The sequence below is a fragment of the Canis aureus genome, chromosome 6 (genome assembly GCF_053574225.1).
Source record: "Canis aureus isolate CA01 chromosome 6, VMU_Caureus_v.1.0, whole genome shotgun sequence".
In the NCBI taxonomy this organism is placed as follows: Eukaryota; Metazoa; Chordata; class Mammalia; order Carnivora; family Canidae; genus Canis; species Canis aureus.
Genome location: NC_135616.1, coordinates 31,736,670 through 32,025,027, shown reverse-complemented (window position 1 = coordinate 32,025,027; position 288,358 = coordinate 31,736,670). Strand labels below are relative to the sequence as shown.

The 288,358-nt window shown below is 37.9% G+C and overlaps 1 long non-coding RNA gene across 1 annotated transcript; it reads left to right on the top strand.

The window, feature by feature from the left end:
• Window positions 1-148,304: 148,304 nt before the first annotated feature.
• LOC144315162 (uncharacterized) lies at window positions 148,305-149,869 on the top strand. The gene is made up of 3 exons (XR_013380927.1): window positions 148,305-148,418; window positions 148,841-148,958; window positions 149,703-149,869. It is a non-coding gene; the product is annotated as an uncharacterized LOC144315162 (long non-coding RNA).
• Window positions 149,870-288,358: the final 138,489 nt, after the last annotated feature.

Here is a 288,358-nt window from a genome sequence, read left to right as displayed (position 1 = left end):
TTCTTGGGCAGGAGAACTTGTCCAGTTCTCAAATTATACCACTGATAACCTATTTTTGTTTTGTTTTGTTGTTTTTAAGCCACACTGGGCATGAAGGCTTGAACTGAGATAAAGACCTGAGCTATGATCAAGAGTCAGATACTTAACTGACTAAGCCACCCAGGCACCTCTGATCTTTTTTTTTTTTTTTTTTTTGCATGACTGATATCTTGACTAATAATTTGAGCCCCAATTTTCGTGGCTCTTTGCAGCATTTACAGTAAAAAAAAAAAAGCCATGTTCTTTTTAGGCTCAAATTAAGACTTATTTAATACAATTAATGTTCATTTATTCATTCATTCAAACATGACAGTTTTTATTGCACACTTACTATGTGCCAGGTACTATTTTAGGTATTGAGAATTAGCAACAAACAAATTTCCTGCTTATATAGAACATACCATCTGGTGGAGTTGGTGGGGAAAGATAGATAATAAAAGTAAATAGACAGCAAATAAGATGATGACAAATGCAATGGAGATAAATGTAGCAGAAAAATGAGCATAGGAAGAAGCCAGATTAGGGAGATATTATTTTTGGGAGATAAGTGAAGAAATGAAGGAAAGAAGGGGCAAATCATTTATATATCTGGGAGCAGAGTCTTAGCCAGGGAAGTAACAAGAGAAAAAGGTTTAAAGACAGAAATGACTTAGCACATTTGGAAAATAGTAGAAAAACTAGTATGGCTAGAACACAGTAAAAAATAAATAGAAGTTAGGAGATGTGTCCAGTGATGTAGTGAAATCTCAGTTATATAGAACCCAGTAGGCCCTGGGAGGACTTGCCTCCTACCAGTGAAGTGGAAAGTGGAAGAACTTGAGTAGAAAAGCATTGTGCTCCAGACTTACGTTGTAAAATAATTATTCAAATTTCTGTACAAAAAATAGGGAGACCAATTAAAAAGCTATTGCATTGTTTTTGCTAAGAAATGATGGTAGCTTGTACTAAGTGTCGGTGGTAGAAAGATGGTTATACTCTGTTTTGATTTTGAAAGTAGAGCCAATGGAATTTATTTTGGGGTTAGAAGTAAGTTTTGAGTTAAACAGAAAAATCAAGATGTTAGACCTAAACACATGGGAAAATAGAACTACAGTTTATAAAGATGGAGAAGGCAGCAGGAGAAGCAGGTTTAAAACCAGGAGTATTAATTTATACAGGTTAAAGTCTAATGCCTGTCAGACACCCAGTAGGTAATGTTGAAAGCATTTTAGAGAAGAGGTCTGGGTTGAGAGCTAATAGAACATAGATAACATTTAAAGCTTCAAGCTTGGATATATGTGTGTATATAAAGGAAATATCTAAACTTTACCCCTGGTGCAGCCCAGCATTTGGAGTTTGGTAAAATGAGGAGAAAGTAGAAAAGGACTCTTGAGAAGCAGGAGTCTAGGAGATTAAATGAGAACAGTGACCCAAAGGCCAAAAGAAGGAAGTACTTCAAGGAAGAGGGAGTAATTAGTTATGTCAAATACTGCCACTGGCAGAGGCCACATGAAAACTTAAAGTTTAATCATTGGATTTTACAACTAAAGGTCATCATTGACTTTAACAAGAGTTGTTTTGGTGAATTTATCAAAGGTTTTCAAAGTTGAATTCTTATATGTGAAGATAAAAATGTTGCTTTCTTAGGGAATAAGAGATCTTACGAATCTTTTGTTCCTTAAATTCTACTGGTGGGTCTTCTGATACTTTGATTCTTTTTAAGGGATTTAAGTTTTTGTGTTTGGGATTTACCCCAAAGATACAGATGCAATGAAACACCGGGACACCTGCACCCCGATGTTTCTAACAGCAATGTCCACAATAGCTAAACTGTGGAAGGAGCCTCGGTGTCCATCGAAAGATGAATGGATAAAGAAGATGTGATTTATGTATACAATGGAATATTACTCAGCCATTAGAAACGATGAATACCTACCATTTGCTTCAACGTGGATGGAACTGGAGGGTATTAATGCTGAGTGAAATAAGTCAATCGGAGAAGGACAAACATTATATGTTCTCATTCATTTGGGGAATATAAATAATAGTGAGAGGGAATATAAGGGAAGGGAGAAGAAATGTGTGGGAAATATCAGAAAGGGAGACAGAACATAAAGACTCCTAACTCTGGGAAACGAACTAGGGGTGGTGGAAGGGGAGGAGAGTGGTGGGTGGCGGTGAATGGGTGACGAGCACTGAGGAGGGCACTTGACGGGATGAGCACTGGGTGTTATTCTGTATGTTGGTAAATTGAACACCAATAAAAAATAAATTTATTTTTTTTAAAAAGTTTTTGTGTTTAATAAGAAAAAACAGACTAATGTACTTGACTATGGAAGATTTCTCAAATGGAGAAAGTCAAATACAATGTATTAAAAAGATGAGATGCACTCAACCTGTTACTTGGTCTTTGTTACTCCAAACAACTGATGGAACTGTAGGGTTATCCACAATAGGCATGCAGATAGGCGTCACACAGATAAAAATTGAAGGACTGAAAGACAGGCCTTCAATCTAAAAATTTGAAGTCAATAAAGTTTTGTCTTAACACTTAGGTGTTAAAAATCTAAAAATTTGAAGTTAATCAAATCTAAAAATTTGAAGTTGATCAAATTTGTCCTAACACTTAAGTAAGAGAGGGAGAAACCATCTGAAAGATCATTATTACAGAGATTTCTGGGAATTTGCCCACACATGTAATTAATTCTGGACATTTTGATTATGACAATAGAGAGAGTTGCCAGAGTTAGCCAAATATAATGTATAGGTGAAACTTCATGTGATGAACAACTGGAACATCCATCAAAGAAAGACTGTAAGTGGTTGAAGTGGGATTCATTTTGGTTTGGAGGTAAGTCCGTGTGATTCAGTATTCTGTGCTCCTAACCTTATAATATTTTACTGTCTTATATGTGCAGGGGATAAATGTCAAATAAATAATTTATCTTAAACCATCTGAGCTAAGCAAACAGACCTGTGAATCAAATTTTGACTTACCTTTAATTTGACATCTGTTTCCATTCCATCTTCTTTTCCTATATCTAAGGATGACCCTCCACTTCGCTTTTCCAAAAAGGCAGCCATTACTTTTCATTTGATAGAAGTTTCTTATTCCAGAATTTTTGTGTTAGAAGGAATCATTTAACTTTTCTTGACCTTAGTTTCAGCTTTTTAAATAGAAGTTTGGGTTAGCTGATCCGTATGGTCCCTTCAGGTGCTGAAAAATTATACATTTTATGGGTATATGTTAATAAACATGAAATCATGCTATTAGATATGAAGAGTGACTTGAAGTGCTTCTTTTTCCCATAAGGGCAAGAATAGCTCAATGATGGTGCTCAGTCACATTAGAAAAGGAGGAGAAAAGGTTACACAGTATCTCATAATCCTGAGATGTAGTGTGTAATTATCCATTTGCAAAAGGCTTTCTTTATGTTCTGTTTCACTGGGAAAGTTAGAGCAAAGTGAAAATAAAGTTCTGCAATTATGAAATCTGCTCACTTGGCTCTTTCTGCTCTTCAAAGTAAATTCTGTGTTAATAGAGAAAAGTTAGTTAGTGTAACAGGCCCCTAATTTGTTACCATTGTAATTATTTTTTTTTCAGACCCATTAACATTTGTGAATGAATTTAATGCTCAGTAAAATGACAATCTCAGCTGTGGTCTGATCCAGGCATAGCACCAGCCTGCTGGGATAAGAACCTTTTAAATTGTTTCTAATATACCTAATTTTCACTTAAAGAGTGTCCTCCTTTAAACCTTTGGAGACTTGCTTACCTGAGATTAAATGCTCCGTATATCACAGAGTAATCATTCATTCATTCAGTATTTATTAAGCACTATGTGTATTTGTTGTTCTAAGCACTAAGGATGAAGCAGGGCACTTGTCAGACTTTACAGTTCTACAAGGAAGATAGACATTTAAAAAAATTTCTACATGGTGTGCATATTATGATAGAGCAGTAAGATGCTATGGAAACAGTGTCTGAGCAAATAAGATGCTATGGAGACAAGGTCTGAACTTAGTCTAGGCCAGGGAAATTTTGGAGTAAGTGAAATTGGAACTGAGCTGTGAAAATGAATTGCAGCCAACTATGTGAAGTGTGCATGTGTCTTTATTGTCTATGTGCATGTGGCTGTGTGTTTTTGTGTGGGAGGATACAACAGGGATTCAAACAGGGAAACAACATGAGCAAAGGGAATAAAATATGACAATAAGGACAATATCAAGGAATCCAGCAGAGCCTATTAATGGAAAATTAAGATGGGAGAGTATAAGAGGGTAGGAAGTTCATGGGAAATGAGTTTGGGGAGATGAGTGAGGGGGAATAGGGAAAACTTTATAACATGTTAAGCAGTTTTGTGCTTAATTCCTAAGAGTAGTGGTAAGAGGAAGGATACAATCAGATGTGAATTTAAGATGATCATTTAGCTTCATTTTTTTTTTTTTTGATCATTTAGCTTCAAATGTGCATCTTGGATTGGAGGGGAAAAGCTAGGAAGCAGGGAAACCACAGTTAAGGTTCAAGAGATAATGACATCTTAGACTAAGATAAGACTCACTACTGGCAATGAGTCTAGGGAAAAATAGACAATATTTAGAGCTATTTCAGGGACAAAACCACCAGGAGTTGATAGCATATAAGAAGGGAAGGAGAGGGGTGCCTGGATGACTTTGTCAGTTGAGCCTCTGACTCTTAGTTTTGGCTTAGGTCATGATCCCAGGGTTGTGGGATTCAGCCCTGCATTAGGCTCTATGCTCAATGCAGAGTGTCTGCTTGAGTTTCTTTCCCCTCATCCCTCTCCCCCCACCAACCATCCCCAGCCCTTGGTCATTCTCTCTCTCTCTCTCTCTCATAAATAAATAAATAAATAAATAAATAAATAAATAATAAATAAATAAATAAATAAATAAATAAATAAATAAATAAATATTTTTAAAGTGAAGGAGAGAGAAGGGTCAAGGCTGACTCCTGGGTTTCTGGCTTAAGTAATAGTAGAGATGGGGTGGGGTGGAGTGGTATTTCACCTGATTAACATGGGCAACTGAGGTGTGTGACTGAGACAAGGAACTTGAAAGGAGGATTGGGGGTGGAAATGTAGGAAGGAGGAGGCAGTGATGAGTTCATTTTGGGACTTTTGAAGTTCAGGAGAGCATAAGACATCTAGGTGGATATGCGAGTAGGCAGCTGGATGTATGAGTCTGAAATGCAGAAGCTAAATCTGGATGCGATTTGACAGTCATTAGTATGTAGTTACTCTCAGTCTGCCAAGCACTGATTGCCCCTCTAGTATGGCCCTCACCTTAGTTTGAATTATAGACGTCTGTGAATATTTCTTATCCCCTTACAATAAAGAGGGTTCCTTGAGGCAGAAACTACATCACTTTTTTGGGGGGATACACCCACAGAATTTTGAACAGTGCCTTCCAGAGAGATTAGACTTGACTACCAAATGTAGTTTTCTGTGATGATCTAACTTCCTTTACTAGGCGAGTTGACTGTGGCCCACTGAGCCCTGCCTCTGTTCCTCCTTCACTGAAAGAACCCTCCTGTCTCCCTTCCTGGTTTAAACCTTGCTTTCTTCTTAGTCTAGTTCTTCAGTCTAAAGAAGACAGCACAGTCTACAAAAGGACACTAAACTGGAGGCAAGGAGATGTGAGGAGCAGCCATCAGTTGTGTTTCTTCTAGGTTGAGTAATCTTGAGCATATCATGTTATTTCATACCCTGTTTACCCATCAGATAAAGAAATGGTATCTAAGATCCTAAGTAAAACACACTTCCACTTTCCCCTCTTTTGACCTAATTTATCTTTTGTTTATTCTCTTATGTTTTGAACTATGCACATTGGTGCTTATATTCTTAAATGTGTAGTTATTTACATATGTAAAAAATGTTCTCTGCCCCAATACATTCAAAGCTCATAAGGGGTTTATTTTCTGGTATTCCACACAACCTTCATTCTACTGCAGTGGTAGTCACAAGATTCTCAATACATACTTGCTGAATGCAGTTGGATAGGAAAAAGCATCAGAAACATGCATATGATGACTGTACATTTTTTTTTACACTTTTCCTTTGCCTCATATAGCCCCAACTCAGCAAGGTGTTATGGAATGGGTTTTAAATTCTGTTGTTTTTCCCATACTTTATCAAGGGAAAGTTAGATGATACTCTCTCTGAGATGCTATATGAGGATTTCTTTAAGTTTTTTTTTTTTAAACAAGTGGAGAACTTTTCTTCAAACAATAATATTGTATCATATAATCTTGCAAAATATTTAAAACTTAAGTGAGAGTGGATTTGGTTGAAATAGTGATGGGACCTGGAGCCCTCCGTGTAATTTCCTCTTTGTACGTTCCCTTTCTGAATATTTGGGCAGAACTCCTGGAAATTGAGAGAGATTATGTGGTCTTTTAGTTTTCAACTATTGACTCTATAATTCTATCAGTCAATGCTATGACTCGTCTGTGTTTCTCTTGTATCCAGGCTTATGTTAGATGCTGTGGGGACTTTTAGAGATGAAGAAAATGTACCCCCTGCCATTGTTTAGAAAGATAATCTCCCTTATATGGATGAAGCAAGTAAAGGCCCCCATATGATGGCACTGCCTGTTTTTCTGTCTGTGGAGGAATTGAAGCAGGTGATTCTTAGTCTTTTCCAGGTTTCACATTCTATGATTCTAAGTGTTAATGATGTGGCCATGTGCGTTAAGTGCTTTGAGCTCAGGAGTAACACTATATAAATTCAAGGAACATTACGTGCATAATCACAGTTGCTAAGCATGGACAAATTCCCTATTTGCATGATAGCTTCAAGAAATCCCAAGGGAAACACTGTTTGGGACCCCAAAACAAAATTACCTTTATTTCTTAAAAAGAAAGAGAGAAAGAAATGTAAGCTCTCTCTGCTCCCTAGGCTCTTCCTTAACATGTTGTTGCAGGCAAATCATTCATTTGTCATTTAGGAAGAATATCCCAAATGGTATTCTCTCCTGATTGAAATAAAACTTCCAGTGCTGGGCTGTGCTGGTTGCCAGAAGTGTCTGGGTTAATTGCACACCTGCATTTTATTTCAAGTAAATTGCATGGAGCCCCCTCCCCGCCATTTGTGCCCCTCACAAAGCAAGAGCCCACCTGTCTGGAGGCTCTTTGGGCAATGAAGGACTGCAGGAAAAATTAGTCATCCTCTTTTCTTCCCTGTGACTTCTTTGACCTTGAGACTTCTAATGGCATCTCAGACAAAATGAACATAATCTAATGGACAGCGGGGAAGAGGGAACGGCTGGGTACATCTGTCGTATTACTGGGCTGTCTGAACAGTCAATGAAGCAGGGCCAAACCATAAGAGGCCTGTTCAGTTTAGCTCCAGGGTCTGCAGAGAAGGAGCACAATCATTTATCTTTATTTACTGAACTCTGCTTTCTGTTTAAGAAAAAAAAAATTGACAGGTTGACAAAAACCCGCGTTGGAGCTGCCCGCTGCCCAGAGATAAATGCTATTTGTGCTCTGGAGAGTCAAGGACAGCTCACGATGCCCTTTAGCTGGTTTTAGTGGGTGCCTGTTATATGGAAACAAAAATGCCAAGGCATCTGGATCCTCTTTCCCCACCAGCATCTTCACATCTCCCATAGAAGGATCCGGTAGATGGATGTACAAGAAAGAAGTCTTGCAAAGAATGGGATACATGAATCCCCAAGGAAACAATCCAAATTGGAAATCTGGGCAAAAGAACCAGGCAACAAAGATGACTGGGAAATGTTGAATATCCCATAGGTTTCTTTATGATGAGATGGTGAGAGATTTACCCATGGCATCCATAACACATATAGTACAATTTCTATCAATAGAAGGGAGACAAATAGGCATGTTCCAGCTGCAGATAAAACTTGTACTCTGAGCTGAAAGCAGGAATTTAGAAATAGGATTTTAAAGTCCTGTCCACCTGTGTCTGTTCCTTGCTGAATGATGTTGATCATATCACTGACTCTTTTAATGTCGCATTTATGGCTCACTGTACTTTTGTTGGAATAGCCATCACCAAAATGATATTCCTGTTCATCAGGGAGTATATAAGACAGTTCACTGGGAGTGGGGAAAATATGAGAGCTTATTTAGTTTTTCCTTCTTTTTGTCTCTCTCCCATCTCATCTTTTAAATTTTGTATCGAAGGTTTTTTATAACATATGTGATACATTCATACAATAGTATATAGATATGATTTATAAATATAAAAGAGGTAAGTGCTTTAAAACTTTTTACAGGTGGGAAACACAATTAAACATACCTGAGACCATCTTGAAGTTTTAGGAATGTATTCCCATTGACACTAATTCCTTAGGCAAATTGCCCAAACTCAAGATGCCCCACTGTTCATGGAGATATTTTCCCAGAAATTCTGGAAAACAGTTACTTCTTTATCCCCTATAGTTCTTGAAATAAATAATGCTTCACATTGCAATTGGCATACCATCATTCATTATCTCTATGCCAATATTCATGTGTATGTTAATATTACCAGTAGTCAATCTTGGGATAGTTTCTGCCTTGTGATCTATTTCATGGCATTTGCATGAGATCCACCAAGTCTCTTGTGGGACAGGAGTTGGGGTTGGGGGTTATGTGGGGGTCATACAGGAAAGGTTTTTAAAGTTATGGTTTCCTGAGTTTGGTCAAACATGAGTGTCTTAGGTGAGCATCAGAGACTCTGTATACCATAGTGACCATGCTTTGGGACAGTGAGAAGGACAGCCCAAGAGTATACCCATCAGTTTTAATGTTCTTGACTAGCTTTGCCAGTCCACGTTTTAAGGATGTGCTTTAACTATATCCAGAAGAAGCTAGTGTGAGGTGCAGGTGTGTGCCTGGGAAGAGTTCTAATGTTAGGGGATGAAATGGAGGTCTGGACAGAGGCAGAGCCAGTGTTGTGGAGCCCAGGCTGGTATCAGACAGCTCAGTGCAGGGAGAGCTGCAGTACTGATCAGAGGAAAGGTACATTGGAGAGCTGGGTTGAGTGGAAGCAAGGCGAGGGTGGACTCTAGCAAGAAGTGTGGGAAGTGGAGCAGCAAAACTTGAAGAGAAGCTGGAAAGATCCCTAATGACTAAAAGCCATTATCTCATTACATGGTTATTAATGAACCAGACATTGGGGTATGGGTAGAACGAGAAAAAGGCACTCAGAGTGTAGGAGTGGAAGGATATTAAATGATAGTGAACTGGAATGAGTTAGGTTGGGTTTACTACAATAGATCCTTGAATTCCCAGCCATGGAACTCAGAGGAGGCTGATACATTCATTGTGCTGAGACCAAACTGGCAGTTGTGGAGGCTAGTAGGGTAGGAAAGGCTGTGTCTCTGAAAGTCATTCTAATAGTTTGTGAACTGTAGTATCTGCTGGCTTGTTATATGTCACTGTGTCAGGTTTCGTCATGTTTAGGGAACTCACCTTGACTGATGCAGCAGGATAGGGCCACCAGAAGCAGACACCACAAACCAGAGTCATTGAAGAAGTGGTTTTGTGAACACAGTCTTGAGTACTGTGGATGTCACACACTCCAACAAGCCTGAATTCCCATGCTCTGAGCTATTTGCTGAAATTGTTTACTAATATTTTCTGCCCCTTTAAGGGAATATATCACCACTAGGATATTTTTATTGTATTAACTAAGAAAATAATAAATATGTTATAAAGAGTGCAGCTTGTAAATTTCACCCATTTACTTAATGATTTACATAAATAAAAACAATTTGGGGGATTATGATGAGTATTTTCTGAAAATGTCTCAACTAATTATTGTTTTCTGTTCACTTTGTTATAATTGAATAGTATGACTCATAGCTGTTAAGAATAATTATTTTGAGATATTAAACATAATCACCATTTTCTTCCTTGATGTTTATTTCTTATATTATGTAGTTATTGTGCACGAGTATCCATTAATGACTGTATACTTTTGATTCATTAAAATCAGTTTATAATACGAACTTTTGTTTCTATTTAATTGAAGAAGCACTGAACATTTAGCTCTATGCATAGCACTCTGCTTGGTGCTGGAATAGAAGATGTAGGCAGTGGGCTCTCAAACAGGATGCCCTAGGACATGCTTTGGTATCAGAACAAACTGCAGCATCTCAGGGTTTAATACAGTCACCAGTTATTTACCTTTCATTTGAGTCCAATTCAGGTCCTGGCAGCTTTACTTGGAGACAGATCTTCCATCACTTGTTGGGGCCTAAGCTCTTTCCATCTCAAGATTTTGCCAACTTCTACATAAGGCTTCCAAGGTCCCTGTGGAGGGAGAGAGCGCTGCAGGATTGCATAGAGTGGATTTCATGTGTAGACCTGGCGGTGGTGTCATCACTTCTATGGCCAACCCACTAGACTAGAAACAAATCACCTTTCCAGCATACACTATTGACTTGAAGTTTTCCAACCTCTTCCTCTAGTGCAATAAGCTCATTAGGCATGTGGTCTGCCTTCCTAGCTATGTAGCAGGCAGCAGTTCTGCTAAGAACTTTAGTACTTCTTTCAGTGCATACATGCACAGCAATCTTTCCAACCTCTTACATCAGTTTTATTGTCTCTCATTGCTTGGTTCCTGTGTCAGTGGGAAACATTTCATGTGTTTGTTACAGCAGCACCCCACTGCAAAGTACCCATTGCTGTACTATTAAGCATAGCTATGCTGTGATTCAGTAACAGATAAACCCTAGAATTAGATTGAAGGAAAGAATAAGAGTTAAAACTAGAAATATCTGGGGATGCCTGGGTGGCCTAGTTGGTTGAACGTCTGACTCATGATCTCAGCTCAGGTCTTGATCTGAGGGTTGTGGGTTCAAGCCCTGCACTGGGCTCCACGTTGGGCATGGAGCCTACTTTAAACAAACAAAACAAGCAAAAACTAGAAATGTCTGCAGGACTCAGATCACAGGGAAGAGAATCGGAGGTGATGTAGGGACTATGTAATCTTGCAGGGGCACACAGGTATGCAATAAGGAGAAATAGAGGCAGAGTAACCATTGAGTAGAAAATTGCTATAACCTAAGAAAGAATATCAGGGGTCAAAATCAAGGTTATGTGGAAGAAACAGGAATAAAGGGAAGCGTCTGAGAGATATCCTGAAGGAAGAACATCTGGCTTTGTAGAAGAGTAGTCAATCAAAGTCAAAGGCACAGGTCCTGGTTCTAATTACTCAATTTACTAGCTGTTTAGTTTCCTTTATCCTTTGTTACCTCACTTTAGGACTGAAATGATCAAATCTGGCCTATAGATTTCTAAAGTGTATTTTGAGAACCAAATGGTATTAAATAATTGAAGATGTTTTGTAGACAGTATAATGTAAGTCATTAAGTAAAAAAGAACTAATTAAAAATGGCTCCAAAGCTTTGTGCCTGGGTAACCATGAGAATAATGCTGGCATTTCTAATAGAAATGGTAGGACAGAGGGATAGGTGGGGCAAGGTAATATGTTGGTTTTGGGCACAATAAGTTGAAGTTTTCATCCAGATCTTCAGATGGATATATCCAGCAACAGTGTATCTTTGTTCCCCAGAAGGCAGTCCTAAGATGATGAACTGTGTACAAATGATTTGTAAAGAAGAATCTATTAAGGAAGGGAATAAAGCAATTCAGGAAAAGGGAAGAAGCCAAGTGAGGCTGAGATTTCAGGCAGGGATCTGAGGAGGGTAACCTTAGTCTGACCCAGGAAAACTCTGTAGTGTGAGTCATGCTTCAGGATTTATCCCACCTGAGGCAAAGGAGCAAGGCTGTCATACCCCTGTGGCCTTAGTGGTCAGTTGTTAGCTAAGGGCCTGGTGACACAAACTTCTACGCACTATCTGTGCTTTACCTGAGCTGGTTAATTGGCTTTAGCAGCTAAAGGTAGAAATCCAGCTACAGAAAGCTGCAAGTGTAGGTGGTTAGAACCAAGAAAGTGGAAGGTAAAGACGGCAAAAGGGATCCAATGGGATCTGAAAGAAGCTTCATAAGGGCAGTTTTTGATGTTAGGAGAAGGTGGAATGAGAAATCTGTTTTGTTAGCATCTGATTAAACAGTAAAGGCAAGGTTTCTACATGTTAATGGGATTTTTTAGTATCTCTGAGCTTTTTATTATTCTCACTTTTTGCAATTTTTTTTTTAAATTTATAGGCCCTACCCACGTTTCCTTTTCTTATCTCAGATTGGATATCTGCAGTGTAAGAATTGTGACTTAGGCAAAGTTATTCTCAATATTCTACCAAACATTTGGAAAGACCCTTTGCCGTCTTCTCAACTACAGGGTATCCCACTGGTCTGTGTTCTCTTGAACACCTTGAGCACTCTGTCTTCTCTACTAGTGATACTCTAATCAAATTCACTGGAAGTTACATGTGCCTGATAGAGATTAAGCTCTTTTTATCCTCTTCTCTTCCTCCCTTCCTCTGACCCTTGAGGGATATTATCATTTAATAACAAACTTATTTCTGATGGTGAAATTTTAAGTAACACACAATGACTGTTGAGGAGATTGTTAAAATTCTTATGTTTTTATTCACAACTTTAAAGAATATCAGAATTTTAATGATTTAGCTTATCACACTCTCTGTTTCATACTTTTGATACATTTGATATCTGATTTTTTAAAAGATTTTATTTATTTAGAGAGCACAAGTGGGAGGAGGGGCAGAGGGAGTGTGAGAGAGAGAATCTCACGGGGATTCTGTGCTGAGTGCAGAGCACAATGTGAGGCTCCACTTCAGGACCCAGAGATCATGACCTGAGCTGAAATCAAGAGTCAGACACTTAACTGACTGAGCCATCCAGGTTCCCCCTATTGAATGGGTTATTTTTAAGGAGCATTTTGTTATCCCTAACCATACCTTAGTACCTTAGAGCAGTAGTTGAAGAGTTTAGTGATTTTTGATAATAAATATAAAGATGCTGAGAAAGAAGATACAAGATTTGAGCATGAAGAAGTGAGCCTTACTTTTCAGGGAACTCTGGTTTTTCTGATTGACTTCTTAGATATGTCTTGAAGGTGAATCTTCTGCCACAGGCTGCTTTCTGAGCTCTCCAATGAGATTAAAAACTACCACACACCACCCCCATCCCTGCCTCTGAGACGTGTGGATTTATGTGGCAGAATTTTTACTTAGTAATTAATTTGGACCCCAACAGTGTGGAGATGGTGAGAGAAGGACCCTATTAAGAACTGATATTAAGTTAATAGCAGGTGACAGTGACTTCATCAAAACCTCTGTGCAAAACATCAAGTAGATGGAAATTTCAGTTCTGGTACATTACTCAGCTGAGTATCATCAGACCTGCTTACAAGGGTCATAAAGATTATTTGTACATTAAAGAAGGGCTTGTCCATCAAGCTCAGTATGAGAGAGAGGCAGGAAAATCACCATCTCATCAAACACAAAAAAATACTGGTGCAGTTCCACTAATGAAATACTCAATACTTTGCAAAATTTTCACTGGCTGTTTTTCATTATTTCTTTAGATACACATGTGTCCCCCCCGCACACACACACACACATTCTTGCCATAAGAATGAGTGAGAGAGCTAGAACAGATGTCATTATCACTTCCATATCTGACCTATCCACGAAGACCACCACAGGGAAATGGAGGTAGGGAGAACAGCAGGGAATATGGCCATTGTGATTTAGACAAAACTTGCTAGCTAAATAGATGTCAAGGGTCACCTGATGAAATGGAAGCTTGGTAAGGCTAGGACAAATATGAAGAAAAATCACAGCCTCTTTGGAATATTAACCCCTCTAGTTCATCATTGCATAAGGTCACTGCTTATAGATCAGAGATCAAGAAATAAAGCAATAACAGAAAATGTTTGAATACAATTGAGACCAAATGACAACATTCCCCACCATACAAAGTTAAAGCACAAAAGGGTGATTCAATTATGTGTTCGGGATACACAGGAATTTGGGAGGTCACAGGATGCCCATTTCATTTTGAATGCTTTGAACACTTAGCTGGAAAGCTGAATTGTTTCCTCTTTATTAAGGATTGAGCCTTCCTATTAGCAACACTTCTTCTGAATAGGAGCTCAGAAGTTTTGTGCAAGGGGCTTACAACAGGAATATCTTTGTTTCTTACCTCTGTCCCTTGGTACCTTCTATAAGCCAAAAGGACATTTCTGATTAATACGGTAATTAACTAGTTATTAAAAACAGTAATCATCTAGGAATTATTTGGTGCCATAAACATCCCATACAGAGAAAATATTCGAACATTTAAAGTTGAACATTACAATTGGCTTTGTATGCAGGAAGCCAAAAGGGACATAAAGAATTTTTAAGTTCCCAAGAAAGCACTCACATTAGGAACAAGTTGTCTTTTTGATCAGGTTGGAAGTTAGTGCCACACATCCAATAGATTCCCCTTGTGGCCAGTAGCAATGAACCAATTTCTATTAATGAAGAGCTCATGTTTATGGCTAATATAGAAGAAAATGTACTGAAGGGGGGAGCTTAGTCATTCATTGGAGATAGCTTAATTCTGGTAATTTCCAATTTCCAAGCTTGTTTTAATTTGTTATCAAAGTAATCACTCATTCCGGCTGGAGTCAGAAATAGCTTTTGTCGTCTGTAGCCTGACAGATTATTCAGATGGAATCCCATTTTTTAAAGCTCACCTGCTCAGCATCTGTGATATGCTCATAAGTTCCAAGAGGTATGGTTTTCAGCATCAGAGCCAGGCTGAAAAGAACTGAGGCCACTTTGCTGCAGTTTTCTAAGCCAGGGAGTATATTGCATGACTCTAAGTCCTGGTTAAAACACAAAGAGAAGACTACGATGGGGAACAGAGATTGGAGAATGGACTATTCACTGGACTTCATCTTGTGTGCCAACGTAATCCTACAAGCTTCCTTGCTCACTCTGCCGGAGGGAAAGTTTATCTAGATTTTGCTACAAACATAAGACTACTCTCATGGGGTTGCCCTTGGCTTTTCTAGTACTGGTCCACTTTTCCTTTGATCCACAGTGTTCATTTATCCACAGTGTCCAGGAGAATGGTCAGCTAAGTGTGTTTGGCCAGCTGTATAGAAGGCCAGCAAATGATGCTGTGCAAATACTAAACACTATTTAGGAATTGAACTTTGAGGTTTGTCCTAGATTATGCCATTTACAAAGATGATTCCACTCCAGAAACTTGGATGTTACTTTGCATTGTTTCATCAGAGGTAATATAATGAAATAAAGTTTCCCACTCTGTGTCCTACTTCTTCTAACACTATGGTGGCAGAGGGCGCACAGGAGGCGTGTGGAATCATATTTCCATATTCGGTGGAGAGGCCGGAAAGGCCTCAGGGCCACTTTCACAGGAGACAGAAGTGCAGCCATGCTTGATTGACTTCACTATGTTTACACAGCTTTGTAAGGTTACACTGAGGATTACAACGCTGATTCACAGCCAGCGTTTTCTTTATATCTGAAGAAATAAAACAGTTGAGACAGAGATGGAGGGAAGGAGGAGCCATGGGATAGAAGGTTATTGAGGATGTGGTGGGAATCAAAGAGGAGGAGGGAACTACAGCAGAGGACATAACTTGTCTCAAAGACCTTCCTTCTCAAGTTTGTCATCTCTGTTGATCTCGTGGAAGCTGCAATTTATTAAAGCAAAGTAAGGGAGGAGGATGGTTAAAGTAAATAAAGCTGATTGTCACTAAAAACCACAACTTTGGGACATGCTTTCTGAATATATACAGAAACACAAACAACCCAAACCACAGTTCCCTCATTGTCACGGAGTAGCTTTCCAGGGATGATAATGAAGAATTGTCTCCTCTTTATTGCTTTGGCTGATGCCTGAGTCTGTGGCGCCAAGAATCTGGATCTCCGAGAGCCAGGCAGTGGAAAAACAATACATTAGCATTAAATAATGGGATCTCTGGTACCCGGACTGCAATGGAGGAAGGGTTAACCAAGCTGGGGCTTTGTACAGCTGTGCCTCCATCTATAATCTCTTGTTTTTCTAGGCTGCGAGGAGGAGAAAGGAGCCTTGGGGGAGGAAAACACAGAGTGCCCTAATCTTATGATAAAAATAATATGATTCCTATACCTGCTATCTCTCCCCACCAGGTTTCTGCTCCCTCCACAGAACACTGGTAATGCCCATAAATGTCGGTTAAAATAAAAATTTCTGTTCCATTAAACATATGAAAAATATGTTGCATTGAATATAGTTGGTTTGGGAAATCTGTTTTTATCCCTCCTAACCAATCGTCCATACTAACTGCAGCTGCCACAAGTGGCAGTGCATTGGGCAGGGGCTGGGATCTGAATCAGGGTCAGACTGACCATCCACGCAGTAGATAGCCAGTGTGAGCCGTGTGCATCTGCACACCAGGCTGACACTGCTCAAGTTCTAAGGTATACAATCGGGCCAGCATGCTCTGGGAATTCAGGTAGGTTTATATTCTTGAGGTAAATGTGATTTGCCCTTTTGCATTCTGAGAAGCTTGAACCATAGTGGTGCACCCTAAACCAGGGTAGGCTCTCTTAGCACACAGTCTGAGGCATTAGAGCCAGTCTGTGCTGGCTTCTGATCCATGTGGCACCAGACTTGAGTATAGCAGGTGATGTGGGAACATGTGTCTACTGACTACTTAAGATCGAATTTCTTGTCTACATGCAACATTCTGGGCTAGGGACACTGCTCAGGTCCTAAGCATCTTTCATGGGTCAGAAGGTTGCCCATGTGACCTCCTTCATGAGATCGTTATTATTTTTTTCCTCCATTTTTATAGTAAGGAAACAGAGTCAGAAAACATACTTTGGTTAGGGTCAAGTCCTTTAATAAATGATTAATGACCTTTTCCAGTCAAATTCATTGCCTCCTTCCACCTTAGATGTGGCCGCTTCAACCATGGCAGTGCCATTACATATTCTTCTCCTAGCTTCAGACCTGTGCATGAGGTTCTTTCTTTTGGTACAACTCTGTTCCATATGCATCCTTGCCTCTTTCCTTAACTGCAGTTCATTCTTCAAGATTCCTTTGCCTTTAGCAAATACTGAGCAAGTAAGGAAACTTACTTTATTTCGGTTATTGCATTAGGGAGAACCCTGGAGATCTAAAGATCAGGGTGTCTCAGCAGGATTGCTTTGCCTCAGACTTTTATAGAAAGGAGAGGACAAACTACAGGTAGGGTGATTTTAGAGTTGGGTTTGTTTTTGAAATCATAAGTCTCAGTCAGTAAACGGAACAGGAATTGTATCTAGTTAATTTTGGGAGGGCAATCCCTTCCTTCCTTTTTCCTCCTTCCATCCCTCCCTCTCTTTTTTGCTCCCTCCCTCCCTCCCTTCCTACCTTCCAGATTTTATTTATTTGAGACAGGGAGAGAGAGAAAGAATATGAGCATCAGCAGGGAAGAGGGGGAGGGAGAAGCAGACTCCCCACTTGCAGGGAGCCTGACACAGGGCTTGATCTCAGGACCCGGAACCATAGGGTCTGAGGCATGATCTCAGGCCTGAGATCATGACCTGAGCCGAAGGCAGACACTTAACTGAATGAGCCACCTAGGACCCCTGGGAGGACAATCTCTAATCTGTTATTAATTCATGAGACAAAGAATGGGGAGTTGGAGGTTCTGTGTCTGGCTTTTTAGGAATTCAGGCAAGAGTCAAGGACTATGTTGGGCTATCACAGGTAAACAGAGGAGACATCTATGAGTCTTCTGTGAAGTTATGAGAAAGAATGGACCAGCATGTCTTCTCTAAGTCATAGTGGAAGTGGGATTCTTATGGTAAGCCATTCCCCAGAAAAAAAAAGAAGGTGTGGGTGTGGGTAGGGGTGGGGGTTGGGATGTCTTAACCATGCTGTTTTCATGGCCCAGGTGGAAGTCAACACTGGAAGTTATCTCCCATTTTCCCCAATCTGGATTAGGGGCTTCCTCTCTTTATCCCAGAGTACCCTGGACCCGAGTCTACTGTCACACTCATTACACTGCATTGTTTGGTTTTCCAGTTAGCCATCAGCTTGAAGACAGCGATGGTCGCCTTGCCTTTGTATCCCCAGCCAGCTAACTCCTTGGACTGCTGCCAGCTCTCATTTGTTGTGAGTATAGGATAGGTAGATGCCAACTGGTAGAGGGGATTTTAAGGTAAGGAGAAAGTGTGAACAAGGACACAGTGAATGAAGCTGCCTGGTGCAGAGAGGAGAGTGAAACTTAAGTTGGGAACAAGGAGAGCCCTGGGCGCCCCCCAGTACCCACAGCTTCTATGAGAGCCTCTCCAAGCCATTCCTGAGTTGGGGCAGACAGAAGATGCCCTTCAACACACTTTGCTATTTTTCCTGGAGCTTGGTCTTAAGTGATCCTGGGCTGTCACTTTCACCCTTTCCCCTGTGGCTGATTTTTCTGCGGTTCTGATGACACTGCTGTCAGAAAGTTTTTCCTGGCAGTTCAGCAAAGGGAAACGGAGGGTATTGTATTCCATCAGTAGCACATGAATCCCTTCTCTTCTCACTGCTTCCGCCCTACAAATATTTATAGATATCATTATGTCTCCCTTAGCTATCATTTATCCAAGTGGTAACAGCACCAGTCTTTCCATCTTGCCTCATAAATCAACCCCTCCAGCCCCTGTAATCATCTCCCTGCTCCTCTCTGAACTCTCCAGGGTCTGTCAACATCTTAATAAGGTACCCCAAACCAAAGGCTCCTCTCCGCCACGGTACTAAAGCAATTACCTGCCTATTAGGGGAATGGCATATGCTAAAAAGACATTTTGGCCTTGTGGATGCCATTGTGGATTTCAAGCTCATTTCTCACATGTGGCCACTTCTCCCTCCAGAGTGTTTTCCCTGTGACTGCTGCCACTGTGCCCCTTCTCTTCCTACCACCTGCTACCCAATAAGGATCAGAAGTGGACGGGGTTTGCTCTCCATCTCTCCTACTCTTCTTCAGGACTCTCCTCTCCAAATTTCATCTTTGCTTTCTCTGGGCTTTCAAGATGACCCACAGTGAGCTCTAATGTCTTCATTGTGGCATTCTATCTCAAACCCCAGGTTTCCTACTCCCTGGTCCTTTTTGAAAGCATGCCCATTGGGCCTCAATTTTAGAAGGCCTGTGTTCAAACCCCAGGTCTAATGTGCTGGCCCAGTAGAATGATTTTGCAAAAGGAACTTAACTTCACTGAGCCTCAATTATTGTACCTGTAAAACAGGAATAAGAATTATATCCAACTCATGGTGTGAGAATTCATGGGAAAACATATATTAACAATACTCAATTGAAGTTCCTTTTATTATCCTCTTCCTCTTACTCTCTTCCTTCTTTTCTTCTGACTTACTATCTTGGATGAGGATCTAGACCAGTGATTTACAAATCAAAAGGGGAAGAAACATATTTTCCTCAATTACTTTGACATTTTAGAGGAAATGTGTCTTTAAAAGACACTTTCAGGGACACCTGGGTGGCTTAGCAGTTGGGTGTCTGCTTCCCTGGGTCTTAATCTTGTAGGGAGCCTGCTTCTCCCTCTGCCTATGTCTCTGCATCTCTCTCTGTATGTCTCTCATGAATAAATAAATAAATCTTTTTCTAAAAAATGAGACTTTGAGTCATTATTCCCTTCTTTGCTATGTGGAGGTGCTCTGTAGTGATGTAGAATTGCACAAAGAAACCCTGGTTAACTTTATTATTTACTGTTTTCATGATTCTTGTTAAACATAACCAAGAAGTAGAAAGGAAACCCATAGGTAATGTGTGCTCATTGAGGAATTAAATGATGTTCCTTCTGAAGCAGCTATGATACTGTCTAAAAGAACTAAATAAGGCATAGAGTATATTTGACAGTATTAGAGTATTGAAATAAATGAACTGATAAAGACTGAGTGAGAAGTACCTCTACAAGTATATCTAATTAGGAAAACAGAACCTCCATCATATTGTTCAATTGTAGGAATTTATTTTGGGCAACTAGTTAAAAAGGTCTTGAAAAAACAGCAAAACCAGATATTAGCAATGGTAGGAAGATGCCTCAGGACTGAGAGAGCAAAGGAAGTGGAGGTTTAACTAGAGACCTAGAGCCAGCTGCCTAGGAGGAATTGAAACTACTTTGATCTCTATAGCCAAAGAGGAGGGGCAGCACTGCTCAAGATGCTCAACCTACAGATTGAGGAAGGATGCCTAGACTTCTCCCATTTTCCTCCACTTCCCATCACTGGCTGAACTTAGCCAGAAACTATTTGGAGAAAAAAAAAATTGTGAATCAGCCTTTGTGATACAAAGCAGAGAAAGGGAAGGGCAGAAAATGGATCTGAGAGCAAACTGGTGAATTGATTGCACAGTAAGACTCATTAACACAATATCTATAATGGCAGTTGATAAAATGCTCAAAGGGTCTAGAGGACTAGACTAATGGCTAAAGGTATCCCTCCATCTCTGTCTCTGTCTCTGTCTCTATCTGCACGTCCGCCTCTACGTCTCTGTCTACCTCAACCTCACAGATGAAAGGAAATGTGCTTTCCTATTAAGGAAAAACGAATCCTGCCTATAAGTTAGAGTCTAGTCAGGAGACAGAAACCCTATCAATTATACTGAATGGGATAAAATTCTCCCCCCCCCCAGTTTTATTAAGATATAATTGATGTATAGCATTATATGAATTTAAGATGTATCCCAGGATTTTATAGATGTATATACCGCAAAATGATTACACCTTTAATGTAGTTAAAGGTCTGTTAGCTCACATAGTTAATGCTTTTTCCTTGTGATGAGAACTTTTAAAATATACTCTTTTAGTAGCATTCAAATATACAATATAGTACCATTAAGAGGGTAAATTAAATATGAATAATGGAGAACTAAGGTAAAATGCTGAAATGTTTAAGTGGGAGCTATAGAGAGTAACAAAGTTAGTTACTAGGGAGAGCAACCATTGCCCTTAAGGTTGAAAAAAGCTGAACAAGATCAAACTTGGGATCTTGGAGGAGGGCCCTTGAGGCTGAGATCCAGCCTGCCGCCATTGTCTAATCAACATAGAAGCAAATGTCCTCTGCAGTGTCCCAGCTCAGATATCACGAAGTAGGATCAAAAATAGGTGTGGTTCAAGTTAAGAAGCAATAAATTAATGATTGGCACACTTGCCGAAGTTTCTTTGGCCAAGTTTTTCTTTCCACTTTACCATTTAAGCAACAATAGCAGGGGTAAACTTCAATACAAACTCAAATCCAGGGATCCCTGGGTGGCGCAGCGGTTTAGCGCCTGCCTTTGGCCCAGGGCGCGATCCTAGGGATCCAGGCTCGAATCCCACGTCGGGCTTCCGGTGCATGGAGCCTGCTTCTCCCTCTGCCTGTGTCTCTGCCTCTCTCTCTCTCTCTGTGTGACTATCATAAATAAATAAAAGTTTAAAAAAAAAACTCAAATCCATATATTTGATTAAGGCTGGAACTATAGATAGGCAATCATGAGTGTGGCTTTAGATAGTCTATGTGTGTCTTGAAGGCTTCCACCAGGTATGATTCTTACACTAAAAAACTGCTAAATATGGAGTCTTTCTTGATTGCATCAAGAACAAATTCCCCTGTCTGTGGGTAGAATGCTGTCGTAAAGACTTAGGAAATTGCTTCTCTTTCCTCCTTGCTTATCTAAATCAGATAAGGAGGGGCAGCCTGGATGGCTCAGGGGTTTAGCGCCACCTTCGGCCCAGGGTGTGATCCTGGAGACCCGGGATGGAGTCCCATGTCGGTCTCTCTGCATGGAGCCTCCTTCTTCCTTTGCCTGTGTCTCTGCTTCTCTCTCTGTGTGTGTCTCTCGTGAATAAATAAATGAAATCTTAAATAAAAAAAATTTCAGTTGAGGGGCACCTGGGTGGCTCCGTTGGGTAAGAGTCTGCCTTTGGCTTGGGTCACAATCCCAGGGTCCTGGGATCAAGCCCCATGTCAGAGTCCCAGCTCAGCGGGGAGTCTACCTCTCCCTCGCTCTTTGCCCCTCCCCCTACTTGTAGTCTCTCTCCCCCTCTCAAATGAATAAATAAAATCTTTAAAAAAAATGAAGTTTGGTTGAAGTCCTATTCCCCTCTCCAGCTGACATCATCTTTCCTTCAACACAGATCTTTTTCATGGTGATTTTATTCAGTACCATTCATTTGGAAAAGCCTAGTTGTATGTGTGTTTGTGGTAGTGAATGAGTGTGTGTGTGTGTGTGTGTGTGTGTGTGTGTATTTAATAAACCTTGTCTCACCAGTCAGATTGCCAATTTCTTGAGTTCCTTGAAAGGAAGCACCTTGTCTAGTAATAATCAAGCTCATTGGGACAGACCATCTGTGCCTTGTGAATTTACTGAATCCAAGAGAGGTTTGTGCAGAAGGTGTGATACTTAGGCCTGACTCCCATCTTGCAGGTAATTTGAATTTTGATAAATGGAAAAGAGTTTCTGTGTTTGAGAATGCATGCACTTGAACGACAGTGGTACTGTGTGTATGTGTGTTGGCTATGATGGTGGGATGGGTCTCTTCTGTACAACGGAAATCGACTGCATGATGGAGAGCAGAGACAATAAACGCTGGGCAAACAGGCAGGAAACAGGCAGGAGAGTCTGAGGAAGAAAGCAAGCCTGAGATCAATATTCTTGTCCCTGCTTCCATTTCAAAATCCTGATCCAGTGCCTTTGCATATTGATGAATTCAGAGGTGCATACAGCACCCCCTTTGATTAGCAGTAATCTCCATTCAGGAAATTGTTTTCTTATTCCCGGCATTCTGAGAAAATGCTGGTTGTCTTGGTACTGTTTGTCCTTGCTGAGCGAGTGTGAGAGATGGAACATCTATCAGGGCATCTCTTCACCACCTTTTCAGAGTTGCATTGTTCCTAGCACAATACAATCTTTTCCCCTGCCTTTTGTCCATTACAGTGTTTTATTCTGAGCGCGGAAGCTGCCTGCACTTAGTTGGACAGATTGTCCCTGACTAATAAATCTCAGCATTGGGACTTGCTTCTTTGTACTCACCGAAAATTTTAGTCTTTACTTTTCTGAGACTGGTTATACCAAAATGTACTTTCTCCACCATTAGTCATTATCCTTCCTATTTTGGTTTTTGCTCAGGAATGTTCTCTGGAAAGGTGGATGGCACTGATTGCCTCAGATGCTCTGTTCCAGCACCCAACACTGCTATAGCTGAGGGACATAGTGTGTTCGAAAATTAAAGGAAAAAAAGAAAAGCACCTGTTGTTCATACACTCCTACTTTTTCCCTGTCTCTCCAATCCTTATTGTTAAGTGAATTGAAATGCCCCTTTTATCTCTTCCTCTCTTATCTCCCCAAATATTTTCAGAGTACTTATGTGATATTTATCCAAGAAACAAAGGTAACTAAAAATCAGCCATAAGCCTTGGGGGAACGGGGACTATTATTTATTGAATGCCTATTATTTTCCAGGAGCTTTATACATGTTCACTCAATTTTCACAAAAATTGGGCCAAATAAGAATTACCCCCATTCTACAGATGAAACTTGAAAAGTGAAATGATTGACCCTATGATGACAAAAGCTGCAAAAGGCTGAGCCACTTTCACATGCAGGTCCTCCCAAAGCATGTGTTTTCTACTCTTCTGTATTCAGAGCCTGCACAGTTATGCACATGGTCATTGCACCGGAAGATGAATGCCGTAGGCCACTGCACTGTGGGAGAACACTGAGGAAGGAGAAGGAGATGAGCTATGGATTGTTCTGAGGCCTTCTTCCTTCATGGCTCTTCTCAATGACCTTTATAACTCAACTTTCCTTTGGGAAAAAGATGGGGAAGAAGTTGTCCAAAGGTGACTAAGTAGCTAGTTAAATGCCAGGTGCGGGACTACCATTCTAAAGGAAGGATCTAGGTCCTTTCCCTGTATTTCCAGGTCCAGATGAGACCAAAGAATGCCTGTTAAAGAAAAATTGGTATTGACTCAGGAAGTTCATTTGATAATTTGATCTGCTTTAAATGGAATTGGCATGTGAGGAGCATCCAGCTTCCTGCCAGCAGAGCCCAGCCCTGCATGTCCCTTCCAGCCCTATGCCTCTGTGATAAATAATTCCAGATTCTCCCTCAGGCTCCACAATTCAGTTCTCAATGGGTAGCAGTCATTCCTTTTAGTGATCATTTAGTTCTTGTAGCTTCTGGTTAGAAGCGAATTCCTAGATAGATTTTGTGTAGCCTCGTTTAAGAAAATCAATGCACTAGCATGTATTCTCAGTAAAGCAAACACACAAGGAAAGCACCTAACCTAGCATTTTTAAATGAATTGGTGGTGTGTTTCTGATTGTGTGTGCATCAAACTGGATAAAGAAATTATGCAGGATGAGAAATTCTGTACACCAAAAATGGGCTAACATCTGAGGATGCATCCAAGTGATATCTATTAAAGAAAAGTGAAAATAGTTTCTCAAATAATCCCAAGCATCTTGAAATGTAGTATTTAATTTAAAAGCATCTGTATTTTATACCATGTGTCAGCTTGAATTTAGATTTTAATTGGCTTAAAAACACTGAATTATTATAGCCAATCTAGAATTTAATTCCAAAAGATTTGGCTACCAAAAGCACAAAATCCTGAAGGAAAATTCTCAGGTGACATTTTTTCTTATCGCTGATGAGGCAAATTTTTTTTATTAATACTATTGGCTTTTGATCATTTCTGACAGGAATAAATTTAACCAAATTTGGCTTAAAAGACTAAAAAAAATGTGGTCATTTATTCCTGAAATTAACCCACCACTCTTCCTAGATTCCTTTCAACTCCATTTTCTAGGGAGTAGTCAAGGATTTATTCAAAATCATGCAATGCCTAAAATAATCATTATTCCCTCTATTATAGGTGGTATTATATCCGGGGCCTTCTCACTTACAGGCATGTCTGTCAAAGGGACCATTTTTCAGGCTCACAGTTCCCAAGACTCTGTCACTTTCTTACTTACAGAGGCCCAAAATGGAAACTATTTTTCTTTTCATTATGAGCTGTCACTTTTTCATCTTGGCACCGCAATGATAGACTTTCATTCATCTTCTATATTACCTTTCCTGAAACCTCTGACACAGACTGACACAATGCAAAATGCAGGAGATCTTGGAGCATACGTTGGCAATTTTGAGGGAAGGCAGCAGCTTGTCTCGCTCCGTTATTTTAAATATATATTGAAAACACCAAGATTCCTGGTGTGGTGGACTGGAAATGCTAATGTGCCATGCTCTGTTTTTACCCGTCCTTATAATGTCTGCTCCCTGGACCCAAATCAAAGTGAAGAGTTGGCAGAGGGCAGCAGGGTTGCCAAGGCTTTACCAGAGTGGAGGGCAAGAGTAAAAAGTTTGCTTTAAATCCATGAGGACATGAGGCAGAAGAGGAGAATGAGGGTTGTGGTTTCTCAGTTCCTTCCGAGATTACTGAGGAGACCACTGATTCTTATGTGTCTGTTGGCCTAGTCCAATGACAAAATAAGTCTTCAGGTGAGTCCACCCTTCTCACAGGCTCAGATATTGAATAGAAAGGCAGTGACATCTCACTATCCAACATCAGGGTCCAGACATGCTTCTGTGTCTCTGTTCTCAGTGGGGTGATTCCAGAAGCATTTCTCATGGTGTGGGAGACCTAAGACAGAGAGGGATAAAAAGAAGAAGAGAAAGCCAGATCCAATTTACTCCAACTGCTTTCAAATCATACTGAATTTTGATTCTGAATTTTATTCAGAAATATAAATATCCAGTGTATCAACAAATCATGCTTGGATTCTGGAGGGTGTCGAAAGGAAAACAGCTTACATTCTTGATATTCACATCTTTTTAGGGGACATAACTCTAAGTGAAATTATGAAAAAGTAAAAGTTTGGTATCCCTTGTTACATTTTTAATTGAATCTAAATATTTAGTGGAGTCAAATGTTTACTTACTACTGAGCACATTTCTGTAGCAAAACCAGTAGTATAGGGGCATTCATCAGGAATGAGACAATGTTGCCATAGCCCTTGTCTGTGAAGTGGGTCTCATACCTGCTCTTTAATTCCAAACTCCATTTGGCCAAACCCCAGTTACATAAAACCTTATCAAATGGTGTGTCATCTAAGAGTGTCACTACTTTCTCAGACAGATGTCTTGTCCTCCCAGTAGATTATAAACTATTTATAATTAGAGGTTGGGTTTTGTTTAACATTGTATATCCCCAGTGCTTTACACACGTCTTGCTGTACAAATATCTGCTGATTGAATAAATGAATGGTAGATTCTGACCAGATTCATTGCCCATTTATTTTCAATTCTAACCTTAGCCGCGCGCCACTAGAGGTGTTTTCTTGCGCCGGGTGGTTGATTTAAAAACTGTATGTTGGAATGCTTTTAGGCTGGGCATGAGCTTTTCAATTCTCTATTCCCCTCTTCATGCATTTAGTTTTATTTGACTCAGGTGAGCCTGAAGTTTTCATTTTCATCCCATCTGGGACTGACATTCTGACTCACTATCTTTCATAGTGTTTTTCTGTCTCTTGTTACTTTTACTTTCGGTACCTTTGTTCTAAACCTGACAAAGACTGGAGACATTCTCCCATTCGTGTGAGATCATAATATAGGCCGCTCAGCCACATATAGAGAACCTAGCCCACTCTGTATGTGAATGGGCAACTGTCCTTGGTGTGTGTTTCAAAACCTAGCTTTTAGTGTTGGATATTGGAACATTATGGAAGCTGGAGGATGTGAAGATAAGAGGGCAAATAGAAGGGAGGTGAAAAGTTGAGAAAAACTGGGGAAAAGGAAAAATTCCACATTATACATGGAACACTAAAGAAAATCAACTGAGGATTGATGTTAAAAGGTAAGAGAGTAAAATGGCTGAATACCAAAATAATATGAGTGAACAATTTTTATATATTTGTTCGAAAATATACACACATATAAACATGAAATTAAAATATATAGTGGAAAGATGTATAATAGTAATTTTTAAGCAATTTTATTGAGGTATAATTGATGTACAATAAACCACACATATAAAGTGGATAATTTGATAAGTTTGACATATGTATACATGCATAAAACCATCACCACAATCAGGATAATGAACATAACCATCACCCCCAAATGTCTGATCACGAAAACTTTGATATAGTCAATGTAATACAACAAAATGGAATATTACATAAAAATATAAGATATTCTTAAGGCAAAAGATAATTTAACTCGAAAATTTAATTTATATGATAGATGGAAAGGTATATTATTTAATATATAAAGAATTTCTACGGATCAAGAAGAAAAAAAGACAACCCAATTAAAACCATGGGAAAAGAGACTGATAACACGGTTCATAAAGAAATAGCTCTTTACCAAATATACTCAATATCACTGAAATAAGGGAAATACAAAGCAAAGTTATAATGCTTACCATTTTCCATCTAGTAAATGACAAAACTTAAAAGGGTATATAACCCAGCATATTAATTATTGTGAGGAAAAAGTGCTCTTATTCCATTTTGATTGGAATTAGGGCCTGTATGGAAAATATTTTGGGAATAGTTTTCCATAAATCACCTCCACTTAAGCCAGAACAGGATTTCTAGGTGTTTATTCTGCAGATAGACTAGCATATATGCTAATGATATATGTGCAAGGATATTTTTTACAACATTGTCCTAATACCGGAAGATTAAAACTCAAATGTCCTAACATATGGGACAAGTTATAAATATGATGGTGCTTCAGAAATATAATTCTATGCTATTATTAACAGGCTAGTACATGCAAATGGTGCAAAATTTTAAAAATATGAGATAATATACTCAATGTACTTTCTCTTCTTCCTACAATCACACAGTTCTCTCAAGGTAACCATTGTAACTGATTATATCCATTATACAAAAAATATATATATTTTTATATATAAACATTTATATATATATAACATAATATTATGCAACTAAATGAATGATATTGTAAATAAAATTATAAAAAACTTTGAGTAAGAAAAGCAAGGTACGGATCACTGTATGGTATACTCTCACATATGTAAATGCACAGAAAATTTTTACACATGCTGTTAGGAAGCCTGATCACATATCTGCTTCTTTTGTTGAGATCACAGATTTCATCACCAATCTGAACCATTCCTCTTTATAGATTATACACACTGAATTGTCTGTTGGTCTCCTCCTGGCTCACCCTTTAATTTATATAAAACCTGTTCTGTATTATCATGCCTTCAGCTTTCTCAGTTCAACTCTATTTATGGCATATGACCCCATTCTAGCTTCCCTCTCTAATCCTCCAGCCAGGAAACCTGAACTTAGTTATAGTAACGATACATTTCAATCAATGTCATTCTGAACTAGACCACTGACTCTCCGTCTTTAGCATCACAATCATCATGAGGGCTTGTTAAACTATAGATTGCTGGCTCATCCCCAGAGTTCCTGATTCAATATGTGTATCTAGTTGAGGCATATGTGAACTTTGTTAACAAGTTTCAGATGATGCTGATGTTTGAAGATCATAATTGGTAATCACTGGCCTTGAGCATTAGTGATGGAATCCATCACATACCCAGCCTCAGTTTAAACTCGTGTTTACATATGTAGACAACTTTGCATGTTCAACCTACTATAAACCTATTTGGGACTAATGGCTTTATCCAGATGGTAAAAATTTGACATTTGGTGAAATTTCATGTTTTTTAGTGCAGCCCTCTTTTCAAGGAGAAATGAATAAATTCCTTTGGGGGCAATGTCTAAAATGCCCAAAGTCAGCATGGCATTAAATTGCCCAGGTTCAACTCTTTGCTTAATGTTAGGGATGTGCACTTGTGACATTTTTCTTTCCTTTACATTTGGAAGAGACATTTGCAATTACCTAAGAAGCAGCCCACATGAGGTGGATATTTGGCAGCTCTGGTTTTCCTGGACATGGAAAGGTTCATTAACATAGATGTGAATAAGGAAGACCTGTGCCTTTATATAACTAAATTGAAAGCCCTTTTCTTCTCTACTGTCCTTTTTGCTCCTTACAACAATCCAGCTCAGGACTTGCCTGAAGCAGAGCCAAGGCTGTAGGTGTAGAATTTTGGTTTGCCACATTTCAACAAGAATGACTTCAGGGCCAGAGGCAAGGAAACTACATGAAATTCTTTCCTTTTTTGATGTCCCATTCTTTTATTAATAACAGGTTTATTTTCAGTCTCCCTTGCTTGCTGCATGCTGTCCTGGGGGAAGGGGGATGAGTCAAAAATAAAACCAAATGAGAGGTTGTGGAGAAATCGTGGTAGGAGTGTTGGAGTTGCAAGCTGGAGTATTAGCCATGGATGTGTGCTGGTTAGATCTCACATTAAGATAAATCTCACCATTTATGTGCAAGGAATGCAGTTATCAGGCATCATTCAGCTGAAGGTGAGGCAAAACCTTCAGGACCTGCCTCGGCTTTTGCACCGAAACCACACTGTCCAAGAGCCTAGCTCTTTCTGTCCAATGAAGGACTCCTCTAATGGGCCATCTTTGCTCTGAACTTCCCATTGCATTAGCTGAGAATTTATTAAGTTTGTTTTATGATCTGAGGCTGTCCTTGCCCAGTCCTGCTTCCTTTACTATTCTTCTTTGTTGGAGTCAATTTTGCACAGTCTGAGACTTCTCCTGCCTAATTTTATTTCCCTCACTCTTCTGTCTTTTACTGAGTTCATTCCCAATCCTTTGTACTCCTAATTCCATCTAAGTAGCTGCTTTCTGGAAAACCCAGCTTGATACACCTAGACATTAGGAACACATGATTGTTCAAAAGGAAGGAGATGTGATTTCCCAATGACAGCTAAGAAATGGGAGGAAAGTGTTACATAAGTAAAAGAGACATTTCAAAGTGCAAATGACAGTAATATTGACCATATCAGTTTCTTCTTCAAAGACTGCCAATGGCTAACCATTGCCCACAGCATAGGTACAAGTCCCATCAAGTTCCATTTATTATCTCTCTCCATTTTTCTTTCTAAAATTTCTCTTCTGCTCTCCTATATACAAACTAGCTGCTCTGTCTGTATCTAGCTGTGTAGATACAGACAGAATTTTAAAGCTGGGAGAGAGTTTATATTGTGTCCTTCCTCATTTTATAGATAGGGAAATAAAGCTGGCCAAACTTTTTACCCTGTCAACATACATGCACGTGTGCATGTGTGCACGCACAGACATACTCGGTTTTATATTTGAGAGTCTAAATTAGTGCTGTCCAGTGGAAACTTTTATGATGATGGACATCATCATAAAAAATGATGCATAAAACATAGATACAGGTACAGAACATAAAAGTTCTGTATCTGCGCAGTCCAGTATGGTCACCACTAGCCACAGATGGTATGGAACACTTGAAATGTAGCTAGGAAATTAGCCACATGTGACTAGTGACTATGATACTGGATAGTACAGGTCTAAGATTTTTCTTACCCTCTTTAACCTGTGATACTTAACTCCTTTTTGTCTTTCTAAATTCACCCCATTAAAAACTGTTGTTAAGTCTGAATCATTTTTCCTTAATGAGATCTCCTTTTGACCATTTTAACTTACTTGGAAGATTGACATCCTCTGTACTATTGTCTTTGTTGGTATTTATCATTCAGCCCGTGTTTAATGAGTGCATACTATGTTCAAATCCTTATACAAGATGCTTTAAAGAAAACACACACAAAACTCTTGTGTTGTGTAACTTCTTAATCTATGACATAATTTAAGTTGTAACTCAAAAATTTTTACTGAAAAAAATTATTGAATTTTGTTTTGATTTGTAATATGTCTCATAGGTATTCCCCCCTCTTTCCAACATGAGATTTTAAATTCTATGAAGATGGAGATTGAGATAATCAGACAATTATCTGATTTGCACAAAAGTAGCACCTAGTAACAATGTTAGTTGATCTGATAAATAAATGTACTAACTGATTATGAAGAAATGTAGGTTAAGGCACTAAGTTAAAGCACTAACATTCTTTTTGCCAACTTATTAACCAAGTAATGAGGAAGAAATGACTTCACAAAGAACTAGGATAGAGGAAAGACATAACATATTGGCCAGTTTGTGGGCTTCAAATTAAAATTCTACAGTGGTTGGTCCAGAAGTCTGATTTACTAAATGATATTCCAGAGGATCTTGGAAATATTGAAATGTCAGTTTCTTTGAAGTAGATTATCACAGTTCCCTATCTCTTATAGAAGAGGATTTCATTTAACTTCTTACTTGAAATTTCTATTTTAGAATTATTAAGGCAATATGATTTTCCTGCTGACTCTATAGTGTACCAGTCATGGCATCCCCAGTGAAAGGCAATGGTTGGTTTCCATTCCATAAAATGTCTGGAATATGTCTGGATTCCACAAAATTGGAGAGATCTAGTTAACTTAGTTCCTGTGCCTTGCATTCATTCATATTTCTTTCTTCACATCTAAGCTCAATTATTACAGTCTGATGAGTTTTAAGTGTTCATCTCTATTTTTAAATTTAACACATGATTTGGCAGTTTGCACAGGAATTGACAGATGCTTTAAATATATCAATAGAAATCTATTATTTTTTCTTTTTTTAAAAAAGGAATGGATTAATTTACCTGTGGTAAAAATGTCCTTTCTGTAGTATCAAAGGCCACTGTGAGATGGGGTAAGTGGTGATATCTGTTCACTGACAGGAGCTAAATAGTCAGGATGCTTTAAATAAAGGAGGCCTGCATCTGCTTTCCTCATTTTCTGGCCTAATCAGAAGAGAATTAATTCTTGGAAAAGTCACTGTTTGGTAAGAAACTCATTCCTTTAGGGCCTGCCTGTTCAAGTCTCACTTCTCCAGGAGCCTTTACCTATGTATTCATGTCATACAAACCCTTTTCCCTTGAGTTCCTATATAATCCTTTCCATACTATTAGGTACTGCCTTTAATTTCCTTTTTCTGCTCCCTCTCTCTATTTCCCCTCTCCTCCCTCCTTTTCTCCTTCCCTCTCTCTTCCTTCTCTCCCTCCCCACTCCCTCCTCCCTTCCTTCCCTCCCTCCCTCCCTCCTTCCTTCCCCTCATGTGTTTGAACTCCCAGTTTAGATGGCATACTCCCAAAGCAACAGGAAAGGTGTCTGTTGTCTGCCTAACATGGAATGAGTAGAGAACAGGTACTTAAATATTTTATATTGATTTACTGAATTGATTTTTCACAGGAACCTCTCTTGTCTCTTGGGCATTCTGTGCCTCACCCTGTCCATGTATTTGCATAACTTTAAGTACAAATGTCTATTCCTATGGTGTGTGTGCTCCTATATATCCCTGACTCACAGGTAAGCAGTTGAAGGCAATTGCTTCCAGGTGTTTATCGGAGGAAATCACTGTCTGTCAGTAAGCCAGTGACAGATCGGGGCTAATTTCTCAAAAGAAGTAATTAACTCTGGGGGATCTTGGTGATGTATTTTAGGAGAATAAATCCTTCTTTTCACTCTCTCCTCTAATAATGTTTGTCCATGCATAAACACACACACTAACACAAACCCACACATTTTCAGGGCCTTTTTATTTATAGCTATATTCATTATTCAGGGTCATTGACTAAAAGAACATATATGAAAAGATTCACTGACAGAAATCAGATTGTACTTTAAAACAAGAATAACAAAAATAAGTAAATTTTATAAAGCAGTATAGGTTGCATACAGCCCCTTATTGGGATGGATCTAGAGAATCATATATTCTGTTACAGTGGATTTTGATCCTGTCTGGGGACTTTTCATGGGTTACCACACTTAATGTCTTTTCTCCAGAATGTACAGTTTGGAGGAAAGCAGAGGATTAGGAAGAGAAGAGAGAACATCTATCCTACCAGGTAAATCAGTCAAACTAGATCCAGTGTCCATGTAGTGACACACCAGATCCTGGTGTGTGTGTGTGTTTTAAGATTTTATTTATTCATGAGAGACACAGACAGAGAGGCAGGCAAAGACATAGGCAGAGGGAGAAGCAGGCTCTATGCAGGGAGCCCGACGTGAGACTCGATCCCGGGACCGTGGGATCATGCCCTGAGCCAAAGGCAGATGCTCAACCGCTGAGCCACCCAGGCATCCCAGATCCTGGTGTTTTAATCGCATTTAATAGAAGTAACTAATAATTAATTTAGAGTAAGATAATAATATATGTAGTGTTTTTCACTGATAAAAATAGATGAACATTTTCCTTGGAAAATACTTAGTGATGCCTGTCCCATAAACTGTACTGGCAGGTGAGAGCCTGGGTGGCAAAATTTTTAGCCTTATGAATGAATGAGTGAATGTATAAATGAGTGACTGAGTGAAGCCATATCTTTTTTTTTTCACATCTTAATTCATTGTATATTTCTACTATAAAATAAGTAACAAAGTTTTGCTACATTTGAGTTAGTGGTGAGAGACTTCCTATACCTTCAAGGATTCAGGAATTGGTCTGTGACTGTGATCCTCAAACATTAAGGTACATTGGAACCACTCGGAAGGATCCTTCAAACACAGCTGGGTCACACCTCTGGAATCTTTGATTCTGTAAATCTGTGATAGGGCCCAAGAGTTTGCATTTCTAATAATGTCCCAGATGATGCTGATGTTTCTGATTCAAGGACTTTACGTTGAGACCAATATTTATCTGTGGTTGTTGTCTTATATGACAGAAGTTAAGTAGCATTTATTAAATATTCATTGATCACTTACTATTTCCAAAGTAGACATGCAGCCTGTTTGCTGTTCTCAATGGTCTCATAATCTAATTGAGAGGACACACTTAAAAAATGTGAGATTAAATAAAATCAGAAGTTAAATTGCATGGTTCATATCCTTCTAATATAAGTGAGAGCACAGAGTTCTCAGAGGCCTAGAGTCAGAATGGAGACAGGCCAGGAACTCTTGGGCTTTGCGTAATGGACAGGACACATATACCTGAGGAGTGGAAGACATAATAAGTATTAGCACTCAGAAGCGGGGGCCAAGGAACACAGCAAACTCTCTTTGAATACCAACTTTCTATGGAGGATAAAGGGAAAATTTCTGCTTTTACTTCCAGTGAGTCTAGAAGAGAAAAAGCAGTGATGGTAGACTTTTTGAAAATGAATAATTATATTGGCCTTGACAAATAGTATTTATCTTGCTTTAAAACTAAGTTTCACTCTCCAAAGATAAAATTTTTTTATCAAAATGTCTTTAGGATACTAAAATCATCTAATGGTTAACCAAAGTCTTTGCACCTTGGAGAATGCACCTTAGTAAATGGAGACCAACTGGGTGTTCTTGTCACTTCTCTTCAACACCTCTGGGCCTTTGAGTGCATCTCTACATGGATAAGGGCAAACACCTGCTGGTTCTAGCTTGTTCTTCTTGCCTACAGTTAAGCAGTGAAAATAATGTGAGCACTGAGGTCAGCAGCACTAGAAACAGAATGGGTAGTTGTTTAATTCTTCAGCTCTAACAGGCAAGCAACATTCCCACAGAAAATATTCCTAAAGATTGTAAGCTTCTGGATGCTTTTTGTTTTATTGTTGAAATATAATTGACACACAATGTTATATTAGTTTCAGGTGCACAACATATTGATTCAGCAATTCTGTATAGGTGGTTATTTATTTCTAGAATATCAGAACTAAAAGAGATCTTAGAGGTAAGCTAGGCTAATAACTTTCTTTTGTAAATTAAGAAAATAGGGTTCTCAGGAAATGAATGACTTGTCAAAGATGGTACAACTCATTAGTGGTTCAAGTTCAGTTCATATCTATCCCAATAGTACACTCACTATTGCCCTGATTTTCTAATCCAACCCTAATGCAGACTTTTTTGCAGCCATTTATGAACCTTATTTACTTACAATTTTTTAAAAAATGGTTTTTGTAGAGTTGAACAATTATATGTTTCATTTCTATCATTATGCTTAGCTAAGCATAATTTTTAAAGCATGATTTTTTAAAACGTATTTTTGAAGAGTCCAACTGAGAAAGGCACTGTTGGTATGTTGCTTTGAACCCGGACACTTATTCAGGGGGTTCAAATCACAAATTCATGCTGAAAGCCCCTATAGTTACTAACTGGCATGTTGAAGCAGAAAAAAATTCTTGGTCGCTGAGGCTCCCTGCATGTTTATAGCTCTAGCCACAGCAGAACGGGTCCTTGTAAATGTCACAGGAGATAATAATTGCAATGGAAAAGAAAGAAAATGTTTGGAGCTTATGAGAAAAGACCAAACTGCTCCCAATCACAGAACTGGAGAGGTCAAGAAAACATCCCTAGGGCAAGAGAGATGAAACTTCCCCACAGTCAAGAAATTAATGCTGACACCTAGTCAGCTAAGTAAAGTGCAGAGCGGAAAGAGCCAGCCTGGCTGTATTTTGGCTTATGGATAGAGCTGTGTGTGTACAGTCCAAAGAGAAACAAGTGTAAAGATCATCTTGTCACTGTAAATAAAAATCACCCTGTTGTTCAAGGGACCCAGAGCTCAGTTATAGTCTGGTCAGTTCCAGCCAGGCCATCACTGTGCCATTATTGATGATAATACAGGAAGAGGGTCGTTTTCACTGTAGAATGGAAGGAGGTAGCTTCAGCACTAATGTCCAATTACGTTAATGAACATGAAATTTGGCTTTGTGTGGGCATTTCTTCCCATGCTCTGAATTAGATGTTAGAAGGTAAAATAAAAGATAATAAAAATCTTTTCTTCAGCACCATTTTTCTTTGGCTATCGTTATATGAATATGTGTGACAGAAACAGAAATGTTCTCATGTCAGTTGCACTAAATCCAAGTATTGAACACAAGGCCCAAATGCTGGAAGGACATTTTCAAACATATTATTCAAACACTTTCAAACCAAATAATTAAGAATGTATTTACCTGAATTTGGGCTGTTTTCAAAGAGCCAATGTGAAGTGCTGCCAAGCTAGGGCTCAAAGGGGGGGAAGCTCTGCAAAAATATATGTCTAGATCAATGCTACCAAAGTCTCCTTTGAATATCCTCAGAGCATTTCTCTCGGTAGGTATGCAACTCTGCCCCACGGTGAGACTTATTTCAAGGACTGCTGTGATATCTCTGAGGTCCAGTGATGATTCTGGGCTGGGGAGCAAGAGAGAAACAGTAAACAAAACTAAACTGTATGGTAGGCAGAATGGTGGCCCTCAAAGATGGTCAAAAATCTTTTTCTTTAATAAATATTTATTTGTTAAGAGGCAATAGAAAAAACTAGTTAATCCCTGGGATATGTGACTATACTATATTATAATGTACTACATTATATTATGTTACAAAATGGATTCTGCACTTTGTAAATGTGATTAAGTTAAGGATTTTTGAGATGAGGAGGTGTTGAGATGAGGACATAGTATAATCACACAGGTTCTTGTAAGGGAAAGAGGGAAACAGGAAAATCAGATATGTGATGACAGAAGTAGAGGTTGGATTGATGTGATTACTGTCTTTGAAGATGGAAGAGGACCATCAGCCAAGGAACATAGGTGGGTTCTAGAAGATGGGAAAGGCAAGTAATGGATTCTCTCCCAAAGCCTCTAGAAAAGACAGTGGAGGCTCTGCCTACATCTTGGTTTTAGTCTGGTTAAACTTCTCACCTTCTGAACTGTAAAATAATAAGTTTGTAATGTTTAAGCCACTATATTTTTGTATTCGGCACTATATAGAGGAATACATATAAGAAACTAATACACACTGATGGAAGGAAGGTGTATCTAGACTATGACATCACTTTGCCAACATATTGTGTAATTTCATCTAAAATAATTCTAAAACTTTGTTAATGCCTCCCCAAAACCTGCAGTTTCTCTCTAGTGGACTCCAAAATAGGAAGCAGAAGTAGAGGGAGGGTTGACAAATTCATTCTTTTGACTCCATTAAAAGTACAAAGAGTAGTGCATCCCACCAATGAAGCTGCAACAGATGGCTGTTTCTGGAAGTATACTGAGTCTTGATAATCTGGCTCTGTGGTCTCAGGAATGTGAGAGAGACAACTTTTCAGCAATTGTTGAACTTGAAATATGTTTTGGTGACTTAGGTGCACACACACAAACAGACATACACAGATTCATTGAGTAATGTTTACAAAACCCTTTGATCTGTATCACTGCATTTGAAACTCCACTTCTATCATATTGTCTTCAGTTTAGAGGTGAAGTAATGAAATTAGAGCATTGGAATGCCTTGAGCATGGACTCTCAGACACCAAGAGCTGAAGGAGGATCTTAATTGGTTCATCATAAGCTCTCAGTAAGTACTCCAGGCAGTGCTGGATTGATGCCCCTTTGTAGAAACCTTAAGGTCATGTCTTTCTAGAAATATTTAAGGCATTTATCTTATTCGGAAAGAGTAAAAAGGAACCTCAAAGGCAAAGATGACTTCTGGAACTTAATGATTTTCCAACTGAGATGTCTTTATACTTATGGAGAGCAGATGCTTGTTTCCCTTTCCTTGGCGTAGACCAACCTCAAATAACTCTACAGCCCAGTCCTCTCCTTTGTCAACCAACTGCAGAATAATTTTATTACCCCAGTGTGGGAAACATTCTGATTCAGCTTTAGAAGAGGAGGCAATTTTCCACATTCCAAGGACCCCCCTGCCAAGGGTTCTGTTTTACTCTCCTTTCCATATAGGCCATTTGTTGATTCTTCCTGTCTTTCTGATAGCACACAGTACCTAGCATGGGATGCCATACATGCAGCCACATCGTAATGGATGGCCAGCTCTTTATGGCTGCTGTCTGGCAATAGCACCTAGGAGCTGTTTTTGCACGTGTTGTAGAATTCAATGACAAAACAAAACAACAACACCCCACATTCTCCTAATGATATCAAGAATCTGACCCAAACCAATAATTCCTGTTTTCCGTCATTGAGAACGTAGCAGCTAAGGCTATGACTTAGTCCAGTAGGTTGGGTCTAATTTTATCTGTCATCTAATTATGAGATCAAAGAGTATAATGTTTTATTCTTCAGGGTATGAAGGTCTTCATTTGTTTATTTAATAGATATTTGTTGAGAAGTAATAGAAAAACTCATTAAGATTTGGGCCTATGTCCTGTGTTCTATTACCAAAAACTGTGTGACTTTGGTTATTTTTTTTTTTTTCCCTAGAAAATGAAGTGCTTATTTTGCCCTGTAAGCACATCTACTTTGGTTAAGTTTTTGGCTTAAACATAGTATCTCAGTTAATTCATCTATAGAAGAGAGATTATGTCCCAAAACCTCATCAGGTTGCAATGAGAATTAAATGAGCTTCTATGTGGAAAATCTTTAAAACAGGGTCAGATAATAGGTGCTCAGTAAATGTAAGCTGTAAACATTGTTTTCTGTTGGACATCCACCAAATGCATGGATCTCTGCTAGATCTTGAAAGGCACAGAAATAAGTGAAAGAAGCAGCTGACATCTCCATGCATGTCATCTCCATACTCAGGTTCTTTGAATAGTTCCCCGTTGACCATTACAATGATTCTAAACCCCTGTGGCTCATGCTTCATCTCCCAGGAATCTCTTGTAAACTTACACTCTCCTCAAATTAGACAAATCCGCACGCTTGATAATGCACCTCACTTTCTTATTTTTTACAGCTCTATACATGCAGTTTGCTTTAATGGAAATGTTTCCACCAGCTGCCCCTATTGAAATCTGACCAGACCGTCTGGCACATTTCAAAAAATACTTCATCCATAAAGCATTCCTTGATGTCTCTTCTCTATAGTCTGCACCCTCAGAGTTAGTTTCTCCCCTTTTCAGACACCCTCGGTACTTTTTATTTGCTTTATTGTGGTATATATCACTTTCGGCTTGGAAGTAAGGTTTTTGAGTTTTTGGTTTATCCCTGCCACTGGGTTATAAGACACTTAGGGGAGAGTCAATGACTAATTTTTCTTTGAAGCTCCCACAGCATCTAATCCATGGCCTGGTACATCATAGGTACTCAAAAAATATTTAATAAATAAGTATTTGTTGAAATGATGAATGGCAAAAATATTTGTATTACTGAACTCCCTCTCTATATGTGTACTAACACTGAATCATATGATGGGTTTTTGTGTATGGTTTGTACAAATCACACAAATGTACACACATACATTTCAATTGACAGAATATATTTGAACAGTGATTACATACTGCCTGCATAACTGTTTTCATACTAGAAATAATGTTAATGTGTTGCTAGTATCTTCATCTCTGACCACCCTCTGGGTTGCGTATAGCCATTCAGATTGTCATGGTCCTGACAGCTAAAGGAAAAATTTCTACAGATATAGACACCCCTCTGTGTTTGAACCCTAGGTTATATGGATCTGTACCTCCTTCTCTGGAGAGTTGGAATGAAGAAAAATAATCCAACTCTGAAAATCTGAAGTGTAAGCTAGGGGAAAGAAGAGGATAAATCTATCCATGGTATAAATCAGCAAGTAAATTAAGAGAGAAGACTGGATGGACAGGGGCCAGTGAAGTTGGTAGTTTGTACTAGTCCCTAGCCTATGTCAGTTGCCTGAGTTATTTTTTTTGTTTATTCTTCAACAGTCATCAAGGTGCCAGCTTCTCCTCCTTGGTGGAAATAATTTTAGAAGATGAAATCTGTCCCTAAGCCCTGTTTCTGACACAGTTACCATTGAGCAATCAGCAAATACTGCAGCTTTTTGCAGCAACTTGGAATATTACTCATGTCACTGTAATGTCTCCACTTAGCCAGGATAGCAATTCATTTTAATACTTTTGTCTGAAAAGAAAAATGATTTCGATTTTTCTGATCACACATGGGCTCAACTATGTATCAATTTATTTTTAAGTTCAATATTTGTATTCCTGATTTAAGTGCAAACATAAAATCAAAGAAAGAAAAAATATTCAAGTAAAGGAGCAAGTTGCAAATAAAGGTAGAATCAAAGTTCAATCTATACAACTTAGAATTTGAGCTAATGTTCAGTTATTATAATGAGTTACTGGATATTAATAGTTGTAATATTTATTACTTTATGGATACCTCATACATTCTTTCATTATTTTTTTGTTGCTATTGGTGTTGTTGGATCTCCCCCACTTAGGGATAGGATAGGGGTTTATGAGTATGACATAAAAGAAATATGGAGGAAGGCAGTTCAGAGCTGGAATAGTGGGTTAGTGAAGTTGACAGAGCCAGAGTCCTTTCAGGTTACAACTGTGCTCTCTAGAGAGACCAAGAAGGACTCTATGAACTCTCATTATTCAATTAGTTTGCCCTGGTGTTTGCAGATAATTATTTCACTCCTTCCCCATTACTTTGTTGAATTGACCCTTTGATCATTACAAAATGTTCCTCTTTATTGCTGATGGCGCTGCCATCTGGAAATGTACTTTGACTAATACTAATGTAGCAGCACCTTCTCTTTTATGCTTATTGTTTTCATGGTTTATCTTTGTTCCATCCTTGTACTTTCAACCTCTCCAGTCTTTTTATTTTAATTACATTTTTTCTAGACAGTGTATGGCTGGTGATGCTTTGCTTTTCCAGTCTGACAATCTCTACCTTTCAAATTGAATGTTTAAGTTCTAAGACTTGGTAACATATTTTTTTTTTAAGATTTTATTTATTTATTCATAAGCAACACAAAGAGAGACAGACAGAGAGAGGCAGAGACACAGGCAGAGGGAGAAGCAGGCTCCATGCAGGGAGCCCGACGTGGGACTCGATCCCTGGTCTCCAGGATCACGCCCCAGGCTGCAGGCGGCGCCAAACCACTGCGCCACCGGGGCTGCCCGGTATCGTATTTTATTAAATACTGAATAAATTAAAAGGGATACTTACAAAACATGTCAACAATAGAAAGAATAACAATGCAAGAAAGACACATGCTGTCCTCAGTTCAGAAATTAAAACATCATACAACATCATTTGCCCCTCCTTTTTACTGGGTTGTCATTTCTCATTAATGAATTTCAAGAATTTCTCTTTTTATAAGCGCTAGATTCAAATCTTTTATAAGATATGTGATTTGCAGATATCCTCTCTTATTTTGTAGCTTGTCTTTTCATTTTCTTAAAGACAGATTTCAAAACGAGAAGTTTTGAATTTTGATGAAGCCAAATTAATGCATTTCTTTTTTTTAAATGAATAATGTTTTGGTGTTGCAAGCAAATCTTTGTTTAAATTGAGGTCACATTGATTTCCTTGTAGAAACTTTATAGTTGTATTACATTTTATATTTAGGCTCATGATTTATTTTTGGTTAATTTTTTAATGTGATGCAGGGTTCTTTTGGGGAGGGGGGTATAAGAGGCACATGAATATCCAATCATTTCAATACTATTTGTTGAGAAGATTCCATTGAATTGCCTTTGAGACTGTCAAAAAACCAGTTAACCATAAATGTGAGGCTCTAGTCCACTTCACTGTATGTGATTATTGCTATGGTTTGACTGGTTTTTATTTGTCCAATCTGTTGTTATTCTTTGGTTCTTTCTTTCCTGCCTTCTTTTAAGGCAAACAATATAATTTTAGTATTTCTTTTTTATTTATTAGCTTTTTAGCTATATCTCTTTGTATTAAAAATTATTGATGGGTTTTATAATATGTTTCTTTAACTTGTCACAATCTACTTAGGATTGTACTGCTTCAAGTAAAGTATAGGAACCTTACATCAGTATTCTTTCTTTCTTTTTCTTTTCTTTTTTTTTTTTTTTTAAAGTAAGCTCTATGCCCAATATGGGGCTTGAAATCACAACACTGAGATCAGGAGATGCATGCTCCACCTACTGAGTCAGCCAGGTGCCCTAGTATTATTTCATTTATTCTCTCTGCATTCTCTGCTCTATGCTACTGTCATCTACATGTGCTGCCAATTATACCTCTACATGCATTGTAAACCTCACAATAAAATACTACTACTTTTACTGCAAATGGTTAGTTGTCTTTCAAAAAATTGAGGGGAAAAAATGGCACAATTTTATATTTACCCACATATTTACCATTCCCACTGCCTTTCTATAAATTTGTGTTTCCATCTGTTGTCATTTGCCTCAGGACAAATAATTCTTTGGCATTGTTGTGTAAGTGTGCTGACAACAGATTCTTTCATCTTTTATAAATCTGAAGATGTCTTAAATTTATTCTTATTTTTAATAGATATTTTCCAAAAATATACAATTCTGGATTGTCTCTTTTGTGTTTTTAAAGCACTTTAAAGATGTCATTTCATTGTCTTCTGGGTTTCTTTGTTTCTGATAATAAGTTAGCTGTCATTTTGTTTTGTTGCTCTCCTGTATGTATGTAATGTGTCTTTTTTCATTGGCTGCTTTTATGATTATTATCTGTTCCTAGCAGTTTGACTCTGATGTGCCTAGGTATGGTTCTTTTTACATTTGTCCTGCTTGGGATTCACATAGTTTCTTAGATCTGTAAGTTGATGTTTTTCACCAATTTTGACATTATTTCTTCAAATATTTCTCTGCTCTGTTCTCTGTTTCTTTTTTAGTGACTTCAGCTACATGTAAGTTAGATCTCTTGATATTGACTTAGAGATTTCAAAGACTCTGTTCATTTATTTCAAAATATTTTTGTCTCTGAATTTTAGGTTTAATCATTTCTATTGATCTGTCTTCAAATTTTCTAACTTTTTTTTTCTACTGTCTCTGATACATTGTTAAACCCATTCAGTAACATTATTATTTACAATTTTTACTTACCGGTTCCAAAATCACCATCTGTTTTAGTTCCATTTCCTAAGAAAAGTCATTCAAGATGACCATTTTTAATTCCTTGAATATGTATACCTTTGTTAACATATAATTGATAAAGTTGTAAAATATTTAAAGGATACATGTGATGATTACATATACATGATATATGTGCATATATATATAAATATATATATATACATATTTTTTTCCTTTCCCATTTAATGAACACATCCATCACCTTACACATTTACTTTTATTTTTGGTGAGAACATTTAGGTACTGCTTTTTCTTTTATACATTACTTGAAAACAATGGACTTCTATATTATGACCAGTTTTATAGTAGTTTATGGTAGATGAGCATACTTTCATCATTAAGGTAAATGTAGTCAAAGGCTAGAAAGATTGCTGCGATAAGTGAGAATTTTGGTGGGATGGAGGAGTATAAGGGGAAATGGTTTATTATAGGAACATCTTTGTATAGAATTAAGACTATTGTTTAAGGATGGCTGGTGATGTAAAAATGTTACAAATAATTTGGGGAGAATTGTTCACATCTGTTTGGCTGTAAAATTCTAAAATGGGGAGAAGGTGGAAAAATCAGTGGTGTGGAGAGGTGTATAATTTATATAATTTATTTGTATAATTTAGTTATGAGACAGTAGTGATGGTGCAGAAAGAAAATGAGAGGAAACCCAGCCTGTGCTCTCTGAAGATCTGATAACTCTGAGCAGGGCAAGTGATCTCTCTAAGTTTTGTCTCTCATTCTTGCACAACTCACAGATGGATATAGTAATACTTATATCCACATCATTAAGGATTGTAGAAGATTAAAGTAGGGTGTAGGGAATGTAGAACATAGTGTAAATTCTGAAAATGTACAAAAATTAATTCTTATTATCAATAGTCTCTGAAGAAGTCACACACTTATTGCTTTTTCCATTGATTTCAGTTAATGATCTACTACTATATGGATTATTAGAGGACTGAAAATAGTTTGTCTAGCAGAGCCCTAGGGAAATATTAGAGTCCTGATTATAAATGGACAGCTATTAAGATTATTTGTTTGAATCTTTTACTGAACCACTGTTGACTTTTTTGGAAGAATTTATCTTTGGCGACAAGATATAAATTGAAATGTATTTCCAATATAGGTTTATGTAGAAATCAGCCTACAATTTCAGGTGTGGGAAACATGTTAGAAAATCAGGTTTTGCCTGTGCTATACATAGCAGACAGTGAGAAACAGAATGTTCAGTCAGTCATCTACCTGATACTACTGGTTTGCTAATATATTTTTACTGGACTCCTTATTTGAGGTAGAATGAGTAGATGCTTTATCTCAAATACGTTCAGACAAGAGAAAAAAGCAAGGAGCTAGTCTATTGGTTTATAAAGTTAACTGGCCCACTTGGGTGGTGGCCAACAGAGATCTAGGATGTAGGTGATACAGGCTGGATGTCAGTCACTTCACCTTTTCATCAAGACGTGTGACTTGTTGAGTCTTCCTATAGGGTTTAGGTACATCATTTGTCCTTGTTTCTACTAACTTTTAGGCAAAGGAAGAGAGCTGTTCCTTCTGTTTAAGAAAATATATGGATTCAGTTGCCACTAAATCTAGGAAAAAGAGAATTTTAAATCAGTAATTTAAAAAGAAGGAGAAGTGTTGGTTTACCCACAGCACATGACCAATGAGGTCTACTAGAAAAAACCTTGTATATTGTCAGTACTCAACAAAAATTTAATGATTGGGATAGTCTAATTCAACTATAGAAAAATATTAGAATAAGTATTGTTTTCTTTATCCTGACAGAGTGTATCTGGAAGAAATTAAGTAACCAATGTCTAAATAAAAGAATACATGGTATGAAAATTGTTGCCACATCTTCACAAACCATGAAAATATATTTTCCTATATATAGCAATGTGGTTAAGATCAGGTAAGCCAAAGTGAAATTGGGTGTGTAAAGGCAGGCTATGCCTGATCCAACACTTTCCTTCCTGTAACCATATATTTCATGACTTGGTGGGCTTGAGGGCTTGTATTTGGGGATGGAGGAGGAAGCTGGAGTCAGAAGCATGCTCCTCTCCATTTCCAGAGGATACTAGTAAAAGATGTGTGAGACTTGGGACACCAGCTATACTGCCTGGGTGCCTAGGTGAGGAAGAGCAAGCCGAGTTGGAGAGAGGGGCATTCTTTCCAAGTTTTCACGGAATGTCATGTCCACGTTTGGCAGGAACTGGGGAGTGGTGAGCCAGTATGGCAAGGAGGCAGTGCTGTCTCAGAAGACATTATCGATGTGGTGGTGGAGAGGTGCTGCCCTAAATGTCCTGGTCAGTGGTCTCCTTCAAGGAGCTGAGAGAAAGGACAAATGTGCATTTATTCCTAAACAAACAGGAGCTGAGACTCACCCTAGGGCCTCCAAGAAATAACTGAGAGATGATCAAAGACCTTGGGGTGTAGGCCAGGGAAATGAAGAATGAGAATCTGCAGTTCTTCAGGTGTGGCTGCAGGCCAGGAATTTTTTATTATTAATATTAATGTGACCTCATTTTACCCACAGACTGCTGAAACTAGGAAATGCAGGTTACACATAGTATATTTATTTTCAAAGTACTTTAGTCTCTTAATATATTCTTATGTGAGCCTTGTGATCAGGGACATCCCTTGGGTATATGGATCCAAGGCCAGATCTCACTATGTTAGTCTTTTATCCCCATCACTCTCAAGAGAAATCAGGTTATTGTGGATATCAAGAGAATCCTTGAAGAGAATAAAAGTTACAAACAGGCATATTATAGAATAGACGGATGCTCACTCTCCCTCACTTTGTTTGGATGGTAGTGGGGGTGAAGAGTCATAGTGGGTAGGTAAGGGGAATGTCAATCTGAGCATTGGTTGTATGCATTCCTGGGTTCAGGCATGTTGGATGTGATGGAGCAACCCTGGAAGAATTCCCCAGGGAGTTCATTTCAATGTGACGATTTCCACCACTAGAATGTTACTCCATGTTACCCTACATGTAAGATACACACTTGGGTGCAGAAAGTATCTCCCTTCAGGCTTGTAATAGCCTTGATATGGAAGATCAATGACAGAAATCTTTATATTCTGTATAAAGACAAAATCAAATTTGTATATTAAAATCATTTGTCAAAAGATGTAAGTTGTTTTAAAAAAATAGAAATCCATTTCTAATGTACTCTGAAAAAAATGTTATGAGCTGAATTGTGTCTTTCCTCAAATTCATATATTGAAGTCCCAACCTCCAGTACCTCAGACTATAACCGTATTTGAACATAAGCTCTTTAAAAAGTCAATTAAATTAAAATAAAGCCTTAGGGTGGGGCCCTAATCCAGGATGACTGGTGTTATCAGAAGCAAGAGACACCAGGGGGTGTGCATGCAGCAGAGGGACAGTCATGTGATAGACAGCACAAGAGCAGTCATCTGCGAGACAAAGAGGGAGACTTCAGAGGAAACTATCCCTACTAGCACTTCAGTCTTGGACTTCAACCTCCAGAGCTAGGAAAGAGTACATTTCTGTTGTTAAAATCACCCAGTCTATTGCACTTTGTTGTGGCAGCCCTTGCAAATTTATATACTCCTGAATGAGAGACCTTTTCTGTCTTATTTCTGGCTATTTGTCTGATACCTAGCAAAGTTCCTGGTACACAGTGAGCACTCAGAAATCCTTCACTTAATGAGTAAATAAAAGACTGAATGAGGCACCTGCTAGGAAGTCTTTCAAACCAAGGACATGTTTGGAGTACTTATGTCTCTTATTTTCTTATAGCATAAAGCCACAGTTCATAGTCCCCAATCAAAACCCCCCATGATTGGAATTTCTACTTTTCTGTGTTAGTTAGTTATAACTTATTTAGTGTTTTCCTTTCTGATCCCTTCAAATCAGTGGTTTGCTTATAGATTATTCCCAACACAGAATGACCACATCATTGCCAGGCCATCTTCAGCTTCCTCTACACGTACCTATGCCTCTCCTTTATGGCCTGGCTAACGTTCCACCAGCTGCCTTGTATCTTGCTGTCTTTTCTGACTGTCCCCTTTCTGCTCTGGAATCCTGTGGCACTTGCTCTCTGTATTCACCTAAGAAACAGCAACTGCTATCTATGATGATATTTATATTATTAGATCATTCTATCTCTCAATATGTATAATATCTGACATAATAAGGATATAGTAAACGAAGTGGTCATAATTACAATAGTGGTGGTGGTAACAAAAAAGAAAGATCTCCTGACACTGCACTGCTACTGAGAGCTACTGAGAACAGAGTAGGCCCACTCGATTCCACTATGTCAGCTGCAACAGGAGGCTGAGCTGAAGTTTTTAATAGCAGCAAATGTGGCCATACTGCCATCAAATGTCAGTATTAGTGTCCATACCTGACCTGCAAGCGGACATGGCATCATTAACTATCTCCATACATCCCAAGGAGAAAAAAAACAAAACAAAACAAACAAAACAAAAACATTTCTCCATTGAGAAAGCTCCTGAAAGCTCTAATTCAGGGACCTCGTGGGGGGGGGGGGTGGAATGGACCTCTATCTGGCACAAGACCAACAGCGAATATACAAAGCAGGACTTCCAGGCTATTAGGATGATAATTGCTTATAGAATTGCTAGAGCATAGCATCTTTTCAGACGATTCTACCTGAGAAATTCAGCTCCAGTACACCCGAGGAGTGACTGAAATAAATTAGGAGATGGAAAAGATTCAGAACTCCATCAAGCTTAGACGAGTCAGAGGAAGTGAATCAGATAAATACATTAACACACACACAGTGACGGATGAAGCAGATGACATTTTATGCTCCTTTAAACTGACTGATGAAGATCAGACAAATTAGAAATAGCTGTGGACAAGTTCAAGAATGTCTTTCTAGTATATACTGAAAAGGAATCTTTTTTTTCCCTAGTTTTATTGAAAAATAATTGACATGCATCACTGTATAAGTTTAAGGCATACAGCATGATGGTTTGATTTACATATATTGTGAAATGACTACCACAGTATGTTCAGCTAGCATCCATCTTTTCATATAGACACAATAAAAAGAAAAGAAATAAAGAAAAGAATAAAGGAAAACAATCTCTCCTTGTGATGAGAACTCTTAGGATTTACTCTCTTAACAATTTTTCTATATATCATACAACAGTGTTAACTGTAGTCATCATGTTGTACATTGTGTCCCTAGTATTTATTTAATTTATGACTGGAAATCTGTACCTTTTGATCACCTTCCTCCAATCTACCCTCCCCCAATGCCCTGTCTCTTGTTACTATAAGTGTGAGCTCTTCTATGAATTTGTTTGTTTGTTTTATAGATTTCACATGTTAAGTGAGATCATACAGTATTTATCTTTCTATTTCAGGCTTACTTCATCACATGTCTTTAAGGTCCATCAATGTTGTCACAAATGGTAGAATTTCCTTGTTTTTATGGCTAATATGTATGTGTGTGTATATATATACCACAACTTCTTTGTCCATTCATCCATTGATGGACACTTAGGTTGTTTCCATGTTTTAGTGATCGTGAATAATGCTGCTATGAACATGGAGGTACAGATATCTTTTTGAGTTAGTGTTTCTATTACCTTTGAATATATTCCCAAAAGTGGAATTGTTGGATCATATAGTAGTTCACATCATTTGTAATTTTTTGAGATTCTTCTATATTGTTTTTCACAGTGGCTGTACTAATTTACATACCAACATTACACATGGGTTTCCTTTTTTCCATATGCTTGCCCAACATTTGTTATCTCTAATCTTTTTGATGATGGCCATTTTAACAAGTATGAGGCCATATCTCATTGTGGTTTTAATTTGCATTTCCCTAATGACTACCAATGCTGAGTATCCTTTCATGTACTTGTTGGCCTTCTGTATATCTTTGTTGGAGAAATGTCTGTTCAAGTTCTTTGCCCATTTCTTAATTAGGTTATTGTTGTTATTTTAAGATTTATTTATTTATTTACTTACTTACTTATTTATTTATTTATTTTAGAGAGAGTGTGAAAGCGGGGCGAAAGAGCTGAGGGACAGGGATAAACAGAGTTTGCTCTGAGCACAGAACCTGATGCTGGGCTTGATCCCTGGATCCTGAGATCATGACCTGAGCCAAAATCAAGTTGGATGCCTAACCAGCTGAGCCACCTACATGCCCCAGGTTATTTATTTATTTTTATTATTGAGTTTATGAGTTCTTTACATATTTTGGATATAACCCCTTATTGGATGTATCATTGAAAATACTTTGAAAAGGAATCTTAAGGAGCAGAAATGTGAAATAGCCCTGGGAAATGGAGAGACTATTCTAAGAGTTGTATCTCTTTGATCAACTTTTATAAACTTTAGAAGACAGTTTTAAATGTAATGTCTTGTAATATAATACTTTATTTTTAAAGGATATCAGAGCAACAAAATGTAATATTAGAAACTAAGACCATTTCTATGTAACTTGGACATTATAAATACTAGGACCTTATGGGTTCTAGTTTCCTATTCTTAGTCTAATCATGGAATATGAAGTTATTAATCTAAACCATAATTCAGATCATGAACATCATCTCATGGTTGCTGAGTTTTACTGAGTCTATATTAAATCTGTATTTTAGTGTAGCTAAAGATTATTAGATGTCAATATTTTCAGAAAAACCAAAGTATATATTTATTCAGATTTTGATTATATTTAGATCATAAAGGGCTTCTGATTCTAAGTTTTCATAAGATTTTCTTTTTCCTCTACATAGGCATAAATAAGTATATATGTTTCCAATGCATGTTTGTTTTTATCTTAACCTGGAATTTTGGAAAGTAAAGAAATGAAATGTGGTAGGAAGGAAAGAAGTGGGAATTGAAATAGATGGCTGATGGCACTCTCTGTTTTGAAAGTTTATTAATTTTGAGAAACTGATGGAAAACTAAGTTAACCTCAGAGTGGAGAATTAAAAATGCAAAGGTCAGAGGCTGTTGGCATTTTTGCTTCCTGAGTTGTTATGCTGTTGATGGCTAAGCCCTTCACATTGCTCAGTCATAATGAACTTCACCCTTATGGATGATCAGATGAAGCAGTCATTAGCTAATGAACATGCAGTTGCTACATGTCTAAACAATCACATATGGGTGGGAAAATGAGCTTTAACATCAAAGTTGGACAAAAGTAGATCACAAATCATCTTGAGTTGAATTCTTTATTTATATGAAAATAGGAGTTAGTAGTACATGAAGTAAACAGGAGCAGTTATGTTTCTGCTTTCCAACCTTACCATCACCATTTTCCAGGTTAAGCCCTCTGTTTAGTTAGATTAAGTGAAATTGTGTTGTATGCGGTTTGGTGCACTGCCACAACAAGATATTTTCAGAGAACCTTGAGTTTTGAGACTGGAGTGGTAGGGCAGAGGCCTGGATGCCCTGTTGGGCAGCAAATCCATGATAGCCTATAGTGGAGGAGGTCAGGCTCAGGTTCATATTATATTAAGACTACAATTCTCAGTGATGGAGATATTGAGCTCATTTTCTCCATGAGGTATATGGCCATGACACCCTTAGTCATGAATTTACATAGGTACAGAGTCTATCCCCCCAAGCTATTAGGACTTGTGACTAGCATTGTATGTCTTGGAAGGAACTATTACTATAGTCAAGAAATCAGTGGTATATTCACAAATCATCCAAATAGGATGACTAATTATTGAAGATTATCTTGATATTTTTTCCATCACAGCTAGGAAAAAAGGAGATCTGTCTAGATCGGGAGAATTGCTAAAACCAAAAAGAAACTAGTACCCCAAATGCGTTTGATGCTTATTATTTTAAAAGTGGAGAGATAATGGATTATATGACAAGGAAAGGAATAAAGGAAGGCCCCTGCTTTTAATATCCACTAGCAAATAAATAAACAAATAAGTAAAATAGATGGAAAAAATGGCTAAGTAGGTAGGTCAGTATGGAGAGAGAGAGAGAGAGAGAGAGAGAGAGAGAGAGAAAGATCCCCATTGCTTTTCCAATTAAAAGCTAATTTTGATTTCCATAAATCCCTATCATTGCTCCTTGGGGCAGGAGGAGTGTGAAGGAAATTTAAGATATTGACCAACAAAGGAATATGTGGCAGCTGGCTTGGAAATAAATCAATTAAAGCTTCAGAATTATCTAGCCTGTGGCACCTGCCCTAAGCTGCCTAAAAAGTCCTCTCTTGATGTCAGAGTGGGATATTGGGAGAAATAGTTGTAGCAACTTGCTATGGGAGTTTTCTTTCATTGGTTGTCGAGAAAATATATGGTGTCACTATGTGAAATTAATGATTATAAAGTATTTGAAAAAAAAAAAAAAACAGGAAAGTACAAGAGAGATTTGAGACCCAGTAAACCTGATTCACTGACCCATGAGCTGGAATCTGGACTTGGGAAAATCTGCAGAGTCCAAATGTGACTTTGTTCAAATGTCATATTGAAAATTTAGAGATTCATCAACTGGGGAGGTCATGAGATACTCCCTTTATTGGGCTGTTCACTTCAGCATGCACTAGATGACCAGCTTTACAGAATAGAGATGTTTGGTCATATTGTTGAAATACAGGCCTGGGGACAGGAGCTATAGCTTACCTGCTGACCACCAGGATTGGTAATTGCTTCCAGAGGGGTCTGTTCTCCAGTGAGTTGGAAGGCAGCAGTGCCATTACTCATCAACCACTTATGTTCAAAGGTGAGAGAAACCAAGCTATCCAGACAAATATCCAATGTTTTGATGATAGATGAACCCTCTTTTCTGGAAATGATTTGGTGGGTAGGCTACAAGGTGGAAATCAAAGCTATACCAAACCCAGACTCCTGAATGATAATAATCTAAAGGGCCATTTTGGCGTCATAGTGCTGCTTGCTAGATATTGTATAGCATTGCATAATATCTCAGCCCGGGCACTACCAAATGTCAACTGATATGTTACATGTAAGGCATGATGGCTGAATAATCCAAGAAGCAGGGATCATCCAGTTTCCTAAACTGACTGCCTGGTGTAAATACATCAAAGATAAAGCTATTTGTGATGCATTCATTCATTCATTTATTCATTCACTTCTTCCTTTAGGCCAGTTGCTTTCTTTCACTGGAATTCACACTGCAGAATTTAAGAAGCTCTAATTATAAGGCCACCAAATAATAGAAATAAAAGAACTGACCATCAACATCTGTTATTCTGGTCATCCTTCCCTATTTACTAACACTTTGATCTTTGAGATCATCTTTACTTAACATCTAGAGATTTATTGTTGAGTGGGAGTGTTTTTTTAATTGGTAAAAGGTTATACAACTTCACTGCTTTATTTGTCTCACCATTCTTTTTCTTATTTCACAAACAGCTGATTTTTCTGGTGGCATGTAGAAACATCTAAGGGGTAGTGGCAGTCAAAGAGGAAAGATTGTTACCTGCACCACTGACACAGAAACATAATTTTTGAGTGTTTTGAGTGTCATAATACCAAAGACTTAGAATTGTGTATTTCAGCTGACATTTAAGTTGTATTTCTTTTCTTAATACATTTTTGGAATGTGTTGGAATCAATTGAGGTTACCTCATTGCAAGTAGTGACACTCCACACGTGTTCCAGTGTTGGCCAGAATGTTTGTTTCAAGAAGTCCTCAAGGGGGTACATACCCTTCTTAATATCTTCTTGTTTCTTCTGAGAAAATCCGTGGTGACACAAACACACATCCTGTTCTCAGCTGCCTCCCTGAGATGGCTGTAGCCCAGTTAACTTCACAATTAAGTACTACTTCCTGTCTCTGTCTCTCTGGCCTTCTCCCCATTTCTCTCTTCCTCTTTCTCCCCCTCTCCTGTGGCTGGTATGTGGTGCCTATATAAATTTTCATGGAACTGACAAGTGCCGTAAATAACTGCTTCTCTGTGGAAATGGGTGCCTGGATACTTTTCTGTCCTATCCATACAACTTCATAAAGCTATCTGAGGGAGGCTTTCAAATCCCTCCTGTTTTATTGCATGCAGCATCCATCTTACATCGATAAGTGATGACAAATAGGATAAAAAATCTCCCAAATGTTTCAACAGAAAAATCAAACAATTATTTGTCTTGGCTTCACTGTTTTTGATATCTGGAATGTGACATGAACCTTGCCTGTCAACTTTTCATTTCAGATTTGTTTTTGTTAACTCTTAACACCATTGTTTTATTTCTGTCTTACTCTATTTGGCCATACGCTTTCTGCTTGAATTCAAACTGTTTGTCAAATGTGATAATGGGGCAGAAAGACGCAGCATGAGAAGTTAGCCTTCTTGTCTTTCAGTGTTTTCTCCTGGATGTAACTTTCCTAATATTAATGTAACTGTACATTTCACTCACAAATTTCAAAGCCCTTCAGAAAGGGCAATTGTGTCTTCATCATGAGCACGCCATCTTATTCTGTGGTTCCAGTAATCTTTTTATGGGCTCAGGCTCATTCTCCAGATGCAGAACTGGAAAAAAAAAAGCTCAGCCACCTTATTTCTTAGAGGAGACTCACTCATATTCCATTTTTGACCTTTGCTGCTAAGCCCACGGAGTCCCAGAATGACCCTGAACCTTGTCTCAGATGCCTCTGAGGTAGCAGGTTATGTCGCTTTGCATCTCTCAAACCGTGTCCCTTTTGGCATTGTTATTTCCAGCATCTCTCTCCATGGCATTGTCACCAACCACCTTCATTCTTTCTTCTCCTCCCCCCGCCCATTTTTTTAAAAAGAAAAACTCTCTTTAAAGAGTGTAGATTACCCAGAAGTTCAAGGACAAATCCAGGGTGTCTGAGGTTTCAGGCCCTTCCTGTATCTGTGGCAGACACCCTCTTTGGCCTTGTGCAGGTCATTCTAGTTCTCTCCACTTCTGCTTTCCCATCTGTTAAAAAGTGGATAATAATATTTGCCTCGCTGGGGTGTATTTATGCTTAATTACTGTAATTGCTTGTAAACAATTTGCTATCCTGGGATAAAACATATGACTGAAAAACAAAAATTAGAGGAGACAATTTAATATCTCTTTATATATTTTTAAATTTATTACATGATTACCTTTTTCCCAGCAGTTTATTTTAACAGTATGCATAGCACAGCCGCTCAAGGCAAGGTATAATGTGATAACATGAAAAAACACCTTGTTCTAGAAGTCAAGTTTCTTCCCTAGTTCCAGCTCTAAATTGCTGTGTGATATTCAGGTTTCTCTTGGCTTTAGGCACTTACTTCAAAAGGGAGAGTAACACCTGCCCAATTTATCTTACAGAGATATGAAAGAGTATTACATGCAACAGCTGATGTGATGAAGGATTTAGGAAATTAAAAGACCTATAGAAGCACTTTTACTCAACCACTTCATAGTAAGATGAACCCTAACACTAGTGCATTAATGAGAAAACAGAATATTGAGTTTATGTCATATATTTATATGTATAAATATGTGTATGTGTGTATGCACATATGCAAAAATGTATATATTTTAAATATATACCTTATTATTAAATATTTTAAATATTTCCCTAAGAACACAGTTACTAACACATGTAAGTCCACAGTAAAAATGATCTGTTATTATTGTTTCTAGGTCACCCAGATTCCATATATGACATTGGATCCAGTGATCCAAGATATATTGCCTTGTATCTGACTCCACTGCCCACACAGCACTAACTCTATATGGAAAGAGCAACACATACAATATTGTTAAAAGATGCTGAGAATCCTATCTGCACTGCTAATATCTCTCCTATTTACCTTGAATTTTTCAGAAAACTCTACCATTAGAGGTTTACTCCTTTCTGCCTCATCACCAAAGGAAAGTATTCCTTAAAAAAGTCCATCGGAAAAAAAAAAAAAAAGTCCATTGAAGTTACCAATGACTTTCAAATTCTTAACTCTCAAGAGACAGGGATGGTCTGGAATGTTTGAGGATCTATATAGAAAGTTCTGGGGAAGTCTGAGAGAATGAAGATCCCAAAGAGGAGATGCAGATGGAGTAGGATCAAGAAGGATAATGTGATGTAAAAAGAATAGAGTATGGTAAAGTCGATAGGAGAGACCTGCAGAGAAAAGTCAATTCTACATTAAAACCTGTGATGAGAAAGAGAGAGAGAGAGAGAGAGAGAGAGATTGCATCTTTCACTGTATACTATTCTTGCTAGAGTCAATGGAGTTTAACTCAGCTTGTCAAAATCAATTTGACAGAAGACATCTGAGAGATGAAAGTGGTAGTTGGGGGAACAAATTGCTTTATACTCATTAAGACCTCTTTCTATATAGGAATCCTTAACTCAAGGATTGTATGTAGGTGGAGACCCCACAATGGAAAGTACATACATACTCTAGATCCTAAAATTCCTCTTTCTCGGCTTTCAGAGTGGGGAATTACACAATGGCGAACCCAGTAATCCTGTAGAACTGTTCCAGTAAAGTCATCTATATCCAGTTTTAGGTTCATAATTGGAATGATGCACTGATACAAGGCTCTTGGCTCCTAGAGACTTCTTCCTTACTGAAGTGAGTTTGTGCCTAGGAGAACAGAGACTCTTGGAGGCTGAAAAGGCTCTGTCCCTGCATCCAGCAGGGGAATTCAAAGTCTCATAGGGCAAGAGAAGAATACTGCACACACATGGATATATGTGGTTTGGGTATGTAGGTGTTCACAGTGCCCCAAGAGCCTATTTCTAACTTATGGGCTTGAGTTAGCATGAAGACCATGTGAGCGCAGCCCAGTTGAGCCATATGAAAGCCAATGGGGATGAGCTGAGTAAATGTGAGTGGAGTTCATCTCCTACACTTATTATGTGTTTTATTGTATGACTGAGAGCTCCTGGGTAGGCCCAGACAAAGCCACATTATCGATTCTTCTGTGCCCCTTCATGATTTTGCATGCTCTTCCCTGAGACCATTATCTAAAACACTGTCTGCAATTAATCTTCAAGGCAGCATGTAATCAGCCAGAGGCTGCAAGACTAGAGTTTCAAACAGTCCCAGACACTGAGGTTTGGGCCCTACGGTAGAGGAGACATGGTAGAGAGTACCTAAATGGTCAAGCTTCCTTGGGCAGAGTGGATTATTATGCATGATGAGTTGGGACATGAAAACACGAGGACGTAGGATATGAGCGAATATATTTCTTTATAACGTATCTGTCCATGGAGGCGGAGGAAGGAGGAGGGGGACTGGAAGGTGAAAGCGTCCAGATGCTGGCGCGCAGTAAAGCATTCCTGGCTGTTAGTTCCAGTAGGTCATTACTGCATTAATTTGGTGTTTAATTAAATGCCTGTGCAACAGACCATTTATTTGTTATCTAATATTAGCTTTGGTTCTTATCAATTAAATGCTAGCTGAGGGCTTGATTCACTTACATTTTATGTCCCCTTATACTCTTTTCAGAAACAACAGCCAAACCCAACAAGGCCTTACTGTGCCTGAAAAGATTTATATACTCAGATTTCAGTGTGGGGAATACAATATGCTGGTGTTATTAGGTGAGAGTAAGGGAAATAAAAAGAAGATGCTGTTTCATTTCAAGAAAGCAATTACCCAAATACATGGGCTGTGGTCTCCCTTTCCCCTCCCCTTGCCCTCTAAACAACTGGAGGTATTAAGGGCATGGGGGAGGCTGGGATTCCAGGGGCATATATTGCCCATTCTTTGTTGACATGTTTTTTTCCCCTACCCCTGTTCTGCCTTCCCCTGTGCTAAAAGTGAAGGCCCCTGGCTTTCCCCTCATGAAATTTCTCCTTCCCGTGTGTCTATCTGAGCTTTCAGTGAGAATTGTAGCACTGCCATGAAATGCATGAATGCTAAGGATTTGTGTACTTACTGTCAAGTCAATCAAGGTTCACTTCAACTGAAATATTATTTCAGGCAAAATGAGAGCAAAAAGGCCAGGAGAGGTGAGAGAGGATTTTTGTGGCATGGTGGACATGCTGGGAATATGACCTAAGTGAGTGTTTGCTACCAGTCAGTCATTTGCCTATCACTGTTGACATTCTTCTCGTGCCTCCTGCCACATACCACCTGTCTATCATTTAACTTAAATTTTTCTTCAAACCTATCTATTCTTTTTAAATTAGAAGCTAATTTTAAAAAAATTTTTAGAAGCTAATTTTTAAGAGAGAACTTGATTTCAGTATCTCAAATACATGACTGTTATTACTTTCTATTAGAAGGCAGTAAGTATGAAAATAAATATAACTACATACATTATTAATTTATGAGAATATACTATTACCTGTCAAAGGCTCTAAGCCTTTGCTAAAAAGGAGAAAAGCAAGTCTTAAAGTGGTGTTAAAGAGATGTACAATTCCAGCCTAAGAATTTATCCTTGATGTCATCATAAGGATGAAAAGAGAATTGAAAAGGGAATAACTTTCTCACTGTGTGATTCAATTTTATTTGCCAAACTTCCGCACCACCTAAAATTATCTATAACTTTTCACACTTGGGGAAATACTGCTCTGAGTCACCAGAGTTCTGTTGTAAACTTATCCAAAGTTCCAGGAAAAGCTCAAGGATGATTTGGGATGGAGTAATCTGCAGGGATCAATAGAACAGTTTGGAAACCAGTAGTTCACCAGGGAGTATGTCAGGCACAGTGATGTTGTAGGGTAGAGCTTCCCATGGCTACAGTCATCTCTGTGGAAGCCTCAGTGGCAGCCCCTTTGTGCTTTGTTTTCCTTCTCCCTGACCACTCGCCCCATCAGAAGTACAGCACCACACACAAAGTCTTCCATTATCATCAACCCATTGCTTCCTGTGCCTTGCACAATGTTCCATTTAAAGCTCATTTCTTTTAGGGCCCTTTCAATGAAAAGTTATCCAGTATCTTCAGTATTCGTAGTGTATCAAACCACAGTTAGTTGCAAGTTTTATTATTTACAACTGGATGAGAACATGTGTGATAATAGAAGCATAGTATTTTGAAAAAGGAAAATGTTTAGAGCATACAGGCGAAGCCTGGACATGCTTGCTCCCAGTGAGGACCATGCAGGACACTGTGCCAGTCTTACCCATCTATACTTGCAGGGTGAGCTTCCCAAGACTCTGTGGATGCTGAGGAGTCTTTTGTCGGGTCTTATTTCTCTCTTATGGCCTCACCCATTCTATGGCACATATTTTTCAAGGTACAAATGAAATGATTCTTCCAAAATTCTGGTGCTGGCCTCTGGTTTCCATTTCATGTGACAAAGCTTGACTTTAAAAGGCTGGGAGGATGAGAAGTAGGACCTGAAATCAGGAACCCAGGTCTCATTTGGGTTAAATAAGTGCTAATGACAACGACTGTCCTTTAGGTTTGGGGAGAAAACTAGATACCATAGGAATATGGCAGATTATAATTCAAGCATAACAGTCACTTTGGAGAGGTTTAAAACAAATGAAAATCTCTCTCAAAAGGTAGGAGAAATACACTTTGGGAAAGGAACAAACAGATGGCATGTAAAATTTAGATAGAATGGCAGGCAGCCCACATCAAGAAAGCATTCCTCAGCCATCACCAGGTTCGCAGCCCTTGGACTAGGAGGTTCATATGGCCACTCCTGGGAATAAGAGGTACTATCCAGAAGCTGTAGTCCAGAGGATTCAGAGGAATGGATATATATATGTTCAAGAGTGGAATTGGAGCATTAGATTTGATAGCAAAAATCAAAGAAGATTAGAATTATCACTGGTTATCGAGCAGGAGGTGTCTGTAGGGAGGGGTAGTGATAGGAGAGTGAAGAGAAGAGTGTCAACACTGAGACTAGACATGACTTCACACCAACCTCTCCCATTCCTGTGAGCATAGATACGTTATTATGGTCTTAGGAGATATTGAGAACTGTGACCAAGAGAGGTATTATTCTAAAGGAGGAGAGGGAGGGAGAACGGCATGTATAAGCTGATAGTAGATTAGTTAGGGTCCAGACCGGAGGAGTAAGTTCTAGGAAAAGGCAGCAGGAAAGAATAGGCTGAGCCAGTCTACTGCCAGCAACTTGTCCTCCTTCCCCACAATGCGTGGCTCAAATGATTCCCCGGTGATGAGTTTTATCTCCCTTTCTTTTATTATAAGACACATTTCTCCTTTTGCTCTTGTCCTTTCTCCATTCTGAGAGTCATATTATACCTAAGTCATAGCTGTTCTCTGTTCTTTCCTTCCTGCTTCACGTTGAAACATGCACCTTTCTTTGTGTCCCTTTGGCATGAATAGCCATCACTGACTCACTGACTCTGTTACTTATCCTTAGTTGCATCCCACAGCCTGGCCATTTCTAATGTCAGGCGATGTGGAAAGCAGGATCTTCATATGAATGCAAACAGGTACCAGCTCTGTTGTCTTATAGGCTGCTCTAAAGATCCAGTGAAATATAGGTGGGAAAGATCCATAAAATCAAAAGTGCTTTACAATTCCTGGAATGAACTTCCTCCGTTGGAATTATTTAGTTAATCGTCAAGTGCCTCCACTTTGTTCTGCATATGTAGGCCTCACCGTGGACTTGGTTCACTCTGGCCCAGAGGGAGTTTCCTGGCTGCTCTGGAAGGAAGCTCTTTCCTTCTGGAACTGGTGACAGGGCCTCAGCTGCAATGGTGGTAGCAGGTGGCGCTCTGATAATGTCGGCTCCAGTTGAGGTACAGGAAAACAGAGCAGCTGAAGAACGAAATCTGAGAGATAACAGGAAATGAAAAATGAGGCAAAGTTATATCTTCTGTTCCCTCATAAAGGCTCCTGTGACAAATGGAATCACAGGCATCACACAAACTGCCTTGCTGAGCTACTGAAGGCCCGAGCTATCTTGACGGCAAATATCCGTCCTCTGGTTATCTGTGGGAAAATAATAAGCAAATTGTGTATGAGAGAAAGGGAGGAGGGCAGGAAGAGGGAAAGAGAGAGGGATATTTGCAGTTCTTCACCAAATATAGCTACTATCTACAGAATGAAAAACTGGCCATCTACACCTCTGGTGAAACTTAAATATTTAACTAATGTCTGTGGTCATGCTGAAATAGTGCTACTAACACATGGCAACATTTGCTAAGTTGGTTTTTCTGAGTGAAATACAAATCATGAGGGTGTGAATTCAACCATAAGTGGCCATACAAACACACTTTTGTTTTCTGATATCCATTGTCAAGGCACTCTTAACTAAAGATGCCAGTGTTTAGCCTTTTGAATAATAGTGTGAACATATACTTCATTCATACATTTCATAGTTAACACTAGGTTGAAAGTCATCTTTTCCATCCACATGATTCAAATATAAATGCATAAATGTGCAGCCAAGAAAAAATAATCTCTTTGGCTTTCAGTTTATTTGAAAGTAAATCATGATGCAATTGTGTGCCTGACAGATGCTAGATGTTCAATAAATATTTGTTAAATAAATGAATGAACATACTTTTAGAAGGGCATGGTACCAAAGTAAATTCAGTTTGCTCCTTGCTATATTTGTTTCCAGAAAAATCAAGTCAAAATGAATATTGAGAATTTTGAAAGAGAAACAGTTTACAGAATGTGACCATGTACAGGCAGGGCCATGTCCTTGAGGGAGGTAGAGAGGGAAATGGAGAAAACCATTCCATGCCTTTGCCAGGGATGTGGGTGGGTAACCATCAGATCTCTTCAAGTACCATTTAGTGAACTGCTTGCCCAGCCAAATGCAAACCTGAATTGCCATAGAGGAATTTGGGTTATGGAATACTTCCCAAATGGCCTGTGTAATGCATTGATTCACTATACCATATAGGAGAACATGTTCTGGTATCTGCAGGGGCAACTTCACCTGAGCTCTGTGAAGCAATGGAAATATGTAGCTATCCCAATTTGTTGTGGTTCATTGCTGACTCTCCATAATTGTCTGAATTGCAGGCCTAGAAGCAGCAGAACCATTGAAAGGGCTGGAAAAAAATAGACAGACAATTTGGTATACAGAATCTTTAGGTTGAATTGAATTCTGACACTTTGGGGAAGATTTAACAAACTTGAAGAATCTTCTCTCTGATATAGTTAGTCCCTAATTTGTCTGTAACCATAAAAAAAAGAAAGAAAGGAAAGAAAAGAAAAAGAAAAGAAAAATTTGGCCACAAGCTAAATGGTAGCCTCATTTTGTTTTTAATTTTTTTGAGTGAGCTTCTTTGCTTTTGAAAGTAGACATGCAGTACATTTTAAAGATTCTAGTGTAGTACCTTGCATTAGAAAAGATTATATCTTCATTTTATTTTTCAGGGAAAGAACAAGTGGAAATATTTTTTAGGAAAAAAAGATACTAGAACAATGTGTCCCATAGCTTAAGTGTACTAATGAGTTTCTCGCAGACAGACACTTGAAAAGACATTTTTGGCTGTGTCCCCTTACATAAGCAAATAGAAGAATGTATACTTGAATTAATGATTCAGGTAGTATCCTCTTTACCTAATAGTACAAAATTTATCATTACAATTTTTGGAAGCTATTCTCCTCTATCTTACATGTGAGTGTTTGTTTAAAAAGTGTTTGTTTAAAAGGGTTCTCCAGAAGAAACTGAACAAGCCTTCAGTGTCCCCAAAGAGATAAAGTGCTGTTGTGGGTACCTGAAGCATGGAATTCTTTTCAGATTCTGCTTAGTATTCAAGTCTTTGCTTATTGAAGAGTAAGCTAGAAATTTTAGGCAGTATAGATTTTATAACAGTAGACTGGACATTATTTCTAGACATCTCTCTCTGATTCTGGCTTGGATTTTTCTCTTGGAGCAGTCCACCAAGAGTGGTCTTCAGATACTTATATTAGAATCACCTGGATATTGTTTGTAATGCAGACATCTTATGCTAACCTGATACCTGTGGAGTTCAGATCTTTGGGTGCAAGTTTCACCAACCAAGACTTTAAATAAGCTCCCTAGGTGACACTTAGATACACTGGTGCTTGAGAGCTACTTCTCAAGTAGATTCGAAAAATGAATCTGGGTCTTGATAGGGTCTATAGTTATTTCCAACAATGTACTCAGTTTAAGAAAAGAAATGTATTATCTCACTGAGAGCCAATCCTTTATAAAGCGGATGGACCTACTCCTTCTTGTGGGCTGAATAGTGACCCCCCCAAAGATATGTCCATGTCCTAATCCCTGGAACATGTGAATAATATCTCATATGGCCTAGAATGTAATACAGTTAAGGATCTTGAGATGATAATGGTGCTTAGATTATCCAGGTGGGCACTAAATGCCATTACACATGTCCTTAGAGAACAGGCAAAAGGAAATAACAGAGACACACAGAGCAGAAAGAGATGTGGCCATCATAACCTAAGGAATATCAGTAGCTGCCAGAAGCTGAAAGACGCAAGAAAAGGCTTCTTCCCAAGAGCCTCCAGTGAGAGTTACCTCTGCCAACACTTTGATTTCAGACTCCAGAATTTGCCCTCCAGTATGTTGAGAATAAATTTCTGTTGTTTTAAGCCATCCAGTTTGTAGCATTTTGTTACACATCCACACAAAACCAGTACACAACTACTGCTACTTAAACCAAACAGGGACTTCCTCAGAATTCACATTTCAATCAAAAACATCATTAAGCACCTATCATGTTCCAGGGATGTAGCAGGACAAAGTTTCTGAAGGCAAGTCCCTGGCCTCATGGAACACACAGATTGGTTTCCTTGGTTCCTGTTAATTATCCCCACTCAGACACAAGGCTCACAAAGAGGAAGACCTGGTCCTTTTACCTAGCATGTGCCCTGACCCAGAGGAGACCCTTAACAATTTTAGCTGTGTGAATTAAGGAAGTAAGCAGATTACTACTTAATTTCACATTTTTTAAAGTGTAGGAAATAAGAGGTGGAAACACAAATTAATACATTACAGTGGATAAAGATTTGGTTTAGATTTAAACTATTTATTTTTGAATTCTAGAGCCTCTACTTATAAGCCATGCTGTCCTTAAGTTCTTCATATCTCTGTACCTTAATTTGTTTATATAAAGCATTATTTATAGGTTTGTATTAAGTAAGTATTAAGTAAGATAATTCATAGAAATATTTATCTGGGTATCTGTGGCACAATACAAGATATGTTAATATTTTTGTCTGGTACTGGGGGATGGCATCCAAGGAGGTGATGGTTACAGCTTGATGGATAAAAAGAGGTAGATGTTGGAGGGCATGGCAGATGTAGAGACCTTACATGGGGAAGAGTGTAATATGTTTGGACAAATAGGAGAAAGATTCAAAGGACAAAGCTCTGCAAGAAAGTGGACAGTAGCATGAAATGGAGCTGGAACAGTAATAAAGACATTATGGGCCACAGTAGTGGGTTTGGATGGGGAATTATTGAAAGATTTTGAGTTGATAGTGACATGATTGTAGTATATCTATATCTATATCACTTTGACATTGGCTCTTATGTGGAGAAAGGTGCATTTGGAGGACAAGAAAGGAACTGGGGAGGCCCATGAGGAAGTTCTTACAGTAGCCAAAGGAGAAATGATAGTGTCTAGAATTAGGGCATTGATTGTAGGAATGGGGACAACTTTAAGTAGTCGGGGTATAGTATGATGGTAGAAGGATAGGACTTGCTGTTGGATCTGATGTAGATTCAGAGGAAGGGAGGGAAGAGGAATGTCACTCTCAGGTTTCTGGCTTCAGAAAATGTGAGGATGGTGATGCCATTTATTGAGGTAGGGAGCCTGAGGAAAGAAAGGGTTTTAAGATAAAATCAAGAATTCTGTTTTGGACATGTCAAGGAGGCACCTGGATATATGAGTGTGAAGCTCAGGGAAGTCCATATTGAGAATATAAATTTGAGGAAATATCAAAATATAAATGTCAGTTAAAGCTATCAAAATAAAGAAAGAACCTAAAAATATGGAGAAGGGAGGGTGAAGCCCAAAAGGACCTCCAACATTCACCTCTCAGGGAGAGGAGTATGAGCTTATAAAAAAGACTGAGATGGAGCAGCCAAGGAGGAAAGAGGAAAACAAGGGGAGGATGGTATCCTGGAAGTCAAGAGAGGAAAAAACACAGGAAGAAGGAGCTGGATTCATTGCTGCTGAAATATAGAGCAGTTTCAATGGGATGATGATAGGAGGTCAGCCAGATTTGAGAGGGTTGTTCCATGAAAAGGAGGATAGAGAGTGTGTCAGACAATTCTGTTAACAAATTGGCTGAGAAGGAAAACAAAGAAATTGTACTGTAGCTGGTGGGAAACTCTAAGATCATAGGAGGCTGTTTTTATTTTATTTTTTATTTTATTTTAAGGTGTAAGAGGCATCATGTTTATGTGCTAATATGAACAATTTGGTGAAAAGAAAGTTTTGATGATATAGGAGAGAAGAGGGATAAACAACTGAGAATATAAAGCCTTTGAGAAGGTGAGCACATTTGTGATGCACATCACATGTGGAAAGTCTCCTTGACAGGGGAGAGATACTTAATCACTTGAGTCAGAATGAAAAAAGGGCCAGAAGGTTATTTACACAGGTCAGTTAAAGGCTTTGGACATGGGCACATGTGGAAGTTCCAGACTGGTGGCTCTTGATTTGCTCAGTAAAGGGTAAGATAAGATTATCCACTAAAAGTGTGGAGGAGATATAGAAAAAGAAGTACAAAGTAGTCTTTGATGAGAATGAAAGCATGAGTTTTGGAGAGAAATACAGTAAGATTGTCAGGTCAGGCTGAAAGTCTGTTCAAAGTTGGCTATCATGAATTCTTAGTGACTTGTTCTCCAAGTTATGTGATCCGTGAGAGTAAAGAAGGTCATTGGGTTTTTCCAGGATTGAGGTTGGGAGGTAAATGTGAAGGAGGGAAAAAGAAGTAATAAAGTTGGGTATTTTTGCAAGGAGGTAAGCATGATGAGGAACCATGAAGTTAATGAAAGTTAGGAGGTAAGTAAAGGTAAGAGGAGGGAATGGATACAAAATAAGCCAAAATTAGATGACTAAATAAAACAGATTTGTTGTTCTTCAGGGATACTTGAACAAGTGAGCTCGTTGGACAAGAGATTACAGCTGGAGGAGGAGGAGATGTTCCAATCTGATTTAGAAGATTGCTGCCATTTTTGTTAATGACAAAGTTCAGGGACAGACCATGAGAGTGTGTGGCTGACAAGTAAGGAGAAAGGACACTGGAGATAAGCAGCCAAAGATCTGAGGACAGGAACTGAATGGGTCTTCCCTGAGGGATTACAACTTTAAAGAATGCTGGTAGGAATTGGGAAGACCATTGTCTGGTTACTAAGGTCATTCATGAATGAGGGGCAATGACCAGTAGAGTATAGGAGCAATAATGGAGGAGCAAAAGGGCTGTGTGGCTGGGTGTTATAACTCATTTTAAGAATGAGAAGCGGTAATTACCTAGAGTGGAATTTGTTTCTCATGCCTCTCCCCTCCTGACTGTGAGGTATGGGGATGTGTGAGAATAAATGCCCTTCTCCCGAGAAGATTATAGGGTTTGCATTCCTTGGTGTCTAGAAGCACTAGAAGTGATCTTGGTAACAGGGTCTTGTAGACTGTACACAGTAGGATGAATAAAAAGGGCAAATTGGATCATGGGCTTCAGGTGTAGTCAGTCGAAAAGTAGTGGACACTGCCCTGGAAGCAGGGATGACATTAAAGTAGTGTTTCATTGTTTCCATTAATTGACTTCTTAGTAAGTATTATAAATTTATATTTATAAAATAAAAAAACACACTATACACCACTTTTTACTTTTTAGATTCAATAAAAGACAATGAGCAAAAAGTTCCATGCTAAAACAAAATTTGGAGCCATTGGGTTAAGTGATTGTTATATTCACCATGTTAAGGGAGAGAAAGAACTGATATATATGCTGCATTTGTACTTAAAATGCAAACTCAAGGTGAAATTTAGTTGCCATGGATGCTGGTGAGATGTCTGATTTATTGTTTCTGGAATTTATTTTTTTATTCAAATTTAAATCTCTGTAACAGGTGGAAAGAACTTTCTGTGTCAGAAGAATAAACATTACTTGATATTAGCCTACTGATACAAGATTATTAAACAGTATGGCATCCATGCCCATTTACCGTGACAACTTGGAATGTGTCTGAACAGCCTGAGATTCTCAAACAAAAACTTAAACACTTGGTGGCTGTACTGTTCTCCCTACCACATGTTGACTTTTCTAGGTAGGGGCATTACCAGAAACTGCCTAGCATAGGGGCTAAGAGAGCTGGTTCGGCCAATCACAAGCCCAGTGACTTTAGCAAACTCCTTTAGGTTTTTGAATCTTAAACGTTTCAACTGCAAAATGGAGATTAAAAATAGCTCCCTCATCATGCTGCTTAGTGCATTGAATGAAATCATCTGTGTAAATGATTTAGCCCAGGCCATGGTACATAACTGCCCAATCAAGGGTTGGGATTAGGATTATCAGTATATGTATAGTTGCCACTGAGCACTTCTTTTTGTCTGAATTTTAATTCTGGCTCAGCCACTTAATATCTGAAAGATCTAGGGAAAGTACTTGTACTCTCCAAGCCTCAGAACCTATATCATAAGGTTATTGTCAGTCTAAAGTGACTTACTATCTATATGAAATTTAGAATAGTGTTTGGCCCTTAATAAACACTCAGCAAATGTTAGTTACCATTATCATTATCATCATTGAGGTCCCCTGTCATCAAAGATATCTGATCCTTGCTGTTCATTGCATACCTATTAACTGATTCCTTTGATCTTAGTGCACTCATCTATCAAATGACAACAGTAACCTAGACCTACCTAAATGACTAAGCTTTTATTTTTCTTAAATTTCTTTTTTTTTTTTTTTTTTTTTATTTTTTTTTTTTTTTTTTATTTTTCTTAAATTTCCAATGTAATAATAGCTCTAAACACATTATAAAAAGTTGTAAAAAAAAATTCTAATATAGTATAAATACTCTTGATTGATAAGACCTATTTATTTAAAATACAGAAATGCTGGGGCAGCCTGGATGGATCAGGCCTGATCCTGGAGACCCGGGATCGAGTCCCACGTCAGGCTCCCTGCATGGAGCCTGCATCTTCCTCTGCCTGTGTCTCTGCCTCTCTCTTTCTCTCTCTCTCTCTCTCTCTCTCTCACTGTGTCTCTCATGAATAAATAAATAAAATCTTTAAAAAAAATGAAATAAAATACAAAAATGCTATATGTCTTTCTATTTGATCATTTACATACAATATAATATAATATATATATTAGTCTTCTTATTACACATGTTTCAAACATATACAAAAATATGAAAACAGGGGAATGAAACCCATGTCCTCATCACTCAGCTTCAACAATTATCAACACGTGGCCAACATTTTTCATTTTTACTTTTGGATCATTTTAGAGCAAAAGATAACATTATTACTGAAAACAGCAATTTTTTTAAAAAAAAACAGTGGTGTTTTTAGTGTAAAAATAGACTTCAGCCCTAGACCTTATCACAAATATTATGGATTTCCAACATGTGAATCTTAATCATTGAGGTTTTGCTGGCAAGGGAATGCTTCTTACAGTGCAGAATTTTGTTGTGGTTGGATAGTAAACCACCTTTCCTAAGGTCTCACAACACTGTTTTACTACTGCCTTCTGTAGACACTGCCAGGAGTTGGGGGTTTGAGAGACACGACTTATAGCTTCCAGGAAGCCCAGTTAGAACTCACTGTGCAATCTCCAAAGGATGATTGACAGGAGTCATCTGATCTGGAGACTATCCCAGACTTACTGTCTTGGGAAAATGAAAAGGGCACCTGATAAGTAGTCCACAGCAATAGGGGTAGTCTTGTAGAAAGTCTGTCCAAGCACAGAAAAGAAATTTTTATGGCTACCTTCCTCCACCATTATACAAATGATTTTTGTAGAGGTGCATCTCTGATGAGTGGGGGGATATTGGAAGTGTGCAGGGGTAGAGACAATTAGGATTGTGCACAGTCATAACGTTCTATGCTTCTGGCCCTGCATTTAGGGTTTCACAGATTGTTCCAGAAATATCTTGCCCAATAAAGCCCTTCTCCCACCACCACTTCCTGACCTTTCCTTTAATTATCTGGTGCCCAAATCATGCTATCCACATCCAAATATAGAGATTGAATCTGTAGACATTTAGTAGAAGGGCATCTGATTATCCTGCCCCCCATCTTTCTCTTCACTCATTCAGAATCAATGCACACCTTAAGGCTAAATTGAGTTAGTCACATCAGAGAGGAAAGGGAGTGGGTTCTGGGCAGAGGGAACAGTCTGAATAAAGCAGAGATGAGAATGGGCACATTTCATGTGAAAAATGAAAGGACATATAGGGATACATTTTATAGGACCTCATAAACCTTATAGAGATTTTGTACTTCCTTCTAAGGTTGACAGGAAGCCCCTCCAATTTCTTCCATAAACATCACAGGGAAATGTGAGAAGTAATTATCTTAGGTGTTGCTTGATACTCACTTTTTTTTTTAAGAAATGCAGCTCACAAAACTGAAATAGAATTTTGACCCATTTATAAAACTATCCTCTTCCCTCCTTCCCTCCCTCCCTCCCTCTCTCCCTCCCTTCCTTCCTTCCTCCCTCCCTCCTTCCCTCTATCTGTCATTCCTTCCTTCCCTCCTTCCTTCCTCTCTCTCTTTCACCCTCCCTCCTTTCCTTCCTTCCTTCCTTCCTTCCTTCCTTCCTTCCTTCCTTCCTTCCTTCCTTCCTTCCTTCCCCCTTTCCTTTTACTTCCTTTGCCTTCCTGCCTCCTTCCTTCCCTATCCCTTTTTCCCTCTGGTTTCTGTCTTTCTCCTCCATCTCCCCAACTCTTCTTTCTTTTCATTATTTTTCACTGCCAGCTCCTAAGTAAGCAACCTCTCCTGCCTCCATGGGGAGTGTGAGCAGCTGCTTTCTGCCTTCCCTGGGGCCTCAGTGTCCATCCTTCCTTCCCTGCTGACTGAAGTCTGTGTTTTATCGGCCAGGCACTGCTATTCTTGGCAAAGAGGCCAATAAAATGGAGATAACAAGTCCCAAATCCCAGTCTGCAGGGAAGCTTCGCCTTGTCAATGAGAGATTAAAAAATAATGGCTGGAGCCTCGGCGATGCTGGCTGCAGCCAACTTTAAAAAGTCCAGATCAGACCATCTGGGCTTTTCTTCCTTATTTTTAAGGCTTTTTTTTTCTCTCTAATCCTCCATAAGGCCTTGAATTTCCCTCATTAAGTTTTATGGTTTGGAAATGAAAAGGAAAAAGTAGGTACATGGTTCTTGACTCCTGAATTTAATCATCGAAGAGTCCCCTTTGAGGTCATCAGATTACAATTCGATTGCATTTTGTCAAAAGCAAATAGAGTGGTTATGTCCTAGAGTTCAAAACCTTTGAGTCTCCTAATTCCGATTCCTTTCTAGGGGTCCAGCAGAGGATCCTGCACCTGCTGGCCACTTTTCCCACTGAGAATCTAAATGTCTCCAGAGCACCGGGTCTCAGAATTAGCATTTTCTATGTAACTGCTTATTCTCTGGATGGGTGAATGCCATTTCCTTTTAAAAGTGCCCAAGTCCCTCACTATTATGCAAGTGCTTAGAGGATGGCAAAGCCCAGAACACATTTTTCCAAGCATTTCTACTTCTTTCTTGAATTCTGAAAGTTACAGACTCTGAAAAGAGACAGTTGCATTCTTTAATGACTATAAATGAATCCTGCTGACATGATATCAGGAGGAAATAAGGATAGGTGAAAGGAATATATTTTCTCATTTGGGGATGAGGATTTTAAAGTCTATTTCTTTACATTGATCAAAAATCCTGATACACAGTACCTTATCCCCTTTCACGTCTCACGTCCCTCTCTTCTGGGAATGCTGCATTCTAACACACAATGCCCTTTCTTTCCTCTCAAGCACACAGACACGAATATCTACAGAGACCAGGTTAAAAACAGGAATGAGGAAAGAAGGTGAGATCAGGCAGTACAAGGGAGAAGTGGGGACCCTGGACTGGTAAATTGCCACCACCAGCAGCCCCACTATAGCCATGCAAGATAGCAGACCCCAGTGTGAGGCCAGAGCTTCCAATGTTTTCAAGAGAAGTTAAAAATTTTGAACAATATATGAAGTGCCCCAATGCTTAGATAGTGGCTCATTTTTTATTTTTAACACCATGAAGGCCAAATAAAACATACTTATGGGTGAGATGTGGCCTCCCATTTTGTGACCTTTGATCTAGAGCAAACTTTATTTATATCCATTCATTTTGTCACAAAACCGACTATATTCTTATTCAAATATCTCCTATATTAAAATTTTCTTTCTCATTTTTAAGTTCCTTTAATGCAGGAAATGTGTCTTTCCTCTTATACTTCCTAGAACGTCTTTTGTAAGATTGAACCCAGGGTTAACTCTGGTAAACAAAACAAAACAAAACAAAACAATAAAACCACAATGAATTGCAGAATTAAATGCTTGGAGTACACTATGAAGTGATTGATCTCTGTGTGGTATATTGAAAGAACGATGGTGAGATTATGATTTTCCGTAGCTTCTGTCGTTTTCTTCCATGGTTAACTTTGGAAATCCAGTCTCTCAGTATTAGTTGCCAACACTGCTTTTTTTTAACAGACATTCCTGCGAGTACAACTTCTGATTTCTTATCTTGTGGTTTGTTAGGGTACTGTGGTACATTTTCCACTACTGTTCCACATAGCAATACTTTCACACAATGGCAGCCATTGGAATCATCTAGAAACCTATGTCACATGCAGGCTCATCTTGTCATGCCTGTGATGGAGCACAGGAAGAAGTTCTATCTTGAAAAAACTCTCCAGGTGGTTTTGATGCACCTCTGATGTGGGGAAGGGCGTCCAAACCATAGCTTTATGCTCCCCTGGGGAGAGGCACTGTGGGGTTGGGCTTCTGACAATCAGAAATTAGCTACTTAAAGGATGTGATCTCCTTTGTTCCCAAAGCAGTAACATACAGGATGGAATTCCTAGTGTGGTTTTACCTCCCTTCATTTCCGGCTTCCACTCCCAACTTTAAAACCCTATCGTATGCACATTTATATGCAATAGCACAGAGCCCAGTAATTCAAATGACAAATAGGACAACCTGGGCTGCTTGTGTGTGTTTGTATGTGTGTCCTTTGAAATTTTTTTGAAGGTGGGAGGTGTCTCAGTTCCCTAAAACAGTTATCTGAATATTTGCAAATATACATATTTTAAATTTCTCAGTAGAAAGTTAAAATCCCCACTCCCCACTTGTCTGAGGGCAGTTTATAGCTTCCAGCCAGACCCAGCCCTGATCTACTGCCATTGCAGTTAACATTAATTTCTGTCTCCTTTGATTTTCAATAGTTCGCATAGTTTTTATCCCTCATTCTGCTTTATATCATTTGCTATGCCAACTACTTTGCAAGTTATCTAGGGACATGGAATGTCTTATAAAATTACTGATCTCTTTCTCTGTCTCTGTCTCTCTCTCTCTCTCTCCTCTCTCTCTGTCCCTCTGTGCCTAGCAAAGTATTTTGCACTCTCTGGATACATATTTGGTGGATGTTTCCTTCTCTTTAAACATGTAGAGATAGCCCATGGTTTCTTATAGGTGCTCATTAAGTACAATGAATAGATATCCTCAGGCCATTGGGAAGTGGAGATGGGTGGTATCCTTTATTCAGATGTATAGGGTTATTCTTGATACCACCATCACAAGGTGAGTCAGCAGCAACACTCTTTTTGGAACTGAGATCTCCCAACCTCCCCACACTCTTTCCCTACAGCCAGGGGTAAAAACACTGTCTCTAGTGTCAGTGGCTCCAAAGTCTTCCTACATTGAACATGTTACATAACTGTTTTGTGCCTCAGTTCCCTTTTCTATAAAAAAATGGATTGAAAAGATTCTTGTAGAATTTCAGGGAAGATCAAATGAGTGGATGCACACTAAAGTTTGTGGCACAAAGTCTGGCACGTAGTAAGTATCCAGTTAGTACTGTCACTATGATCTTACCAGGCTGTGTGCTAGCCAAACTCTCAGCCTCTGAGGTTCCCCCTTTCTTTATGATTATCTCCACTCTACCCTGTGTTTCATTTCAATGCAATGCTTCGCCTTCCCTGCCAATTCCAAAACCTGAAATGATGTGTTCCATGTGGTATAACTGATTACCTCCAGAGAGAGAGCCATATTTTAGGGATCAGAGGACTTACCACCAAAATTAGATGCCCTGAGATAAGTGGCTAATAATCAGAGGGAAAGCTTCAGGGAAGAAATACTCTTGTTATAACATCAGATCAAGGGAATGAAACATAGATCCAACAAAGGCACAGTCATGTTAGGAAGTCAGGTCAAGGGGATCCCTGGGTGGCTCAATGGTTTAGTGCCTTCCTTCAGCTCAGGGCCTGATCCTGGGGTCCCGGGATTGAGTCCCACATCGGGGTCCCTGCGTGGAGCCTGCTTCTCCCTCTGCCTGTGTCTCTACCTGTATCTCTCTCTGTCTCTCATGAATAAATAAATGAAATCTTTTTTTTTTTTTTTTTTTTTTTAAAAGGAAGTCAGGTCAAACTGAAGGGAAGTGTGCATCATGTTGTGACATAGGTCAGGATCCCAGATGGAAGAGCTGTGTGGAACCAGCAGCTTTCAGTCCCAGAGGGATCATATTCATGGTCTGCTGTCTAGTTCCACCCAACCTGGTCAGCTGGTCACAGAGAAACCTACTTGCATTGTGTAAGCTTGTTCAGGGACAACTGGTCAGATAATGGCCTCAAAAGTTAAATATTTCCATTGCATGAAAATATAATTTGAACTATTTCTTATGATGTAAAAAGCTCTGCAAGATAGTCCTTGCTCATGTAATGTCATGCTCTTTTTTCACAGACTGTCCTGTTAGGGTGAGTCACTATTCAGTTCTGGAGCACACGAGCCCCATTGCTGACTTGGAACCTTGACGTGTGTCTCTTTCTGCTAGAACTCACCTCTCTCTATCACGTTTGGCCTCTATAAAAGACTCTAATGTGAGTTAAACCCCTGCCTGCCTCTGCCAAATCATTCTATTTCAACATCTTCCTTTTTTCCATTAGGCAGATTATACCCCACTTTGTAAATATATATCCTCCCTTCTTCCCTCCGTCTCTCCCTCCCTCTCCATCCCCTCCCTCCCTCCCTCCCTTCCTTCCTTCCTTCCTTCCTTCCTTCCTTCCTTCCTTCCTTCCTTCCTTCCTTCCTTCCTGTTACCACACTAGAATAGAAGCTCTATGACCACAAGTGTAGGATCTATCTTACTCACCATTAGATCCCCAGCATCTAGCCTGGCAATTAGTGCTCAATTTTTAATGAAAGAATACATGAATGAATAATTTTCTTTTCTTTTATTAACACCCCGGAAATATAAGCACTGTATCAGTTGAGGAGGCACAGAGGCACCATTCTGCTCGCAAATTTTAAGTGCTTTGCTTATGCTTCTAGCTAGCCTGTTTATGATGCACAAGGACAGTTAGCTGAGAATATCACTTTGTTTAAGGGAACATATCCAAGCAAGGCAGACTGAAAAGGGTCTCTTAAAAAAAAAAAAAAAAAGTCTGCCTCAGAATCAAATAATTATTTTGGAGGAAATGGCAGCAAATTATCTAGATTTTCAACTTAAACTCCCCAGTTCCCTGAAGATCTTTTTCCCTTTGCTAATGGATTAACTCTAATGGCCCGCCATAATGCGATAGCAGCAAGCTTGTTGGGTGGTAAATATCCAACCTTCGTTTCTAAAAACACCGGGGGAAGAAAATCATGCTCAGAAATGGAGCCAGCAGTTACACTTGCCAGGCTAAGAGTTACAAGGGCCGTCAGGCCTCCTGCTTTAGGGCAGAAGTTGGTCACCAGCTGGGCTCAGAAGAGATTGCTCCAAACCCCCTGCCCTGACATTGCACAATTAAGTGCATTTCAGTAAGGACTTTAGCCTTTTTTTCATACCATTCCACACTGGCTACTCTCAGAGGCAAGATCCTGGGCTGGATGGACCATTGGTCTGGCTCCACTGGGGCAATTCCTGTGCTTTGATGGTCTTAAACAACCTTGCTGAGAGATAAATGGGATTCTAAGAGGATTTTGAGATAAATTCCCACAGCTATGAAGATAAAAACATTTGACTCCAGTTTTGATGAAAGCAGCAGCCTCAAATATTTAAAGTCATTTGCTTCATTTATTTTCTCAACTGTCTCCACACATATAAAGGACACAGTTGCCCTGCCTAGGGTAATTTCTCTACCTGGTCTTCAGAGATTCTTTCCTAGGGATTCTACAAGCAGATTCATCTGTAGAAGTGGCCATACGTGAATTTTCTTCTTTTGGGTACTTATTGTATCCTTGACTGCTCTCTCCTCCAAATTGTATTGTGTATTTAAGTTCAAATATCTCTATCAATACATGATTTTCAGTGTGTGCTGTTTAATATGAAAGCTAGTAGAAAATCTGCTTTTTACTGAATGGTTTTTATTAGGCAGTTGAGGTCCAAAATGATACCACATTTTTAAGACAAATCATCAGAGATAATCAGTTTTTGGTTACCCTTGCTTTGAGATCCTAGGTTAATTCATTCAACTACAAAATGGGTTAGGTATCTATCAGGTGCCGATATTGTTGGTGACTACTCTCACAGAGATGAGATGACACTCTTAAACCAGAAGACAGTCATCTGCTCCTAGGTCTATACCCAAGAGAAGTGAAAACAATGAAGTGAACACAAGTGTTCATAGAAACGTTGTGTAGAATAGTACTCCCCCATAAAAGGAAACACAACACCTATCTATCCACTGATGAATAGTGAAACAAAATATGATATATCCACATAAAAGAATACGATTTGGCAAAGAAAAGAAATTATGTAGTGAAACATGCTACATGATGAAACTTGAAAACATGCTATGTGAAGAAAGTCAAATGCAAGAAGCACTGAATGATTATGTGGAATGTCAAGAGTAGTCAAATCTGCAAATCTGTAATAGGGATGAAAGTAGGTTAACGTTTGCCAGAGAATGGGGAATGACTGCTAATGGGTTTCTTTTTTGGAGGAGGGGTGGTCTGCAATTAGATGGTAGTGATGCTTGCACAACTTTGTGAATATACTAAAAACCACTGGATTGTACACTTTAAAAGGGTGACTTTTATGGTACGTGAATTATATCTCAATAAAAATGTTATAAACAATAAGATACTCAGTAAGCAAAGAAATAGATAACAGAAACATTAGGTAATGTAATGAGCTACATTTAGCCAAATGGGAAATGACCTAAAAGGAGGTGCAATTTTAGATGAGGGGGTCAGGGGAGGCCTCTCTGTGAAGACATTGATTTGAGGACTGAATGAAGAAAAGTGTCCTGTTCTGTAAAGGTTCTGGGGGAGGTGCATTATAGAAAGAAGAAACATACTTAATGTTTTGGAAGCTTGCAAGGCCAATGTGGCAGGAGCAGATGAACAGGGAAGAGAATGATTCAAAATCAATTCAGAGACATAGGCAGAGGCTAGTTTTGATACAGCTTTGCAGAATGTGACACAGAGTGTTTATTTTATTTTGATGGGAAACCACTAGTGAGTTTTAAGCAGTGATGGGATATGATCTTATTTATGTTTTTTTTCTTCTTTTTTTTAAATTTTTATTTATTTATGATAGTCACACAGAGAGAGAGAGGGAGAGAGAGAGGCAGAGACACAGGCAGAGGGAGAAGCAGGCTCCATGCACCGGGAGCCTGACGTGGGACTCGATCTCAGGTCTCCAGGATCGTGCCCCAGGCCAAAGGCAGGCGCTAAACCGCTGCGCCACCCAGGGATCCCTTATTTATGTTTTTAAGGAGACACCATTTCTACAGTATAGAGCATGTGTTATGAAAGCAGAGTCTGGTTAGGAGTCATTGCAGCCTTCTGAGATCAGAGATGAGGTGGCTTAGATTAAGTTGGTAGCAGGGAAAACAGAGGTGGTCAGATCTAGAAATGTTCAGATGTGGAGCTGACAGGACTGAAATAGATTCACGATTCAGAAAGCTTCCATTGGTTGTGACAGAAAGCTAAGCACACCTTCACAAAGACAAGCATAAGATTTCATAGCACTATTACTAATGGCCCCAAACGAGAAACTTAACCCAAATGTTCTGCAACAGTAGCATGGCTATTGTAGGGTATTCACATAATGGAATACTATACCAGCAATGTTAAGGGAAAGAAAAACCTTTACCAGACTTCATTCAGTATGATCCCATGTATACAGAACTTGATGATTGGCTCAGATAATGTACAACATTGGAAGTCCAGATTAGTGGTTACTCTTGCTGGGGTTGGTGACAGAGAGAAGGGGCATGAATGGGAGTTTCTGGGACTACTGGTAGTGCTCTATCATTTTATTTGGGTGCTAGTTACATGGGTTCTATTTTTGAAAATTCATCAAGCTGGACACTTGATTTTTCATTTTTATGTAGGCATATTTTACATCATTATAAAGTCAATAATGAGCCCATATTGTCAAGTGAGTATTTAATACAGTTAAATAATGGGCTTAAATTGTCATGTGAATATTTATTAGAGATTTATGGACACTTCTCATTCTAGACTCACCAAATGCCTGGAGTTCAGTTGTTTTGAATCCATAGCATGCGGGAAATATTTGAGAGTGCTGGTTAGCTAAGTGATTTGCATGATGGTGTGTCATAACTACTCATAATAAGTGGGTACAGGTTTGGCCTTGTGGCATTGTTTCTACATCTCCCTACTCGTCATGATCATCTTTCTTGCTATATTGATTTCTATGCACAGGGACCTGCTTGTGGATATTTTATGAAGGATTCTTGATTTGAGAGTAGAACTTCAAGTGGTTTAAAACCTTTAAACCTAATACAGTTAATAATCTATTTGTTCATTCATTTGTTTCCTTCTTCCATTCGTTTTTTAAATAACTAATAATAAATGAGTCTCTAGAACATGCACATACTGTGTTGGTGCTGTGGAGACAAAGATGGTTAAGACATTGTCCCAAATCTCCACAGATGGTTCTATTTTAATAGGAATGAAACAGGTAAGTTAGTAACTATAACGTACAGTGGTGGAGAGCATTAAAGTTTGGTGTTCACAAAGTAATGGTATTTGATGATTAGGACTCTTCTGTCCTCTATAATTCTAGTAGTTTATGTTTGACCTATTCCTGTTTTGGGGGATTGGGTCAACTATTATCCCTCCCATTTTATAGATGGGAGACTTTTAGACAGAAAGCAAAGAATTTATCCAAGGTCACCAAACACAGGTAATGCTTGTTCTCAAGCCTTTATCTTGCAGTCCTTCCTCTTCCCTGGAGACCAGGAGGACTTCCCAGTAACCCTGAGTACATCCTTATTTCCTTGGAAACAAATACACAAAAACTCCCTATTGATTGTTTTATCAGTTTCTAGCAGATAAGAATTGGTGCTGACAGTAATTCAAAGTATTAGCTCTTTGTGAGGCAATTTATCGTGCTTGTGACAAGGCAGTGCTTAAGGGACCTAGAGATTCAATGGGTTTTATTGTAAACCCATGGAGTCAATGCAGTATGTTGTTCTTTGGTGGAGGCAGATTAGGGCTGCAAACATCATAAACTACTGTACACACTCTAAGCATGGTTTGGGATTCTAATTCCACTCATCAGCAAGCAAAGCAGGGGACAAATAGTGAGTAAAGTTGACAATAGTTCTGGGCTTTAAGACTTTTTAGGCCTGGATGACTATATCTTAGAGGATTACTTCTTTTCTTACTAGGGTCTTAGCATCCTTTTAATTTTTATCTTCAAGCACAGTATTTTTCCTCAGACTCTTTCTTAGTGGAGAAACTCTGATTAAACAGAATCACTGGTACTTTGGTCAAGTGCAAGTGAGGTAGAGGATCAGAGAGGTCTGTCTCCCCTAGGGTCTCATCTCCACAGTTGACAAGTAGGTGGCAGAGAGCCCAATGCAGGACTTGATCCCCAACCCCAGGATCATGCCCCGAGTGGAAGGCAGATGCTCAACCACTGAGCCACCCAGGCGTCCCTCATGGAGCTCAGTTGTAAATCACTTTAAACCCAGTGGTTTAACAATGGTTTAAAATTTTCTTGGAACCACAGCCTGTCTTTTAATTCTGTATGTTTTATTTGTTCAGTGTTCTGAAAGCATTTGCATATACTTTGCGCCATTAGCTACTTTTCAGATTACCATCTCATTAAATGCTTTATATACATCATTCATTTAATCCATTTTTGGTTTCAGCTGCCAGGGCAGGGCAGGGTGTCTCAACTAGACTCCGTTTAGGGCAAGCCCACTGTTCTTAACTCAGTTGCCTCCTGTGTCCACCTTTTAGGCAGAGAGGAAGCTTGGACCATCATTCTGCGGACCTCCCTCTGACTGACCTCATATGGTCACTGCATGTGTCTTGTAGGTTGTACTGGAAACCTGACAGGGGATCTCCCTCCAGGACACCAAGTAGAGGGCAGGGCTGACCGCAGCATCATTCTTTTGGAATCATACAGCTCACTTTTTCCCTGGGAGGATCCCAGGATCTCTGAGTCAAGCATATAGCCTGCTCAGTGACTTTTCCTCTTCCTTTTTCAGGGGGCTTGTCCTTCTTATGGCACTTTTCATTAGGCTCTCTGTCCAGACTCCTGGGTCTGCTTTGTTGAAAGGAAGCCAAAACAATTTAGGAATCCTGTCAGCAGGACTTTCCTTAGACTCTTCCACTGTGTCTGAGGCAGCTGCCTCTTTCCCCCACCTCCCTGTGCTCCACAGACACCTCACTTCCCTGGTGCCTCAAGAACCTGGCCATTGATTCTCAAACTTTAGTATAAAACAACATTGGGCTCTGTTTTATGTGCTGACATCAGAGTGTCTCTGTAGAGTTTAACACAGTAGGTCTGAGGTAGGGCCCAGGGATTTGCATCTTGAATAAAGATCCTCCTTCTTCTCGTCTCACCCCACAACCAGGTGATTCTTTTAATGTGTGAATTTAGAGTCATACTTTGAGAAAAACTGTTAGGCCTTGGAGAGCCTCTGCTATTACATCTGTTAGAAGATCTCCCTGGGCTTTTTTTGTATCGATATTGACTAATGTTCTTGACATAAAAATGCAAAGAAGCATTTTATTTCATTCTAGGAGAAAGAACCAAGTCTGTAGGTGAATTTACAGAACACCAACTGACTTACCATTTCAAATTTAGTGGTTAGATTAGGGAGTCAAGATAACTTGATAAAATTGAATAATTTTCATTATCCTCACTTTGGTGCTATGAAGATTAATTTCATATTTTGGAGCAATCTCATATTTTGACCACTTCACAGAGAATCTATACAGTAACATTTGACAATTTGTGGTTTATCCATCCAAAGAGAGTCTGCTGTGCATGGTAGGGGCAGTATGAGCATTACTGCAAATCAAAACACAGAGTGGGTTATAATGCTGCTTAACTGGAGGAGGGTCCTCATCCAAACCTAAACCTTCTCCTTTGACTACTTAATTAAAGTGGGATATAGACCACAGCCAGCACCTCACCTGGTATCTTGGTTTAATATGTTGACTTGAATTTTTAAATAAGAAATATGAGTCTAATTCAGCTTTCTTTTCTTCAGCCAAATACACATACTGAATAATTCAAGTCTATTCTATGAAGTATAACAATTATCATTATTAAGAAAATGACATGGGCAGCCCGTGTGGCTCAGCAGCTTAGCACCGCCTTCAGCCCAGGGCCTGATCCTAGAGACCTGGGATCGAGTCCCACGTCAGGCTCCCTATATGGAGCCTGCTTCTCCCTCTGCCTGTGTCTCTGTCTCTCTCTCTCTGTGTCTCTCATGAATAAATAATAAAATCTTTTTTAAAAAAAAGAAAGAGGATGACATTTCTTAAGTTTGCCAACATGTCTTTGCTTCATCAAAGTATAGTAATAGTGCCTTTGGAATAAATATCTAAAAGCTGAGTGTGTTGAGGTCTCATTCCCTCATGGTCCTGTTCAAAGAAGTTATCAGAAGCAAGTGTTCTCTGTAGCACTTCGTTAGAGTGACTCGCTCTGCTAATAACATAGGGGGATCAAAATTGCAACCTTAGATTGGAATTTACCTTGTGCTCACACTGTATGTTCTATTGCTAGATGTTGGAAAGGCTTTGGAAAGGCTAAAATTACCATAAGCTTAATGGGAACCTTTTAATCCTTTTCATTTCTTGCAGCTAGGATGGCTTGAAACCATGTAAGAGATCCACAGAAAATTTCCATTGCAAAGCAGAGTTCTCCAGGTAAGGAACCAGTGTTTGCTAGAGTTCGGGTGCAGGGCCAGGTGTTTCTGATCATTCTGTTCCTTTGCCACGTTGCCTGCATTTCAGTAAATACCAGAGTGGTGTTGAAAGTGCATTTGATGAAGAGTTAGATCTATTCTCAGCCACTTAGGAAGTATGACCTTGAGAAAAAAGCACCTATATTTTAACTCTTATTTAGAGCATCAGCGTTTAATAGCATTAAGTTTTGATTCAGTAGAACTAAATAGAAGCCAATTTCTGCTTCTCCCTGCCTGTGTGATCTTGAGAAAGCAGCTCAACTATGTAAAGCTGCAGTTTCCTCATCTGTCTGAGCACCCTCTTAGTGCTTGGAAATAATGAAAATAGCTGCTATGTATAATATGCTCTGAAGAGTGCCTGACACAGAGTAATTTTCAGCAAAAGTTGCTAGTAATGGCTCTTTCAGAGGTGATTTCCTTCTCTGTAAATGTGGAATAATAAATCCCCCTTACTTAATTTCTTTTTTGGTTTATATAAATAAGCAGTTATGTAAATAAATGGGTTTTGGAATCTGTAAAGTGTTGCACCATTTCATTTTTTTTTCTTTTTAGTATTAGTATTGATGCTGCTAGGCAGAAATAACTTTGTTACAGATGCTGTGGGGGCACCCATAGAAAGATGTATTAACTCTTCAGTGACACTGAGGCCCAAGGCAGGAATACAGTGAATACCCAGAAAACAATGTCCAGAAATATATGACATGAGAATGACATACATGTAAATGCCTGCCTGCCACTGCTGCTGAAGGAATTCACAGTGGTCCAGGGCGTGATCAGAATGGAGTTCCTGGGATGGAGAAGAGGGATGAGGGGAGAGGCTATGGCAAATTTCTTGTGTTTTCTACAGATTACTGGTACAGATCCTCCTGGCCTATCCTGAGGTCCTACCAGCAAAACTGTGGCACCATGTAGTTTGGTTTTCCCTCTTCCACGCTGCTTATTCCCTTCTTTTCAAGGTCTTTCTCTTTCTGCTTGCCCAGCCTCCCTGAATCCTCTTAATACAAAGTTTAGAGAAAATTACCAATATCTTAGTGGGAATTAGTTCAGTGTTTCTGGGAGTATTTCCAATGTAAAAGCTCTCTGAGTAAAAAATTTCAAGGACTGAATTGATTACGGTAACATTTTAGTAGACAATGACAACCAGCCTGGAATACTTTACTAATGCTGTTCAAATCATAGGTATCTAGTGAGGTATGTGCTATTTATCCCAAAGGCCAGTTTTCCTTGCAGTGAAGGAAAAATAATAACAGGAAGCTTTAGCACCAAGTAGGACTTGGCTGCGGGGCCTTTTCTTATTATTGATCAATAAATAAGGTCAAAGTTACTTGGTTTTTTTTTTTTTTTTTTTTTTTTTTAAAAAAAAGCTCTCATGTAAATTCCAGTAAGCCTTTGGCCATGTGACTCATTGCATTCTCCCTCATTCAGAATTCATTTTCTTCCATACCTATATTTGATTTCAATTAAAAAAAAAAAAAAAGACAGCCTGCTTAATCTTTCCCACAAACTGATACGGTGTATACCTGAGTGAACGGGACAATTTTCCTTATAAATTATGTATAAAGTCCTCAACTGCCGCCTCTCTCTTAGAGACTCAAAAGAAAATTCAATTTCTCTTAGCTTATTTTTTCATGGTTCTTGGGATATTCATTTCAGATTTTCCGCTCATTTTTATAAATGTCTTATTTATTCAAGCTCTTCATAGAGGAAAGTAATGCTGTGCATTGCTGATTTTATTACTCTGGACAGGTTACAATATCTTTTCCGAAGTTAACACACTAATTGATTTTAAAGTTTCTGTAATTGTTGGGAGTCTTCTTGCCACACACTTATGAAAGGGATATGTGGCATAGTGGGAAGGTCCTGGTCCCACTGAGCAGTGGGACATTCTGATTCTATTCTGTCCTCTATCCCTTCCTCCACCTGGAATGTTTCTGGGCCTTAGCTATCTTCATCTACAAAAGGGCAATGCTTAGCTTCCCTAAGACAGCACAAGGAGGGACCATTAGAACAAAAGATCTCAATGTCTCTTTCACTCCTATAGCATAGGCTTTGTTCTAGAAAATTCTTCTGTGGTTCCTCTGGAACTCTTGGATATCTGTTATAATTATCTTAATAGACATTGCTTCTCTTGATAGACATTAGTGAGACTTTAGCCACAAAACTCAGAGATGAGAAGGGTAGCAAATTGATACCCTTTTCCCTGGTGGTAAATGTTGTTCAGTCATGGTTTCAGGTCATAGGAGAAGTCAGTCTGGAGGAGAGAACCCAGCGGGATGGGAAGGACTGTGTAGTGAATATGATGAGCCACAGGCCAGTATTTCCTGGCCTGTATTTAACTTAGTTTGTGGCCATGTCTGGCTTTGCTTTCATTTCCCTCATTGAAATATCGTGTTACTTTAAATTTTCTCCTATGACTAGGCTCTTTAAAAAAAAAAAATATGCACAGGAATCCAGTTTTTTTTTTTTAAGGATTTTATTTATTTATTCATGAGAGACACAGAGAAGCAGAGACATAGAGGGAGAAACAGCCTCCCCATGAGGAGCCTGAAGTGGCACTCCATCCAGGACCCCAGGATCATCTGAGCCAAAGGCATATGCTTAACCACTGAGTCACTCAGGTGCCTCAGGAATCCTGGTTTTTGTGGTGTTTTTTTGTTTGTTTTGTTTTTGTTTGTTTGTTCTTGGTCAGGGACTTTTCCTATCTCTTCACAGTTTCTTTCTTTAAAAGAAAAAAAAATATGAAGTAGATTTTTAAATGCTACTATTGTTTAGTTCCCTGGTTCCTCTGAAAAACACTTCCAAACCCAAACATTTGTCTTGGCTGACCTCCATTATGTGCTTGAGGACTTTTATACTCTTAACTGCACAGCTGCATAGATACAATCCCACTGGAGATGCTATGCTCCATTCTGGTATGTTTTCTTGGTCTAGAGGTTCCGTAAAACCTGGCTGATCATTTCACCAAGCTAGCCCAGCCATGGATCTCCTTGCCTCTCCCCCCACATTACTGTAAAAATAAACAGGTATAAAGTAGTGGACAAGCTATGATCATGGAAGTTTTGAGTAATGATCTGTGTCCTATTTTAATTATTTAAGACCAGGAGGAAATCAGATGCATCTCTTCATGGAGAATCTAGTAACCTTGGACCACAGAAACTTGTCATATTAATATACTGATTCACAAACATACCAAGTCAAGAAAGTGGAAAAAATAAGTCTAAGGAGGGTGATATTAGAGTTGGGATTTAAGGACCAATAAGAGAACAAGATGGAGAAAAACCTTCCAAACCAGTCTCAACAAATTTGAATTGGATTTATTTATTTATTTTCTTTCAAGTCTCAAAGAAGTTTAAATACCTGTTCAGTATGACATAAATAACTTTGCTGTATTCCATGATTGCTTTTGCCTCTCCATGCCAGACAACTCATAATCATCTTAGTTTACCAGCTGTGGGTCCTGTGTACACTGTGTAAAAGAGAAGAAGATGTAAAGAAGCTAATGTATATGATATGGGGCTAACTTTTCTCCATAGCCAGCATGCTGCAGCAGAAAAAGCCCTAAGTGCTGTGCAGATGACCCAGATTCTCTGGGGCACAGTCCCTGCATGGGAAGTAGGAGGAAGTTGAGTGGGAAGGGAGCCATTCTCTGCAGTCCTTTGAACTTTACTGTTCTTTCATTCTTTTAACTTCTTGTGTTCACTGTGTAGAGAAATTCTATAGTTTTGTTCCTTATATTCAGAAATCCTTTTCTACTCTGAGTTGGCAACTATAAACATGGTTGTAAAGAGGAAACAGGTTATTCTCTTTCCTGTGAATCAAGGATGAGAAGAAACAATTTGAGGTTTAGTGTGGGGACAGTTAAATCATATTTTAGGGAAGATTTTCCCAGCAGGCTTCCATGATGTGAAATAAGGTTTTAGAAGCACAGCTGGAAAACAACAATATTTGGTTCATCTGCCTGGGACATTTGAGATACAGATCTACCGAAGGTAGAAGGATAGAGGGGATGGACATCCAGGTGACAGCTAACTATTCACAAGCAAGCAAAAGCAAAAACCAGCTTCTAAAATGTGTCACATTTTGAAAATGGGGACCATGACTTCTATTTTGGAGATTCTACAACTTTTCTTTCAGGCATTGACATGCACATAGTAAGTATTTTTAAACAATTTGTTGAATTTTAATTTATCATCAGAAACAATCAATGATGAATTATATCACATTAAACATAAATGAATCCAGTGAGACGTGTCATTGGTATTTGAAGCTATATGTAGATCCCCCTTTCATTCCAAATAGGGCCTTCTTCTGTAGGGCCGCTGGTGGGAGGGTCTAGCTTTAACATCCTCAGGCCATTTCCTCAAGTTTTAGCTTCTGTAGCATCTCTGATGAATTCATTTTGACTGGGGAAAGAGGCTTAGCAGCATAATGGCGCTAACATATCTCTGCCACCTTTTAAGTCATAGCTCGGTGGTCTTGCCCTTTCCTATTTCATGGATTTGCTTTCTCCATTTGTTCTTAGTTGATTAGGAAATTGCTGAACACAGAACTTCTCCCTGTCCATAAATATCACCCAAGTTACACAGCATGGGGAGAGAGCTGCTTTTTGTTTGGTTCACCGACTTCGGGACTTTTTGCAAATTAAAGGATTTGAAAGGATCTAATATGGCCATATCATCAGATAAATCTTTAGGGTCATGTTCTCCCCTTGGGGTTTTCATTTAAGTTAGTGTAATAGAAGGTGTACTCGGGCATCCAAGGACAGGAATTAGTCCTCCGTGAGTAACCGGATGCCACTGTGTGGGGGGTGAGCCTCATTTCTGAGTATGCAGCTTCGCTTTATATTTCAGGATTTCAAATTGTTATGCTCTACTGTACAACATGGTTTCACTTCCTAGAGGAGTTTAGAAAAGGAATTGCTGTTTTTATTGGCACTCTGTCACGTGTTTCCTTACTGAAAGATAGTGGGCTTTTTAGATGTAGTTGGATTTCGCGGTGATATTTGGAATGGATGAAATTTAGTAAGCTTAATGAAAAATTTGTTGCATGCTGTCTGTGTAGTCTCAGGTCTGTATTAGGTTTTTTGAAGATGGGAAAAGCGTCTTTCTGAAAGGACGTTAAAATTTAGAGACAAAATCATATATACAGGAAACCACAAAGAAGGCAGAAGTATCCACAGAAGTGCTTATCTATGTGGTCACAGATGGAAGGAATCACAGAAGCCCAAGAAGCACCATGATTAGGCTGGGGAAGTGGCCCCTAAGGAATTAGTCATATTTTACACATTTCCAACTGATTGATAGACCATATATTATAGGAAAATAACATTATCCAAAACTCTGCAAGCTGTTTCTAATTGCAGCCTTACAACAAGAACCATTTGAAGTTCTTCAGAAGTTTTATCTCCTCTACAAAGCCTTTGTCTTGAAAAATCCAAACAACTAGCTCTCTCCCCTCCCTGAGTATTTTAGTATTTGTTTTTATGCATTTAGATTTTTGTTTCAGTAAGATAATCTGAGTAAAGCATCTTAGAAGAATGCTTGGAATAACAATTTTTTGTAGTCTTCACTGTTATAACTTATTAATTTCTACTTGTACATTATTGATTGTCATATTATTTTTGTCTGTTTTGATCAAGATCTATTTATTTTGTTTCTACTAAGGGAGTAGTACTTTACTAGTTATAGGAAAGCAGACAACATAGGCAAAAAGCATTCCCCCCTGCCATGGAAGGGAAGGAAAATTTAAGAAATTTAGGATGTGAAACATTTGAAAGATGAGTAGTTAACTATTGCAGTAAATAGAGTGCATAGTGTTCTTGGAGATGACAGAAAAGAGCAAAAGCTATTAGGTTAGAGAATGAAAGATTTAGGACTTTAACTGGATTTTTAAATGTTGGCAGAAGTTACAGAGGCAGGAAGGATGTGGTATGTGACTCCAGGTTTTAGAAGAGCAGCTGCACTTCTCAGCAATATTCAGTAGGTACTCAGAAGGCACATTCATGGGCACAACGAAAAGAAAAACAACAGGGAGAAAAGAAAGGAGCAAACATTTACTATTTCATTTTAATTCTCTCAATTAGGAGTCGGGTGGAATTACTCCTATTTTACAGAAGAGGTAACTGGGGCTCACAAAATATAATGGCAGAGTTGGTTTCAAGCCTGAATTCTTAAGACTTTGAAACTCTGCCTATTTTGTGCCACCATGCTGCCTTCCACACCCTGAGAACAGAAATAAAATGTGCTCTCAGTTCCTGAGAACCCCACATTCATTTGACTTTGGGAGAAAAGCTTCAGATGTGGAACATTACAACAGGAGGCAGCCCACTGTGGTCAGAATAGGAGGTTACATAGATTCATGTGCTCAGGGTCATCAAAAAAGGTAGAATTGGGTTGGACAGTGGGGAGATGGAGTTTAGAGGATGACATAGGACTGAACTAGATTTTGACAGATTTTATATCAACATGAGATGGTGGCCAACACAGGAATTTATGAGCTTGAGTCATCTAAGTGTCCTGTACAAGACAGCAGGTCTTGTCTGCTGCTCCTGGCCTTGCAGGTATGCTTCTCATGTAGAACCCAAATAAATAAGCTTGGAGTTATTTGGGAGAAGGTGGTGCACTTAGGAGAAATGCATGTGCCCAGAGAAGAGAAGCTCGAGAGCCTGTTTATCAGCACTAATCAGGTCTGGGAGAGGGAGGTGATTGCTGTAATGGAAATAAGTAGAATAGGCAGTTTTATGCTCTAAGTATTTATATCATCTATTAAAGATATTGCTATAGTCCCTTTTCAGTGATTTGCTGGGCAGTTAAATCCAGACTTCAGTTCAGTTTAACACCCTGAAGTGGTTGTTTTACATAATTTATGTTGCCAGGATTCTTTTTGACCTTCACAGGGTAAGGAAGAAGCTGCAATCTGAGGACCACCTTGGTCCAGCAGATCCCCTCTGGGAAGATCACCAGCCCTGGTTTCTTTATATTGAAGCATCATCCCTAAGCCTAGGGGCTGTAGGGCTGTAAAGGTAGATTTATTTTGGAGTATTGAACTTGGTTATGTGTTAATCTGTTAGCATCCATCACCGGACAGCTTTCTATGTGTATATGTCTTGTCTTTACAATGAGGCTATGAACTTCACAAAGGTGAGCATCACATCTCATGTCAGATCAACCGGGTTAGTTTTTGTGCTCATCAGGTCCTCCACAAGGTCTGCTTGGTTCATCCATGTAAACAGAGATAAGAGAGTTGGTAGGAAGAGGAAATGTTATCATTTCCATGCTCAGATTTTCCTTTATATTGAATCTACTTTCCACTCACTGCACCACATTCTCCTTTTCTCCCCAAACGTACTTATACTACTCATCTCCTGCTATATAACTTTGGTAGTCTGTTTGTTTGAGCTGCTCTAAGAGAATGCCATAGACTGAGAGGCTTACAAACAGTAGAAGTTTATTTCTTACAGTTTTGGAGGCTGGGAAGTCTAAAATCTAGGTGCCAGGAAATTTGGTGTCTGGTGAAGGTACTTCCTGGTTCCTAGATAGCCATCTTCTTGCAATGTCCTCATTGGTGGAAGAGCAAAGGAAGTTTCTATGGTCCCTGTTATAAGGATGCCAGTTTCATTTCTGAGGGCTCTACCTTCATGACCTAATCACCTCCCCAAAGTCCCACATCCAAATACTAGGGATAAGATTTCAATATCTTAATTTTGGGGAAACACAAACATTCAATCTAGGACATAGATTTATTTATATATTATTTATATGCTTCCCTAGCTTTCCACTCCTCTCTACCTATTCAAATTTCTTTCAGTTGATTGAGCTGCTTGGATATGCATTGTTTCTGTCTCCCCAGCACCCCTCTTTCTCTTTGGTGATTGCCTCATCCCCATTCCACAGGTTATGAGGAGACTGTCAGTCTCCTGTTGCCGTACCCACTGCCAGCATCAGGGATGGGCATTTGGGCAGGCTGTGCTATGCCAGTCCTCTGTCCATGGTGCTCTGTCTCACCAAGGTGAGCTCACAGCACAGCAGAGCCAATAGACATCCCACTGAGAGTCAAAATAAGTGCACACTGGGGAGGGAAGGCAGCTGTGCCTCTGGAGCCATACATGGGGAGGACTGTATGTACTCAGAGCTTGAGTGGCCCTTTTTCTACCATTGGAGACAAGCTGCCAGAGAAAGGAAACAAATTTGGAGGAATGAATGCAATGAATGGGGGTGGAGATGCAGAGTGTGCCTGTGTGACACAATCAGGATGATTGTGTGAAAAAATCAGGATGTTATTTGAACATCTGGATCCAGATGTGCTTGAGACTAGTACTGTTCCTGGAGTTTTGGTCAAACAATAAATTCCTATTTTCAGTTGGATTTCTGTTATCTGAGATTGAAAGATTCCTGACCATTCCAAAGGACAGTGTTTAATTTCATCACCCTCTGTGGTGATGGGCTGCCTTCTGTGGTGGCCTGGCTTATAAAGTTCTCTTCCTTGTCTACCTTGCTATTTAATGTGGTTCTTTCTATTTACACTGAATGTGTAGAAATTCCCTACAAAGTCTTGTAGTTCTGGGACAGTGTGTTCTCAACTGCTTGTCTGTAGCCTGGTGCCTAGGATGGGACAGGATGGCACAACAGGTGTTCAATAAAGAGCTGGCCATTTCCTGAAACTAAGGCCTAGAAGAGTTACTATTACTTATAGAGAATGAGGCTTTGCCAACTCTTTGTATGACTTGAGAATATTAAAACCCAAAATGATGAATTGAAGTATGCCCTTTTTATTTCCATCTACATCACAGATATGCAGTGTTTTAGAGCATTTAAAGGCCCCAAAAATACAGACAACACTATTAATGTAATTTACAAGAGTAAATTCTAGGTCAATTTTTACATAACACATTTTTAGTTTTTGGTACATTTTATTCACTGGAGCTCACCACCACTCACTTCTCCACATCATCATACATTTCAGTGATTTGTCTGAAGATTTACTGTTTCAGAGTGCCATTGAATATTTATGTGAATTAGCAGTAATTGTTAGAAATTGATTATATATTGATTATATATCAATATATATATATTGATTAAAGTATATATTGATTATATATATTGGTTATATATTGATTAAAGTAAGAATAAGGAAGTGAGATAGTAAGACAGTATTGCATAGTAGTTAAGAAAGTGGACTTCTTTTTTAAAGACCTTTTTTTTTTTTTAAGGATTTTATTTATTTATTCATAGACAGAGAGAGAAAGAGAGAGAGAGGCAGAGGGAGAAGCAGGCTCCACACAGGGAGCCCGATGTGGGACTCGATCCTGGGACTCCAGGATCACACCCTGGGCTGCAGGCAGCGCTAAACCGCTATGCCACTGGGGCTGCCCAAGAAAGTGGACTTCTAAGAGAAAGAAACTGAACACAAAAGACTACTTTTTATTAAAAGGCTGTTTTTATGAAATGTCCAGAATAGACAATTCTACAGAGGCAGGAAGAGGATTAGTGGTTGCTAGGGCTTATATGTAAGGAGTGATAGCTGATGGATATTGAAGTATTTGAGGAGTGATAAGGTATTTTAAAATTGATTGTGGTGATGGTTGCACAACTCTGTGAATATACCAAACACCACTGAATTATACATGTAAAATAGATGAAGTATATGGCATATATATAGTTTGCTAAGGATGCTGTAACAAAGTAGCACAGAGTGGATGGCTTAAATACAAAAAAATATTTTTTCATAGTACTGGAAGCTACAAGTCTAAGATCCGAGATTTCAAAAAGATTGATTCTTCCTAAAGGCCCCGAGGGAAGGATCTGTTCTAGGCCTTTCTCCTTGGCTTATAGATGGACATCTTTTTGTGTTCTCACATAATTTTTCCTCTGTACCTGCCTGTGTCCAGATGCCCTCTTTTTATAAGGACATACACTGTCATATTAGATTAGGGCCCACACTGATCACCATATTTAACTTAATCACCTCTGTAAAGGTGCTATTTTTAAATATGACTTATGTTGTGAAGTATGGGAGCTAGAACTTCAACCTATAAGTTTGGAGGGAGAACACAATCCCATAACAGTATGTGAATTATATCTCAATAAAGGTTTGAAAGAAGGAAGGAAGGGGAGGATGGAGGAAGGAAAGAAGGCAGGCAGGAAGGCAGGAAGCTGTGGAGTGAGGCTTCTTGGGTTTCAAATCCTCATTCTTTTAATGACTAGTGACTTTGAGCATGCTATCAGGTCACTCTGAAATTTATTTTCTATATTTGTAAAATATAATAATACTTAACATTATAGGGTTATTATGAGGATTAAATAAGTTAATACATATAAGATGTAGAATATTGCTCAGCACATAGAAGGGGCAGTATTCAGTATAAATTAGATGCAATTACTGCAGGCAAGGGTGAAGGCAAATTGAGATTATTTTCTGGAGGGCAACTTGAAAAGGAAATCATGGCTAGGATATAGATATAGTTCCCTCTTGATGGTTGTAAATTGTCTCTTAAGGAGGCCACTTTTCTTTTTTCTTTTTTCTTTTTTTTAATTTTATTTATTTATTCATGAGAGACAGAGAGAGAGAGAGAGGCAGAGAGAAGCAAACTCCATGCAGGGAGCCCAATGTGGGACTTGATCCTGGGACTCCAGGATCGCACCCTAGGTGGAAGGCAGGCGCTAAACCGCTGAGCCACTCAGGAATCCCAGGAGGCCAGTTTTCTAAACACATTTGAGAATGTTTGAAAGCATTATCTTCTAAGACCAATATAGGGGTGGCATGCTTTGGGACTATCCAGTCATTTATTCAACCCATATTTATCGTGCACCTACTGAGTGAAGACTGCATTAGTGACATTTTACATGCCTTACATTTATGAAGAGATATTTTATTCCTAGTTTTACTTATTAATATCTTTTTCAGAACTTCCTTCAGATTGCAATGAAATGCTTAAATTGTGTGGTTTTTTGTTGTTGTTTTGTAATGAAGAATATGCACAGAAGAAACTGTTTGTAATGTTCTTCTAGAATATGTTTCTCAATCAAAATTTATAAATTCTTTTCTGATTCATAATCAGCCATTGTATTCTTATGTTGAAGCCTCACTTCTTTCCTGGAAGAAGAGCTAGGAGGATCAGTAGGGATGTTTGAAATATAAAAAGCCTCAAGCCTCAAGCCTATTTGCATGTATGTTTACCACCTCCTTTCTCTGACCCCCAGGGTTGCATAGTCCTCTCTCTCTTTGTTCCAGAATACATGGAATTTGGTCCCCATTTACAGATGCTCTAGGCCCTCCTCACCTCATGAAAACCACCTGAATACAGCTTAAAGGCTGGACTTTATTTCCCCTCATTTTCATATATTTTTCCCAAAAGCTTACTGTAAAAATCTGCCCTCTCTTCCTGTCCTCCGTTATACCTCCTATTTATGTCCTAAACACATTGTTATTTCCTTTTTAAAATCATTCTCAAAATAATTTTCACACACTAAAAACAAATTTTTTAAAGTTATGAAAATGTATGTGGTATGACTCCATGTGCCCTAAGATTTGATTTAAAGGGAACTTATATCTGATATTGTAAACTGCTTTATGTTACTCCAGACCCATTTTGATTACGTGTGTTATATTTTCATTCATTAGTAAATATTAACTGAGCGTCTAGAGCTTTGCTAGATATTAGTAGGGGAGGTAAAACACTGTCTCAGTCCTTAGGGACCTTACAATCAAGTGGGGAAAGTAAGAGAAATACATGTAATGTATAATATAAGGCAGATGTGAGAGGTGCCATAATGAGATATACACACATTTCTTTGGAACAAAAGAGAAAACCCTATCTTGTACACAAGAATGAAAGCATATTATGGACTGATCCATTCAATTGTATTCCCCTAAAAATCACTCCTACTTCTCCTCTAATTTCCTATTATCTGGAGCATCATCATGGAAGTAATAGGGATGTTAAACTAAACTGTAGGTCTAATGAGAATAGAGATGAAATTATTCTTTGGAGTGAAATAAATAAACTAAAATAAACCCGTCTCCTATAAGAGAATGCCCCAGCAGGTAGCTTACTAATGAAAACAATGATTTCCAAGGGGTTGTGTATTTCAAAAGTTTTGGCAAAGTGCTAGTTTCTCAGAGGCTTTTCATCCAAAGAAGCAAACAGTATGATTATATGACTTCAGCCTTGCCTTCACCATCTGAAATTGAAGACTGTGATAAGGACAGTTACCCACTCCCTTCCGCACCCCTCCCCAAAAGTGGAAACTTGGTTGGTTTGGAGTGTGGCACAAGCTTGACATAACTAATTGGGGCAAATAATCAGCGCAAGGCATGGGAAATTAACCACCAAAGTCTCATTAGCATTAATGGGAATTGCACAGCTAATTCCCTCCCCATTGTGCACAATATTTACTTCATAATGTTTATACTGACATTCTACAACTTCCAGCAGGAAGCAATGATTTACAGGCATGGGGCTGAAAATTCTGTTGGTTCCCTTGTCAGATTCTTCTCACCTTTGCTCATAGACTCTGAGCATGAACTTTGGGTGTCCTCATTGGCTGTGGCAGCTATTATACTTCTTGTTCCCCTATCCCTTCCTTTCCTACTTCATAGACACTACAGAAATACCTATAGAAGGGCACCTAGATGGTACAGCTGTTTGGACGTTTCAGCTCAGGTCATGATCTCAGGCTGGTGGGACTGAGCCCCATGTCAGACTCCATGCTCAGCGTAGAGTCTGCAGTATAGAGTCTGCTTGAGATTCTCTCCCTCTGGCCCTCCCTCCCCCCAAATAAATAAACAAATCTTTTTTTTTTTTTTTTTTTTTTAAGAAGTACCTATAGAATTTGTCTTGATATTTTTTCCAGAAATTAAAGAATTCCAAATTCAAGATATGAGCAGTCTGGAAGGATTTGCTTGGCTGTTCATGGCTTGGCTGGAATCTATGAACAGCCACCCCCTGGTATCCTTTCTGTTCCTTGCTCTCTATTTTTTACATACCATTCCACTCTGGTCAGAATCTCTTTTGGCTGCAGTCTCACTAGATAACATCAAACTATCTGTATATATTATTGCAATGGTGTTTAAAGGATTCATAGAATCATATTATCCAGATCTTCCATTTTTTAGCTACTTTCCTTCAAAGTGGAAAGGTTTTAAATTTCTTTAACTCTATTTACCCCCTCTTGTCTAAGAGTGTCTGTGTATATGAGACATTGGATCGTGTCATATTTATGCTAACATTGTGATCTATGGTGAACTTTTGATGTGCCTGCGACTTTGGACCATATTAAGTTAGTTTGATGTCTGCGGGAGCTGGAGACTGAATAGCTTAGGTTAGTCATGCAGACATTCCTTGCCTACATGACCTACCCCAGTGAAATCCTTGGACACATAGACTAAAGAAGCAAAAAAAAAAAAAAAAAAAAAAAGTACATACAGTATTATTATAGTTACATGAATTTCAAAATACAAATGAAACCAAACTGCAATATTCAGAGATGGATGCTTAGGATAAAAATGACAAATACAAAAATAAATATAATTACAAATGTAATTATATTTAAATCAGAATAGTGGTTACTGGAGGCACAGGACAGTGACTAGAAGGAATTAGAGGGGGCTTTCTTGACCTCGGTGGTCATTACATACTCATTTTGTAATAAGTCATTGACCATTGATCAAACTTGTGCACTTATTTGTAGTTTTATTTTACAATAAAAATTAAAATGTATACAGTGAAATACATGGATACATAGACCTATCCTTTTCTGTTTACTTTCTGATGACAATTTTATGAAATAGTTCTTATCAGCATGTTAATTTTTCAGACCAGGGATACACCATATAGAGAAAACCTTACCATCTTTCTCCTCATTCTTCTGTAAGTGCTTACATGCAACAGTGGTGGCGGAGATCATTTAGCATGCTAAAACAATCATCTTTGTAAAAATTACAGTTAAATCAGTGGATGGAAACTAAACACAAATAATTCAGTTTTGGAAAAGCTGGTAACATATCAAATTTTGAGTCTCCCCTGCCTGGTAGGGTGTTTGCCAGAAGTATTTGACACTTCACTCTGCCTTGACTGAAGGAAACCTGCCTCTGCGATGATATGCTACTTACCTTGATTCCTCTTAAAGATTAGTAGAGAGAAATTTGCTGGTGAGAGCTCTGCCAGAAGCATTTATTCTAAAATTGTAATATGGGTAACTATGTCAACACACTGAAAACTTGGGCTGGAAAAATCTCTTATTAAAAACTCAGACTTCCAAACCTTGCTTGGGGGTTATCTAATGAAAAGTGTGGCCTTTCACCTGTCAGACCTCTTCTGCAATCTCCGGGGCGGGGGGGGGGGCGGGGGATGTTACTGAGAGAACACACCAACGGCAATGCTGCCTTACTTAGTAGGCATCAGAATAATAACAATAATAATATTTATGCCCTGGTCTCAGAAACTGTCTTTTCTAAAACACACCACAGGCATTTTAAATTCACTATCTCATCACTCCTCCTTTGGGCCCTCCTAGGCAAAATGGCTTGTTTACCTCATATTTACATATAAGTAATGAGAGAGTGGCCCATCAGCCTGTGTAACCGTTTTGACCTTCACTTGCTGGCCTGTGTCACAATCTCTTCAAATAAAGGGTAGCTCATCTCTGAACAGTCCTTCAACTTAAAAGTGTTGTTAAATCCCTTTTATTTTATTTTTTTTTCAGCTTCTATAATTAATTTTATTTTTTATTTTTTTTAATTTATTTTTTATTGGTGTTCAATTTACTAACATACAGAATAACACCCAGTGCCCGTCACCCATTCACTCCCACCCCCCGCCCTCCTCCCCTTCTACCACCCCTAGTTCGTTTCCCAGAGTTAGCAGTCTTTACGTTCTGTCTCCCTTTCTGATATTTCCCACACATTTCTTCCCCCTTCCCTTATATTCCCTTTCACTATTATTTATATTCCCCAAATGAATGAGAACATATAATGTTTGTCCTTCTCTGACTGGCTTACTTCACTCAGCATGATACCCTCCAGTTCCATCCACGTTGAAGCAAATGGTGGGTATTTGTCATTTCTAATAGCTGAGTAATATTCCATTGTATACATAAACCACATCTTCTTTATCCATTCATCTTTCGATGGACACCGAGGCTCCTTCCACAGTTTGGCTATCGTGGCCATTGCTGCTATAAACATCGGGGTGCAGGTGTCCCGGCGTTTCATTGCATTTGTATCTTTGGGGTAAATCCCCAGCAGTGCAATTGCTGGGTCGTAGGGCAGGTCTATTTTTAACTGTTTGAGGAACCTCCACACAGTTTTCCAGAGTGGCTGCACCAGTTCACAGCCCCACCAACAGTGTAAGAGGGTTCCCTTTTCTCCGCATCCTCTCCAACATTTGTTGTTTCCTGCCTTGTTAAAAACAAACAAACAAAAAGGGAAAAATACTACCACCTTAGTTTTTGCAAATAAGAGGGTATCAAACAAATCAGTTACCTACAGATGAATTAAAACCCCATTTTTTTGTTCAAATACTTTCCAAATAGTCTAGAGCTGTGCGCTTCGCCTAGTCAGTCCCTAGTGGTGACAATAATTAGGTTTCTGGTCTTAGGTTCTTTCAGGGACAGGCACTTAAGCTTCATTTAGCCCAATTTGATTTCATCAGGACACTGCCGAACATTAGATTTTATGCCCACAACCTGTAGCTAGCAATAGAGAAGGATCAGAAGATGAGTCCAGTTTATAAAAATCCCACTTTTCATTGTCTTTCTCTACCAAACTGAGTTGAGAAAAATCTAGTCTCAGTATTGGAGGCAATCTAAGACTCAATTGCATCCCTGTCCTCCCTTCAAAGACCCTTCTTCAGCTCCTTGCTCACACGTGGCGCCCGCCTCCTTTGTCCGCATGAGGATACATGCTGCTTTATGAGCCACTGAAAGGATCAAAGTGACCCTGGGCTCACACAAGATTTATATCATTCATGCACACATTTAATAAAAGCTGGAATTTCATAGTTCTTGACTATTCTAGATTAACTGTTGCATTCAGGTATATTTGGACTTGAGTAAAAAGAAGAAAAATGCTGATGTTAACCCTTACATAGACCAGTTTCTACAACTTGGTCTAAATTCAGACAGTTTGTTATTTTCTCTGACATACATATATTAAGGACTATTGTCCATTCTTTACTATCTCATATTTTTTTTCATGTACTGGTTTCTTTACTAAAAATGTATGCAGTTGTGTGTGATGTTTTAACACTTAAAAACCAGAACTCTTGTTTATGGTGTATTAGAATTCAAGATTTGGAACCAAATATCTTAAAACTAGAAGAGGAAACTTATTTCACTTTAAACACATGCTTATGTTGTAATTATTTCAGTGGAGATGGTGTTAGCAATATTAGCTTTGTCCTTACTATGAAAGTGATATATAATCACAAAGGTATGATTAATTATCTAGGGGCTAGGCTGTCCTCACACTGATCTCCCTGGGATTTTTCTAGTAACATCTGAACTGAAAACATCTCAGATGACACAGAGTATCCTAGAGCCAAAGCATGATTTTAGAAAGGGGAGAAGTTGTCTCCTCTCAGCTTGTTAAAACCGGACAGTGGTCTGCTTACTAATTACTAATTCTTCCTGCAGGCACGGAAATGAATCTATGTGCAACTCTCAGGTGCCAGACTCATTGGGCCAAATTCCTTCTCTAAATCTCTTTTCTGTTGATTCCTGTATCTTCTGAGTGAGTGAATATGCAGATCTGGGGCAGAACTTGGCCTCTATCAAGCAGCTCTTGTAAAAGGATCAGATCAGCCTGCCTGGGAGGCTCTCTAATTGGAGGTTTATGGTAATGCAATTGTTCCCCACTGGCAAGGCAACTCTCAGCACACCAAGCATTCAAGAAGAGAGAAAGCCAGGTTGACAGACAGGCAGTCCCAGCTCAACCTTGCCGGTGTTGGAATGGCCCAAGGTTGTCCCATTTGGTGGCCCCACAGCTCCAGATTGGTGTTGGTTGCCATCAGCGATGCTGTAAGATGCAGCCAACGCATGGGCTTTGTTGTCTTGGAGTTTGGGGCTCAAGACTTCTCTTCAGATAATGAGGGTAAAAAGAAAGGAAAAGGTGGGTCTTCCTCAGCACCTGCTAAAGATAGAGCCTTTCTTTGGAATTACATGGAGTATAAGTATGGGAGGAATTACTCAGGCCTAAGGAGAAAGTGAGAACTGGAAATGTCCAAGCACTTGGAGGGAATGATTGACGTCTATCAACCGGTTTGTTGAGGGGTTTAATTTAGTGGAATTTCAAACATGAAATAGCCTTTAATTCTCCAAATATTACTTTCAACTGTCTCAGTGCCCTTCCAGCTGGGGTAGCAGATCCCAAAAATTCAAGATCACTTTAAATGATTAAGATTAATTCAGTCCAGTTTAAAGCCCATCTGTTCTTCCCTCACCTTCCCACAGCATAGACTTCAACTTGTGGCTCTGGTTTCTACACTTACCCAAATTGGGTCTGTTTTTCTTCAAATTGGGGGCTGGGTAAAGAGATTGAGGAAGCTGAGATCTTCTGAATTTGGCCACATTATCAGAGGTGTGGAAATGACAGTGGTCTGTAGTATGTTCTGCGTTTATGAGGGCTTGCTGACCTCTCCAGGGAGAAGACTTATGTACAGATGGTTTACACTGTGAAGGGTCCAGTTTCACCCTGGCCATTTATGTCATCAAATGACCCTATCACAGAATACTGGCTCATTCTCTCTTTAATCTGACAGTGGAATGACCCCAACACCATTCCTGCTGTATCATATCTTCCCCTGACCCATGGCTCCCATATCATTTATTAAGCTCTGTCCCTCTTTAGTATCAGTCCCATAACCACCGACAAATTCTTTTGACTATTCCATGGGCAAATGGAAATTGGAATGGCACCCCACACCTCCATATCCTTCTTCTTTCCTCAGTCTTCTTCAGAATAAAGGCATAGACACATGTTCTCATATGCCCTCAGACTCCAGGGCTACTAAGTGAAGCTCTTCCTAAAACATATTCTCCAGGTAGATTCCATCCACTCTGCCTTTCATTGATGCCATAGTAGTCCTAAAGGACCTCACCAAGGTGGGGCCAAAGATGCATACTTCGCTTCATAGAGTTACCCATTCCCTATGGATTCCCCTTACCTGATTTGTTTGAGAGAAGCCATCCTTCTGGGTTTAAATTAAAACATATATTTAACAGAATAAATGTGCTATCTTCAGAAGATTGTTTCTAAAAGGGTAGTCCAGGGTTCCATCTGTGATCGAATTCCTTGATGGCCCTGAAAAATGCAGATTCCTAGACAATCCTCTGTATTTATCAAATCAGAATCTCTGAATAGTCCCCAGGAATCTACATTTTTAACAAATGTCACACTGGGAACTTCTGTGCCACAGAATAATAAGTAAAGTTATAACATAAGAATACCAGTGCATCCTTTCCTTGAGAGCATGAGACATTGATTCTTATTCCTCATAATGCATTAGAATCATCCATGGGACATTTAAAATATGCTTACCACTAATTAGGGAAGATAACCCAGAAAATAGATATAATCTTTATTTTTTTCAAATCCTACTTAGAATTTTTTTCATCATTTATTCTTTCCTATATTTCAGTGATTTCTGTCTGTGGCTTATCTCTCCTAAACCTCAGTCTGTTAAAATTCTTAGAAGTTATACTCTTATTGATTTGGCCATAATTCATGAAACATTATGGAGAAATTAAGTGATTTGTATGTGTGTGTGTATCTTTCACTGTCTATGTAATTGTCAACTAAAGAGAGAAAATTTAGTTTTCCCCTTTTACTTTACAAGATGATCAGGAAGCACTTTGAGTTCTTGATTTCTGAGACTTCCCTGTTCCCAGGTTGCAGTTGCCAATTTTTTGTAGTATAGGGCAACAACATCCTATTATTTCTGTTATGGTGGTTGAGGCTAATGAGTGAATCAGTACTCTTCCTTTGTGGGTGTTTGAATAGTATGTTATGGTACTTTTGACATTTAATGGAAGAATGCTAAATATTTGGCAATGGGCAGAGCAGTCTTGCAAAATAAAAAAATTGTCCTGTGTCCTATGTAACTGAAAATGTTCCATTGATAAACAAAACAAAACAAAAAGCAAAAAGCCTGTCTAGTGTCTGGAACCCCCTCTATTCTAACTATAAAGGCTAATTGTTTTTAGGTACATAGAAATTTTGATTGCTAGGTTTTCCTGGTTAATTGAACCTTGTTTTCTTAATCTTACAAACTCTTTTTAATTGGAATGTTTAGATCATTTATATTTAATGTAATTACCTATGTACTGGGATTTAAATCTAACAACTTATTTTTTGCTTTCTATTTTCTTGCCTGTTCTAATTTTTTTTTTGCTTTCTTTTTTTTAGGCTTTTCTAAAAATGGCCAAAGATTTATGTATTACTTTAATAAATTCTAGTGTAAATTAGTTCTTTTCCATTCCTGAGAAGTGCAAGGACCTTAGAGTACTTTTAATCCAAATATAGTTCTCTCACAAGAAACAAGTGTTGGTGAGGATTTGGAGAAAAGGGAAGTCTCATGCAGTGTTGGTGGGAATGCAAACAACAGCGATGCACTGTGGAAAACAGTATGGAGGTTCCTCAGAACATTAAAAAAAGAATTACCCTACAATCTGGTAATTGTATTAGAGTATTTACCCAAAGATTACAAGAACAATAATTTGAAAGGATATATGCACCCTTATGTTTACTGTAGCATTATTTCCAATAACCAGATTATGGAAACAGCCCACATATGCAGTGATAGATGGATGGATAAAGAAAATGTGGTGTGTGTGTGTGTGTGTGTGTGTGTGTCTATGTATGGAACATATATATGAACAACATTGGGATATTATATATAATGGAATATATATAGAATGTATGTATAATTGAATATTATTCAGCCATAAAAAAGAATGTAAATCTTGTCCTTTACAAAGACATGAATGGAGATAGAAAATATTATGCTAAGTGAAATCAGTCAAAGACAAATACCATATGATTTCATTCATATATGGAATTTAAGAAACAAAACAAATGAACAAAGGACAAAAAAAAGAGAGAGACAAACCAAGACCAGACTCTTAACTATAGAAAACAAACTGGTGGTCACCAGAGAGAAGACAGGTGGGTGAGGATGGATGAAATAAGTGAAGAAGATTGAGAGTATACTTGTTAAGATGAGCACTGAGTAATGTATAGAACTGTTGAATATTATACATCTGAAAATAATATAACACTTATGTTAACTATACTGGAAATAAAATAAAAAGCTTAATAAAATAAAAAGATACAGTCCTTTCCTTTTTTTTAATTGTCATATCATTTAAAATTTCCCAAAGTACAATATTTTATATTTGTGTCTATCTATATCATCTGTATTTCTAGCTCTTTCTCTCTATCTCTATCCACTTGCCCATATATTTACCCTCCCCAATGTTCTTAATTTCTTCTAAGGTGAATCATCTTCCTTCTGCTTTCAATATTTCATTTATGATGAGTGTAAAAGTGACAAATTCTATCAATTATTGAGTCTCTGAAAATTTATTTACTTGTCCTTTATTTGTGAGGCATTACTTTTCTTCACTGGATATAGAATTTTAGATTGTCATATCTTCTTTCACCATCAGATATCCATCACTTCATTGGCTTTTGGCTTTTATGTCATTTTCTCTCCCTCCCTTCTCCCTTCCTTCCTTCCTTCCTTCCTTCCTTCCTTCCTTTTCTCCCTCCCTCCCTCCTTCCGTCCCTCCCTCTCTTCTTCCTTCTTTCCTTCCCTCCTTTACTCCCTCCCTCCCTCCCTCCTCCCTTTCTTCCTTCCTAGAGGTCAGTTATTTCTCCTTCAAAAGTAATAGATACTCCTTATATGGTTTTAAGATTTTTCTTTTATTTTTCTTTTATTCTATTTTTATTTTATTTTTAAAGATTTTATTTATTCAGAGAGAGAGAGAGAGAGAGGCAGAGACACAGGCAGAGGGAGAAGCAGGCTCCATACAAGAAGCCCGATGTGGGACTCGATCCCAGGTCTCCAGGATCACACCCCAGGCTGCAGGCGACGCTAAACTGCTGTGCCACTGGGCTGCCCTTTCTTTTATTTTTAACTTTTAAGAGTGTCCAATTATTTTTTTAAGTGTTATTTTCATTAATGTTGTTATCCTTCTTGAGGTTTGTAGTAACTCCTGAACTTTGACTACAAATTGATTCTTGTAATTCTTTTAGCTTCAGTTTTGGAAAATTCTTAGCTATTATCTCTTGAAATATTGCTTCTGTCCATTTTATCTCTGTTCTTTCTTGGATTTCAGTTGTAATCATATAGTTCTATCACTGTATCCTGAATGCTCCATTCTACATTTTCCATTTTTAACTCGTTAGTCAGGATATTTTCTTTTGAGCTATCTTTCAACTCTCTACATCTCTATTTAGCCAAGTCTAATCTTTGGTTAAACCCATTCTTTGAGTTATTAATGTCAGTTTTTGTTTTTACTTTTTTTTTAATTATTCATGAGAGACACAGAGAGAGAGAAAGGCAGAGACACAGGCAGAGGGAGAAGCAGGCTCCATGCAGGTAGCCTGACATGGGACTCCATCCCAGGTCTCCAGAATCAGGGCCTAGGCTGAAGGCAGCACTAAACCGCTGAGCCACCTGGGCTGCCCAGTTTTTGTTTTTACTCTAAGCATTTTGATTAAATTTCATTTCATAGTTTAGTTTCCTTGCCAGCATGATCAGTTTTGTCTTTTATTCCTGGAATAAAGCAATAATAAATAATTTAGTGCTCTTTTTGATTACTCTATTATCTTGATTCTTTATGGGTCTGTTTCTATTCTCTTTCTCTTTTGATTTTGTCTTCTTGGTCTATAGAAGATAAGAAGATAGATTCTTATCTTCCCTATACCAGGTTATTTTTTGTTGATGCCAAAAATTGTATATGAAAAAGGGTAGATTAAGGTGAAGCTCTGGTTATATTATTTGGGATGGTGGGGGTGCTGATGGTGGTGGTGACAGGCAGCTAAAATACTCTGTGCTGGATAATCCCAGGTTGACTTTTATTAGCCAACGCTTACACTAATTGAAATATGACTTTCAATCCCTGATGAAACTATTGACATCCCAGTCACAAATCTATGGTATTTGTACAGGGCTCCTGATCTTTGAGAAGATTAGCACTCCCAATTTTTGCCACATAATTATATGAGTATGCTGAAAGCTCTACTTGGTTTTGCAGCTTCTCACCGTCTTCTTTTAAATTGGTAATTAACTTAAGGAGGAAAGTGGCCCCAGATGCTGGAGTCATTCGCTGTGCTCCCTCCCTCTCTTGGATCTTGACTTCATAATTTGGCACTGACATAAATCTCTATGCCATCCAACTGATAGTTTTCAGTTTTTTTGTGGTTATTTTCAGCAATGAAGTTTTTCTAAAACAAATCTAGGCTACTATTACCAGAAGCAGACTAACAACAAAATATTTTTAATGATTTTTAATATTTCCTGAATTTTCCACAAGCGTAGTCTGAAGAATTAGGCACACTGTACATTCTGAGGGAAGAGTCTCCACAAAACTGTCCTCCTGCATGTACTTCAGACAGCAGCCACAAGTTTAGGGGTGTTCAGGACTTACCTCATTTCACACTGGTTGTCTACAAATTCTAGAGTCCCCACATATTCCTCAGGTTTAATAATTTGATAGAACAACTCACAGAATTCCATAAACTCGCATACATATGATTATAGTTTTATTGTAGTGAAAGAATATAAATTAGAACCAGCCTAAAAAGGAGATGCATAGGGTCAAGTCTAAGAGGTTCCAAATTCAAAGCTTCCATGTTTTTAGTATGCATTACCATCTTGGCACTGCTGTGTGACAATATGCACAAAATATTGCTGAATCTAGAAATCTCATTGGAGTTTCACTATCCAGTTTTTTTTATTGGGGTTTTGTCATGTAGACATGATTCATTGAATCATTGACTCTGTAATTGAACTCAGTCTCCAGCCATTCTCCTTTACCCAGAGGTCTAGCTGACATCCTGTGGTTCAATCTTCTAATCATATGGTTAGTCTTTCTGGAATGGTTCTTCCCCATCCTAAGTCACTTTAGCATAAACTGTCAGGAATGTCAATGGGGCCCCACTAGGAATAACAAAACTACTCCAATTACAAAATTCCAAGTGTTTAAAGGTAAAACTGAAAACAAAAAGGCCAGCCCTCTCTTTGGGCTGAGATCATATTTTCTATTCTCCTGTGTAATAGAAGAAATTGAAGGAGGAATTCAGTATGTTTTCTTCAGAATGTTACCATTACCATACTACTGACTAAAATTATGCTTGAGTTATTTGCCAACACAGTACAGCTATATCAAGTCTACCTTTGTGGTTGTTAAGTCATAAGAATTCTTTGTGGGGATGAGCACTGGGTGTTATACTATATGTTGGCAAATCGAACTCCAATAAAAAATATACAAAAAAAACTGAATAAAGAAACAAAATATTTTAAAAAGAAAAGAAAATAATTATTTGTGGTGTTCTAATCATCAGACTCTTTCCTGGTATTGTCTAGTGAAATCATATTAGAGCATTGACATATGGAAACATTATTTTATCATAAGGTATTTTCCCTCTTATTTTTTCCTTTATAATGCCAATAGGGCATTAACATATTAATCTCTTTTTAAAAAATTAACAAGTAGGCTGTGAATTTTAATCAGGATAATGAATTACCAAATATTTATTATAAAATAGATGCCACCAGTTGTGAACCACCGGTCCAGGCCATTTTAATTGGGGATGAGTGGGGACTGGATTATTGGGGAGATGTTTAAGCACAGAGAGAAGTGCTAATCTGAGATCAACTGAAGATTGAAAAAGAGATCTGGAATTTTAAGGTTCTGTTAGCAATAGAGGCATGTGGCCTGCTTGCATGTAGCACTTGTAGGCCAAGTGGGACACTGTACAGTAGATGTTTCAGCCTGGTCAAAGAACATAAACTCTGGGTCCAAGTACTGTAATCTTGGGAAAAGTAGGAGGGTGTCTGAAGCCAGCCTAGCACTGAGAGCTACAAAGGTTATAGAGCTACCAGCCTTCAGTATTTACAGAGGGCTTGGGTTGATGACCAGAAGCATTTTCTACATTTCCTGGACTTGTTATCCCTCCTGGTCCTGTTAGAGCAAAATCTGTGCATAGAATATGGCTGCTAAAGGATATTGCCAAGCCTAACAAATGGAAGCTTGAAGTGGGATTGACTTGATTTGGAAAAGTATGTATATGTAACAAAATGTTGTGAAACTATTTGTACCTGTTATGTATCCAACTTGGGATGCATACAAGAGGTGTATGAAATATGCAGAAATTGATCCCTTCTCAATGGAACTTAACACCCAGGAGGAAACAGAATTGTATCTTATATTGCTACCCATTCCCCACTCACAATGCATCCAGCATATTTAGAAATGAACCAACATGGAACACAAGGAAAGTATTGAATATGAGCTGTGTAGAAAAAATAAAACTGGTCTCATGTTTGCAATTTGGAATTTGGTATTGTATTAAAATTCGATTTGAAATCTCCTTACATCTATGAAGTGGGCAGAGAGTATAAATGTGTCCTTTTTTATACATCTTTATTTTTATTCTGACAAACCTAATACAGTAGATGTTGATTAAAAGAATCATCAGTCTTCCAATGTTTATTTGACACAAAGGCATTCTCCTTCTGTTGTAAACTCCATTTGCCAGCATACTTTGGAGATATTGAGAGTTCTGACCCAGACCACTGAAATAAAGTGAGTATTGGAAGAAAGCTAGTCAAATAATTTTTTTGGTTTCCCAGTGCATATAAAAGTATGTGTATACTATACTGTAGGCTATTAAGTGTGCAATAACTTATGTCTAAAAAGTATACATTTCTTAATTAAAAATACTTTATTGCTTAAAAATGATAACTATCATCTGAGCTTTCAGTGAATTGTAATCATTTTTGCTGGTGGAGGGTCTTGCCTTGATATTGATGGTTGCTTACTGATCACGGTAGCTATTGCTGAAGATTGGGTTGGCTGTGGCAATTTCTTAAAATAAGACAACAATAATTTTGATACATCCATTGACTCTTTCACGAATGATTTTTCTGTAGCATGTGATGCTGTTTGATAACATTTGATGCACAGAACTTCTTTCAAAATTGAAGTCAATCCTCTCAAACTGTGTGTTGCTTTATCAATCAAGTTTATATAATAATCTAAATCCTTTGTTGTCTTTTCAATAATTTTCACAGCATCTTCACCAGAAGTAGATTTTATCTCAAGAAACAACATTTTTTTTTTTTGCTCATCCATAAGGAATAACTTCTCATCCATTAAAATTTTATTATGACCAATTCAATCACATCTTCAGGGTCTACTTCTAATTCTAGTTCTCTTGCTGTTTTCCACCATACCTTCAGTTACTTCCTCCACTGAAATCCTGAATCACCTCAAAGTCATCCATGAGAGTTGAAATCAACTTCTTTCAAACTCCTGTTAATGTTGATATTTGACTTGTTCTCATGAAGCACAAATATTCTTAATGGCATCTAGAATGGTGAGTCCTTTCCAGAAGATGTTCAACTGACTTTGCCCAGATCCACCAGAGGAATCACTATCTATGGCAGCTATAGCCTTATAAAATGTATTTTTTAAATAATAGGACTTGAAAACTGAAATTACTTCTTGATCTCTGGGCTGCAGAAGAGATGTTAGCAGGCATAAGAATAACATTAATCTCATTATATATCTCCATCAGAGCTCTTTATCTTGCACATTGTCAATGAGCAGTAATAGTTTGAAAATAATCTTTTTTTTCAAGCAGTAGTTTTCAACAATGGGCTTAAAATATTCGGTATACCATATTACAAACGAATGTGCTGTCATCCAGACTTCTTTATTATATTTATAGGCCATAGACAGAGTAGATTTAGCATAATTTTTAAGGGCGCTGAGATTTTTGGATGGTAAGTGAGCATGGGCTTCAACTCAAGTCACCAGCTGCATTAGCCCCAAATATGAGTCAGCCTGTCCTTAGAAGCTTTGAAGCCAGGCACTGACTTCTCCCCTCTAGTTATGAAAGTCCTGGATGACATCTTCTTCCAGTATAAGACTGATATCCTTTGAAATAGTGAGTGTAGCCACCTTCATTACTGGTCGTGGCTAGATCTTCTTTTTAACTTGCTACAGTCTCTACATCAGCAGTGACTACTTTATCTTGCACATATCTGTTGGCAGATGGTTTTTTTTTTTTTTTTTTTAAACCTCATGAACCAACCTCTGCTAGCTTCAAACTTCCTTCTGCAACATCCTCACCTCTCAGCCTTCATAGAATTGAAGTTAGGGCCTTGCTCTGCAGTAGTAGGCTTTGGTTGAAGGGAATGTTATGGCTGGTTTGATCCTCTATCCAGACCAAACTTTCTCCATGTCAACAATAAGGTTTCACTTTCTTATCATTTGTGTGGTCATTGGAGTAGCATTTTTAATTTCCTTCAGGAACTTTTCCTTTGCATTCACAACTGGGCTAACTACTGGTCACAAGACACCTAGTTGTTGGCCTGTCTCAGCTTTTGATGTGCCTTCCTTACTGAGTTTAATCAATTTCTAGCTTTTGATTTAAAGTGAGAAACATGTGACTCTTTGCTCACTTGAACACTTAGAGGCCATTGTAAGATTCTTAATTGATCTAATTTAAATATATCATGTCTCAGATAATAGGAAGGCCTGAAGAGAGGGAGAGGAGAGGAATGTGGGGGCTGCTGTCATTGGAACAGTCAGAACGCGCACAGAATCTCACTTAACTTTGCTGTCTTAACATGAGCATGTTCATGGTGCTCTCTTCAATTATAGAAGTAACACTGAAGATCACTGATCCGATATCACCATAACAAATACAATTTTTGAAGTATTGCGAGGATTACCAAAATGTGACATGGAGACAAGAAGTGAGCAAATACTGTTGGCAAAATGGTGCCAGTGGACTTTATAGAAGGTTGCAGGATTGCCACAAACCTCCAATTTGTAAAAACAAACAAAGACCCTGTAATATCTGCAAAGTACAATGAAGCAAAGCACAATAAAACAAGGTATGCCTGTATTACTTCAAAAATAGACAGGAAGATAATGATGTAGGATTGATTTCTTAACTATGATATAGGAAAAGTGGAGATATTTATAATAGGGATAAATGAACAAAAGGGAGGGCAAAAAAAAATAGGCAATGTGGACAAAAACCATCCCTGATGCCAGAAGAAAAAAAAATCCAAAGAGCAAGCTTATACATTTATGAGATTTTCTAGATGTCACACCTAGGCAAGCAATGCTGTATAAAATATTAAGCAGCTCTAATGCTGACTGAGAAAATTTATGGAGTCTGAAGTACCTGTCTTAAATCATATCTGCTGCTTACCTCTGTTTCTCACTCTTTAACCAAGCTTCTCTGAGGGCTTACGGTTGTGCCTCTTTATTTCTTTGGATTTTGTGCAAAGACTAAGCTTTCAAGAAACGAGGAACACCAGGGGTAGAGTATTAAACATAGAGAAGGTTATTTCCATGAGATGATGCACCACTGTTGGCTGGAGCTGTTTATTTTGAATACAGAGCTTGTTATCATATGAAACAAATGGTATTTTCTTCCTTCATTCCCTCCCATTCTACTCTTCCCTTTATTCTTTCCGCACTTATTTACCCAGCAACTTCTAGTTTGCATTTAATGTACTGGAAACCATGAAGGATGAAAAATTATATGAAACCTATTCTCCAGCCTTCAGAATCTTTCTCTGATTTTGGGGAGAAAAATAAATCTTTCAGTAAATCTTGCAAATAAATTTTGTTTATATAAAGAGCTAATATATCAAATTATGAGATAGGTGCTGGTTTAATTGAATTAAAGGGTCATTAATGAGAAGTGAAGGAGATAATTGTGTTTTACTCATGACTTCTTTTATTCATTCATCCAGTAATTTCAGGAAAAACATTTATTTATTTATTGAACAACTATTATGTACCAAATTTTGTTTAGGCAGTGAGGACTGGTGATGACCAGCAATTTTAATTCTAGTGGAGAAAACTGTAGATAATAAAATAATTCCAGGCATTATATTCTGAAGGATATATAGGTTCTAAAGGAATGAAACCATTATGAAAGAATGAGATTTGAGGGTGATCAGGAGGGAAATTATTTTACTTGAGACAGTTTGGCTTCTCCAAAGAGGTAACATTTGAATTGCAACCTGAGCTAAGCAAAATAGCCAGCATGCATGTTCCTCAGGAAGAACATTCCTCCGAGAAGGGAGAGCATCTCTAAAGAAACTTTTCAGGCAGTGATTAACTTGGTAGGTCAAGTAATGAGAAAAGAGAGTAGTGGGGTGTCAGGCTGGTTAGTCTGGAGAAGAAGGCAGAACCTGATCATATAGGGTCTTGTAGATCAGAGGAAGGAACTTGGGTTTTATTCTAAATGCAGTGGAAAGTTGGTAAAGGGATTTAAGAAGAATAATGTAGGATGGGATTCATATTTTAAATGGTCATTCTGCCAGCAGTGTGGAAAGTGATTTGTAAGAAAGAAAAGAAGCAGAAAGATCAGTTAATAGTTCAGTGAGAGATTCTGGTTGTTTGGACAGAAGTGGCTCTTGAGGAGTAGAAGATTCCATCAGTACTCTAGAGTAAGAGAGAGCCTGCAGTATTTGGTATAGGTGTACAGCTGAAGGGTAGAAAGGAGGGGGGAGGCAACACAACACAACCCTGCTGGCTTAAATAACTTGGTGGCTGGAGTTTCTGTTGAATGAGTTAGGAAAAACTGAAGGAGGAGTTTATTTGCAGAGATGATACATTCTGAGATGTGTGTAAAACATTCAATAAGAGCTGCTAGATGGGGAGCTTGCTATATATGCTTGAAATTTATCATAAAGGTCTGATTTGAGATTTAAAAAACCCCTGTGGCATAAGCATATAGATAGTATTTAAAATCATGACAACTAAGCCCTCTTTTAGGAAAAAAGTGTTGACATAAAGAGAAAAGAGCCCAAAGAGAATGCATGGAGGAGGTGGAGCACATAGTTTCAGGGAGCTAGGAGAAAAACTAGAAAGGCAGCTTCATGAAAACTAAGACAAAAGAGTATGATCCTATTCCAAACCATTTAGTATAGCTCTTTGACTCCTTTATCATCCCTTAGTTCCTTTGTTCTTTTTGCTAAATGTCAGTCAATAGAGAGATCAAAATAGCAGTGTTTCAAGGTGAACGTTTGATGAGCATCTTTCCAATATTCCAGGCAGAAAGGTGGGGCACTGGGGCATGGCAGCCATAGAAGAGAGTCTAAGTGACTTGATGTTGGGAGATTTACCTCTCTGGGCTTGGGGAACATCTATAGGCTTCAGGTTCCAGATGTCAGTGTTTATTTATTAAGCTGCTCTCTGTTAAATTGTACTTCTAGAACTACTCTCCAATTTCTGTCTTCCCCAAGGGACTGAGCTGCATGGAATTCATCAATGGGCTCATTTGCCCATGGCCTCTGGTTTGGTTCAGCCAATGCGGAACCCTAGTGGGAGGTGAGGCAGTAGGTTTGGGATATTTATTCACCCAGTCCCCCTTGATGGTATCACATGAGTCTGATTTCACTTATGCAGTAGAATTCACAGATCCATTCAAGGAACCTGTCTCTGTACAACTCTCTCTTTCCAGTCCTGTCAGCTGCTCCCACTCCCATCACTTTAGGCCTAGGAAAAGCAACAGGACTATCACTAGCACTGGTACTCTGTTAGTGTCTCTATATTTTGTCTTTACTTTTGAAAATAATTTTGCTATGAAATTTGCATCAACTTCTTCTGGTTAAATATGCTATCTATATCTTATTTGACACCAGATTACAGAAATTGTGATCCAGTTGGAGCAATCGAATATTAACCAAGCTTGTGTCACAGATTCCAAACGACAGAGGAATTTAGAGAAGGGATTAGGAAGTAAGAGTGACAAGGATTGGGAGGTTGGGAAAAGAAGGCTTATGTAGGAGATGAGCTGAAACTGAACCCTGCAGAATAGTTGATGAGGAGAGAGTTTTAAACAGCTATGGAAAAGAATGATCCAAGTTTTAGGCAAGGAGAGAAATAAGAGCAAGATCACTAGGTGGATGTAAGTGTACTGTTTCAAGCAGTGGGATTTTAGATCCACTCAAGGTAAAATTTATAACCTGTCCTTTGCCTGTCCTTGTCAGACTGTACATTCCATGTCCAAGTGTGGTATAATAAAACATATGTTTAGCCTTTGTTGCTGGTCTTGGCCCAGGGTTCCGAAAACGCTAAGAATGTTCTAAAATGCAGAAATGTCTTCTTTGTTATTCATAACGAGCCCTTCTTACCATGCCTGAGTTTCTGCTATAGGTGACTTGGGGTGGGGGCCTCTCCTTAGTTTCGGGATGGGGTTGGTCACTAGAGAGACTGATTTTGAAGGTACAGAATTTCAGCTCCCACTTTCTAATCTTGGGTAGAAGAAGAGAGCTGGAAATTAGGATATAGAAACTCATGAACAGTCTCTGGGTTGGTGAACACATCAATGTGCCAGGGGTTGCATGCATAAAGAGGGCATGGTAGCTTTGTACTCCTCACTTCTATACTTTATCCTGTGCATCTTTTCCATTTAGCTGTTCCTGAATTGTATCATTTATAATTAAAGAGTAATCATATGTAATACATTTTCCTGAATTCTGTGTCACTAGCCAATTATAGAACCCAAGGAAGGAATCAAGGAAACCCTTGAATTTGTAGTCAACTGGTCTGAAGTATGAGTCACCTGGGGACCCCACTTGTGGCTAGTGTCTGAAGGGGGACAGTCATATGGGACTGAGCTTTTTAACTTGTGGGATCTGATGATTTTAACTTGTGGGATCTGATGCAGGTAGATAGTATCAGAATTGAATCGAATGGTTGGTCACCCAGTTGGTGTCAGAGAATTTTTTGCTGGTATTGGGGGCGGAGGGGTGGATCAAGACAAGCCAATCATGATTTCTTTCACTTTACAGCAAAATACTCTGAATTCAAAACAGCCACAAGGCCCAGTTGTGAGTTTGCCCTTGCCTCTTCCGAGTGGTTCTCAACAGTAAATCCATTTTCAGCAACTTAGGCCAGCCTGCAGTGCTTCAGTCAGGCCAGTTATGGTCTGACTGTCCTCAGGACACCCCACAAGGCAGGGAGGTAACTGCCCTGTGGCCTGGTCATCTCACAGCGCAGGAACCCACCCATTAACAGGAAGCTTAATGAGGATAAACACAGCAAGTGTTTTCTTTCTTCTTTCTTTCTGTCTTTCTTTGTAAACTGGAAGGACTTTAGCTAATGCTCCATAAAAACCGGCTTAATATACAGTTATTACAAAGCTTCAGATTTCTGACAGATTAAGTGCTATTAAATCACCTTACTGTGAAGGCACTAAAAGGTCACAAGATGAATTAGTTCAGGCCATCTTCTCTCAGTCTTCAGCAACCAGCTCCATTCAGACCTGCCTTCCCCCACCAAGAAAAAGAAAGAAGAATAAAAGAAAAAGGAACTGGAAATTATGACCCTCTAAATGTCTTCAGGATGGGAGGCTATGAAGAATGGCACTGCCTTGTCATGAGAGGCAGATGGGTTTTTATCAGCTTGGAGGACAATTTTCTACTTTATTTTTTCCCCCTTTGGTTGACTGTGATCCATAATGTTGCATTTTGCCCTTTAGGAAGAATTTTCCAGTTGACAGACTTGAGAGCCATATCCTATCCCAGTGTTTGGGAAGGAAGGAGAAGCTGGATTCAGTATTTTTAACAATACAATAACAACTATTCCTTTAGAATTTCTTTTCTTTCTCTGGTTATGTGAGGAGAACTAAACTCAAATTTATATAGCAGATTGCTACTCTCATAAATGCAGTTTTGAAGGTTCTGATAAAAAATAAGGCAATGCATCCTATACATTAAAGATTACTGTTACGAAGCCAGCGTATGGAATGCTGTTACTGAAGCGTGGCAGGACAGATCCAGGATTACTAACAGCCATAGTAGTTGCTATAATTTGAAAACAGTAGCAGTGTTTATTTTTCTGCTTTTTTTACTTGCCTGAATAACCCATTTACAGAAAAAGCTCAGACGTGAAAAAATAAAAGTCAGTCTGGGAAAACAGGTACATTATTTCCTACAATGGCAAATTTGGTAGTAATTTTTTTTTTCCCATACAGGTAAAAATGAGACACAATTCTAGGTTGGATCTTTGTGTGTAATTACCCTAGCCCTGTCTCTCAGTAGTTGGTATCTTGGGTGGCTCTGGGGAGGGGCTCTGTTAACATCCAGAGTCTTGGTCTAATAGTTTAGCTACGGCTGCATTAAACCCCTCCCGGGGTCCCCTCAGCAGAGTTCGATCATAGTATACATCATTTCATATTGATCATCTCTCTTCCAGTTAATTTTTCATCCACATCTTGCTAGGAAAACCAGACACCTCACTCTTGACAACATTTGAACATACACACACAGAAACTCAGAGTCACCCAAACATAAGTATTAGTACTTGCTTTCCGGTGTCTCGCCGTAGTCTCTTTAATCTTAAGCTTCAGAAGCTGTAGTTTACTAACTGGGAGGAGTTTCAACAAAAGACCCATTCTGAGTCGAGTGGGTGGCATAGTAATCCTTCTGTGGCCTTGGGTGCTGATTTTTGGTTAGGTTTAAACCTGCCTTAGAGAGAAACGACAAGGTTCTGGATGATAGGGTTGCTCTGAAGCAAAAGGAAATGAAACAAACACTGTATTCATTGTTCTCATCCTGTCTTAGGTGTCTCCTCGCCTGTCTTAGGTGCTCTCACTTAATGAGATGCAGAGAAATCCCATGATTATCCACAGTTATCTGGTACAGTTTCTAAATCCGTTTCTCTGATTCTAAAGGCCACACTCTGCCTAACACTACTCAGCCTCTTTAGACTTTATTCACTTACTAAGTTAGCATTTTTACTTTCCTGTAATGTGGCAGAGATTATGACAGCTGATCTTATCTACCCCTCACAAGCACACAATAACCACATGAGATAGACTGCAGACTGCCTCCCATGGTGGTTGCACTGCCCACATTTTACAGATGAAAGACCTGTGATCCCAAGAGGGTCACAGCTGGGGAGTGGTGGATCTAGGCCTAGGTCTACACCTTTCAATTCTTGATGCAGGGTATCTTCAGTTACACCTCACTGAATTGGTTGATCAGGCTCTTCTTAACCCATACTTTCCTGCTCTTAATGTCCGCGTGGTAGCCGTGTTTCTCCAACATTACAGCAAGGGAGAATAAAATGCCAAATCTATTTACATAATTTTTTGTTATTCTGGCTATTTTATCAATGAAATAACCGAATGAGATTATCTGATAGTTTCTCCTCAAAGAAAGTCCCAGTGAACAATTAACCCGGATGGTAGCATGGTATAAACAGTATTGCTTTTCTTCAAAGTGTTGGTTTAGAAGGTTCATTAAAAAAAAAAAAAATAGATGGTTCATTAAGAGAAGTTCAAGATGTATAATTGTAATTAACTCTTTCACTTACTTTGAACAAAAATGATTTGATGAAATCTAATATACTTAACAGTTCAGAGAAGACTTCATATATTCAAGAGCCATAAAAGAAAACTGGAGAGAGGATATATATATTTTTTTCTAAATATTTTATTTATTTAATCATGAGAGACACACACAGAGAGAAGCAGAAACATAGGCAGAGGGAGAAGCAGGCTCCATGCAGGGAGCCCGATATGGAACTCGATCCCAGGACTCCAGGATCGTGACCTGAGCCAAAGGCAGACATTCAACCACTGAGCCACCCTGGCATCCCTGGAGAGAGGATAAAGGAAGAATACAGAAGACAGAAGACAGAAGAAATATATGTATCATTTAGGCTTAGTATCAAGCGCAGCTTAATTGCTATCAGTAGCCAGAAGTTTCTATACCGATCCTTTGACCTTGGATATATTCTGAGAAGTAGCATCTGAGGAACAGAGTCCTCAGGACTCACTGCTGTGGCTGGGACTGAGGGAGGCTCTGTACTTGGATTTTTTTGTCTGCTTGGTGCTGATGCTTTTCCTGGCTTCCTGAAGAGCTCATTCTTGGTGGGAGTGTGTATCACTATCTTCCTTTCTTACTATCCCACGAAGGTCCTCACTTAAGAAAAGAGAAATAAGTAAGGGCTCTGCTAGGTTTTCTGCCCTGGCTAACAAATGCTACCAGAAGGAAGGTGGCCTGGTTTATCCATGCAAGCCTTTCTTCTCCCAATTCTTTTGTTCTTTTATCAGAAATGCCCTATCCCAGGTCTCTTTTCACTAATTTTCATCAGTCCTCCAACTCAACTTCTATGCTCATTCCAGGAGCCTCACCTGTGTGTCCTACCTTCACAGTTGGACTTCCTTGTCTGCACATGTCAGTCTTCTGGCTCCTGTTTCCACTACTTGGTCCCTGTTTATTGAACAGGTGACTAGATCATTTCATTTATTTATAGGTAGCATTTGGCCATATGGGAAGTTGTAATATGTTTGAGTTCTAGCTGGTTAACTTTGTAACCCTTGAGAACTCATGCTGTTCTCCATGGGAAGAAGAAGCTCTCAACCGAGAAGACACTTTTATATGTTTCCACATGCACAGGCTCTCTTGCACATCTTTTATGTCACCTTTCCCTCAAATATTAGCCCAAATCTAAGTTCTTCTACAAACCTTATTTAGCCTGTCTTCCTCTAAAATCTTTCATCTTCACATTCTGGGTCATTCAGTGGGCATTTATATATAATATTGTATTTATAATTATTGTTTTCTTTAAATGTCCTATCTTCTCATTTGTGCTGTAAACAATTGTGGGGTAATTGATTGTAAGCCATAAACTTAGGGCAGTTTTTTGATGATCACAGTCACATAATAAATGCTTGTTCTTGCTGTTAAATTCTACTTTTATCTTTGATACCCACTTGGTACTCCTTCTATTTTAGTTTCCTCCAGGAGATAATAGTACCTGCCCATTTCTATATATGCCCTCTTTCTCCAGTTGATGGCTAGTTTATGTATCTCCCTCCCGTAACACACAGTTTAATGCCTTGTCTACAGTAGATGCTCAGAAAATACTTGCTAGTGAACTTATCTGCACGGATTTTTGTTTTGAGCATCACACAGCATAATGCTTGTGAAAGTGATTTGCAACAAAAAAGAAAAATGTAAATGTAAGGGATTAATGCTGTGATTCAATGAACCCAGTCCCAGGCTGGCATGTGATTTGATGGTGATGATTTAAATCTCGTAGGTCAATATGCAACAAATCCTTCTCAGATTCACTTCCTTTTAAAAGGCACAATATTATACAGGTTTATAATCTCACGTTTCCTAGTTTAAAAAACGTACATTTCTAGCTGAATGTGTGTCACGCTCTGGGGCCCTACACATCTAAATATTTAACAGGATTGCTTTATATGCCCTTATGCCGATGTAGCCGATATGTGATTTGGCTTTTGCCCAGTGGGTCCCTCGGCTTTTCATCATCCAGTGCATATATTGGCTGCAGAGTGCCTGGGCAGCAAGAATAGTGGGGTTGCTGAGGCATCGAATGCAATCAGAATGTTATTTAGAAAAGCTGGCTTGGCAGCCAAGCCTCGCACACATCTTTTATTACACTGTATCTTTGTGACATATTATTTCTGCTTCACAAGGTCACCTGACCCTGAATGGGACCTGTGGTCCATTGATAACACGGCTGGATGATGGCCGTGGCATGAGTTAGGACTGGACACAGACAAGGATGCATCTCTAAAAGTCCCAGCCCGCTTTGGCTGAGTTCTCACATTTCTCTTGTACTCCTTAGCTCTCTTCTTTCCCTGTTATTGGTGTGGGAGGAGAGTTAGAATGGGCAGACAGTAGTTTACTCAAAAGCTTCTTTCCAAAATAGGAGAGGTGGGGGTGGGATGGGAATTATAAGGAGAAGGTAAAATTCATCACTCCCTACATATGAATTTCAGTCCTAAAATGAGAATCCATCTGGAGCAGGACTTCTTCCACCGGGTCTTTCTCTTTATCTTCATATGTTTAGTTCTAGCCACTGGCCAGGTCTCTGCCACAAGCTCAGAATTCTACTAAGAGACATTTACATATTTTTAGGTTTGATCCCCATCTAAGCAGAGAATGATTTGTTCTTTGACCATTTCACTCAGCTGCTATTTATTCAGCATCTACTGTGTACCAGGCACCCTTCCAGTTGCTAAGGAGGCAACAATCAAAGAAAACAGGTGTTCCTTTCCCTCGTGGAATTCATGTTCTAGTGGGGACAGACCGATATAATCAAATAAATGAGTAAATAAATAATAAAATGTCAGTGATGATACAAGCTATGATGGAAACATAGTAAAGTGGATTGATTTAATTTAGACTGAAGGAGGTTGGGGAGGACCTCTCTGAGGAAGTAGTAACATTAAACTAAGACCTAAGTGACAGGGTACCAGCAGTGCAAAGGTCCTAGAAAGGAGTGGCTCAGAAAAGGCTGTGAGACATGGGTAAACTTTTTCTAGAAAAAAGAACAGGCTGAACTCAGTGTCTGTGGAATGCTGTGGCCAAGGGGGTGTCAAGTCAAAGGCGGTGGGCACCATCAGACCCTGCACATAGTTGGGGGTTACAGGAGTAAGGGTTTTATTTTATACAAATGGAAAGTTGGATGTGTTTTGACTTACATTATTAAAAAATCACTCATTTATTTGTTTTTCCTTAATAGTTTAGTCACACATATGTGCCTCTAAACAATATAGTTTTACTTTTTAACTTTTATAAGTGGAATTGCACTCTATGAATGTTTTAGTGTCTTGCTACTTTTGTTCAACATTATGTTTGTGAGGAAAAAAAGGGAGAGGTTATTCTATATGTCAGGAAATAGTTATCTTTACTGGGAATGGAAAGGGTCACATGGGAGCTTTTGAGGTGCTAGAAAAGACTTATTTCTTAAACCATGTAGTAGTTATACTGGTATTTGTTTTATATATAAATGTTAAATAATACAACTAGGTATATAAATACTTCTGAATGTGTTTTTTTTCCTGAATGTATTTTTGAAATAAAAATTATAAGAATTGTCATTAGCACCACATTTAGTAAGCTTTTTCATCAGAATCTAAATGTTAAAGACAATTTCCTTGGAAAGATTAATTTCCCTTCCTCTTAACGATGGACTTAACAGAAGAGGAAAGACGAAAGGCAGAAAAAGAGGGTGTCTTTCTGTGTGGCAAACGTGCACAGAGTGTGGGTGTGGTGTGGGTGAGAGAGCCGTGGTGCACAGTGAACGAGCTGGGAAGCCAGACCATTTAATGCCTTAGCTCACTAACCAGCTGGCCTTCTGTCTTGAGCAAGTCACATCTGCCCTCTGAACCTACCATCAGCATATATGAATAGAGAGATGACCTGTCTCATTGCTTGGCACATGGTAGCTAAGTTATACATATTTGTTTATTTGGCTACTTTGACTGTAATAGACCCTAAGTCTGAACTCCTCTCAACATCTTCGTTGTTCAGATTCTCTTACTCTGCAGCCTAGGCTGGAGATCCTCACTCATATGGCATTGTGTTTCTACTTCAAGGTTAGAAGTGATCACAGTATGACCTGACAGTCACAGTCAACTGTGTACACATGGGCTTTAGAATCCCAAGAATCTAACTAGCATAGCTGTGAGCTCACACTCAAGCAAGTGATTTTTAGCTCAAGACTTCTCTTTTTTCAAAGGTATAGATTGTATAAGGTGAGTTCAACTGAGTTAAGGGTCAATATTATGGATATGTCCTTATTCAAATATATGGATTCAACATGATATAGAGTCAGACAGAACCGAGTTCAAACCCTGGCTCTGGTTAGTGGCTGAGCAATTTGGATTAAGTTCACCACTCAGTTTACATTTTCTGTATTTCTTCAGAGATATTACTGGAACAGCCATACCTATCTTATAGCTTTGTGAAAAGTAGTAGTTATGCTCGTGTGTGCAGCAATCAACGTGTGTGACACAGTGTAGGACACACAGTGGGTCCTCAGCCCACACGAGTCTCCTCTCTGATCTGCTGCTGCTGCACAGGTCTCCTGAAATCAAACTAGGAGCTACAAGTTTAACAGGCCAAACATCTCCACTGGCAGGTCATTTTCATCATCAGTGTCTCGGTGATAAACCAAAATGTCATTTGCACTTTGGTGTGGGATACACAGAGAGGGTCAGTGCATAAAAATAAATAATAATAATAAAAATATACCTTTCCTTTCAGAAAGAAATGTGTTGTTTCACCAGGTGACAATATCATGCTCCTTTTGTAGCACTGAGCTGAAGGGTAGCAGTATTTTTTTTTTTCAAAAATATATTTTCATGACCAAGTGGGTGCACTCTGTCAGGCAGGGCAGCTACTGACAGGTAGGCAAGGAAAAGAAAGGAATTATGCAGACATTTCACAGTGTAAATGTTAGAACAACTCAACTGTATGTGTGTTCAGGAGAGTTCAGCAGCTCTGGTGAATGCAGCTCCAAGAAATAAAATGACAGCCTCTCTTAACCATTATGCTAATGGACAGGATGGGAGGGGTGTCTCTGTGAGAGCAGACACTTGGGAGACAAGACTTCTGGGCGCACATCCCACTCCCAACAACATCTCCCACTGTGATCCTGGGCAAGTTGCTGAACACCACTGTACTTTAGTTCTATTTCTCCATCTACAAACCCAAGCTAATAATAGTTACCTCCGCTGCAGGGGTGGTACAAAGATTAATGAATTAATGAGCAGAGCGTGCTGTGGAGAGAAGGTAGGCTGTAGAAATGTGATCATTTCCACAAATCTCTGATTTGCACAGGGTTTGCCACAGCAGCTTTTCTGAATGTTATGCTCATTCCCCTCTTCTTCACTGATAATGAACTCACGCATCCCATTTCTGCTCCTGTGAGATATGGGCACTCTTGTCCAGGAAGTGATGAGCTCTCCCATGGCCCCAAGCCTGGGTGCAGTGTGAAAATGATAAGGAGGGAGAGAGAGCCTGAGTCACAGAATGATGGAAATTGGAGAAAGATATGAGAGATGAAGGAGCCTTAGCTTTAAAATAAATAAATAGCTTAACCACCTTCACAATTTTGCAGTTTTATCTGAGAGAACAATAAGCAGTGATGAGTGGGAATATTTTTACAAATGAGTGTCACAATGCAGAGAATATGAAATAAAATTAAGTCTCATTTTCAAATTTATTCACGATGTATTATACCAAGAAGCAGAATGATATATGTACCAGGGTATGGGGCAGATAGTTCCCCTACTATAGTGCTATATATGGCTTCCTGCCCCCCGCAAAGGTTAGAGTTTTTTTTTTTTTTTTTAAAGAAAGGCAAATAATATCAGCTATCAGCTATAGATAAAAGCATCAGACATTCTAATCTTAGAAGCACCTGGGTGGCTCAGTCCTTTGGACATCTGGCATTTGATTTCAGCTCAGGTCATGATCTCAGGGTTGTGAGATCAAGCCCCACATTGGGCTCCTGCACTGGGTATGGAGCTTGCTTAAGATCCTCTCCATCTCCTCTGCTCATCACCCTCTTAAAATTAAAAAAACAAAAAAGATATTCTAATCTTACACCTGGGAAAACAAAGCCAAACCAGTAACCAACAAACAAAAATCCTGTTTTCAGACTAGGGTATGAAAAAATTGTAACTGCTAGCAAATGAAAAGTAAATAATTCCATTACATACATGATCCCATTCATTGGTCTTCACTTGAAAAGTATTTTTTTTTTGTTGAATTTTAAAGACTTTTTAAAGACAGAGATGCTGAGATTCATAGTCTTCATAATTATCTTGCTTAGTTACTAACCTAAAATGGCTGGCTGGGGTTTGAACCCAAGTGTCAGTCATGCTGATACCTCTGTTTCAGATGCTTTTCCCCAACTGTTTTTAGAGAACAGGACTGGTAGTTTAAGATGAAAGGAATTATCTGACAGATATTCTAAGTATTTGTTGCAAATGCATCCAAGCATTTGTGCATTTATCTAGCCATCCTCCCAAGTATTTGACAGATACCATTGATGTACTCTGATCAGTACTAGTTTACAGAGTTGAGCCATGGTAAAGAAAAATAGACCCTTTTCCTGAGTCTAGCAAGCAGGACCCAGATTGCAAAGGCAAAAGGGTCACCAAGAGCATCTCACCCTTGAAGAATTGGGCTCTTATCCTAGACTAGTGGCTGCTTGAACTTTGCTGGGTGCAGTGTCTCTGGGACCTGAGACTTTGATCCCTGCCAGAAGAGGATTCCCATTCAACCCAGCCCCATCTGGTGTAGAGATGCTAAGATAATACTGAAGGAAAGGTATAAAATATATACTCTGTTGAGTCTCTGTTACCATTTTCTTGTCAAAAACATGAGTAAAAAGAAATTGCAGTCTGAAATATGAAAGAGAAAGCTAAGGGAATTTAGTTTACTCATACTCTAGCTAGAAATCCATTCTGGTCACATTCACACTAATCCATTGGTCCCCCACTATTAATCAGATTAAACCCACTAGTCCTGCTGCCATTTGCAAACAGACATGGGAATGGGAAACCCCAAAAGGTGCTTTTCATGCTCATGTCCCAGTTTTTTCATAGACACACTCTGTGTAGTGTACCAACATGAGGTACATTTACAATCATCATTGAGGTATTTGAGCATGGTAGATCTAGCACTAAATAAAGATCAGGAGATCCAAACAGCACTTGTTATCTACAATGATGAGTGCAGGCAACTTAATAAAATTCCTTTTACATGAACCTTACCAGTATATACCAGTTTGCAACACTTCTTTCTCTCTTGAACTGGTAACACTTTCTGACTGTTCTAGTTACCTGACATAACCAGGTGCTCTCTTTATGATTTCTGTCTTTATTTGGTATTCTCTTAATTCCAGCTGCTATAACAAAATACCATAAAATAGGTGGGCTTCAAAACAACAGAAATGTATTGCTCACAGTTCTAGAGGCTCGAAGTCTGAGATCAGGGGGCCAGCATGGGTCAGGATTTGGTGAGGGCAACTTTCGGGACGACAGACTACCAATTTCTTGTATCCTCAACATGGCAGAAAAAGAACTCGCTCACTTTCGGGCCTCTTCTCATGTGGGCACTAATCCTATTCATGAGAGCTGCACTCCTATGACCTAATCACATCCCAAAGGCCCCACCTCCAAATGCTGTCACACTGGGGACTAGACTTGAACATATGAATTTGGGGGGAGGGACACAAACATTCAGACTATAACAGTTGCTATTTAAAGTTTATTGAATTTTGCACCATCATACAATTTGTTATTTATTAATATCTTAGATCCTAAAGCAAAGTATATGGACTGTATGTGAAAGACTGTGTCTTATGTATCTTTGTTCCCCTCACTTCTCTGTATACTGTATGCCTTGAATATTGAAGATGTTTTAAACATTTAGTTATTAATTCACACAATTCGTTAGTGCTGAGGCCTGGTTTCATGTGAAATTCTGATACCAATGAAGTTTGCTTTTGATATTCTTTCAGCTTGTTCTCAAGTGCCAATATTTATTTACATAATTCTTCCAACATAGTCCTTGTTCCCAAGGTGCTACAACCAGGTCTAAGCTATGGGCTATTATGAAAGCAATCCTGATCACCATCTTAGCATTCCTTATCAAAAGTTATGAGTGTTATACTCATTCATCTATTTATACATCCATTCATTCTTTTGTCTATCCACAAATTGCATTTTGTTTGTAAACAGTTTAGGTGCTGCTCTTGTTTGCTAGGAAGGTGCTAACTAGCTGGTCTAGCCTGATGCTGGGGATTCAGTGGTGGTAAAAAAGTGAATAATTGCTGCCCTAGTGGAGCTTATGTTCTATTAGCAGAGGTTGACATTAGTTTTACAAAATATCCATAAATAAGACCATTTCAGATAGAATGATCAAAATAGGGAGATACATAAGACACTGTGGAGGTCAGAGAAAGTCTCTCTAAGGAGTTGACACTCAAGAAATGATATGAATGACAAAATGTGCTGTGCAGGAGTCTGAGGGGAAATCATCACCTAAATCTCAGAATTTAGGGAAAAAAAAGGCAGATGTTGTAGCTAAAGTATAATTGAGGAAGGATGTTTCATTGGAGATGAGTTTGTCTAAGCTAACAGGAAACAGAGCATGTGAACCTTGCAGGAGACAGCCAGGAGTCTTTATAATACAGGCCAGAGAGGGCCAATAGGAGGGGTTAAACAAGGGGATGAGGTGATTAGATTTATAGCTTCTCTTCTTTCTTCTTCTTCTTCTTCTTCTTCTTCTTCTTCTTCTTCTTCTTCTTCTTCTTCTTCTTCTTTCTTCTTCTTCTTCTTCTCCTTCTCCTCCTCCTCCTCCTCCTCCTCCTCCTCCTCCTCCTCCTCCTCCTCCTCCTCCTCCTCCTCCTCCTTCTTCTTTGAGGGAGAAGGGGGTGAAGAGGTAGAAGGAGAGAGGGAAAGAGAATCTTAAGCAGGCTCCACACCCAGCACAGAGCCTGACCTCACAACCCATCATGACCTGAGCTGAAATCAAGAGTCAGATGCTTAACAGACTGAGCCACTAAGGCACCCCTTAGATTTATAGCTTTAAAACATGTCTCTGCCTGCTGTTTCCATCTAATCATTTTTCCTAAACCGGCATTGTAAGAACTGATGGGTAAATAGAAAATTCACTTCATAGAAATTTTCTTTAAGGCCAGATTTGTTAACCAATTTTTTTTGCAAAAAGTCAGAGAAGGACAGCCCGGGTGGCTCAGTGGTTTAGTGCCACCTTAAGTCCAGGGCCTGATCCTGGAGACCTGGGATGGATTCCCATGTCAGGCTCCCTGCATAGAGCCTGCTTCTCCCTCTGCCTGTGTCTCTGCCCCCCGACCCTCATTAAAAAAAAAAAAAAAACGTCAGAGAATATTATCAAAGGAAACATTTAGCAAGCTCACAGTAGTCTGTATTCCAAATATGTGCATCAGGATATGCATGTCTATAACTTTTTCAGTTTGCTGTTTGACTTTGAGCACGTCACAAACTCTCTGGGCCTTAAAAATGAAGAAGTTTGAACGAAATGATTTCTAAGATCTCTTTCAGCTCTAATATTTTATGACCATGAAATTAGTGCATTAGAAACTGATTAAAATCTAAGAAGCTATAAAATATTCTTTCTCTTCAGTCTTGTCAGTGAAATGAATCAGAGATATTACCACTATTCATGATGATCAACATGTGTGCAGCATTTTATAGTCTGCTAAAGATACACCCTTTGTGCCTTTTGAAATCACATAATACTGAGAAGTAGGTATTACTATTATTTCTATTAGACAAGTGAGAAAATGGATGTTCAGAAGAATTTTGTATTGTACCAAAGATAAACAACTAGCTAGTGGAAGAAACAAGGACAGAACCAGAAACTTACTGTTTAGACAAATTAAGAAAAGTGTGCTTTATGTTTCCAGGGTATATTTTGATAACTAAATAGGCTTATCCAATTCAGCTTCCATAACACATGATCATACATGGTTTCTTTCCTTGCTTATTTACTAAGAGCTATGCAGAGGGACCTTTTATTTTTTAAAAGATATTTATTTATTTATTTATTTATTTATTTATTTATTTATTTAGAGAGCAAACAGATGGAAAGGCAGAGGGAGGGGGAGAGAATCTCAAGCTGACTCTGCACTGAGCACAGTGTGACTCGGGGCTTGATCTCATGACCCTGAGACCATGACCTGAGCTGAAACCAAGGGTTGGATGCTTAACCAACTGAGCCACCCATGCACCCCTCAAAGGGACCCTTAAGGTTAAAAACTCTGACCTTTCTTACAGTTCAAAATATATGAAATTGGAAAATAAGAATCACTTTGTTAAATCCACCCTATTTGTCAAGGTCTGACATACACACTACCTGTAGTAACTGTTGAAATCATTGATGAAATTACTTAGACAATTTGCCATGTTTTTACTCTTTTCTCTGTGGAGGGATAACTTTTGAGTGTAGGAAACAGATGCATATGTATCTTTTTGAAATTTTATTTTGCTTGAGGGGTCCTCCTGGCCCTATCCCACTCTTGTATATTGGTGTGTGCACACAGACACCCCCTGTCCCTCAGCACCATTTCAGACTTTGTAAGCCTGTGTGAAGACAGAGGCCTGCCACTCTCTTCTCTGTGACAGAGTCACTGCCAGTTGAGACTGGAAGAGTGTTTTTACTTATTTTCCTTATCACCCCTCCTTCCTTCTAGATATGCTTTTTAAATATGACTGCCTTTCTTAGATGCTCTTTGAGTACTAATGTGTGCTAATTACTCCAGAAATGCAAAAGTTTTTATCCCATAGATCATATATATTATTATATATAATCGATCCAAACTCAGAAATTAAGCATAAAAGCATATACAATTATCCAAGGATTGGGTTCAAATTATATAGGATCACCCAGAAGAATTTGGCAGTAGAAATATTTCAAAGATAAACCTGTTGAAATGGCTTACTTTTGACAGCTCTTTCTGGAAGTTCAGCAGTTTCTTCCCTGCCCCCTCTCCCTCTCCTTCCTTCATGTCAGACTGGGCCATGTTTGAAATTCTTGAGCCCACCACGCGCCTGCTGTCTTTATATATACACTCATCTCTCCTGAGGAAAGATTTCAGCTTCATGGCAAAACTGAAGAAAGCATGTCAGAATGCTGTCGGAGAGAGAACCTTCTTTTCTACAACTGTTTTTGGATGCCAGCCAAAATTTCCCTTTCTGGCTTTTACTCTTGACACTATCTCCCCACGGAGTAGAAGGGATATTTTAGCAACTGGCAGGTTTTCACAGTGGTCCTCAATGCCAGCATGGGCAGTCCAGAATTCAGAGCACTGACTCTATCTTCATGTCGATATTAAATAAGCATGCCGTTTAAAGACAACGCTGGGCAACTTTTCTTTTGAGGCTATCTGGGGAGATTTTTTTTATTTTATTTTATAAAGGGTTTTATATAAGACATCAAATAGTTATGAGGAACGTGGCTGTGCTTTTTATAACACAAGAAAGGTTAAGAGCAGAAATTTTTATAGACACTGTAAGAACTTTCAAGGGACTAAAAGGCTCAGTGGACTCTGAAGACAGATTTCACCTTCAGGAAGAGGATTCAAGTTCACCTGAGGAATCAACAAGTTACAAGAGTTGGGATCTCTGGCTAGGTCCCAGGTGTTGGTGAGGCTCTCCCTCCAAAATCTGCTTTGCAATTAATTGAAAGAGGATTGTTTCACGTGAAAAGATTTTGTAACAGCACAGCATACAGGATGCTGGTGTCTGGGAATGGTCAAATGGTACGATTTAGGCTCTGGATTTGCTGGAAAGAAAAGTGTTATTTTATTCTGGTAGCCCCCAGTGCCCCCCGACAAAAGGTAACTACTGTGTGTATGCATATAGGTTCTTCTTTTGAGAAGAATTTTTCTCTGAATCATTTTTTTTTTTTTTACCCTCCTTCAGGCTAGAGACTCTCTGTGTTGCACTGTGAGGTACATGTAGAAGATAAATACTTGCTAGGTGAAATTCTCTGAGGTAGGCAGAAAAGAGCTAGATATAGAAAAGACAGCCTGTGGATTGGGCATGAAGATGGAGTAGAAGTGAAAGAGAAAGAAGGTAAACTAAGAAGTGTCATGTGAGAATAAAGACTGAGGTCTATGAAATCAAATTGATTTCATATACAGTTAACTGGAATGTCTATTTCAATAAGGACACATTCTCAGAAGTTGAGAGTTACATGCTAATACTATAACTTAAACTCAGCCTTCTGTTCAGTAAGAACTCAATTATAAGGAATGTTTAGCTTGAAACTTTGGCCAAATGAATGCCCTGTGATTTTGGCCAGGACACAAGCAAAGAATGAGTTATATTAACCAAATGGAAATTACTGCTTACTCTATCCTTAGAATTCTTGTTTTAATGGAGGATCTATTTAGTGAGAGCTGCCACTGGTCTCTGAACTACAAAGTCCAGGAAGCTGATAAATTTTCTCTTCCACCACCCTCCCAAAGACATTCAGACTGGAAGCCAGATGACTTTGATTGTTTTCTATAAGGAAGAGAACTTAAGGAGAAGAGAAATTTACTGCACATGAATAAAAGAAGTCTGCACGTGAGCTGCTCCACAGTTTTGTGTTTAGTAATGATGTTTTCCAATCCCAAGTCTTCACCTTCTCTGTTTTTCAAAAGCTCTTCAAGGACTTGTACTAGTTTATTTCTAGCATATTCATACAACACTAATTCCAACTTAAATTGATTTCTCCCTTCTTAAGTTCCTTATATTCATATCTATGGGTAATCTGTTGCTGGATTTTGTACTATAGTAACTTTTTTCATTTGAACCAGAAATGTCTTGATACTGTATTTTGGATCCAGCATTAGTTTTGGATCCTGTAAGTTTTGTTCATGGCTACACCACTCTTTTGTCCCATATTAAACAAATTGTCTACTCATATTTAGGATTTTTTAAATTAGTAATAACTTAATGATAAAAATGATGTGTGATTATTTTAAACCACTTGAGGGATGCCTGGGTGGCTCAGTCGTTGAGTGTCTACCTTCATGGTCATCCCAGGGTCCTGGGATTAAGTCCCACATGCTCCGCACAGGAATCCTGCTTCTCCCTCTGCCTATGTCTCTGCCTCTCTCTCTGTGTCTCTCATGAATAAATAAATGAAATCTTAAAAATAAAACACTTGAAAAATATGTAAAGAAATACAGAAAAAATAACAATAATTTACAACTCTATTTTTCAGAGATCACTCAGTAGAAAATTAATATATTTCAAGCTGTTTTCTGTGTGTTTGTCTATGTTTTTTGTAGGTGTATATGTGTGTGTATATATGTAATTAATCTATATACATAGAGCCACATATATACATATATTCTTAATAAAATCTAACCTATATATCTTGTTATTAAAATATAAACACATTTTAACGGAAAACCTTTATATGTGTGAATGAATTTGTATCCCATTTTTGTTCAGAATTACATCAGATAAATATTTGCAGACTAAATTTTCTTCCTATTTATTACACATCAAAAGCATGTCATTAAATATTATTCTAAAAGAGTGTTTTTAAATTTTATTAATTTTTATTTAATTTAACCAATTTTCCTCTCATTAGGACATAAGGATCCTCTCATTTTTAGTGTTCTTCTGGCACAAATAATACCATAATAAACAATCTTGTAGATGGATTTCACATGGACAGTGTCTTTTGAATTAAGTTTCATTTTATTATGATTGGTATAAGTTTGTATGTTATAATTCAGTTTTCGGTTTATTTGAATTCTGCCAAACTATTGTCCATTCGTGCTTTTCATTTACTTTTCTATTGCTGTCTTTTCTGAAATGTCTGTGCATGTCTTTAATTCATTATTTTTATTTTTGCTATCAGTTTCTAAAAACACATTTATTTTCTTGTCATTTGTTTTTAATTTGGCTTAAGATGTTTGTTGAATTTTGGAACTGTTCTATTTTTGATAGAAACACACTGATTGTTTCTCACACCCCCAAATGTCTTTCTTCCATAAGTTCTATGATTATAAAAATTTCTCTTATCCTAGGAAAATATCAGTACTCTCTGATATTTCCTTCTAGCTTTCTATTGTCTTGTTAAAGGGAAGGTTTTAACACTTTGATATAACTAGAGTTTTTCTAATTCATCCTCTTATTGGCAGTTCTAAAATAAAATGATGCATTCTTTTCCCCATTGATTTGTGATGCTTTTGTTTGTGTCTCTTCAGTTACTGCTATTATTGTTTGTGTGAATTTTTTTTTTTCTGAGAGAAATCTTTCTCAACCAAAATATTTGTTAACTGAAGGTATGACTATAGCCATTGGTCCCACTCTGTGAACTTGAGCAGTGACCACATCTTTTATAATCTGCATTTAGGCTGTTGGTGCATATTCCTTGCTCTTGCTTCATTTATTCTGGAGGGCAGATTGGCACCCAAAGCTCTTTGACCTTCTCTACTGGCTGACTCATATTCTGAGGTTTTTGAAAATGTACACTTTGCAGGAAGTCTTGCTTTCGAGACTTCTCCTTTTCTTTCCTTAGCTCATCCATCTATTTCAGTGTTTTCCTTGCGAGTTGACTACTTCTATCCTTCAGGATGCCAGTTGCTGCTGCCTATATTTATCCTTGAAACTTTTCCCTGGTCTTTTCTGTCCCTCTCCACTCCTCTGTAATCTGGTTACTCTGGATCCTTTATTTATGGACCAAGAGGACCAAAAAGAAAAATAGCTATTATTCTGATGTATTGACACACATGCATCCTAGCTCCTTTTTGTGAGGGCATGATATGGAGCTGTGTTATCCAATATGGTAGCTGTTAGCTCCATGTGGCCACCAAGAACTTGAAATGTGGCTAATCTGAGTTAAGACGAGCTTTAGGTATAAAATACACACTAGATTTATCAAAAAAAAAAAGTAAAATGTCTCATTAATACATTTTTGAATAGATTATATCCTGAAGTGATAGTATTTTGTATTTATGGAGTACTATAGCCTGAATGTTTGTGACCACCCCTCCAAATTCATATGTTGAAACCTAATCCCCAATGTGAACACTCTTGGAAATGGGTTTTTGGAAGGTGATTAGGTCATGAAGGTGAAGCCTTCTCAAATGAGGTTAATACTCATTTAAAGAGACCCAAGAGCGCTCCCTTGTTCTTTCTGCCATGTGAGAACAAGCAAAAAGATGGCCATCTATGAACCAGGAAACAGACCCTCATCAGGCATTGAATCGGTCAGTGGCTTGATCTAGGCCTTTCCAGCCTCCAGAACTGTGAAAAAGAAATGTCTGTGTTTTAAATGCCGCCCAGTCAATGATATTTTGTTGTAACAGTCTGAACTGATTAAAACAATTAATAAACCTTTATTTTTAAAATTAATTTTAGGGGCTCTGGGTGGGCCATTCAGTTAAGTGTCCAACTCTTGATTTCAGCTCAGATTATGATCTCAGTCATGGGACCAAGTTCCTAGTCAAGTTCTCCACTCAGCAGGGAGTCTGTTTTAGATTCTTTCCCTCTACATTCCCCAATCCTTGCTCTCTCTCTCTCTCTTTCTCTCAAAATAATCTTTAAAAATTAATTTTACTTTTTTCTTTCTACTTTTTTAATGTGACTGCTATGAAAATTTAAAATTGCATGTAACTCACATTTGTGCATTGCATTATATTTTCACAGAAGAGTACTGGGTGTTTCACTACTCTCATTTTTAGTGACATGACTATGTTCTTACAATTAAGAGAAAATCTTGCCATGTTCTGGAAATAGATTGCCAGCTTTTTGGTGATATGAATGTCCAGAATCTTTGTAAATAAATGCTTACCAGAGATTTTATTCCCCTTGTGTATATTGTTCTTAATGCTGATTTTGTTGCATTGGTTAGAAAGAAGGCCTACACAATCCTGCTTCTCTCTACCCCTAACCAGATGCTTAGCATTGTGTGTGCGTGCGTGTGTGTGTGTGTGCATGTGTGCACCCACACATGTATTCTTTCAGCATAATTTGGCAGTGGAGAGGGGCATCTTTTAACTTATTTTCAATCAGACGTCAAGTAATTGAATAAAAATATAGGTTCTTTGACATGACATTTACTCAAAGTATGTGTTCTCTCTTTCTGTATTACTAAGAAGTGAACATAACATGGTTTTTGAAGCCAGAGACCCCCTGATATCAAACATGACACCATTGAGCTTTGTGGTCATTGCACGCATTATTTGCTTTCTCTTAGCCTCAGTTAACCCATCTGTAATACGGTTAATCATATTTTATTGAAGGATTCTATTACTCTCATTGCAACTGACCTAGACCTCTCCCCTATCTTCCTTCTCTAATTTCATGCACTTACACCCACTTGGCACAAGATCATTGTCAGCAAACATATTTGGTATGTGATACTGATGTTCAGGGTAGGAGTTGAATGACTTGCTGCTGAGGAGTCGTGCCCTTGTGGGTCTTAGACTAGGCCCTAATTCCAAATGCAACTGTCAGAATTTTACATATTCTCATGCAAGAGATTACAGAAAATAACGATTCAGCGTGCCAACCTTGGCATCAGGAATGCCTACAGCCCAAGGGTGATGTCAATCCCTCTAGGAGATAGGAAGAATGGATTTGCCTTAAGCTTCCTTCTTGAAAGAGGCCAAGAAATTTCAGAGCTTTTAATTTTCGCCAAAGAGAGCAAAGATGCTATGGAGTCTCTTACATACCCTCATAAAAAATGGAATTTCAGCAAGACATTTGATAAATTATCCTAAATGTGACACCAATAACTGCTTTAAAAAGCAACAACAGTCCCTCTGCCAAAGGTACAATGTGTATGGAAATGATTGCAGGGCAGCATGTGGCCATTTTGGAATGAGGAAATAAGGAATGACAAATGAATGGTAAAATGTTCTGACGGGGTGGATGACACTCCAGAAGGTCTAATGTTCATGCCCATCGGAAGCCCAGCACTTTGAGTTCTGCCAAGTTTGTCTGGGAATATCTGAAGTGACCATTTTGGGCTATTTATTAATGTCCATCAAGTTATAGAATGTCAGCAAAATGAAAAGACTGTGAGGTACAAAGGAGACTTTATCTCTGGTAAAGAAAAAAAAAATGAATCTTGTTGATTTTGAGCTCTAAAAATCTCCCTACTGATTAATACCTTAAAGAAGGATAAAGCTTCTAATATTGAACAGTGCTAGTGCACCAGCAGGTATTGTTGCTCTCTGGTCTTGGAATATTTATGTTCTTTCTTTAGTTACTATTGTTTATTATCTTTTTCTCTCTGTTGTAGCTCCAGGCTCTCAGGATTAAATCGTATAGCAGATGTGAAGTCTGAGGTCTTTACATAGGAAGATAACTAATCTAGGTAGCCCACAGGGTGTACATACGCCAGAATTTCACACTGTGGAAGCAATAGCAATGTTAGGAAAAGAGGGGACCTTTTTTGGATTGGGACTTGAATATACTACGAGGCAGTCTTACATAATTTTGCATTAAGTAAATTACAAAGTTTCACATATGTAATACTTTCAAGGATTTGTACTGTTTCACATTTACCTATGTGTAGGCATGCTCTTCATCAGGTCCAGTCTTTCAAATAAGGTGGTTTATGCAGTTGCCAATTTGGTATGATCTAAGGGCCCTGGATGGTAGGCTTCTTTTTTAAATGATACTCTCCACTAGTCTGTCACTGAGATAAAAAAAAATGTGCTTCTTTCAGAGAAGCAGCCTAACACAGTTGAAGTAGCATGAGCTTTATTTAGAGTCAGAGCTAGTTGTGAATCTTGTCTGTGTCATTAACTAGTCGTGTGACCTTGAGCTTCAATCACTTCTCCTATGAAATGGGAAAAATAACTAACCTGGTAAGGTTTGAATTTAAAAAATTCATTGAATATACTATGCCTACCATATGGTAGGAGCTCACAGAATGGTAGTTGATGGTGCTGTTCACACTGAAACTAACCCTCTCATTATCTTTCAAAACCAGCTATAACACCAATATAATACAGTAACAAACTAACCAATATATAACTGATATAATAACCAAATAACCAACTGTAATTTCATTGTCTGTAGCCCATGGTTAGCATTTAAACACTGTTTCCTATATTTTCATCTTTTCTTGCTAGCTGGACTATAAGGGCAGAGTTTTCCCACTTTTTCTTCTCTTGTCTCCCCCACAATCTAATGCACAAATCAGAGCACATATTAGGTACACAATATGTATTTATCAAATGATCATTTTTGCTTGGACCTGAAGCTCTAGTTAGTCCCTGAAATTATTGTTCATGACACTGGCAGGATGGATGTCAGCAAAGATCTGGCTCTTCATTACCTATATTTCTATGTCTTTGGGCAGAAAGGCATGCTTGCTCATAATTGTCCTTTTAAGCTCATCTTCTGGCTTTGAATGTGCTGTGAACCTCTCTCTTCTCTCACTTCTTTGTAATGTAAAGTCTTTTGTATGCTTGCTAATTTGCAGTGCTCATTATGTACGTCATCAGTTTTACTTTATCAGTACATTTCTGCAATTTACCCAAGTACACGGTTCACCTCCTGTACACCATCAGCTGTTTCTCCCTCATCTCAGATCTATGTTTTTGCTTGAGGATTGGCTGGTGTCTAGAAAATAGAATGCCAGCTTTTATAATATCTCTTGAAAGCAGCCCTCCCAATATACCTCTTATCTTTTCAAATATGTAATTTAATAATATGTTCCTTCTTTTTTTATCTCTCTCACTGAAATGATACCTTTAGAACATAATTAATACCTTGCATTTGTATGGTGCTTTGAGCTCTTCAAAGAAAGAGTTCATCTATTATCACACTGTGTTTTATTTTTTTATAATATCCCAGTGAGTAGGTGGAATGGGCCATTGTTATTCTCATTCAGAGATGCAAAAGTGGAGGTAAAGAAGGGTGAAATGATTTCCCAAAGGCTATGCAGATGATTAGTGGCAAGCCTGGGACAAAAATTCTACTTTTTTGGCTGCTAGCATCCCCCTCTTTTCTTTATCTGCCTCTTATACCCTGTAACATAGTTGCTCACCCTTCTCACAGGGATTTCACTCTGAAGCCGAGTGGTCGTTGCCACCCCCAGAGCCCACTGCCTTGCTGCTTTCCCGTTGAGTTATTTCTCCATTTATCATCCTATTGTGGCATCTACGGTGGCTCTAGACTCACATGTGGGAAGAAGACCTTTTAAACCTGCCATAAATCAGATACATTTTACCTTGCTGTTGTCTGTGGTCTTTGAAAAATCTATTTTTTAGTTAAGACATTTTTCTTAGGCAAGTAAAAGTCTCTTCTCACTTTAATGAAAACATTAAGCTCTATTCAATGTCATCTGATTTTTCCTATGTGATGAGGTCCATCTGCAGAGTGAGTGTGTCTGCTCAACTACTGATAAGGTGCATTGACTTCTATTACCCTCACTTCCCCACCCTCAATTCTGACCCCCACCCTCTTTCCTCCTAAAGTGTTGTGTTTCTAGAAATTTATGGAATCAGTCTGCATCAGCAATAAAACACTGCATAGATTCATCAAAGCTCCCTCTGTATTTTTCTTCATCTATCTCTGTCCCATTTACCTGGAAGGAAAACAAGAGTCAACACACCGATTATGCCACCTCAATGAGAGAAAAATAACCGTATTTCTCAAGAGAAGGTCAATCTGGCAGTAAGACAAATGCCCAGGATTTTGAGAGGGTGTAGCTCCATCAGATACTCATGTCTATCCTTGGGCAGCTCACACCTCACTCTTTAATGGTGTTCCGTTTGGGCATTTGTGATATTTAAGTTCTCCAATAAACTGTGGCAGTTGTATCTAGGTTATGAAGAGCAGCCTAGGATATAGGCAGATGCTTTTAGAGGATGTAAATCAGATATGGAGACAATGATCCAGGTATTTCAGGCCCAAATGTTGCTTTATTCTGAAATGTTCGTATAACCAAAGTGAGAAGTATTGCTCTTAATTCTTTGATTACCTGCCTTAATTTTTTACCATTAAAAGAATAATAATAACAGCTGTTATTACCTTTGATGGTAATAACAGCTGGTCTACCTTTGATGGCAATAAAGACACTCAAATTCCTTTGCTTGTTGTGGACAATAGGGGATGAAGGTGGAACGAGTGTTACATGTTGGAACACCAATTTTATGCTGAGTAATGTGAGTGGTATAGTAAATTAAGTTCTACTTTGAAGGGTTACAAGCAAGTTTTAAGACAAGGAGAATGAGCAGTATGAACAAACATTGTCTAAGCTGGAACTAGTGGATGCAGGGTCTGAGTGCAGTCGGGATGTAGAGAAGGGAGATGGTGGATGGCTGCAGAGATGAGACCGCTTCACAATGGAAGGACCGTAATGCCGTCTCTGATGGGTAGTAACGCTTGGACAGACAGAGGGCAAGGAGAGGCACTGCTGGCCAGATGAATGGTACGATCAAAGGCATGGAAGTTGGAAGGACCATGACATTGCAGGAGACTAAGGGGAAAATGGCTTGTATAGGGAAGCAGTCAGCTCCTGTAAGACCTTAAAAACCTCTAGAAATGAAGCCTCTCAGGACCTTTTCAAAGATCTTTCCTTTAACTCCCAGCGGATGACAACCAATTTTCAGAGAGCCCTATTTGAGTGCCGAACTTGGAAAATGACATTCAGCTGACATTTAACAATTTGCACACATTTTCCAAGGTTTTTTTTTTTTTTTTAATGTGTGAAACCAAACTGAGAGAAGACAAAATAAGATTGTATGGCAACACCTGATATGAGATTAAATCAGAACATTGATTCCTCTGAAATATTCTCCCCTTTAAGATTTTGTGGGTGAAGATGACCCATGGAACTTTAAAGTCCTATGTGATTCCTAGGTATATATATTTTTTAAAGGTCTTTAAAATGTTTAGTGTTAGGTGGTTATTTAAATGGAATGCATTTACATAGAATAGAAGGGCCTAAGAACCAGAAAGGAGTTTAGACAGCCTTCTTCAGTACCCCAATGACAATGACACCCATGACAGGTTTAAGATGTGTTGGCATTGTAACTTACCATTCAGTGGTCTTCCAGAGCATGTGTGTGTGTGTGTGTGTGTGTGTGTGTGTGTGTGTGTACATACAGGTATACACACAAAATAACTAAAATAAAATACATCAAAATAACTCAGAAGAGCAGAACTTTCAAACCTCACATTTATCATGTGCTTGTAAAGGCCCACAGGGAATAGCTGCTGAGTAAGTTTGATGAAATGTTTCAAACAGTAAAGAGATAAACAATTTAAGTACATTCAGAATGAAAAGATTGCTTCTTGACTTTTAATTACATTATATTGATGTTCCTTTGGAGACATCATTTGTTGACTGTGATTATTTCTCTTCTACTCTGCTTTATTTTCTTCTTCCTTTATTTAACCTGAAAAAATCATTATATGCCTCTAAATCCATAATAAATGCTGATTTGACCATGCTAAGGCAGCAGATAGTAACTTTAAGGCAGTTCTGATCCAGTTTACTGGTAATTGTTAAATAGTGCTTCTCCAGTGTAGGTAACTTGGAGACAACTTTGAGATTACATTTCTCTATGTATTAATTTATTTCAACCTTAATGACTTTATTAAGGTGTTTATTAAGGTTGTTATTTTATTTAACATAATGATTTTTTTTATCAGTTTCAGAGACTACAGAATATAGTTAAGGTAAGTTAATATAAGTTAGGTAAGGTAAGGCCAGGCAAGTCAAAGGAATAAACATTGTGTAGTTTCATACTTGTTGCAAGACAGTTACTAGATCCTGCTGAGTAAGGATTCAGATAAATAAGACACAGTCTCTTTCCTGGAGGAATTTACAGCCTAGTGGTAAAGACAGACGTGTCCCTAAGTAGCTTTACTAAAATCTCAAGTCTCTTTTGAATGAGATGAAAAAGCATCTACCTCAAAACTGTAACCTGGGACACTGTCATGGGCCCCACAAAGAGGAGAATTTGACATGATTGGGCATTGGGTGAAGCTTCAAAAAAATGGTGTTCTTTAAGGCAGAATTTTAGCAGTTGAAAGTGTGGCAGAAGAGCATTCCAAGTGGAGATGTCTGACCAACGTCATGGTAGCATGCAGGTCTAGTCCTGAAAATGGCAATAAATTCAGTGAATTGCAAAGGCACAGCATCTAGCGGATATTTAGGCTGAGAAGGTGGGGATTTGGAGCTGTGGAGGGTCTTGTATGAAAGTATACTGATTATGGATCTTGAATCCAGAGGAAGGGAAAAGCCTCCAAAGTAGGAGAGGCTGAGCCAGTGGCTTATGGTCTTGAAACACTCATATTGGGGTCAGACAAGCTCAGACACTCTGAAGGGCAAGTGACAGTTTCTTTCTCTTTATGTACCTGGGTCTATACTCTTGCCTAACCTCTTCTAAGATAGGACTCTTGCTTCTGGGACAGGTGTGGTTTTTGAGGGGTCCTTGTATCCTAGATTAAGCTTTGTTACTTCTTTCTCTCGTCGCTGTTTTACTCTGCTTCGCTCCATGTCACACCAGGAAAGATAGCACTTTCTAAAGCTCTATCCTTTGTCCAAAGACTGAAGAATATATTATCTTCTTTCTTCTCTCCCTTCCTTAATCTCTCCTTCCCTTCCTTGCTCCCTTCAATATGTATCGAATCATGTCAATTTGTAAAACACTACAGAGTTCCCTAGAGAATTGAGGAAGAAAGGCTTGGATTTAGGACACTTTGGTTCTAGTTTCAGGTCTGTCAGTAATTCCCCGTATAGACTTGGCTAATTCTCTAGACTTTTCTGGGCTACCTTTCCATAATTATAAAATAAAGTATTTGAGCCAGAGGAATTTAGGGCCCTTCTTAATTTAGGGCTCTTAATGGTAACAGTCTTTGTGAATATTTTTTTAAGGTGTGGTTTTCAAAGCTGTCCACCTTAAAACCACTTACTGCTAGTGGCAATACTCACTGCCTTGAGAGGTCTCTTTTACCTCCATTGACTTAGTCTTTTTTATATTATTTCATAAATTGTTCATCTATTGGCCTAGCAAAATCTCTTCTTGTTGGGTGACAGGAAAAATCCTTTTTCGGGTACTAATGGACAAGCCAATGACAAGTAAATGTGAATGTAGGGGGCATTTACTTAGACCCAGAAGTAGGAGGAATCAAAAGGTGAACATATTTTCACAGAGCTCTGAAGGCCAAAACTAGTTGCTAGATGTGATAGAGGAGGGTAGCGAAGATGTGACTATAAATAGGTAAATGTGGGTAGCTGAGCAAAGGGGGTACAAGGTGAAACAGTTTGATATAACTGCTGTGCATTGGCCTATGAGCAGGACACGTCTTTTATTGTTTTTGATTTATTGAGTAGTTATGAGAGTTGACGTTTCTTAAAAAGACAGATTTTGTTTGTTCAGATTGTAGTCAAACTGATAGTACCCTGAAATAAAAACAAAGCATGGTAAAGCATTTTTTTTTTTTTTTTGGTCACACTGTAGGCTATTTTTTTAACCTAACTGATTTCAGCTCACCCTCCTACATACTGTGAGAGAAAAGTTCGGTTGAAGTATTGCATGTTTCCTTTTATTTTTGTCTTCTGACATAGCTGGAAAGCTTTAGGTTATAATCCGTAACACTTAGCCCTTGTTTTGTATGCATGTTTGTGACACAATTTGAAAAAAAGTGCCACTTAAGACTGGGATGGGCGACTGCGTTTTTCCAATCGACCTTCATGGGTTCTGAGTTTAGAGCTAAACTCGAGCCTGTCTGTGTTCCAGTCCAATTATGCCACTGAAACGTGATTTCATTGTTCAAAAGGAAATGGCCTCTTTTTTTTAAAAGGCCCTTAGACATCAAATAATTTCTTTAAAAAATAAATTGCAAATGAGTCAGACCAATGCAGAATTAACTCCCTGAAATATACTTGAGGTTCCACAATTAAAGAGGAAAAGTTCTTCAACAAATTATGCAAAGAACTTAAGAATATCAGTCAATAGCATTTATTGACTTCTTACTGTATGCTGTGCCCTGTCATAGCAACATTGGGGGAGGCAAGAGGAATAAAAGACTGCAGTATTTGATTGACCATCTAATGACCTTCATGGTTAGACAAAAGGAACTTCAGGTTTCACTCCACTCACCCCAAGATTCTGTCTCTTGAAGATTCTATCTGTAAAGCTCTGAACAGGAAAAAGGCACTTTTGACATGAGTAGCCCAATTCCAGGTGTTAGAAATATTCTTGAATTGGAATGTTCTGATCCATCTCTGAAATAATCATTGGCAGGATGGGGAAAGAGAAAAACTGGCTTCCAAGAGTGGCAGGTAGCTAAAGCCCAGCAAGCCAGTGAGTGGAAAACTGGGGACTGAATTTAATCTCCTGTCCAGTGGAGCACAAGGTGTTGGATATAAAACAAAATATCAAAATAACCTAAGGTGATGGCAGAGCATAGCCTGGTCTAAACATTCTGGCTTGAAAAGGTTATTTCTATGCAAGATGCCTTAGTATATTCAGGCTGGGATAACAAAATACCAAAAATGAGTGTCTTATAAGAGCAGAATTTTTTTTTTTTCCCACAGTTTGGAGGCTGACAAGTCCAAGATCAGGTTGTAAGCAGATTCAATGGCTGGTGAGGGATTGCTTCCTGGTTCCTACACAGTTCTCTTTGCTGTGTCCTCAAATGGTGGTAATGATGAAGAGATCACTCTGGGGACTCTTTTATAAGAGCACTACTAATTCCACTCATGAGGGTTCCACACTCATGACCTAATTGCCTCCCAAAGGCCCCACCTCCAATTGCCATCATATTAGAGATTAGATTTCAACATGCAAATTTTGGGGAAACATATTCAGTCTATAGCAGAAGGGCAAGGAAAAGAGAAATGAAACAGAAAATCTATTAAAGATCGCCTTTCTCAGGACCCGTGGGTGGCTCAGTGGTTGGGTGACTGCCTTAGGCCCAGGGTGTGATCCTGGAGACCCGGGATCGAGTCCCACATCAGGCTCCCTGCAGGGAGCCTGCTTCTCCCTCTGCCTGTGTCTCTGCCTCTCTGTGTGTCTCTCATGAATAAATAAATAAAATCTTAAAAAAAAAAAAAGATAACCTTTCTCTTATCCTTCATCTTCTATACTAACCTGGGCTAAGGCTATGAATAATAGCCTCCATTTGAGTTACATGTAAAATAACAGAGAGGCAGAATACAGCAGAAATTAAATATATATCCTTGGTCCAATTTACTTGACTGACCTCTAAAAGAAGAGGATAATGTTATTTGTCCCACAAGATAGATAGTTGGTAAGATTGAATGGGTTAATGCATCGGAAATGTCCTGAAAAGTGCCTGGCACATAGAAAGCCCTTGATAATACTGTTAGGAGTTATTATTTCTGTGGTGTCCGCTGGTTAGTGTAGTTTGAAAAAAGTTACAATTACGTATTGGAGGAAGGAACCATTGAATGATTTCAGAGGTAAGGACCAAACTTTCCCAACAACACTCATAGTTTCATCTCTTCCAGATCATTAGGAGTTTAGACCATTAAAATGGGGACAGGACCCATCAAGTCATGATTGCAGGAAGAATTCAAAATGCAAATAATGGATATGAAGCCATGGATGTCTTTGCCCTCAATGTCTGATTTTGATAAAGGAATAACAATAGACACTAGGAGAAAGGATTTGGAACAAGGGCTACAGATTGGAGAAAGTTTCGGGGATATGGAGAAGCAGTTAACCACTGCCAAGACTTGAGGCAGTAACACAAACCTTGTTGACCTTGTGATTTTGCTATTGGTGCTCTGAAACCAGATATGACTATTAATAACACAGTAACACATAAAAAAAGAAGGCTTTTGTGGAATTGAAGGCTGAAAGTGTTGAAAAATAAATTGTTTTCCCCCTTTTTGTTCTTCCTTAAGTCTTCAGTTTCTAAATGTGTTTGGTAATTTTTCTTTTTGTGCTGTTGTTGCTTTACATTTTGCCAGTGGTTTGTGCATGTGCTGAATATTTATAGAGAAACTCAATACACTATACATCTCATAAGTGCCTCGAGGGCAGGACCTGGGTTAATAAAGTCATAAAATTATTCATAACCATTCTGGGTGAGAGCCATATAGTATTACAAAACTATATGAATGTTAATAAAAGACATAGAAAGAAACCTAAATCACAGATCACTGAAGCCAAAATGGTGGCCATAGGAGGTTTTAGTGTTCAAATCAACCTGAAATCTTGTTTCACAAGATAAGGTGGTTTTATATACTAGTCAGGCTAGGTTATTCTGTGGTAGCAAAAATCCCAGTGGCTTAAAACAGCAGGGTTAACTTTTTACTCACATTAAATATCCATTGGGGGTCAGGAAAAAACTTTGCTCCACACCATCTTTATTCTGGGACACAGGGTACTGGCAGCCCCTGTCTGGATCATTTCCAGTTGCCAGAATAGAGCAAAAGAAATCATCATGAATTGTGCTTTGGTTCTTAATGCTTCCACCTGGAAGTGACACATCATTTCCACTCATATTTCTTGAAACAAGTCTTATAGTCATGTTTAACTTAATATGGGGTAGAAAAATACAGTTCTGTCATGGTGCTTGAATGATGGAACTTGAAAATATTTGGAGAACAGCACTAGTGGCTACCACAACTGAAATAATAAATATTTTATTGCCAGATTATCCATATTTATATAAGATAAGTAAACCCACATTGGTCAGATGTTAACAGCTTCATAAAAAATATAACACAAAATGAAGAACATTAGCATTTATCTACTGAGTATCTACTAAATGTCAGGAGAAGAAAGTCCCAGCCATGGAAAGTAAGCAAGACCTTCATATAATTAACTCTCCTGGTATATCATCAGCTGGGCATGCGCTCACCAAAATGACAGAAACCAACAAAGTTTGGTTTTCTTCATGTAAAAAGAGGTCTGGAGATTAATTAGCATTTGCTGGCATTAGTTTGGCTACCAGGCATGCCATCAAGGACTCATGTTCTTTTTTTTATTTTTATTTTTATTTTTTTTAAGGACTCATGTTCTTGTTCTCCCATTCTTGTTGGCACATTAGTCATCTGTTCTCATATTTGGGGCTTCTGGGTCACAAGACAGCTATTGCAAGTCAAGGCATCCTTTTTATTGCCAAAAGCTGGAGGAAGAGAGAAGGTTCTAGTACTAGCTGCAGACAAGGTCTGTGAGGAAAATCAGTTCCATGCACCTTTCCTAGCTTCTAGTGGTTTGCCAACAATCTTTAGAGCTCCCTGACTCATAGAAGCATCATCTTGTCTTTGCCTTCTTGTTCGCATGGTGTCCTACCTGCGTGCATGTCTGTCTCCAAATTTCTTCTTTTTATACAGATACCAGTTATGTTGGATCAGGGTCCACCCTAAAGACCTCATTTTAATTTGATTACTTCTGTAAAGAGCTTATTTCCAAATACAATTGTGTTCTGAGATACTGAGGGCTAGAATTTCATTCAGACTAGGAAATTTGGGGGAACACATTTAAACTCATAATAAGAGGGAACAGCATAAACAAAGTATCTTGGTGAAAAAAGTAAAACCAAACAAACACCTACTTTGTGTAAAATTATCATCTATGTTTTAATACATTAGATGAATAAGAAAGGTGTGTATAGCTACCAAAGGATCTTGAAAACTGAGTAGATTAGTTTACCTACTAATTAGTCTACCTACTATTGCCTACTGGACACAGTCAGCAATAGAACCCTGCATAGGGGAGTAACATGGGGGAGGAAGGAGGAAAATGAGGGGGATCAGGTATTAAGGAGGTGTTTCAGTAAATGTGCAATGGTGAGGACCTAGAGAAGTATTAATAGAAAGGAAATTAAAGAGAAGCAACCGGCATAAGATGCATTTACAAAGCACAAAAGCGAGGGTTTAGTTATAGTTTGCATACACAGGAAAAATGTAAGAGAAGAATCAAAAATGACATTGAGAAAACATACCTGATTGTAACCATGCTTAGCTGGGAATTTAGGAAAAATGTGGGAGGAGAGAAATTTTCACTATAAATTTCATATATTCTTTATTACAGCTTTAAAAAAGTCAAACAGTGTATCTATATTTTTTTTTACATTTGAAGCTTTTTTAAAACTGAGGTTGTTTTGTAATACACATAATAGATCGAGTTAATGCTGAGACAGTTGAGTGGAGGTGCCTGATTAGAGAGAAAAGACTTGAGGTCACAAAGGAATCATTCACAAAGAAGTGACTGATGAAGTAAAAAAATTAACAGCAAGATGATGGTAATTATTTAGATGCTTGAATAATAATAGTAATTATTGAATGCCCATCAGATGCCAGAAACTGTATATATATTGTCTCATCTGATCTTCACAATTACTCTATAAGATAGGCATATTATTTCTGCTCTACAGATGAGAAACTGGAAGCTTTGAGACATTAAGCAATTTGCCAGGGATCATATAGTATGTAAGGGTTGGGGGAGCCAGCCTTCAAACACATCCCTGTCAGAGTTAAAAGTTTATGTGCTTCAACTCCACTCTACTTGAGGATAATTACTTCTTCTGTGGATAATGAATTCCTTTCACGGGGCAGTGTATTAGGCACCGCATAGGAAATAAAACTTAGCTGTTTTCTACAGGTGGGTGGAAATTACATTCCCTCCTCTTTATGTGACACAGGCCAGATGAGGGGCATACAGAATATGAGATGTCTGACAGGGGGAAATTATCACCCATTAAGCTACAAAAGTTCTGCTCAAACCAAAGATGAAATTGCTCTTGAATAGTAAGAAGGACTTCCCTGGCAGACATAGTAAAGTCACTGGGCACAACCTCGAAATTCCCCATACTGGATCTGTAGATTCAGCATTTCCTTTTGAGGAAAAATCTTGCATAACACTATGCCAAAGCTATTTTGAGTAAGAATTAGCACTTTGAAAGTGGCATGTAAATTTCTCATAGCAATAAAAATACCATAGCTCTATAAAGAGAAATGGAGAGCTAGGCTAAATTTGCTACTTTTTTGGAATGGGTATAGTAGAAAGAAACTGAAGGATTATTCTGTTTTGGAGTCTTTATAGAATGAATGAAGTGGAAATTTGACATCATATCAACAAATGGATCAGTGTTGACAGCAAAATTGGGAAAGAAAAGGGAGCTTAAAATGCTCTATAATCATAAATTTGAGTTTTGCCTAAAAATCCTTAAATAATAATTATTTTGAATAAGAATTCTAGTCCATTCTTGATGACCTTGATTAAATCACCTGATATTGTGGGTTGAAGGTAGAGGGCAGGCCTGTGTTTAATATTTGCAGGGCTGGTGAAAGAATGCAAAGGAAGTTGTTCATACCACATATCTAAGTATTCAAAAACTAAGTAAATGAATGAAACAGTGTGGTAAATATGTTAAAGACCAGAAGTATCAGATTTGAATGTTGAATTCTCAGACTTCTTGGATTTATACAAAATGTGATGGTGTAGGGAGATCTGGCCCTAGCTCCAGCCCCTGGATATTTATACCCTTGACTTAGGTTCTTTTATGCCCATGCCCATCCTCAGATCTGTTCTGCACTACAGAGACCCTTGTGCTTATGTGGACAACTCATCTGCGCATCCAAATTCTGTCCTCAGTCCTGGACCATCCTGGGCTAGGATGAAGATGGGATTACACCTGGACCCAGGAGGAGAAACCTGAGGGAGAGGCACCTACAGACCTTGGAAATGGGCTTGGGCCAAATTGGGCAAAAAATTCCTGAATCCTGGTTACCTGTGGGTGATGCTGAAGGGAATTTATGAGGGTGAGAGTTAGAAACCAGATCACCCACTTTGTTTGACTCTAATGGTTCTTGGCTTATCACCCTTAATCCCTTATGGAGGAGAACCTAATCAAAATTGTTGGTTCCACCAAACCATTGGTAGATCGATATGGAAGAAAATTATAGAAATTCACTTGAACATTCATAGAAAACAATACTTTACAAGTGCTATAGGAAGATGGATTGTTTTAGGGACATTATTATAGAAAAATTATCTCAGTTCAGTTTAAGGACACGGTGGAAATGTGTGTGTTTTCTCTGGTTAGACCTTTTACAAGGAAAGATATGGTACAACTGTAAAGCCGTTCTTTTCAAATTATATTTTATTTCTTTTCATCATGATTTTATAAAAAATAACATGGATAAAATAATTCATTTATGCCCTCATCTTCTGATTTGCCTGCCATACTTTTCTTTGAAGTGAAAAACATGTCTCCACTCTGCTTTAGTAAACATACTGTGCTGCTACTGATATCCAAGAAAGTTCTTGGAATAGCTGGGTTTGTTGAATCAAATGTTCTTGATTTCATCATTGTTCTGCCACTGATTTACTTTTGGAGGATCATTTGCTTTCTTGTCTCTGTCTCTTCATTTAAAAATGAGACTATATATCTTATTTTTATATATATTTATATATTTTATATATTTATATATATTATCTATATATAATATTATAATATATATTTATATTTTTATATATATTTTATATATATATATATTTTTTTTTTAAGTAAGCAGAATGCCAGGAAGGTATTAAACATGGAGACACTGGAATGAGCATGTGCTACAAAGGCTTACAGAAGAGGAATTAACCCACGAGAAGCTGAAAAATGGTGGACTCAAAGAAGAGTGAATTTTTATGTTACTGGGTATTTGACGTATTTACTATACTGGCCTCTTTTATTTTCTCAATAGGTGTGGGCAGAGATAGAAGATCCTTAATAACAAGTTGTACTGTGAAGCATGAGGAAAAGATATTATCAGAAAAACTCTGCATGGGACTGAGTGGGAGGAAGGATAGATGCAAGGAGTCCTGGGAAAAATTTTTAAATGCCCAAGATGAAAAATTGTGTAGAAATTAAATTAACAGTTAAAATGTATTTAGTCATCATGATTAATAATAATTTACTATTCTTTAATTACATTGAACATTTCTGAGTCAAACAAAAGCCAGTACAAACATGTATTTTAGAAATATTAACATTTGGTGGAGGGAAGAGCGTTGAGAAGTTTAATCTGAAAAGTTTCAGAGTTGTCTACAGGATGATAGACAACATAGTTCCTGACTCTAACAACTGAGAAAGAATACTCAATGCTTCCAAAAATAACATGAAATTGCTTTTGAAGGTCCTGTGATTTTGTTCAGTCTTGATTTGGGTCCTGTTGAATGTAGGCCAGATGGGACAAACTGATAAAAACTGAACAGCAGATGTTGGTAGATATCCTGGCAGCTGTTTGATATCCAGCCACATGAATTATCAAAATAGAAGCCTTATCTGTAGGGATTCTGACAAAAATGGAAATATTTTGGAATAATACTGTAACAGTGGATTCTGCCATGAAGAAGAGTTGGAGTTAAAGTTCTTTAGGGCAGAACATAGATTTATTTGGAGGGAAATTAAAAAAAAAAAAAAAACAAAAGAATCTTACAGCTCCAATATGCTACTGAATATAACTGCTGTAAGAATGTAATCTAATTTGGCTGAAAAGATATTTCTTTTCCTAGTGTAATTTTGTATTTCTGGGATCTCCTATAATTTGGAGAACTCTCTATACAAATATTCTTGGTAATTTCGAACCTTCAAAAAATTCTTAATGACACAGTTACAATCATCAAATTAATATTTAGAAAAATGTATTTAGTATTTGTCAATATTTTTCTAAATTTCTTCATAGACACATGTATTATTCACCTGTTTGGAAAGGCAAACATACAGGTTACAATCCAAACCACTCAATAGTTCCTCCCAGGGCAGCCCCGGTGGCTCAGTGGTTTAGCGCTGCCTTCAGCCCGAGGCATGATCCTGGAGACCCGGGATCGAGTCCCGTGGTGGTCTCCCTGCATGGAGCCTGCTTTTCCATTTGCCTGTGTCCCTGCCTTTATCTCTCCCTGTCTCTAATAAATAAATAAAATCTTTAAAAACAAAACAAAACAAAAAAATAGTTCCCCTCAAATCTCTTCCCTACTCTCTAAGATCCTTGTATGCTATGCTAACTAGATGTATTTCTATTCCCCAAGCCTATTGTTGTCTTTGAGCCCCTGGACCTTTCATTATATCATCTCTCCTATCAGGAATACTTTCACATCAATTATCCCCCATTCATATACCCCTGTCATTCTGAGATAGGAATGGTATTTTTCCACAGAACATACTAGATCACATTGGCCCAAGAGATCCTTGCTTGAATTAGACTCCTACAGGATGGCTGGTGGACTGGAGTTCATTGAACTGGCTTGCCAGAACCTATTTTATGCAGATCTCCACAACCTAGTGTCCAGTGACCTCATGTTTGCTTGAAATCAACCAATGTGGGAACATTTACTCCGTGGAAATTGGGAAATTTGGTGTTTATTATGTAAGGCTTTACATTGTCAGCTAGTTGTGCATCTCTACATGCTTTACTCCCTAGCACAGTTGTTGGGCATTTGAAGGCAGGATTCTTTCCTTTTTATATTTTTTATATTTCTCAACATACTTCCTATAGTATCCTAGAGCACTGAAGATGTGCTCAATAAATACTAACTGATCAAAACACTCTCCAACTTTGAAGAGGAGTGGAGCTATTTTTCTTTCAGTAGAATTAGATTAAACTTGCCTTTATGTCTTCAAGAAACATGTTTTGATTTCTTAAACAAGTAATATGATCACCAATTAGCTTTTAAAATATGTATGAATAGATGAGCCAAACAATTAAAGTACAAACTAGGTGAACTATCCTAGGAACTGATAATAAACACTGCCTCAATTCAGATATCTACTTAAATAATAGCATTATGCCAAGGCCCAAATAACACAGTAGACACAGATAATAGAATTGGATGATAAAAAAGTTGCTCCTAATTATCAATTCTGGGAAGAGGTTAATCAAAAGTATTAGGCTGGAAGGGATGCTTGAAATTAACTCCTTGGTATTCTTGAGACTGCAGATGCTCAGAACAGAGATGTGCAAAACTGACACTAATTCTCTTACTCCCACTAACTTAGTTTTCTTTCAGTAATTATACTTTAACCCTTGTGTTATCCATTACTTCACTACTTTATGAATGCAAGGGGAATGATTTCTTTGGTCTATGAAACTCAGTGAAACCTCTTATTTTCCATTGTATTTCAGTAATATTTTCTTAATGATGTTGTTAGCTGACAAAATCAAAAGTGGTATTTTTCCTAAATTAATAGCAAATTTTGCCAGTATGATTTAGAGTCAAGCATATCAGCTAAGAATTATGAGTCTTTGGCTTTAGCCTCTGTCACTCATGTGTGTGAACACATGCTCACACACTATGTCAGTTCTGTTTATCTTTGAGGCAATTACGATGATCAATCATATGAGACGTAAAATTACTTTGAAAAGTAAAAATATACAGTTAATATTAAAGGTAAGTTTTCTGACTTCATAAGAGAAAGCAGGGATCTATTAATATTTATATTTTATTTTTTATCTGTCTGTTTTTAAAATGAATCTGTACTTAAGTAATAAACCCAATAGAACTGTTTTATTAAGAATATGCCATGTGCCATGTCATGTACTAGGAAAGAAGAAATGTGGTTACTCATCTTAATGTGCTTGACCTCTACCTGGGGAGACAAAATCACTGACAAAAAAACAAGGCAAATATAATTAAATGATAAATTGTACAATGCAGGTTAAAAGAACTTTATAAGTTTAAAGAAAGAGGAGGTGAATGTAGCAGTGGTTGTGGGGGCATGTCTCTAGAGATCAGGAGAAATGTGACTGGAACTCTAAAAGTGGTGCACATTTTTGACATGTGAGTAAATGACCAATGCAAAAGAAGAAACAAAAATGTTGACCTTCTTTTTTAAGTTTACACCTGTTTTAGTGAAGGCATTGTGGTTCTCAAATAATCCTAGATGAGCATCTGAGCCATTTGTGGCTTATACCCTTCTCAATGTCTAGTCTTCAAGCTGTGTCAAAGTGAAATAAATAGTAGAAGTCGTCTTTGCCTTTAGTTAATTTCTTGGTTAAAATGATGCCATCGAAAACTTGGTAAAACAACCTCGCTTATCCTGAAATTGCAGAGGCTGCCAAAGCAAACCAAGATAGACAAAACAAAGGGCACATCAACATAATGTACATATTGTGGGGATTCTTGAAGGTCAGAGCATGATCTTTTACTTCTTAGTGACATATAATGCCAATATTTGTCAGATCTTACTGAAGACTAAAGCTCAGGCAAAGAAAAAAATGCATTGCATGACATTTGTTTTCCGTCCTATAACATTAAATATCCTATTGTTATAAACAACCAGTTTTGATGATTAAATGGTTGGGGTTATTGGTTTTTTTTTTTTCTATAAAATGATTCTGACACATTTATAATGAAATATAAGCATCAACCCAAAGTTCTAAATTACAATGAATCTCCTTTCAAATTCCACCATAAAAATTAAACATACGTAATGTAGATTTTTTTTTTAAATATCATATGGCACATGATCTGAAAAGAGGCTGTCTTCCCTCTGTTTGGGAAGATGTGTTCTGTAGGTGTCACAAGTATCAGAGCTGTAGGATTCTGAGTTGAACTGGACAGTTGTTCCTAGTAAGAATGGAGCGGGCCATGATTATTTGTAAGGGTGTGGTGCTAGAACTGGGGTCAACAGGGGAAATCTAGTAGTCAAATATCCATTTTCTGGAACCAGATTAAGATTTGGGCTTATTTCTAGATAGTGTCTATATTAAAACAAAAAGAAAAACAAGCATACTTGTGGATGAAATTGTATCATGAATCTATAGGCAGTGAACCAATTCAGTCAGGAAGTTTGGTGGTTTTAGTTGACCATCCATTTGTTAATAAAGCTTTGACTAGAAAATAGGAATGCTCTGGAGAAGTTAATACGTGTTGGGAGGAGCTGACAATATCTGACCATCGACAATAAAGAGTATGGTCAATAACTGTGAAAGTACCCAGGCTCACACTAGTCAATGAATATGGTCTTCCTAGTATTCTCCCTTTTGTGTAGTTTCTAGGTGTTGGTGACTCCAGCTGAAAACCAAGAACTAAATATCGTTTGCAGTCTACAGCCAAAAACAAGGTCAGTATTGGTGGTATAATCTTTTCTCAGCAGAGCAAACTGTGTTCACATAGCACCAACTATGCTGATAATCTGACGAAGGGGAGGGCCTGAAGGGCATATAACATAAAAATGAAATATTTTTAATCACTCCCTGAATATAAAAGCATATTGCTCTCTGTATTTGAATAAAAATAAGACATTAGCCTAAGTATTTTAAAACTGCAAGGATACCAAATCTTAGTGTAAAATAGACAATCCAATAAGATATTTTCTGTTAATTCTTTGACTTCTCATATTTCCTTCTACACCTCTACTTATCCCTGAGACTCATCATATACCCCAATTTGGGAAAAAAAAAGCCATGCCTTATTCAGTTTGACTTTATTTTGGTGTAAGTAGTGAGATGTCAACCTAACTTTGTATTTCTTTTATATGGTCAGTTTCTTTTCCCAGAGCCTGAATTTCAGTAAGTTGCCATCGGTTGCCAATGATAAAACTGTCAGAATGTGGACAAATGCACACTCTATCATAAGAGAATATTTCAGTCCCATATTCCTGGTAAGTTGGTTAGACAGTGTGTGTATGTTAGTATTTCCTTCACTTTTTTTTTTTTTTCATGCTTAGGTTCTAACTTATGACCCCCATCCTAGCCCATGTGAACTTCCAAAGATAGACAACCCTCTTGTAAAGGAGAGGCAGTTTCCATTATGTCTCAAAACTATCATGACATAGGAAGGAAGAGCAAGGAGAGATAAGGCAAATCAGAAAGGGTCTTCAAGGAGAAAGTGAGTCACAGAAAAAAATGTTATTTCTTGTTTTGGCAAGAATCTCATCAACTAGATTGGCCTAGTTTTGTGACCTTGACCACTATCAGAGTTCTTTCCCTCAGGAAGTATAGCTGATATAAGTGACCATGGCAGTTCGTAGAGGGATGAATGTGTGATTTACAAGTTTTCAACCAGGAAAACAGTTGAAAAATTTTCAAGTATACATCACAATCTTTATCATAATTTAATAACTGATTTAAAACAATTTATATAAGGAACTCAGAGCCTACTTCCTCAGCACAATTCTCCTTCCCTCCTAAGTACAGGCTGCTGGGGTGTCACTTCCAAATTCTTATGCATGAGTAGTCTTACCATATTCAGTAATATATTCCTCTTATGAGAAAGTAATCAAGTACAATATAACTGATGACTTTCCTCATTCGGTAATCAGTAATTTGTGATCAATTTTACCTGATGGTGACAGCCTGGTGTATAAGTTAGTGCTAATGTATATTACTGCATTTCATTTTTGTAGAGCCTGTCAGCTGAGTAAAGGAGGGGGACTGGGATGGAGAACTCCTCCCCCTCCATCTATAAGTGGCACACCACTGGCCTCCTGGTGTTATTAAAGGAAAATTGGAAAAGTTTCCAGAAGATTAAGCAGAAAGCTTACAACTTGCACAAGACTCTCAATTTTCCAGTGGCTCTGACAGAAGGATAAATCTTCAGCTGTTTTAACTAAAATGTAAGCAAACCCAATGTCTAACTACAGTAAACAAAATTTATTATGATTCGGACGTGGCAGTGGTGTTTACATCTAGGTTGACAAAATTGCCAATGTGTGAGACCCTTAGTTAAGAAAAATGTAGCAGGCTATTTCTTATCCATCAGGCAAAGGAAAGGGGAATTTTTTGAGAGCTGTGGACATACAAAGTGACTTTGAACTGTACACTCTGATTATATGTGCATATGAAACCTGGTCCAGCTTTAAACCTAAGTGAAGTAAATACCTGACTTTATGGTGTGAGTTGCACTCATCTCTGCTCTCATAAGATATAACTAATGTATTGTATCCCTTATTGGTCCTGAAAATCATTATCAAGGTGGGGTTTAATGAAGCCACTATTAACCCATAACACTTGGCCTGAGAATAGTTATGTATATCCTTCCATCACCAGATGAAAGACCTTGAGGGGATGAATCAAAGGATATGTTAAGGAGGGAGGTTAAAAACAACAACAGCACCCTCCTTCCCACCCCACACCCAAAATGCCAGGTTGTCTGGACCATGCTACCATGCAGTATGAGGCCTTAAAATCCTAGGGAATTCAGCATGGAGAGGGACTGCACTTAATAGTAAAGGCCTTCTATTTACTTCACATTTTGACTGATCTTTCCATGACTATTTGCTTAAATTTAAAAACATGCTGGGTGTACCAAACTAGCAAGCATTCAAGCCTGAGATTTGATAATACTCACTGCATGTTGCTCTTGCACCATGGGTGGCTTAGGCCTTCCAACCACGTCACCGTTTGTGTGGTAGGGCTGTGCCCAGGTGAGTAAAGGCTTGATTGGAGGGTCTGATAGGTGTTCTGTATAGCTCAGATATGAAGATTTTGTGGACAATATAAAGTCTAAATTCACTCCTGTAAATTCTCTGCTAATGATACATGAAATCTTTTCATCAGTTAAGTTTAAATTTATTACTAGAAGAAAAAATTAAAATTTCACTTGAGAACTGTACAATGGTAATTTCAAGTAATACTGAAGTCTCTTTTTCTAATATCCAAAACTTTGCTAAGAAACATTGGAGGGCAGATCCTTAGGAGTTTGGAAAGAAAGAAAATAAAGAAAAGTAGGTGGAAGAGAGAAAACGGAGAATACATAATTCATTTTTCTCACCAGACCATGGACTAACACTATTGGCAAGTGGTGTATAACTTTTTCAGATTTATCTTTCTTTGGATTGGAATCCAGATACCCATCAGCAAAATGTTTGGTTCCAGATGGAACTCTACCCAGGCCTGGCTCCAAGCTCTCAGTCTCAAAATGCATTTCCTATCTTGAGTTGGAAAGAGATAATGTTTATAGACAACCAAAAGAAATCCTACCATATACATTGAAGGGTATAATGTTACACCAAAGAGAATATAAGAACGTTCTCAACTTGTGCAACCCAAACATACATTCCCAAGCATGTTTCATAGTTCTAAGAATTCAGTCACCGATTAGGTCTGGTGTTTTCTATTCACCTGAGAGCTTCCTGTTAGTTACTTCAATGTTTACATTAACATTATTTAACTTATGTACATCCTGTATTACCAAAACCATATATACACCAGTGTTGGGAACATACACATACTTGCCCTAAAGTCTAATAACTGCTCAGTCAGGAGCATAATTTCACTAGAATTTATTTAGCTGTTATAAGTCTCAGTGAAATCTCCTATTTCTAATTTGGAATAAATTTCTTTCATCCTATTCTAAACGTTTTCTTTAAAAGTATCTTATTCCACATGTGTTTGTATAATCTCTCCCATTTTCACCAAGTCATAAACTCTAACAAGTGAATTATCTACATAACCATTGTGTGCTGTGTATGATTTGTTGGGGTCTTTTTATTAACTCATACATGATGTTATTCTTTCTTTCTTTCTTTCTTTCTTTCTTTCTTTCTTCCTTTCTTTCTTTCTTCTTTCTTTCTTTCTTTCTTTCCATATTGATCTATCTTGGTTGCTCTTTCTGCCTAGGCTTGCAATTCACATCATTTTTCATTTACTTATTTTCATAGACCGATTGTTCTGATTGCTACAATTACTTCTCAATATTTTATGTAGTAGTTATTCCAGAGTTGCAATTTCATTTTATTATGGAAATAAAAGTTGCCCATTCAAATACCTTTAAAAAATTAATGATTTTAGTTTATTCCCTTTGACTCCTATCTTTTTCTCCCTCTCAATATCAAAGATTATTGTTCTACCCTCACATTCACCATTTATGGAGCTTACTTACTGACATTTTAGTTAACTTAAATTCTGTGAAATCTTAGATTTCATATTCTAAAATGAAGCAGTTTTACTGTGTTGACCTGTTTGCACTTATCCACATTGTTCAATTCTTTTAACTGTTTACCTAGAATATTTTACCTGTCTGGAGTCTTGGCTTAAGTTTGCAAGATTTAAAATTAACAACACTTTAAATACATTATCAAATTCCCTCAACTCTAAGTTACATCACAAAACATACATTGATTTGATAACAGCTTTTTGGGTAAACACATAAATACACGTGCACACACATGCACACAACACATATTTTCTATGTAAACAGGCATATACCCCACATACATTTATATTGACATAGAAAATATGTTTATCTGCATGAATAATTTTATTATTCCAGTCAAACTCTAATCTTTCTTCACATTCAGATTCTAAATATTTTCTGAAGCACCTTTAGCCAATAGCAATTATATATCAATATGACATGCTGATTTTCAAAACCGAAACTTAAAATCTTAACCTTATTATCACCTTTTAAGACATATCAAGTGATTTAATCCACATTTACTATTTACCATATTAAAATTCTTACTTTCAATTTTCTCTAATTATAATAATATTGCTTGAAGGTAAATAGGTGCTCTTAAATATCAACTGAGTTTTTGATTGATAGATGGTTGGTGCCTCAGGGATAGTTCTTTAAAGTATTTGTCAGTCACACTAACCTTTCCTAAGTCTGAAAAATCTCTGATGTAAGCCATGTGATTTGGCAATTTCTATTGCCTAGAGTCAAACTGTCAAATGATATGCAATACTTTTTCATTTTTAGTATTACAGCATTATACAGTTAAATAAAGTGTGTTATAAACAACTTTACATAACATAGCTATTATACGACTAATATAGGTAACTCACCATATTTTCAACATTAAAACAAAGCCTGCACAATTTTTTAATGTGTTCTATATACTATAGAGAATTGTATAGGTGCTCTGACTGTGTAGTTGGATAGGCCAGTCTAAAACTCTGAGATAGTTATCTAATTAACCTGAGTTCTAGCTTATTTTCTCGTTAAGTGTAATAGGGAGAAGAAGGCCCATTCTCCAGGGTATAAATGAAAACATGAAATGTATTCTCAGCATGGTGCATGATATAAAGTAAGTGCTCACTAAATGATAAATTTGAAAGAAAAAGAATGCCAAAAGAATAATTAACACTTATAAATATCAGAGATTTGTCTATTTTTTTTCAAGGTATGTTAACTTTCAATGTAGTAGTTTCTCTCTACAGTAGCTTTATGAGTTATGCAGGGGAAGAACTGACATCTTCCACTGACTAAAGCAGAAACTGCCACTCACAGAATTACTGATGTACCACAACCTCAGGGCTGGTATGTTGACAGCTGGGACTAGATCCCATCTCTCTGCCTGAGCTTTACAGTGGCCCTGTTGTCTCTCTGGTTAGGACTGTATGAATATATGTGAAAAGAAGGTCCTCCGCACCCTAATAATATTCATAAGAGCCAAATAAATTTCCCTATGTTCTCCTCACCAGAGAGGAAACATAGGCTGTTTAGAAAGATTCTGTGCAATTTGAGCTGGAACTCTCAAGGAAGGGCTAAAACTCATGGCAATTTTTGCTACTTTTAATTTTAAAAGTAGCAGGAAAAATTGGTGTGCATCATGGAGCTAAGTATAACCTGGCCAGAAGCCAGAGAAACTGAAAGGGGATCCAGGAGAAGAGAACAGTTGAAGGCCCATCTCCACCCACATGAAGATGGGAGTTAGATGTTAAGTAACATGGGGCGCTTGGCTGGCACAGTCAATTAAACATCCATCTTTTGGTTTCAGCTCAGGTCATGATCTCAGATCATTAGATGGAGTCCTGCATGGGGCTCTGTGTTCAGTGTGGAGTCTCCTTGAGATTCTCTTTCTCCCTTTCCGTCTACCCCTCCTGTTTGTGTGCTCTCTCTCTCTCTCTCTCTCAAATAAATAAATCTTAAAAACAAAAAAGAAATTAAGTGACATGTATTAGGTACAGAGTGGCTGCTGCTTTACTTTCATCCTGCAAATATGGCAGGGGAGTGGTGGTAGAAGGAGTATCTTTTGGCGCACACTAACTGGAAACATACAGGGAAGAGGGTTATGGTAGATCAGCCCAGCCAAGCTTACACATTACAAAGCTACCATAGGGGATTATAGAAAAAGGTGGATATTCCCAGATGCTCATATATAATAAGCATGGTTAAAAATGCAGTGGCAAGGCAGGGAAATTATGTACCCAGAGAATAGAATGTTGCATGTGCCGAGCTTAGACAGTGCTTCTCTGATTCATTCTTTTATACATTCCACAATGCTTTCTTAGACATCTACTCCATGTAAGGGACTGTACTAGGTAGGAATTATAAATATATAATTAATTAGGCCATAATTAATTTATTCAGCAAATATTCGAATGATATCTATGCTCCAACATAGCTCAGTGTGGAGAACAGTGAGATGAGATACTGTTTTTTCCCTTTGCATACACAATAACAGTGTTCACATGAGCTATATAACACTGTTACCTCATTTTCCAGGTTAGAAGATGGAAGCCTTGGAGTGATTAAATAATTTGCCTTAAACTATGCAGCAGTAAGGGATAATTGTCAGAACTCGAACACAGTTCTATCTAAGACCAAAGCTAATGCTCTCCATATTTATGTAATACTGCTTCCCTATTGTCATTTGTGAACTTTTTCGCCTTATCCACTAAACTCTAAACTCCTTTGAGGTCAATACATGTGTCACATTTATTGTTTTCTACTCTTTCCTTAGTGCTTGCCATAGTACAAATATATATATATATATATATATATATATATATATATATATATATATATAAAATCAGCTTCTTCTGTAATACAACCATGAGACATTAATCCATTGGGGACTTTATTCCACAGCATTCTTACAAATGTTTCCTGAGCCCTTTCTGTATGCCAGTGCGTATTATAGGTTTCAGTAGACATTATACAAGGAAGAACTTCTCTTGTCAGAGAAGGCGAAGAAATACTGGAGTGAACAAAGTTAAAAGGTTTCTTTTTCCCCCACAATTTCTTACAGACTTTAATATGCTAGTAAGTATTTGGTATTCTTTAAAAGGGACACAATGTGCAAGATTTTCTCAACTTGTCTGATCAAAGGTCACTTTCCTTTCTTTGAATACACTCTGAATTGCCAGTGCCACTCTAAAGATGTGATTTCCAGAATTTTTTTGTAGAATCCACATCTAAAGAATCTGGCAGAGAGTATGGTGGGACTTCTAAAAATGGAATAGATGCCTAAATAGTTCACTTTGATTCACATTTCTGAGTGATCCTCATATCTGACTCCAGGAACAGTTTTTGTTCATAAAATGATACCTGCCCTTCTAGGTTCCAACACCCTAACAATACCTCAGAGGATACTTAGTTCTTTAGTCAGTTGTCAGATAATCCCCTTAGCTGATAAAAGTAGAGGTGTAACACTTCCTCCACAAAACAAAATGTTTGTTAAGATCCAAAATACTATACCTTTAATCAGTTTACTGTACCTTATAAATGTTGACAGAATCTGCAGGTGAGTCCCAGTTTAGTATCACATAGGTAGCTACTTACATGCAAGGCAGGTCTCTTATAGTGCAACCCATTGGACATTGAACATGAGACAGTAGGATATACATGGTCCAGCATGATCTCTGTGCAACTGCTGAAAAAGTTGGGAGGATGTTTCCTACTGTTGATGAATCAGGAACATTGTCACCATGAGGAGCAACAGAGCTCATGATTAAGATAAGTCTTTGAAGTCATGGTAGTAAAACCTTAACCTCTTACTAGGTATATGACCTTGGCAAGATTGATGATTTCTCTAAACTTCATTAGGTAAAATAATATTTATGAGGTACATATATACAAAGATGGCCCCTTTTCCAAGACAAAATGCTTGTGATCACCAAGGCAAAAGAAAAATAAGAGATTCAGTTTGGGCCTCTGCAACAAGAACATCTTTCATGTGTACTTCATGCAAATTGAGCAAGACAGCAGCATATTTTTTTCTCAGCAGACATTGAGATAGGATTCTCATTGTTTCAGTGGTGTGTTCCCTTAATCCTCCTATATGATACATGTGACATACGTAATGTAATTATCCCCATTTGGCAGGTGAAGAGATAGAGGCTGAGAGACTTGTTTATGATGAAACAACTAGTAAGTAGCAGAACTAAGATCGAAAACCAAGCTTTTTTTTCCTCCAAAGTACATGCTTTGTATTGTCCTCCCATTCTCTCTTCATTAACTAACCTTAGTGACTCACTTCTCTTTCTTGACGTATTTCTTTTTTTGTTAGAGAACAAGTGTCAATGGGATGATTTCTACAGTGTCCCTTTCAGCTCTAATTCTCTTTGAAGAGAAATGTAATTCCCTTTAGTCACAGCATCTCCTGTGAGGCTGAAAAAATATATTTATAATTATCTTTCAATTCGCTCTCCCCATTTTTATTATTATTATTATTATTTGTATATGCTTAGGCCTCCTGTGTCCAGCATCCCTGTCTTCCTGTCAACTTTTCAAGGAAAGTAATGCCTTTCATTACATTTTGGATGCCACACCAGTTTAATCCCATTGATAGAGGGCTATGCAATCAAGCTGACAGTTGGATGATGATTTGAATCGTCCCTGACTCATTACTTTGTGAAGGATTTGGCATGCCAATCAATGGGGAATGATGTGCCGTGCCTTGAAGAATGACAGTAATCCATTTTCCACCAATTGACGTGATGAGTCCTTGACAGAATCACAAGTTATGGGGCCAAAGCCAAACATGATTTGGCACATGCCTCCCAGCACTGCCATTTTGCAGCCCCTTAGGGTATTTATCAAAGCAGTAGCCTTCTTGTCTTCTGCTGTCATCAGCCCCACATTCTCAGGAGGCGGTCCAACTTTAATAGGCTTTTGCAAGTGAGAAATGGGGCGACTTCCTTGACCTCCCTTGGTGTTCTGACCCAAAGAGTGTCTATAAAGAAATTAATTGGACCTCCTAATTACTCCCACCCATGCGGACACACCTAAATTTATACATCCAAGTGAGAACTGGCTTTCAAAGTAGTCGTTTTGGGAGTAGATGCATATATTCTAATGAGGCTGTGGCATTCATGATGCATTTGGAATTTCTTTTCTGAAATTGTCTTCTGGACTAGCATTCAAGTCCCTGAAACTCATTTCAGAAGTTTGAAATGAGTTTCAAACAACTCATTTTTTGAGGTCAGAATTGCATCTCCAGCTTGATCATCTTCCATGTTAATCTAATTTGCCTTTTGCCCATTTCCCAAGACAATTCATTCTTTAGGGTATTGAGCATATCCACAAGAAGTACTTTTAGATCCAAATGAAAATCCAAAAGAAGCTTGAGAAATATCTTCAGTAATACAGAGCCATTGGATTAAGAGTCCATGTTCCTAAGGTGGTTGGTTAATCTGAAAGCTTTGATATGACATTTTAATGTGTAAGTTCCCATCTTTTTTTTAAGAGTTAGTAACTCATTTCTGATATAGGATGTTAAGCACCATCAAATTACTTAAATGATTTGTGAACTATACTCTTCCTCCATCCTGTTGCCTTGTTTGTACAATACTTCTGGAATCTATTACCCTGTCATGACTGATCAAATCCATAAGCATTTTCCTCATATTTATTAAAATAAAAAAATCAACAGTTAGTGCTATATACTACTGATAAAAGATTTGAGTGTTGCCTTCTGGGTGTATTGACTTGCCCAACAGAAACAGATTCCCCATAAAAGAAAGCTGGGATTCACTAATAATAAATAAATAAATAAATAAATAAATAAATAAATAAATAACAGAGTCCTTGACCAAATAGCTTAAAGAGAAGCTTAAAGAGAAGCTCACTATTTCTTAAGCTTTGTTCACATATACTGGGCTTTCAATTAGTATTTTAGTCACCTATTTTTAAATATGAACAAATAGGGACCACTTGACATTTGAGGAAAATGAATTTTATTAGCTAAAATTTTAGCAATATCTGTATAATTCTACTAACCATATTCTTTTTATGTAGTGTCTTTGTCAGATTTTGATATTTGTAGTAATACCTCCAAAGTCACTTCTCTCATTCCTAGTTATAATTGTAATATTTTATTTCCTCTCATTTTTTTTCCTGAATATTCTGGCCATAAGTTAAATGATTTTATTGATCTCACAAAAAGTTTGATTTCATTTATTTCTTTATTATTTTTCTATTCCATTGCTTTTCACTCTGATCTTTATTATTTTCTTTATTCTACTTAATCATCCATTTAGTTTGTTCTTTTAAGATTTTATTTTTAAGTAATCTCTATACCCAATGTGGGACTCAAACTCATGAACCTGAGATCAAGAGTCACATATACTCCTGACTGAGCTAGCCAGGCACTCTGTTTTTTTGTTTTTTGTTTGTTTGTTTGTTTTTGCTTCTTAAACTGAAATCATTGAGGTGAGCTTTCTCATACAGGCATTTAGTGTTATAAATTTCCCCCTAAATATTGCTTTAGTGGCATCCAACTGATTCTAATGTCTTTTCATTTGCATTACATTCAAAACACTGTCTAATTTCCCTTTTAAATTATTCTTTGATGCATGGGCTATTTAGAGGTATGTTACTTAGTTCTCAAATATTTCAAAAGATTTTTCCAGACATCTTTATGTTACTTAGTCCTAATTTATTCTATTTTAGCAATCCCAGAGTATCTTATATTTTTGTGAATGCCTCATGAAAACTTATAAAAAAATTGCCTATTCTTCTGTTGTCCAATAGAGCATCCTATAAAGGTCAATTGATCAAGTAGATTATGTTGTTTATGTCTTCTGTATAGGATGTTGATTTCCTGTCCACTTCTTCCACCAATTATAATAGAAAGATGTTGAAACATTTCTTTATATGCATGGCCTTTTATAGTTCCCTTGCAATTGTATCTGTTTTTGCTTCGTGTATTTTGAAGCTTTTTTTAGGTACATAAACATTTAGAATTGCCATGTTTTTCTGATGACTTGATCGTTTATCATTATAAAATGGCCTTCTTTATCTTTGGTAATATTCTTTACTCTGAAATCTACTTTGTCTGCTATTAATATAGCCACTCTTGTTTTCTTTTGATTAGTGTTAGCATGGTGTATTTTTACCATTATTTTAACTTATTTTCATCTTTTATTTAGAATGAACTTCTTATAGGCAGTATATTGATGGGTCTTGCTCTTTTTATCTAATCCTACAATCAGTGGCTTCAGGTTTTAGGACATTTACATGTAATGTGATTATTGAGCTCTGATCTTGCTTTTTGTTCTCTATTTGTCTTCTCTGTTCTTTGTCCTCTTTTTTCTCTATCTGCTTTCTTTTCCATTAATTGATGATTTTATTATGATCTTATTTATTTCTTTTGTTGACTTATCTATTCTTTGTTCTTTTGTTAGTTGCATTAGAGTTTATAGAATACAGTTTTAATTTATCACAGTCTATCTTCAAATGATATTGTACTAATTTGCATATAGTGTAAGAATGTTACAGTAGTTTATTTCCTTTTCTCTTGTTTCTTTTGCTACTATTATGCATTTTAATTTATGTTATAAATCGGTCTTTTATGTTATAATTCTTTTTAAGTAGGAAACTGTTTTATAATTAGATTTTTAAAAAATAAGAAAAAACTGTTGCATATTTACCCACATAGTTGTTCTGGTGTTATTTATTTCTATGTATAGGTTCATATTTCTGTCTGATATAATTTTCCTTCTACTGGAGTAGACCCTTTTACATGTCTTATAATGATGTTCTGTTGCTGATAAATTCTTTCAGCTTTTATGTATCTCAAAAAGTCTTACTTGCCTTCATGTTTCAAAGATACTTTTGCTGGGTATAATTCTTCAGAGAAATAGTGAAGAAATTGCATCCATGAAATAAGGATAGTATGCTAAAAAGAAAAAAAGCCACCTCCTAGAAATTAATATGAGAGCAGAAACTTTATTTTTTTATATATTTTTAAAGATTTTATTTATTTATTCATGAGAGACACAGAGAGAAAGAGGCAGAGACACAGGCAGAGGGAGAAGCAGGCTCCATACAGGGAGCCTGAGGTGGGACTCGATCCCAGGTCTCCAGGATCAGGCCCTGGACTAAAGGCAGCGCTAAACTGCTGAGCCATCAGGGCTGCCTGAGAGCAGAAACTTTAAAACATTAGAGAGAGGTTGGAAGATTAACTTGAGGAAATTTCCCAGTAAGATCTAAATGCCAAGAGAATGGAACTTAACAAAGAATAAGAAAAGTAGTCTAAGAGATTTGTAAGTTACTAATTGGAACTGCAGAAAGAAAAAAAATGTCAAAGGGGAGAAATTATCAAAGATATTGTTTGTGTTTAGATTGAATGGGTCCACTGAGTACTCATTGCAGTATATGAAAGATTGAAATGAAATGAAATGAAAATGAAAAACGAAAATTCATTGCCCACTCATGGAGAAGGTTCCATAAGCTTCCAGATATAGTTTTAAAAAAAAGTCTTTTCATGTAAAGGATCAGGAATCAGATTGGCACTAGACAAACATTCACTCTGGAAGCTGAAAGACAAAGGAGTAATGCCCTTACAATGCTGTTCCAAGCCAAATTATAAATCCAGAGTGAGCATAGTGTCAGCAGTTTGGTTTTGGTAAAGGACCAGGTAATAAATATTTTAGGCTTTACAGCCCAAACAATCTTGGCTGCAGTTACCCGACTCTGCAATTATAATAAGACAGTGGACAATAAGTAAACAAATGGGTGTGGCTATATTCCAGTTAAAAGTTACTTACATCAATAGTAGGGTTTTAGCTCACAGGTCATAGTTTGCTGACCCCTGGAATGAAAACATGTTCAGATAAATGAAACCATGGGGGAAAAACATCTTGCTTTTCTTGTTGTTCCCTTTTCCAAAAAGTTGGTGTACAAACATACCCACCAATATTAGAGTTGATACCAAGAGAAAAGAAGAAACACTGGAAATAGAGGATCTGGTACAGGAGAGAAACAAACACAATTCTGAGGTTGGTAGTGAAAGGAGATATCAGGATGATAGTGTTGCAGTAGCCTAGGGAACAATGACTTTAGACTACAGCAGGAAGATGGCTGGAAAGCCCTAGGAAGGTGGTGTAAAAATAAGACATGAAACTAATAGAATACCTGATATGTTTAATATTGAGACAAGATTATTTCAATTTCTGTTGGAGAGTTCAGGATGAGTTAGTAATAAAAACATAGAATACTAAGCAACTGAAAATAACCAGGTAAATATTAACTCCCGTAAAGTTCTACAAGAAAGGAAATCTAATCATACACTAAATGGGTTCAGCTGCAAGTAATATTTATACAGTCATAATTATATAAACACTGAACACTGCTTCAACTAAAAATTGTGACAAACTATGGGGAGCCAGAGAAAAAGTAGAAGTGTGTATATGTTTCTGAGTATGTGAGGAAATGACAAAGAGAGTCAGATTCTCATCTTCCACAGTAGGAATTCAACAGATAGTAACAACAATTGAAGAAAGAAAAATTAGAATAGGCAAGTTATGTAGATATATGGAGCAGGAAACTCAGAAAAATATAAAAGAATTCAAGGTAATTACTTCTAGAAGTGAGAATTTAGAGTGCGAGTAGGTGAGGCTAACTACTGTGACTTTTCTCATGAATTTTGAGAAATCTTTTCCTATTAATCTTTATAAATATATATGTATATATATGCATATATATATATATATACACACATACACATAAATAAACATTAAAATAAGAACTGGCTAAACTTTCATAAAAGAAAAGAATATGAAACTATTTAATGGATAATTGCCTTTAAGAGACTGAATGTATAATTTGTAAATTATTATTCCTGTGGACATTAAAAATAATGAAAGCCATAATATTGATAATAATGACTAACATTTTTGAGCATGTACTAAGTGCTAGAGATTGTGCTAAGTACCTTACTTACTACATTATCACAGTTGAGGTACCATACTTTTTTTTTTCTTCCTTTCTTTTTCTTTTGTTTGTTGATGAAGAAACAAACTCCAAAGAAGATAAAGAAGAATTTTGGAGAGGATACATGCCCAGAAAAAGCATAGGCAGGGTTCAAGCTAAGCCTCTCTGATCCCATAGCAGGTACTTTAACCTATAAACTAATTGCCTTTTTTAATAGCATTCAGTTTGGGTCATTTATTAAACTTGTTCCGGCTTTTTAAAACCAGTTCCTTTGTCCCTTCTTTACACTGATAATGGTTATATAAAATAATTCCACTAGCTCGATCTCATTTTTTTCATCCTTGCTTTTTAATTTGTGCCACTTTCTTGCAACTTTTCCCTTGAGTTTAGCTTGAATTCTTCTTTTCACTTCGAGTTTTCGAAAAGTTTACTAGAAGGAAATGCAAGCTAAGTGGCTAAGCAAAGGCATTCATTTTCCTTTTTCAAGATAAGAAGAAAATGAAGACTTAAAAGAACTAAGGGAGAAGTGTCTCTTGGAGTGTAAGATATAGAGAGGGACATGAATAGTGCAAGTGAGAAACCGATATGAAGAAAGAAACAGAGAAGGGACAAGGAGACAAAAGTGACAGACACAGCCAGACAGATACACACATATACACACACATACACACGAAAAAGGGTAGAAAGGTAGAGTTTCAGAAAGAAGAGCTGGAAAGGGGGACCAGGTAGTTGCAGCAATTCAACGACTGATGGATTTCAGATATTTTACAGAGAACAGCTCTAAATACAAGTAATGTTGTTTCAGTAATGTTGACAAAACAAGGAAAATAATTGCATGAGTTATTTTTTTCCCCTGATTTGAGGTTGATTATACAACTTTGTCTTTGCCTACTGGTGGACACTCTGCTGTGAGTGCAAACATTTTGAAATGTTCTGCAAAGCAAATACAGGCTTGCCTTCCCTTGTGTCATTTAAATATTGTAAAATTCTCATGAATAAGAGGAATTGGGAATGACAGAGGAATCTACTAAAATCTTTGCATAGCCGGTTAACCAGACAAAGATCTGTCATTTGTCAAATTTTAGAGATTTATTAGTTCTTTTTTTTCACCTCTCTCCCCCTCCTCCCCAAGGTCTGAATTGTAAAGGTTCATCTGGCACTAGAATCTTCAAGGACAGGAGCCGCACACTTCCATCCCTTTATTAAAAAATCCTGGTGTTATATTTTTAACTGAATTTCATATACTAGGGATGGGACAGTCAGACCCTTTTATTGCTTTGCTGATCTCTTGCATTATATCCTCTCTGCAAAAAAAGGCTCCTGTGGCCTAAACTCTTCTTCTTTCAACTCCTTAGATCTAGCATCATAGACAATTCAAGATGTCTGATTTTATATAAAAGATAATAAATGGGTACAAATAGATTGCAAGGTTATAAAATCCAATCAGGATTTTAAGATATATCGGGCATGGGTATATGACCAAGGTTTCATGTAATCAGCATGTGTATGGAAACATGAAAGATTTAGTCCATTGAGGATTCAAATATTATGTTATTGTTGCCACTGAGGTTTCAGATGATCACAAATAATTTTATAGAAATAGTAGCTGCAGGCTACATAAATATGCCTAGTGTCATCATCCACATACACATAATCTGTCCAGGTCTCCAGTTTTGATTCTGTAAACCTACTTTCATCACATAATTCATGTGCTAAAACTTTATTTGAATTCCCTTTGTTTATAGAAGTTAAGTCAGCCTTCTAAGCTTCTGTCCTCTCACCTCCCATTTAGTGATTTCCTTCTTTTCTTCCATTAGCCTTCCCCTTCAGGTGGGCTAGAATGTTTACCACCTGTCTTCTAGATCTAAAAATTTAAAACCGTATCAGGGCACCTTAGTGGCTCAGTTGGTTGAGCATCTGACTCTTAATTTCAGCTCAGATAATGATTTTAGGGTCATGAGATTGAGCCCCTCATTGGGCTTCACGTTCATCAGGCAGTTTGCTTAGGATTCTCTCCCTCTGCCCCTCACCCCACTGGCACATGCTCTCTCTCTCTCTCTCTCAAAATAAATAAATAAAGTCTAAAAAAAAGAAAATAAAAATTTAAAACAGCATTAACAAATAGCCACCCCAAAATGGAGACAAATCCCCATTATGCTTCTTCTTTTTTTTTTTTTTTTAGATTTTATTTATTTATTCATGAGAGACACAGAAAGAGAGGCAGAGACATAGGCAGAAGGAGAAGCAGACTCCTCACAGGGAGCCCGATGTGGGACTCAATCCTAGGACTGGAGTCATGCCCTGAGCCAAAGGCAGACGCTCAACTGCTGAGCCACCCAGGCGTCCCTCTGTTATGCTTCTTAATGCTTGTGTGTGTTCAGGTTACCGTGGCTTTCCATATGGTTCCATGCCCTGAACACAGTTTGGTCCACAATGTCACCTAACTCATAAGTAAATCCTCTGTAAGTTGGATATAAGGAAGTATCATACCCTGTGAAGCAGCTTGGCCAGTTTCCCATGTTAACAAAAGACTCACAATTAGATTCTGAAAGAGTCAGATGGGGTCCTAAGGATTCCTAGCCCGCATTGTGGAACTGAGGGGCCTTTTTTCCTGACTTTAGCACTCTGTCCCACAGCCCTGCTTATACCCCCGTAAATCTTCCCCTTTTGACTTCCTAAATCAGTTATTTTCAGGTCCACTATTTGATGTTAGTATCAGCTTTTGACAACTTTTCCATTGCAATATTTGTTTAATTTTCATTGTTACTTGTATTTCCTATGGATTTAATTTCAATTTCCCAACTGCAATTTAAACACCTTGTGGGTCTAGGCTCTGTTGATTACATGGCATTTTGTGAAGCCTCTGTTTTGATTTCAGCTACCATTTGATGAGGCTAAAAGCAAACATTAAATCAGTAGGAGGAGGGGCTTATGGTAGAAAGTGGCCTGGGATTGAAATGTAGGGTTATCAATTTCTGAGATGTTATGAGGTTTAAGAACGGTATGAGGGATGATGTCAGGTTTAGGAAAGGAATGGAATTCAGATATGAGGCACAGGTGATTAGTACATGTTGCTGGCATGGTTAATTATGTAATTGGTATGTTTTACTTTTATTATTTGGTTATTTAAGAGGAATGCATAAAAATAGTGCCTGTCACAGTGTCCAGTTTTGAAACATGCCCTAAGCCATTTAAACTCTCCCAAATAATAACTAGTTTCTCTAAACCATGTATCACATGGAGTATTAACTGACTAACTGTAGGACCTTACGGAAGAGGCAATTCTTCTATCATACTCATAGTTAAGGATTCATTACCTTGAATTACATTTGTATTCTGGTTGAATGGTCCAATTGCTCAGCTGTAGTTAATGCATTTCAGAATCATTCATACACTGTTCTTAAACTATGAGGCTGGGTGTAAAGGTGACAGTAAATGTGGGAATAATTAAGAAAACCCTAATGGAAAAATCTCCCTAGCTCATTAAGACATCTTCTGAGAATGGGGGTGGGGGGGCAACCCTGTGTACATAATGAGAACATTGTGCCTGTCCACTGCGCATGCAGGTTGGTGGGTGCATTCCTGGCTCCGTCTTATTCTTTTTTTTTTTTTTCTTTTAAGATTCTATTTATTTATTTGAGAGAGAGAGAGAGAGAAAGAGAGAAAGTGAGTGAGCAAGGAAGAGCAGGGGGAGGAGCATAAGGAAAGGGACAAGCAGATTCCCTTCTGAAGGGGAAGCTTGACTCGGTTGGATCCCAGGACCCTAAGATCATGACCTGAGCTGAATAGTCAGATGCTTAACTGACTGAACTACCCAAGTGCCCCTCCCTCTTGTTCTTTTAAGGCACTGTTTCATTTGTTTCTGAGCATTTCTGTATGAGTCTGTTTTAATTCTCTCCACCTTAGGGGAGAATAATCCCCACCTTAGGCCAGTCCAAGTAACAATTATCTTACTGGAGGATGAAGGCATAGTTTTGTTTCATTCGGTAGCAGTGGATCTAGAATATGGAGAATTTGTCTTTAGGATAACATTTCTCAGAGTATAGCTGCTATTGCTTGTAGAAACTGAATTAGAGATCTTTTGAGATTCAGCATGTAGAGGACTTTTAGTGGATTTAAAAAATCATTTGTTTTACTAGTGCCCTGTAGATTTATGACCTTTTTTTGTAAATTGGGAAAACATGCCTTCCTCTGTGAATACATGATTGGGAGAGTGGGTTATGCCTTCCTGAAAATAAAAAGGTGCACCTTTCTTCTGATGTTTGCCTTCTTAACTTACATGCACAGCTTGGTGAGCCACTTACAACCACTCACCTTCTTGGCTGTGTCCTTGTGTGACACACAAATTCTATAACCATATATGGCAACCCCATCTGGTTAGTATAACATTATAGTCATTAGTCACAGAACATTGGTAGTTTGTTACTGTGTAAAAGGTGGGCAACTGGATTTATATAAACATTTTTATGTTGTTTAGCCAGATAAATATGTGTGTGTGTTATTTTTGTTGTTGTTGTTAATGCACACTCCCAATATTCTAGGAATACTTGGACCAAGGTTATAATTACTGGCTTCAGCAGGTAGGGTAGAACAAGAACATTATGGAACACGGCAGCCTTCAGTCATACAATTGGAAAATATCACAGTCAACTTAAAGGGAAGTAAAAAAATACACACTTTTAAAGAAAAATGGATTCATAGTGATGAGTAGGAATAGAAATTGGAGGCATAGTTGTAAACATATCTGCTTAGTACCTAACATGCATTCTCTAGTTTTGAAAAAGTCAGTTCCTCTAAGAGCAAACACAACTCTTTTGTGCATTTCATTGATAGTCAACCAATGATTTCCTCATATTCTGACAACCACTTATCATTAATCATTGAGTTCTAAAGGAACTTTTGAGTGACTACTAAGTGTTAAGCAGTAAGAATATCCAAAAGTAGTAGAAAATGGGTCCCTTTTCTTGAAGAACTTATATCTGGTTGGATCAATGACAAGACAACATAAATCTTGTAATCAATAGTTGTATCTTATTCTTGATCTAATTATTAGAAGTTAGGTAGGTCAGACTCCTTTACTAGACATCCAGATGTGCTTAATTATTTAATTTATGTTTACTGTTGCTAGATGCTGAAGATAGAGAGCTGCATTGTGCTCTGGTTTCCTTCCTGGAACAGAACAGCATTAGCAGACCAGATCATCCAGCCCATGCTTCCTATGTTCGGATGGTAGCAATTCTCTCAGGTACCAGTGCAGATGAGGAATCGCCAAAAATGGCAAGCATAAGAAAGGAAGTTATTTCTCCAGGGTGTGTGTGGGTGAGTGTGCATGTAAGAATATTAGATTCTTAGAGCTGGAAGTTACTTTAGAAATTCTTATATGTTGCACTATCATGTTAGAGGTAAGGACACAAAGACTGATTTGCCTAAGGTCATGAATTTTAGCCTTCAACTAATGGAAATCACAGTTACTTTTGGTAAAACGCAACTCAGCAGTGTTCCAAGGGGCTGCAACTCTGCACCAAACTTTCTTTTTTTCTTTTTCCAGTATCATCATAATCTGCCACTCTTTACTGTGGTGCCTCAGGAAGAAGCGAGGGAGTCTTAAAAACCATCCAGCTCTCCAGATTCAATTGGCAGGTTAATCGAAAACAATTTTTTTATAGCACAATAAAGGACCTGGGAACAGTGGAACATTAATATTTGTTTCCCAAAGAGTGGACCCTGAGAGAATAAAGCTGCATGCAATTGAATTATGATACCCATAGTGTGGGGGATGCATTTTGCATTGCTTCATTTTATACTACCATTAATCAGGCAGCAGAGAGCAAAGCCTGCCTTACCAACTGCTGCCAGAGCACCCCGAGAGAGATGTCACCCCCAGTCCGGGGGAAGGGCACTCAGTTTCCTAAGTATCTTATGTGATTACAATATAGTTTTCATGATGCATTCTTAATAAAACAAAAGGTGGCCCTCTGACAAAAATATCATCTGGTTTTTATAATGTAAAATACAGCAATTTTATCAGCATTAACACTGATTGGCTGCCATTAGCCCCTTGCCTTCTAATAAAATTTATGATACCTTTCAGGAGCCCAATTTGATAGAAAGTGAAGTGATTGCACCCTGCTTAGATATCTCTCTGGCATCTATTCCAACAATAATGCGGTAATTTTATGCATGAAATAGCACAATTGGCATAAATAGTTATAATACTGAGTGCTGTCTAAGGAAACTGGCTGGTGGAAAATTAGAAAGCGCTTCACACTTTTGAAACAGGTAATTAGGATTTTTCTTCGTGCTCATACAAGGCAGACTGGAGTTTCATTTTATATTTCATGTTTCATTAAAATATAGGTGTTAAAAATAAATGTTGAATTTAAAACTGCATATATTATGAAATTAAAGGTATAGTACACGGTAGAGAGTGCGAAGTGTGTCATGGGACCTTGGAATGCTATATTTAGTTGCAAGGGGAGTTTTTGTTTTTGTTTTTGTTTTTTTTAGTAGTTTGGACAGGTAATATAGTCTTATTTCAAATATGTTACTTCGGAAAGGATTGATTTAGAAATAAGTTGCATTCAATCTCCAGGTCTTTAGCCCAAGAAAGTGTGTTGCCTTGATTGAAACTCTGAGGATGATCTCCTTCATTTAATTGGCAGGTGAGGGTAGGCTTTGGGTCACGTAGGATTGGCTGAGCAGCTTTGAACTTTGCATTGGGCTCAACAGTTTTCTGTCTATTCCACATTTCTGTCCTGATCTTGGCTGCTCATTCAGACCTGAGCCAGCCCCCAATGGAACCTTTTTGATTCTCTTGAACTGTGCTATGGTTTTGGGAGGCAGGCAAAGGGCTGTAATGGCACCATTGTATTAACCTCCACTTATGACCCAGCTAAGGGCAGGCTTTTACATTTTCCCAGCTGTGTCATTAAATTTGTTGCTCTGGCCCCACTGACATGACACCATCACAATCCCAGCCACAGACTAATGACCACATTTGTGAAGGCAGTATGTGTTAGAAGAGAGTACACAGGGCTAAGAGTCCAGAAAACTAGGCTTCTTTCTTGTTTTTCCATAACTACCCATATGGAATTGGGAAAGACATTAAAGTTTTGTATGCCTCAGTTTCCTCATCTGTGAAATGGGAACTGTATCCTCATTCTATTTCTTAGAAGCTTGTGAGTATACAGATTACAAAAGTAGTTGAAAGGAACTAAAATCAAAACACAACACTTCACAGATGCACAGTGTATTGCTATATTCTAATGAAAAAGTGCATGCAAAATGAAAATGAAATTGTTCTTTTATAATAAAAATATTTTTTCTTACAATGTTTGGGGATATGAGAGCAAGCTGTGTCAGTGATTTAGAAGGATATTACAAAATGCTCTTATAATTTAAGATATATAAGAACCATACCATAGGAAGAGCAACAGCATTTATTGTGACAAAGTAAAATTGCAAGGTCCCTGGCAGTTATTCTAGTTTTCAATAGAAAATCATAAAATAGGGAATAAATTCAGCATTGCTAATAATCTCACTGTAAATTCTGTTCATTATTCCTATCATATTTTGTAGTGATTGCAGTGTAAAGCTGTGGTCTGCTAATGTAATAATATATTCACATTCTCAAGCAATTCTAGAAAAAATATCTAGTTCACCAGAAAAGTGATCATGCAAAGGAAATTGAGGACAAATGCTATATTCATTAACCTTTATCAGTGACACTGAGTTCCAGAAAGAAGTCACTTCATGTTACAGTTATTGTGCATCCATAATTAAGACAACTTAATTTTTAAGTTTTAATTTTTGAGACAAAGATTTTTAAGAGGATATTTTATAAAAACCATCACGACTTAAGATGTTCTTCTTTACTTTATCCTCCATTCTGCCAATAAGATGATCTTTCTAATTCCCAAAGCTGATTATATCCTTTTTTTCTGGGTGTTGAGGGAACTTATGCCCTCCAGGAGAGAATGCCACTGGAGAAACAAGTTAGCCTTCTTTCTCCTCTCACTTATCCCTTCTGAAGGAGGAAGGGGATGGTTCAGTAATTGAGACTGAGAAAGGAGCCTGTGTTTCAGCTCTTCCCATATTTAGGTCTGCCTGGCTGGAGGATGGGCATAGTCTTATCAGCTTCTGTTTCTTTCTTCTTGTAGTGAGAAGCTTAGAGTGGAAAGATTATTTTTTTGGTTCTCTATAATATCTACAGCACTGAGAACTTGACACATGGTCAGTGCTCAATCACTGTTGGATAAATACATGATGAAACACACAGGATGTGGGGCAGTGATCCTGGGTGAGTGTGTCAAACTTAAAGACGCAAACTCTCCCTGGGGTAGGTTGTCTTGAGGTCTAGACTAGGAGGGAAAGTATGAGGAGGCCTAATTATGGTCATCCATCTGAGCCATGTTTTCAGATCCAATTTTGCCAGATATAAAGTGGAGACTCTTTCATCAGCTTGACTTGTGTCTTTTTTTTAATTTGATTCAAAACTAGAAGAGAGGACTGTGATATACCTTCATTTCCACATCCCAGCTTTCATCCTCTGCTTGAAATTCTTAATTCTAATTTTTCTAATACGTAAAGTTCAAATATGTTAGAAGAAGTAATGAGACCTTTCATAATTTCGCTTAATTATTCTATAGGAAGAGCATTGGAATCAGAGTGGATAGCAGAGACTCAAATCTGGGATAACCAAGTGAATAGAAAGGTATTTTTTTTAATTTATTTATTTATTTGAGATAGAGAGAATGAAAGAGAGAGAAGAGGCAGGGGGTGGGGCAGAGGCAGAGGGAGAAGCAGACTCCATGCTGAGGAGGGAGCCCAATGTGGGACTCAGTCCCAGGACCCTGGGTTCATGACTTGATCTGAAGGCAGATGCTTAGCCAACTGAGCCACCCAGGCACCCCTGAATAGACAGTTATGAGGAAGACTAAGAAATACAGACAGAGTCCAGTTGACATATGTTTCCACAAAACATACAGGATAGAAATTTGTTGGTCAAAAATATTTATGTAACATAGGAAAATATTGGCATATACTAATAACATATACTATTGTTAGGCATTTTAATAGACTCTGCACCCTTTATCAATTTTAAACATCATTACACATCTGATATTTTTCTCAGTTTCAGGATGATTGAGTTTAAGTTCAGACACCTGGGGGCCTGTCCACATAGTTGTATCCCTAATGTGAACTTTGGTTCCAGCCATGAAAAAAATACAGTCTTACAATTCCATTAAAATAGTGCAGAGCTTGGGATCCCTGGGTGGCACAGCGGTTTGGTGCCTGCCTTTGGCCCAGGGCGCGATCCTGGAGACCCGGGATCAAATCCCACGTCGGGCTCCCGGTGCATGGAGCCTGGTTCTCCCTCTGCCTGTGTCTCTGCCTCATTCTCTCTCTCTCTCTGTGACTAGCACAAATAAATAAAAATTAAAAAAAAATTAAAAAAAAATAAAAAAAAAATAGTGCAGAGCTTTATTTTGAAGAAACAGACTCATGCCATTGGGAACTGCCCTTTAGATATCTCAAATCCAGGAAGGAAGTTACTGCAAACTCTCTAAGGTCATAAGTTAAGGAACATAAGAGTTTACAAAAAAGGAGCCTGTTTTATTCCATCTAGATGTAGTCAACACACTGATTCACTTTGAAAATTAGTAATATGTCTTATGCTCTGAAGGAAGAGAAATTTATCAGGAGAGGAAGAAATTTCCGCAGTAAAGAGTCAGAAATTCTTGGTACATAAATTTTAGAGAGAACTAGAGATGAATGGATTTTGCTTTGAGTCACTTTTGCCAAAAAGCAAAGTTTCCATATGTGCAACTGATGAGCTAAAAAAGAAACAGATTTTAGCCAGAAAAAAATCATGTATTCATTAGTTCATTTATTTAACAAATGCTTACTGGCAGGAACAGTGGGAACATGAGAAGAATAGAGACTGTGATGTGAGACAAACTTAGGTTTGGGCTTTTGGTTTGTTAATCTATGGTTCATTTGACAAATCATTTACCCTTTTCAGGACTCAGTTTTCCCATTTTGCAAGCCAAGAATAATAATCATTTTATCATGTTTTCGTGAAGATTAAATAATATATAAAAAATCAAATACAGCGTACACAGAAAATTATTCCTTTATATCTCCTTTCCTCACTCAGCTCTTCCCCACGTCCCCATTCTAAGTATTGAGGAAGCAGAGATGACCCAGATATTTCATTGCTCTCAAGGTTTGGTAGTTTAGTGGGAGCAATGCAATGCAAAAGTAAAACCACACTCACCCATTTGCTATGTGCTATGTATGAGATCCTGTATGAAAGTTCAACTCTGCCTGGAGCATCCAAAGAAGGCTTTGCAAAGGAGATGTTGCAGAAGCAATCACATGAGAGAGAGAGAGAGCGTGCTAAGGCCAAGAAACTAGAAAGGTGTTCATGAAAAAGTGGTAGGAGGTCTAGCTGAACAGACAGACTGAAGCTAAGCCATGGACCTAGAGGGCCATGCTAGATGCTGGGGGGGGGGTTCTCTGTGGGTTTTGGGGGTTCACATAAGACTTTAAGCAGAGATTAGTGGGATCAATCTCATTTCAGAAAGGTTACACTGTGACCATGTGGAAAGTAGAATAAAACCTGATTAGTAATTGGTTAAATTAGTTCAAGATATTTCCTTAACAAAATAAGTGTGGGTAAGGAAAAACAGATTTCAAGGGCATTTAAAAGGTATAAGAGAGAGCTATATAAAATTGGAAAAATTATGAGGAGACATACCAAATACACTCTTTACCAAAGCAAAAATATCATTTTTGAGGACTGGATCTAGCTGGCAGAAGCCATTGTCATTGTATTTCAATGCTTCATCTCCCATGAATTACCAAAGGAACAAGAAGAGATAGACATACTTCTGTGATGGTTACTTCTATTCCTAAAGGGGAAGCTTTGCCATTCTTCATAGCTTCATAGATGACCTCTTGTGAAATGCATTCAGACAAATCTAATAAGTTAAATAAGGGGTATGGGGAGAAGATTTTTATGACTGCTTTCAGGCAATATATATATTAACAACAGATCCAAACATTTGTGTTAAAGAAAGTAGAGTTTGTATATGATTTGCTTTCCTGTGCTAATGTAATTAATCTATAGGCATCTGGTTAATTTTTACTCAGTATGTCTTCTTGATAATACCCAGAGTATGCTGCTTGACACAAATGCATTGACATCCACAGTTGTGACCCCTCTCCACATAGAAGTTAATCTCCTTTCCCCCACTTACTCCTCCCTTTCTTGATCCTTCAGCCTAGGTCGATTGGCCCTCCTCTCCTCTCTACCTCACTGGTCTGGAGATTGGAAAGAAGCATTTAGTATACCAAGAAGATTGAAATATTAGCTATCCAGAGCATAATCTTTTTTCTCCTCATAACAACTTTCAGTTGTTATTTTCTATAATCTTCAATGTTAAATTCATAATGTTTTTTAAATATCAGAATTCAGCATCCTGGAAGTACTAATGAGATATGCAAATACTGTTATTTAATGTTGCACTTCACTTAATCTTCTCTCCTTATCAGAATAATTTTTGTAGCGTTGCCATCTTTAGTGGCTGATGCCTTTTATGGCCTCCAGGTGCATAAGCTTTGCCCCAGAATCAGGTAAATGGAATGCTATTTCAGATAATATTAGAGTATTTCTAACTCTGGGATCAGAAGTAATTGGAAGAAGCCTTTAATGCTTTTTAGAAGCACTGTCCTCTTTTAGTTTTAAAATTCTGAATATAAAATGAAGAACTGAGGTAGGAAAGTAGATGTGACATCTGCTCTCAAGTACCTTTACCATTTCAATGGGGTGAAAGATCCATGTATATATAAAGCACCTATATAATAATATATAATGTGTGATCAATTGCCAGATTATGTGGATATATGCTAAACAAAGTTATATAAAAATAAGTATCTCTCAAACAATTACATAACACAGTGATGTTAAACTGAAACTTGCAAACCAAAATCTTTTCAGAAATGAGAGGATATCATTCATTCATTCATTTATTCTGGAAAACAATATCTGCTACCAGGTAGCAGATATTGTTTTATGTACTGGGATAAGATGGTGAATAAAGTAGAAAAAGCCCCTGAAATGGAGTTTATAGACTATGTAGAATAAAATAAATAATTACAGTAATATTTGTGGGGACAGAGATGTGATATAACAAGCAAATAAAAAATAATAGTTTTGGAACTAACTGAATTATGGGACCATTGATGGAGACGAGGAATAGCCAAACTTATAGAGGAGTATGAAGTCCCGAAAAGAGGCCTCAGGGGTTCCGTGTGCAGCTCTATTGAGCTTGATGCTTATTAATCAATCAGTTCTAGATCTGCAGGGAAAAACCTGAGCTAGAGATATAAATGTGAATGTGTTAGTGGACAGATGATGCTCAAAGTTATAGGATGACTGGATGGATGGATGGATGTTCAAAAGGAAAGGAGATGGTTGAGAAGAAAAGAGAGAAAAGTTCTAATCCCAGGTTTAGAAGATGAGGACAAAACAACGAAGATAACTGAGAAAGCAGCCAGTGAGGTTTAAGTAGAAAACCAGGAAGGCAAGTTGTTCCCGAAGCCAAATGAATAAAGTGTTTTAAGGATGAGAAAGTGATTAACTGTGCCAAATGCTGCTCTAGAGTAGAGGAAGATTAGAATTGAGAAATGACTGATGATTCAGCAACATGGAAGTTTTTGGTGACTTGACATGAATAGTGTCATTGAGTTGATGAAAGTTTGATTGGAATGGCTGCAAGATCAAATTAGATTTGAGGAAATGAAAAGAATGAATATAAAGAACTTTATCCATGAGTTTTACTGCAGAGGGGAAGAGAGACATGTATAAGGGTAATGTAGGGCCAAGGAAGTTCAAATGAGGGATATTACAAGGCAGTATATAGAGATGAGAGCAATACAGTAGAGATATTGGTTCAGTAAAGAGAGAGAAGTAAAATTGCAGGAACAAATCCCTTTGAATATTTTGGAGAGGATAGGATCCTCTGTGCAAGGAAAATATTTAGCTTTCAAGGTGGGCAAGGAAAAATTCATTGAAAACCAGAAGAAAAGCATTATAAACTGAGAGAACAGGTATACTGGTTGACTTTGGCAATGGGAGATAAGGATGTTGCTCTCTTATTTCTTACTTTTTTAATTAAAGGGAAAGGTGAAATCGTCAACAGGGTGAGGAACATGAGTTTTAAAAGTTTAGGGAGAAAGGAAAATTGCTGACTGTTCTAGAAGAAATCTGTGGATTGTAGGAACTAAGGAATTACAGAAAGACTACAGGAACATTCTTAGAACTCACAGGAGATGGATGGTTAGAAATTTAAAATGAAACTAATCAGTATTATCACATTTTGTTTTGCTTTTTTCCCAACTTACATTCCATAGTTATAGTACACAAGCAGGAGAGGTGAAGAAATAAGTTTCACCAGGAAGAGTGGAGAAGGCAAAGGAGATGAGGGTGTATATAAGATAATGAGTAAATGATTGACCCTGGAGTCTAAGCCAGGGAAGGTAGGAAGAGAAGACATAAGATGGATCTTGGACAGTGAAAAAGTAGCAGGCTACAGAACAGATTGGAAAACAGTATTGATAAATTGTTGGCTTGGAGGTAGTTGCAAAGAAATATTGGGGATTCAGGAAGTGGGTATGCCCAACTGAAATGTTGGAGAGGCTGAAATGTTGGAGAGGATGAAGTTACTGATAGGGCAAATTCTAGGGTGAGAGCAGGAGGCTTCAGTGAGTTGAGAAACTCATATGGTCAGTATAATCATATGTAGTTTGAGAATGGGTATTATTTGGAAAAGCAGATGTGAATAAACATGGGAGCAAATTGATTAACCCTAAGTATTCATTGGAAGAGGAATTAAGAATGGAGATGGTTAAATGTGACCTTGATACCTGAGTAATAACATTGGCATAAAAATAAATCATTCTGTCCCCAATCTCTTATTAAAACTAATAAAAGCATCTGACATCAAGAAGAAATACAAGATCCATAAAATGTATTCTAAAAAATTACTCTATTTTCTCCTGTGATTTAGTAATCTAATGCCATTTGTAAAACTTACAAAGCATTTCCTTAGTTATATTTTGTTGTAAATGAATCCATGTTGGTTTCTAGTGATGCTGTCTTATTTTTGAAGTCCTATGGCCACTGCAAAATCATAAAAATACATCTGTGGCATTTAGGAAGATACAAGTAATCACTTCCTGAATTAAAAGAAATGTATATGAATTAATAATGATTGAAATGCATCGGGAATTAGCAAGAAAGATGTCACGTTGTATACCTAATTATTTCCTTAAAATATATTTTAAATGTTGACATATTTAGCTATATTATTGAATAGTTCTTACTCAAGAAAGAATTTCATACAGAACCAAATGTCTTCCTTTCTTTTATATATTCCCATTTTTAAAACCTGGGTCTTTATGCCATGAGACCCCAGTCATAAATTACATTTTTCTCTCCTTTACCTGCTGGTGTGGCAGTGGAAGAACTCTAGATTGTGGGAAACTTGTGCTCATGATTTATAAGCTGAGGACAAGTAAAGTCATCCAGAACTGGAATATCTATTTGCCAGAGGCTCCTTATGACATTTTTACCTCAAACCAGTCATGAGTACCTTACCATACAAATAAGAACCTATGCTTGAGATAAGACAATATTCATTAAGTTAAAAAAAATGAGCTGATTTAATTAATAAATCAAACTACTCAAATAAGAGTTTTTTAATATATCATTTTTCTATTTACTTAAATTAATTTTAGTTGTTTGGGAAACCATAATGAGCCTGAAAGAGCTAGTTTGGCCGCTGGGGTAAATACTTAATTAGGCTGTCCTGCCAGGTGCTTTCTGAGCAGACTTACTGTAGTAAATTGCATTGAGACAGGCTCCACTGATCTCAAAGGTGATGGAGGCCCAAGTGAGGACAGTTGATTATGTTGGTCTATATTCTGAAAACTTCATGAGTTTGTACAATTAGACTAGCCTACTCATGAAATTAGACCCCCAGGAGCTTCTCTTCTTAAATGAAGGGGCATCTTATTTCAAGGAAAGGGAGATGTTCCTGAAACCAGACCCTTAGCCATATGTTCAGTTCCTGGTTATAAAGAAAATTGTAAGGCAAACATAATTTTTAATTGCACGAAACATGTATACTTAAATTTATCTATCAAAAAGGTAGGTTTTTGTTTGTTTACTCAAAGTACTTGTTAAGGAAACAGAAGGGAGAGATAATTTTTTTTAATACATTCTATGTATCAGCTACTCATAGGCAGTTTTCATACATTATCTCATTTAAGAATTTCCTTTATATTTAATTTGTCCTGGATATAAACAGAAATAGTGGTTCAATCTGCTTCTCTTCCATTTATTGCAGAACTTATAGTTTTAATAGAAAATAAGACATAAATTAAGCAGAGAATAGTGTAACACATTAGTCAAGTATAAGACTCAGATATAGGCTATGGGTTATATATGTATGGTAAAGAAAAAATCTATGATCAGATTGTAATTGATATATAATGAAAAATATCTGTCTTAAACTAGAGAAATTTTTATAAACTAAAGTTGCTAGTGGGTATGGGGAAGAATTTGAATTTGGGGATTTGAGAACAGAGGGTTAAGAATATATCACAGTGTTCTGGGCTGGGCAGTTCAGATGAGCACCTCACCCTCAAATCTAGGATCCATAGAGGTGAAAATTGTTCTAGAATAATCACAAACAGATTAAGAAGAATTGTTATAGAAACAGGAAAAATGTAACCTATCAAGTAGATATTCCATTAAATGTTGTCTATGTAATGTTTTCTCCCTGAACTTTTTTTAATTATTTTATTTATTTATTCATCAGAGACACAAAGAAAGAGAGAGAGGCAGAGACATAGGCAGAAGGAGAAGCAGGGTCCATGCAGGGAGCCCCATGTGGGACTTGATCCCGGAACCACAGGATCATACCCTAAGGCAAAGGTAGGCGCTCAACCGCTGAGCCACCCAGGTGTCCTTCCCTGAACTTTTTTTAATACAAATTTGGGAGAAGGATCAATTATGTCTATAATCTCAGACTATAGTTTCTAAAACCACTTTCCTTCTCGGCAGAAGATAACTGCATGAATGAGGCACATGTGGTATGTGGCCGCAGGAGCCCTGGACTCAGATGGACTAGCCTGGCTTTATATCTCAGCTCTGCCACTTATGTCCCTCTGTGTCTCTGGGCAAATTCTTCAACCACTTTAAGCCTAGTTTCCTTGACTCTCTGAAGTCAAGGCAAAAATAATAACCAATTTCAAGGTGTAGTTGTGAGGATCAAAGGGGCAACCTATGAAAAGTATTTAATGTAGTTCTTGGTACATAAGAAGCAATCTATAAATGTTTGCTGTTGTTATTTTTATTCTGAGAAGCAGTAGAAGGCTAGAGAAAGAATAGTGAGGGCATAAGGGCTTAAGCATGAGAAATGTCCCCAGGATGCTGGTGCACAAAAGGAGGTGGGGCAGGGGCGGGGAGATACTACCTTACCTGACTTTGTAGTTTTTTGTTGGACTTGCCCTGCTGAGTAACTCAGAGAAGTATTTTGTTAATGGGCCACAGAATTTCCTACCAATATAATGTTTTGCAAATTAGTAATTATAGTACCCTGCATTGTCGTATTCTGGAATGTCTCCTGTTCCTTTTATCCTTTCTTTTCGTGTCTTTCTGAGGACGAAAGGTAGTATAGCTATCACCCTTATGCAGCCATACTCCACATGCTGCCCTGGGCCTAAGGACAGAGGTAGCAGCAGGTTGCTGAACATCTGAGTGGTGTTTTTGAGTTATTTCTCCATATAAAATCATCAGTCATAAGCAAAGTAGATGACCCCAGTGTAGCCAGGAGAAGTCACACCAATTTGTTAGTAGAAGGACTAAAGTCAGAGCAAAGCTGATGGTAAGACACTATTCAGCTTCCTTGGGAATTTCACTGTATTGTGGTTGGGGCAATGTGGCCAAAGCAGCTATGTGAGGTCAGCTCCCTCCTTAGTGTCCCCAAATAAGTTTCTAATGAACTGGAGACTACAAAACATCCCTGTGGTTCTCCCCAGTTGCTCTGGTTCAGGCAGTAGGATAATGTTTTCTTCCCATTGCAGGTGTATGGAAAATGCTGGAGGTTTATTTTTTCCCACTACAAGATGAGACAACTCAAGCCAGTTTGAAATATTTATTTAAAAAAAAAAAAAAAGTATTGGGCAGCCCTGGTGGCGCAGCGGTTTAGCGCCGCCTGCAGCCCGGGGTGTGATCCTGGGGATCCTGGATGGAGTCCCACATCAGGCTCCCTGCATGGAGCCTGCTTCTCCCTCTGCCTGTGCCTCTGCCCCCCCTCCCTCTGTCTCTATGAATAAATAAATAAAATCTTTTTAAAAAAATAAAATAAATAAAATAAAATAAAATAAATAGTATTTCATTTTAAGTTGATTGATTTAGTAAGTTTCCATTCATTTAAAATAAAAAATCTTTAAAGGAAAAATAAAATAAAATAAAATAAAAATCACATTTTAAGTTCTCTTAATAATGCTGCGAAGAGGGATGCCTGGATGACTCAGCTGTTGAGCATCTGCCTTATGCTCAGGGCATGATCTCAGGGTCCAGGATCAAGGGTTGCATCGGGCTTCTTGAGGGGAGCCTGCTTCTCCCTCTGATTATGTCTTTGCCTCTCTCTGTGTGTCTCTCATGAATAAATGAACAAAATCATTAAAAAAAGCTATGAAAAGTATCTCCTTTTTTGAATAGAAAACAATACTAAATTTTTAATAATCCTTTTAGGGGTTATCATTTTAGATATGGAATTATGGATAAATTACTTAATCTCTTGAGTTTGTTCACCTTAAAAAAAGTAATAACACTCAAGGTATATTAATCTAGCCATATTTCAAGTTAAATAAGGCTCTAGGACATCCCTTGGCTTTGATGGTTTTGCTTATAGGTTGGAGAGAGAACTATAACACACAAAACAACTAGAAAACCAAAGTGGAAAGTTATAATCTAGGGCCAATTGTGTTGTACTGAAGATAATTAGGCTGGGAAGGTATAGGTAAAAGGGATTAATGTCAATTGAGTAGCCAACTATGGTTTCACAGAGGGTGTGAAATTAAACTGGGCTTTGCCAAATGGATCGACTATAGATTAACATGGAGAACCTAGGAGGGATATAAATTTCGTGGTAACAGCATAAGCAGAGATGCAGGGCTGGGAAGGAGCACAGTAATATGAATAATGACGTTCATGCTGCCATTAAGCAATATGGCCGAGACAACATTGAGACCAGAAGAATATTCTAGTGGTCATAGTTCTAAACGTTTTCCAATGTGCATTATAAAATACTTAAAAAAAAGAAAATACAAGGAGATGGTGTTGGTCAAAGCAGTGATAAGACTAGAATCAAATAATCCTGGGCTTAGGTTTCAGCTCTGCCACTTATTAGCTGAGTTATCTTGGCCAAAGCATTTAAATCTCTCTGTATCAGTGTATTCATTTCTAAAATGGCAATAGAAATGTACTTTTCTCAGAGGAATTTTGTGGAGAGTGAAAAAATGAATGTGAGACAGTGCTTGCTATGAAGGGAATCCAGGAATGGTTGCTAGTATTATGATTGCCATTGCTGTTATAATTTTTAATAGTAGCAGTAGTGTTCTCACCTTACAGTAAGATTAGATTAATTTTAAATGGCATGAGATATGGTTACATGTGTACAATCTCAAATACAAGGTAGGAAGCTTATATCTAAGGCACCATATACCCACCCCTATTTACCTGAGGTCATCTCCATTTACACCTGTGGTCTTGACATAAATATGGAAAGTGCTTTTTTCCACTCTTAAATATGTCTGGTCTGGCCAATAAATTATATAGTCATGTCTCCCATAACCAATGAAATAAAAAGCAGTGTGGCTTTTCAAGCTAGAGAAATGTTGGGATGGACACAGTGTTTTAGGAAAGAGTTCTGTGGTCATAATCCAAGAGGCATAGAGAGGGTAAAAGGCAGGAAGAAAAGCAAGGTAGCCATTGTTACTACTATCACCCTCGATTCAGATAACCAGGATAGTGACAGGAGAATTCAAGATATGTCCTAGGAACAAAAGCAGGGCCCAGAAGGAAAAGGACCACTTTCTTCTCTTTGAATTGACCCATGAATCCTCACATTCCTCACTTAGCTCTCAAACCCTTCCCGGTAAAACTCAAGTGTCATATCACAATCTTTTCTTGATGGAAACCCTGTGATCAGGGAGGTACCTCCAGGCCATCCCGAGAAGGGGAGTCAAAGCCCCTATTCACTTTCACTTAATCTAAGGCAAGTTGCATAAACAACTCGTAACTATAGAAGAAATAACTCCCCTGTAATGTGTCAGGTTTAATCCGATCAGTAGTGAAATGGAATAGAGAGGCCAGGCAAAAGTTGGTCAAAACAACCTTTTAATGGGATGCACTCTCGGGTGAGGGGTGAGGTCCAGCGGCCCGCAGGGTAGGGAGAGAGTGGGAAGCCAGCCGTGCCCAGGCAAATGGCAAGGGGGTCTATAAAGAGTTTTCCCTGGGAAGATGGGGGCAGGGCAGCATTCTGATTAGGGCAAGGATTACAGGTCTTTGTGTGCTAAGTTAGGGTAGGGCGGCAAGGTGGCCTTATTGGGAGGTTGCTGGCCTGGGGTCCACCGTTTTGAGGTCCCCAGTCTCGCCAGCCCAGTACAATGATTCGCTGACTTTCATGGGTATAGGGTAATTGTCCCCTGTCTAAACTGCTCTGAACATTTATGTTAAATGACCTAGTGTTGTGTTCCCAACTTGGGCCTGTCCTATTTGATATTTCAGACCATGCCATCCTTAAGAGTAGACTTCTCTAGTGAAGGTGAGGCAATTCGAGACTTAACAAATCCAGTTATTATATAAAAGAACAAAGTAGGAGGATGAAGGATTCTGGTGGTCTGAGAGCTCTTTCTTAGCTGAGCACAGTGATGGATGATAGTAGGGAGGTAGGAGTGGACAGGACAGAGCCAAATTCTCTGTGCAATTTAGGTGAGGGCCTGAGGACTGAGCCCAGGAGGATAAAGGAGCCTGGGCACTGTGTTAGGAAGGACAGACAGGAGAGGACCTGGAAAGGGGGACTGTAGAGATATAAATCTATGTTCTGGGTATCTGTGGGGTTATGTGCTGGGGTATGCACCATAAATCTTTTCTCCCCAAAGGTAATCACCAGAACATAAAACATTCTGCATTGCTGTCTGATGCTTTCAGAGCCCCTGGGCACTTTTTCTGGACACAGTGAGGGGGAGCTGGGTCTCGTGGCTGAGTTAGGACAGTGATTCTGTTCAGATCAGTTGACAGGCTCAAAGCTAGCAGACTGAGATGAAATCTGGATGAGAATATTGAAAGCAAAAAATTCTGGTTTGGGGATGTTTTGTTCTCAGACTTTTGACCAGTCTGAAGGAGATCCATAACAAGATCTTTCTTCTTTGGGAGTATTTTCCAGAAAACCCCATACTAATTAAGTTTATTAACTTTTAAATGCCAAAGAGGAGCTCTTAATTTAAAGAAAATCTAAAGTGAACCCTTTGGTAAAGCATGGAATCCTTTTGTAATGCAAATAACCCCTCCCCGGTGCCATTATATTATCTTGTAAGTTTCAGAGTTGGGAAAATGCTGGGCCCACCTGTACTCCATTCACAGCACACTGAGAAAGCAGAGCATAATAGATGGTGAGCCCTAGGAATATTTCAACCCTAGCAGCATGGTTCACTGTTGTCTATGACATGTTGTTAAATTATTGATACCCAGCCAGGCTTTGGGACACAGGCTTTGTTGTTCTGAGCTAACAAAGCCACCTGAGAGAAAGCCATAATGAGAGAGCAGGGACTTAAACTAGGATGGGGTAAGGCTTCTGGTCCTCCTGTAACAGGAATCCTGCCTGAAACAGGAGAGGGCTACAAATTATTTGGACTGACCACTCTTGCAAAAAGAAAGAGAAAATAGGTGCATTAATGAAATTCTTACAACAGATGGCAAACTGTCCTTGCATCCTCTGGTGGGGGAAAAGGGAAAGAAAAAAAAAAAACTTTCAAAGAATATTTTATATGAGTATATCACACAGAATCCACTTACTCCGAGGACTCACAGAAAGCTATCTAAGAGACATTCAGTTAAATTATTTAACAGAAGATGACAGAAAAGAATTAGAGAAAGAAATTTTCCCATCTCAAGTTAAAACAACAATCCACTCTCTATCCACGGGTAAATCTCTGGGTCCAGATGGTTGCCCAACAGAATTTTAGCAAACATTTGGAGAGATAATAAGGCCTGTAACAGTAGATAATTACTCACTTATATATGGCTCAGTGCCCCCTCATCTACATTAGTTTCTATAGCAGGTTTTTTGCCAAAAGAAAGGCAGCAGACCCCTGCTCTATTTTTTCATTTGTGATTTTCTCTTGCATCACTCTGTGCAGATGCCAGGAACCATCCTTTTTATTTTACTGTCCTTACAAAGACCTTTGAGCACAATGGGAAGTAAGGAGATATTAAATATTACTGAAATGGGATGTGAAAACAGCTACTAGGAATTCCTCCAGGAAAATAGGTAAAGGTCCAGTTTAGTTGTCAACAGATATCATCCAGTTAATATGTTTAGGAGAGGGGACTCTCTTTTACCTTCCTTCCCCCACTTCCACCGCTCATTTTCCCAAGAGGAGAGTAAACATTGGCATTTTAGGAGCTCATAGGATTGAACATCCACCCCAGGGCATACAGAGCAAAGGTCATGGACATTTTCAACAGCAACTAGTTCATAGCCATTTTGCTAGGGGCTTAATGGAGGCTGATGAGTTTAGCTACAATCTGTGCTCTAAGGCTGAGAAGCAAGAGTGAGACTCCAAACTGCAGGCTTCACTGACCAGACGGGCTATAAATGTCTCTACAAATTATAGATGCTTCTGGGAGACTATAATCCTTAGCTCTTGTAGATGTTTTTTCCCCTCTACAGAGCATTTTACACAAACTAATTAATCCTTTCACCAACCCAATAATTTCAGACAAAGTGATTTCCCCATTTTATAGATGGAGAAACTGAGTGCCAAGTGTCCTTGCCTTTTAGCTGTCAACACTTTGAAGATGAAACAAATTTGAAAAATAAGTCAGGCAACTCATCTGCTAGTTTTCTGTTAACTAGATTGTGACATCTATGCACAGAAAGCACACCAATATTTGCTGATTAATTGATGGTAATTGTTGTTATTTATTGAGTGCTTCGTATGTATCGTGCTATGCATATGTTAGATTGCTCAGTCTTCACCATCCTTTAGAACATTCACTCTTATCCTTGCATGTGTGTTAGAATACACCTGGGGAGACTTATAAAAGAATCTGATATCTGCTTCCCAGATCAGAATCTTTGGGACCAGACATCAGTATTTTTTAAAGTTACCCAGGTGATTTCATTATGCAAGTAAAGTTAAGAACATTGTGGTTAAGAAAGCTAGAAGAGATATAGAGAAATGGAGGAATACCCGCAGTTAACAATATGGTGATGTTGTCTTTTGTTTTTCAATGAAAGAGATGCGAGTTATAGGATGAGTAGAAAGAACTAGTAGAGAAGAAACATGAAGGGAACAGAAGAGAATGGGTCATTAATGGAGCAATTTCTCAGAGGAAATCAGAGAATGAGGATTAGCCACTTTCATCTTTGTGTCTCTTCTGTGTACTTACAGATTTTTATTGTAGCATCTATTAACCTACATTTTTTGTTTACATGGCTGGCATCTTTCCAGACTCTACATTGTTTGAGGCATGGTTCTGTGTCCAGAACCTTGAGTAATGTCTGAGATACAACAATCTCTCAGGTTCTGCTTAAACAAAAGAATGATTTTGGAAAACAATCTTCGTTTCATGGAAAAGACTCTCCAATGGTCTCTCACACAGTGCTTGAAACTCATACCATTAATCATTCTTTTAGAGTAAAGCTCTGATAACCTGAGTTAAGAATTGGTTTGCAAGGACATTACAATGTCCCGTGCTACCTTCAGCCATTTGTGTCTCTGCATAAATTGCTTTGACCGATTAGCCTATCAGTCACCAACAGGAATCAAACAGAATGTGAATCTAAACAGGCTGTCACCATTTGGTGTGGTTAAACATAAGAGAGGGTACATCTCAAAGCACTGGAGTATGTTTTGGGCCTCCGGGAGGCAACAGGGAGGTCTGAAAAGCCTAAAGCCAGGATAGCCAAGCCAAATGTGTGTGTATATATTGGATAGTCGTCAGAGAATTCAACTGCCCACCCCAACCCCTGCTGTCTCAAAGGCTGTCTCAGAGCCATATTTAAAAATTGCACATCATGCTATCGCTTGGCATCATTTGTGCTCCTTGGTTTCCCATGTATACACTCCTCAGGAAATTGGGGAATAGAAGATGCCACTTTTCATTCAGATGGACTGATTTCATTCCAGAGGGAACATTTTTTGGTGATCTTGAAACATTTTGTGAATGTAGAAAAGCACCTCATACAATGCTGCAGTTCATAATTGTAGCCAGCAGGGCCCTCATGTCATGGCATCTCCCAGTGCTCAGTCCTGCCACTGGTAGAATGAGAGATGAGACCACCTTGCTCTGGGCCCTGCACTGGAAACTACCATCTTGCCTAAATACCCTGTACTGCTTTGCCTTTATTTACTGTAACCCAAACTCATTCTTTTTCTCTTTGGAATATCTGCTTTATGATCAGCATATTTCATATTCTTTCAGCTCCCTACCTTAGTCTCAAAGTCTTTCAGCCACTTGTTTTAATTATGAAACATTTTAACTTCTAAAATCACTAGTTCAAAATTACTGCTCTGTAGCCTCAATTTCCCATCTTTCCATCTTGCTCACTCAAGTAGCCCTATACATGAAGGCTCAGACTTCTGTTTATTTGACCCCTATTTAATTTGTTACCCATAAGCTTTTAACCTGCTTTCACTCTTCTTTTATCCAGCTTTGATGGTTTGACCTGCCATTAAAATTAAACCTTCTACAGACGGTAAATTATGTTTCCCCTCTGTCCTTTTATTGCTCTCATCTGGGACAAAGTCCACTCTTGGATAAAACTGTTGCCAGGAAATATCATGTTTTGTTGGAAAAAAAATCACATAACAGAATAATATAATTCCACTGTGAATTCATGATTGTCGATCTCAACTGAGTCTCAGTAGTATTACTATCCAATAATTCTGTTATGTTTATCTGGTCAATTTTCTCTCCAACTTTTACAATGGCTATTTCAAATCTATTTCATTTTCATTAATCTTCTGGCTCTCCCCATCTGCCCCTGCCCATTCTCAGCAGATGATCTTATTTCTCACATAACAGGGGAAAATGAAACCATAAGATGGGAGTTCCTTTGCCTCTTCATCTCCATGTCTATCTATACTCATTCTTTTCTCTCTATAACTTGTAAAAAGAGTGAGAGAGAGAGAGAGAGAGAGAGAGAGATCCGTCTTCTTTATGTCAATTCTTTCCTGCATATTTAGGAATAGTATATTCTTGTCCATACACTCCCTCTGTTGAAACTTCCACTAGTTCCTTTTATAAGATTATCCCAACTAGCTATTAAGCTTTGGTCTGTCATAAATAAAATTATATTTTTAGCTCTACTCTCAGCCTCCAATACTATCCTATATCTTACCTTAAAACTATTTCTCTCCTTACCTTAAAACTAAAATGTTCAAGAGATTTTAATGTTTTATTTATTTATTTTTATTTATTTATTTATTTTGATTCTAATGTCTTAATTTCTGTATTTCCCATGGACTCTTGAACACATTTTGATCAGGCTTGGATCAGAATCCCTACTACCCCATCAAGCACCATGGTCACCAAAGCCCACCATGCCTAAAATCAGTTTTTTTTTGTTTCCTTTTTTCCCCCTTCTCTTCTCAATAAAATCAAACATTTCTTGCTTGCTCCCCTGGAAATTCTTTTCCTGTTATTGACATTAACACCATACATTTTTGTGTGTACTCTGATTTCTCTGAAAATTCCTTCTGAGTTTCGCCTTTAAATATCATAATTCTTTAGTGTTCAGTCTTAAATACTCTCCCTTTTATTAACCTTACTCTCTACTCTTTCCCCGGACAATTAGATTTAATCATAAAGCCTTCTCATAAAAAAAAAAAAAAAAGAAGCCTTCTCATATGTTCATTCATGACTCAAATTTGAATCCCTACCGTAGGTTTTTCTCTGAATTTTACCCATATGTTCAACTGCCTAAGTGACATTTCCAATTGTATAGATACCTCACAATCTTGTGTAAAACTGAAGCTATGATGTCCTATTGCCAATATGCTCATCTTCTATGATTTTCTCTTTATTTTCCTATACAGACCATTTTTCTTGTTATTACGTTGACTGGAAACCCTAATAAAATGAGTAGTGATATTGGACACTTCTAACTTATTCCTGACTTTAATTGGAATGCTTCTTCTAAAATATCACCATTAAATATGATAGTAATCCAGTAGCTGACACTGTTAGTTACTTATGCAATATTCATTACCTTCTTCCATCTTACTAGTAGGTAATCCCCTTTTAAAAGGGCAATGGACATGTCTAGAACAAAGAACAAAAAACAATTTTTTTTTTCATTTTCAAACTTTATTGAAGTTAAAAACAGTTCTGGATAATGGCATGTAAAATGATAGCTTTTAGCTATCATGCCTATGTCAAGACTGCTAAAAGATAGCTTTTAGCAGTCTTGACATAGGCATGCCCCTTCCTCCTACTTATTTCTTCCTACCTGGAATGCAGATCTGATGCCCATAAGATTTACACTGTTTTTGCCATCAAAATTTACATGGTAGATATGTAGAAAAATCTGGAGACGCTGACATCATTTTTATATAACCATACTGTCCTGGACTGCTACTTCTTAGTCTCCTTAGAGCATGAAACAAATGAAAATTTTATTTTAACCCTTTCTGATAGCATTTTGGTTAAATTTCTATTTTTTTAAACTAAAAAACACCTAAGAACCTAAACACCTAAAAACATACCTAATTTTTATGTACTTGTTGTAGAATAATGGCATTCCAAAGATATCCACATACTAATCCCTATAGTCTGTGAATATGTTATAACACATGGCCAAGGGAATTTAAATTGCAAATAGAATTAAGATTACTAATTTTAAACACATTTTAAAATAGGGAGATTATCTTAGATTAATTATATGGGCCCCATCTAAATAATGAAGGATAGTTGGGAGAAAGGCAAGCAGGGACAACCACCCCCTCAAGAGGAAACTACCCTTAAAAGGATTTTACACCACCCTGGAAGGAGTCCTCCACCCTTTCCCACGTGAGCAACTACCTGATACGTAGATGAGCATGTGGACAAAAACCTGATTGGGTGGGTGGCAGGCACATGGAGGGTTAATCAGATTAAAACAGCCTGCCAACATTCTCATAAAAATTCCTAGACTTAGAAACTCCTGCAGCAACCCTCTTGGATCCTGTCCCTCTTCTCAAGCTTTGTGCTATTCCTTAATATACTTTACTCTGCTGCCCACCACTCTTCATCTGATCTACCTCTTCATTCTTCAAAGCAGCATGACCAAGAACCATGGGCACTGATGGAAAAGAAATCCTGCAACGTAACTGTGAGGGTTCTTAAAAGTTGAAGAGGAAGGTAGAAGAGAGAAGGTCAGAGTGATAGAATACAAAGATGGGAGAAGAACTGAGCTAGCCATTACTAGCTTTAAAGCCATTAATTCACCATAAACCAAGGAATGCGGGCAGCTTCTGGAATTTGAAAAAGTCAGGGAAGTAGCTTCTCCTGGAGTTTCCAAAAGGAATGCAGTCCGGCTGACATCCTGATTTTAGCCCAGTGAGACCTGTGTCAATTTTCTAATTTACTAAACTGTAAGATAATAAAGAGACATGGTTTTAAGCCATTAGATTTGTCCAAATTTTTTATAGCAGCACTAGAAAACTAATATGGTACTCTCTATGACATTGAGGAAGCAGGTTCTTGCTATTTTTACTGCTGAAAGTTTTATCATGAACAAATCCAAAATTTAACTAACTGCTTTCCTGGTTTTCCTGAGAAGTAAGTAAGATGAAAAGATCCTATCTGTCATTCCTTTTTTAAATTGTTAATATGCTGGATTACTTTGAGATTAATAAATCCTCTGATTTAAATGATAACTGCATTCCTAAGATAAACAATACATACATAAATATATAAATAAACAAACTGGTGGTTGCCAGAGGGGAGATGGGTGGGAGGATGGACAAAATAAAGAGGATCAAAAGTACACTTATCTTGATGAGCACTGAATAATGTATAGAATTGCTGAACCATTATGTTGTACACCTGAAACTCATATAACATCATATGTTAATTATACATCAGTTAAAAAAAAAGAAATCTTCAAAGAATAATTTGAAAGTCTTTTAAATGCTACCTTTCTGTGTCCTCATCTCTTTCTTTTATCTTTGGAAAAGAATTTTCTCAATTAGATTTTCCAAGTTAGGGAGTTTCAGATGTTTCAAACCAAGGCAATTTGCAAAGTCATAACTCCACATGCACCATTTCCTGAGCTATCACCTGGGAGTACTGGACATCTAGAGGTAAATGATGCCTTTGACTCTTTACCTAGATCACCATTTTTCTTGTTGCTTTTGTACCTTACACACTAGGTCAAGCTTTCACTGGACTTAACCGTCATAAGAAAATGTTGCCCACCCTATAACAATTCCTGTACCTGGTGGAAAAATCTGTGTGGCTTCAGGAAGAAAAACTCAGTGAGATTTAAAAAAAAAAAAAAAAAAAAAAAAGTTTTCAGTGAGCTGTATAACTGCAGTATCATCATGATATTCACCCTGGATGCAATCTTCATGAATAGTAATTTGTTGAACATGATGTTGCTTTTAGTGGGGAATTACTTTGGTGCCAAAGCTGACAGTTTAGTTTTTTGTTCTAAATAAACAAAAAATATGTATTTTGTATTTATTTCAGAATAATAAAAATATGGCCTGCTATACTATTTTCATGTCATTAATATTTCCTTGCTTTATAATCCATTAAAAATAATACAGGAAAATTGAACTGAAAGTGGTTTGCTAACACTTTATTTAGGAATTTGTCAATATATTCATCAGTACAATTGGTTTGTACTTAATCTTTTCTTATATTTATCCTGTCTAGTTTCCATATTAAGATTAAATTAGCCTTCAGAAATGACTTAGTCAAACTTAGTCACATATCCTCGTTTTGAGAAATTCTGAAGGCCATAATTTTTAGTTTGATAAAATTTGGCTATACATTTATTTGGAACTGATTTCTTTTTGAAAGAGTTTTATTATAATTTACACTTTAATTTCTTTTTTATCCCCATTACTGATTTAACCCTTCCCTTCACCCCTCTCCCAGTTTGTTCTCTATAATAGTCTGTTTCTTGGTTTTGTCTGTCTCCCCTTTTATTTTATTACCTTTGCTTATTTGCTTTGTTTCTTAAATTCCACATATGAGTGAAATCAAATGGTATTTGCTATCTCTGACTGACTTATTTCACTTAGCATAATATTCTCTAGCTCTATCCATGTCATTGTAGATGGCAAGATTTCATTCTTTTTTATGGCTGAATAATATTCCTATATATACCAGTCTTCTTTATCCATTCATCAGTTGATGGACACCTGGGCTGTTTCCATATCTTGGCTATTTTAAATAATGCAACTATAAACATAGGGATGCATGTATTCTTTTGAATTAGTATTTTTGTATTCTTTGGGTAAATACCTGGTAGTGTGATTGCTGGATCATAAAGTAGTTCTATTTTTAACTTTTTGAGGAACCTCCTACTGTTTGCTACAGTGACTGCATTGGTTTAGATTCCCATATATAGTATATGAGTTTTCCTTTTTCTCCACATCCTTGGCAACACTTGTTGTTTCTTGTATTTTTATTTTAGCCATTCTAACAGGTTTTTATTATTCCATTTGTTTTATTTAATTTGTTCTTCTCTTTCTTTTTTCTTAATGGGAGGCTGAACTCACCAATTTGAGACTGTAATTTTGTCTTAATACAGCCATATAATGCTCTACATTTTCTGTGGTTTTAAAAGATGTTTTTCCTGATTATAGAATTCTAGATTGACAGATTTTCTTCCAGGACTTTAAATATGCTTGTCCCTGTTTTCTCACTTGCATTGTTTTGGAAGAGAAATCCCTATCATCCTTTCATTTTCTCTCTGTGAAATAAGTGACTTTTCGTTTGACTATTTTTTTTTTAAGATTTGTTCTTTAAAAGTAGTTTTGAACAATTTGAAGAATTGAAGAATACTACATATATACTACATATATAATACCACATACTATATTTTGCAAAATATATGATGATCAAATTGTATTCTTCATGCTTCTGTTGCTTGGGGTTCATTGAGCTTCTTAAGTTTGTGGCTTTATAATTTTCAACAAACTGAGCAAAACATTGGCTATTATTTCTTCAAATATTTCTTTTATTTCTCACTGTTTTCTCTCCTTGGGAACTCCAACATCATATGTATTAGGGCAACTGAAGATGTCATATAGCTCACTTAACTCTTTTTCAGTTTTTTAATCTTTTTTTCTCTGTGTGTTTTATTTTTTGTTTTTATTACAGCATACTTAATCATCCTAAGTATTTATATCTCTATCCTTGTTTTTGCTAAGTCCTACTCACTTTTCAGATCTCATCTCATGTCTAATTTTCAGGGAAACACCATCTGGCCCCCTAATCTCAATCATTTTCTTTGATTATAATATCTTATTTCAACTTCTATGTTTGTAACATAATACTTAGCTTACATAACAGTTAACATTGTAATAGAAAATGTTTCATTGCAAACAAATCTTCAAAATATAATAGCTCAAATGATAGGAATGTTTGTTATTTGGACTCTGATATTGTTTCTTGGGAGGAGTTATTTTCACTGTTCTTCATGATTCCTCTGTCTGTACTCTGGGAGACAAATCTCTGTTTACTAATTTCCTTTTTTAAAAAAATTTGTATTTTTTATTAAAGATTTTATTAAAAAAAAAGATTTTTTTTATTTATTTATTTATTTATTTATTTATTTATTTATTTTATTTATGAGAGACAGAGAGAGAGGCAGAGACATAGGCAGAGGGAGAAGTAGGCTCCCTGCAAGGAGCCTGGGATCCCAGACTCTGGGATCAGGTCCTGAGCTGAAAGCAGATGCTCAACTGCTGAGCCACCCATGCGTCCCTGTTTACTAATTTCCATGCGATATAGAAGTAGGTATTTTGCAAAAAGTCTTCTTTGGAGGTGCACAGCTTTCACACTCCACAGGTCTGATGGCCTAAGTTTTATTGTTATTATTTGTTTTGTTTCCTTTTCCCAATAACTCTAAAACTTTTTTTTAAAAAAGCACGTTTTGCTTCTCTTTCATTAGATTTATTCCTAGTTGCTTGATATAATTTTATTATATTGTTTTCTTTTTAGTTGTATTTTCTGATGTATACAAATGTAATTGATTCTTGTTTGTTTATCTTATTATCCAGCCATCTTGTTCAACTCTGCCATGATTCTAAAATTTATTCATAGTTTCTTTAACTTCTTTTGTATGAAGTCTCATATTATTTACAGTAATAAGATTTTTATTATCCCTTCCCAAACTTGAAGCATTTTTTCTTTCAATGCACAATCTAGGATCTCTAATACAAGGTCAAAGAGTTGAACTGATGAAAGTGGGTGTACCATCTCATTCCTCATTTTGATATTTCCTGCTTATAATGATGCTGTATACATGTGTGTACACACATGCATATACACACATTTTTCATATTAGGGAATTTCCTTCTCTTCCTAGTTCTCTAAAAACTTTTAATGTGAATTTATATATAACTTTATTTAATGTCTTCTGGAATCTATTGAAATAATTATATGGATAGTATCTTTTAAACTATAAACATGCATTTCTGGGATAAAGCTAAGCTGGCCATAATATATTGTTTTCCCTGTGTTGGTGGATTTAGTTGGATAATTTTTTTTTAAGATTTTTGCATCTGGATTCATGACTTAAAAGGTTCCGTTGTCTTCCTTATTATACAATTTCACCCTACTGTAATGAATTTTTCAATATTTTTCGAACTAAGTATTATTGTGATCATGACTTATTTTGTTTTTGCAGTACTAATGCAATATTTTTTTAAGATTTTATTTTTAAGTAATCTCTGCATCCAATATGAGGCTCAAAACCACAACCCTGAGATCAAGAACCAAATGTTCCACTGACTGAGCCAGCCATTAAGTGCCCCACTAATGCAATATTTTATATTAATAAAATATTTTGGTCAAACAAAATTCTTTAGTTTTTTCTGTTTTACATGTTGTATTCATCCACATGCATTCATTTTACTTTGTCCAGTTTTTTTTTAAAGATTTTTTTAATTTATTCATAGAGACAGAGAAAGAGAGGCAGAGACACAGGCAGAGGGAGAAGCAGGCATCATACAGAGAGCCTGATGTGGGACTCAATCCAGGGTCTCCAGGATCACGCCCTGGGCTTCAGGCGGTGCTAAACCGCTGCGCCACCGGGGCTGCCCATGTCCAGTTTTTTTCATAATTTCTTCTTTTAAAATAATGAGAGGTGTGTTTCATTACACCTTAAGATGTATCCTTAAACATCTGAAACATAATCATCTGAAATTCTTTAACTGACCATCCTGGAAATTTAATTTCAATGGAGAAATAACCCTTTTGGTGAATTTGTGTGTTTACTTATTTGGAACTAGATTATTTTTTAATGTGCTTTACATTTACATTTTGAGTTATAGCTATATTTTTTGTGAAGACCTCCTCCCCCACCCCCGTCTTCTTTTTTTCCTGTCTTCTCATTTGGTGGTTTTGCTATAACACCAACTAGCCTTGCAGACCAGGTCCCATCCTACATGCAGATATGGTTTCCTGTCTGGTGGTGGTATTAAAAGCCTTGCAAATCCAACCACAGAGCCAGAGAGTATCTTGACTCAGTTCTTCATTATAGAGCCTATGTCTGTGCCTTTCTGCACATTGTTTGAGAGCTATAATTCAAGTTTAATTTTTTATTTTTAATTTAATATACAGCAAAATTCATTGATTTTGGTATGTTCATGGTTTTGACAAATGCATGGAATCTTCCTGCTGCCTTTAAAAAAATAGTTTATTTTAGAACAGTCTTATATTCACAGAAGAGTTGAGCAGAAAGGACAGAAATTTCCCAAATACCCTCTGCCTCCAGACATGCATAGCCTCCCCCATTATTAGCATTCCCCACCAGAGTGATATTTGTTACAGTTGATGAACCTACACTGACACATCATTATCACCCAGAGCCCATTGTCTACATTAGGGTATGCTTTTAGTGTTGTACATCCTGTAGGTTTTGGACAAATTTATAATGACATGCATCCAGCATTATAGTATCAGAGTAGTTTTACTACTCTAGAAATCCTCTGGCCTCAATCTGTTCATTTGTCCCTCCCCTAAACCCCTGGAACCACTTTTTACTTTTACTGTCTCTTTCATTTTGCATTTTCCAGGATGTCAAATAGTTAGAATCACAGTATGTAGCCTTTCACATTGACTTCTTTCATTTCATAATACGTATTTCAGTTCATGCCTTTCCATGGCTTTGATAACTCATTTTATTTTAGTGCTGAATAATATTCCACTGTCTAACTGTACCATGATTTATTTATCCATTTATCTACTAGATGACATTTTTGTGGCTTCCAAGTTTTGACAATTATGAATAAAGCTGCTATAAACGTGTGTGCAAGTTTTTATGTGGACGTAAGTTTTCAATTTCTTTGGGTAAATACCAGGTGCACAATCACTAGATCATATGGCAAGAGTATGTTTAGTTTTGTAAGAAATGATCAAATCTTCTTCCATAGCAGCTGTAGTAATTCCCACTAGCAGTGTAATGAGAGTGCTTGTTGCCTCACATCCTTGTCAATATTGGTGCTATCAGTATTTCGGATTTTGTCCATTCTAATAGATGTATAGTGGCATCTCATTGTTGCATTAATTTGCATTTCCCTGATGACATATGATATAGAGCGTCTTTTCATTTGCTTATTTGCCATCTGTGTATGTTCTTTGGTAAAGTGGTCTGTTAAGGTCTTTGGCCCATTTTCTAACTGAGTTGTTTGTTTTCTTATTGTTGAATTTTAAGAACTTTTTAATATATAAATATATATTGGGAATAATAGTCCTTTCTTGGATATGTCTTTCGCAACTATTTTCTCACAATCTGTGGCTTGTCTTTTCATTCTCTTGACAGTTTCTTTTGCAGAGCAGAAATTTTTATTTTAATGAAGTACAGCTTATCAATTCTTTCTGTCATAGATTGTGCCCTTGGTGTTGTATCTAAGAAGTCATTGCCAAACCCAAGGTCATCTAGGTTTCTGTTTCATCTTCTAGGGTTTTCTAGCTTTGTGTTTAATATTTAGATATGTGGTCCATTTTGAGTTCATTCTTGTACAGAGTGTAAGGCCTGTATTTTGATTTAGTTTTTGACCTATGGATGCCAGTGTCTCCAGTGCCATTCATTGTAAGCACTATTTTTTTCTCCATTGTATTGGTTTTGCTCCTTTGTGAAAGGTCAGTTGATTTTATTTATGTGGGCATCCTTCTGGATTGTATTCTGTTCTATTGATATATTTGTCTCTTATTTTCCCAACACTTGATGTCATTTTACAGCCAAAGCCTCTGCCCACTGAACCTCTAGGACCACTGATCTCTTCTCCACCCTTCTAGTTTTGCTTTTGCCAGAATGCCATATAAATGATATCATAAAGTAGGTAGTCTTTTGAATCTGAATTCTTCACTTAGCTGCATGCATTTTAATTCTCTAGATGCTATAACATGTATCCATATATTTTTTTATTGTTTTTTTTATTGTTAAATAGTATTTCATTGTATGATTTGACGTGTTTGTTTATTCATTTCTCAATTGAGGGCCATTTGGATTGTTTCCACTTTGGGACAGTTACCTATAAAGCTTCTATAAACATTTGCTATGAATGGATATATAGATTTTCATTTCACTTGATAGAAACCAGGTATTAATAGTAAATAGGTTTTGTTTGTTTTGTATTGTTTGTTGTTGTTTTTTTTCATAGCTTATTTATACTGATAGTAGCTTCCCTCCTGTACTTTCAAACAGAGGGTCTGGATCAGTCACCTTTTTTAAATACAGGGCACTTAGTCTCCTTTGCCCTAGAAGAGCAGAATTTCTGGCCACTTTTACTTGTAAATTTGGGGTTAAAAGACCTATAGCTTTAACCTCTCTCTCCATTTGGTGTTTTCTTTCCATTTTTGGTCCATGAAAATATTTATTTTATTTTTTCCTAAGTTATATGTTTTTTGGTTTTCTCATTATATGTTTTGTCTATAATTACTATGTGACAAAGCAGAGGGGATGATCAGAGTACAAACTCACAGAGCCATCTGGAAGCAGAAACGCCTGGAATTCCCAGAAAGTCCTGCCTGTGCAAATGGCACCATCATCCATCCAGCTGAGTGAATCAGAGAACTGAGAGTTATTTGTGATTATTTCCTTTGCTCTCAGCTTCCATATACAAACACAAAATTTCATTGGTTCTTACCTTGTAAGTGCCTCTCACTTCTTTATACTCCTTTTCATCTGCAGCTTCCACTCTGGTCTAAGCTCTGTTCATCTCTCACCAGTGTTCTCTTTCCACCTAACCCAATCTTCACAATGAAGCCAGAGATACCTTCTATAGCTACATATATAATCAAATCACTCTCTTGCTTTAAATATTCTGTGGCTCCCACTGACCTTTGTTTATAAAGGAATAAAGCCTAGGGCTCTTCCTTGCCTATCTCATTAACTCTTTGTTGAGCCCCTTCTTCTTTGAGTTCTATTCATACCTGTCTCTCCTTGCCCATGCTCTGCAGAGGGCAAGCTCGGCTCTCGCTTCAAGATGTTAGTTCACAGATGTTGTTAGTCTTTTTGCTTGAATGTTTTTTTCTTCTCTTTTCAAATTCCCTTTCATATGTAATTTCTACTAGAATTTAGTAAGAAGACTTCAAGGAAGGCTTCCCTGACTCTCTCACCTTCTTCAAGTCCTGAGTACACACTCTTATTTACACTTGGTACTCACAGTAATTCTTCACTGTGTTGTTGAATGCCCATCTTGCTTTCTTTGTTTATGACTGTAGTGTTATATTCTGACAACACTAAGTTCTCACTGAATACGTTTGTGTAGATGAATAAATAGCTACAAAAATACTTTATGTTTCAGAGGAGTCATTTAAGTGGCACCATTTGAAGTGCCAAGTATTTTTGTCTGTATCTTGGGTATCTCACCTACCGATGTCTAAAAGTCTATCAATCTTCACTGCTTTTGATTAACCACTGCCCTGTTTAGACTCTTCTTTTAAAAGGCAATTCAATCTAGTAACATTAATGCATGATGTCCTTTAACGGTTTAGTGTAATGAAATTATCAGGTTGTTTTGATTCCTGAGAGACAGACTGTCAGAGGACATAGATAGCATTAAGGGAATTTTCCAGGGTAAGCTCATACAAAATTGGTAAAAGTGAAGCCATATGGCCTACTTGTTTCCCAGAGTACATGCATAATAAATGCATGAGGTAGTTTTTATTGTGATGGTTTCATTCACATTCTAGAGTAGTTCATATAATCTAATTGAGTTGATTGACAATGGTGTCTAGGCTTCAACAATGAGGTTGCTGATTCAGAATGAGTTAACCTCATTGGTGCAAATGCTCTTAAAGAACCTAGAATTGTTTCTTTGACTCACTCTTGCAGTTGACTTAGCTATTTGGCATTTATAACCCCAACAACTTGGCTTATAACTTGGTAGAGAAATCCATCTTGGTAGCTGGAGGCCTTCTGAATAATAAGTGAGACTTTTTCACAGCATGTAAATTGTAGAACAACTACGAACCCATCAGTTTATAATGATTATTAAATTTTTATTTATTTATTTTTACAGTAAGCAGATACTGGGACAAGCACTTCTGAAAGTGTTTGTAATATTCTAAAGGGAAGGATTTTCCTTTCTTTCTCAGAGTCAGGGAATCTTGTGACAAGGAAGAATGGTGGGTTAAGAAGTGTGAATTTTTTTAATAGCTAACATCGAGTACAGAATATGTGCTGGGTGCTATAAACAGCTCTTTATATTGTATTATCATATTTAATCCTCCACTCTATGATCTAGTTGCCACTATTATCCCTAATTCTGTTTTGAGGAAAATAATGATTTATTTTACTGGATCTATTTCAAAGAATGGAAAAATTATAGTAATTTTTATTTGTGAAAGAAAAGAAGTCAGTGTAATTACTTTTGAAGGAAATAAATTTTACTAAGAATAAAATCCAGAACTATTTGTATGCTTCTATTCTTCATTATATCAATGATTTCTTAAAAAGTATCCCATTACTCTATATCTCAGGACAAAATTTAAATGATTGTAAAAAGGTAGTGTCTTAAAGTAAATGAGATTAGGCTTTTGGGATAGTAGAATTCTAACATCATTGAGCTCAGCCAAGTTGTCATTTAGACCATACCTCACTGCAGCATTTGCTCTTCTGTTCTTCATACTATACTAGAGAGGAATGAGATCCTTAGAGTGCTTCATGTTCTGAGCAAGACTTTCAAGTCATAAGGTCCAAGTACTTTGTTCACTTCTTGAGATGCCTGAATTTAGTGCAAAAAAAAATTGAAAAGAAGATCCTGTTGGATTATGTAACAATACACATCAATGTGACTCAATTTTAGATTCTTGGGTCAAATCCAAACAGAGCAAAGTTGGTTTTGCTACAGGTTTTGCTAATATCCATCATATAAATGGTGTACAACATTGTGCTTGCAATTCAATTTAAAATGGCCATGGAAAGACTTTTTGGTCTACAAATAAAGTCTTATATAATAACATGGGAAAGTGTAGGAATATTTTTGTAAGACCTCTTATATGTCCAAAGTAGAAGGCTGAGGCTAATACAAAAAAGTTTTGATTTATTGAGCCACTTCTGGAAAGTTAGAAAATGCTCTCAGCCAGAACAGATACAATATGGGTTTGCCCAAGGCACTATTACCTCTATTTTATAGATGAAGAAACTGTATCCCAGGAAGGTTAAATAACTTGTCCAAAGTCAACTTGCCAAGCAGGATTGAAACCCCCCAGAGTGATCTTCTCCATAGATGCAGACCAAAAACCCAAAGAGCTTGATACGCAGCCAATCTCAGATGATTATAATGTGGCTGGCTGCCAGGATCATGCTTGCTGTGAAAGAAATTATTGTAGGAAAAAAAAATAGTAAACACAGCTACAGATATGGGTCATCTGCATGCACTGAGAAAAAAGGAATCAAAGTGACATAAGAACTTGAGGTTAAACATTGACTGCTGCTTTTCAGAATATAGTCACCTGCTCCAGAGCATGGATGAGGGGACCAGGGTTGTAGGGTTGGGTCCAGTGTGGAAGAAATTAAAACCCAGCTTTGCTCATTAGGCAACAGTGCCTAAAGGACTGGAAAATAAGTTTAATTTTTTTTATAATGCGAGAAAATATACTCTTAAGAATCAGAATTTAACCCAAGAACTAAACTCATGTCTCTGTGGCATGAACTCAGAGATCTTCAAATGTCAGTGTGAATACCTCCACCTTTCCAGTGGCATGTGCCTGAAAACTTGCTTTCCAAGCTTTATTCCTTAAGTTTTATGCTCTGATCCCTGTCAAAATGCAAATTTGTTTCCAGAAGCTTTTCATATAAAACAAGTGATATGACTTTTTAAAAAAAATCCCAGCACATCTGAAAAATATGCCACATGCCCATCAGCAACTGTGGGTTCACTATGGCAGCAATTAAATGTTCCCACAACTTCTGAGGGCAGAGGGTCTGGATTTTAGAAGCTAATGGGGACAAAATAGAAACCACACTGTCAGGAAGGAGACTGTGGATTTAAGCAAGGGAAGGAAGGACAGCAGAGGGCCTCAGAGCAGAAGGGAAAGGAGAAGATTTTATCATAAAGCTTTCACATTTGACCAAAGATCAGTCTGCGAGATACAGCGATGGAACACTTCACAGGTTTACCTATTAGCATCTCTTGTAATTGAATTGACACCAAGTCCATTCGATATATCACTCCAAGGTTCTAAGCACTGCTCTTCCTAGAGAAACCGCCTGGTGGTGAGAAAGAGGATGGACTTTGAAGGAAACTTTAGACTGTAATCTCTTCATAGACATGAATTGGCTGAGCAATCTGGGGTGTATGAATGAACCTCTCTAAGAATCTTTCCACTATAACAGGGTGCCTAGAGATAACAATATTTATGTTTTGAATTTGGCTCTGCAGGATGCTTAGCAGAGTACCTGCTGGGAGTTATGCACTAGAGTTTACACCCACTGGTTCCCTTCCTGGCCCCCTGTGCTGCACCCTGGTTTTCTGAGGCATCCCATGGAGAACCGCACATCTGAGATCATGCTTTACACATTGGTTGAGCTTTCTGTCACCATACTTTCTTATCTCAAGGAAAGTCCTGGTATATAAATTCACACCAACATACTGATAACTAAATACCTAGTTAAGCTGTTTTCTGAAACATGGCTGTGTTTTAATGAAAGGCAGCAAATTAAGAGTTTCAGTTTCAATAGTGAGTGAGAGAAAGAGATAGAGACAGAGAGAGAGAAAATGAGGCATCAGTGTCTAGTTGACTGATGATCAGTCTAGGCTATATAACTCCCAGATTTTGGCCTCCATGATTTTAGACCAGAGGCTGATTTCAGCTTAGGTTGTAGGATACTTAGGGAAAGATTTTAGTTACAGAAAAGCTGAGGGTTAAGTATAAAGTGTTTGACTGTCAGGCATTTAGAAGTCAGGAGATGGGGAAGAGGTGTGAGAAGGAGTAGCCAGCAAGGGTGGAGGAATACAGGTTATTGATCCTCAGGGTCATGCCATATCCATGTTCCTATCTGCTCAGCTGGAATGTGCCCTGGGGATTACAGACAGAGGGAGATATACTGAAACTTACTCTTCTGTCCTCATTACAGTCAAAGATACCTTTGATTCATTTCATTACAGTGAGTCACCTGCTCAGTCTGTCCTTAGTCTTTCAGCTAGGACTTGGGATGTTTTCATTTACCTGGCTTAAGCTGGAGTCAGAAACATTGGTATACTACTTTTGAATTTATTTTCATGTTCCATGATGACCTCATCATCCCTCTTCACAGTCTAATGGTTAAAGCTTGGGATTTGGAGTCAGACAGGTTAAGATGTTTAATCCCTTTTTCACTATTGACTACCTGCTTATTATTTCACCGAAAGGTGAGATTACCACTTCTTCAAGTTCTCAGAAATTCATCCTTATCCACCTTTCTTCTCCAAGACATCAGCAGTATTGCCCAGAGGTTGGTCTCTCATATAGTACTACTCAGGATCTGAGGCAAACGTCTGTAGTGGAGAGAAGCTGGGGCCCCACGAGTTCGGCGATTTCATAGTATAGATTGACGGCATTTTTCTGTGAGTCTAATGTCATCATGGAAAAATCTAATCCTCTGGAAGGAGGAATAATGTTACAAAAGAAGCAAAGTAGTCCATAGATTATAATCAAGCTTTCTATAAAGAAGGTCCAGCCCAAAAAGCCATAGTCTGTTTTACTGGATGTATCAAACCTACTCAAGACATTGACACGGAGAATCAAGACCAAGCCATGTGCACTGCTGAAAACAATTAGCCTGGAGAAGATATAACTTCATGGAAAGTGGAAGCTGCCCCAAACACTTGACACTCTATTGTGTGGAGGAGGGGAAGGGAGAGAAGCATAGTTGGTACCAGTTGGTAGAGAGAAGGTGAACTTTGTTTGGCTCAATTGTAAAAAATAACTTTGTTTACCTTGAGTCACTCAGCAATGGAACAGGCTACTTCTCAAGGTAAAATTGTGGCATTTTTTTGCCAGAGGAAACTTTGAAATCATCTTCTCAACTGACCTGTGAGATGAGCGAGGCCAGATTGGGTTTAGTGACTTTCACAGAGTCACACAGGAGGCATCTAGCATTGGAAAACTGGGCTCAAGTCTGTGTACTGCTCTTCTCTTGCTATGAAATCTTGTTTTCCTTGTTCTGCTTTTAGTAATCCTGAGTGAAGCTTGGAGTTACCAGACATGGGATCTGAGCCTGTTTCCCTTCATCAAAGGTGTGGCTTGGACAGGAACAGCTTGAAGATGCAGGCACAGCAGGGTGATAATATAAGATTTCTTGATTCATCTGTAAGAAAAGCAAAAAAGTATATAAGCAGGAATAATATTAATTTCTCATATATCACTTCTTAAGTAACTCCACCATAGTGAAAATCAAGTTTGTCTTCTTGTCAGAAACTGGGTAAAGAATAGCTTTGACATTTATTAGAGAAAGTGGGCTGAGAAAATGATCAGATGCAGAAATAGACCTAGGCCTTGCAGATTTCTGTGCCATGCTCTGGGGAGGAGGAAAGGGCCCAAGGAGAGGGTGGTGAGACAAGGCAGAGGGCTGCAGTGTACAGACAAGGTGGTGGGGGCTGGGCACGGAGGAAATGAACATCCAGGCTTAACCATTGGCCTAGGCACCTCTATTGGGCCATCCAGAGACTCAGGCAGTTACAGTCATTCTCCTTTTTAATGTTACAAAAAACAAAGTACCTAGAGCAGGAGCATGATTCCATTACTCACTCTAGCTTGTGGCTTTGAACCTGATACTTAAGTATTTGGACATAAAAGCTTGAAACCTTCCTTGGGGCAGACTTTACTAGTGTCTGTAGAAAAAACTGTGGACAGTCCCTTCTGCTTGGTTAATAATGGCTATCAGATTCACTTTGGACAGCAAGATAGCAAAGGTATTTACCCATATACCAGAGGTCACAGCCACAGAGGTAGTAGGGTCAAGTTACTTCTATACCTTCCTCTGCTACCCTTCCATCCCAAAGGGTTGATTGAGAGCAGCCATTAGGAGTAGAAAAGTAGCCATCTCATGAGTAGAGTTGAGAAAGTCACTTAACCTAGGAGCTTAATTTTCCTGTTTATGAAATTAGTAACCAACATCTTAGACTCACGTTAGATAATGTGCAGTATTGCAATGATAAGTTAGACCCATCTGAGAGGGGTTGTCCATATGGAAGTAGCCAAAAGATAGGCAGCTCTCTCTCAGGCATAAGAAGGGAGGGATTCTTGCATTGAGTGGGACATGGTAGTCATGTGTGAAGATGTTCTGAAAACAGAAGATGTCACACATTTAAAACATCTTTTTTTTTTTTTTTTTTTTAGGGATAGCAGAAAGAGGAAGGCAATTTGGTATAAGAACAAGAACCTCAGATTTGGAATTTGATGGTCTTTTGATTTTGGCTTTCTCATTGTTACTTGGGTGACTTTGGACTTATATTCCCAAATCTCAAATGGTAGTAACACTTTCATCCAATTGAAGAATAAACAAGCTGATTGGCTTGAAAGTATTTTTGCAAAATATAAAGTGAGGCACTGTTATTCAGAGCAAAGAAGGGAAATTAGAAAGCATCTAATAGCTTGCAATGTTATTATTATAAAAAGTTTATCCACAGGATTTACAAGGACAGATGAATGATGAGTAGCTCATCATTGATCTCAACCTAGACAGACTCAGCCAGAGCTGAATAGATTCATGTGTTTGTTCTACAGGTAATGGGTCAGGGAGAGAGTTTTATTTCAGTGCTTTCCTTCCTGTAATGTGGGGCTCTGAAGTTAATACTTTCTCCAACAACTGTGACTCAAAAACTTTGCTGTGCTCGGGTCTAGGAGAAGAGATTAAGATAGACTGTGGCTTGGATATCAAAATGAGGAGGAAATCTGTGTCATGGTGAGGTGCCATTTTAGACAGTTCAGATTGCAGGACAACCCAGTGATCCCTCGCTCTTAATTCAGTGCACGGCTCTCTGTGGCGTAGGCTGCATCAGCTGCTCTTAGCCATGAACCAGAGCATCGTGGAGAGGATCGGCTAAGTGGCTACTGGATCTGTAGCATGGAAAACATGTCTGCAAACTTAATAGAGAGCTTCTGCTTCTGGACGCTGAGTGATTTCAATCACTGGTACTGTCAATGAGTGGGGCTGGTCAGGGCCATGGCGTATCCTTGCCTGGGAAAAAGAGCAGAAGCTTAAGAAACAAAAACAAAACAAAAACAAAACAAAACAGAAAAACCCCAGCCTTGCTGAGTAGGTGCCAGGTCCGATTGTGAGCTGTTGCAGGTGTGTTAGCTGACTGGAGCTGGGCCGATTTCCTTCCGTGGTGGAGGAGCCCTCCTGCAGGGCCAGGCAGCACACCACAGCTCCACTGCTCAGAAACAGGAGGTTAATTAGCCCAGTGCTTAATGAGAGCGTCTGGAGGAACTGTTGAGAAAATACTAAAAAATAAATGAGATGGAGGAACGATGGAGAAAAGGCAGAGGGCTGCTATGTGCTCTGAAATGGCTGGTAGGAGAAATAATACGGCTGAGACAAATTGTCAATGACTGTGCGGCCAAGGCCTGGCCTCAATGTCACTGAAGGGGTGCTCTTAGTAAACAAGCAGCACAGAATGGAGGTGCTTATGAAGCTTGGCACCTGTGGATGGTGACATAAGCTTGTGAGTATGTGAGTATATGTGTGTGTATGTGTGTATTGAGGGGTTAATGTGGAAAGGAGAGAAGCTTTGTTTTCATCTTGAAGACTTGAGAATCATTAAGACTTCTAAGGCAAAGAAACAATTATGTTCTAACCCTACAATCATTTCTATTGATTTCCTATCAAGCATGGCACTTAGTCATTGAAAATAAATATTTGTGGCATAAATGAATGAATAGAAGAAGAAATGAGCTTCATTAAGTCAGTGCCATGGTTTCATGGCAGTGGTTTTCAAATCATGCCCAGAAAAGTCCAGAAGTTCCATTGAGATATGTCAGGAAACTCCTTGAAATTATTGACCAAATTGTACAAATGAGCGTATGGCTTGGGGGAAGTGCTTCAAAGCCTACACACTCAGCAGCCTTTGACTTAGAACCAAAGGTCTAACTGAGCCAGACATCAGCATGGCTGTCTCAGCCCCAGGTCATAGGGAGAGCTAGTAGCCAAATTAAAGTTTAAGTCAGGAATTTCTGAGTTAAACTCCCAGTACCCTTTCCAGTCTACTATGATTGAGACTGTATAAATATCAGAAGAATGCACCAATTAATACATTAGAGGTTCATAAAGAAATTTTCAGTGCCTTGGAAATTTGGGGAGACTTGGGAGGACAAAGTGAAAATATAGGCAAACTTTGAGGAAAACAAGTGTCTTTTGAAATGAGGATTTAGACAAAAACTGAAGGAATGAGGTCAGAAAACAGTAAAAATGTACACATATAGCAGTGACACAAAGAGATCTTAACACTGTGAAATGCCACAGTCTTCATCCAGGTCAACTCATTCCAGTTTTACAGATGAGGAAATAGGCTCAGAGAGATGAAGCAACTTGATTAAAGTCACATCGCTAGAAAATGGTAAAAGGTGGATTCAAACTCAGACCTGCCAGGCACCAATGTCCTTGATGTTGCAAAGGGGGATGAATGCACATGACCTAGAGATAATGAATAAAGTTCCAAAACAAATGGGTGAAATAATCAGAAAATTTAGTAATTATCTGCATACTAACAGATACTAAGGTAAGAAAGGAGAACTGCAACTGTCAATCTCATATAGCCTGGGCACTAAGTCTGGAAACCACCTTCTACCCTAACCTGACTGTGCCATTCTTCTGTCTTTGTTGGTATGTCTTTGCTGTCTCAAAGTCTTCATTAGCATGACTGAATTCTTTCAAAAGTCTTCTGCCCAGGTGAATGTTTTGATCATTCTCTGCAAGAACTTCCTGAGAGGCTCTACTCTTCAGTGGAAAACATCAGCAGTGTGTGTCCCGAAATTCCTTGACTCCCTTGCCTCTGAATACTCATCTTGCTGTTTCCATCAATCCCAGACATTGTTTCATAATTCTTACCCAATCCTAATAAAACTCCAGCTTTGGAAGACCTACTTGAAGTCAATAAATGTTGATCTTACCTCCTCCCAGCAAGACTTTGCCAAAGCAAAGTGATGTTTCGAACAGTAAACAAATTAAGTTTTGTCTTACAAGAGGTGGTGCTTGTAATATTTGAGGATACAGGTTTTGACACAAAATGGCTTCGAAAAGTACTCAAATACCAAAATCAGTGAGAGACCTAGAGAACTACTAAACAGAACATACAAAAGACCCACCACTCTGTCAAGAAACTTAAGTTCAAAACAAAGGCCAAATGTTCTATTCTCTTTACTAACCCTTCCCTAAACATAACAGATACTTTTGCCATCAAAGTTGTAGCTGGTGTGACTGGGGAGAGAGATTGTGTTATTTGGAGGAACCAGAGTCAAGAGGCAGGAGGATGTCATGAAAGGACCCCCTTGTGCCACAGCCAGAAAGATAAGAGAGTCTAACTGGGGTTACCATGCTGCTCCTTGGGGCTTAGACCACCATGCTGGTAGGGAAAAGTAGTTGAGAGAGTAGGAGGCAAAACTGTTCTGTATTCCAATTTTTTCTGAATCTGGAACTTAATATATTCTACAGAAACAAAACTAAGAGTTCTTTTGCCTTAAATCCTTTATGTGCACTCAAATCAGTGGTATTCTCTGTCCTTCCATGTGAGTTACACCTCCTCTATTTGCTTTCCAGCTTCTTGAAATGTACAGATGTTTCTTTTAAACTGCTGGTACTACTCCCATTATATTTGCTGTTAGTTTTTATATTTTGTATTGTATTTTTTTACTGCCTTAAAAAAAAAACGTTTTAAATTTTAGAGAGATATTGAGGAGAAGAGAGGAGCACAAGGAGATGAGCATGATTATTGATCCATTGCCTTCAACTAGAAGACCTTGCTTACAAGAGCTAACATTTTTAATTTTAATGAAGTTCAGTTTATCAATGTTTCATCTTATGGCTCATGCTTTTGATGTTACTGTAAGGAGCTTTTAATATGGCATCATGCGTAAAGCCTTTGCCTGAATATCCACAGGATATGCTAAGTGGTATATGAGTAATATAAAGTTCTATAAGAGTTCAGGGGAGGAAGAGATCACTTAGAAGTAGGTAGTTTTGCAGTGTTGCTTAACAGTTTTCCAATAAGCTGCTGCTGACTCCTGAATTTTCTAAGTATTGAGATATATTGTTAATGTTTCAGGATTTGGCTTGAGCACATAAAGTTCAAGAAATATATCTATCTGTGGCCAGTGAGCCCTAAACAAAACCATTAGTGATATAAAGATCCAGGAATGTTCCTAAGCTCTCAGACTCCCCCAGCACCTCCTCCCCTTGTCAGCCATGTATGGTTTTATTCCACAAGAGTTTCTTCAAAGTTTTGATGGGCCCTTTGGATTTGATACAGTTTCTTTTTTATGAGGAACAAAATTCTCTATTTAGTATACTTATATATTTATTTATTTATTTTAAAGAGAGTACACACAAGTAGGGGGAGGAGCAAAGGGAGAAGGAGAGAGAGAGAATCTTAAACAGACTCCCCACTCAGCACAGAGTCTCGATCCTGATGCCAGATCAGGGCCTGAACCAAAATCAAGAGTCAGCTGATTACCAGAGTGAGCCACCCAGGCACTCCTATTGATGGTACTTATTGCTGTGATCCTCTCTCCTACATTGAGATCTTTGATTCTGTTTATTTTGAACTCACTTTTGAGGGACCAATGGTCTCAACTGATTAAAAAATCTATATTTTATCAGTAAATGCCTTATCATGGTACCATGAATATCTTGGGGTCTCAGCATTTCATTGTTAGGATTCAGCACATAGTAGATATTCAGGAAATCTTTGCCAAAAGAAAGAATATAATTGAACTTCTTACACGAATCAGAAAAGAGTTAAACAGAACTTTTACTCCTACATGTTTATATGTTTGTTCATATCAGTTATACATGTAAACACGAAAAGGCATTACAAATAATCTGAGGTGGAAAGTAATGTTTTTCTTTCTGATGCAAGAGATGAAAAGATCTAAAGTTCCTCTAGATATAAAGTGAAGGACAATTTTTTCTTTTCTCTTAGCTGTTAAACAGTGACAAGGCTTTATTATAAAGGCTACTTTGTTTAGGTGTGGCATAGGAAAAGAAACCCCAGTGCCACTGCCTCAGTGCCTATCATTAATCAGTTGGATGACACGAGCATGACAGGTATTTCACTGAGATGCCTGCCACACAGCCTTGGTCCTTGTCTCATGGTGGTGATGATTTGCACTTGCACTGGGGGACGCACAGAGCCCCAGCCCTTTCCTTCACCCCAGCCTCCCAGCAGTGCTCATAACTAGCATATGCTCTGGCTGAATGACCTGGCTTCATTCACAACTAAATCAGTACTAAAGCAGTCTGGATGATAGATAGCAGCTTATCAATAATTGAAAAGAAAGGCTCAGAGATGTCCCATTATCTGAATAATTAATGCTCCACTTGGGCTTTGTAATTCCTTAATAAAACTGACTGATTGATTTGCTTAATTAATTCCTCCTTTGACAGGCTTATTGCTTTCTTTGGAGACAGGGATGGGCAAAAAGAAAAAAAAAAAAAGATAATTCAAGCCAAGAGAAAAGATTTAAAATCTTCATAAACTTTAACCCCCTCAGAGTATTATGAAAACAAGTTCTCCAGCAAACCTTCTACCCCAGCCTCTGCTGTGCCATAAAAGACCCCACATCCCTGTAAACAGATACCACATGTCACCTGGGTGTATTTGGCTTTGCATCTGATGAAACATTATGCTAAATGGTAAGGGCCCAGCCACATCTGTAGTATTAAACTCAGCTCAACCTTAAACACTTTTGAATAAATCGATCTGAATGAATGTTTAAAGCTGACTTCCATTTAAAGCAGTGCGCTCTGAGCAAGGCAGTGGCAGCTACCTCGATGCGGAGTGAGCTGATGGCTTTGCCTGCACGGAGCATCCCTCTGGCTTTATGTGCAGCTGCTCTGACTGAAGAACAGCACCTGTCACTGGAGTTTGGTCTGTTCCCAACTTTGCTGCCATCCCTCCTGTGATGACTGGAGATGACCAGAGAAGGCTCAAATTAGCGCAAAAAAATAAGTGAAGAAACGGAAAGAGACAAGCCATAGGAGGTTAGGGTTAGGAGATTTTGAAAAAAAAGAAAACTGAGTGAAGTAAGTGAATGTAAAGTAGTAAATGACAGAAAGTAGAGAATTAAGGCTATTTCTCTTAATTCTGGAACTCATACAATTGATGGTTAGAAAAATAACACAATCATTTCTTAGAAAAGGTTTCTTATAAAAGGACACAAAATAGAAAAGAAATATTATTCAATTGCAAAAAGAAAGCAAGCCTTACTATCAGACACTCCAGTGATTTTATCAAGTTACGTAAGCAACATACACAGTAAAAGTAAAGTTTCAGTGCTGGATTCTGTTTCAGTCATCTCTAGTCCCATGGCACTGATTCTTGTGGTTTTCCTGCGAACTTTGTCTTCACCTGGGCTGCTATAACAAAATACCATAGACTGGGCAGCTTTCACAACAAACATTTATTTCTCACAGTTCTGGTGGCTGGGAAGTACAACATTCAGTGCTAATCTGTTTGGTTCCTGGTGAAGGCCCTATTCCTGGTTTGCAGAAGACTGACTGCCTTCTTGCTGTATCCTGTATCCTGCATGGCAGCAGGAAGGACAGTGAAGATGGAGTTGGAGGGAGAGACAGAGAGAGCACATGAGAACTCGTTGGTTTCTTTTTACACAGCTATTAAACACATCATGAGGCCCTCATGATCTCATTTAAACCTAATCACCTACCCCCACCTCCTAGTACTATCACTTTTGGAGGTTAGGGCTTCAACATTTGAATGTTGGTTTGATGCAAACCTTCAGTCCCTAGCAAACTTAGTTAAGGAAAGTTGGTCGCAAAGCAAGGATTTGTGTCTTGTATGGGAATCTATTTCTGACCAAGGATTTCTGTGCAAGAATTCAGGATAGTGCATTGTCTGTGGAGTAGGTGAAATTTCTTTCCCTCAAATTTCCATAAGAAGAGTAGACCCATAACTAAATGAAATGTATTTCCTGGTGAGCCACAGTGTGATGTCTCAGTGAAGGGTGAGATGACCAAGGCTGATCCTAAGAAGACTTAAAACTCACATCTCACAATCTTGACTTTTGTCACAGGGAAAGCTACAAATTTGCTTTGATTTTCTCAGTTTTCATAACCTAACTCCATTTCTCATATACAAGAGAGACCTACATCTTCCAAGAATGAATAAACGAGTGTTTGAGAATACCCTTCTAAGCATAGTTCTGGGAGCTGCGTCACATACCATCCAAGGAAATATTTATAGCAGTCCTGGAAGATAAGCATTATTAGTTGCATTTTCCAGTCAGAAATCTGAGACCGAAAGGGATTACAGACTAGTAAAAGCCAATAAGGGAACTAGGCATGGTTCATCTTTTTTGACCTCATTTGTTTATTTTTAGTCCTGTTGGTTTGCACCAATTCTTTACCTCTATTTATTCAAGTTCTGTCTGTTCGAGGCCCCCTCTCCTCTATGAAGACTACTTTGATTGCACCAGTCTCCTTCAATCTCTTTTCTAGGAATTGCTTTTGCCCTTGTTATCAGATATCTCCAGTTTAGCATTAGTTTTCTTCTTTTATTTTCATGTGTTTTATTTTTATCTTTGCTATTGTAATAGCTCTATAAGATAATGCAGTATTTAGTATACCATTGGTTATATAGATATCTCCATATTCTTTAGGCAATCAAATGAGTAATTTTAGATCTTTTTTTGCAAGCTAAATTTTAAATGTATGACACTTATCACAATACCATTGAGCATGTTTTTATTGGATGTTCACTAAATTATTGGTTCTGTGTGAAATGTTACAAGAACTGTAAGAGCTTTTGGAAGAACAAGTTTCTAAATTTCCATATATACTTTTTAAAAAAGATTTATTAATTTATTTGGGAGAGAGAGAGAGAGAAAATGAATGGGGGAAGGACAGAAGGGAGGGATAGAGAGAATCTCAAGCAGAGTCCCTGCTAAGCACAGAGCCTAACATGGGGCTCGATGCCACAACCCATGAGATCATGACTTGAGCCCAAATCACAAGTGCGACACTTAAGCCATGCAGGCGCCCCTCCATATATATCTATGTGTGCTATTCTACGGTTACTTTATGTGTTATCTTTCCATTGTGTGCTCTTATTCCTTCTTATGACTATCTAAAAGAACACTGAATTTGTTTCAAATATAATTCAATTCTCAGCTAAATGGTTTAAGATTGGCTATACTCTCAGCTCTAGAAGTAGGTATGATTAGAAGAAGCCAGTCAGCATGTCCCATTACCTAAGCATGGCAATCTGCTAGAGATGGGCTTGTTACTTTTACTAGAATTTCTTGGTCACAGACTCTTCTCTCCTGAATCTTTCTTATTTTGGTGATTTCATTGCTAACTGTACCCTGGACTGAGCTACACTAAAGATGAGAAACAAGATACAACTCCTGAACTGTACTTCTCTGATTTCCAACTATGTGATCTCCCTGTTTCCTCTTTGTTCCTATGCTAATTCAGAGTTTCCTTCCTAAAGCCTAAAGAAATTAACTCTCCTCATACTTAAATTCATTTGATGATCCTCATTACCTAGAGGATAACGTCCAATCTGTTCAGTATTAGTTATCATTTCCTGTAACCTGATTCCTGCAATGCCCCAAGTAGTCTTTCTCAGAAAGGAGAGAATGCTAGTAGCACTAGCATTTTGGGCAACGTGATTTTGTTTCTGTGGGACTATTGTAGGTGATTGAACATCCCTGGATGCCTACTGTTTAATGGTACCAGTGTGACCCAGCACTGTGAAATCAAAAGCACTGTACACATTTCCACATTCCTCTTTGTGTTTGATATAGACCCCAGAGTGAGTAACCCTGCAACATCACTATCCTTGTCCAAATATGCTGAGCATCCATAGATTCTCGACCCCATAGCTCAGAGTACAATGCTGAATACACAACATTAAATCAATTTTTGTTTGAATGAATCGAATTAATACAGCAAAAATTGACTCAAAGATATTTCTTAACTACTCTCTTTATATTGAATTGGGCTGGACATACCTTAATATCTAAGAAAGATGATTGTATTTATCCCTAACTTCAAATTACTTAAGTAACTCTTCTTAGGGGGGAAAAAAATCACCTATATGCAAAGTGAATAGTTGTACAGAAACTGATAGCATCACACAAAAATTTAAAAGAACCCCAAAATTTAGGGTAGGATTTAATGTCTAGTGAGTTAAAAAAAAATGGGTTTCTGAAAAACTGTACTTGACTGTTAAAAGGTTTGAAGCCTGTTGTCTTCAAGTATGCTTCCACCAAGTGGGAATATGAATGTTTTCCAAAACTTTAAAACTAGCCATACATTTCTTAGTAATAGCATTCTATCATGTTTGCTTTCCTAGAATACCAGTTCCATCAATATTGAGAACACAGGCAAGAAGCTTCTTCCTTGGTAATGCTGGGCAGTACCATAGGGAGTTCTTGATCAGGGCAGTGGCTATAGTCTCCACCTAACCATTCACTGTGATTGAAAAAAAAAAGTTAACAGAAATCCAATTTTAATTTATTCATTTATTCAAAAATATTTACTGAATTTATATGTTAGGCAATCTTTTAGGAATCAAATATGTTGGATGGAGGGAGTAAAAAACTTAGATTGGCTAGTGAGAGGTGAAGAAAAAGGGGGAGAGAGAGAGAGAATGCCGTGCAGATACTATCTTGAAGATAAGCTTTCCAAGCAGATGGAATTCCAGATGTTCCAAAGTGGGAGAGTGCCTGGCAAGTTTTAGGAAGAGTGGGGAGTGGGTAGTGAGGGAGCAAATGAAGAGCAGAGGCATTGAAGGCAGAGGATAATAGGAGGCTAGTTCATATGGGGGCTTGTAAATCATAGTACAAAGAGTAAGTAATAGTAAAGGTTTATTCTGAGTGAGAAGAGTAGCTGTTGGAGAGTTTTGCATGTCCCCTTGCACCACTTATGGACACCCAGCCTCTCTTTCCCAATAGCTGCTCTGGGCCATCCCTTGAGCCTATGAGACTACTCATTGGTAGCACTATTTGACCTTTGAATACCAGACCTGGCAAGAAGTATGTAGATGGCTTGGAATCAATTTTCAATTACATAATCCAGGACAAAGCTACTTAGCATTTCCTTCTGAAAAGATGCCCAGGTTAGAAAATTTCAACTTTAGCAGCTTTTGTTGTAAAGATGAATAGAAGGTAGTAGGGGTTGAAATAGCTAAGGTGGTATCTAATTTATTCTGGATTCAATAAAATTTTACTCCAGAGAAGAGAGTGAAGAAACTACAACTTACATCAAAAGAAAGACAGTGTTTGAAGTGCAGCTTACTGGGGTTTATAGAGAGCACAGGCTTTAGAGTCAACAGACCACTCATCAGTCTGGATTGCTCACTCACAATGCAGAATGATTTGGTTCAGAATTAACCACTCTGAATGTCATTGTCTTCATCAACAAATGCTGTGTGATGGTGCCCACCTTACAAAGTTGCTGGGAGGAAAAAAATATAAAGCATGTAAATGGCATCTGATGCAAAATATACCTTTTGATTAGTGATGGATATTAATATTGTAGCAAATACCTAAGGGTTAGGTATTTTGTCCATGAGGAAAATAATGCCTACCAAAGCAAAATGGCAAAATCCGTACATTGTAGACTAGATTAGAGAGAGACCAGGTCTTTCTAAAAGTAACAGATTTTTTCCTATGCTTACAACCATTGCCTGTGACAAAGAATATAGAAATTATAAGGAATTGGGTCAACCATGGAGGAAAAAGTTTGAAAAACAGAACCACATGGACATATTTTGGCAATGCCCTTCAAAACTCTGCTCAGAGGGGAGAAAATTTCAGATAAAGAGCTTAGGGTGCCCTGCTCCTTTGCAAGGCCATCCTGTGGAGATGGATGTCAAAGGAGATTTCTAATAGATTTCATGTGTTCTGGCTCTATTTGATGAGACCATTCCAAACTCAGACTAATATTAATTACATTGACTACTTTTTTTCAGAATCAATTATTCACTGCTTCTTATTATTATCTCATTTCACACATACACCTTCTCCCAAGAAGAAAATAATTGGCCATACAGACTTTGCATATTTCATTTCCTATGAGTGGAATTTATCCTCCCAGTAGAAGGATATTGTTTACAGTAAATGAATAAACTGATATCCTGTGTTTATTCCTCAGTCTCGCAAGTTTGGTTAGAGTGAGTATGTTTTAGAAAGATGGGTACAGTCACAGTGGGCTGACAGGCAGGTTGCTAAGGATAAGGGCCACCATCTATGTGAGAAAATTTACCAAGAAAATAAATTCCACCCTGTGAGGTATCTTGGAAGAGACACTTTCCTGGAGGTCACAAATACACATTCTCAGTATTGCCTGGGACTATATTGTTTAAATTATTATAAATATTATTTCCATACATTTGTGTTGCGTCTCTACCATGTAGAGACTGTTGGTCAATGCAAATAGAAGTGTCCTAGACCTGGTATCTGCCTCCCAAGACTTCATAGTCTGCTAGATTACCTACCAGCAAAGACCTTGAGGAGACAGAAGGGTGTTGTGAAAATGATATATATTCAACACTTAAAAAGAAAACACTTTTAAGGCACAAAATTGTATGTCAGGCTCCCTAGAAGCCTCAACTTCCCATGAGCTGTTCAAGTGCAAATAGGCCACTAGTAAGTCCAATGGTAATTAATGGAATTTCCCTTTTCTTGTTCCCCTAAGGTTTATGTCTTAAATGTGTGGCACAATTATGCTTTCAAATGTATTAAAATTTCCGAATCAATCTTGAGTTGAAACAATCAGATTCCTTGTTTCAATAAACTATTAAAGTGCCCCAGAAATTATTGTTACCTTTCAACATTTCAAATTATGTCAAATTCTTAGGCAGAACTAACATGTATAATTTTTTAGACCATAATTCAGTTCTATGCCTTAAAAAAAAATAAAGTCATCTTATTCATAGTACCTACTGTAATGCCAGCTACCTAGTAGATGCCCAAACTGACAGTGACTGGTTTGATTTTCAATATAGTATGATACTTTAAGATAAAAGTCTCATTGTAGAGATGAAAGAGTATTAGACTGTCATTGTTGTATGATATAATGGCCCATTTTATTCTGTGTGTCATAAAAGAGGCGGCATTGTTGTCATCTGGGCATCACCACTGCCAATTCTAAACTTTTTTTGTTTTTAAGATTTTATTTATGTATTTGAGAAAGAGACATAGCAAGAGAGAACATGAACTGGGGGTAAGGAGAAGTGGAGGGTGGGGAGAGGGAGAAGCAGGTTCCCTGCTGAGCAGGGAGGCCCAAGGTGGGGGATCCCAGGACCCCAGGATCATGACCTGATATGTAGGCAGATGTTTAACCTACTAAGCCACCCAGGTGCCCCAGTTTTTCCCTTTTTATTTTATTTTAAAAGATTTTATTTATTTACTCATGAGGGACACAGAGAGAGAGAGAGAGAGAGAGAGAGGCAGAGACACAGGCAGAGGGAGAAGCAGGCTCCATACAGGGAGCCTGACGTGGGACTCGATCCCGGGCCTCCAGGATCATGCCCTGGGCTGCAGGCGGTGCTAAACCGCTGAGCCACTGGGGCTGCCCAGTTTTTCCCTTTTTAATCTGTGCTGGAAAAAGCCAGGAACTAGTTCCCGGAACTCTTTTTGCTGTAAGCTCCAGATGTAGAAGGTGGAAGAGAACATAGGCCTTCTTGGGAAGTTATAGCAGCCAAAGGGAGTGGCTTCTCAGATTTATATATGAGCTCCCACTCTGATGAAGTCCCCCTTTAGAAATCTTAGGAAAAACTAATACACAAACATCCCTCAATGAGACCTTTCAGTAGAGGCTCAGACTAAGAAAACCCAAAGAAAGTCCAGCCTGGTTGGCTGTGAAATACCTGTTTCATGGATAACTTAGAATGCTCCAAATTCTTTTTTTTTTTTTTCTTCTGGCACTTCTGAAAGAACTAAATTGCTTAGGGCAGAACTTTTTTTCAGAATTAAAAATTAACTTAGATGTCAAAATAAAACCCTAGAATTTAATTTATCATAAAAGCTATATTCTCGAATAGAATCTAATGGACCAAAACAGATAAAGCAATTAAATGGGAAATGCTGTGAATTAATCTTATTTAAAGAGGCAGTCGAGATGGAATTCATATTTTTAAAGATACAATAACCAGGGGGGGAAAAAAAGCCTTCCCAGCTCAGCTAGAGGTGCCATAATTTAAAATAATAAAGCATTATAAGTGCCTAATTTATTCATTTTCTGCAGGTGCTATTTGTTACTTCTGACATTCCGCTCAGTTTTGATTGTTGGTGACTTTCCTCTCTTTGGGGACATTTTACTTTTTTTCCCCACCGTTACTTGCTAAATTTTAGTGGTAATTGTGATGTACTAGGTAAAGTGGAAGAGTATTGAAGCCCTGAAAAAACCTCAAGCTTAACCTGGTGTTTCTAGAATATTCTATCAAATATTCTCTGTGCCTTAGTTTCTCCTATCAAGTGTCTAGAACCTTATGCAGTAATGTGGTGGTAAAAGCAATCTTTAGAAGGCTCTGTAGCCTCCTAATTATCACTGTTATTGTTATTAATGGAGGGACTGTGGTTTTTCTCTTTTATAAGAATTGTATATAATTAAGATGTACAACCTGATGTTGTGAGATATGTATACATTGTAAAATGATCAACACTCAAGTTAATTAACATGTCCATCACCTCACACAGTACTTTTCATATTTTTTTTTCTTTCTGAGAACATTAAAATCTAGCGTCTTGGTGCATTTTGAGCATTACTATACTATATTGGTAATTATAGTTCTAGAGATCTAGTGTATGGCAGAGTGACTATGTTCTGAGGTTTGCTGTTAGATTTCTGTTACTGCTTCTTTTTGGGTCATGTTGCTTGGTGGTTAGCAGCAGGGGCTCAGAGGCAGACTGCCCAGGTTCTCTTCCTGATTTTATCACTTCCCAGATCTGTAGCCCTGTACAAATTTATTGTAATACTGGTTTTTCTGTCTGTAGAATGGAGATAATAGTACTGTCTTATAGAGATTTTTTGTACTTATTTTTTAAAAGCTTAGAATATTAGCTGGTACATAGTAAACATCCCATAAAGGTTGCTATTATGTAATTATTACTTTCGATAACTTTTCATTGACATAATTCTAAATATGTATAGTTTTAAAGGATTATTTGTAACTTTTGTAATTTCTTTCATGCTTATATATTAAAAAGCAAACTGACAAAAGTAAAAACTCTAAGGATTATCTTAGCAGTAGATCTTAACCTTTAATATCCCCCAGGTAAGTATAATAAACCCTAATGTTTATGAAATCTCACAGTAAATAGTATGATTTAAAACAAATCAGAGAGACACAATGTATTGCTTCTCCCTGTCCACACAGTGAGAACCCAGTGCACCTTCCTCTACCTACTTCACCTCACAGGAAAATCGTGGTTCGTAGGGACACGACCTCTATCCAATCCATTGTTACTTCTTCTTCTCTCTTTTTTTGCTCTATAGTCTGTCTCCTTCTAGAATATTTTGCATGCTGCCACCAGATTTGTCTTCCTAAAATGTCCCTTCCACCATAGGACTGCACTGCTCCCATAAAGAGTCTGGTGTTCAAACCCACCTACAGGCTGCCCGCACCCACCAAATTGACTACATCTAAGTTACTGCTACTTTGTTCAGTATTAGTTCAGTTCTTCCTGTTATCTCAGCATTCTTCTGATCACTTCTAGTTGTGTCTCCCACAGGCCCCACTATTTTGTGGATACTCCTGCTCCTGGGACATTAAGACCTCCACACTTTGTCAGTCCTATCCACTTTTCAAGGTGGTACCCAAATACCTGACACCTTAACATAGTCTTCTATGTGCCTTGACTACCTCAGAGGTTTCTTTTGTGAACCCCATAAATAATTATAAAGGGCAGAACTCTAGTTCACATGCTTTTACCTCCCCAACTGTGTTTCAAGAGGCTGTGAGGTAGATGCAGGATCATATGCCTGTAACACAACTCACTGATTTTTTACTGTATTGTTGTTTGATTTATTAGGACTGATTTTTGTGTTTTAATTGAACTCTTTTTCCTTTCCTCCTTCTCCACATCCCCTCTCACATTATGTATCTGTGGTTGATGATAATGTGGTCCTCTGTCACAACAGAACTTTTTATTTATTGAAATGAGCTCTTACATGTTTTTACTATCAACATATATTTTCTTAATAGTTACTCCTTGGAGTCATATTAAGTTAATGGAACTTCAAAATTAACGTTATGGATAAATAGCAGTATAGCTACAGTCAAATCTGTTTATATAACAAGTTTAGCTCTATAATCATTCTGCTTCTGCTATAAGATTTAGAATAGTATTTAACAATGGAGAATGAAATAAGTACGTTGATTATGATAAGAAAGCAATGACTCTAACCCCCTCCCTGAGATTGAGAGAATTCTGGAATATTCTCTGAAGGATAAAGAACTATAAGCCATTGAAGAGAGATCGCTGAGGTAACTAAGCCCAAGGCATAATTACTTTAGCTCCTGGTCATAATGAGAAAATACTGGGACTGCCTAGAATGATGAATGCTACCTGAGAATGAATGATGGATATTTACCTGAGAAACAAAGGAATAGGTAACATAAAGCTGTTGGTCAGATTGTCAGGAAATGGTATCTGAATAGACTTGTGTGAGTTGAGTCATGGAAGACCCAACTCTGGATTAATTAGACAATTATGGAAAAGGAGGCTTGTTGGAATGAAAATAATTACTTAAAAAAACAAACTCACAGTTAACACTAAATAGTGAGGTAAGATTAAAATGAGGAAGTATAGTTAAACCTATGAACATTCAATCAAATTAAGTAGAAACATATTTTATGAGGTAGTAGTGGTACAGAAAGCATCTCATTTCATTTGCAACATACTCAGATTCCTACTTATGATAGAATTCCATTGGGCTTGCATGGGATGGGCCCTTTGTTAAAACTGGATTTTTGGAGTCTATGATTAGGATAGAGGGAGTAGATTTGGGGGTTGCAGTGTAGAAGGGTAAGACAAAGGAGTTTCAGTGTAGAGGGGTAGGACCTGAGTGATTGGGTAGCGTGATGGAGGGAGATGGGCAGATGGAAGGACTGAGTTTTTCATACATGGGAATCTGAAATACATAGACGTAGTTGGTGTTGTCTATGAAATAATTCTGAACAAATGAAACAAAAATGAAGAAATAGATATGGAAATTAGACTTGCAGTATGCATATGACAAAAACTTCCCTTTTAAAATGAAACACCTTTTTTTATTTTGGTAAGATATACGTAATATAAAGTTAACTGTTTTAGGGTGCCTAGGTGGCTCAGCCGGTTAAATATGTGACTCTTGATTTTGGTTCAGGTTGCGATCTTAGGGTGGTGAGATCAAGTCCCATGTTGGGCTCTGCACTGAAAGTGGAGCCTGCTTAAGATTCTCTCTCTCTCCCTTTGCCCCTTCTCCCCCTGCTTGTGCTCTAGTTCTCTTTCTCTCTCTCTTTAAAAAAGAAGAAGAAGAAGAAGAAGAAGAAGAAGAAGAAGAAGAAGAAGAAGAAGAAGAAGAAGGAGATTTAGCTGTTTTAGCTATTTTAAGTAGCATTTAGTTCAATAGCATTTAGGCTGTTCATAATGTTGTGCAATCATCTCCACTATCCATTTCCAGAATATTTTCATCGTCCCAAACATAGACTCTAAGCCCATTAAATAATAAGTCTCTCCTCCCTCATTCCTCTAGTCCCTAGAAATCTTTATGCTGCATTTTGCCTCTATGAATTTGCCTATTCCAGGTGCCTCATAAGTGAAATCATACAATATACTTTGTGCCTGGCTTATTCCACATATCATGTTTTCAGTATTTAATCTTTTGTAGTATGTATCAAAATTCCATTCATTTTAACAGTAAATAATATTCCATTGTGTGTATACACACACACACACACACACACACACACACACACACACACATACTTTGTTCATTCATCTCCTAATAGTTACTTGGCTATTTCTACCTTTTGGGTATTATAAATATTGCTGCTATGAATATGGATGTGCAAATATCTGTTTGAGTCCCTGCTTTCAGTTCTTTTGAATATATTCCCAGAGGTAGAATTACTGAATCATATAGTAATTCTGTGTTTAACTTGTAGAGGAATTGACAAACTGTTTTCCACAGTGGTACCAACACAGTCACCAACAACGCACAACGCACAAGGGTTCCAACTTATCCTCCATACCCCGGACCAAACTTGCTATTTTCCATTTTTTAATAATATCACCTATATGGGTGTGAAGTGGTACAATGATGTAATTCCTACACATTAATATGGAAGGAAGTGTAAAGATACATTCTTTAGTGAAAAACATCAAGTTCCAAAGCATATATATATATATATATATATATATATATATATATGCCAGAATGCCCATGTGGTCTCCAAGACCTTCCATAATTTGGCCTATCTCCATCCTCAAAATTAACCCACAGATAAATATTTCTCATTAGGAAGATATACCCATCTTTCAAGTATTTATGTCTTTACTCTGCCTTATGTGCTCTGTGCTCTGGTTCAGCTGTAAAAAAGTTTTTTCCACTTTGCCACATAGAAGATTATGACACATTTTCATTGATGCCCTTTGCTTTCTGTGATGATGATTCTCACAGAGAGGAATGTCCCCTTGAGTGGGAACACCAGATGGACACAGTAGAGGTATAGAGGAAGAATGAGAGGGTACAGAGGTTATGCAGGATTACAAAAGTACCCAGGTGATGCTGGTGCATCTGTCTACACCAGAATAGTCACTGCAATAGCCATCATTTCCCGTAATCAAGTAATCAGAAAATCTCTTCTGTTTATTAATAAATGCCTATCATGTGTCTCTTTTTTGTAGGTAATTTAATAGAAGTATATTATCTGTGCATTGGTATAACTTACCGTCCATGAAAGCAAAGAAACATTTGATAACATATAAATAGGAGTTGGAATAACATGGTACAAACTATAAGTGCTATAGGAATTATGATGAAGGAATATGAATAAAGATGTGAGGAATGCTACAAAACAGATAAGAATTGAGTAGGACCTTGAAAGATAGGAAAGATTTATTTAAATATAGGAGGGAAAGGTGAGCTTTCTAGTAGTAATGAAAACCATGAACACAAAGAAATGGTGATATATGTAAGGGGTGCTAATAGGACTTAGAAGATGAATTCAACAGAATTGAAATAGACATACTAGGAAGTTGTGGGGAATACATAACAGGAAGTCACTTTATTTAAAATACTATTGCAGCAAATAGTACATTTTAGCTGGTAGGACATAGGGACATGTTACAACTCCAGCTTGCCTAAAATAACACTCTTCAAAAGAGCAGACACCTGTCTACTTTGTTTCCTGTAGGTTTAGTCAATAAAACCAATTGCCATTGGAAGTGAAGATTATCTGATGAGAATAATGAAGGTAGTATTTATGGCACCTTGATTTTTTTGTGGGTTTGTTTTGTTTTGTTTTTGAGGTGAGAGCTGTGCATTCTGAGAGGCTAATGTCCAGGTTCTGAACATAAATCTTTCACTCTCACTGAGTCACTTAAGAAAGTTTAAAAAAAAAAAAGATTTTACTTATTTAAGAGAGAGAGAGAAAGAATGAGCACGGGAGAGGGTGAGGGAGAGGGTGAGGGAGAGGGAGAGGGAGATGCAAACTCCCTGCTGAGCGACGAGCCTGATGCGGGGCTTGATTCCTGGACACTGAGATCTTGACCTGAGCAAAAGGCAGTGGTTTAATTGTCTGAGTCAATCAACTGAGTCACCCAGGTGCCCCAAGAAAATTTTGAATGTATACTGTCCCTAAGCAGTAAATGAAATCTTATTTCAGAATCCAAAGCTAATTGAAAATGTATGTAATAATACTCTGCCTTTTCTCTTCCTGAAAGAACAACCACATTAGACACAGATTTAGAGAAACGTCACTTTTCTAGAATTTCAGAAATATATTTTATTCACTCAAGAAGGGAAAGGAGAAGTCTAGTCCTCTGGGGAAAAATGCTAATCACAAAACTATAAGATATGGCTACCTCACTTTCTTCCTAAAGTCATTTTATTTGACAATAATAGGATAATTTGAGAAGTGCTGTTAAGGAACACCAGTTACAGAAAAACTGGTTCCTGGTGGAAGAAAAGGCCCAGTGAAGACTTTACCACCCCAAATATGCCATCCACAACTTCAGGTTGGCTGAAGGGGACAATGAGAATGCACATCAATCAGCCCTTCACCTTCGAACTTGAAAGGAGAATTCTGATAGCGGTTAGTATCCAGCCATAGAAATAAGACACTACTCTTTTCAAATATGGGCAAACATATGAAGAATTTCTGAAACATAAAAGCCATAGAAATAATACTCAAAATATGTTGGAGAAAACTTTCAGGTATTATTTATTTATTACACCACATGTTGATACTAAATCCCTGGGCTCCCCCACCCAATTCATGTCTAAATATATAGCCTTGTGTTTATATTTATTTATAATATTAAAATAAATTATATTTTAAATAACCACTGATCATCCTATGATGTTCCTGAACTTTTCTCTACTTAAACATACGTTGTGTAGCACAATTTTTTTTGTTTGTTTTGTATTTAATGAAAAACATTTTGAAAAAAAAAATGGAAAACATTTTGCCTGTCCGCCTACCCACCTCCACTCTGGCAAGCACCAGTTTGTTCTCTATGTGTATGGGTTTATCTCTACTTTGTTTGTTGTTTTGTTTTTTAGAATCTATATATAAGTGAAATCATATGGTATTTCTCTTTAACTTTGCTTAGCATAATACCCTCTAGATCCACCCATATTATTGCAAATGGCAAGATTTCATTCTTTTTGTAGTTCAGTAATATTCCATTGTGTATACATACCACATCTTTATCTATTAATCTACAATAGACACTTAAGCTATTTCTGCATCTTGGCTATTATAGATAATACTGCCATAAACATAGGGCAGTGCGTATCTTTTCAAATTAGTATTTTCATTTTCTTTGGGTAAATAGTAGTGGAATTACTAGATTATATGGTATTTCTATTTATAATTTTTTGAGGAATCTCCATACTTTTTCCACAGTGGCTGTGGCAGTTTACATTCCTACCAACAGAACATGAGGGTTCCCTTTTCTTCACATCCTTATCAAGACTTGTTATTTCTTATCTTTTTTATTTTAGTCACCCTGACAGGTGTAAGGTGGTATCTTATTGTGGTTTTGATTGTATTTCCCTGATGATGAGTGATGTTGAGCACTTTTTTTTTTTTTTAAGATTTTATTTATTTACTTAGAGAAAGAGTGAGAACTAGTTGTAGGGAAGAGCAGAGGGAGAAGCAGACTCCCTGCTGAGCAGATAGCCCAATGCAGGGATCAATCCCAGGACCCTGGGATCATGACCTGAGCCAAAGGTGGATCCAAAGGCAGATCTTAACCTACTGACACCGAGGTTCCCCAGTGTTAAGCATCTTTTCATTGGTCTCTTGGCCATCTGTATATGTCTCCTTTGGAAAATGTCCATTCAGGTTCTCTGCCCATTTTTTAATCATTCTTAATTGAAATTTAATTTTTAAATTTTTTTGTTTCTTTTTTTGTCAAGTCACATAAGTCTTTTACATATTTTGGATTTTATTCTTTTATTGGATTTATCATTTACAAATATCTCCTCCCATTTAGTAGGTTGCTTTTTTATTTTGTTGACGGTCTCTTTCACTGTGGAAAACTTTTTATTTTGGTGTAACCCCAATACTTTTTGCTTTTGTTTCTTTTGCCTGAGGGGCCTATCCAGAAAAATGTTGCTAGGGATGATGTTAAAGAGATGACTGCCCATGTTTTCCACTATGATTTTATGGTTTCAGGTCTTTAATCTATTTTAAGTTTATTTTTGTGTATGGTATAATAAAAGCAGTGCAGTTACATTATTTTGCATGTAGCTGTCTAGTTTTCCCAACACCACTTATTGAAGAGATTGTCTTTTCTCCATTATAGACTTTTGTCTCCTTTGTCACAGAGTAATTGACCATATAAGTGTGAGTTTATTTCTGGGTTTTGTATTCTGTTCTTTTGATCTATGTGTCTGTTTTGTGCTGGCACCATGCTGTTTTGATCATTATAGATTTGTAGTATGTCTTGAAATTTGGGATTGTGATAGCTCCAGCTTTGTTTTTCTTTCTCAAGATTGCTGTGGCTATTTGGGGTCTTTTGTGGTTCCATAAAAATCTTAGGATCATCTTAGGATCATTTGTTGTAGTCCTGTGAAAAATACTTCTAGTATTTTTTTTTTAAGATTTATGTATTTATGGGGTGCCTAGATGACTCAGTTGGTTGAGTTCCAACTCTTGGTTTCAGCTCAGGTCTGATCTTAGAGATCATGAAACTGGGCCCTACATCGGGCTCTGCACTCAGCATGGAGTCTGCTTGGAGTTTCTCTCTCCCTCTCTCTCTCTGCCCCTCCCTAGAGACACTCTCTATCTTTCTCTCTGAGATAAATAAATAAATATATAAACAACTAATAAATTATTTGAGAGAGAGAGAGAGCAAGGGGGAGGGGCAGAGAGAGAATCTCAAGCAGACTCCCCACTGAATGCAGATCCCAACTTGGGGCTTAACCAGGCACCCCTACGGGTATTTTGATAGGGATTGTATTGAATCTGTAGATTACTTTGGGTAGTAGAGATATTTTAACCATATTAATTCTTCCAGTCCACAAGCAAGGTTTTTCTTTTTGTTTGTGTCATCTGTAATTTCTTTCATCGATGTTTTATAGTTTTCAGAGGATAGGCCTTTCTTCTCCTGTTCAAGTTTATTCTTAGGTATTTTATTCTTTTTGATGCCATTGAAAATGGAATTGTTTTCCTAACTTCTTTTTCTGTTTTGTTATTAGTGTATAGAAATGGAACAGATTTCTGTATTAATTTTGTATCCTACAACTTTACTGAATTCACTTACTACTTTTTCTTTTAAGTAAGCTCCATGACCAACATGGGTCTTGAACTCATGACCTTGAGATCAAGAGTTGCCTTTTCTACTGACTGAGCCAATTAGATGCCCCCATTTATTACTTTTAATAGTTTTTTGGTGATATCCTTAGGGTTTTCTATTTATAGTATCATGTCATCTGCAAATAGTTATAGTTTTATTTCTTCCTCTCCAATTTGGATCCTTTTCTTTCTTTTTCTTGTTTGCTTGAACTAGGATAGGACTTCCAATACTGTGTTGAATTAAGTGGCTAGAGTAGACATCCTTATCTTATTCCTGACCTTAGAGGAAAAGCTTTCAGTTTTTCACCATTGAGTATGATGTTAGCTGTGTGTTTGTCATATATAAATGAGGTATATTCGTTCTAAAACCACTTTGTTGAGAGTAAAACAATTTTAAATAAAGCCAAACAACAGCAATATGTGTATTGTGGGAACACTTCCAGATCAGTAAATCAGTAGATCTTATTATTTTAACAGCTGCCTTATATTTTATTGTGTGGTTTGTGCCATGACATGTTCATCTCCATCTTTTTGCTATTACCAATGCTGCAACACATATTCTTTTGCTTATTTGTGTGAATTTTTCTATCAGATAAATGTTAGGAAGAGAGACTGTGGATAAAGAGATATGCATTTACATATTTTGATAGATACTGCCAGTTGATCTCCACATAGATTTTATGAATCAACAATCTAAGTAGGAATATAAAACAGTGATTATTTTCCAGTTCGCTTGTCAAATCAGGTAGCTACTAAATAAAATTTGCCAATCTGACTTAAAAAGGATTTCTCCTATTTTAATTTGGTTTTAACATTTTTATTTTTACTTTTTCTGAAACTGTAATGGTACTGGCCTTTGTTTCATAGTCAAATCTGCTGTGCCCATTTCTAGTCCAGCCCTTGGACTCAAATGTGCTTTCCCAAGTTTTATAGCTGATTCATAGATATTTCTCCTTAAAAAGTTTTTGACACTTCCCTATTAAAATTCCTCACTACCCCTACCTTGATGAGTATTCTCTACCCTTTTAATTTCCTTTATTTTCTTAGAAATGCCTGAAATCATGTTATTTGTCAGTTTGTCCTTTCCCTTTAGAATATATGTTTCTGGAATAGGCTCTAGACCTAACTACACTTTTTTCAAGTAGATAATTATCTTCCTCAATATCATTTATTGAATAATCCATCATTTCTCCTCCTATTTGAAATGCTAACTTTTTCATCCACTGAATTTTCCTGAATTCCTGAGGATATTTCTTAATTTACTTCTCTTTCCCACTGGTCAGATAGGTATTCTGCAACAGAACCATATTTTTCAGTTTATTGCACTTTTTAATATCTTTTGACATCTGATGGGGAAAGTCTTCCTTCATAATTTTTCTCATACAAAATATTTTTGTATAAATATACAAACCTCCTGCATCTATATTTAAATATATATTTTAATGAAATTGTTGATAAGACAAATTGATAATAAAGAAAAACACAGGAGAAAGTACACATATATTTTCTAAAATGTAAAAAAAAAAAAAAAAAAAAAAAAAGCTACAAGTAGAATTTAGAATTAAGGACTCCTGGGTAGCTCACCAGGTTAAGCCTCTGCCTTTGGCTCAGGTCGTGATCCCAGGTCGTGATCTCTCTATTCCCCCCTGCTCATGCTCTGTCTCCCTTTCAAGTAAATAAATGAAATCTTTTTTAAAAAGAAGAAAACAATTTAGAATTAAGTGTGCACTACCCAAGTTATGAAAAGGAATCAGGATACGGGAGGTAAAATACAATTCATTTTGTAAAGGATGGGAAATCAAGAACATCCCAAGGATTTGCATTAAATACAAAGCATAAAAAAAGAAAACTGATGTAAACTAAACCATTTGGCTAATGCAGTTATAAGACAGTTATCTGATTATTAGATTATTACTTTCAGATTAGGTAAAAAGTAAAATAAACAAGTAAAAAAAAATAAAGCTTTGACAAGATACCTAAACAAAGAGATTCAGCATGTATAGATAGAGAAGGAAGGAAGGAAGGAAGGAAGGAAGGAAGGAAGGAAGGAAGGAAGGAAGGAAGGAAGGAAGAGATAGCGGGCAGGAGGAAAGAAGAAAGAGGGAGGAAACAGAAAAAAGAAGCAGGGATCCTTATGAAAATTGAGATTCATGGAACCTGGGAGAATTATCTTATGTGGGGGCACCTGAGTGGCTTAGTCTGTTAAGTATCTGTCTGCCTTCAGCTCAGGTCCTGATCCTGGGGTCCTGGGATCGAATCCCACATCAGGCTCCCAGTTTAACAGGGAGCCTGCTTCTCCCTGCCTCTGCCTCCTTCTCTCTCTCTCTCTCTTTCTCTCTCTTTCTCATAAATAAATAAAGTCTTTAAAAAATCATCTTATGTGACAAATATCATCTTTATAAGATAAAGGATAAAATTTATCATAGAATTATCTTTCTACTATAAAATAAGTAAAGTATGTAAGATAAAAAGTGGATAATTTTTATGTGACTCCCTCAAGGCTTTATCAGCCTAAGGAGACAAAATTATAAACATATTTAATAGGTATTTGCCAAGCTCTCTGTTTGTGGGTAGAATATAAGAAGCAAGGAATTATCTGAATCTTATTCTAAGATCTCCCAAAAAGACAACTCAAAATAAGTAGCAAACATTAAAACAGAAAATGTGCAGCCACATGAAAATTTGTAAAATATTTCTCTGAATAATTCTTCAAATTATGCAGTCTTAAGATTTTGAGGAAAGAGAAAATAATGATGCTAAAAATAAAAAGATTAATAATTAAGAAGGCAGAAAAAGTGGAATTAATATGTTTGTTTAGCTTCCTAAGAAACAAATAACAAAGAGAGAGAAAATGCTCACTAACATAAGCAATAGAAAAGAACATGTAAAAAAAAAAAAAAAAGAAAAGAACATGTATATTCAAATAAGTAAAAGAAATTGGGTAGATGCACATATAGGTGAGATGGAAGTAATACTAAGAAAATCGTATATAATTATATTTGTATATATATTTGTAAATATATATTAATAATTTTCAGAAAATGTGATTATAATAAACTCATGAAGAAATAGGATATCTTAGTAGTTAAAATTCATTTTTTTTTAAAGATTTTATATATTTATTCATGAGAGACACAGAGAGAGAAAGGCAGAGACACAGACAGAGGGAGAAGCAGGCTCCATGCAGGGAGCCTGACGTGGGACTCGATCCTGGATCTCCAGGAGCGTGCCCTGGGCTAAAGTTGGTGCTAAACCGCTGAACCATCCGGGCTGCCCTAAAATTCATTTTAGTAGTAGTTAAAATTTGTTTTTAAAATTTCAAAATCATTAAATAAATATTTTTAAGAAGTTACTTGACCCAACTGTTTCAGTAAGTGAATTATCTCTTTCATTGAAAAATAGATTCCCTCTGTTATTAGAAGGTGAAAAGTTTTTTTTAAATTTATTTCAGAATGATAATATAACATTGATCTTAAGCCAGATAAATGAAAAATTTAAAAAGCTGTAAGTGAAATTCACTTCTACATATAGGAACAAAATACAAATAACCTAAGTTTAATATTAGGCAAAAAAATGTTTAGTGAAATAAAAATAAAACACTTTTTAAACATGATACAGAATATTTGTTTCAAAACAAGGCCAATATATACATAATGATGGCTGCCCCTGCCTCCATTTAAAAAAGCATTCTTTGAAATAAGAATACAATAAAAATGGAACAATAAATAAATAGAAAGAGTAAGTAATGGAAAGTTGTTAAGTTATCAATATTGGTAGATGATGTGACTACACATTTTCTAAATGTGTCCATTTAGAAAATCAATTTCAAAACTATTAAAAACAGCAACATACAAAAATATGTACTAACACATTATATTATTAGAAAGTATAAGAAGAAAATATAATTTATAAGAATTGCTTAAAATACTTAGAAAGAAATGTGAATGAAGAATTTTTATCTAAGTTCTACATGAGAAGCTACCAGACATTAAAAAAAATAGGAAACTGAGAAATCTATTCCTGTTTTGTAAGAATGAATTCAATATTACTTATATGAGAAATCTCTATAAATTAAATATTTAGGGGAACCTGGGAGGCTCAGTCAGTTGTGTCTGCTTTCGACTCAGGTCATGATCCCAGAGTCCTGGGATCGAGCATTTTGTGGAGCTCCTGGCTCAGTGGGGGAACCCCCCCCCCTCCTTGCTTACACACTCTCTCTCTGTCTCAAATAAATAAATAAAATCTTTAAAAATATAAATTAAGTTAAATATTTAATGTAATTCTGTCTCAAATCTCAGTGGACATTAAAGACAGTGTACCGTAACAAAATAATTTTAAAAATATACTTCAAAAAAATTGCTGACAATGCCCACAATATTTTTAAAACAGAATAATGACTTAAACTGTTAGGCATTAAAGTCATATAAAAGTGGAACAATAAAATAATATGATATAGATATAAGGATATAATTATTATTCAAGCCACCATATCCCCTCCCTAGACCATTCCACTTTGATCCTTGTTCTCCTACAACCTATACCCCATCCAGCAGCTGGGAGCATTTTTAGAAGATGAATACACATCATGCAAGATATTGAATCACTTTCAAGATATTGAATCACTTCTTGTCCACTTCAATTATTACCTAAATCTAAATTTCTCTCCATTCCTCAAAGACTAAGCTGTCCTGCATGTTCAGTTCCTTGCCCTCATCTGCCTTTCTGTTCAATGCTGGGCTTCCCTTGTGGCCTTCGGGGATCCTTGGTGCCCTTCAGTTGCTGGAGTGCTACTCCCGTATTCATTCATTTCCATTCATCACTAAGACTTAAGCCTAAACATCAGCCCCTTGAAGAGTCTCTCCCTCCTTGCTCTACCTGAAGACACCTTTGTTACTTTCCTTCATGCTCTCTTACTTTTTTTTTTTTATCGTATTCTATATTTATTTTATTCATTTACTTGTATATCTATCCATTCACTAGGAGTTCAGGTCCACGAGGTCTAGGTATTTAGAAGGAACCAGCTAAGTCTTATGCAAAGCAGACTTTCCTCTTGATTGCTTCTCTGAAGAAGCTTCTGGATGTGGGTGAACATCCATTGGAGGGACATCCATGAGTACATGGACAGTATGCCAGAGATGATCCAATATCCTCTTTGCTCCAGTGGATCATCTCTACAGCTTCTTGAGCGCTCTCCCACAGCAGGGGTGATGGGGGTCAGCAACCATTTTCTCTGGGAAACTGTTTGTTCTCCCAGCTCCTTCTTTCCACTCTTTTCGGGTCATTTTGATTTAGGAAAATCCTCTCTTCTGACACTGAATTTCACTTGAGCCCTGGGCTCCTGGAAAACAGCATAGGTTAAGAAATTCCCCCACCCTTTTCAAATTTGGAAACAGCTTACTGCAAAGAAGCACTCTTCCTCATGACACAGAAAATGACTCCCAGATATCCCCCCTTGTTTACTCATGGTAGGGACAGACATAGACATCCCAAATTCCCATTTTTTGTTTTATAAATGATTCACTGAACTGTTTTGTCCCCACTGACCAATTGAAATCAAGTGCTTGTTAGCCAAACTTTAGTTAAAAGTCTTTCCTTCCCCCCGACCACCACCCCCGCCCCGCCCCCGCCCAGATCTCTGAACTTGAGCTGACGGAGCCTGAGCCAGAGCACAGCCGAGGCTTAACTTCATTCTCCATCTTAGACCATCTTCAGGGCAAAACGTTCTCTGATCTCCTGTCTCATCACACATCTTTTATCCTACTGCCCCACATTCCCTTCGTTTTAGCCTTGTTTACTTCTCCCTATAAATGAAAAACTCTTACAGTGTCACCCTAGAGGTGCTTTCAGATCTTATCATGAGAGAATTCTGTCTACTGCAATAGTCCCTCTCTCCTTATTGTGAGAGTCTCTTTCCCTGACTTGTGATAACACTTTCAAAAAAAAGTCTCTTACCAAGTCTGGATTTGTTTTCTATTTGACACTTCCCTATTCCTCCCTCAAGGGCAGTTGCTTCCATTGGCATTCTCCTTAAATGCTTTCTTTCCTCTTTTTATTCATTCACCATTGATTTCTCTGTTCCTTAGAACCCAGATCCCAAATCATTAGTGATTCATATAGCAAAAGAAGGATGGCATTACCTTCTATTCCTGCAATGTGAAAGAAAATATGTTGGGTCCATCTTTCTGAAATAGCAATAAAAGACAATAAAAAGAGTGGTGATTTTTTGTTTTGTTTTCACTAAAATACAAGTCTGTATATTTACCTGAGCTTGTGTGTACCAAGGGCTTTCATATGGGAAGAGGGAAAAGAAAAAAATGGAGAGGGAGTCAAACCATAAGAAACTCTTAATTATAGGAAACAAACTGAGGGTTGCTGGAGGGGAAGTGGGTGGGGGGATGAGGTAACTGGGTGTTGGGCATTTAGGAGGGCACTTGATGTAATGAGCGCTGGGTGTTATATGCAACTGATGAATAACTAAACTACCTATGAAACTAATAATACACTATATATTGATTGATTTTAAAGAAAAGAAAAAGAAAAAAGAAAAAAAAGAAAGAAAAAAGCCATAAGTGACTCTTAATGATAGAGAACAAACTGAGGGTTAATGGAGGGAGGTGAGTGGGGGATGTGCTAGAGGGGTGATGGGTATTAAAGATGTCACTTGTTGTGATGAGCACTGGCTGCTATATGTAAGTGATGAATCACTGAATTCTACACCAGAAACCAATATTATACTGTATGTTAACTAACAAAATTTGTTTAAAAAATCTTTCAAGATAGACATTCCTTTTAATCAATTAATACTGGTTATAGAAGTTGTTCTAAGGAAATAGTAGAAATATAACCAAAGTTTGTTTAAAACATGCATTTAAGGGTGCCTGGGTGGCTCAGTGGATTAAGCATCTGATATTTTTTTTAATTTAAATTCAATTAGTCAACTTATAGTACATCATTAGTTTCAGATGTAGTGTTCAATAATCCATCAGTTGCAAATAATACCCAGTGCTCATCACATCATGTGCCCCACTGAATGCCCATCACACAACCCCTCCAGCAACCCTCCAGCAACCCTCAGTTTATTTCCTGTAGTTAAAAGCCTCTCATGGTTTTTCTCCCTTTCTTATGACTTCTCATTCAGTTTTCCCTTCCTTCACCCCTGATCCTCTGCATTTTTCTTGTATTCCACATATGAGTGAAACCATATGATAATTGTCTTTGTCTGGTTGACTTATTTTGCTCAGCATAATATCCTCCAGTTCCATCCACATCAATGTAAATGGTAAGTATTCATAATTTATGATGGCTGAGTAATATTCCATTCTGTGTATATATAGCACATATTCTTTATTCATTCATCTGTCATTGGACATCTAGGCTCTTTCCACAGTTTGGCTATTGTGGACATTGCTGCTATGAACATTGGGGTACAGTGCCCCTTTGGATCACTACATCTGTATCTTTGGGGTAAATACCTAGTAGCACAATTGCTGGATCATAGGGCAGCTCTATTTTTAACTTTTTGAGGAACCTCCACATTGTTTTCCAGAGAGGCTGTACCAACTTGAATTCCCAACAGTGTGAGAGGGTTCCCCTTTCTCCACATCCTTGCCAACATTTGTTGTTTCCTGCCTTGTTACTTTTAGCCATTCTGACTAATGTGAGGTGATATCTCATTGTGGTTGGATTTGTGTTTCTCTGATGCCACATGATATGGAGCATTTTTCCATGTGTCTGTTGGCCATTTGTATGTCTTCTTTGCAGAAATGTCTGTTCATGTCTTCTGCCCATTTTCATGACTGGATTATTTGTTTTTTGGATGTTAAGTTTGATAAGTTCTTTATAGATCTTGGATACTAGCCCTTTATCTCATATGTCATTTACAAATATTTTCTTCCATTCCTTAGGATTCCTTTTAATTTTGTTGACTGTTTCCTTTGCTATCCAGAAACTTTTTATCTCGATGAAGTCCCAGTAGTTCATTTTTGCTTTTGTTTCCGTGGCTTTTGGAGATGTGCCTAGCAAGAAGTTGCTGTGGCTGAAGTCAAAGAGGTTGCCTGTATTTTCCTCAAGGATTTTGATGGATTCCTGTCTCACATTCAGGTTCTTCATCCATTTTAAGTTTATCTTTGTGTATGGTATAAGAAAATGGTTCAGTTTCATTCTACATGTGGCTGTCCAATTTTCCCAGCATTATTTATTGAAGAAACTGTCTTTTTTTCCATTGGCTATTCTTTCTTGTTTTGTCAAAAGCAGTTGACCATAGAGTTGAGGGTCCATTTCTGGGTTCTCTGTTCTGTTCCATTGATCTATGTGTCTGTTTTTGTACCAGTACCATGTGTCTTGATAATTATAGCTCTCAGTTTTGACTCAGGTCATGATCTCAGAGTCATGAGACTAAGCCACACATCAGGGTTCAACACTCAGTGGAGAGTCGGCTGGAGATTCTCTCCTTCTGACCCTCCCCCACTCTCTCTTTCTCTAAAATAAATAAATCTTTTTAAAAAGCATGCATACACTTGTAATATTATTTACAACACCAGAAGCAATGAGGAAAAGTAACAAAACTAAAATACAACCCAAAAATGGTGCACACATAGATTGGAAAAATCTTTAATACTTTATTTGCAAAGAATGTTTCATGGCAGAAGAAAATATCTATGAGAGGTGCCTGAGTGACTCAGTTGATTAAGCTTCTGACTTGTGATTTCTGCTCATGACATGATCTCAGGATCATGAGATCAAGCCTTGCCTCAGACTCTGCTGGGTGTGGAGTCTGCTTAAGATTCTCTCTATACCTCTCCTTCTGCTCCTCCTCCGCTTCCTTTGCAAAAAGAAAAAAAAAAAACTATCTGCTATACACCACTGATATATAAATACATTAAAATATAAAGATTAATTTTAGTTTTAGAAAAATTATATATGTATAACTTTTATGTTTAGTTTTTTTCTATGTTTAGTATTTTTCTGTTTTTCACATAAAAAAACATTTTTTACATTTTAAAACTTTTTTCTTGGTTCGTTTTTGCTAAACTTATGGTAAACATGCAAGAGTTAGCTGTTTGTCCTTTGTATCATCTACCCACAAAACAGCTTCTTGTTTTGTCTCATATAAGAAAAGTCATTTTCTCTCCCTGCCTCTATTCTGAGTTATCTCCAAGAAGCTCCTAGTGGCTGTGAGTGCAATAGACCATTACCCATTGTAATGGGCAATGAGGAACCATTAGAGATTCTTGAAATTATGTGAGGAAGGTTTTTTAGGTTGCTAGCCACATGGATGGAAGAAGTAGAGGCATAAAAGGCCTTACTAGTCACATATGGCTTTGTACAAATTGGTATCCATTTGGTCAATCCTAGAGTTATTAAATCTTCTTCACAGAACAGAAACTAAGTCTCTAATAGCTTTACTTTTCAGAAAGAGCTACCTAAACAGTTCTACCTTGTTCTTATAGTAGTTCCAGAGTAGGTAAAATCTTTTCTTATCTACTAGAAACATAATACTAAATTTGATATATTATTAAGGCAGTATTGCAATACTAAACAAAACAAAAGAAGAGCAAGATGACTTGCTTCCTTTCCTGTTGAGGTTTGCAATCTACTGAGGAGACCGGCACATTAATAGTAAGATAATTTTAAGACAATACAATGTGAAATGTCACATTCTCTATGGCAGTCCTGTCCAGTAGAAATATGATATATGCCACATATATAATTTTTAATTTTCTAGTCACATTTAAAAAAGTAAAAAGGAACAAGTGAAATTAATATATATATTTTTTCCTTAACCTGATATTTTCAAAAAATTGTTCAAAATATTATAATTTGGTATTGCAATCTACATAAAAATGATTAAAAAGACATTTTACACCTTTCTTTAAATTGTATGCTCTATACCCATCATGGTGCCTGAACTCATGACTCCCAAGATCAAGAGTTACACACTCTACCAACTGAGCCAGCCAGATGCCCCTATTTTATGTTCTTAATACTAAATCTTATGTGTGTATTTTATACTTGTAGCACATCTTGATTTGGACTAGCTATAATGCAAATGCTCAATAGCAACATGTGACTAATGTATTAGAGCAGGTCTATATTATGGTTACAACCAAAACTCAATTAAAAGGAGTGGAAAGGATGGTTTTGAAGTTGGGATGTTGAAAAATTCCCTTCAGGTGGCATGGTGTTTCAGCAGTGCCTGCAAGAATGGGGTAAGATAGTAGGAAATACATAGAAAGCAGAACATGGACAAAATAGAAAGGGGTTAGAAGTGAAGTCTGGCCATTGTGGCTGAAATGGGCAGTTTGTAGAGTCAAGGGAGAAAGAGGAAAAGCTGGGCTAGATTATAGAACGTGAATAACAAACTGATGATTTGTGATTCTACCCGTATGCAGCGTCAGGTCTTCGAGGGTATTTTCAAATGAGCCCTTTGAGTGTGGTGTGGAGCATGGACAGAAGATGACACAGATCAGTAGGAAAGCCAATGAGTGACATCTCAGCAGTGCCAGCTCATGGAAATGAGGGCCCCGCATGGGCATTTGGAGTGAGAAGGAAGGCGGCAGATGTGGGGACATCATAGACGTTGACTTGGCAGAAAGTATTTCATGACAAGGTAGAATGGGAAGGAGAGCCCCAGATGCTCCTCGGTCAAGAACTGAGCCATGGAGCAGAAGGGGAGTCCATTCCCACTGTAAACACAAGCAGAGGAACAGAGGTAAACAAGAAGCTGAGAATTATGCTTTTAAAGGTGCTCTAGTTTCAGGTATATATCCAAAAGAAACCTAAGGTTTTAGCTAGTAAAGCCACAAAGAACACTGAAAAAAAAATTTTAGTTCAGACTCTTACTTGAGATGAAGAAACTTTGACCAATACATCAGTTTGGTGGCTTGGAAAAGGAATTGAATTCACAGAAGGTCTTATATTTGAGTTCACGTCCATCATAATCAGAGGAGAGAACACATGGGATGACTCCTTGTGAAAGTCCATATCTAGATTCTTACACCATCGGGTCCTGGTATGAAAACCAGATCCTAATACATCAAGTCCCCAAAATACTGTTGTCTATTTTGAAGATTAGGCTGCAGCTCTTATGTAAAATCTGCCCCCTTCTTTCCTTCCTCACTTCATCTCTTCCTTCCTTCCCGTTTCTCCCTCCCTCATCCTTTCTTCCTTCCTCCCTTCCTCCCTCCCTCCCTTCCTTCTCTTTCTTAAAGCATTGGCCCCTTTACTAGCTTCCTCCAGCTCTTCCTCCTTATCTAAAGGATAAACTTTTTCCTCCTAAGAAAGCCAGTCCCTAGCAGACTCACTTTTTTTTAGAGTTTCTATCAGCTGCCTATGACCTAGTTAACCACTGATTTCCAACTGAGGCAAGTTTAGTGAAAATCCCGCAGGCCCTCTCAGAGGGAAGCTTGTGTTCAGTTTGTGGTGTCTGAAGAGCTGTGAGCAGGTGCCCAGGGTCTCAGTGTCTGCCTCAGCATGGGTAATTTATGAGTCCCTAGCAAGTCAGGGAGAGGAGGAGAGATCCCGGATAGGGGACCCTGCTAATTGGCCCTATCAGTTCCTGGCAGGTATTACTGGTGGGAAACTCCCTGGGCTCAGACTTCTTATGTCCTTTTCAAAAGGTAGAGAGACAGCTTAGGTCGACAAATTAAAAAAGAAAACAAGTGGGAAAAGCCCCGAGCTCTAGGGAGAAGCTGTCATTGGTTTCACCCAGCTGTGTGGTCATCTCCTGACTATGGAGGAGCCATGAGGCTGATAGAGGCTTTTGTTTCGTGCAAGCTGAAAGAGAGAACACATTTCCTGCTAGATGGAGGAGTCAGGCCAATTGATTTAAACTCACATGTATGTGATTTATGAGTTCAGCAGCTATTTGTAGCTAAGGTGCAAGATGGGGCAGCCCAGAAAGGGTAGTCACCAGGCCTCAATTCAACTGTGATCTGCAGTTTGGGGATCCACATAAGCCAGGGCTAAGGATATGCAAGTTAACATAGGGAACTTTAGGAAGAGGTGGCAAAAACTTAAAGAAAACTACTAACACATTGTTTTTCTGCCCTGCTTGCTTCTAGCATCTACCAGTAGAATAATGGGAACAGCCTTCATCTCACTTACACTACTAATTGCCATTTTCTTTGCCCACTTTCACTGGTATCTACTTATATTGTTTATTTGGCCCAGTTTATCAGTACAAAGATGATGCCAGCTGGGACAGGTGACGTGTGGGTGGATGTCCTTGGGGAATGATTAATGCACTTGGCTCTTGGAAATGACCTTTGGCTCCAGAAGCCATTGAAGAAGCAGTTAGTTTTGGTGGAAAGCGAGGGCTTACTGGACTAGTACTCCCTCCCGGAGTTTGAAATAGAGAATATAAAGAAACACAGTCACAGTTATAATAACAGGTGAAAATATTTTAATTTCCTTCAAAGCTTTTCAAACCCACATTGGCTAGTGAGGATAAGAAAAAAGATTGGATATTTGTATTGGTTGGGGTCATGAGACATACTCAGATTGAAAATTGAGTTGGACCACAAGTAAGTCCCTTTGTAAGGGATCAGTTATTTTCTTTGTAATAGCATTATGGTCTGCAATGCTTGATGCAGTGTTGGTGATGAGTTATGGGCTATTAAGTTTGAATGTAATACTGAACATAATCTCTTTGACATCATGATGGCCATATATTGTTTTCAAATTTTTTTTTATATTTCTCATCTAATGTCTTCACAACAAAACTGAGAATAATATTAACAACTATGACACCTAGTATTTACTGAGTATCTACAGTGTACCAAGCATAATGCTAACAAATTATATCTTACTTTTTACCCATAAAATCCCTAAGACTAATAGGTATTAATTAAATTTGATTTTGGCATGCTTTTTGAGAGAAGGCTTATAAATATGCATGAAAAGACTTGGGTTCTCAACTCAAGCTTTGACTAACTTAACCAGCTATGTAACTGTGGGCCGACGACTTAATATTTTCAGTTTCAGCCTCAGTTTCCTCCTCATGGGCAATGACTCATATTCCCATGACCCATCAAAGTATAGAATAAGCTTTCATGCATGTACTATTCCATTTTCTTACCCCATCTGTGTGAGGTAAGCATCCATTTTATAGATGAAGAAACTGAGGCTTAGAGAGAATAAGAAAGTTGCTCGAGGTCACAGAACCAGTAAATCTGCACACCAGGTTTCTGATGCCAGATGAAATTTCTCCTACATCTTACCCTCTTCAGTAGCATCTCCAAGGCAAACACATTAGGTTTTCACATGTATGATGTGTGGTGACCTAAAGAATAATACTCACTTTTGTCAGGACCACAAATAGTGATGCAGTTTGCTTTCGATAACATGGACTTTGGAGTGCTCTACTGGATTGAAAACTATGGCTCCTGTGTTTTTGGTTGAGGCCAGTCTCTTAAGCCTTCGGGCTCTGTATCTGTTTCTGCATGTAGTAGTTATAGCAGGGTCTCCGGCATAGTATTGTGGGGAGGATTTAAATCTAAGGCCTTAGCTCAGTGCCTCGCATTATTAGAGCACTTGATCAATATTAGTTATTATTCTTATACAGGGAAAGGTCCTAGCTGCCTAGCCACATGGAGTCTGCCCACTTTGGAAATATGACCCAACACTCATTTTAGGGCAGGAAAAAGAGCCTAAGGGCTACAGTTCCATAGGAGGGGAAATCCATTCTTTTCCTCTGGATCCTACTTGGTTTTCTACTTCTCCCTTAATTGAATACCCTTGCTTTGGAACACTTCTTCCATGACCCACCTGAAGATCTATCAGCAGAATATTGAGACCTTAGTCATATTAAATTAAATTATGCCATTGCAATATCAAGAAGAAGCCAAAAAAAATTTTTTTTCCTCCAATCACATCACTTCATGCCATTAGAGAAACTGCCAACATTTCCATAAGGTATTCCAGCTATGGGCTTATGCAGTGCCCACATATTGATTTTTTTCCCCTAAATTATTGACTAGGTGTCTCCAGTAAATTGTAAAATGTCTACAGAGGTACAGTGACATGGTGGGGATCATTCTTTAAATCTTCTTAATAAGCACTGGCCATATTTGTCCTATCTTTGTGTCCCTAGAGCTGTAATTTTAATAACAGTAAGAAGGGAGAGGGAAAAAAAAAAAGAGCCAGACACAAACCAAGATCAAGATTCTCTTCTCTTATAATCTCCTTTGGAATTTCTCAAAGTCCAAAATGCAATTAATCACTCCTGTGAGGAAATTTGGAATCGATCGATACATTTCATCATTGCTTTAATTATCCTTAAAGCTGTTTGAGGGCCAAAGTTTCCTGCTTTGGGAAAATAAATAAATAAACAGTCTTCATTAAGACTCCACTCACTCTCCCTTTCACCCAAGGTAGGGTTATGACAAAGGCACAATATGCGTAGGGAATTATCTTTCTTCTTTTCTCCTCCTCCCCCTCTCCATCTTCTTCCCTCTCTTCTTCTCTTCCTTTCCCTCTGTCTTCTTCCTGCCTTCATCTCCCCACCCCCTTCTTAATGAGGAAATTAAAAAGTTGTTATTCTTAAGTCTCTCTAAGCAGCCAGTGACAGGACACTGAGCACACAGACTAGCTTTTGAATTCAAAGGACAAGTAGAAAATGAAGGAGAGAGGAGGATGGTGAAGGTGATGAGGCAATGGGATTTAGTTCTAGAATTTGCCAAATGTATGATCCAACGTATTCATGGGGGGTACCAAGACAAAGGCACCAGGCAGACCACACTGAGCAGATGATGCAGCCACCTGCATTGAAATTTTAAGGTATAGACCCTCTACTTGGGAGCCAAGCCTTTTGCTTCCTTATTTTGTTACCAAATAACATGAAACAGATACAGCAATCCACATACACACAAAATGCATGATTTAGTTAACTTACTATAAAACAATTCTCTTGACTCACCACCCAGATCAAAAAATAGAACTTTGCCATCTACCCCAGCAGCCTTTCAGCTGAGTCCCAGTTCAGCCCCTCCCTCCATCCAAAAGTGATCACTTTCATACTTCCTTAGTAATTATCACTATGCATTACTTTATAATTTTTTCTTTTTTTTTCTTTTTTTTCCTTTATAATTTTATTACCCAAATGTATATCTCCAGATTAGCTTAGTTTAGCTTGATGAATCTTGCCTATATATTTTTTTAACTCAGTGTGTCTCTTCTGGTCTACAAGTTCTCCCTCCATCCCTTTCTTGTCTTTATGAGTTATCTGTTGCAAATCTGGCTAGTTTGACCTATATAGTTTCCTACAGTCTCTGTGCTGCAGAGTGCACACTCATGGTGCAGTTCAACATGTTCTTCTGTCCTTGGAATTCCCTACAGATTAACAGCTGAATCCAGAGAATGGAAAAGACTTGAGTTTGAGCCTCTTGAACCAATTTTCTTTATATGTATTTACTAACAAATAAGGTAAACACACCCAAACTGGAATATATGGCTTTATTTTACAGTTTTTATTTAAAATTATTTTGATTTGAAGATAGTGATATTTTCTGTGTTCTCTTCAACTCATGTCCTACTAAAAAAAATTCTAAAACACACTGATTAATTTACTACTTTATTCCTTTCACAGATACTTATTCAGCTCCTTACTAGATACTATTCATACCCCTAAAGGTAACACAACTCCATGTTCTCATGGATTTTTATTTTCAATTGAGGAGAGACAGACCATAAGTAAATAAATGAATAATTAAGATGTTGAGTGATAATAAGCAGATCAAAAAAAAAAAAAAAAACAACAAAAAAACAAAACCAAAGCAGAGTCAGGGAGATTGAGGAGGATGTTGGGAGGGGACTATAATTTCATATAAAATGGTCAGAGAAGACTTTTTTATTAGGTGATATTTGAGTAGAGACCCACTTCCAGTGAGGGAGTGAACCAGGCTAATATTTATGGGAAGAATAGAACATTCTAACAAAAGCAAAGCCCTGAGGGAGACTGTTCTTGAAGGTTTGAGAAGTGGCAAAGGGAGCTATGGTAACCCCATGGATATTCATGGTAATGCCATGAAAATGGGAGTGACTAGGAAGGGATGAGGTCAGAAAGCTAGTGAGTGGACAGATCAGGAAATATTTATCATCTATTCATTCAACACAGCTTCATTTAGAGCTTCTCCATGTCTGTATCCAAATTCCATGCACAATTTGAAAGAAAGGGTTGGTGAGGAAAAACATGTTATTAGGGCTCAAGAAGAATATGTTCAGCAATCAAGGCAGTTCGAAAACAGATACTGATTGAGTCACTATTACATATTTCTAACTTACATGCAAATAACTACAGGCAGCATGCAATTGGTGTTGCATCATTAAAAGTCCTTGAGAATTCACCAAAAAGTATTTTTTCTGATTGTGACAGTAAAGAAACGCCTCCCAGAAGGGGATAGCAATTGAGTTGGACCTTGAGAAGAAGTAGAATTTTTGAAGTCAAAGACATAAGACAGGACTGACTGTAAGTAGAGGAAATGCCATCAGTAAAGGTTTATAAGCAGAAAAAAGGTTCATATTCTGATAATAGCCAGTGGAGCCAGTGGATCATTTGACAGGACTTGTCAAAGGAGTCATGGACTGAAAAGATAGGTTGAGGTTCAGCTGTGGATGGGCTTGAATGCTATGATAAAGAGATGTATGCTTTAAAAAGGAGAAACTTAAGAAAAATATCTGACTTAGCAAATGCTTTGGTTAAAATGAAATAGGAGGAATTGGAGAAAAAAAAGAGGCAGTTTTCAAAAGAAGAATTCATAAAACAATACCCAGCCTAATATATAAATCCATAGCTGAGGGGCTAAGGACTTAAATAAGGCTGGACAAAATTTAATTTAAAGAACAGACTGAAGAGACAATGAGTTTCAACTGGCTTCAGGTAATGAAGAATAAGAGAGGTGGGCATGTACTATAATTCCAGTTCTAAGAGTTAACAACTGCATCTGGGAGCATACATCATGATGTAGATGATATAGGCATATTTGTATTTCCTATGCAATATACCCGTGTGTGTGTGTGTGTGTGTGTGTGTGTGTGTATGTGTAGTATATATTTGCCAATGCCCTGCTTTTTCTTTCATTTTGCTTGCTTCCTTCTCCTTTTGAATCTGGGTGTTTCCTTTTGTCCCTAGATTCCTGAAGCTTCTTACTAGCATAACTTACTCTTATTCTGATCACCCAGAGAAGTCCTGGTACAGTCTGTATTTTTCTAGTGCTATCACCAAACACATTCAAAACTTAACCTGTCCCAAGTGCCTTTCTTTTAGAACTCTGTTTTCCAAAGTGACAATTATTTGGAATGAACTGTGTAGTGGCAATAAGTTTAAAAAGCACCTTCTTATGATATATAAATATAATCCTGCTGATAACACTGCCTATATTCACTAGAAGTTTGAGGAACTAGTGAAGGTAAAAGATACGAAGACATTCTGGAACTTTTCGCTCTTTTCAAATCACTCAACATAAGAAACCATCCGTGATACAATAATTCTGCAGGAAGACATGATAAGTTGATTAAGAAAGCAGCCCCTGGAACCACATTGCTTAGACTGTAATTCTACTTATGTCTTTAATAACTGTGATATTGGGTACATATCCTGAGTCTCAGTTTTCTCACTGTGTGAAGTAGAATAATTATGTAAATTACATCATTTTTCTGTGTTGGGGATTATATAAAGTTAATATAGGAAAACACTCAGAATTGAGACTGGAGAGCAAACATTCAACAAATATTAGCAATTTTGTCATACAGTAATCCTTTGACTGAATCTCATCCATCAACAAAAACCTAGTCTTCTTCCTAACAGTAGCAAACTTGGATGCCCTATGAGTAGCAGCTTTTTGGTATCCTAAAACCCATAATTCACTTGATAGGTGTACAAAATTAGCTTTAATCTGAACCTTTGATTAAACTACCAATGTACTCCAGCCACTGGGAAACCCATCAGTGGTTTGCCTACGAGGTAGTGAAAGGGACTTCTGCCAAGTTCTGGTTCTGTCATTAACAAATTATGCAACCGGGGACCAGACATTTCATCCCCCTGGACCTCAGGCTTCCCATCAGTAAAGTGAAGGAATTCTGTGGAAGACTCTCTGTTTCCTTACAGGTTGGCCTCCCTGTGTTTTTATTGTTTCATTATTTAGACTAGGTGTAAGGGCTATAGGAAGAAAATCTAGCAAAATTTAACTTGCGTCAAATACCTTCATTCACTGAAAATATAAACACACACATACATACAAAAGCATGCCATGGACCATGTTCTCTTTGTTTATCACATTTGTGAGGCAGGAAGTTGAAGTTGTTTCCTGTTCTTACTGTGTCAGGTGGCACTGATTGTACAGATTTTGGTACATAGACTTTCTGATCTCTTTGGCTTTTTACTTTAAATAAATGCAGGTTGACATGAGAGCAGATTACATTTGTCATATTTCTTCTTGTATATGTTCCTTGTCTGGAGGAACAACTGTAGGGCAAGAAAAATGTAGAACATATTTCTGTCCCTCAGAAACAATGCTAACAGAACCATGAGCTAGGACATGCATAACCCCTTTATAAGTAGGATAAACATATATGAAAGGTAAAACCAATGCTAGATAAAAACTGAACTGAGAACTTATCCCCCAAATTATCTAAATAACAGCAGGAGGGAATGAGTACCACCTCTTATGTCTGTGATATGACAAAGACTTCTGTGCTGCAGGTTCTTAGGACCTCCTGGCATTTATACCCACCTTTGACATTCTTTCAGACCTAGAATTTGGCAAATGTCACTCTACCTAACAGTAAGATGAAATACATGGGTGGGGGGGTGTCTTCCTTTGGAGCTATCTTTTAAAAAGAATCTTAACACTAGAATGAAAGCATGATAGGGTCATTGATCTGCTGATGAAGAGGGAGTGATTGCCTTAGGCAACTTTATGAACCACTTCAGCCCTTACATGTGTGTCTTACATCCTTTCTTGCTGGTCTTTCAGACTGTTTCTGACGCCTAGTTTCCTAAAGCATCTTGTTCCATAAAATCCAAAGCTCCTCTTTAGAGGGTTCTTCTTCATCTTTTGATGAACTATATTTCCATATCACTTTCATTGATCTTAATTTCACACACCAGAATTCCACCACAGCAAGTCAAATTTCTCTTCAGTGTGATAGGATTCATATATTTGAAGCAGACTGTTCGGGAGTTCTTGACTTTTGTAGGCCTTAACTTGAAGGATTCCCAGCAGGCAGAGTAAAAGAAAGCCTCTGCCAATGTGGAGGCAAGTTAAGAGTTAGAAAGGAGAGCAGCTCCAGAGTGGGCTGGATATAAAGATGAATAAACCATATTGTGTAAAACAGACAACTTAATTCATGAAAATATTCTGTGTTTGTTTTTTGTTTTTGCAGATCTTTTATATATGTGTGAATTGAATAGTTTAGCCTTGTCTCAGTTTTGGTACAGAGTACTGAAAAAAAAAAGGTGATGTGTCATTTTGGGGGATAGAACATTACAGAGAAAAGAACTAACACTGGGAGACAACATGATTTTGCTGTAATTCACTAGGCACCCTGCAAGCAGAGGGAGTATCAGTGGGTGGATTGCGGGAGATGCAGATCATATGCCTCTCATCACTACGTGGTGCTTCTTCCTGTGCCAGCATCTTAGGTGATGACATTTTTTTCTTTACACGTAGCCAATACTTTTTTGAGAGGGTAGTGTGGTGGAGGAGTGTAATATTTAGAGCTAAAATCTCCATCTGCTTAACAAATTAGCTCATTTAAAAGCCTCTGGGCACCAAGTATGGCAAGATTAACAAACATAGGTGTTCAAGATATCCCTACACAAGCACACATGCCAACACACACATATGCATGCATGCACACACCATCGTGAAGTGTGAGAATTCTTTCTTTATATCATTCATGGTATAGCCTACCTATTAGAAGATTTAAGTTCACATAGATTTTTTTCCCCTTTATGTGAAAATCTCTTTAGTTAATTTTTTTTTTGCCTAGTTATATGCCCATAATTAAGAGTAGCCCAATAAACTTGAGCAGACATGTTTGATGGGAGCTTAACAAGATGAATGCTGAATCATATTTCCATTTATTTCCTTTTGTAGGATCCAGAGCCAGTCCTGTGTATTGCAAGGGAGAAGATGCCTCTTTATACTTTGGATCATGAATCTGTCCCCATTTTTATTCTCTCAGTGATTGCATTACATTCTTCACTTCCCAATTAAAGATTGATTCATAAGGTCATATTTGCAAGTATACGTAACTCTGGGAAATGTAAATTGACATAAATTGTTTATGTTTCGCCCAGTGTCTCATTGAAGGGATAGGAATAGAGGGTAAAAGAGAAAATGGGATACTTTCTGGAAGAAATGCTACAATGCCACAGTGATGGTATCAGAGTGGCTGATAGCAGACACCAGGGATATGGGCAAGAGGGCATCTCACTTCTGCTCAGGTGAAGGCCCTGGCTCTGGCCCATGAGAAACCCCTCATCATCCAGGGGAAGAGGCAGAAGGAGACCCTTGCCAGGCTTTATTATGTACTGCCTTCCACCAGCCAGAGAACACAAAGGATCCAGGGCTCCTGCAGGTGATTGAAAAGAAGAGCTGATTTTTAAGCATTTTACTTTAAAATGTACATTTCCTTCTGTTTACATCTGCATATATCTTTCCACTGATGTGGCAGCTTAAATGCTTTATTTACTTTTTAAAGCTCTACAATTGGCTTTTAAGTTGTGGTTACAGCTCCTGTCCTTTTCCAGATGCGATCCAATTGTACACAAACACATAAACAATTAAAATGGCGAGATGAGGTGGGGAAAAGGGCAATAAAAATGGTCAGAGTCAATTAAACCAGTGAAATAAAAAAAAATTAAACCGTGGAATGGTGTACACAATAACCCATATTTTATTATTTTCCCCTTACAACATTGTAAAAAATACATAAGCCCTTGATGTATGTACGTTTCCTTGAGAAAGGTGCTCTATGGCTCAGAGGCGGATTGGCGGCATGTGATGTGGGCAGCTGTAAGGTAACAACATGTTTTCCCATAAAAAGCAGAGGAAATAGGCACATAAATTCCATATAAACTGTCAGTGTGTCAGCTATGCTAACACTAGGGAAGCTGGTGCCCTGGAGCTACGCTAACTTATGCACCTTCATTTTTCAAACACACACTTCTTGAATTCACAAAGCTAAGCTGCAGTCAGGCTTCTTTTTTTCCTTCTTCTTCTCCTCCCATCTAGCATTTGCCCCCTCCCCCACTCCTTGAGAGAGATCTGCTTTAAGAAAGGAAAGAAAAAAGGACAAGAATAAAAGAAGAGAGTATGGAGAACTGATTCTTACATGTAGTTGCCATCTTGGGCAGTATAGCACTTTCTATACTGGGTCCTTTTTGGTAACAACCACATCTCATTGAATTAAATTGAAAGAGCATCGTGGTGCTAAGTCTGTGGTTTAAAAGGTCACAAGCACAGAGGGGACTCAGAAGAATTCCCCCTCCCCCCGCTTCTTTCCCTCTTCTTCCTCCTTCTGTCTCTTCTTCTTCTTCATTATTTTGCCATTTCTTGGTCCTTTGGAGGTGATTTCTAGGATATAAATAAATTTATTTGAGAATAGCACCCAGCAGATAAACACACTTTTCTCTTGCTGGTAACTCTATGTATACAGTTATTGAAAGTTAACACCACCATTCTGAATTCAGGGTCATTTGTCAAAGTGAAGCAGAATCAAAGCTCCAGCCTCCTCTCTGGGATGGTCCAGGTTTGCTAATGTGTCTGTGTTGAGGGTTAGTGAATCTGGAGTTCAAATTTTTTACTCCTACTTTCAGATGTCTCTATTTGAAATATTCTGGTAGCTAGTTTTTGAAACTATAACACAGACTACTTACCCAAACTCCTTTTTCCTTGTACCATAGCAGTAGACTGGGTATTTAATTCAACCATGCAGCACCTCATTGTCAGGACTGTGACTTTCCATGTGAACCAGTTTCCTGAGCAGCCTGGGCTGATATTTGTCAGCTCATGGGCTCAGTATCTTTATCCTATAGTATTATAAGGCTATTGTGATTACTAAGTAAAAAACTTAATGTAAATAATACATAAGGAAAGGTTTCATTTGATCTTCAGGTATGAGGAATTATTGAGTGACAAGTTTTGATTCAGAATTTTGAAGGCATGTTTAGCTTAACTTAAATGAAAATATACTGATCTCTTTCTACTTAATTAAGGAGTTCTAGGGTCTGACAATTTAAAATGTGTCCAACGATCTGTCTCATCTAGGATTTTGATGGAAAGCAAAAAAAAGAAAAGGAAAGAAAAAACAAAAAAAAAAAAGCGCTAGGAATACAAATCACTTCAAAGGAATAAATAAGGGACGCCTGGATGGTTCAGCCTTTAAGTGTCTGCCTTTGGCTTAGGTCATGACCCCAGGGCCCTGGAATTGAACCCCGAATTGTTGGGCTCCCTGCTTCACGGGGAACCTGCTTCTCTCTCTCTCTCTGTCTCACTCACTCTGTTTCTCAAATAAATAAAATCTTTTAAAAAAGAAAAAGAATAAATAAAATAAGTAGGATGATCCCACAGTCATTATTTTTGCACATCAGCAATGCAGTGGATTTCAGCTGTTTTCTACACTGATATCTAAATATCCATGATCACATTCTGTTCATGGGCTTCACTCAGATCCATTCCTGTTACACTTTGGCCATTAATAAATCCCTATAATTCTTTTTTTTTCCCTTTATACTTCTTGTCAGAATCGATCTCAGAGAGCAGTGGACTTCTAAGAAAAACATCCAAGACTGCCAACAAAATCATTTAGATATAAGACCTATTACTTATTATTAATCACTCTGCAAGACCAGATCATGATTAACATTTGCTTCATTATCATGCATACTGAGAAACTGAGACACAAAAATGATATTGGACTTTTTCATGGATATCTGAAATAAGTAACTACACCAGGACTCTAATTTCATACTAGGGAGAGTTCTGTCTATAGCTCATCTTGGTATGAATCTCTGAGGTCTTTTACACATTTGTTTGCTCATAATCCTAAAACAGATAAAGTTAAGACAGAGGTATGATGTTTACCATAATAATTCAGGACTAGAATGATAATAATAATAAACTTTGGAGTTAAAGAAAAATAAAGCTGGGAGAGGATTATTAGTGAATTCCAGTGATTTGCCTTCCTTTCTCTATATTGCTCAGGTCTTCCTTTCAATCTACTTGTGTAACTGGAAAGCTCAACTTCTTACTCTCGGAGTCAGCTTTGCATATGGGGGCTTTCATGTTCCCAGCAGGCATATCTTGCACTGCTGTCGAACCAAAATGGTTTAAGTTTAATTATCTAGATACATTGCTCTCTGCAGTAACCTCACTATTGTTCTCACTGTAATCTACCACATTATTAATGCCAGATTTTTCCTATTAGCTTTTAAACTGTTCTTTTACACTGAGTAGTTTGCCACCAAATTGTTACCAATAAAAATCCCCAAATGCCTAAAGGTTATTTTAAACACAGTGTGAGCAATGCTGGTTTCATTTCACCATTTATTTTGTTGAGTCATTATCGGTATGCATTGTGTGAACTTATTGTATGCATTTTTTATGCTGCTGGAATGGCAGTATATTTTTAACGATCCCATTTTAATACGACTGTCCTAAAAAAAAATCATTAAACCCAGGGTTTAACAAGGACTGTGCAAACTTCACCTATCCTCTCTCCTTGTGTCAAATATTGTGGAGTGATAACTTTGGGAACCTAATATATTTGGAAATCTTGGCTTCCATTTCTTTTAGAGCTGTAATGCATACTAAAGGATGCTATAAAAGAACATTTTCCTTCCAGTAAGTGTTCTCTGCATCATATTCTCTAGTAGTCGGATAACCAAAGAGCTCAGGCGTAGAATAACCTTCTTTATAAATGTCAAAAAAATTTAGGCATATGGTACGCACTTTAAGAAAACTTTTAAGTCATTGAAAATCTGATTCAAAACCTATCATAAAAACTGAAGTCATATTCTCACTAATATTGTTTCTTATGTATATACACTCTGGCCTGTGGCCATGTCACTTCTAGCTAAAATCTCATCAGGTTTTATAAACTAAACAAAATTAACTTGGTCAATATGGATGAGGACTTTTAATGGAAAAAGAAAAACAAAACAATTAGAATGGATAGGAAAATGGATGGTTGAATGTTTGGCACTTAGATAAACACATTGTGTTACCTAAAAGTTCACTTTCCCAGAAGGTAAAAATGTGCTGTTGAAGGACTTGATACTTCTGTAAGTTTGATTGAAGCTCCCATAGTTCATAGAACTACCTATTGATATTTTGTCCAGGTAGTCTGGGAAATATACTGGTTTAATACAATGTAATAAGTAAGGCTCTAATTCTAAGGAGCAGTTCAGAGTTCTTCTTATTATTTTGAGGACAAGTATGTGCAATAGGGAGGAAAGAATGGAGTAGACCGGCCAACAGGCATGTCACTCATCCATCCATTCATCCATTTGGCCTTCCAACATGGATTCAAATTAATTAAATATTTATTGAGCACTTACTATGTGCCATGCTCCATAAGTAGCTTTCACGTTATACCAACCAGTGAACAAGAAATATGGGCTCTAGCCACAGGAAACATAGTTTTGCAAAGTGAATCTTTCCAGTTGATAGCTAATATAATCAGGCATAAACATGTCAAGGTTACAAGAGTTCTTTCCAGTCATGACACGATCACACTCCATAGCTAGAGGTATGAAAGCTAGAATCTCTTAGGATTTGGTTCTCAAATTTTGATACATTATAAGATAACCACAGCCACACCCAGGGTTACTCATCAGAACAGGAAAAGTAAGGAATGGTTAAGAGAGAGGGAGGTAGCAGTTTTGCCTCATGGTTCTGATGCATGGTGTGAGAAGCACTGCCCTATTTGGAGGGGCTAGTGAGAGCAAGGCAGACATGTTTACCTTAGCTGAAGCTCCTGGCATGGCCTCAAAAGGAGAAGAGGGAATTGAAAGGGTGATGCAGTAGGATTCAGGGCAGGGGTGAGGGTGCTACTTTCATCAGGATATGGCACTGGGGGCAGAAGGGATAATGAAGGGGATACAGAGGAAGAAAGACTAGAGCTGTTAAGTTCTTCCAACAAATCCCAGATGCTCTATCAGTGGAAGAGTCATTAAACCTCACATTGTGGCTAACTTGCTGACCAGTTCCTCTTTTTGACAATGGCCTTGGAACTGAGGTGGTTTAGACCTAACTAAGTTTGTTCCCAGTTGATACAGTTCATGTGAAAACAAGCACTGGAAGGATGAGGCTTCAGCAGACCACTCATCACTTCTGCATTTTTACTGTTTCAGATATGACTCCTGAGTCTGTTTAAAGAGTGTGACTTATGGCAGTGGTAAGAGGGCTATGTAGAGGGAGACTACAGTGGTGTCAGTACTGGCTTTAGGGTCACAGATCTGGTTTGAATTTCTGCTCTAACACTACATAACTGTGTGACTTTGGTGAAAGTTCCTCAATCTCACTAAGCCCCAGTCTCCTTATTAAAAAAAATTTTTTGGAATAATTTACATTTTATATAGTTGCTGAGATTCTTTTTTTTAAATGGTTGCTGAGATTCTTAAAAGAATTTTTCTAAAGTACTTGGAACAAAGTAAATGGTAACTATTATTAAGCCTCTCTCCCTTCCACCCACAATAAAATGTATCCTTTAGGTCAGTGTTATGCAAAAATTAGTCCAATAAATTACTGGTGAACTGAATGATTATGCTAATTTTGTTCCTTTTACATACTTTTACCAACAAATACAAATATAGTCACACTTCTTGTTGGCTGACAGGTAATAGAGACATGTAATTCAACCTGAAAGTGGCTGTATTTTGATGATAGAAAAGAAGTGTTCTCTGGCAGAGTAGGTACCATCACTTTGTAAATCATCAAAGAATGGAGCAGGATAAAATGTTTGATGGGATTTTCATGGCATTATCATATAGATTACAACATAAAGAAGAGTTTGGATATATCTGAAGTAGTGTTTCAGGATTTACATAATGAATTAAAATAAAAAGGCAGACCTAGATCTGAATCCTTAACCAATATTCATCTATAGCAGAATCAATGGTCTTCATTGAATTCCATCTGCTGTGAAGGGATATGATGTGTCTTGTTAATCGTGTTAATGATGGAAGAATATGTAAAGTCTAGAAACAACACGATCCTCTTAACCTTTAGAAGGACAGATAAATGGGAAGGTTTCAGTACTGAACTGTCTCTAAACAATATAAAATCTCAACTATCTTAGGTAAACTGTATAGGCAGGCCATTGGCCAGATTGTGGAATTAAAAAATAATAATAATTAAATCATTACACTACTAAACACTTTCTTTTAAAAGTGCCTTCCTTGCCAAATACCCATAGAATGGTCTTGTGAACCATTTCTGAATTTCCAGTGAATTTCCAGCATAGATTTCCAAAATAAGGCCTTTCTGTCCCAACTACATCTTTCCTAATTCCTCAGCCTTGTTAAAATGTATCTAACTTAAAGGATAAATCTAACTGTAGGTTTTCTACCAACCAAAAATTGAAGTTGCTGATGCACAAGGATGTCATTCTACGTGGGGAGCAGTTAGTTACATCTGTGCATGTGTCTCCTGCAGAGGTGACTGGTTTGGGGCACTGATTACAGGGAATTACATTTTTTGCAGATCATTTTAGGGATGGACCCATCTCTAATGACCCTCCTAATACACAGCCACCTTCTCATCCAATATGTAGACCCTAGACTCCATTTGAGATAGGACCTGAGTTGGAACTGCTTGTTTGTTTACATACGCATGTATGTATGTATTATATGGAGGAGGTGACCAGGAGTAGTGTCTTCACTGGTGAGATGTTTTTTTGTTTTTGTTTTTGTTTTTGGTAAATTTATTGCTCCACTATAAGAATAGAAATAATCTTCTTGCCTGGATGGAGGACAAACTGGTTTACACAGTATCCATTACATGATGTGCCTGAGATCCAGGAAGGGGTGGTTTCCATCAAAATGGTTACAACTGAACCTGGAGGGGAAGCCAGAAACAGAAATTGGCACTATTCAGAGTTCACTTATGGCCATCAAATAGGTGTGAATATTAGTAGGAGGATCTTACAACAAATGAAAAAATATGGGCCTTGAAAAAATGCAAAGGTAGGGACAGAAGAATAAGAGGCCCCCAGAAGAGGCCATGGGGTTGACTGTACTAAGTACATTTGCTCTTGATTTAGGGTGTGGTTTCCAGGTTATGGAGCAGAAGTAGGTCATTCTCTTTCACTTCCATTATTCATTTCCTTTGTAATCTGATGGGTATAGTCAGTGCCTAAATGAAAATGTAACATTCTTTTCACTTGAAGCTCACCAAACTGATTTATAATTTGTCAGATTTGGTTTTGTGAAATTGTAATACTTTGGTGGGGGGAAAAAAACCTCTCTAAGCACCCAATTCACAAATAAATCTGCACAGCTTATACATTTAACATTTAACATTTTGACATTCCTAACAGGTGTGCAGAAACTTGCCTTTAAACTTGGGAGGTAGGAATTGAATTACTTGTTATCCAAGGCATTACTTGCTACTTATTTATGTATTTCCTTATATTTTTACTAGTGAACTTCTATTGCTCTTTTATTATTAATAAAGCTTTCAAATGATTAAGTCTAATCTCTGTAGCAAGATTTTAAATATTTTGAAAAGAAGACATTATTATAAACTTCTTGGTGTCTAAAAAGCACCAAATTGGTTCTTTTCATATCATGTGTTCCATATGTGTTTCCTGTGAATAGCATGTGCTCAATAGGTATTTGTTTGCAAGTAGCCAGTACTTAATATATAATAGTTCAGTAAGTGTCCAAAAATGATAGGAAATTGGGTTCAAATCCTGCCTCTGGCATCAAAATTGATCAATGACACCTAGTTCATGAATAGAACTGATTGTGACTCCTGATTTAATTTTTAATTAGTTCAGTAAATAGATTCATAACAGAATTCCATTTATTTTATTAAAAATTCATAGAATAATACCTATTGTATTCTGACTCTGTGTAGGAGCCTGTATACGCTTATATTCATTATGATGTCAATAGCATTCATACCCAGCCCTTCTGGAATGGCTGTCTGTAGCTTTCAGAATGAATGCAGTTCAATCTTCACATCGGGTATTTGAGAGTCGGCTTACCTCCTCTTCAATATATATGTTTAGTCAAACCACTATAGAGCCATTAGCGTTCTTTAAACACCCATGTTTACTTTCAGTGCCATATAACTGATCACATAGAAGAAGCATGGTGCATTGGAACAGAGCCAGCTTTAAAGCAAGATGGATCAGTTCCAAGGTGTGTCACATGTTTTGTAAACTAGGTTGATGAATATTGACTTTCAGGGTTGTGATGAAGATAAGAGATAAGATACAATATGTCTAGTGTAGGATCTGGACAAAACTTAAACTGATAAATACAAATCTATGAGGACAGCAGGTAAGTAATAAGGTCATATCCAGATAATTTAGGTAGGTGACGACGTAAGCTAATGGAAAGGACTACACACACAGCTTCCCCTGACTTTACTTTTTCACACCAGTTTCTTCCCAGCTCATCTCAAATCTCAAATTTTCTGAACTCAATGGCTTACAATGTGCATGCCTATTATTGATTTGCATTGCTTTAACTACTGAAATTAAACAAGAGTTCAAAAATGCTAATAGATTCAGCACAATTTTTTTTTTCATTTGACTGTTGACAAGAAAGATGATCCAAAAGACACACTTTGGCTATTCTAAGAATCTAATTCACAATGTTTCCATTAAAATGAAGGAGTTTGTAAAATTGTATAAATGGTGAGGGAGAGAAATAGGGTAAAAAAGAAAAAGCTCATTTAGAGACCTTGATAATTTTAATTCCATTTATCTAGCATCTAGTATTTGTCAGATTTTTCTTCATTTCCTCCTGCTTAGTTTCAAACCTTTTATTTCTTTAATAAAGTAGGAAGATTGTGGTCTGATCAATTGTAGCAAAGCAGAGTGGAATCCTAAGGTAATTTTCAGGTAAGTTGAAGCAAGAAATAAAAAGGAAGAAAAAAAAAAAAACTTCTCTAAACTGAAGTATATAACTCTCTAAATAAAGCATTTTTAGGGTCTAAAGTCTCTAGGTGATGCCCTCAATTCCCAAGTAGACTGTATATAGAGACCTGTCCCGAGCACAGAAATTCTAAAGAAGTAAATGAGACTATGTGTAACTCCTGACCTTGACCTCATCCCCTTCCCTTTTAAAGATGGAGACGAGGCTCCTCAAATAGACTCTAGCCCAGATGAGAAAGAACAATCAATGTCCCAGCTACAAGAGGTTTCTCTGGGGTTAATCTTGCTAGTTATTGAAAGCCACCCAGGACAATTGCTATTCACTCTTTTCTTAAGGGAAAGAGGGCTGACTCCATATCTTACTGTTGTCTTGGAAAAAACTGTGGTCAGTCACAGTACCATTTCACTGCCATCAAACTTCAGGGAAGTGGTGGGGTGCAAAGACAAGTGAACAGGCAAACAAACAAAAAAAAATGTAAGGCAATCCAGGTCTCCCACATGGGACACTTCGTGGCAAAATGATCCTAGTTCATGTCACGCAGGGCTCTTGCTTGCCATACGGTCAACCTACTCATTTCTCTCTCTCTTTTTAAAACACTTTTCAAAGTTTTAATAATAACTGAAAACCTGAAAGTTAATATATTGCTTTAATTACTCATCTGCAGTCCAGATTTTTATATAGATATGTTCCAATTAGCCAAGACAGGACTACAGATGTTAGTGTATGTGCACTATAGATTTTATTTTTTATTTTTGTCGTTTCCTGTATTTGATGAATGTAGTAGATGTTATAAAGACAGAGAGAACCCAGACAGACATATATGTGTGATTAGAGACATTTAAAATGAGCATACCTCCAACCCCATCCTTTAAGAGTGGAGAGTGTTGTCCCCTCCTCAGCCAGGGCATTTGGCTGTGAAGTCAGACAGGAATATTTAATTACTATCAGCAAACAGAAACCCAGTGAAGAGTATTTGTGTCAGTTAGATGCCAATGAAACTAAGCCTCTCTGAGATGGAGAGGATCGATTTAATTTTTTTCTCCTTCTCCAGATTTCTGCTATGACAGAATGACATACTCTTCAGCCACTCAAGCAAAAGTGACTGACAATACCATGAAGGTCAAATAGTTTTCGAGCCAGCTGACGCTGTTTCCGAAAGGCTTCACCCTCTTCAACAAAATGGCTGGACCACATGAAGACTCCTAACTCTGGGACACGAACTAGGGGTGGTGGAAGGGGAGGAGGGTGGGGGTTGGGATGAATGGGTGACGGGCACTGAGGGGGGCACTTGACGGGATGAGCACTGGGTGTTGTTATTCTGTATGTTGGCAAATTAAACACCAATAAAAAATAAATTTCTTATTAAAAAAAAAAAAAATGGCTGGACCAGAAAGTTGTCTCCGAAGGCCCCATGGGCTTACCTTTCCAGAGACAGCCTCCGCTTACCTCCTCTATCTTGAGAATCCACACTTGAAGAGAACTTTCTGGCAGGTGGTTTCACTTTCTCAAAAGATTCCGCCCTTTCCTTTGTGTGCAGTTGAAACATCTTGTGACTTTCATTCTACTTTGCTGGCGTTTTCCTGGTCTCACACCATTATTGGGCTCTGGCTTTATTTCTCATCAATGTCAGTGCGCCCCAGGGAATTAGTTTTTCTCCTTCCCTGAATGAACAAATGCTTTCCCTAAATGAAATCTGGAAATATATGGCCTTTCTAACAAAGTCATAAGGGAGGACTCTCCAGGAGGTGGGAACATTTACATAAAACAAAATCTCAAAGGGGCTAGTGAGTCCTTTGGTTCAGAGCTCTATTAGCAGGCCAGAAGGGATTCTTGCCTCTGACCTCTGATTCTTCAGACAGCACATTTGTCAAAATAGCTTCACATTCTCAAGAGCTACACGGAAGTCAGGGAGGATTTTGCCAAATGTCATCAAGTGTGCAAAAAATGTGACAAAGGCAGGTGCGTATAGGCGACCTTTGCATTTTGGGGTATTCAATTCTAGACATCATTAGCTGAAGTTTGTGGGGTCCTTAAAGTTTTATTTTTATTGTCTTGGAAATCCAGTGCCGGCCACTGCCAGCCTGCCTTAGCACATATCCCACTTGGCTATTCAACCCCTAGGACCCTCTCCAACCTCTAATTCCTCTACCAGTCTCTTGGAAGTTTATGTCTTCCATTTTAACCTTCCTGTTTCCTGATTTTTCCACTTTAAAAAAAGTGAAGATTTAGTGGTTTCTTTTTAAAATGCCAATCAAAGTAAGGCACAGCAACATGTAACAGTGTGTTTTGTATTTAGGTAAAGCACAGACATGCACTCATTCAAGCCTTTGCTCTGTTTTTTACAGATTAGAACACATGTTGTAACTGATAGATGAGAAAAAAGAATCCCTGAGTGGTTGCATTATTTGTACAGCTTCAACTTATAAGTCACTGATAAGCCACCGATGTGGGTAGAGCTTTCTTGGATAAGATTTATTCTACTCTCTGTTGATGTTTTCAAGTCTAGTTTAGTATTACTTAACTCTTTGTTTTCAAGTCAAGTATTACTGAATTCAAGAAGTCACTCTCTTTTTTTTAAGATTTTATTTATTTATTCATGAGAAAGACAGAGAGAGAGAGAGAGAGGCAGAGACACAGGCAGAGGGAGAAGCAGGCTCCAAGCAGGAGCCTGACATGGGACTCGATCCCGGGTCTCCAGGATCACGCCCTGGGCTGAAGGCAGCACTAAACTACTGAGGCACCTGGGCTGCCCAAGAAGTCTCTCTTCATGTGAGTTGTTATTAACTATAGTTATACCCAACACTGAGAGGAGTAGATGTCCCCCACTGAAGGAGAAGGAGACCCATAGAAAATAACAACAGGTATGTTGGACAAAAGCTATAAATGGCAGAAATTCTATAATTAGTGAAGAATAATTCTACCACTTAGAAAAAGTGAAGCATTTAGTAGCTGAGCTTACCAAATAACCTTAGTTTCCTTCCCTCACCTAAAATTTCTCTTCTCAATTTTACTAAGTTGGAACTTATTGAACATTGATGTTACAACATACCCATGAAGTGAAAGAAATGTTGAGATTGAAAGGAGGTAATTATGCCCATTGGTTTGGGTTTTGGTGAATGTACTACACATGCCAATATGTGTGGAGTGTCCTGCTGCTCCTGGTCACAGCCACAGAGTGTGGATTGGTGATCTTAGATACAAACACAAATGTGGGAGTTAGTTCCACTTGTGCTATTTTCTAACAATGTAATTATAAATAAATTAATCAACCTCAACTTGTTTTCACATTTGTGAAATAAGGGAAAAAAAAGCCTGTATGTCTGTGGGAGGATTAAGTAAAATAATCTACATGTAGGACTTAGTGTTTAATAAATATTTAGTGGTATAATACTATGATATTATTTTCTCTGTGCATTCTTCCTTTTTCCACAAAGACAAAACAGGTAAAGCACATGAGATATAGTAGCATCATTTGTGTGAGCAAACAGCCTTTTTCTAGACTTGCCTTTGGATGTGGTACTCCAGTCTTGAATCTTCCACCGATTGATTCAAATGATGGGCTACTCAGTTTATTAATTATACAGCACATCACACCATGATACAAAATACCTGAGAATGTGAAGGTCAGTACAATTCCAAGGAATGTGCTTGGTTAGAGGGAAAATGTACTGTATTTTAATCCAGGTGGAATCAGTATAAAATAATTTTTACTTTAAAAAAACGAAATCACTAAAAATGTGGGCCCTTCTTTTCAGAAGTGCTACAGTGTATAGGAATAGAAACAAGGACTAAGAAGAGAAAGATGGACTATTGCTTTTTAGATGATGTAAAATACCTGAGACTCATTAATATATGAGAATTCTGAATTTTATCCCTGCCTCAAATCCCTGCAGCATAATACCTATTGTATTGTTTTGCTTTGCTTTGTTTCTGTTCATATCTTCCCTTTCTTTTGGAAATTGCCCCCACTGCACAGTCACATGACAGCCATTGGAACTGCCCTGTGAGTATAACTATTGTATTAACTCCAGGTAACATCTTCCACATTGCTTGTGTATAGTTTCTCATGTAAATGGTACCCCATATGATTATACAAGTGCAGTATGACCCTGCCCTTAACCACAGTTGATTGATCCAGGAATTTACACATGATCCAAGAATTAAAAGATGCCAAGAAAGAAGGCCCATTATCTCTAGCTGCCAAAACCCATTAATCTGACATAGTTTCTCTCTTTTTTTGAGGTTTGGATATTCAATACCTGCTTGGATACGCTCAGAAATCCTTTTATGTTTCTGGTAGATTCTCTGTTGCTGCATAAAGCAACAAGATTTGGTAATTCTACTTGAGAGAAACAATGAAGAACTTTGAGTAATAAAAGCACTCCAGCCTCAAATGAGCACCCTCATACATGCCAGACATGTGGAGCAGATGCAATGCCTACTCGTGTTTCAGGACCCACATCACTGTGGTAGAGGATGGAGATTCTGGGTTCAAATGTCCGGTGCCTGAATCCTGATTTCACTATTAAATGTAGTGGCCTATGCAAAATATGTAAATTTACTGCCTCAGTTTGTTCATTTATAAAATAGGAGTAAAAGTAGTACCTCTTAGGATTTTTGAGAGGATTAAAGGATTTGAACATAGCCTAGTTTTCCCTTTATAGAGTCAGTTGTTATTATTACCCTGTGAAAGTCATCTGAAATTTCTTTCATAAATTCTCCAAACCTCCATTTGATATAACTATGTTTTTTCTTTTGTGCTGCCATTTCCTCCTGAATACTCCTCCATTAGATATCCTAATACATTGTTTTACAATTATTTACTTATGTATCCATCTCCTTTTCTTACTTGTGATCTCCTTTAGGGACAAGATCCCTGTCTAATTCAACTTTTGCCCAAATGCCTAGCTAGAATAATATCTAATGATCATGCTCAATAAATGCATTTGAAAAAATAATGATTAGCAGACTACTATATAAAAGTCACATTCTGCTGTTTGTAATTATGAGTTTTTCTCTCCATTGATCCAGGCTTCTTCTGTTTATTCGTGCACTTATTTGGTAATACTTGGGGAGACAACTACAATGTGGTATGTTTTGTGGAAGTATAAAATAACAATCTCTCTCCTCTGAAGCAGTTTGCAATCTAAGAGGGGATAAAACAGGTATCCAAATTGCTGTAATATAAAGTAGAAGGTGATGGGTTTTATAATAGAGGCACTAGGAAATTGCCATAAGATCTAGAAGATGTAGAGATCATTTCAGGCTGCAAAGCTTGAAAAAGACTTCAAGGAGGAAGTGCATCTGAGGCTGTTCTTAGAGAAATGAATATGTTATCAATAGACTGAGAGAATATTGTCCCAAATGGGAAAGGTCTGCAGGTTAATGAATTTCTGCTAAGTATGACTGTTAACTGACATTTCCTGTCTGTCAAATGGACTTTGAGGAATGTGATCAGTCTTTGGCTTGGGTTTGATAAAGGTAGAGGTTAGGTCTAGAGAACTGTGTTTGCTTAGGCTTCTACTTTCCCAATGAGCCACTTTAATATGACCTACATCTCTCTGCAGATAGAATTGAGCAAATCGATCTGTTTTAGTTTCACTCAGAATAGAAACCAATATTGGAAAAATAATTTTGATATCCATTATGAACAAAAATGATGCAACTGACATTCACTTTGAGTTGTTTCCTCAATATTGGCTGTAATTCTTTGCAGGGAAAGAAATCTCTATCTGGAATTCTTCCTGAGGATAATATCATCCAACACAGATTTGTTGAGTACTTACTATATCCCAGACATACATATATTCTCCATTGGATTTTTTTGGTCAAGAATATTTGATTGAGGTATGATTTATGTATTATAAAATGCACAGAATTAAAGAGTGCAGTTTTGTAAGTTTTGACAAATGTGTGCATCTGTGTATCCCATGCCTCTATCAAGATAGAGGACATTTCCATCAAACCAGAAAGTTGTGCTTGTCTGTAAATATCCATGCCACCTCAGATACAACTACTCATCTGATTCTTTCAGCATAGATTCATGTTGCCTGTTTCAACATTTCTTGGAAATGGAATAATACTGTGCTCTTTTGTATCTTACTTTCACCCAGTATACTTTTTTTTGAGATCCATCTATGGTGATTCATGATCAATAGTTCCTTTTTATTGCTATATATTATTCTCTTGTGTGAATAAACATAGTACATTTTAATCTGTTTTTCTACTACTATTAGAGCATTTTGATTGTTTTTAGTGTTTAGCTATTATAACTAAAATTGCTGTGCACATTCTTATACAAGTTTTTTTTTGTGGTGGTGGTATTATTATTATCATTATTATTATTATTACTATTATTATTTTGAGTCAAGTACCTAAAAGTACAGTTGTTGGTTCATGGAATATATGCATATTTAACTTTATAAGAACTTGCCAGACCTATTTCCAAAGTGTTTGAACACTTTTACACTTCCACCAGCAATGTTTGAGAGATTTGTTTGCTCAACATTGTTTGCTCACCAACCAACATCTGGTGTTGTCTGTATTTTTTAATAATTAGCCATTTTGGTGGGTGTATTGTAGTGTCTCATTGGGATTTCACTTTACATTTCCCTGATTAGAAATAATGCTGAGTGCTTTTATCATCTTTATATACATGTGTATATCTTCATTTGTAAAGTGCTTATTAAGATTTTTTACACATTTTCAAAATTGGGTTGTTTGTCTTTTTATATTAACTTTTCTAAGCGGTTCATTCTGGACAAATTCTTTGTCACGTATATATATTACAAATATTTTTCCCCAATATGCAGCTTACCTTTTCATTTTCTTAACAGTGTTTCTCAATGAGAAGTCTTTAATTCTGATAAAGTAAAATATAACCATTTTTAATTATGCTCAGAATGTTCCAAGAAATAATTACCTACCCTGTGATTACCTATGTTTTTTCTAGAGCTTTATAGGTTTAACTCTAAGTTTAAGGCTGTAAGCCATCTGGCATTTAATCTTTGTATGGCGTGAGGTAGAGCTTGAGGTTCTCTCTCTTTCTCTCTCTCTCAGAGAGAGATATATAGTATTATTTACCTAATTCTTAATTCCAATTTTTAAAATACACATAGAATTACAATTGAATTTAATCTTGCGTCCTGCAACTTTGCAAAATTTACTTACCAGTTCTAGTGGTATTTTTGACAGGTTACTTAAAGTTTTCTACATACATTATCAATTGTCTGTGAATACTATTTCATCTCTCCTTCAAATCTATAAGCCTTTTATTTATGTTCCTATCTTATTGAACATGCATATAACTCTAGTATATAGTGTTGAATAGAAGTGGCAAGAAGTAAACTCTTTTCTTTATTCTTAATCTTAATTGAGAAGTATTCAGTCCTTTACCATTAAATATGAAGGTAACTTTAGGTTTTGCATAGATACCCTTTATCAGCTTGAAAAAAGTCCCTTTCTATTATAGTCTACTGATAGTTTATTTAGTTTTTTAAGCATAAATGGATGTTTTTCTAGTGTTTTTCTGCATCTATTTAGATGCCTATACTTTTTCTCTTATTTTTGTTAGTGTAGTATAAAAAACATTGGTATGTTTTTAAATTAAATCACATCTTGCATTTCTAAGGTCAGCTTTACTTGGTCATTATATATGTTCCTGAATTTAATTGGTAGTATATTTTTAGTAATTTTTATATAGATTCATGAAGACTGTTGGTCTGTAATTTTGTTTTCTTGTAATGATCTTCTCTGGATTTAGTATCAGGGTTATGTTGACCACATTAAATGAATTAGGTAGTATTTCCTTTTTCCTCTACAGTTTCTGAAGAGTGAATAGTTTCCAGTATCTTGTCTTCAAATTCACTGATTTTTTTTTCACTGATCTTTTTCCTTTGTGGTTTCTATTAACTTTTAAATATACATATATTTATATATATATTCATATATATGTCTATAAATGTATACCCACATATACACATACATACATATATATGTATATATATGTGTGTGTGTGTGTTCCTCCATATATATTTTGCCTTGAACAAAATTATCATAGCTCTTTTTAAAGCCCTAGTCTGCCAGTTCTATCTTCGCATAGTCTATTTCTCTTGGCTTTTATTATTATTATTTTTTCTTCTGTTCTTCTCTTGCTTCTTCACGTATGTAGTAAGTTTTGGTAGTGTGTCAGATGTTATGATTTCTGTGTTGTTAAGTATCCATATTTTGTTATTTTTCTTTGAAGAGTGTTAAGTTTTATTCAGGCAGGGAGTTAGTTTTGCATGTAGGTCAGCTTGATTCCTTAAAGGCTTTAAGTTTGAATAGGCTGAGTCTAGGTAAATGTTTACTCTAGGATCAGATAAGCTTGTACCTATGATTTGGTCTTCCTGGGATCTTCACTGAATGACTGAGCTATTTAGTATTTTCTCTTTATTCTGGCTGTCAGAACTCAAAATCTCTTAGTCCTGTGTGAGCACCATTAATTGTTTTGGCCATTGATCCCATGGTTATTCTTTTTATACTAGTGCTTTTGCTTGGCTTTGTAGAGCTTCATCCTAACTGTACTCCGGTTAGTATTTATTCAGATCTAAAGGGGCCCTATACAGGTTTCTGGAGCTTTTTCCTCTCTGGAGCCATCCCCTGCAAATTTCAGCTACCTTCATAGCCCCAAATTCTTATTTTTTTCCTTTGTCTTATAGTGTAAGATCATCATGCTCTGTTTGAGCTCTCCATACATGCTGTGGCCTGGAAAATGTGCCTAGGCAGAAATCATGCACAGTTACAGAGCTCTTTCATTGTTTACCTTCTTTTGGGATTGTACCAATGTACTACATCATGTCCTTTATCTGAAAACAGTATGTTTCATATATTTTGCCCAGTTTTATAATCAGAGAGGCTAATATAGTACCAATTATTCCATTATAGCTATAAGTAAAAGTCTCCATTGTATTTTTTTTTAAATGTCTCGTTAAACTAGTGATATCTAGAACTAGAGAATTACGGTAAATAATGTAACCAAACATAAATAATCTGGTGAACTCAAAAGTAAACTTGTAGTTTGATGGAAAATACAGTTACTGGAATCATTATCACATAAAAATCCTGTGCTATTGGATTTTTTTTTTTTAACTCTACTATGGAAGAACAACAAAAATTCTGGAAAACAACAAAAATCCATGTGTCTCATGTGTGCTTTTTAAGGTAACTCTTCAATCTAAAATGTGAAAGGTAGCCAGGTCTGTTACATAGTTTGTCATATCAACACCTAACATCATAATAATTTTATCACAGCATGTATCTGTTTAATTGTGCTTTCTAAAAGGGGCCAGAATTACACATGACCCAGAAATTGTTTAGAAATGTGGAGGTTGAACACTCTGGTATTAGGAATCCAGAAAAAAAGGGTGGTTTTGTGTTCATGAGTTTATAATTCAGTACGCTGCATCCTAAGAATTATACTCAGAAATTCCTCTTCTTATTGCTATTCTTCTGCATGTACTAAAGGTTAAGTAATGATATTTCTAATGATATTTTCTTGTAAACTGGTTTTTAAGGCAGAAATATTATTCCTCAAAACAGGACTATTTTATTAAAATCTTCAGATTCTGCATATAATGCAGATTTTCAGAGTGTCATGATTTTCATGTATGTTGTACAAAAGTTAGATCTGGATTCTAGTCCTTGCATGTGAATTACAAGTTTTATAACTTGGGGAAATTTCTTTTACCTGGCTCAGACTTAGTTTCTGCATCTGTAAAATTAGAGACTTGAGAATACCCATCCTGCAGGATTGTTTTGAGCAATAAATGAGATCATGTATGTAAAACTCTTAGTAGAGTGCTAGGTACTTGCTAAAGACTAAATAAATACTTACTTGTATTTTTAATGCATTAATACAAATACATATGATGAAATATCAAGTGGTTAAATATTTTTTAAAGATTTTATTTATTTTAGAGACACAGAGAGCATGTGTGCAAATAGTAGGGGGCAGAGGGAGGGAAAGAAAATCTCAAGCAGACTGAGTGTAGAGCCTAGAGCCCATGGAGTCTGGAACCCAATGTGGGGCTCAGTTTCACGGCCCTGAGATCATGACCTGAGCCAAAACCAAAAGTGGGTCACTTAACTGACTGAGGCACCCAGGTGCCTCTCAAGTGGTTAAATTGAGAAATTGTATGCATACACACACACACACACACACACACACACACACACACACATTTCTTCAAGAGCCAGTTATGTTCTTAAGCAATACCAACTGGATTGGTTAATTTTATGTATCAACTTGACTGAGTCACTGGGTCAAAGATTATTCTGGGTGTGTCTGTGAAGGTATTTCTTGATGAAATTAACATTTGAATTGGCAGACTGAATAAAGCAGATTGCCCTCCCTAACATGGGTGGACCCCATCCAGTCAGTTGAAGACCTCACCAGAACAAAAAGGCTGAGAAATAAGGAGCTCCTCTTACCTAAATTGATTGAGCTGGGACCTCAGTAATTTCCTGCCATTATACTTGAACTGAAAAATCTACTCTTCTTGGGCTTCAAGCCTGATGGCTTTTGAAATGGAACTACAGCATTGGCTCTTCTGGAGGTCTAGCTTGTTGACCATAGATCTGGGAGTTGTCTGCCTCTAGATGACATAAGTAAATTTCTTATAATAAATCTCTCTATTTCTCTCTATACATTTGTGTATTACCCTATTGGTTCTGTTTCTGGAGAATCCTCTTATACCAAACAAGCCTCTGTAATTTTGGCCATTTAGCCCCATTCTCATAGGTCATAAGGAAGGAGGGATTTTCTGAATTTCCAAAATCCCTCAATATCCATACTTCTGTCCTGATATTTGCTGCAGTTCTTCCCTATTCCTGTTACTCTGAAAATAGAAAGGGATAATGACATATTTATTTGCATGTACTGAACAGTCACTGAGTAAATAGCCTAGATGGGGGGAATAAAAGTGCACCAAGAAACAATTGTTTTTCTTATTCCAGAGACCCACAAGATGAATTTATAATGTGAACTGTAGGGGGCCAGCCCATCTCTGACTGGAAATGCATTTGCCTTGAATAGTTACTCAGCCCTTTATAATATCCAACTGTCTTAGTCATTTTTAAAAACAAAGCAGAGATCATTTTAAAGGCATTAAGGTGAAAGGCCAGGTACAATTATTCCTCAGACACATTTAAACTGCCCCATCGACAGGCAGTTAGCACTTACTAGGGTGGCACAAGTTACCTAAGAAATAGTCTGCACTGAATCTGATGCTGAGAAATAGAACTTGAAAGCAAGTATGAAATGTCACAAAAATAAATGACAACTTCTTTCTTTAAAATAAATTTTTTTGTATACACTATTCTGATGAAGGAAAAGATAAATATATGTTGTCTGATGTGTATTTCTCATATCAGCTAATGGCCTGTGTTCTATATCTGAGCCCCAAACCTGGAAATTAGGTATGCTCTGCTCTTAGTTTTCATCTTTTAGAGTTTAGCTTGTATATTTCCTCTGTAACTTTAAAGCAACAAATAATCACCGAGTTCCATCTATTTATAAAACATTGTTCTAAACCTGTTAAGGATGGTAAATGTGATCATGATATAATCCCCTCTCCAAAAGCAGCTTACAATTCACTGGAACATTTTAACAAGCATTGGCTGATCACCCTTATGTGCCAGGTTATGTTCTAGGTAAAGGGGATACATAGATATATAGGACATATATATCCTACCTACTGAGGGGCAGACACACAAATAATTTCTGTAAAATGAGATATATACAAGGAATTTCGAATGAGGAGTGAATAATTCAACCTGGAAGAGGGGATGGGCTTGGTTACAAATAAAATATTAAGATGAGAGAGTGGGGATATATGTATTCATGAATCTAACATCTTTTTAGAATTCACTTTTTAAAAAGAAAAACAGAGTATGCAAGGGGAAAAAAGCTTTAAAGAAAAGATTGATTGATTGATTCATTGATTGATTGATTTGAAAGAGAGAGAGCACGTGTGCATGCAAGCCAGGGGAGAGGGGGAGGGAGAATCTCAAGCAGACTCTATGCTGAGTGTGGAGTCTGATTCAGGGCTCAATCTTATGACTCAGATCATGACCTGAGTGGAAAATCAAGTCCCTCACTTAACTGTCAGAGCCACCCAGGAGCCCCACCATGTTGCTTAAATCCAATCCCAACAAGGGGGATATTGGCAATCCTCCATGGGTCTGGTGTGCCCCTTCTAATTCCAGATCTGGAAGATGTCTTCTAGATGTTTTTCAGCATGGATAGCCTTTCATATACAATTTACCTCTTATAAATTATTCTTGCTTATAGATGCTTAGTCCTAAGATTCTATAGCCTTGCTCAGAATCTGAGGGCAGAGACTGTGACTAACACTTCTTCTGCAATAAACACAATGTTTTGTACAAAACAAACAAGATCTATACCAGTTGACTGATAAATGGTTTTTACTCTGTGACACAAACATTCAAAGCCCACCTTCCTCAGCAGTGTTGAAAAGACCCTTCAGAGTGATGACGAGGAGGCTTCCCTTACCATCTTTGCTATGCAATGCCCTCAGAGCATTATTCATCATGATTCAAGGGTTTCTGTAGTCATTCCATTGTGATCATGTCTGGGACCAGTGGAAACATAAGAGCCCTACTTAAGAAATAATTCAGTGTTCAGGAGCTAAGGAAAGAACATTTTCTTAGAACATAAAGGAAGCATTGAATGCCTTCTAAATGGAGAATATATAAATGATGAGTTTTGAGTACCCATTATTCTTTTGCCAATTAAAAAATAATAAAATGTGGATATGCATAATAGGGAAAGATAGGAATATATTGGATACATTGCTGGCCTAAGTGATAGTTAAGAGTCACAAGAGTTCTTGGAGCTTAGTTTGCTTCCAGTAAAATAGGGTGTATGAAAAATTATGCACCAAAAAAGACTTCTATTTCCTGGTTGCAGCTTATGTAAGATTTATAGATACTTAAAATAAATGTAAAAAGCATGTAAATATAGCTGGAAGGTATAAGACATGATATAAAGATCCTACTTATTTCTGCAATAGGGACTGGCTAAATATTAAATAGTAGAGATTTAGAAGCAGAAGTGCCTGCTTTGCTGCAGGTCAGACTTATTCAATGACTGGCTCCTTAAACTATCAAAAGAGATACCAGTGAGAAATATTTGGGTGCACAAAAACTGGAATGTTCATTTTACTTGAAATGCTTAATGCAGAAAATCCATAAGTTTTTAAAATTCAACATGTCCTATATACAAAACACTATTCTAATTGTCACAAGGAGGCTCAGATGCGTATGGGATGTGCCCTCAAAAAGCTTGAACCCAGCCAGAAAAAAAATGACATATATACTGAAATAAGACAGCAGCATCCCCTCTGAAGTATATACCTCAGTGAGTGTTTCTAGAATCAGAACTGCAGATTTATGAGGGAATGGATGCCTTACTGAATGGGTTTATCAGGGACACCCCAGTAGTCTTGGGGATGAGGCATAGAATACCCACCCTGCCTAGAGGATTTTGAACTGAGAGCTATTTGTCGAAGGAGGCACTTTTGGATTTTGGATCTGGATGAACGTTGCAAGGTGATTTTCAGAGAAGAGATAGCAAGTAGTCAGATGAGAACTAACCCAGATTTGAAGCTATGATGGTCAGAATTAAAATCTCCAAAGCAAAGTGCATTGTATTGCCTGGATCCTAGAGTTAATCAGAGTTTCCTTTCCACTCTATTTGCAACACTTTTTTTTCCTTCATAACTTCATAGATTTGATTCTAAAAAAAATCTAAATTCAATGAAGGCATATAATTTTGGGTATACATTTTTCTCTGATCCTTTCCTACTAGAAGACCCAAATCAATCCCTTCAGATAAAGATTTGCTAGCTCTCCAGCCCTGCTGACTGAGCTGTGGATTGTGTATTCCCAAGATACTTCCTCAACCTCACACATCTAAAGATTGGGATTCAGTTGACAGTGGAATCTAAGAAGTTTCTCCGTGTTCATCCCCCATCCCTAGTTAGCCAGGGTCACGCTTCCTGGGAGTGAGGCCATCACTACCCGAAAAGAATCCAAGACTACTTCGCATTCAGAAAGAAACAGTAAGATCCTTACCAAAGTGCACACATTATATTTCGTTCTCATCTTAAAAAGAATGAGCTCAACAGAAATCCACAGTTTCTCTCAGTCTCTTATTCCTAAAGCTGGTGCTATGTTTTATAAATAAGCGATAGGTAAATGGCATATAGTTGAGGAAGTCTGGAACAGGAATCTGGGACCCTGGGTCAATGGACACCCTTCCAGATGTCAGCAGGCCAGGCAGGAAGGCACCAAAGAAACAATGATTCCATGACCTACTGCATCTTCCTCTGGCCAAGAAAGGACACTTTTCCCTTGTTTTCCTGTTCTCCTTCCTTCTTCTCTTCCCCTTTTTTCTCTCTTCCTCTCTCCTACCTCCTGTGCTCCTCTCCTTTTCTCTCCCCATTCTTCCCTTTTTTCCTCCCTGTCTCTTCTTCTGAGGAGGAAAATGAATTTATGCTTTAGTTTCATTGAACAAAAGGTTGAGGATGAAGTGCATATTTCTAGTTCTTGCTGGTTTTCATATCCTTTAGCAAAAAAAGAAAAACAAAAAAACACACACAAAAAAGACCTTTCCCTTTAGAAGCCCAAAGGTGGAGCTGTTGCAAAAGGAGAAAGCTAGACAGGCCAGCCGCGCCCGGCGGGGCCCCTGGCACACACACAGCGCAAACACTTACAAGCAGGGTCGGCCGGGTCTGCACCGAGGAGCCACAGATCCTGGAGGCTTTGCTTCCAAAACATAAACATTTCCTTTTTCTTTTTTTTTTCCCAAAGAGAAATAAAAACCCTGATTACAGCAGATGCATTACTGCCAAACTGTGCAAAATAGAACAAGTATTAAGTGTCTGCTTAACCCCCTTTAATTGTTAATTCCATGCACTTTAAAAGATTCCAGTATTATCAAAATAACTGCAGGGAAAAAGGATTCAAATTCATTTGGGTTCATTAACACCACCATATATCAGTGTAATGTCCTATAGATAATGATTGGAGGGTCATTCTGTTTTCTCCATTTCTACACTTCTTTGTCGTGTGCTCAAGTGCTATCGGATGGTTACATTTCTGTGGGAAAGACCTAGAAAAAGGCTCTTTTCAGCAGCTGAAAAGAGGCTTTCCGCCTCTGCATTCATTCGGTCATTTCTCAAAATATTTTCCACAGAAGCAGCATTTTTTCTTCCAGGATCCTAACATGATATTTTACTTTCATCATCCTGAGAAGAAGCAGCAAATTTTGAAAACCCATTTTATGGAGAGAAACACAGAGCTTGCTGCATTGTTCTAGTTCCTCCCAGAAATGGGATGAATTGTCACAACCCATTTCCACAAATTCATAGCTCTTGGCTTTGTCTAATAGTTTTGACTGTTCTGCTTGAAAAACAGAAAGCCCCCCCTCCCAATCACTTACCTCTCCCTTTGTCTCTATCCTTAGAGCAAAGAACTCCAGATTGATGTCTCGAAAGCTATTGAAGCAAACAATTTAGCTAATTTCAGATTGTCCTCATTTACTCTCAGAATATGATTTCACCCTCATCGCTTTAATGTTTACCTTCAACTCTGAGTCTCTGGTAAAAACAGGGACAACGTAACCTGGGATGTTTTATGCCACTGAGACAAAAAGGTATTGATCCTTTTTGCCTCTGGAAAAAAAGGTTTCTAATAATTTCCAGATGTATTGTAGATTGCATTGCTATCTTTAATTAAAACATGACACAGGACACAAACCAATTATTTACTCTTTTAAACCATAGGGCCACCTTTGTCCTAATGGATTCTGATGTCCCATTTGCAAATTGGCAAGTTTGTTTTTAGTACCACTGTGTGTGTGTGTGTGTGTGTGTGTACATGCACTTGTGCTATCGTGCTTGAATGCAAGCATGCTTGTGAATTTATTCTTGGCTTTGCTAGCGGTGACATTTAAATGTGGGTTTATGTCAGGTAGTTAAAAATATATAAGAGGCTGAGTTATACCAACACTGCCTATCATGCATGCCCCTAAGATGACTGAAGGAGGAGTTTCCAAAGTGGTTTTATTTATGCAGTTTTGGTGCCCTGTGAAACAGGACTTAAGAGGCAGAGGTTAAAGCAAAGTGGAGTAAAAAGAAATGCCTTGAAAGGGAACTGATTTCAGATACAGAAATAAAGCAACCTCATCCTATTACAAGAATACTTGAACTGGCTGAGTCCCTTCCTTATTTCTTATTCTCCCCCAGCTGTTTCAAAAGGCGCATCTCATCGCACGTCTCTGGGGCTTTTCTTCTGATCCAGACCTGGCCTGTGTTCTGTTCTTTCCTTTCAGACACTGCTGGTCTCCAAGACATCTCCTCGGCAGCTTTTGCCATCTGGAGCTGTCTGCTTTCAACTCTGGCGTGCAGACTCAGGCTCCTTGAAACTGTCATCTCGAAACATATTTATTACTTCCTCAAGCCCGGGCTTCTTGGTGGCACGTTCCTTCTGCTCTTTGGTTATGCAGGGCAGAGGCAGTGCTATTTCACCAGCTGAATTAGTGCTAAGGGGTGCTGTTGGTGTGTAGAGCGCAGCCTCTGAAGGAGAGGGAGGCCGAGCACGAGGCTGCCTCCTGCCAGCCCAGGCTGCTGTTGCCAGGGGGCACCTCGTGCAGCTCTGAGGCTGGCAAAGCAGGGCCACCTTCTCCTCACTTTGCCGCCACTGTCTATGCTGTGAAATGCAGCTGACGTGAAATGAATCTAATGTGGCTCTTCCCTCCCTCTCACTAAGCTGATAATGTGCCTGGATACCTCAGGTGGCAATACTTTTTAGGTCATTGCCCTTACTGACTTCATCCTGACTGTGGAAGAGGCAGACTCACTCACAAAATAGAGGGGGAAGTTGTTTTTAGAGAGCAGAAAACATGCATGTTTAGAAATGCCCTTTCCCAATAAAATGGCAGACCTGCTAAAGTCTTACGGAGAAAGTTGATGTAATCTTCCATGAACAGAGAAATGCATTTGCACATTTATATTTGCAAAACTATCCTCAGGGTCCATGCCTTATGACCTAGTTACACTTAGTCCCATGGTGAAGTCATGTTGCAGAGATCCATGATAGATACAATGAGCCACAAATCTGAGTGCATCCTGTAATGGCAAGACTCCTATCTCACAGACATTAGACAATGATCGAAATAGATTTTACTTAAAAAAAAAAAAAAAAGAAAAGAAAATGTTAAGCTTACTTGGCTCAGTATCTTCATTTATACCATGGGTTCTTCGATTTTGGTTGCCCCTTAATTGATAGCATTAAATGAATGAGGGGGAAATTAACTGCCAAATGTGTCCCACTGCAATTTTTGACAGATACTCTGAATACGAGCTGCTGTAATAATGGATAAGGAGGGGGAAAGTTCCAAAAGGATTTTAGAGTTCAGCTTTGGTTCAAGGGGTCTCATTAGTCACATGTGAGAAATATTAACATTTTCCATTCTGTCCAAAGAACTTCCCAAATTTATGTGGATTTCCATGGCAGGTATGGTGGTAGAGATACAACAGAAGCCTGAGGAAAGGAAGGAAACTAAAGTCTTTGAGGGTCTACTAAATGTTGGGACAGTGATGTGTCTTACACTTATAAGGATATAGAATCTCACAACATATTTTCAGCAACCACAAGAGGCACGTATTTTTTATCACAGTTTTACACATGAAGAAACTGAGGTCAAGGTGGCCTCCTGATTAAAAAAAACTTACCCCTAGGGTGTTATTCTATTATGAAAGGAACTTTGCTGGTCTATCCTTTCAGAGATGCTGGCAAACAAGTCACAACCATAGAATTAAGATCCCAAGAGAACAAGTGATGCAAGTGGGCACAGTGAAGGATGAGGCACAGATCCATTCGGTGAACTCCGTCAGTCCTCAGGTTGCAGGATTAGAGGAAAACACACAACCCACTGGATCTATCAACATGCTCACATCTTCCTGCCAAGGACCAGGCTGAGGACCAGAGCCGTCTGGAGGAGCGTTCTCCAAGAGCACTCTCCAGGGGCCATTTCTGAGTGGAATAAAATTGTTTTGCCCAATTGCTGGCTAATCTTCCCTTAGAAAAGAAAGAATTTGTATTGGATGGGGAAATAAAAGGGCAAGTTACTAACACCCTCCTGGACATGAAGGATAGAATCAGGTTTCAACTGTTATTAAATTTTCACCAAAGACTGAGAGGAAGTGAAGGTCCTAATGTGGAGTTATTATTATTTTTTAATCTCCGTTCTCATTCTTTATGCTCTTAAGGAAGAGATGGGTCAATGCCCTCAAAAGTAAAGGAAATAGAAAAAAGTGCAATGAAACACTCAAACAAATAAATAAAACATAGGAGAAATATAAATGGTGCTTTGTGGGCAATGGGAAACCCAAATGACCCTTGTTGTCTTGAGATTTATAAGTCTGCATATCACAGATGCCCTATTGCTTTATTCATACTGTTCAGGGAGAAGGCAGCCCCTAACCATCAGCACCCATCATTAAATCATTACTGAAGCGCTATTGTGAAAGAGACAAGGCTTTAAAAAAGACACACATGCACACACACACGCTCACATTGTGCAGATTTATTTTACCAGGATACATTTTGTATAGCCTGGGCAACACATAGAGCCTTCAGAGCTGATTTTAGAAAAATCTGTACATTCAAAATTTTTGTTTCTTTTTCCAATATGGTCATTGTTTGGAGACCTGGATCAAGGACAGGTTTAAAATGGATTGAGGAGAGATAAATGGACTGGAGTAAGATGAATTTATTTGATACCAATGCTACATTTAAAAACGCTAAACTGCTCACTATGTATGTGTCTATTGATTAGGTCAGTTCTAGGAAAACCACTGTGTATGTGCTTACTGACTACACCAATTTTAAGAAGAATTCTGATCAGGAATTCTCCCATCTTGCTTGAGTCCCGATATCATTTCTGAGATTTCCTCTCTGCTAATTAGATTACACATACTTTAAAGTTGCCTGGAAAGCCTGTTATATTCAGCACCAATTTCCACTTTCACTTTCCATCATGTGTTCTGAATCAAAACAAGGATAAGTGGTAAAAGTAAAATCTATCTTCAGAGAACTATAGTTGTGATTTCAGAGAGTTTCTTCACTCTAAAAAAAAAATGGGTTTTCTTATGACTTATATTTGTAAAGCGAAGACAGTGCTCATGTTGGTAAACATTATAGTGACAGAAAAATCCTCAGGTTCTTGGCCCATTTTTAATGAACATTCCTCAGCCCATAAGATCAACCATCTTTTTAAATGCGTATGTGAAATCAGTATGGTTTACAGCAAATTTCACACATTGATTGGATGTAGCTCACACTTCACTTCCTGGGGGAACTTCCTAACGAATCATCCCCCCACCCCCATGACTTCCTGCATCTCCACCTTATTCTTATAGAATCACTAAGTCTACTGACTATTTTGTGTCTATTTGGACTTTGGCATAGGCTCAGACATCAGTTTAACTGGATACGTTTTTGAAATTTCAACTAAAATGTTACATTTCTCAGTAATTTGAAACTTTGTCTTAAATTTTCCTTCAGGAAACTCCTGCTCCGATGAATCTCTAGCATAGTGTTTCACAATCTCATGTATTCGTTGGATCATTTGCTTACTTACCCAAACATCTTTGAGTAACCTGTTCTCATTGCTTATTGAAAATGGAGTCAGTTGCTAAATCACATAAATGAGATATTTAAAATAATATAATCTCTATGAAAAATAAAAAGAACACAGGTACAGAATGAATCCAAATGTCTCCCAATCAGTGTAGAAAGAGGAGAAACTTTGCTAGTCAACTTTATGTGTGGTGTTTGTCAGCGGAGTCCTCCAAACACTACCAAAAGTTCCACATGAAATTTATAACTGGTGAGACAGTCTTGTTTGCAGATGTATGCCATGGTCTGAAATTTGCAGAAGCCTGAAACACTTATATTGCTTACCAGATACATCTTTTTTATTCCCTAGTCATTCCATCATTTTTACTGGATTTCAAAAGTGGATAAACAAAACTAAACAAAAGCCAAAGTGTTCAAGTATTACTTTTTTTTTTTTTTTGGATATCCTAGAGAAGAGCAAACTTAGGTAAAAATTGAAAGTACATTTTAGGTGGCCTTGACGAAAGAAGAAATAGGCAGAAAAGAGCTATACTATGAAATTTTGTATCCTTTCAGTCAATTTAGATCTACTTGTGGTGAGGATGGGAGGGTGATAGGAGGTGGAATGTCAGACTGAGGTGTTAACACTCTACCGATGAAAGCCAAGACTGTTGCTGAGAAGGGAGCCTAAGTGCCAGGTGGCCATGCTGCAAAACCCAAAGAGACATCATTTATATTGGAGTCCTTGTGGGTGGTGCTCCCTGGGGATGTGCGGTGGAACTGTGGAGGACACAGCCTGCAAGGCCACCCTCCTTCCTCGCTGGGGTCTGATCCTTAGGGTTGATATCTGGCTGTCACCATGATGACTGTTTTGAGGTCCTGTGTGTGAAAGTTTCTATTCGGGGCAGTGATGTTATTAATGCCTAAAATTTAGAGCAAATATCTCTAGAAAAATCCATTCACCTATCATTGCTCCAGGAAATTATGTTTCTTCTTTGAAAAATGTTACTGTTCATGTGCATATTCTTCGCTTTTCTATCCCTTGGGTGCCACATACTTGATGTGAGGCTTTTTTTCCTTCCTTTTTGGCAATTAGAGTGCAAAGGTGCCCATGAGGACAGGGTTTGGCGGAATTTTACTAGTGCTCACAGGGGTGCCTACTGCTGGCAGACAGAACCACAACTTATTTTGAAAACAGTCATTTGAGCTAAAAATCATAAATCTGTATTTATCTTCTTAAAATGCTCTCAAAGGGAAAGAAAAAGGAGAGGGAAAAGGTTGGATTTGGAAAGCATAGAAACCAGAGAAAAGAAGAAGGCAAAATCTGCTTTCCCCAATAATTTATCTTCTTGGATGCTTCCCAGTGGGCATCGGGTGCATTTCTAGTCTATATTTTGAATGATAAAATGAGTATTTCATTTAACCAACTGTATTCCAGAGTATGTAACTATCCAAAGCCTCCATATGACAATCCAGAAGAAGCTGCTTTACCTCATCATATACATGATAGGAGAAAGTATTTTCCAAGTAAGAAATGGTAGGTGCCATCTCTGGACATCATAGCAGCTGGCACTTCTGATAGCTCTGCAGTGCTTTCCAACAATTCTTTCTGGTTTAGTTAGTCATGGTTTCCAAGATACTACTATAAATGTTACCTAGGACCACTTTCCCCCCGTTTTTTAAATCTTCGTAACCAAGAAGCAATTAAATATTTTAGATCAGTTGAAATGAATGGGGGAATTGGGTATGTTCATGATAAGAGTACCAACAGGTCAGTTTTTCCCCAAATGGATAATCCAGTGTTGAGAATTAATCCAATTATAATACAATCATATTATAATAACAGATTACTAAATATATAAATAAATGCTTTTGTCTGTATTACCTGAACAAAAGGCTAGTTATATTTTTTTTCTATTTTTTTTTTCTTAAAGGCCAGTGACTATCTTGTTTATTTTATAGTGCTCATCCAAGTGTGCATATGAATCAACTGGAGATTTTATTTCAAATGCATATTTTGATTTTTGAGGCTTGGGTTGTATTTCAAGTTTCTGTACTTCTAATACCTTCCCAAGAGGTGCCAGTGCCATTGGTTTACAGATCACACTTGTAGCAAGGCTCCCCATCCTGCTACTTAGAATATTGTTTGCCAAGTAATGGACCCTCAATAAACTTTTGCCAATAAGTGAATGAGTGGATAAATACATCTCATACAAATTCTTATTTTCAAGTTCCTTTTTATGTATTCTCCTAGTTGGGTTAATTTCTGAGTTTAATTAAACAAACAAAATTGGTATTTATACTAGACCAACAAGTGCTAAAACATATAGCTTTTCAAATGAAAACTAATACCTTCTTGCTACAGGGTAAACAAAATTATAGCATGTAATGTCACCACATTATTCAAGAGATTAGGAAAACAGAGCCAGAAGAGTAAATTACAAATAGCCATATGATGTAGTTAAAAATAAAGTTGGTGAGGAGGATGGTTATGCCAGACACACCTGGGGTCAAACCTTACTTACTCATCTTGCCTGCTATGTGGCCTTGGGAAGTCACTTTACTAAGCCCCAAGATCCTCCTCCAAAAAATGGGTAGGATCCTTCTTACATAAAATTACGAAGAGAGAGACTCAAGTAAATTATATACATGTTTAGGTTTCTTTTTCTCTTCCTTCACCCTTGCCCCAAGTAACATCATGAGGTGTCATAGCAAGATGGTAATTCCAAATCATTTTGTTGCCAACCCTCTCCTTATAGAAAGAAAAAAAAAGAAAACAGATTTGTATAGACATGCTCCTTTAGTTTTAGAGATCAGATGGAGGCAAATGTTAACTAATCTTAGGAGTATTTATTTCTCCAACATTAATTCTTTTTTTTTTACTAGCTTTAGCAGAAAGGCCATTAGCTTTATAAAGACAAGAGTCTGAGAAATTTCTCCATCCTCTCTATTTCAGAAAGCTTTTTCCAAAATGAAAATAGAACTTTGGCCCTAAAATGGAAGATCTCTCCTTATATTTTCTTCTTCTTTTAAAAATTTCTACCAATTTTCCTCAATAACACATTCGTGGTTTTGTTTTCCTGATGGTAAGAAATTCTCATGTTGCAAATGCAGTGATTTAAATATATTTCCTTCCTCCAGGGACACCTGAGTGGCTCATGGGATAAGTGTCCGACTCTTGATTTCAGCTCAGGTCATGATCTCAGGGTCATGAGATCCAGCATGCACCAGTCCAGGCTCAACACAGAGCCTGCTTGAGATTCTCTCTCTCCCTCTTCCTCTGCCCCTCCCCTTGCTTACATATGCTTTCTCTCTCTTTCTCAAATATAAATAAATAAATAAATAAATAAATAAATAAATAAATAAAATCTTTATATATTTTCCTTTTCCCTTTTTAGATGGAACTAGTAGATACTATGCAACCTTTTCCTCGAGGAGAAAAAAGAAGCAAATGATATTTAGCATTTTATTCACTTTATAGATTCTCATTTAATACTCTAAACAGTCTTGAGCTGAGTGTTATTTAATTCATCTTGTAGATCATAGAATTGAGCTTTAAGAAATTAAATATCTTTCCCAAGATTATAGTTTGTAAATGGAAGTGATGATCGGATTCATGATCTCATTTATTTGAAAAATACATAAAGGTAAAGCCTGGTCAGTTTGGTGTTCTATACATTGGATATGATGATGCAGGGTCAAGAAGGCACCTCTCCTCATGGCTGTTATAGAATCAAGAAGTAGGTGGCCAAACAACCATTATGGCTCAGGATGGTTAAGTGTTCTTGCCTCCTTGCTCCGAGCTGTGCAATCAGAGCTTCTGACCATGGAACTATGGGTTATTTGAATCCCCAGACCTCCCCTCCCAGCGGTGTGTCAATTCTGAATGCTGATAATAAAAAGAGAATCATTATCATAGCCCAGAATACATGAATTCAGTCCCCTTTACCCTGTAGTTCAGGCTTACATTAAAAGTAATATAAATACTTTGATTTTTTGATCAGCCCCTGGGTCTAGGACTTTATTATTTTTAGCCTTTCCCTGAAGGAATGAATGGAATTTTCAATAAAGTCACAGACTTAGTTAAGAAAAAGGTGGAGGTATGATGGAAGCATGGTGGAGAAAGATCATAATCCAGGAGTCAAACATTCGATTTTGTTCCTTTCTGGTAGGCAATGAGTATGAATATCAGGTCTTGATTATGGCATCTCTCTCCAATAGGACATTCAAGATATGATTCCTCTGATAGCCCAAGGAGAAAGCACTATTTTTGTTCTTATTTTTAGATAAAGGCCCAACTTGATCCATGGGTGTTGTAGTCCATAGAACTTTCTCCTGAATTTCAAATAAGTTACAATCTGTGCCACATAATTGTCTTAGTCTTTGAGTCTGTCCTGTATGATATTTCTTTCATTGTTCTAGGCCTGATGGATTTATCTTCTCAGTAAATTTATAAATTATATTAAATCCAGTGCTCTGACTTCTTCCTCCTCTTCTGCTTCTTCTCCTTCCCTATCTTCTTGTTCTTTAAAAAAAAAAAAAAAAAAAAAAGATTTTCTTTATTTATTAATGAGAGACACACAAAGAGAGAGAGAGAGAGAGAGGCAGAGGGAGAAGCAGGCTCCATGCAGGGAGTCCAATGCAGGACCCGATCCCAGGACTCCAGGATTACACCCTGAGCTGAAGGCAGATGCCAAACCACTGAGCCACCCAAGTGTCCCTTGTTCCTGTGGAAATAAATGAGTATCAAACAAATGAGAAAAGAAAAGGCTATTAATTTTGAGCTTTCTGTAGCAAGGGTTTCAGCCACTTCACTCGCATTTGGTCAGAGACTCAAAGGAAGGTAGAGGACTTGGAAAACTTTATGGTGGAAAAAGGGATGGCTTCAGGTATACTCTGATGGGAAGCTGTGGTGGAGCTAACTAGAAGTAGGACATCTATGTGACTGGCTAGCAGTGCATATTTCATTTTCTCTGGTTGGTCTTAAGTTAGAAACAGGAACAAAAGTTAGGGAACCTGTCAGAAACAAATTCTGGGGGATCCCTGGATGGCTCAGCAGTTTAGTGCCTGCCTTCAGCCCAGGGCGTGATCCTGGAGACCCGGGATCAAGTCCCACATCAGGCTCCCTGCATGGAGCCTGCTTCTCCCTCTGCCTATTCTGGCCATTTGGGGCCAATTATCACAGAAATTATTGTTAAGATTCCTGGATTGTCAATAGAGCTAGCAATCTGGCTTCCTGTAAGTCTAGTTTATAGAGGGCTGACTTCCTGACTTGTTTGTGGTCGATAAGGGGGATGGTTTCCTGTGCAGGTGGCTGCAAGTGCAGGTCAGAGTTCTATTTTTATATATGATCTGGCCATTGCTCACTTGTATATTCAATCTTCTACCCTTCTACTTTCTCCTCTATCTTCTCCTCTATCTTCTCTTTCCTACTTTGGTACTCTCCATACCAAAGTCAGTACAAATATGACTGATTGGATATTTTATTTTCTTTTAGAGAATTTCATATTACAAAATTTCTGCATATGTATTGAAAAAATGCCAGCCAATACAGAGTATATAAAGGACAGGAGAAAAAAAAAAAAAGGACAGGAGAAAGGTCACTCTTTCCTTATCATTGTAGAATACTCATTGGGTAACAGTTTGGTAAATTATTTTTAGACACACATGTACCATTCATTTAAAAACTAAAATCATGGCATATTATAATTTAATTTGCATATCTTCACTTATCAAAGTATTACAGACATTCTTCTAAGTCAGAACCCACAGATCTATTTTATTGTGTATTCAGTCATAGACTCTAAGCTCCCTAGACTATAGACCATGAAGGCCAAGATGGTAGCTCTGTTGTTAATGCTGCCTTCCCAGGCCTGAACAGTGCTAACACATTGTAGGTACTCAATAAGGCTTGTTAAATGAATGAATTTATATTTCATTTTTTAAATTAATATATCAAGTAAAAAAATCACGTATACTCTTGAACTTAAATATCTGAACTCTTGTATTTCTGTCAGGGACATATTGCTAGGAATAGAATTGTGGCAAAATGGATAAACATTTTAAATCTTGATATAGGTACCAAACTTTCCTCCAGAGTAAGTTAGTTATCATTGTTTTATTATCTTGTTATTATTTGCATTAATAACAACAGAGCTAAGATTAGATATTGTTGGCTGCTTACCCGGAATCTATTGCCTCCCCTAGTCTCATCAACCACCTCTTCTGAAAGTAAATTAAATTTTATTTGGGGTGTCTGCCCCTCTTCTTACAATCTTCTTCTTTAAAGAGCTCTGACTCCACCTCTGCTCCAGTTTAGAGACCTGGTTGTAACAAACTAATCAGCACATCCTGTTCTCCTGGCTACATTCATTAGACATCTGTTTTAAGCAATCTACACAGAGTCAATTTCAAAACTTTTATTAGGAATACTAGAGGAGGAAAAGTTCTCCTCGAGGATGGTGGTGGTTCTACAGATGTGAAGCCTAGAACTGCAGCAACAAATCTGTCCTCATTGGGGAATCTAGTCATAGGATAAGGTTGGCATCATAAAAGCAAATGGGAAGGTAGAACTGAGCCAGGTCTAAATCAATCCAACCCTGAAGGCTCATCCACTGCAGGACTTACACTTACATTAAGGGCAGTTGAATTATGTTGTCTGGCATACAGCTCTACAGTTCTTCTCTTATTTTATTCTTATGTGTTTCCAAATCATCTTAGACCTACTCAAGAAGAAAGTGTTTTCTAAACCACTCACCTTCCCAGATACTTCTGAAAAAATCTGGTCACCTGAAGAGTTTCTCCTTGTGCCTTTCATCTCATGGTGTTCCATTGTGTTCAGTTTTTCCTTAAAATGCTTATCAGTTGCTCAGGTGTGGGGGTGATACTGTGCCAAATCCCATTTTAATTTCATTTTCCTTCATCTCCTGTAGAGGAGAGGCATCCCCTTTCCTGCTGTTGGCATCTACACACTATCAGCTTGATCACAGTCTGGCTCAAGACCCAATTTTGAGCCAAACCAAGGGAAAACCTCCTTTGTTTTGAAGTGTTTCACATGCTGTTTCTGATAAAGTTGTGCCTGAAAATGGCTTAGTGTCTGAGGCATCATGGAGCCAGCCAGTTTTCTTACTAGGTATGTCCAATCAGTATAAGGAAAAGAATTATTAAGATCCAGGAAGTGGGATCCCTGGGTGGCTCAGTGGTTTGGCACCTGCCTCCAGCCCAGGGTGTGATCCTGGAGTCCCAGGATCGAACCCCACATTGGGCTCCTTGCATGGAGCCTGCTTCTCCTCCTGCCTGTGCCTCTGCCTCTCTCTGTGTGTGTATCTCTCATGAATAAATCAATAAAATCTTTAAAAAAAAAAAAAGATCCAGGAAGTAGGGAGACACTTAAGATGAAGAAGGAATGGAAAAATTCTGTGAGAAAATGGCATCTCAGTTTCTTGATATAGGTGTGGCTCACGCTGGCCACTGCTCAGGGAAGACCAGCACATCCAGTAACCACCAATCACCAATGGAGCACAGCATAGATGCAGACCTTGGTGGCAAAGAAGCCTAATTTGAAGGCCTCAAGGGGTGCACATTCTTTGGCACTGATAGCAATGCTTTGTAAGTGGCTGCTCTGCAGGACTCACCCTGGATAGGACTGACTTTGGTGTGCCTGATTCTTTCTTCTCTTCCTCTTTCTGCCATCTTTCCCCATCCAAGGTGTATTCAGACATGAACCAGGGGCAACATGACACCAAAGAAATATTTTAGCTGCACCTGAGAGCATACCGTGGTGCAGACTTTGTGATACCAAGCATCTCCACTTGCTTAAAAAACAGATGCAGGGTTTTTGTTTTTGTTTTTGTTTTTGTTTTTCATATCTTTGAAAAAAAAGTCTCCTCAAGTATTTCTTAAATCTATTAATCCCTCTCAGTATATATGTTTTTTACATTTAGGTTGTGGCAGCTAGACTCCAGAATGGACTCAATATTTCTCATCTCCTAGGCACACTTGTGTAGCACCCTCCCACATTGTTTGAGGGTAGATGGGGGTGATGATTATTGATGGCTGACCTTTGGTTTCTCTAGAGGTGGGGAGCCATGAAAGAAGATTTATAACCAACAAGGTAGGGCCAGAGTCACTAGAAATGAAATGATGGAGAGAAGGGAAATCTTTTTACTGAGGCCAAGTGGAAAGAAAATTTCTAGCCTCTTCTGAGGTTTAGATCATGCAGCGGAGTCCTGGAAAGCTGAGAGATGGACACAAAATTAATTTTCATCACAAGGTTTTATATTTTAGTTTAACAAAAGGAATAAAATGTGAAAGAGAAGGAAGAATGGCTCTTGGATTGAGGTCAGTTGGTTTTTCTCCGTTTGTAGATGCATGCAATCTATACACATAATGGTGGTAAATATATAGTAGAGCCCTTATGTAGATCTAACTTCTTCCAATAACTTGCAGAAGGAAGGATTGCTTCTTCATTATTTAATGACATTTCCAGTAGGGGAGGAAAAGGTAAAATATGCCATATAGGAAGGTTCCATGGCCCAAATTATCTGTAGGGATTTATGAAAATGTGCAGAAACGAATATGTTACTCATAATAGAAAGGTTGTCTGTTATACTATAGAAAGGATGCTTTAACCAGATATTGATTCCACTGTTTATTTTGCCAATCATAGAAGTGTGCCTTTTGGCATTACTCTAAATCTATTTGAGACTGAGGATTTATGTAAGAAAAATGGAACTCTTTAAAGAAGTGCTCTGAAAGTTCTTGACTAGTTCTAATGTTCTGAGATTCTCTCTCCATTATGCCACAGATCTTTCAGTCATAGAGCCTCTGTATATAATTACAACAGGAGAAATATCCACCTCTACCCTTGACCATTAGATCCTTAGCACATTTGGGTCTAATGGAGTGAAAACAGCCTGGTGCAAGAAAGGTTCCACGGTGATCAAAGGGGGCAGAAAATACAATGTTTTTTCCTTAAGTCAATAGCATAAGTTTGTGTCAAGAGTTCCTGTGTTACTAAGGACAGTCTGAAATTTTAAGTGACTTGCACTTAAAAGCATACATGGCTGTTTTATCCAAGTAAGTGAAATGGATCCAAAGATGAAAGTCCCATTTTTTAGTACTGCCACAAATCCAAATTAAGGAGAGGTGTCTGCAAAAGCCTTTGATTATAGATCATAAAATCTCCAGCTTATATCAGACACTGTAAAATTGCTCAGTGACAAATGAAATGCCTATGCACTAAATATATCTTTTAAGCACCTTGCAGTTCAGGTACGTTTATCGCCGAGATACAATAGTACTTCTGCAGGTCACAGGTACAAGGTCAGAAATGCTGGTTCTGCTGGTTTGGAATGTAACACTTAATGGCCCATTATTTGAGGACATAGAGCAGAGGCTTCAAGCAAATACACAGACTATATTTCATGTGGAAACTTCAGAAGCCAATAGACCAGCCATATTTAGAAATAATGATAGACCAGACCCAGCATGCGCATGTATGGCTCAAAAAATACAGGGACCCACCGGGATTCAGCTTTGTAACAATAGCTTGCATCTGTGTAGTGTTTTGTAGTGTTTCAAAGAACTCTCACATACAGTATCTCATTTGATCTTCACAGCAACATTGTGAAGTTGGCAAGGCAGGAATTATTATCCTCATTTTATAGAACAGGAAACTAGACTCAGAGAGGTTAAGTGACTTGGCCAAGGTCACCCAGATGACATGCAGCGGAATCACAGGATTTGAATATACACCTCCTGACTTCAAGTTCAATATTTGTTCCATTACAACAAGCAAACAAAAGCTGATAATGTCTATTCAACTACATTGTTGGTCATTTCTGGTTCTAAAGTCCACACTGTGGAGTTGGGTATGAAAATGTCGTAGGCATTTGACAAACATGTTTTTCCCCTCTTGCCATTTCCAAATGCCTGGAGATGAAACAGGCATATTTTGACAATGACAGTAGCAAAATATCTCAGTTGGGTGGCCAATGTGAGAGGTTTCCCTAAGAGCACATTGGGATATATGAAAAGGAAAGAAAGCCAAGAACTACTGGATACTGAAATATGAGAATGACAACAAGAGAAAAAGACAGCAAGTTGATAGTAAATGGAAGCCGAAATACTGAGCACCTACTTCTCAATAGTGTACTCCAATCCAGTGAACACCTGCCTCACCCTCCTCCAGTTCTTCCTCCAGCTGTTTCTCATTTAGTGATGCTTTTGTGTACCTTCTTGCTGTTTCTTGACTGTGGAGGAGCCCAAAGATCTATTTATTTCTCTCAAGGAGTAAATGAGTTCAGTCTTGCCCCTCTTCCCTCCCTTTGAAGTGCTCTGTCCTGTCCTCTTTTGCGGCCTCCTATGCAAATGAGCCAATCCACTCTAAACGTGATAAGCAAAACATAATTCTAGGTCATGTGCTGGCATCCAAAGAATAAATGCCAAATCTAAACCCACTATGGCTTATCACTGTCAGGGAGGCAGACGTTCCTTATTCCCACTCCAATGGCATGTACCATCTCTAGATCTCAGAGCCTTTTTTCCTTGTTGAGCTTCATTATCCAGTGTTTTAGACAGTTTCTAACGCCTAATAAGAAGGGGCAAGACAGATGGAACCTATTTAACATTTTTGTGTACTCAACTATCTTTTGAGTGTGTGTGGGGGGGGATTTTCCATAACCCCTTTCCCGCCCAAATAAAACCACATATTTGACCTAGAAGGCAGCAGCTATTGAAGGCTTGACTCTGCTTTCGTCTTGTTGTATCTCTCTCCCAGTTGTACTGCATACTCAGAGGCACTGGGAGAGTACCTACCTTGCAACCTAGGAGTGAGCAACAATGAGAGGTCCAGATCTTACTGCAAAGTGACTCAGATGAACATTTTGTGTTTAACACTTCTCTCTGTCCTATGATTCTAACTCATGTGACCAAAGTCAAAATGCAACAGAGCATTTTGCAGGGCAATAAGACGGATAACTAAATCTGTCAATCAGTGGCTTGAGCCTTGATATCTCCCACTTTCTCTGAATTTTTCATAGATTGAGAGAAAAATTGTTCTTTCAGATGTTGTTGTTGTTGTTGAAAGCTAGAGAGGACATAGATGTGAGAGTGAGCGGTAATTTCTCACCTTCTCTGTATAGTGGATGCACACAGACTCTTCCTCTGACTTTGCACAGTGAACCCCTGGCTTCCATCCTTCTCACTGAGGAAGCTCAGGGACCCAGGTAGTGAGGAAGTTTGGTTGAGATGATCAGTAAAGGACTCCTGAATTTGTCTTTTATCCAGAATGGCAGTACATAAATGCATTCTCAAAGGGTATCGGGAATAGAATTAAGTCCTCCTTCCAGGAAGGGGAGATGCTGCTTCTCCTGCCAGGACTGCTTGCATTACATCTCCAAAGGGACTTTGCTAGTGAGAGGCTTGCTCCTCTGAGGTGCTTTGTATTAAGACATAAGCAGGCATGCAGGGAGGCAGGGAACAGGAACACGGAAGGCAGCACATTTAATTTAAAAAGTGAGTAGATTCAACTGGAGAAGAACCTTGTAAGAACTCTGCATTCTGTTTTTAATGATGAGTTTCGGGGAGCAGCAGAAAGAAAGAAAGGTGCTGGAATCTGTAAGGCTGTGCACGGAAACCAAGGTTTCATTATAGGCTGTGAATGAGCAAGAGAGGGCAGTGTTGGCACATCTAAAGCAAGCTGTGGAGCTTTACAGGCTGAACTACGAGAGACTTTTTGTTGTTGTTGTTGTTTAAAATTTATGAATTCTTATTGTTGTTTGCCTCACCCTGCAAACCATACCTCCCCGCACACACATTTCTCTTGGAAGTTTTGCCTGACCCTCGTCAAATAAGAAACCCCAAAGTAACATCTAGCTGGAACCTTCGCAAAGATTTAACTGTGATGAAGGAGTCAAGAAGGGAAAACAAAGTAAACCTGGGAAGGAAAGAATAACATGATAAATTACTTGTAACTAAATGGAATCATTTCAATCAAAAGCATTTTTTTTTAAAATGAATGAACTTGCTTCTTTGCTTGATTCTAGCTTTAGCAAGAAGATCAAAGAGATTTATGACCTGTGTCTCTTCAAGCCTGATGCCAGAAATGAACATGTTCTCATTAATAGTCATTTTCTCGTCAAAAGAAAGCTTTTATGCAGACAATGTGCATTGCTTTCATAGCTTGCTCGTTGGCAAAAATTTTTATTAGAAGTTGGATGGCTCTTCTTGGGGATGATGTGTTGTATGTATATTTGTGTGTGTGCTGAGTGCATTTAATTGCTTTTGTGTTTCAGATGTTCCGAACTTATGTGGCCCTTATATTTTTCAACTTTGTGAATCCTTGCCTATTTTGTAAGAAATGGGAGATTCACTAACATAGTGAGAGGTCCAGCAGACAAAGGTACATCTCCAGTCTTTTGGGTGCTTTGAGTCTGATGACATGAAGGGATGAAATTGCCTTGGGAGTTCAAATTTTGCACATTTGAGTATAGCCAGCTTCATGCTGAGACTCCACAGCATGACTCTGGTGGAGACTTAACAATTATCTGCTGAATTTGAGCAACAAATCTCAAAAAGCTGAATAATAAAAAATAAAATAAATAAGTTCAAATCTTTCTTCTCCTTTCAGGAACAGGATGTTCTGTTCCTCTTCATTGAATGGTTTCTGTTTGCTTGTTTGTTGAATACATCAGCCCCAGTCTGTGTTTGAGTATATATTTAGACACACAAAGAAATTATAAAGTAGGAATGACTGAAAAGTTCAATTAAACAACCGGTTTGAATCTTCATCACCAAGTTAACCAACAGACCAGTTCTGGGACATTATATAACCACATGTAAAATAATGACATGGGAAATTGGGGTAATTTTTCAAGTTTGGACTTTAAAACTAAGATGATATAGGGACACCTGGATGGCTAGTGGTTGAGCATCTCCCTTCAGCTCAGGTCATGATCCCGGGGTCCTGGGATCGAGTCCCGCATTGGACTCCCCACAGAGAGCCTGCTTCTCCCTCTGCCTGTGTCTGTGCCTCTCTCTGTGTGTCTCATGAATAATTAAATAAAATCTTTAAAAAAATAAAAATAAAACCAATATGATGCCAAGGCCTCATATCCCATAGGGTCCTCAAATCACTGTGGCTGGCTTATGCCTCTCCCCCTACACCAGGAGTAACCTGTGCTCTTTGCAATTTTTTAACATTACCTTGCTGTACAGAACATTCTTCCAAACTGACTGTTTCCTTTCTCAAAACATTACATGTTTTGGCTTTTATGATACTACGCATTCCTAATTTTCTTTCTACTTCTCTGACCACTTTTCCTCAGCCTCTTTCAATTTCTGCTTATTTCCCCAGCATCTGAATATTAGAATTCCCTTAGTGTTAGTCCTAGGGGCTTCTGTTCTGCACTTTTTTCCCTTGGGGGAATCTCATTCATTGCCATGCTTTTACATGGCATCGATGGGGTTCAGGACACACTATCCCAAAATATGGCACCTTAGGCTGCTGGTTATTTTAAGCTGAAGGAATTTGAGAAACAGCAGGTGTAGGAAGGACTCTCTGACCTTCATCATATTCCCTGAAGCAAGTCACAAGACCCTCATGTGAGAGGTGCTCTCCCTATACCTGGAGTAAAGGAGCATCCTTATATCAGAAGATGGAGCGATGCAGAGAGGAGTCCGAACAAACAGGTCTTACCAACTTTCTTCCAGTTTACTCCCCTTAGCTCATACCCTTTTGTCTTATCACATTATTTTCTATGATTTTCCACTCTTCATCAAACCTAGCATAACAGCACTCAGATTTACCCATTTCTTTAGGTCTTCATTTCCTTATGAAGCTTTCTGTGTCCTAAAACTTAAATAAATGTGTATGCTTTTCTTAATTTGTCTTTTGTCAGTCCAATGCACAGGGCTCCAAATGGAGAACCCAGGGGAGTAGAAAGAAAAAGAACTTGTCCTGCCCTGTCGCACCTCTATGTTGGTGACTCCCTTGTTTCAATCCACCTTGACCTCTCTGAGCTCCTGGTTTGCGTAGCAACTGCTTTTGAGGTGCCGCTCGAAAGGCTCAGAGAATCTCAAGGTTGAGAGGATCCAAATGGCATTCTCAACTTTCTTTTTCCCAATAGAGTTGCCTCCCAACCCTGATCCAGAAAGGCATCCAC